This window comes from Paramormyrops kingsleyae, chromosome 3, assembly GCF_048594095.1.
Source record: "Paramormyrops kingsleyae isolate MSU_618 chromosome 3, PKINGS_0.4, whole genome shotgun sequence".
In the NCBI taxonomy this organism is placed as follows: Eukaryota; Metazoa; Chordata; class Actinopteri; order Osteoglossiformes; family Mormyridae; genus Paramormyrops; species Paramormyrops kingsleyae.
In genome coordinates, this window is record NC_132799.1 from 38,489,962 (window position 1) to 38,748,199 (window position 258,238).

Below are 258,238 nucleotides of genomic sequence, written 5' to 3' on the forward strand. Positions count from 1 at the left end.
CTCATTCATCTAGGCTGTCAGTTTGATTTCTGCCTCACTTTTGTGGAGCTGTTCCTCACCCCCTTGAGTGCCTCTGGAAATTTGGTGGAAGGATTATCTCAGATTTATAGTTAGGCCTAATGTATAATTTGCATTACAATGAGGCAGAATGATTAATCTGGTTTACACAATTTGTTTTCTCTGTGAGTGCATTAATATTTCATGAGTATATTAAATATTCTAAATGGTGACATACACTGCATTTTAATGGGTCCTTCATCCCTTATTTAAATTCATTCCTGATGTTCTCTTGAGGCAGTTCTGAGATCTGGAATTAGATTTTTTTCATATGCTTTATTTGTCTTATCCAGAGTTATGTAATATCCAGAGTTATGGCAAAATCGTACTGCTCTACCTATCAAAACTGTGCAAAAAGACTGTGAGCGCTTGTGTGAGCTTACTGATCAATATCTCCATAATAAAAGTGTATGGTGGTCTTCTTGATGTAATAAGTGGTAATATAGATAAGTGGAAGTAGGGGAGATGTTTCTGAACTCTTTAAAGATTGTGGAAAAAACATATATTAAACAATATTTAAGCATTAGCAATGATTACCAAGGAATACAATCCTGTGCTGTGCACTTTAATTTGCTTACAAGCTGGACTTTTACTGATACAGATGTATGATGCGCATGAATTTGCATATTTAAATATTTTACTTTCACACTTAGCATTTTCTTTTCATGTTTAGTTCCATCAAATTTTAGAACTGTCAAAATCTATTAATGTTTTTAAAAAGTATTCATTCATTTTGTACAGTTAAGTACAAAATACCTACCCCCCCCATAGTCAATTTACTTTAATAATAATAATTATTGATAATTTATTGATCCCCATGGGGAAATTGTCTTTACATCTTCCCCAACTTGCTCTATTTTGTAGAGTAAGTTGTCCGTGAAGGGCAGTCACCTGTAGCAGCACCCAGGGAATTGGGGGTTAAGACGTGGCATGATGTTCTATTGTGGCAACAGAAGACCCCCCATCCCACCTTTTTACTCGTTGTGAGGATTTGAGAATTTGCCCCAGGGGTTTAATAAAGTGTCACAATTCCATTCTGACTAATGTTTTACAGTAGAGTGCATGTGTTTGCATTCACATCAACCCTGTGTGCAAGTGTTGTGTGAATTTCACAGCAAGAAGTTTTGCCATGGAGTGGCATGGTGGTGCAGTGGTTTGTAGTATCACCTCATGCATCAGGGACCTGGGTTGAAGTCTCTGCCAGGATTCCATGTCTGTGGAGTTTGCATGTTCTCCCCGTGTCCTTGTGGTGTTTCTTCTGGGTGGTCTGGTACCTCCCCCACAATCTAAAAATATTCTGAGGCTAGTTATAGTTGGCAAACTGCCTATAGGGGTGCCCCCTGTGATGGGTTGGTGCCCCATTCTGGGTTGTTCCCTGTCTTGTGCCTGTAGCCTCCTCGATAGGCTCTGGACCCCCTGTGACCCAGAATAGAATAAGTGGTTTCAGAAAATGGATGGATGAAAGTTCTACCACCACCTGGTCAGAAAATGAATAGCAGAACAACAGACTTTCAGGACATTGCACATCATTCACAGGTGTCAGGGAGCTGCTGTCAATTTGCAAGAGATTCCTGGCGAGGTGGGATGCTGTGTAACAAATACGCATTTATGTGATAATGTAGCACTTTTTTTATTTTTAATGTTTATACAGATACTAGCCTCATTTGCTTTGCTATATTTTTTATTAAGCACCTACGCATGTTATTTGAAAGTAGTGTTGCGTGCTGGACTATATGCACAGCTGATGCTCATCTAGTCACCAGATCAATGTGTCACATCCACATCAAAGTCACATTATGCTGGTTCTATGATGTAGTGATGTTAGTGCAGACATCGAGTGAGAGAATGATTTCAATCACTTTCATAATTAGGAGGACAATTCCAAGGAATGGGAAAGTAATCATACTTTCTTAATACAAAAAACCGTTTTCTACAAATCACGTCATATAACGGATCACAGAAAAAATAGTAGCAGATAAACAGTCATATATCTGTCAACCATTGTAAGCAAATTTCACTGTAGTACACTGCATGACATGTCATCAAAAATGCTACACTGGATATTTTAATCTAATTGGCTCAATTTAGTAACATCAGTGAACGTTCCATCAAAGCCAAATCTCCAGTAAAAAGTAAATTGCAGGATAGCTTGAGTGAAATTGTGACTCTTTTATTTTCTTGTACACAAATGCATTTAGTTGAACATTAGAACTAGAACACGACCACGTCCTGTATTTACACATTCTTTTGTTTTGTACAATGTATGCGGTCTTAAATAAAATAGTAAAATACACTTTAGGTTAATTAAATGCATCTCATCCAATAGAAGCAAGAGGTTTATGCAACAGCACTAACCAGGACCTGCACTGAACACTGTCGACAGGTCTAACTCTCAAGATAAAATAAATATGATCAAGCATGTAACTTCTATCAGGAGAAACTAGCACACACCATACATAATAAAGTCTACTGGATAAGAGCGCCATACTGACAGTTTAATCATTTGTATTTGATGGTTTTATTTTAAATAACATGGGTAAGGTCACTACACTCTGCAATCCCATGGCAATGTCCAGCAATAACCTCTGACGTGCATCTTGGCTTTCAAGTGGTCAAAACTTTTGTATAGATGCTATGATGAAAATGTTTAGCTAAATTGTGAAATAGATTTTATGCTATTTGCTTGTAAGATTCACATATTTTAAAGCTAATTTTCTTTGTTATATGTAAATTCAGTATCTAGTATTCCAGCCCATGGTGATAATTGTAATATAATATACTGAGCAAAAAAGGTGCTCCGTTTGTGAGTAAGTATGCTGCTGGTCTTCTGATAGGAGGATAAATAATTTAAATATTTTATTTGAATATTGTCATCTGGACTTTTAACAGGCAATATAGTATAACCCATTGTTCCACTACATCCATTGTGACATGTAGTCCATAAAGCATTGACCTCTGTCTGGAAAATTACAAATTCTGTTTTCGTTGATCACTCTGTTACACATCAGCAGTGCTATCAGGCCAATTGTGCTGCCAACCCCTGGCCACCAGGTGGCAGCAACCCATGAGGAGGAAGCCGTGAGGTGTTTTATGCTGTACAATAAACAAATCACTGAGAAGGTAATGATTGCGGGAACTTGAACAATATTTGTAATAAATGCCATGTTAATATGCATAATCCTAAATGTATTATTGGGAACAATATGTGGCATGTAGTGCTCAGAAAACCATAAAAAATAAAATAATAATAATAATAATAAAAGAAAACTTCAATGATTGTTCAAGCTATTACAATTTAGTATCATTTTGATGTCATTTGTACGTCACTGTCACTGTATTTTATAAAAAACAACACTGTTTGTGCATGATGTATGATTATTGTTGTTAATACTCATTAGTAAAAACACCGCAGGATGTGTGGTACTTTATCACCTTAACCAGGATCACCGATATAGATAACACTCTGAAATGTTTATTCAATACTCATCTACTTTTTGCATTCATTTTCTGCCATGGTTGCCTGGTTACTGTTCTTTGCACTTTAGGGCTGCAAACAGCAGCTTCACCCCAGTAGGTGGTGTGTGGTTCATTATATTTCAGAAATTATCATGTAGTGTAAGTTGCAGTTTTATATAAACTAAATTTGGGAAACAGTCACAGAAATCAATTCTACATTGCATTTTGCCTTTGGACCCGTAACATGAATATCTTCAATAAACAGCAAATTGCATAAATAAGTTGAGTTTAACAATAAGGTAATTTTCTCATAACAAGGCCATCCTATAATAAAGTAACATAAAATAAGTTAACATAATCTTGTCTAATAATCTTATCTATAACTGTAGTACACTTAAATAGCTGCTGCCATCTAGACAAGATGATGGCCAAAAATAATAATAAAGCCACAGAAGCCAGAGGGCTCAATTTAAAATCTATCCCACTGTTCATTAATGGCTATAGTTGTGTACTCCGCAGGGGGAGCCCTCTACAGGTAAGATGAAAGAAAGGACATACCAAAGGAAGACACTTCTAAACATTAACAAAATATTTTTTTAGCTTCTTGTGAAGGTCACTTGAGTTTTAATGTATGAAAAATGTGGTGGCAACAAGGTAAGGTAGACTACAGATTCTCATAGATGATGCATTTTCTCTAGAATATTTTACTTTGTGTTTTATTCCTCTAAGGTGGTATTGCATAATGCAATTTGTATAGGTTTAGCTCCAGTTTCTGTTACAAAACATTTGAATTATCAATCCAATTTAATGATGTCGGCACATGGTATATTTTAATTTAATACTTAATACAATGAGTTATGATCAAAATGACGTGACGGTGTCAAATGCGAAAAGACATGCAAATAAAAAAATATTGCATTGTTAGTAACATTATTTCCATTTAGGTACATTTTTAGGCTCTCAATCAGCTTGCGGTCATGTGACCACCCATGTGCTACTTCTTGCTTATAGTAACCAGGTACATAGTTAAAGGACAATTACATAAAAATATGCCGTGTGTAGCGCTGACACAGAACAGGCTACCTGCTTCAAAAGTCTTAATTTGGAATTTTTCATAAAAATGTTTTAAATCTAAATCTGATACCCAAGCACATCTAAACCACTCCACGAAGTTAATAGTACATAGTAAAGGGTATTCTGTAATATGTCATAGTTTCATAAAGCTTTTTTCTTAATGTGTCCATTCCAGAACAAGAAGTATGATTAGCCTCAAAGTATCATGACAAAACCAAAGACAAATTGTTGCAAAGGAGAAATTCTAACTTGTGATTAGAAACATAAAAAATAATAATTGTGCATACCAGTAGGAGATGAAATTTCTGGGTGAAAAAATTTGTAGCACACTCCATTAAAGGGGCCCAGAGCAACAGGTTAAGTTAAGGGGAGTGACATCAGCGCATACATTAATGCCTGTTTTCATACAGTACATCTGATCCATTCACAAAACTCCTTTGCATGGCAGGGACCATATTTTGTTGGCTTAAAACAGCAAGTTCACAATAACACAGGTAAGCCATTCTTTGGGTTTGGCTGATTCAACTTTCGAAGACTCAGAGATAAGGGCCTACTCACAAGGCAGTAGTACAAAATGAAATCGCACTAGCACAGAATGGTGCGTGTGTGTATATATATATCATTCTCAAATGTAGTCCAGATATATATCCTTTACTCTTACTCTAGGATTGCCCTGGTAATATAAATATCTATCTTTATAGTGGAGATACATTTCATTTTCAGTCATACATAATATACATGTATCTACATGTGTTTTTACAATGTGGGGACGTGACGACCACTTGTTGTATGATCATTTGGATGAGCCACCTTGGAAACCTATTTTCCTAAACTGCAGGTCAAATACACAAACAACAGACTGAAGACCCTATGATGGCAGAACAGTTATCTTGTTACAGAAAACACTACACCATGTACCTATAATCCTTAGGGCTGCATAACACAGATCAACAAACAAACATAAAACAAAATTAAATAAAAAACCTTAATACATGCAACTCTGCATTAAAGTAGTTATACACTTAGAACAGTAACATTTGTACAGTAACACTCAATGAAATCAATACAGTTCAGAAGAATTAAACAAAAGGAAGTATGTGTGCTGTGTACACACACACACACACACACACACACACACACAATCTACAGGAAAAACCACCGTTTCGTCTCAGATTTACATAAAATATTTACATGTTGGTTTCCTTAGAAATTCCTCTCATAAGACATCTAGTAGGGATGGACCTGGAACGTACAAAAGTTGAACGTGGAAAAAGCTGAACTGTATAATTCCATGTGTACCGAAAGATCACAATAATCAATTTAAGAAATTTAAAGAGAGATTCTGGACCTTGAAGGAGGATGCAGACCAGTAGTGGCAACCCAAGTTGACTCGAAAATATAAACCAGCCTACCAATATTCCAGTCGATAATATTGAAGAATTATTTGGTCGTCAGAATTAAACTGAAGTATTTACTTAACAGGCAATGCTGATGTTGTTTATAACCATCATGACTAGAGCTAAGCATGTGGAGTACTTCCATTTTCATTATTTTTTGTATGGAAAAGTTCTACCATCTACAGTATCAGATCCTCAAGAAAAAGGTCACGTTGAGGTCTTGGCAGTCATCTTCAACATTTGTGATGTCTACATGCAGCTGTCACACCCAACCACCCGCAACCCCCCACCCCCCCCATTCTATTACCATAGAAAACGTGAGCAGTGCCTCAGCAAATCCTATTGGGCAAAGCCGGCTGCACACAAATGTCCACATGCATTAGCGACACAATGAGAGAGCATGCACCTAATGCTACTGCTTAACTTCTCCGTCTCGGCTAGATGCTGCATCGCGTCATGTGCTCGGCTAATCGGTGGGCTACCAGGAGCAGGGCTTTGTTGCCCGGGTGCTACCGGCTCACTGGGGAACAACCGTTAGCCAAGAGGGAATTCTGAATGACACTTGCCAGGTTAACAACTTTTCACCCGTGACTGTAGGTCCTCAACAAGATTGACTCTCCCATTTTGAGATTTTTTTAAGGCAGGCAATATAAAAAGCACACATCTACACAGTCTGACAAAATATGAAGGAAAATCTCATTATGTTTGTTCCGGAGCTTTGCCATGGGTGTTAAAGTATATACATAGTATCACTGCTTTAGAATGCATGACCTTCATTATTGTGAACCAGTGCTTGTTATGCTAATTATTAGTCTGTTCTAAACCCAAGTAGTACAATTACAAGTAGCCTAAAAAAGACAAAAAACAAAACAAAAAGTCAACTAAGGAAACCCCCACATTTGTTGTCAGTGGTTCTGTCCAACAGTGGTGCAGTCTAAAGAATATTCCGTGACAACAAGACAGATCCCGGTCCAGGAAGCAAATGGATAACAGTTGATATTGTACGTGGGTCACCCACGGTCGGGGAGAATCCGAGGCATTTCGAATAAGCTAGGTGGGAGCCAAAACATTCACACAATGTTGCTAGAACATTGCAGCAGTGCTACCCTACTCTTACAGGTTTAGGACAGTCAGTTCCTTTGCGTAGCTGATGGCCATGTATGCTCCAGAAGCTTCCTCTTAGCAGAAGACTATGAATGGGACATCTGGCAGCACGTTGAGACGGCAACAACGCGAAGACTATGAACTAACCAGGCTGCTAGCTATGGATGAGCGGAAATTCCCATATGATGCAGCCCTTTGAGAAAGACAGGTGGGTGACATGGATGTTTAAGTGATGTCACCGCAATGTTGGGGGGTTATGTCACACTAGTCGGCTCATAGATGCTGCCTCTGGTGGATGGGGGGTGGGGAGGGGCAAGTCGTACAGCAATATTACGATGACGTTCAGATAACGTTCCGGTTAGGGTTGGTGGGGGGCTTCACACAACAGAGCCCTTGGAGGAGGACAGGTGGATGGAATGGATGCGTGTAGCCAGCGTCTTCTCCAGGTCCGCAAGCACATTCATGCTGGTGTTCTCAGGCGGTTTTTCATACAGCAGCTGCTTGAAGGCATCTGTCTCAATCAGGACCACCATGTTCTTCATGAAGTAGCCTTCAATGTAGGCAGAAAGCTCCGTGGTACTCAGGAACTGTAGAGCAGTGAGTGACACCAGAGTTTCACGACACTATAAAACAACGCTAACAAACACCACTGCCTAAGACAGCTTAGTGTGTCATTGGCTAAGAGAGAGTGGACATCTCACTGACTGACTCCCTGACTAAAAACAGCAACTACAGAAATGTACATTTTTACTATAGAGTTTCTCAGGTAACAGCTAACTGGCCTAAGGTGGCAAACACAACATCGCCTGTCACTTCCCCCAATTGCTAGTCCAGCTGCTGTACAGGCAGCTGATCTTCTTATGGATCCTGGGTGGGTGGAGCTTAGCCTCACCTTGGCGTGGTTGTAAATGTCCACACAGGTTTCTGTGTTGATGTTCTTGGAACAGATGATCTCACAGTGTCGTTGCAAGGAGTCCAGTTGGAAGAATTTCGCAGCGGACAGCAGCTGTGTGACAAACCATGATATGTACGAATGAAGCAGGCTGATCACATTATAATCTTCAAATACAGTGGTACCTTGGTTCTCGAACTCACTAGAACTCGAATTTCTTGAAAGTCGAACCAGTTTGACCTAGAACTCGATCTGAATATCAGAAGTCGAACCGTGAATGCGCCACAATGCAATTCTGCAATTCTTACTTGAACAGACTGGACGATTAACCAAATAAAGCAGTACAACATTACAGTAACTAACAATAAATAAACCACTAACTTACGTGTACTATTAGAGCATTTATGTCATTTATTTAAACTTTATTTTACCAGGTAAATTAACTGAGAACCAGTTCTCACTGCTTTACGTGATATTCGGGAGAAATAGCAGATTACACATCGGAACTGCCTGGGATACAAACGTCATGTGTGTAACTAAACTCTTCAGCCAATAAGGGCAAGGGTGTGTCGTCACGGAGGCGGTTCCAGTTTGTGCAGCCGGGTGAGAGGTCGCAATGCATCTAACCGTAATGCATTGCGTCAGGATCAGAATGCGTTGCTTTAAGCCAGCGCTGTAAGCAAGTCAAACGCAACTGAAACGCGGACTTAATACAGAGGACTAATGACAACAACCAGAAACAGCTGATCACACGGGGATTCCACATGGGGATAACGAGGGGGCGTGGCACACAGAAGGAGCAGGACAGGGGTAATGTTGGGATAAGATCTTTATCGTTTTGGAAGCCATTAAGAAAAAAATGCTCTTCTTGTTTTATCCTGTTAATTTCGTGTTTAAATGCTAAAAAAAAAAAAACATATTTAGGTGTAATTATGGGGGGCCGGGAACCAATTAATTGGTTTTCCATTATTTCTTATGGGAAAAATTCGATCAGAACTCGAACTTTTTAGGATTCAATCCAGAATCCAGAACGGATTAAGTTCGAGAACCGAGGTACCACTGTACTATAAAGTATTCTTCCTTCTTATTTTATACCATCTATATATATGATATGTACACGATACAACCCTCTGTTAAACTAAATTTACTTTTTAATTCTTACAAAGTCATAAGCTGTACAACAATTTCCAAAACCAACCTACTAAAGCAAGACAATGCAATTAATTTGTTTAGCAATTGATTTCCCATGAGTGATGGGCCAGTTGTCCCTCTTCGCTGGCATTACCTCAATAACCTCTGTATTTCGAATGTGGAGTGACTCTGTTCCTCCACAGTACAGGTATTGCATCACCAACTGCAAAAGAAGGAAGACATGTAGACGGATGAGGGGTGCACTTCATCATCTTCAAACGACATTACACAGGACCACCAACATGGTCATGATATATTTCTGGACATGGTTGACCTATGTACATTGTTTACTATAGTCGCAATATCTTAATTATTGCATTCAGAGGTCCGTAAAGTCATGAAATCATGTTTTCAAAGGACCAAGTCACTGCCTTCCCTCCACAGAGCCAAAGAGATCTCACAGACAGATTTCCTAAGAACGGATGTCCTTTAACTCTTGTTTTACCTGGAATATGTTGTATTTGACATGGCTGATTTCAATGCATGTGTTCTCAGCTGCAGGTCTGTTGGAGAGGAGTGATTTAAACCTGGAAAACAGGAAAAGGTTATGATGCTTATTTACTTGGACAACACCTTCATCTGCAGTTTTGCACATTTGTTTCATTTATTAAATCCTGATATTTACTGGAGGAATCTAAAATCTTTGTATAAGGTACCACCTCTGGACCAGATGTAGGATGCAACACTATTTTATAAAACACTAAAATAAAATAGAGGTAATTTGCCTGTCTCGTTATATATTTTATAGTAGGATAAACAGAACTATATGCTTATGTGTTGAGGCAGGGACGGATTATGGGTTGTGTGGGCCCCTGGGCAAAACGTTCGCGAGGGCCCCCCCCCCACCACCACCACCACCACCACCAGCACCACCACCACCACAACCACCACAATTCAAGGGCCCTCCATGTTTCCATCAGAGGCCCTATAGGGTCAGGGGCCCTTGTAGGCAGAGGATCAAAGAATGTAGGCCCTCTAAAATAGACAAACAAAAATACATTGTTGATAAGCGTTGCAAATTGTTTTGGGCTAGGGGCCCCACGGGCCCCCTGCACCCCAAGGGCCCCTGGGCAGCGGCCCCGCTGGACCGGTCCGTAATCCGTCCCTGTGTTGAGGATGTCACCATTTAGCCTATTAAAAATCAGACCTTTGGTGCAGACCTATCAGAAAGACTGGAGTGGCATTTTAGAAAAGGGGTGTTTTTTAATGTAATTTGTAAATGTGGTAGTTTTAAATATCACATGCAGAATTTAAATGAAACTTGTACCAGAGTGCATTGAGTATTTGGAAGTAGCCTTTGTGCCATTTAAACATTCCCTTTAAATTGAGTTGCTGTCAAAATTCACCCAGGCTGGTGACTGTACCAAGGCCTGCAGTGAAGTGACATCGTCTCGCATTAGAGTGTAATCAATTTGAAGTCCACCCCTTTTTTGGCAAACCTCCAGAACATTTCCTAGGCACTGTGCTGATTTTGTAGCATTTCATTTTTCACGAGACGCCTTGGGACAGTACCATCAATCCATCACCTTATGATGGTCAGGAGGCCCTGGAAACTATGCCAAGCAGCTTAGGGCACAAGGAAGGAGTATACGCTGGAAGGGGTGCCAGTCCATAGCAGGGAACACACATGATGGGCAATTTAGAGATGCCAGTTATCCTCACTGCATGTCTTTGGATTGCAGGAGGAAAGGCGAGTGCCAAGTAAAAACCTGCATGATGACATGGGCGGAAGATGCGAACTCCACATACACCAAATAGGGGCAGTATTAACCCCCCCAGCCCTTGAGGTGTGAGGCAACAGTGTGACAAACTAAACCACCATAATACTTTGGAATGGTCCCATTATTCATCCACTGAATGAATTAAACTAAACTGAATGCTGAATACTTACTGTATTGTGAAAACAAATTATGTTTTGCTAAGCAAATCCTGAAAAACATGGTTCTGGAGAGTGTCACTGAATCTCAGTTTATTACCCTGACACACATCAAAGTCTCTGCAATCACACGTTTCCTTCACTCTTCCTTCTGGGGTTCACGCTCTGGTTTAGTCAGAATGAGCCTCGAACCATGAGAAACTTCCGATTCTTCTTCACATAATCAAACACAAGGCTACCCAATCACATTCCAGAAACTGCAAACTGTCCTCTGCATTCCTAAGCTGCCTCTCTACATCTCAATCCCCACAATCCTCTTATGCAGTTGCAAGAAGCTTGCATTTGTTTTGCAGTGCAAAAGTTATTCACAGGCTTTTGCTCCATAAGCTTCAGATTTCTATCCAAGTTCCATCCTGCATTACTAATCCTTATAAATTAATCCTTCAAACTTCCTTTACCCAACCGTGACATTTCTGCGAACCCCTCAGGTTGAAATGCTGACCAGCACCTCAAACTCAACAAATGTAAGTCTGACCAGATGATTTGCTAAATCATTGCCATTACGAAGCCTTTTTAATGTTGTACAGACAAGACTTCCTCTTAGACAGCCTAGATCTAATACTAAACATCACAACTTGCCCCTTTTATTGGCAACTTATTTCTGAACACCAGAGGGGTCAACTAGTTCATAGTTCTTAGGAAATTTTACCCATTTATGGTTGGATGCTCTGTGGGCAGGGCTCTCATATATGAACCAAAACGATTGCAATGTAAAGTGGTTTTGTCACATACCAGTCGAGGCTCAAGCATTTCTATGTACCTCCTTTCTTTTCATGGGCTCTGGAACCAATGTCTAAAGATGCCACTGACTCACCTTGGGGAGGCGGTGAAGAGAAGGACTTTGTGGGCATAAAAGGGCTTCCCCTCGACCAGGAAAGTAACGTCAGACATCTCTTTGTTATTTAGGAAGTGGGGATCTGAAAGCAGAGATCAACTTTATAATCGCAGATAAGTGGTGAAGAGGAACGCCTCTCAAACCTCTGCCATAACATTTCATTCTTTAACCTGAAGGATCCATCCATCCATCCATCCATCCATCCATAAATGCTCATCCATTACAGGATTGCAGTCCAGTGAATCATTACAGAGGAAAATCTCATTTTAACAGTCTCAAATACACAGAAGAAAATCACATTTTAACAGTCTCAAACACTTATGGATGATCATAAGGGAGGAAAAGTGCTTTCATGCCTATCAGGCATATCAATTCTCAATGAATTTTGACTAATACATTTTATTTTCAGTTAATTCTCTGTTTCCACTAATATTAACATGACGAAATACTGCAGAAACTAGACGGCTGCAGCTATTATTTTAGGCAATATCTTAAATGAGGCCAAAAATGATGGAATTATTAGGTAAAAGAGAAACGAAGGCCAAGGGCCATGATTGACGTGCTTCACCCTCTGTGACATAGTTGTACCGAATCTGTCCTGATCAGTGTATTTTGTACTGCTCTTGTTTTGAGGAAATACCCCAGCCCTGCAATGAACAGTTTACCTTAGCCATGGGTCTGCAGGGTACTCTGTCAGTGTGTAAGCAAGTGAAGCAAGGAGATGTTTCTTTATATATGCATGTGCGGGAAGGCAGAGCAGGGAAAAGTCAGGTTACTGCAATTAAACTATAGGAAGCTGTTCCAGCTGCCCGTCGCTCCCAGTATGTACTGTACCTAATATCGGCACATTCCCTTTTGGTCTGCTGAGGCCTGTCGGCTCCCATGACAACAAAGTCCGAGTGGTGATGTGTTTGTTTGCGTTTTCTTTTCTCCTAAACTGTCCTGTCACCCCATTGCAGCTGTATAGGAACCTTACTTAAGTCTAGGGTGACATGATCCTGTTTACTGGCCCTCCAGGATTGCTCCACAGCATATGGAGAACATTACTCCAACTGCATCCATATGTGCCTTGGATAAGTGATGCTGCAATGTATAACCATATAAGAACACTGGGCTTAACTGTCCATTTCAACTGTGTTCGGCTCCCCCCCCCCCCCAAAAAAAAAACCCAGTGCTCACCCAGGCGGGAGCTCTGCTTCCTCTTGATCTCTGTCAGCTTGGGGATGGGGTAGGGTCCATAGCACTGCGTGAAGATTACTGCAATCTGCTGGCTGATTACCTCATTCTGACAATGCACACACACGCACACACACACATACACAGAGACATATTCAGGGAGACACACACAGACACGGACACAATAAAAAGACCAGTGAGAATGTGCAATGAGACACACGCGCATGCCCGTCTCGCAGCAGAATTTCACACACCGCTAGAGGTAATCCCCAGCAAACCCACACACAGGCTGCCTCCATCTCCCAGTGGGGTGGAGTCACATGGCGTGATGGACGCCCGCGCTCTCGAGCCCCCGATTTACCGCCACAAATCGAAGTCATTTCCAATCCCATCAGTCACCACCCCCGTGCTCAGGCTCCTACCGCAGTGCACAATGGCTGTGTGAGCCCCCACGATTCCATTACAGGTAAGACACCACACAGGACATTCCCCACACTTCTTCCCGTGGATTCTGTGCATTCCACAAATCAGTCATGGAGCCGATCACTCATCTGTAGCCCCCAGATATATATATATATATATATATATATATAAACTGGCTTATTTTTTGCTCATTTTTCATCTCTAGCTGTGTATAACCCCTATATACAAACATGTTTTATTTTATATAGGGCAATTAACAAAAAACGCCTCCTCCTAGGGTCCAACTGCCGCTCTAGGCCAGGATTCAAGCTTCCTGACGTCAAGTCGATGGCTCAGGACACTGTGCCACCTGGTGCAGACACAGGTTTTCAGAGGTCGTCCTGCAGCTAGCCACGCAGGCGGGCGCAACCAAGACCCGAGACCGCATTGTGATACATGCGGAGCAACGCGATACTCCAGGCGGACCACCCGAAACCTCCAGAACCCCAGCCCCGCCCCCCACCCGATGGCTCCATGGCAACCGTCTGAGATGCATATGGAGCGTTCACCACAGCCAGCAAGTGAACTAAAAAAAGATACATATCCCCACATTGAAATCACATATCGTTACTGATGGCAACTCACTGTGGGGGGGGGGCACCTCATGGGGTCCCACTGCAGGGCTGTCACCGATTACTAAAGGAGGTATGAGCTGGGAGGGGCCCTTGGCACATGGGGAGCGCTAGGAAGCGACGATGTACACAAGGTTGCCCAGGGGAGGGGTGGAGGGGGTGTGGCCAAGTCAGGAAGAGACAAGCAGGGAAGGGAGGAGGCAATAAACGTGATGGGGGGAGGTCAGGAAGGACATCAGAGGGATTACGAGAGTATGGAAATAATCAAAAGGAATCCTTTTGTGATGAATTTTCCAGAAACTAAGTGGGGAGAGACATGGCATTTTTGTGCTTGATGGAGAACATATCAGGCAGGTCATTATTATACTGGGGGATGACTCTCTCAATAATCGGGACACGGGGGTGGGGGGAGGGGCTGCAGTGGAGGATATTCACCTTGCTCGCCCGCAGGATCTCGAACATGAGTGGCAGCCCGTGGGTGATGAGCTCCTCTGTGTACTCCTCCTCCTCAATGCAGGCGAACTCCTTCAGCAAGCCCTGTATCAGCGGCCGGCGGTGCTGCAGGAAGCAGGTGCGCAGGGACTCCAACCAGGTGTGCAGGGTCCAGGGCACGCCTGCATGCACACGGCACACGCGTCGGTCATGCTCACGCCCTTCCAGAACATTCTACTGCACGATCATGGCTTTCCCAAGTTCTAGTGTCGAGCAAGATATATGTAAAACACTTAAAAAAGGAATTAAATCAGTACATTTAAATTCTTCATGAGTCAGTGGGGCACAAAAATGTGGTCAAATTGAATATGGTCACATGACTGCCCTAAGTCCCAAGCTTGTTATATATAGACACACAGCTGCGGGATGACCATAGTCCTGGTCCAAGTCAAACAAACAATGCAGAAATAGCCATCTTCTCCAAATATTTTTGCCTTAGCATTCATTTAATAAAAGAGGATTCATTTTCTGACATGCTGTTTCACCAATCAGCTGCAAGCGGGTTAATCCAGCCTTCTCCATTCTTAAGGAGTAATTAATCTGAGTTAATATACGTGCTATCGGTGTACAGCAAAGCGTAAAACAGATTAATTACACACTCTAGTTATATCCAGATGCGATAAGTAAAACGGCGCTGTAATGCAGGCACGTTATAAACACCTTGTACTTGGGCTGTGATTCACATGCAAAGCTCGCCCAGGTGCGTTTATGCTAAGCTCAGTGAGAGACCCACAGGGAGGGAGAGCTCTGCTGGCCGCTCAGGGCTGCGGAGGTGCGGATTTCCACAAGCCTTTCCGGTGAATCCGCAGATATCAGTCATCGTATTACCGCTGCCCCCGATGAGGGCTGAATCGAATCTCGTCTAGGAAAGTTGACACAGTTCCTCCGCAGAGCCTTGCCGAGCTCCACCATAATAGAGACAGATCGTTCTGCTCTGAGACCCTGGAGCACTGAGGGTCTGGTTTTGGGAACACGGCATGCGGCCGTCTCTCTTGAGATTACGTTTGGCACTGTTCATTTCAATGACTTTTACGAATGCCTGTCATTTCCCCTGCTTTCATCCATAAAGGTCTGCATTCAAGGCACTTTTAGGAACGAGCGTCTGATCAGCCATCGCAATTCGCCACCCCCCACCCCCTGAGTGAGCAACGGTGGCATGCAGGCGGATTTGGCATTCCCTCAGAAAACACATTCCCTGCTCTGTCACGCAGCCGTAGGCGGCTGCAGGCTGAACAGCAGGGGGCAGCAAAGAGTGTGGCAGCTTGAGGACATGGCGCCCAGATGGTTGCCAGGTGACGTCCTAGAAGAGGACATCACTCCAACATAGCCCATCACTGAGGTGTTTAATCATACTTGCTCCAGTAAAGAAATAAGTTATGTTGGCTAAAATCATATTCCCTTCCATTGTCTTTCTTTCTTTCTTTTAATAATACATTCCCAGTCAATGGATTGCCACCTTCTCCAGCGCCTTGATGTCACTTCAGTTTCTGTATTGCACTGTATTTCGTCTTGCACTGCGTTGCTTTTTACTACACTGCACCTTTACCCATCATTCGCACTGTTGTTGGCCATTCTCTCCCATGCACCGTTCCCCTACCCTGCAACTGTGGCACAAGAATTTCACTGTTTTCCTCTGAACACATGTGACAATTGAACTTGAAACTTGAACTTGCAACACAGTCTTGACACAGTCTTTAAGATGCCTGGAGTCAAAGCCTCCAGTGATGTCCTGCAGATATCCAAGATTCATGTGTTTCATGTGTCAGGTTACCATCACATCATGGTTCTTCCATTTTTAGCCCAGCATCTGCACCCCATTACTCTGTTGAAGGTTCTGTCATGCTGAAAAGTCAATACTATTGATAAATATGGAGAGTGCTGGACAGAGAGAGACCAGCGTCTGTATTTAAGTGACATTTTTTCCCGATGAGGCCTGGACCTTCCCCTTCCCCAAGGATAAAGGCACAGTGTGCGGAAGGGCTGAGGCTCACCGAGGCTACGGATGTCGATGGTGATGTCAACATGGCCATGCTCAGCGCTGTGGTACATGGCCTCCTTCAGGGCCTTCAGCCTGGCCTTGCCGGTACGGGCCGAGTCCAGCTGGGGCGGCTTCTTCTCACCCAGCTCTGAGCCCTCGGCCAGGATTTCCTCCAGGGACAGAACGTCCCCCTTTGCCTTGTCTGTGTATGACAGCAGCTTGCGGAAGACATTTCTACGGGGGAAATGGGGATTGGGGACGATAAGTGATTAAAGTTAACAAAAGAAAGAAAGAAAGAAAGAACCATGTACATGCTGTATAGGGGCACTACAGATAGTTTTTAATCTACAGACTAAATGGATTTACAAAAAGAAAAACACAAGTATTACAATAATATTTTCTTTTCCAAATAAGCAGTAAGTCCCATGTAATATATAAAAACACAAGGTGACCTTGTTTTGGAAACCTAGCACTGACACAAGAAAGTAATTGACAAAAAAGAATAGTCTAGATGGTTTTAAATAATTTCACATGAGCAGCGATTACTTCCAGATCATTCTTAGTTCATTTGCATGAGTACTAAGAACTGGTAGCTGTCTGTGTGCTGAGACTCAGTATTATGTTCCTTGTATGAGTTGGCAGTGCTGGGGGGATCAGGGGGCTTGGTGTATGCAGTGTGTCTCTGTTTCATATGTGTGTCTGTGCCTGTGTGTCTGTATGTGGATGTATGTGTGTGTGTCTATGAGTGCATGAGTGGGTGTGTGTGTGTGTGTGCGGTTACCTGTGTCCATGTGAGGCGGCCAGACTGTAGGAGTTCATGTCCCCCTGGGGGGTTGAGGAAATGCCATTGCGAGACACGGTGCCGATCATGGGGTCTGCGCCTCGCTCTAGCAGTAAGCTCACCAGCTCAAAGTTCCCTGCAAGGACCCCCCATACCAGCAGTGTCAACTTCTGCTTTCCAAAACCTCACAAGTCCCCACATTCACCCTTTCCTATATGCACACTTCAGAGGTAAAACTGACTCAGGGTCAGAGTTAAAGGCTGTCGTTCTACATCATGCACCCAGACTTTGCATTGACTGCACGCTCTTCTTCATGAATACTATCAATCTTAAGCAGCCAAAGTCATATGAAATGGCTTTACTCTGACATCAATATCAACAATTAAAGTGGTATACATGCACTTGAGAGCAACAAACAGCCATTATGCTGAAAAAGAAACAGATAAAATTAGTTTACAACATATTAATACATACAATATAGCATATTGCTCATGTGTCGATATCCATGCTCTGGTAATAATTAATTTAGGGTGGCAGCATGACTTATAGGGAGTGGTTAGCACTGTTGCCACCCCTTTGAGAATGCAGGTTTGGATCCCTCTGAGATTGGAGTTTGCATGTTCTTCTGTCACATGAGTTTCCTCCCACAGATAACGAGTCAGGTGCCCCCCCCCCCCCCCCCCACCATGATCCTCTGTTGACTAAACAGTAATAAAAGAAGGGAGGGTGTGGAGGTAGTCAGTCCCAGGCCATTCCTTGCCAAGCCCCACCCCTCAGTGCTGCCATACCTGCTGCAGAGGCCAGCTGCAGTGGGGTTTCAGTGTAGTTCTCTGCTCCATCTTGGACGGCGCCCTCTACGTTGGCTCGGGCATCCAACAGCAGCTATCAGGGCACAAGGGCATATCAGTCTCATTAGGGAATTTGGAGATGTGGGGGGGGGGGTGAAGGGCGCAAGGCCCCACCCACCCCACAGACCTAGCTCTTAGCCATTACAACTATGACATTAATGCAGTGATGTCAGGAACATTAACCTCTACACAGCGAGTGAATGCTGAATTCATGAGGATGATTACTAAGGTCATATTGTGGCACCTGACACCAACTTCCTGCCTCCATAGGTATCTCTGCCAGGAATGAATATGTGCTACTTTCCAAAGGTTGTTTTGACAGAGGGTGGGGCATGAATATATCTCGCGATTGCTTGGGGTTCTGGAGTTGATCCTGGGGCCCGATCCAGACCTGCACACTAAGCCAGATCTGGACAGAGATCCACCTTGGACCACTATGGATCTTCACAGATATGCCCAAGACCTCAGTTTTGAATTTTGTGTACCACCGAGGCAATGTCTATCTGGTTATGTGTCAAATGCCTTGTAAGCTTTGTAACAGGTGTAACTGAAATGGGATCACTATTGGGATTTTTGCAGCACACCCAATAGTGTGTGTGCCTTCCTGAACCTATGTATGTATATGAATCCTCATCATTTTGTTTGCTATGCTTTTTTGGCAAAAGCAATTCATTTTAGATATCCGTCACCAATCCACTGGGACTTCAGTAGAGTCCAGAGTCTATCGACATGAATAAATGAGATAAACTGTGTCGGGGGGCACCTCGGTGAGCACTGTGAATGCAGCCCTCTGCTCTTTCTACTCAAGCGTGCGTATCTGGTTCCAGACTTACAGTTCATGAGCTTACAATAGGGAAAGGATGCATATTATCAGGGGATATAGTGCTCCACACACTACCATGGAAAGCTGAAGAGGTCTAGTGCAGAACACCCCTCCGCAATCATCGATTGCATTCAGTTTCCACTGGCTTATACAGTGCGAGCCCATCTGGTTACTTATATATATATAAAACGTATATATATATTATTTATATACTAATATATATCCAACAAGAACAATCATATCTAAACAATACTGTTAAGGAGAAAATTGACATATAGTTACCATTATTATTATGATGTTACATAATAATAATAATCATTCAATGTACAGAAGTTAGTATAATTACAGGTCAAAACGTCACTACCTGAACGACAGGGACGTGTCCGTGTAACACAGCGAATGTGAGAGGAGTCCCCTGGCGCATTTCAGGATAAACTGAGGGGTACTTGTGTACTGTGTTTGGCACCTGGGAAGTCACAGGTAAGGTTCAGGAGAGAAATACAGCAATTAAAACCGCAGAATCACGTGGAGGGAGGTGCTGGATTAGCCAGCAGGACATTCGGATGTTGAGAAATTGGGCAATGAGCTTTTTTTTTTTTTTTTCCTCCGGACACCCCCATCTCTCTTTCTCTCTCCATCTCCCTCGTTTCCCCTGACTGCCCACAGGCGTTCGCCATGGCTGCCCCGATCGCGACACATCCTGGCTAAAGTCTCGTCATGAGGTTCTCAGTGGTTGTCACAGATACAGAAGACAAACAGACGAGAGAGCTATGATTATTAGCCGGGGGGTGACAGATGCATGACTGTGTGCTGATTCATGAACATAGCACCCTAACCTGGGGTGGGAGTGGGGGGGGGCACACCATCTAGAGTCAGCATGGAGACTGATTCCTTAGAAACAGTCTGATTTCCTGAGCGTTCTGATTCTGTTATATGTAAAATGCACATAAAGTACGTGTAGCATTTGTGCAATGAGATGCCTCATTCCAAATGCGTTAAACGTGCAATTATGATTCATATTCACCAGGGTTATATAAGGGTTACTAATTATCTACTTGAGTGTTTGCCAAGTGTGCCAAGATTTTACTACTGACACAAGATGTAGTAGCGATGGGAGAAAGAGCCTCAAAACCCACGTGTGGGATTATCTTATGCTGCCAGACACTGGCTAGTATGATCCATCTTCCAGTGGTTAGTTAACTGGTGTCTGTTGAGCTACACCAGGCAGTAACTGATAGCTCAAGAAAGCCCCAAACGCCATAGCTTTTGCAGCTCTGTCCACCACCCCTCCCCACAAGCACAGCGACGCTGAAAGCCAGTAGGCCGAGGGCCAGACCCTTGAAGCATGACGTCACAGCTCAGGCATGCAAACCGTGGCCTGCCAGTGGGCCGGGATGGGCCACTGGCACGCCGTTCACGGAGCGTGTGGTGCTATGTTCAAGAATCACCCCTCAAAACTCAACACACATTATACTTCAACACTGATGAATGGGACAGTCACAGCCAATCAATACTGTGGTTATTATTTTGGACCCTATCTGTGAGGCATTATCCACCACAGTGACTCGGTAATCCCTTTGGTATCAAGGGGGCACTTTAATTAAATAAAGTTCAGTCTTTGCCTTGGAATTTATGTAAAACCAATTGTCAATGTTATTTAGTTGTATCTGTGCCAACTCCAAGTATAAACGGTTGTACATCCCATTTAAATGGTTGCCCAGAACTAATGAAATGCTGGGTACCTTGTTCAATGGCAATGTTTACATTTATCTAAGTTGGCAGTAATAGAATCTTAAACCCTGCTCTACAGAATAGAACAGAACAAGAAAAAAACCTGAATATTGATCAGTGTTCTGATGATTCACAAGAACCCATCAGCTGGTTGACTCGCATGGACTGACAGCCAAAGCCAAACACTGAACTGCGTGCCTCAGACCGCACGTGGTGGCCAGTGCTTCACGTGGACAGCCTACACACAACATGCCAACGAGGAGTGAGATGGGAGAGATGAGGGACAGTACGGGGTCTCCTTCTGTCTTACAACACGACGAGCTCAGACAAACTAGTTCCACCATGACAACAAAGCCTCAAGGGTGCCCCCCCCCCCCAATTTCCTGGCTCCCCTGCAACATATTACCCCAGGAGCAACTGACCTCACTGTTGATGTCGGCCCCTGCGTCCAATAGCATCTGCACCATGGCCTCATCCCCACGTACGCAGGCATACATGAGCGGGGTCATGCCCTGCATGTGGAAAAGGGGCAGTAAGAGTGACAGAGAAGTGACACCATAACATCAAAATAATACAATAAGGAAGTCTTCATTTCCGCATTTCCAATCTATCCATCCATCCATCCATGTAAGTGAAGGTTGCCAGGCACTAGGGACCAGAAGTTGTGTGCTTTCATTACACACCCACATATTAAAAAGCACCAGCTTCCTCCTATATGCAGTAAACACCAAGGCATGCTAGTCCAATGTGGCAGGGACCCATAGGATGCAGGCCTTGTCTTATCTGCCCGTTTCAAGTCTTAAGAACCCTTCAGGTTGTCATATGACCTGCATTCACATTCTAAAATCCGCCTCTCCATGTCATACAGGCAAAAGTTGCAGAAGGTCAAACAGTAATCCCTTTATGTCTTATCTATTATGAAATGGATCTAGAAAATAAGAAGCCTTGAAAAGGAGAAGCATGAAATGAAGGAACAGCATCAGAGTGGGTCAGAGCAGAATAATCCTGATGTGCTTGGATGGAGATCATTTCCTTCCTGTCTCATGTCTGAATCCGAAAACCTTGGGTGGTCATAACAACAAATATGACACATGAAACAAGAAAAAAAAATACCACGTCCTTCTGGGAAAACAAAACTTAACAAAACAAAGCCAAGCAGAGATTACAGCCAACGCTCTCACTATATTGCTTCCATATTTCCTGATTAATGTTCAAAGTATTTTAATCTTTCTAAAACTGAAACGTGTTTCGATTAGTGTTGCCAGTGGCACTATCTAAAAGTCTTGATTTGTTTACAGTCAAATCTGTGTTTAATTAAGGCAGAACTTTAGACGAAATATTTTTTAACACCATAGTGGATGGCACATTGCCTAAACTGCCAAACATCTCTGCCAACTGTGAAAAGTGGGTTTAAAAGAAAAAAAAATCAGTAAACTAACCTGCTGACAAAGACGCTTGACTACAAAGCTAGAAAGACAAAAAGACAATTGTCCGACCATAGCTGCTGGGAGCCAGTGATCTGATTAATCCAGTAAAGGATGTACAGCTGAATTGAAAACATGTGTAAATATGGGCAGTGAGAAGGACATTTTCAATCCCTGGAAGTCCCAATAAACTTCAAGTGGTGTGTGGAACCGGTTGCTGGTCCAAATCACCTGGCTGCCAGAGTGGTTTCACCACTGAGTCTGTGATCAAGGCACTTGACCCCCAATTGCTCTGGGGATTGGCTGGTCTTGCTTTCTCAAGTGCACATTACGTTGGATAAAATCATACTGTATGATAAATAAATGTGCATGAAGCTGGCCTCAGTTTTGGGCCACTTTTCAGGTCAGGTTGTACCATAGATCCGCAAGCTTTTGGGTTAACATGGCCTGTAAATTCAGCATTGACAGCAATGATCTAGAATGTGCACAAGCGCTAATGGCGCTAATGGTGAATGGATGCCCCGCCCCCTTCCGACCTGCTCGCTCATGCTGTTGATTCCGTCTGGGCCCAGCAGATTCACTGCCTGCTTGACCAGGTCTGTCCGGCCACAGTTGAGCATACGAAAGCCCAAGTCCTGCAGGAATTTCGCCTCAGTGGAGGCGGCATCCAGCTTCCTTGAGGCACAGAAACAGTCGTCCGTCCTGCATGGAAATAAGGCCAGTTAAAATTCCAGACTTGTTCTCCTAAAATGGGTCCAGTTTCTACCTTAAAACTGCACAACCGTATAACACATTCTGGGAAACAGCATGACAACGAACAGAACCTATTACCTGGAGGTGTCTCTGATCTGCCCTAATTGGGTCATTAATTCAGGACTGTGGATACTGTTGTTTTATCTAAACTGACTAGTGGGACTGGGAACAGCAGAAAGCCATATTTTAAAATTATTTAAACTAACATGATTTAATATGTAGACCCGTTTTTCCTGTTTACAAAGATAACACAAATATAATACATTATATTGCTATGTACGCTACAAATTAACCTAGAAATGACATGGGAAAGAAACAGTCAGCTGATGTGGGCCTTTGTTAATATAAGTTGGGATCACTACATCGTAAGCCTATTGATGTCCTAAAATTTTCACACACTACACATACTGGTTTAAACAGGGATCGAAGGAATCTATTCTACTTGCTGCATGTGTTTTTCTAAACAGAGCCGATCATGTGACTGATCAAGTGACTGAGCACAATCAAGTTGGATGGTCATACTTCAGCTGCCGTGGCTCACAGTCGACCCCGGGGAGAAGCAGCCGTGCTGCCTGCCGTACATCGTCACTGTCCACTGAGAAGGAGCGCCTGTGCTCTGCATGCGCCACCGCCACCCGGATCCACTCCATCAGTGGAGGCAGTACCAAGAACGGCCTGTAGGGGGAGACAGCACAACTCATCAGCCCACTGTTACTGAACTCCAGCTGCAAAGGTGGTCTCAATCCGTTTTTCTCTCATTGGATTTGTCTGTCTATTTCTTTATCTGTCTGGGAGTGAATATTTCATTTGAAAACTCAATAGTATTTTTTTGAAAATTTTTGAGAATGAAGTTAAAAGGCATCAGTATAGAAACAGCAAACCAGTAAACGCAACCCTGTAATCAGTGAGTTAACGGAAGGAGATTTATGCACCACCTATTGACACAGAACTAGGAAAACTTTTAATTACTACTAACTGAACTGTTTTTAGGTTAATCTCTAACCTGTATTATTAATACTCAACAGACAGCTATAACTGTCTGTCGATCAGCCAACTGTCAAAGTCAAAGGTGCCTAAAGCCAGTCTCAGGCAAGACAGGGTTACACTCTGGACAGAATATCAGTCCAGCACAGCACACACATATAATCAAATAAGCAATTTGGAGACACTGATTAGGAAACTGCAAGAAAAAAAACATGCAGAACATACAAGCTCCCCATACAGAGAGAGGTGGCAGGTTTCGAACCCTCAACCCAAGAGGCAGGAGGCAACAGTGCTACTCACTGAGCCATAGTGCCATAAGCAGCTATATCGAGCTTATGTTATATTTACTTGTTTCTGATATGCTTTGTTTCACTACCATTTGCAAAGCCAGGAGTGACTCATCTCCACGCCTACGTACTCATCTTCACCATTGACAGCGACTCCATCTGCTGTTTTCAAGGTATGTTCGCTATGTGGAACCACTTTCCTTGATGTACCGATCTACCAGCTACAGGATACCATAGTCAGCTTATATTAGATCTATATTTTTTTTTTACGGAGAGATGACAGTCCCTCATCTGTTAGTGAAGGATCCAGTTAAGAGTTGGATGCCATGTCATCCACAGCCACAAGGAGACGCTGAGATGCAACTGGTACAAAAGTGTTTGTCCGGGGCCTCTCCTGTGACCTTGCAGCTGGCCGCCAAGTGATAATGTGTGCCACAAGCCATTTCTGTTTTCCAAGCAAACACTCAGCGCACCACAGCCAAGATATAGATTATAACGTAACTTTAGTTTCACCTGACTCTTGGTTTGGTCTCCATCCAATGAAACACCATAGACAAAATAATTTATTATCCTGGCATCTCCAAATTAATAGCATTTTAAAATGCAAATATTTCCCACAGACCCGAAATTGGGTTGCTGGACTAAACGCAATTTATTGCCAGAGGAAACAAGTATTTGTAAAATAATGGTGTGGCTTTGATACTTTGTCCAGCATCCAAACATCACCAGAAGAGGCTATGTTTCACTAGCCATTTTATATGGGTACTCTACTCCACATTTATCAACCATACATTATCAGTGGCCACATTCAGCTTTTCATTCCATTAAACAAGATTTCATGTCAACTTTTTACTTATTAAAATCATCTTAGAATTCTTAGAACTGATAGACATCCAAATATCAGAAACATTTTCACATATAATTTTACATGCTGTATATATAACTTATTTGGTTTATGGTACAAGGTGAAAACAATAGGAAATAAATGCTTATTTTCAGAAGCTCGTAGCTAGCAGTTAAAGAGTAACAACTTAGTGTGTCATCAGCTAATCTGATTTTCTCATTCACTGCTCCACAGAAGGCAGCTGTGCCAGTATGGCGTAATGATGGAGATACCTCTTTACCCAGTGCATATAATAAGCATTAGCACCCTAGTGACTATTAGCACCTTGATAACTGAACTGAAATATCAATGTAGACCATAACTGGATAATTATCAATGCTAAATGTCTTATAAGGAGCATATATGAAGGCTACCCCTGTGGATGCTTAATGAATTGCACCCACGAGTTACACTTCGCCACTCCTAAGTTCAACAGGGAGCCTGTACTCAATAGTTCAAACCCCCATTCCAGATCCAATGGAAACACTGCCAGAGTAACCCAACACAAAAACTGAACAAACTGCAGGGCTTTCACAGCTCCGCCTCCACTTTTAATCATCAGCCTTGGGGGTGAATGGGATACACCAGAAATTTCCAGTTCCTTTGGCGTTAAGGGTCTGTCTGAAAAGGACAATAGGTCTGCTGAGTGTCACTTCTCAACATCCTCTGCGATATGCCGCAGAATCACAGTGCTGGAGCTCCTTTCACGTGTGGACGTGTTGTTCCAGAATAAAACTGTGAAAAAAATGACCAGTCTTATGTCAGTTAGAGTTTAAAACTGAGCCTTGTTAGGTAGTGCTTCTAAAAACCAGATCATTGTAGGTCAGGAAATTATATTTTGCAAATCCGACTGACTAATTTATTTCTGAGTGATTCACTGCATATGACAAAGTGGGTGTATTACTGTGTACTACAAAGATGACAATAATGCTAATGTATGAAATAAACGCAGCTGTCGACAAATTTCAGATATCACATAAATGACCTGTATTATGATAAACTTATTTTTACAGTTGTATTACTCATATTTAAAAGAAAAGTACTCATATATACTGTATATATTCCAGGAAAACATTTCCTGTCTTTACAGAACTTTCAGTATATTTGCCTATAACATAATGGTTAGCTCGGTTATGGTAAATAAGCTTTATTTGATTACTTAATCTTAATGGCTAATAATGAACTGAATGACCTTGTTTGCACTATGAACAGCAGTGAAGAACTCAATGTTAGACGTGAGACCAGCTTGTCACAGGACACTTGTAACCATACAATGTCACCTCCATCCCAAAAGCGCCATGCCGTCATGCACACAACATCACACGGTCATATGGGCCCCTGTGTTGACACAGGTACCAGGAGAAAGACAGTGAGACATCACTGAACACAAAGTGCTGACTGTGGAGACGGGGGAATAGAGGAGGTCTGTTTGACTTCCAAGAAAGGATTGGCCTTCCATTCCATCCGCGACAGATCAGCAGAAAAGAGCATTCAACACTTCCTGGATCACAGCTGGAAGTGTACATGGCATCAACCATGCAACAGGAGCCATTCAAGCATGCCTTTAAAGAGCCAGCGGTCATTCTGCACTTAACGAGACTCCCTACTTGCCAGTCAACATCTTATTGTCTTTCTTGCTTTAGTCCAGTGTTTCTGAAAAACAGCAGAGCCGGTCTTCAAAGAGAAGCCCCACCTTACTGCTTCAGGATGGCGTAAAAACTGCAGGGTCCCTTTTCATGGTCGAATAATAATCTCAAATAACAGCATCTTTATGGTTATATTCTTTCTACCTGAGCTCTCATCACCATGACTCCTGTCATCCTAACAGCGCACATTGTGATCTCTCCTTTGAATACATGAGACACTCTCTGTAGATGAATCTCAAAAAAAAAATCTCTGAAATTGACTGACTATTTGCTTATGGCTTTGGATTAAAATACCTGCATAACATTTCACAGACTTGGCAGCTTCTGGGCATGGATGTTAAACTTTCATTGCTAATCAGGCCCTGGCTCTGAGGCCATCTGCCCGTATCTGAGCAAAGATATTTGCAGTGATTCATTAATACTGGCCAAACTGAGTCACCCCTCTGATTTATGTTTTTGCATCTGGCATGATGTCCTACAGCATGAGAGACTGGGAGCTGTTCTTCTTGACAGTTTACAGGAATGCAACAAGAAAAAATCTTAGGAATGACGTTCCTAGCAACTACAAAATAGGCCTTGTAGGGATTTTTTTTAAAGAACACACGTGCCCCCATTAGGGGTGGTTATTATGTCATGCAATACTCTTGTTTTAATGTTGCATACAGTACATACACATAGACAGACACACATAAACAACAAACATAAAATGTACTCTATTCAAAATTACTTTCAACCTGAGAGCAGCTACCTTTTTTGACAAAATACCTATTTATGTGGAAGTTAAGGGAATTATAACCCCCCCCCCCCCAGCAAATCACTCACTTCAAGAAATTACAGTATTTGTTAATTACCTCCTTCCATATATCGGTGTATGAGAACTCAATTTAAAACAACACGAAGGACAATAACTAGAGTGGCAACAGCCATGGCTTATGATTAAGACAATACATATTTTTTAATTAATTAATTACTACTGATCCATATACACTCACCTAAAGGATTATTAGGAACACCTGTTCAATTTCTCATTAATGCAATTATCTAATCAACCTATCACATAGCAGTTGCTTCAATGCATTTAGGGGTGTGGTCCTGGTCAAGACAATCTCCTGAACTCCAAACAGAATGTCAGAACGGTAAAGAAAGGTGATTTAAGCAATTTTGAGCGTGGCATGGTTGTTGGTGCCAGACGGGCCGGTCTGAGTATTTCACAATCTGCTCAGTTACTGGGATTTTCACGCACAACCATTTCTAGTGTTTACAAAGAAATGCATTGAAGCAAATGCATTGAAGCAACTGCCATGTGATTGGTTGATTAGATAATTGCATTAATGAGAAATTGAACAGGTGTTCCTAATAATCCTTTAGGTGAGTGTATATGCTATATGTGTAGCATTCAAATGTCCCAGATGTCCTCTGTGTGCATATATCTATAGACTGATTACTTTTCAATCTATTATTTTTATAAATATCGATAAATATTGAAAGCGCCACCGGTAACTGAAGCTGCACATGAATACTGCTAACCACGAGCCTAAACCTTAGCTTGGCAGAGACTGGATGGACATGAGGCCGGATAACCATTACGATGATTGGTTGACAGATGAGAAATTTCTTGCCCGCTCGACATTGATGAAAAGGCTATTTCAGGTCAAGGCAATGAAACGTTTTCCTGTAAGTCATACTGCATGAGAGGATGTGAGGGTAGTGCCGTTGGTAACTGGGGGAGGCGTTCCCACCTCTCCGTTTGCAGGGTGACCTTGGAGGGCTCCACGTTGGGGTTCTCCCACTCCATCTGCGGACAGTGCATGAAGTAGCATAGAGAGTAGAGGGCTTCAGGCTCCCAGTGTACGCAGGTGGCCTTCTGGTGCAAGGGTGTCCCGTTGTTGTTGGTCCGGACATGCAGGGGCTGGAGGTAGTGCATGGCCCGGGACACCAGGTCACCTGTGGGTTCGGGACAAAAGTGGATGAGGCTGTTAGGCGTCACTCAGTTGTTAGCACATTAGCAGGCTTAGCAGCGAGACATGCTTGATTAGCTCTATACTTTAGTGGTGACTCAGTAATATTATACCACAATCGTTTAGTCACCTGTCATGTCAATCAATAAAACCCACAGTTGGTTTGCGAATCAGTCAGCTCTGAGAGCTCTCAGCCATTAGGGTAAAACACACAATCATGTGTCACTCAGCCAGATGAGGCTAAATGCTGCAGCTGTATTCAAACTCTGTCCTATTATTAAGGGACTGACTAGTGAACAGTGAATCATGCTGTTGAACTTCTGAACCTTTATAGGCAATGTCTACCTCTTTAGTGAGACCTACACAAACAATAAACAGGACAAAAACTGAGCAATTATCATCTTCCAACATGTAGCTTGCATGAACATGGTTGGACAGTCACCACAAAGACACCCTTTGACCCAGAAGAACAAGATTTAATTTTAATACCAATTTTAAAATAACACTGCATCTAAAAGAAAAGAATGACATCACTTAGACCTGCATAATTTGCATAATTTTAATTTATATACCTTATAATTCACCTATATTTTAAAAAATATATTTTACCAAAGTTACTGCTGATATTAAAATTATTGCCAATAGTTTTAAAATGTCTTCAAGCTGTCTAAGCTGGGGAAGGTACAACACCATAATTAATCTTCAGTCGTCATACATATACTTTGCCATGTCACAGAAGATTTTTAGATGTGATACTCCATCTCTGACTATGACTTATGATTAAAATTCCTAGGAAAGTCACTATACTCATATATACTCATTTTAATCCACCCTGAAAAGTTTCATTGTCATTTGCATTTAAATTACAGTTGAGTAGCACTGAATGGTATGCAGGTTACACAGCAGGAGTAAAATTACTGATAAAGGGAGCCAACTGTTTTTTGACAGAGCTGTTGTTTAGGTACACATAATGGGTTTATAAATGTTTGTGTTTTGTATATGTGTAATGAGTATGTAATTATTCTTTAAGGTTATTTAAGGCATAGGCTCCAGACTCCCCACAACCATGAATAGGACAAATGGTTTCAGAAAATGATGGATGGAGGTTTATCTAAGGCAGAGGGTAAAGCCTGCAAGTAGAGCTGGTGCATGTTGTTTGATAGCTACTAGAGCAGCAGAGATAGTAAATATTGCTTTTGTTTATAAGAAAAAAAGATTGCTCATCATCACAGAGTCAAAATTATATATTTTTATATAAATTATTATAATTAGATATTTCTTGACCAAAAATATGGATGGCACTGATTCACACCTACAAGGTTGGGGACCTCCACTTTGTCTCTGGAGTTCCTCCAGTGCCGTGTGGGTGTCCTCCTGCTTCTCTGATTTGCTCCCACAATCCAAAGACCAACAGGTAGGCTTACTGGCATCTGTACCTTGCCTGTAGATTATGACTAGGGAGAGCGAGTTCATGTATGTGTCCTGCGATAGACTGGCATCCAAAGGCACATTAGCATGGTCAGAGGACCCTAGGCTATTTGAGTTGTCCGTTCCGTGGGTGGCACCACGGTAACAAATAAACAAAGGAAGTTGTCCATCCGGGAGCCCTTTTTAGTGGAGGCCACTGGACTTCAGCTTAGGTACGTCCGGGTATTACAGTGCCCCCGCTGGCCTCCCATCCAAGGTGTAACCCAGCCTTGTTGCCCCTCTTAAGCTGACCAGGAAAGGTAATTGATAGATGAATGAAAAAAAATCAGCACCAAGTTATGGCTTTGTGCTCAGGAGGATGAGGTTCATTTCTTGTTATTTGTTTTTTTTTTGCTTTAGATGGCTCTCTGGGTAATAATATGCTGCCATGAGTTTCACTCTTGAAAACACTTATTCCTTTAGAGTTATTAATAATCAAACACAGATGCACCCCTTAAAGAGTAGAAACACATAAAGGTAAAACCCAACAGTGAAGCAAAACTTCCTGTTTTTCATGAAACTCAACTCTTGTCAGGAAGTGAAAGTCTGTCTGACCCGAGCAAGTATTCACTGTCATGGAGACAAGAGATTCTGCGTTATGTAAAAGGAGCAGTCCATTTACTATGCTGCCCCCTCAGGCCACTCCATGAAATGTTCGGTTTAGAGTGCCATTCTGTGTACTTGTACCTTTGGCATAACACGCTGTTATAGCCTGTGCTACCCAGAATGAGCCTTGAGGATGGGCTTATTACTTGCATGTACTTCTATGATAGTCTGAAATGTGTGTGTGTGTATATATTATAAGGAGGCCCCAGAGTGACAAATTACAACAACTCAGGAATGTATTTTTGCTCATTGAGACCATTATTCAAATTTTATTCTGCTAATCGAGTTTTATAAAATTTCAAATCAACATTAAGAGGAGCTGCATTCTGGAGTTAATTACCAATTTTATCCAGCAAAATATTGCTAATATTTCAGTGCATAATGAGTTTTTTAAGCAATGATAATGAAGTTAATGAAAATCGTCTCTTTAAGCTCTTGAAGTGGTGTTTTCCCATCAAGGCAGATTCTTCTGAACCCTGGAGATAAATCAACAGACTAAAAATACATTTGTATGTGAGAGTATGTGGGAAACAATGATCCTTTGGAAGAAACCACAGATGAACAGAATTGGGGAGGCCTTCCCAAATCTAAGGCCCCACCGTGTAAACAGCACCACTTCACGTCCTGAATTTTTTAAACAGCAACACCTGCACTCACATTAATGGATCTGAAATGCTTGCATGAAAAAGAAACAGTCATTCAATTTAATTTTACATACCATATGTATACACAACATTTGTTTATGTTGGCGGTAGAATTGGGAAAGCCAATGGACAGTTTCACGCAACACCCCTCAACACACAAGCTCCACAGCCTAACAACATCTTGTTGAAATGGAGACTAAACACTAATCACAGTTACCCCCAAATTAAGATATACCCATTTGTTGTTATCCAGGCTAGCACCAATTAGTAACATTCCACCATAATTAACACAAATACTGTGTCACAGATGGTGATGCAAAAAATATATAACATTTTTTAATATAAAAAAAAAATACCATGTAGAGGTTTGGAGCATCTGCTTTGCGGATAAAATACAATATAATAAGCAGTGATACTCCTGACCTATTCCTGTGAATATCGGCATCGTGTGTCATGCAGGAAAGGGGTATTAAAAGCTACTTAAGGTGAGTTCACTCAAATTGTTCCCTAAGAGCTATCTCTAGGTCCCACTGGGACAAAGCAATTTAATAATCATTCCACATATGGACGCTTTGGGAGGGAGTCATTTTAGGGGAGAAATCGATGCCAGAGTTCCTTTAATTCCTTTCATTATGTTGGATATCTCAAAAGATCCTCATGAAAAATGGAAAATATGGGCCTTCGTCCCAGGATATGGACGTGAAACTAAACTGATAAAAACATCCCCCTTGTTGGCAAGCTGAGACGTTTTTTTAAGCAAACATGGCTGCCTTGTTTAGACAGCTACTCACGGCCCTTGATGTAACACCTAATGGCTAATTTCTGATTTAAAATGACTACTGAAGACTAGATTCTGGGTGAATGAACAAACGAATCCAGTAGGCAGGCTGGCTTCTTATTTCACTACAGATATATCAAAGGGCATGTTGAATTTGGGCCCTGGGTACTTTTCTGTTTTCGCATATCATGGCTGGCCCAACAAGGAAAAAGGTGCCTCATTCAACCTGAAATCACTGCACTGCAAAAAACAAAAGACCTGAACTCATTTCTTATTTTAAACAAAAAAATAAACAGGTTAATTAGAGAATAAATAATACAAATTCCAAAAAAGCTTTGAAAATTTCTGGAAAACATATAATATTAGAAATGACACTTGTAAAGTAGTATTTGGCATTCAGTAAGAGCAGGCTATGCAACTTTCGCATTTCAGGAAACAGGATCGGCTCCATGTCTGCAAGTTTCAGCTGTAACTACATCTTAAAAGCATTTTTAAAGTTTTGGTTTTCAGATGTACTGCAAAAAACATGCCCCTCCCCCTCAAAAAAGAACTTCTGTTCAAGTCATAAGTTTTTAATTTGTTGACAGCGCTCAGTAAAACAAATCAAAGCAGTAAGGTTCATTGCACAACATCATGATGAAACTGAAAATGGTTCCTTTCAGACACACATCAAGGCATCCAGGGAAAGAATAATAATAGCTATAAAAATAACATCCATTTCACGACCCCAGAGGTCAGTTTGTTAGACATTTATTAAGCTGTCACATTCCTTGACAAGCATATGGTAATACACAAATGTTAGATTTACAATACTGGAATGGCTCTTCTCTCATGAAGGATCTGCTTAGTGTACATAATTTTCTTGATCTACAGAACTGAAGGTAGACATACATCCAGTTCCATCTCAAAAGAAAGAAAACACTATTATGACATCTCTTTTTTCTGTTCTGATTCTTCAAGATAAAACTCATAACACTAGATCACGACCACCCCAGGATGAGACTTCCTAAATGTCTTGAAACTTTCATTGGAGTCAGACTTAGACAACAAAACTCTGCGGTATCGATTATCTGATTTTACTCCTAGTAAATAAACTTCAATGCAGTTTCCTGCAAGACGTTTGTTAAGACACAGATTCTTATTATTCAATGCACATTCTGAGTAGTGTACTTCCACAGAATCTGCATTTTCCCCTTCGCTGTTATTACTATGTTAAATCATACCCAACTCTTAAAATGTACATTTTATATTTCTTTCATTGGTAGAGAAAAACACTAATGTTCTGTATAGTCAACCTTTGGAAACATCCATCCATTTGCTGTAACCTATTCAGGGTCGTGGGGGGCCAAACCCGGAGGCTACGGGCACAAAGCAAGGACCATCCCGGGATGGGGGTGCAATCCCATCACAGGGAAAACTCAGACATCATGTACTCTTAGTGGCAACTAGGTAACTCCACTTAACCTCAGCATGTTAGTATGTTGTTGGGCTTAGGGGAAACCAGAGTACATGGAGTAAATCCTATGACAACCAATGGAGCCATGGTGGAGACGCAAAGCCTAGTCCCAGAAGTGTGAGGCAACAGCACTAAGCACCATGCCACTGTACCGCCCCTCTTTGGAAAAACTTAAAAAAAAAACAAAAACAAGCATAACAATTCTGTCAGACCAAGTCAATATGGACCAGGAAATCATGTGAACTGTATTTATTGCCAAAGGCACTAAAATGTCAAGATACAGAAGAGTCAGAAAAGTCTTTTGGATTCAACCATTCAACCATATGGTTTAAAATGTTTGAACAAAATGTGCATGAACCTGTGAGCAGCTCAGGTATCATGTTAAGATTCCCGTGGCATTACTACAATGCTATGGCAACAAGAGTACAGCACTGCAGTAACTGAGAGGTCCACCCATCTTGCAGTGCATGCTCAGTCCTGCACTCACTGACACAGCCAGCAATGTGGTTTAATTAAAAGCCCTAATTACACATTAATTAAATCCTCTGCATACACACACCTCCCCTGTAATTTGCCAGTTAGGAACGAATGGCAAGATAACAAAATATCCTTGAGGAGTGAGAGAAATGCAACTGCTCTGGGAATTGAAGTGGCAGCCATCTTCATACTTTATTTATGTCTGGCCTGTAACAACAAAAAAGACTTTGGCAAGATTAGCTAGGTAGATAACTGGTTCACAAGTAATCGAGTCCCAATTGCACTGTTGATAAAAAAAAAATATGCTACGTAAGCATAGGGAGGATTCCTGGCCCTAATTTCACCCATTAAAACAAGAAAAAGATCACTTTTCGATATTTCATTGCATTCAATGATGGCTGAGATGGTGGACCATGTGGAGAAATAAGTATGTTTATGTAGCTATTGATTAAACCAGTTATGCTGAGTTTCAAACCAACCTATTGGAAATACATGCATGCTATGGGAGATTTTTATTGTTTCATTTTCAAAGAGCTTAATTAAGCATCTCAATTTATCTCTGCATCAGGGAAGAAAATCACGTAGCTAGCAAGTTAGCAATACTCCACAGCTGTCCATACTAGTTTGCTTGTTTAAATGGAGAAACCCTGAGTGTCTGTAAGCGACTTCATCGTCTAAGAGCCAGGCCACACTAACTTCAATCTCTAACGTCAACATCACCTGTCCCTACTAGCTATTGTCAGTGTGACCCATTTTTTTATTTTTATGGCCCATGTCTGGATCACCATAAATATTCTGTTCAGTATGTCTTCCCCAGCCACTGTTTGGTTTTTAACAAGGTTTACAGCACTGTCGGTTCGGTGGGCAAGTCCAGGGCACCGTGAGGTATTTTTGTACCCTTTGATGGCATCGGGTAGGGGCCTCAGATAACGCGGGGCAGGTCCCAGACACGAGGCAGGCATTCAGAGGTTCTGGTGTAACATGAATCACCTGTCGGAGTCCTCTAGGTGTTTGAATGTGAATGTTTCACACATTTTTTTTCTACAAATGAGTGTAGTGCTTCGACAAGATGGTTACCTCTGGATATTATTCCATTGAATGATTCCTATGAGTCAACACCACCTCAGCTCCACGTGTTCAAAGTACTTGAAACTCATATTTATTATGATTCATTCTTAACCTTATGCTGACACATACGTCATGAAATGAAAAATAAAGCCACAACAAAATGCTGACAAGCACATGCCATCAACTCAATACCCCGTTAAGTATTGAATATTTAGCCAATGACAGAAATTCAGACCATTCCATGAGGGTTAAGACATCAATAATGTGATATGACATCAAGAACACGAGCACTTCCAGAAGTAATTTTAGACAGAGTATCCAGTGACAACCAAAATATAACATCAGAATGGCCACAGAAAAATCTTTATTCAGGAAGCAGAAATCTTACACAGGTTATCTAATGATACACAAGAGATAATATCAAAATATCCACAGAGGAGATATTCTAATTTTTCTGACCTTTCCTATTTGTGTGTTTTTTAATACCTTTGTAACCTAATTCACTATATATACGTTTAACCCTCTGGAGTCGGCGATCAAATGCTGTGTAAGTTTGGTAACACTGCGAAACTTGTTTGTTTTTCCTAAATCCCCACAGTGGAAAATGGCAGACAGACCCATATGTCTGTGTGAGAAATGCATACAGTACCCCTAGGAGAAAAATTCCTGTTGTGCTCTGGGGATTGCAGAATGGACCTTCAACCAGGAATCTGGCCATTCCCTGGCTGCAGATGGACCATGTCATTTCCACATGCTTGAAGTGTACACTAGAGATGTCCTCACAAAAAGTGAATTGGTTTTCTTCTCAGATCTCGTAGATCTGCCCAAAATACTTGGGCTGTAAACTTATTATTGCCAGTATGGAGAGCAACGCTGTAAAGAGGATAAAACATAGATAACCTAGCAAGTCACCTTTCGGCATGCTTGTCTACAGAAGGCTGAGGTTAATGGATGCTGCCAGGAAGCCCTCTGCAACTCAATGAATTAATTTCCATTAAATAATGTAAGTATCCATGCAATGAATGCAAATGATGCTTACAAGCGCGACCACTTAAGAGAGGTTTCATTTCAATATAAACTATAAAAAGTTCACCTGGCCTGAGATCTTCAAGGCCAAGAGAGCAACGCCATGCTGACTCTAACTGCAGAAACCAGGAGCCTCATCTATTAAAGTGTGCGGAGAACAATTCCTAAAACTGTGTGTATGAATCTCTGGTACACACAGACAAATTGGTATTTATCACTCATGCGTATGAACAGCTGCATGAAGTGAACGTTGATGAATGTCATACATTCTAAATGTGACTGTGCATACACAGCAAAACTAATTTAAAGAAACCCCCTCAATGAACATCATATAGGCATATTGCTTCAGCATAACACATGTCAAACGTATTGCAGAAATGAAAACCCTGAAGAGACATATACCCTCATATCCATATGGACAGTTCAGGTCCAGAAAGTAAAACTGCCGACCAAGATTTTCTTTCAACCAACCAGTTGAGTACTCTGTGACTGTGACTCTTTATACTCAACTGCTTGGTTGAAAGAAAATCTTGGTCTGGATTTTTACTTTCTGGACCTGAACTGTCCACCTGTGGTTATATCCTTATTGTTATGTTTGTAATATGCTTTGTACTATATGCTTGTATTGAGATTTTGTAACTGTATTTTGAAATTAAGAAATAAATTAATGTGAAAACCGTGTGTGGGGTGAAAACCAGAACTTCACCGAGAATGAGGTGGAAGTTTTGTTGGATGTAATAGACAAAAGAAGCATATTGTTTGGCAATTTTACCAGTGGCCGATCAAAGAAAGAGAAAGACCTAGAATAGGGACAGGTAACACATGCAGTTAATGCCGTGTAATATACAAACAGCAAAAAATGTAAACATAAAATCACACTTCATAATAAAATTAGATTTTACTTAAATTTCACAAAAGTAAGGCACTAATTGCATCAAAAGAAGCACCTTATAGCAAACAATGGGAAATGAGAAAAAATATTTTGCTGCCTGAAGCTGCAGCAAAATATTCTTTTGTACAGTATAATGATTTTCTTTTTATGTAACAAAATATTTAACACAGTACAGGTTAGTGCTGGGCGATATGACTGTAAACCAACATTTTATTATTTTAGGTCACCGTATTGAGATTATTACATTTATTTAAAAGTCCGGATAGAATGTCAGAATGAATTTTGGATTTGTTTATTAACATCAATATTTCCCAACTGAAAAACATATGAACCAAAATAAAAAAATGAATTACAAATTCACTATACAGGAGTGCCTGAAATAAAACAAAATATGTCAAGTATTTAACAACCAGGTTGTTCAAAAGTTAAATGCATGGAGTCAAATTACAGGCACATAGTACGGCAAACAAATGTATAGTAGCACCAGCGGGGCGCATGTCCCAGCATGTCCCAGCATGTCCCAGCATGCAATAGTAAATAGCCCTTGTACTGTTGTGTTGTTAATGGTTGCATTTCTCTACTACCACGCGTGTGTTTGCCCATGTCTTGTGTGTATCCTGTATGGTCCTCACATGTTCTTAGCCTGTATAACTCTCCCGTCGTGTGTGCATCTTACAGTTCGCCGTCTGATAACCTTGTTTCCGGTCTGTGTATTTGGTTCGGTGCTCGTTTGTTGTTGGTTTTTTCCCCGGCAATTAAGTGTCCTTGTCCCTTTGTGCTCCTGCAATGCCTCGCTCCGCCTGCCGCTACAGCATGTACCATAAACAAAAGCACACATATATTGCAAACATTACGGATGTATAGACAGATTATTGCTTTGCCAGTTTTTATATATATATAAGAATAGTTTCTAAACAAATTGAACTATTTACACCTTTTTAAGACTCCTCCCTTGGGTTTCACCTCACCCCGTGTCTTACACTTTCATTGGCCTCACCTACTGCCAGTCGCAACACTTTTCATTTGTCGACAAGTCCAAATATTTAGCCTGCTAGATATCTGATGGGCGTCTGAGATGCATTTATGGTTTCGCTGTTCAAGTCTATAAACCAACAGTGATCTAGTGCCAATTTGCCAGCAAGTGAACACCACTTTGATGTGGGGTTTTTGTTGGAGATTGCAATCAATGACTCTCTCTCCAGCATTGACGAAATTTTTTGGTAAGCCAATATGTTCCCAAATTATTTAACTATTTAAGTGATGTGGGAGGGCCTTCAAGCTCTCTAGCACTAGCTGTAACCAACTCAAAGTAACAATTAGCAATGTTGAAAATCTACTTGTGAACTTAGGTTTCACCCATGCCAAGAAATGTAAGAATAATTTGTTTCATAGTGCTTTCCAAACTGAAAATGCTGTAACTGAAAGGCACACAATGAATATGTGTGCCGTTACAGCTCTTGTCTTTTCTTTAAATGTAGGCCTGGAATGCTCTTCAGCAAAATCTGTTTAAAAATTGCAGTACGTATGTAACTGGAAAAGGTATATCGATATAATGTTTCAGGCGGTCACTGCTGATTCCCACCCATATTATTTACGAAGGACCTTGGACATAAATGCAATCGGACGTGATTCGATCAGACATATCTCAACGTAAGATTATATGTAATGACAGTAATATACGATTTCTTTGGCCAAGGACATTATATGACTCTGGAATGATTCCTTGTCATGACCATGACTTGCCTGTGCATACTTCGCGTGAACTTATCTAGATCATTCTATTTGTCAGTCTATAATGGTTGATAACTTAGTGGGAGTCTGTGCGTATTCTATGTACTGATCAGTGTGCTTCAGTTACGCTTCTCTGCCACTAGGGGGTTGTGCGTAAGCATGATTGGGAGTGTCTGTAAATATACACACATTTCGACGCACAGTAGAAATTCATAAATGCAATTCTATGGGTAATAATGCATGCACGCGCAATTTACACACAAAACAGTTTGCATGCACGGTTGATAAATGAGACCCCAGCTGTGGGTAGGCAATACTCTGAAGGATTCAGGACTTGTTAATGGACAATTACACTGACAGAGATAATCAGAAGAGGGCAAGTGTTCTACAGAGGTGAACTTCAGTCCAGACAGCTCCAGTTCTCCAGGGCTAGTCTAGAATCAGTTTAAGCTAATGCTCGGTAATCCTTTCTGTATCTCACACAGTAGGCTTACTTCTCTACCTGATTACATCCTTTTCCAATGCTGCTTATCCAGTACATGGTCTTGGCAAACTTGGCATCTGTCCCAGGAAGCACAGAGTTAGACACCCTAGATGGGAGGGCAGTCCATCACAAGGCACACAATCACACACACGATCACACACATTTTTTGGAGGAAAATGCAGCAGCATGAGGAACCCATGTGAACATGCAAACACCACACATGGCTGAAACCAACATGTACAGTATGTGTAAGGCCAAAGTGCTACCCAGCATGCTAAAGAGATAGAGATGCAAAGTGGTCATAATAATGATAATTCCCATATTTGTACCAATCTATATACCTTTAACAACATCTTTTGTTATTCTGTAGATACAATTTTGGCAACAAGAATCAAGTCAATGCTTCCAACATTTGGAACCATGAAGAAAATGAGGGACTGGATGACTATACAGGAAATTGCTTATCCCAATAGTCTAATTACCACAGAGTTAGTCTTGCTGCTGTAGTGATTTGTATTATTCCAACTATATTTTGTTTTAAAGCCTTGTCATTGTTTGCGAACTCAGACAAGAATTTAATGAGCTCAGGGAGTTTTCATTCGATGGACTGGGTCCAAAGCAAAATGCATTAGCATTTACATGCACCTGACGCGCAGTAATTGCGTGTCGATCACTCCTGCTAGGCACACATACACTTCGGCCAGCGACTAAGTATGCTTGTAAAACACCCACAGCAAGAGTGCCGACTGTATAAACACCTAACATTGAACATGAACACGGAGATGAAGGCCAGGCCCCTGTTTACTAAGCATATGTGGTCCCAGTGGATTTCTAAGAACTTTCTGTTTGATGCTAGTACCCATAAAATCCAGGCCCGGAATGGGGCTGGCGACACAGAAAGCACTGTCGATTGCATGCAATGGAGAATCTGAAATAGCCAGCGTGCAGCAAATCCGGGGAGACGCCGGAAAATGTGACAGCGATGCCTCTCCATGACGCCCACTGCTCGACAGGGAGCGTGGAAACTGCAAAGCAGAGAACCTCAGATTGGCTTACAAGCAGCATATTTAAAAGGGCATTCTGAAAAATGTCTGGACCTCTGTTCTGCTCTTTGAAAGGACACAAAGGGCTATGAAAATGCACTGGTACGTCTTGCATCAATTCCCATAATGCCTTGCTGTCCCAGAGGCAATATAGGGTCAGTTAAGGAGTCTCGCAATGACAAACACTGAAGGCAGCTGTACAACTGAAACAAAAGACAGAGCCGGAATGGTTACACGATACACAACGACCAGTTCAAATGCGTACTGCCAAAAAACAACAATGGCCAGGAAATGAAGAAATCCCTCTAACTCCTTCATAAACATGTTCTGTTTTATAAGTCAGCCCCACCCGCCCTGAAGAAGGGTCATGCTGGTCCCACTTTCTCAGAGAACACGTGTAACGTAGTCACAACGGAACATGGACGACACTGTATTCCTGAGACCGAGTGATTCCGGCACATTGTAACAGCTCCTTTGTAGTTTTCTTCACACACACACACACACACACACACACACACAGATGTAGGGTAAACATATCCTTATGGGGACCGCTCATTAATTTCAATGGGAAAAATGCTAACGCTAACTATGACAACCTTAACCCCCACCCTGCCCTAACCTTAACCATAAGTAACCTAACAAAATACAAGAGTTTTTGCATTTTTAGTTTTTTCACAGCAGTCACCAATTTTTATAAAATAGAGTTTTCCCTTATGGGGACTAGGAAACCGGTCCCCATAAGGGAAAAAAACCGGATATTTATCACGTTATGGGGACATTATGTTCCCATAAGGATAGGTAAACCCGCTCTCACACACACACAGATACACACACACACACACACACACACACACACATATAAATGTTTACACATATATCACATTCTGCCTGTTGAATACTCTGCAGTAAATATATTTCCCATCTTTAGAATACAATACAGATATCCATCCATCTTCCAACCTCTTATCCAGTACAGGATCATGGAGATTCTTGAGTTTATTGAGGCAACACAGGGCACCTGGCAGGGCTCCACCCAGATGGGAAACTAGCTCACACACAAAGTCACACACTATTTTTGAGATGCCAATTAGCTGTACTGGAAGTCTTTGGACTACGGGGGGAAACCCATGCCGAAACACGGAGAAAGTGCAAACCCCAACAAAGTTAGGATTGGAACCAGTAAACCTGGAGTAACATTTTACGCTTTAGCATGAGACATATATGTATAAGGTGCTGCTCAGAACATTGTTAGCAAAGGTGCCCAGGGAGACAGGAGAAGCGGCGCTCACTGCTACTCCAGGCATCGTCTGCCTCCTCAGGGAACATCTCAGATGTCTTACAGCGGTCTCAGGTGTGTGCTGTGACTGGCTGTACTCTATGAATAGCACTGGGACTAGGCTGCTATCTTAGACCATAAGCTAAGGCAAAGAGGCTAAGGAGAAACAGACTGACAGCGGTCCTGCTGGTGATCCTCAGCCGTAACCTCTCTACGAGGAAGGAGATGAGATTGCTACATGAGGCGTTCGCAGATGGCCAGGCTGATCTTTCATTTCTTTTTAATATTTGCTGTTATAGAGGTGTGGGTGGCTCAGTGGGTAGCATTGCTGCTTGACACCTCCATGGTCAGGTGTTTGAATCTTGCCCCTTAGGCTAAGTGTGCAGAGTTTGTATGTTTGCACAGGTTATCTGCTGCAGGTGAAATGGTAGGCATGTGCATGGCTATGGGTTGGGGTAGATGGTCCTCAGCCATGTGCCTTAGGCTTCCTGGGACAAATTTCAGTCTCACCATGACCCTGTTCTGTATATAAAGAAGATGGAAAGTGGATGGATTATTACCTAGCTGCTCATCCATAACAGTAAAGAGCTAAAATTACACAGCTGATCATTTTGCTGTAGCCGTTGAGTACCATATCTAATCAAGGGTACAAAACAAAATCTCGGCTAGGTTACTCTTGACAGACACCTGAAACACATTAAATTAATAACAAAGTACATCCCAAAAATGACTTCATTTTAGGCGATGCAGCCGCTCCGTGTATGGCTGTAAAAAACAAAGAGCAGAGGGGAGGCGCAGAGCCCAGCTGGACAGATCAAAACTCGACACACGGGTTAAAAAAAAAGGCAAAAGACTTGGATAGCAAAAAAACAAACAAACATTGGAGCCTGTGTGGCAAACTGCGCCCATGCGGCTGAAAGACTGTCATGCCTGTCGCTTTCAAAAATAAAACTGCATTTTGATAAAAGCGATGTTAAGAAGGCCGTTTTGTTTGAGGACTCCGTCAAAGGTTCACCAGGATCACACAGCGGCTGTCACAGTCCCGTTTGTTCTAAGATGTCCAGGCCACGCTACACACACCACATCGGCACAGTTAGATCATCCAAAGCCGCTTATGCTGTTTACCCATTTACACAGCTGGATACACAACAGCAGCGACTCGGATTTTAGCACAATGGAATACAGAAAAACTCTGCAGAGACGTGAACAAACAACCTACAGATGACCCAAGATCGTAACCACTGTTTTCCGAGAGGTCAGAATGTAAAAATGTGTCAGATGGAGCAGAATTTGCTTAATATTCTTAAGGCAAACATCAGTATTAAGCACCTTATTATTCTTAATAATGTGCTTAATATTTTTAAGACAAACATCGAAGAAACTTGCATAAAAATATAGTGCAAGGAGCCCCATACTAACTTTGCTCTACACATGAAAAAGAATTTAAAGGACAAAAAAGAAGGAGATAAGATAATATGAGCTGGGGGTGGAGGGGCGATAGACTATCCAGAAAGTCTCTGGAAAATGGGAAGGGATTGGAGAAGGGTCGTAAGGGGCAATGTCCTCTGACCTACCACATGGTCCCGCTCTGTGAGTGGGCGGGACAAGTGCAATTTGTTCCAATCAACCTCATGCTTCCCACAGAGAAGCAGGTGTGGGAAGGAGAGAGAGGAAATGGCCTGCGTTTCATCAAGCCTGGTCTCTTCACAGGGGACACTCCAGCCCTAGTGCATAGCAACACGCCCTGCCTGGAGGCCAATAACACATATTCTGATGGTTCAATGCGGCCAATAGGAACTTGTCAGGGTCTTCTTGGCCCTGCCAAGAAGGTCCCCTATGTTCAAAATGCACAGCATCCTTGACTCAAATGTGACCCCTAGAAATTTAACTGAATTGCTGCGGGAAAATTTTGAAAATGAGACCATTCCCTGGGAGAAGAATTCTTTGATTCCAGAAATCCAGCAAATGTTAAAGTAGACTTTTCTTTAAAAAAAGATCCTTCTCTAAAAATAGATCAATTATTGTCCTCAAGAAAATCTATCCATCCTCTAAGTGCTTATCCCCGTCAGGAGGGCCTGGAGTCTGTCATAGACAGCACAGGGTAAAAAACCGGGATACACCCAGGATGGGATGACAGGCAATCAAAAGGGACACAGAGACGCAGAGATGCAGGGACCCCAATTAGCCACCAGCTAAGCTCTTTAAACTGCCGGAGGAAATTCCACGTATACCGAGGTGAGGCCATATTCAACCCCCCAACCAGGCAGGTGCAAGGAAACAGTGTTACCCCTGCATCACCAACATCCTTTAAGCGAATATGCTTCAAAATCAGTCTATTTCCTCAAATCCCAAAAGGCATTGCAGTATGACACCTCGATCCCAAGACAAGAATGAACGGGGAGCCTGGCAATGTGCATATCTCAGCCGTGAAAGTTCTGATCCTTAATTAAGCAGCTATCGCAGATAGCTGAGAAATGTTTGAATTTAGGCAGCCTGGGAAGCTTCGGTGGAGATCCCTGCTGGCTAATGGTCAGCTTTGGTTGGGGAAGCTGAAGACTAAGGTGAACACTTCCCAAAGCTTCATTCTCATGACTTATATCACCCTCCACACCTGCATGGCTGGCAAAGCCTTGAGGGAACTGAGCTCATCAGCATCACATCTGGAAGGTCAGGTGGTTCAGTGCCTCTCAGGCGTGGCGTGACAATAAAGAGGGAGTTAGCACCGTGGGGTAACTGTATATATCCCCTCAGCCCTGGTATGCCCTGGATGTTTCTGCACCACTAATGAACATGTCACGCTAACACCAGATATCAAAGCGCAATGGATACCTGGTGCTTGAGATGTTGCCGTATGATAGACCCTGGAGCAGGAGTCTGCGCCACAAAGGGCCCCCTTTTTCGTCAGGTGGAAGGTGCTGGAATAAAGCCCTGCATTGTGAAAAGCCTAATTTGACTTTCATGTTTTGCTTTGTTTTCCTGAATGAGATTATATCTTTTACCCTACGTATCACATGTCTCGCCTGAAGTACACCGCACTGAATATGTCAGACATGCCTGATGCCGTGTACAAGTGTGTGGATATAATTACAAAATACCTCCATCCTGCTATATAGCAGATACACAAGCCTGTCGGATTTATGTCAGCAAGTATGCTTTTATGCATAAATATCGGAAATCCAAAGAAGAATGTTTTTTGTTGTTTACAGAGTGTGGCACAGAGTTGCTGTTACCCATAAGCTTTGTTTAACGGTATAAACATTACATTTCTGGTCATCTATGTAGCAATTCTTTCATCACAAGGGTCGACCATTTTAAAACTGTTAGAGCTTAACCACTGGTGTTCATCATAACAGCAAATCATGTGAAACACCTCTTAGCCCCAGCTAGCATATATACCCATAAAACTCTTTTTATTTTGCTTCTTTTCTTATTTTCCTTTTTATATAGTGGGACTGTTATTTCTTGTGTTTCTCCCCATTTATCTCACAGTCATGCATGCGGGAGACACAAGCTTTTACACTGTGAAACTGTCGCTAAGTCAACACAAGGTACCTCAAAATTGCTGTGATTTAAAAAAAAATAAAACTCTAATCAATTCCCAGAGCTGGTTTTAGCTGTACTAACACAACCAACCTTCTGCATAACTAGTTGCTCAAATTATGAATCCATGTTCCTTAAATGCTCTGATAGTGACACTATTAAAATTAAGGGCCATTGTTGCTTAACTGACAGAAAATGGAAAAAAAAGACTGGCACACTTTCAGAACATTACAGACATAAGAAAATCCCAGTGCTGATTTTGGGGGGGGGGGGGCATCATCTCCAAATGCTTAAATTGATAACAGATTACAAAATGTTTGGGATTATAGTGATTATAAAAACGTTGAATGTGCCACTTGCTACTTTTTAGACTGAGAAATAGGATCAGTACGGAGCTCTTCTTAAAGCTACAACCCCCACCCTACCAAGATAAACTTCTCACATATCCTAAACATTATAATCATCCACTGGATTTAGTGATTTCATCATAGAATAGGCAATAATAACATGACCGCAAACACAAACGGCTAAATGTAATTAGCCAGAACTGCAGAGGCCTGAAAGAAAGCTCACGTTTCCACCTCCCCACAGCCTGCCTGATTCTGGGGGATCGTTTACGTAATTATACAGTCAGGGAAGGAATTAGGCCAGTCTGCACCCATTTATAAAGCCCAAATCTGAAAGCAAGGCTGAACGCTGGAGAGTTTATTTGAGAGCCTGAGAGGTAGCCGACGACTGAAGCAGATGGATCTCTTAGTTCTTTATGAAACCAAAATGGCCGCAATTCCAGCTCTCCTCCCACATACAGCAGGCGGACGGCTTTCAGTGGCGTAGTAGTGAAGGACCCAGAACCGAAAGCCTGCCGGAAAAGATAACGGCTGGGGCTCTGCTGCAGTACCCTTGAGAAGCCTCTGAAGCTAAAATTCAGCCATGCTGGAAGCGCTCATCCTGGTCAGGGTTACAGGGGGTCTGGAGCCTATCCCAGGCAGCAGAAGGCAGAGAGCTCCGGCAAACACCACAATCACAGAACAGAGGTGGGCTCAAACACCATAGAGACAATAGTGCTACCTACGGAGACACCAGGCTACCCTGTAGTACATATAAGCCCCAGTGTAATCTTTTTGAGTATGATATGAAGGGTAAGGATGTCACTGGCCTGATGACGGACCAGGTCACACAATGCACAGTACGAGGGGGAGAACTCTCTGGGTTGCAGTACCAGGTGACAATTGGTCACAAGTGCTAATGCTAATGGTTCATCTTATCCCTTGATATAGAAGGTTTTTTTTCGAGAGGGATAGGCATTGCACATATATTCTGAACTGAATATATGCTTAAATGTAATGGATTTATATACCTCACTGCTTCTGACCATTCATTCAGCGATATAGAAATATAGATTGGAAGCACAGACTATTTTTCCAGTTTAGATGTCATGAATTGTGATGGGAAAATGAAAAACGCCAGGAATGCGGGGGGCGTGTACTATTTTTAAGCACAGATTCAGTAATGGAAAGTGGTATGGGAGTCGACCTCAATCAGGCAGAGGGGCCAATTACCCAGAGTGCAACAGAATACAGATACCCAATCAAACTCTTTTCCGGGTCCTGGTGATATGAAAATGTTTTACATGAAATTACTATAGTTTTTTGCTGAAGAGCTGAAAATTGATATAATGCAGATATCTGCCTAATACTCCTTAGAATATTTTTGTTGAAAAAAATTGAAAAACAATCTCATCCTTACTTGAGAGGAACCACAGTGAAGGATGAATTTTGTTGTAAACAGTAAGACACAGCCCACTAAACAAAACCAAGATGCAAATGTGAAATGCAATACAGAAAAACAGATACAATATGATTTGTGTTTCAAATTTTAACCACGGGTATTTTGATTGGCTGCTTGATTACTGTTGCTGCACCTATAAAACTCTCTGTCCATCTGTCAAAATGCTGTCACCCCAGGGATCACTGCCCTGCCTGGCGATCTGAGGACAGAGATTAAATGCGGTGTCACCTGATACTGTATTAGCTGCTTTAATAAGTAGGCAGGTGAGGCTAATCAGGACAGATATGACAGCACTGGGCTTAACAATATAAAATTAGTCAATGGCTGCAGCGTCCACTCTGAAACCTCTGTGTCTCGTGGATTGCACCCCATGGGGGGAATACACTTCCACCCCACCACAAGTAGATCCTCTTCCAATTAGTTTTTCTTATATTTATTTCCCCCCTCCCTCCACCCTCCATTTGTCCCAATTCATAAATGCTAATTCCCCATTTGTCAAATGTCCCCTTCTTATTGTGTGATACGCAGCTGTGGAGGAGTGAAGACTCATCCGTTAGCGCTATCAACCCCCCCCCCCCCCCACACACACACACACACACAGAATCGCTCTCGTGCAGCATCACCCGCCCAAAATCACTTCAGTCTAAAGTAACCACTCAGTGGAGCATATATCACCCCACAGGACTACTGGGCATCCAGCTGACAGTAGGAGGTACCAATGCAGGGTTGTGGCAGGGGGACTCATCCCAGCATAGCAAAGACAATCCTTGATTCTTCATAGCTTTATCACAGGTGGTGAGCATATGCCTGGGGGGTGCTGTGGGGTGACCAGGACCTGGCCTATGTTTGTGGCGGGGGCGGGGGGGTCCCCAAAGTGTCGGCCATACTCACTGAGCTCGGCAATGCTCCCCACGCGTGTGGCCAGCAGGCACTGCTCCATGGTGCGCAGCTCCGACTGGCCGAACACGTGCGCATCGCTGGCCTTGCTGCCCCGCTGCTGGTCCCGGTGCAGGTTGAGGCTGTCTGGCAGACTGAGCACCCCTGCAGAGGAACAGGACACAAATCAGCGCAGTCACTTACAGCCCGTGTCCATCAGTCAGGCAGTTTGCACAGATGCCACTAATCACCACAAAACCACGTTGTCAAGGAAAATGAAATGATGTTTTATTTGCCATTTGTACAAGCTAGAGTACAGGTACATTAGAATGATGCTTTTCACATATCCCATCATGCTCTCCTTTGAGACATGCACACACATACATACAGTTAAGAGTGAAGCTTGGGGTTAAGAGTGAAGCACATGGTCAAGCCATTTAACCGGTACCGCTGGTGTATTTTGTGGGCGATAAGGGTCTTGCTCGAGGGTCTAACTGACATGTCACTATTCTGCCGAGGCACAAATTGGCAACCTTTTGATCATAGATACAGATGCCTAACCTGCTTAGCCACACATGAATAAAATATATTACTCCTAGCAATACTCTAGCCTTTATACAAATGGAATCTCTGGTCACTGAAACTGGAACACTCATTATTCTGTTAGTCGGTTTAGTCAATGCAAGTTTTTTGTCTTAACTTTATTTAGAAAATCCTTTTGCCGAAACGATGGAAAGTTATGTTATTGACTCAGCATAAGTGAAACACTTCCGCACCTCAAACTGAAAGCCTAAGATCTGAAGACACACCTCCTTTGTTGTGAAAGACAGGAAGAGAGGAGAAACAGATGAGACCCCTGAGGACGGCAAGGCGGAAGCCACCTGTTACCACTAATGAGTTCCCACCGCAGAAGGACGGCACTCCCTAACTGCGTTCCCATTTGTGGAATGAAGGGAAGGGTCAAAATCAATGGGTTCCATGCAGTTCTGATGACCCATGCCCCCTCACTCTCATTCATTCCAGAATAGGGCTATCAGTATTTGGGCTAAACATCCGCACCCCCACCCCCAGCCCATCACTGCCCTCCCACACGCCTCTTAACAGACCTCATTTAATCTGCCCGCCGGTGATATACATTCCTCGATAATCAGGAGACTGACGGCTGTGGACCCGTTTCCATTTTTACATGATGTTGTCATGTGACGCCACCGGCCCGCGAAGTGTGAGACTTGCCGTGAAGACTGGCCCCACACGCAGCCCGGGAGTGAGGCGTAAACATGCAGGCTGACTCACCACGCCTCACTTCCTTACGCGCCGGGGAGTGTAACACAGACAACCAGAAAAGAGCCACTTCGAGCTTTTAAAAGCCTACATGTATCTCAGTTTAGGCTTATAAACACATTTAAGAAAAGACACATCAGTGAAGAGCTTATTGTTCGATCGGAGTGGTGAAAGGTCATAGCAATGTCATTCAGCCAGTAACTGGCTTGATTGGTAAAACCAGGTCCTCACACCTTCTGTGCTTGGGGTGGAAATCCTCCCCGAGCTTATAAGATGATAACATGTCATATTTGCATTATCTTAGCTAAACAGGAAATTTAAAATAGATGAAAACAGACTGGTTGGTACATTACTTCAGATACTCTTTTAGAGCAGCATAACCAGATTTTGGTAAATATCGTCAACTTTGCGGAATTTCAAGCAGCTGGTCATCTCTCAAACATGACTTTGTGAAAAATAATTCCTTTTTATGCCCTGAAGGCTGTTTATGCATAATCACAGCAAATTATGTGAGGTATGGGTGGGATGCACCACAGCCTCAGACCTCTAGGGCTGTAGGTTTTATTCCCGACCCCCCCCCACCACCACCACCACCACCACCACCACCCATCTCCGTGCAGGTAGGCTGCTTTTCTGAAAACATGTGGCAAGGCACACTGGCGTCTGTGGGCTGCCTGCAGCGCGCGTGATTGAGTGCGTGTGCCCAGCGATGGACTGACAGCCGCTCGGGGGTGCCCCCCCCGCTTCACGCCCCATGCTTTCTGGCCCTCTGCAGGATGAGCAGCTATGAAAAATGGCTGTGCGTAGCAGCTCTGCTGTCATAACGTTCACTGATTGCTAACGGCCTGCTCTACAGACAGTGTCGGCGCACGTGTTTTTTTCCTCATTAAACAGCATTGAAAGATGCTGCACTGTACTAAACTGCAGAAGACAGATTTAAATATTAACACCTCCTACGTGACCCTATGCTGCTTCTGACTATGACGCCATGGTAACAGCAAGTCTCTTGCTCCGACGCCGACGGCTGGCATGCCTGTCGTCCCCACCGCTCTGTCATGGGACCCCTGACACACAGGAAAGCCGCTGTGGCTCTTTCTGATCCCGCAGGAGGTCGACACCGGTAAGGGCAAAAGAAAAAAAAAAAGCAGCATGATTATTTCCTCAGAACACAAGCTACAAGAAAAATTAAGGTTCTTCTCAAGGTCACAGGTCCGTCTTGGCTGATTCCTTTCAGCTTTCAGTCCTCGGTTTGAATATGAAAAGACGGGGCATAGAGTGAAATAGGCTTACACCCTTAGCACCTGGGTCATTTTGTGGTGCACTGCAGCGGATTTCTATATTCAATGCTGCCCTTTCCAAGAAAATGCCAGAAGGAAATTAAATAATTTCCTATATTTGGCTTTTTTCTTGAGGGGGGGCAAATTATTTAAAGAGTTCATTTTTGATTTGCCTGGACAATAAAACCCATTAAGTAAATTGGATTTTGTTTTTTAAAACCATTGTAAGCCCCCTTAATCATTAGCTCTGCATTATTCATGATTGCCTAATCATGCAATGAAAAATGAACGTCAGATCCCCTTCAAGTTCTCCTTCAGCACCCTGATGCTCTGACTCCATCCTTCTAGGTATCAGATGGATGGAATTCCACTTTATAACCACAAGAAGCCCACGTTCCACATCCGTCGCATGTCAGACATGAGCATGAACACGCTTCCAGAAACACGTCTGGTCAGCCCTGAAAGGGGGGCGGGGAGGGGGTAAACCAACTGGGAACCAAAACCACCCTGCCAGAAACTTGTAGGTATAAATAATGCATGCGGCATATTGACGGTTTCTGGATCTTTAAAGTGCCACCAATGACAGTTTTGGATTGGAAAGAGATGATGAGATGTATTATACTGAATGTGGGTAGAAACTGTCTCTTGGTAGCCTTTTTTGGATGGTCACCAATAACAATCGTCCTTTCATAACCTTCTCCTGATAGCAACATTCAGGACCCGGAAGCTTCTGAAGGATTCAAGAAGGGCATAGAGTTGCTCTACAGTATTATGGTATAAGTTAAACATTTGTAACACACCATTTTCTTCCAAGAATAACAGCTTCTCTATCTTACAACTAGCTAATCACTGCTATAAATTATAGCATAGCGGGCTACTACATTGAATCTCAACTTCAAGTCAGACATAAAATTAAATTATCACCACGGAGTCAGTTCTTAGTTATGCCAATCTGAAATACTTGATTCAAAGCAGCTCATTTTATTTAAAAGCACTTTAAGTAACTTATTAATACAACATACATTACCATACTCAACAACTGAATATTAAAAACATTTGGTATTAACAGGGTTAATATCAAACAGTAACAGGGTCTATTGTAAATAATGTTTATAATGCGTATTCAGTAATCACAACATTTCTGTCTGCCTCTAGCTAAGATCGTACATCATTTTGATACACAACTCAAAGCAGCTTCCAAATTGTGAAAGATGTTATCTGGAGGAGCCTCTGAAAACAAATGAAAACTGTGAAATTAAGCTTTCAGACAGACTGCTCAATTTGCTTGGGGAGACACACGCAACTCATGATGCCTGATATGGCCACAGGGACACGCACATCTTCCCAGCACCTTCTGTGGAGCAATAATCCAGCAAAATGTCGACAAAATCAAGGTCCATCCTGCAGTCTCAATCAAGACACTTAAGAAGGTAAACACCTGCTGAAGCTGGTCATTTCACTGGGCTGCGTCCTCAATATGAAATACAAATTGGCGTTACCCCATATATCAGAACTATCTGCTCTTATTCGTGAGGACAGTACTTAGCAGAGGGCAGTATTCGTAAGGATGAGCCTTACACGAAAAGAGATGGGGCAGAGAAAGAGACAAATGAGACAGAGAACATCAGCCTCACTGGGCGGCTAAGAAGGACACGACTGAGGTGTTTTGTAAGACATGCAGGCCTATACGCTGATGGCCAAGTGGTTATTAGCTCAGAAATACCAGGTGAACATTTCAGTACAACAAAGACTACTGAAGTCTAATAGCTCATACGGTACCTACCAACATGTCATGTAACTCTAATATGCAAAGATAAAAAATGTATAAAATAACTGATTAAAACTCTATTAATAAAAAGAGGCTTTTCTAAAATATTCTGAAATATGCAGTAATGGCAAACAAAGCTCTATTTCTTCTAGTTTTCTATTAGTATTTACGTCAAGATTCACTGATGCTTTAAGTGGATTGCCGGTTTGGTCTGTTAACTTTGAAAAGATTCTGGTCTTGGCGGATAAGGGCAATTATACCTTAAAGTCATGCACTCTGGTTCAGACGGTGATGTTCTAAAGGCTACCTTGACAAGCAAGTATTTGAAAATATTGTTGATGTTTTTATGTGTCCTGTGAATTTTAATAATAATTAATAATTATAGAGCAGAATGCTTCAGGGGGGTCATACTGCTGCTTCACACCCCCAGGGTTGTGGCTTTGAACCCTCCTTGAGTCCAAAGACATTTAGTTAACTTCACTGACACCTGTAAACAGGGGCGTGGCTACAGGTGTGGAGTGGGGGGAGGGTGGACAGTGCTCATCCAGAATCACTAAATTAATAATTTTTTACTGTTGCTACCTCCTCTTCTCCCCCAGTCGACAGCACCCCCTCACTCGAGCACAGGAGCCAACCAAACATATACAAATGCCAAGCACAGGATGGTATCCTGGTAACGCTGCTAATTCTAAATTGCCAGGTGTGTTTATATGTTTTGTGACCACCCAGGGTATCCCCGCTGCCTGGCACCATTGTCACCTGAGATAGGATCCCCCCCCAGCCAATCGGGAATAGCAAGTAGAAGATGGATAGATGGATGAACTGAAAATCAAACCTTTGGGACAAAATCCTGTTTTTTAACCCAAGAATACTTGAAACAGAAAAAAAAACATCATTGGCTAGACTAATTATAACATCATAAATCTTGAAATAACTTCAATCGACCTGCACAGAGAATGTGTGTTTTTTCCTTCTTCAGCTACATTTATATTTATTGCAGCTTGACTCATCCTGTGCTAAATCACAGCCCATTGCAAAGGCTGCTGCTCGAAGCTCCACACAGGATGGACGCCACGGAGGAGGCGATGCCTGCCCAGAGCCTGGAGCCCATCCCAGGAAGGTGGAGGACATGCTGGTGTTACTGGGAACTTACAGAAAAATGACACTGAAGCACAGTGTCCATAGCGTGATCGTCATTTACCAGCAAACATACATACACACACACACACGTTTGTATTCATATCTTTATGGAGGCTCTTCATTCATAACCCTGATCCCATCATGACGACCTTAACCCCTACCCAACCCTAACCTTACCCATAAGTAACCAAACAAAATATGACTTTTGCCATCTTTAGTTTTTTGATTGCAGTCATAGATTTAGAGTTTTTCTTGGTGGGAACCGGAAAAATGTCAACCAAGGTCAAAATAACAGGTTTTTATCACATTGTGGGCACATGACCACACACACACACACACACACACACACACACACACACAAAATGTTCCAATAACCTCTTCCTGTGGACTTCAAGACTATGACATCTGCCACCACTTTATCCTAAACAACTCTGATCCAGTAGATGAGGAAGAGACACATTGGAAACCGGTTAAGGTCCAGTTGATGTTTTTTTTCTCCTTAACATTCTGAGGTCTTTTTTTCAATAGAGAGACTCGCTTGGAATTTTAAAATCAAGTCACCATGACAACAGCAGCAAGTTGCACCACGGCTCTACTACTGCAGGAGAGAGGCAGGTGCACCGTGGTTTGGATCCACCCCACACAGGACTCCAGAGCAGCCTCATTTCACACCACAATGGGCCAAGCCCCCACCCCCGCAAATGAGAAATCACAGAATTATGACCGAGTCTCCCACAAAGTGTATTTTTCAAACATTTGAAAGAGGTGATTAGGGGTCAGTGCACTGCAGAATTCTGGGATAAATGCCAGATTGAGACATTTGGTCCCAGTGATCAGAATGCCTAACAGCATAATCTAGTTTACCGTGAAATCGTTAGCAAAAAAGAGGCAAATTAATGAACGGGTGACTCGTCCTCATGGGTAACAAGCTGAAAATCTGGAAATAATCGTGAGACATTACTAATGGCATTTCAGCTGGTAGAAAATGTGAAGGCTGCGGTTTTGACTGCATAGGCAGACGGCACCATGTTGGTATCCCTGGGCGTGGATGGGTCACTGTCCTGGCCACTGCTCCACTGGGAGACATAAGCAGAGGCATGCAGGAGGCTGGCTGCGCAAACAGCTGAGGGACTGCTGGAATTTCTGGGGTTTCTGGGGTTTTTGGTCTCTAAAGATCTGCCCTGATGGCTTGCGTGGGAGAAAAAAATCCTAGTCTAAAATCCTAAACTTAGAACCTTGATGTTAAAAAAACACTGCTGTCCCAGCCGTGGTAGTAGCAAACAGTGATTTGAGGGCCTGCTAGTCTTATATAACCTTTGAACTATCTGCTCTTAAGAGGAGCTTGCTGCTGAAGCTTTGCCCCCTACAATTGTGAAATATAACGTCTAACCACCTTTTCATTGGTATATCTGCTGGGAGGCAGTTTCTTCTTACAAAGCCTTAAAATCTGATACTTTACCCAATTTTCCCAGATAGCTATAAAATTACAGCGTCCATCCCGGTTGAGAACCCTTCCCAGGGGGACAACAGGGGTTATTCTTAGGCTCAAAAACCCAGTTCCTGAGCAAAATGCCAACCGTGGTCAAGTTTATTGTCATTCGATTGCACTTCCCAGAGGACCTCATCGACATGCAGCAGCAGTGACTTTCTGGGTTTGAAATTCCTGTGAAAAACGACTGCAACCCATAACCTGAGGGGAGATTGCCCTGGTCTCCATTTTTTTTTGTTTATGTATTACATAGCCTGTCCCAGAAGCCTGTATGCAGTTCTTGCCAGTTCCCATTAAATATATGAACTGGTTTAAAAGATATATTTCTTAATTTTTGTATGTACATTCATGTTGGAAATTCCTATTAAATCATGGGAACATCAGGTGGCAATCAGAGATTTTGGTTGGACAACAAGACTTTTCAACAGTACTCATGCATGGGAAGTATCCGTTATTTATTTATATTTCTGTCTATCATTTTTATATTAGAGAGTTTTATACAACAAAACTGGCCAGTAAGAGTTGAATTAAAAGAACAGAAAAAGAATGCAGTTACAGTGCAAGATGATTGGACAGTGGGTTGAAGACTTCCATAGTATCTGCAAGAAGCAGGAAACTAATAATAATAATAATAAGAAGAAGAATAAAACTGTTATTTTGGGGTTCTCTAGGACTGGCATCTCATCCAGAATACACTACTGCCTTGTGTTGGGTGTTTCTGAAGTTAGATTCTAGTCCCCCCACCCTAGCCAAAATGGATGGAAAACAGATGGATGGATGGATGGATGGATGGATAAATGTGGTTTTCTGTTTTTTATTTTAAGTTTATTGCTTCTATTGTCAAGACTACTGTAGATGCTTACAAAACCAACAAAACACCACTAAATACAATTACCTCAAATAAAGCTTCAGTTAGATGTAATTGTGTGATTTTGTGATTATTCCCAAAAAGCAGAAAATTCCTGAAATGGCAATGAGGATCTGGCACCCTGTACTTTCAGTCTCATCTTTACCAGCAGTCGTACATATTTTAAAAATGTTTTATCACTGGGATGCGGGTCTCCTTTAACTTTGATTTAAATCTGTATAATAAACACACAGAATCAAAGTCTACAGCGGCATTTTATACTTGCAGCATTGTCATCACCAAGGTGAGCAGATCACGGACCTGAGACCGAGGGTGAGATTATGCCCCCAGAGAGCGCTCAAATATGCCCATCTCAGCCACATCCCTCCATCTCCTGGCAGCACGGAGGCTTCAGGCGTGGCCCCTCTGCTGGGCCCCTCAGAGACAAAGAGGCCTTCTAAAAATAGACCGGAAGGTCACATTCAGGACTTTGTGTGGATTAAGGGGGATACTATTATCAAAGGACTTCAGCTTATGCGTTCATGTGATTTATATACATTTCACATGTTTAGACCAAAGCCCAGAATCTCATTTGGCAGCCTCACTGACTAGGAAGTCAACATTAAGACCAAATCCTTTCACCATCAAAAAGAAAATCCTTGTTTTGGGTTCACCAGACACCAGCTGAGACTTATTTTGAGATATCTTATCTTTAAATTTGGCACATGCACTGGTATGACAATTAGCAATGCAGTTACATACATTTGTCTGTGCAGCCCGTAACTGATACAGTAAAATGTACATATATTTCTTTCATCCCATAGCCTTGTCTGGAATATCAGCAGTAATCTCCATGGCAACAGATATAACAACAGATTAATTTATACGTGGACATATATTAAACAATGTAACTAAAAGACCATATTCCAACAGCCTATGCACAGATGTAGGAGTGTGCATTGAAACTGAAATCATTATTTGTTTTTATATCATATTTATATTATTTTTTTCATATACATTTTGCAGATGGAAATAACATATTTATCCAATGATTTTTTAGGGGTCTTTGCTTATTTGACAAGCTAAGTTGTGTCACCAGTTAAACAGTAAAACTATACACAGTTACTTAGAAATACATCTAAATCTTAGACAAGCACAGTACATAAATGAACAGAAAAATCCTTTCATTATTTATCTCCTCACAGGGAAAAACGAGTTCATAACGAGTGTCATTAATATTCCCCAGAAGTGCGTCGGACGTCGCTATCAGAGTGGTGGGGAATGTGGACTCAAACTGAACTCTTTCTTTCCTGCCGATGGCGGAAAATCTGCATACCCCCCCCCCCCCCCGTCACTTTCATGGCGGATTCTGTTTCAGTGTCCCGGAGCTGTGCCGTGCGCTGTCACGGGCGTGTATAATCCCCCTTCTACAGAGAAGCGGTCCCAGAGGCACGGCTTGCAGCATGCATGGTCCATTCGAGGCCGCTCGGAACTCATTTAGGATGAACACTGAGGTACGCTGATTAATAAAACTACCCCCCCCCCCCCCCCCCCAACACCCCCCGCGCTCTCTGGTGTGTGCCGCGGTACCTCGCTCCTTAAAGAGATTGAGCTGTGAATGCCTGAATAACTGAATAAAATACCCTTATTTATGGAACATGATAATAAGAGTTTCCGTATTTACAAGGGTGCCACGTTAACTGGGTTTAATTAAATTTACTATTTAAATTGTATTAAAATTGAAAGTGTAATTAAACTGGAAATTAATTTGTCGTTCCTGATATAATGCCAAGGGGTGTGTTTCGTATGCATGACTTGCACCCTGAAGACCAGATGTGAAAATCAGGATCTCTGCAGTATGTTTGGATGTCCTTTGCTTCTACGTGTGCCTCTGCGGCCACCCCCGTGCAGTTGCTTGCTAACGCCTTTTAGCACCGCATGCTTAGCAGCATTCTTGTATGCTAAGATCATTAACACGCCTTTCCCTTGAACATACCTGTCTTCCCACACTCTCCTTGCCCCAGTATAACAACAGCTCACGCTTCCTGCTACTGCAATTCAGTATTGAGCTGTAACTAATAAATCCATCCCATACTTTACTCAATAGCCTCATGTTATCGGATGTCTGTAGCTACTGAAGGACAGACTGTAACCTTGTGGACTGTACCAAAAAACCCACACCTGCAGGGAGGTCAAATAATTAAGAAGGATGAATTGGATTTTATGTGAATATATAATAACCAAAATATATAAAGCAGCAATAACTGTGATATGGATTAAGTGCAACCCATGGTAAATTTCCATTAAACAAGAATGACTCATCTATTTCAAAACCTGACTGATTCATTCACTAACTAATTTAATGAGACTATCTGATTTAATTAAACTGACAGCCTCAGGAAGCAGGTAAGTCACATTTTCACCTTCCCGATTCCTCCCATCAAATCAATAAGGTAGTGATGCACCCCAGAATCCATGTGTTTGACCTTCCAACCCACTCATCTCTCCCAATCTCACCATTGCAAAAGGAACAGAAAGAAAAGTAGATGATTGGTGGGTTTAGGGGCCAGTTACACAGCATGATTTTGGTCTTGGAAAAACATTACAAAGAAGCAAAAGGCCGACTGAAACAAAAAAACCGGCGTTAGCCTAGATGCCCGGCCACACCAAGGTTCACTCCACTGAAAGCAGGAAATTGTCCTTGGGCAAGACAGCTGAAATTTGGGGCCTGATGATGAACCGCTGCAAAGACATTGAGCTGAATTAGTCCGCTAACATGGGGGGGGCGGGGGGCAGCAGGTGAGGTCGTGTCCAAGAATGAGGACCCAAATCCAGCAGGTTTTAGTTTAGAGCTAGAGTTTAGAAGTTCACTGCTGTGTAAACGGGAGGCGTGAAAAGCACCAAGCCATGTTTGGTAAAAATATGTGACAAAAACTGAAATAAACCGAACCATATTTATCCAGAACAGGAACAAAATAATCCTGTGGCATAAGACATGGGACATCCCAGATGTAATGCCAGTGTGCCACAAGGCACAAACACACACATGCTAAGCGTAGAGCAATCCAACACAAATACAAGCGCCACACTCACAAAACAGGGGGTGAGAACTGAGATCTCGGAGGTCGAGTTTGAGGGGTATTGACTGCGCTACCTACTATAGGTATGTAACAGAAATTCATGTCATATGCATTTTCACCAGTTGATAAAGCAAGCTTATTGTTACCATAGATAATACCAGTACTGAGTGTGATCTAAACCAATATAAATACACGAATAAGAATCTGCAGAGAGCTGGTATAATACCCCATCGTTCCAGCTTTTTCTCCATGTGTCGACTTTTACTATAGAACATAATTATAATTACACAAAGATAATTTCACATTGACAATTGCTTCTGTTATAATTAGCCACGTAAAATGATTTTTGCAGTTTTACAAAGGCATAGTTGGGGTAATGTAACCAGTCCATATCAATGCAGGGTCTATAAATTGACAGGCATTTTTAAGATCCGCTTCCGTTTCATGGTCAATATTAAACCTATACGTTACAAATAGGATGATGCATGATACCTTTGGGCCGTAAGGCTGACAACAACACTAGGACAGCCATATAAAAAAAAAAAAAGAAAAAGACAAAAACACAATACCGCACTCCAGATAGACCTTGAGAAGGCTGTGACTTATGCATAAGTACAGAGAGTGGAGTTTACCATCCTGGAGACCTGGAATAATAAATGTAGTGCTGAGTCTATGTGTGCTGCATGTGTTGGGATGCACACGCATGCACACACATGTATCGCACGCATGCACGGATGCACACCTTCATGGCTCCAGTGTAAGACATGATTTCTGCTAAAGCACCACTGCTATGAAAGGAGTCATCACACTCCTCATCCTCCTGCAAGCTTCAGAGGAACTGACTAGAGAAAGGTTCTTAACACCATCTAATCCAGTTATGGTGCCTATTATCCTTTTAGAAAAGGCATTTTAACGCGACGGCATGCGGCGACGCCGGGAGCCGGAACCCAGCATGAACTTTCCACCGCGCATCGCCCCCCCCCGCCCCCCAGGCAGGGCCCCGTGAGTCAGCTGTCTCTCAGGGAGGAGGCAGTGTGGCAGGGGTCTCCTGGTAGGGAGGCCACAAGCTGTGGCGGGTATGAGGAGAGGCCTGCTACCTGGTTCGAGGCAACCCCCCCACATTCCAACCTGCCGTGCCCCTGCTGTCAGACCATGACTTGGCAGCTTGCGATGTGAGCAACTCTAGCACTGAATGAATGGCTTGCTACCTTCTTTTTTCTTTTCCTTCTGAGAGAAATGCATGACTAAGACTTGGTGAAACAACCATAGTGCTCTTTGTGCAAGCGAATGTTCCCGAATACAGCATCCTTATATCTTTATGACGTCTATACTGTGGTTCAACCTTGCACTGATACAGGTTGGTTTGACCTTGAACCTTCCGATCTGCATAACATTACATGTAATTGTCAACAAGGTTACTGGTAGAAAACCTTGCTTATAAAATGTTTATTTAAACTGCATGCAAATTGCATTATTAGCTGTAAATACTGCTTGACAATAACTTGAATCTGACCTTTTGACAAGCAATAACGGCTTCTGGTTACTCAAGTCATTATTTTAGCCTTGCAAAACCAATACACGAGCACTAGCTAAATAAAATGTGAAAGATGCAAAACAAGGGTTCCTTCTAAGATGGTAGTAATAGCAGTGGGAAGTTCTGTTCTGAACCCTTAAGCTCTGTTCTGAACTGCACAGTGCCCCCTTGTGGTAGGGATGGATTCCCACACTGGGGCCTCGTCACAGGGCACAGCTGAAAACCGCAGTCTGGAAGGCTGGAATATTCCCAGGCTAACCCTGCATTTAAGTCTATTTTAGAGGGTGGCTCCTTTTCCTCTCCTGACCTGTGCCAAAGCACATTTCTTATGAGTCCCTCCATCTGTATCTGCAATTTCAGATGACTCAGTCAGATCTGCTCACCCTAACCACTCACCTCTGAGGTGCCTGAAGGGGAATTTCTGAAACCACTTTGACCTGAAGGTACAGAGTGCTGCTGGTCATATTATTTTCTGAGAGGCCCGTCCAACAACACCTACCTGGCAACCCTAAAGTATCTGGCAACCCAGGCAGAAAATGCATCTGGTATACCTGCCACAGCTCAAAAACGCTGGCTGTGGGGTTACAGGGACTTTGCAGACCACAATTCTGCGCGGCTCAACTGAGAGCATATTGCATTAAAAAACACAAATGGGGTGAAGACCTGCTGTCCCCACGAAGGAGTTTCCTTCTGCTTTTCCTTAGAGCCAACTATTTATGTCACAAGACGGGTAATAACCACACACACACACACACACACACACACACACAAGCTGACACCTCCGGAGTGACGAGTTGGGTGACAGGCAGGTGACAGACGTCCGCCTAGCTGGCTACGGTCAGTCTGAGGATTATCTGCCAGGTTGGAAGATTTTTCCGGAAATTTCTTAAATTCGCCCAGTGGGCTCAGCTTACCCTAGCTAAAATTCTGTAGGGCGACCGGCCGGGACATAGCTGGCAGGAACGCCTGCTAACGAGCCAGCGCGGCGCCCCTAAGGAGTTAACTGGACAGGTACGCCAAAGGCTCCATCGACAGCCGGCCCTGGACCCTGGCATCTCAGGTCCCTGAGCAGATGGCGGCCATATGTCCCAGGAAGACGTTCGCCGAGCAGGGGAAGCGGGAAAGGGAGAAGTAGGGGCGTAAGCACAAAACACGTGTAAAACACGCTGGAGGGACACGGTAGTGTTTCAGCGAAACGCAATTATTTTCTCTGACATATTGTTCACACCCCCCCTGCGTGCTCTTGGGGGCAGAAGTTCAGGAGATCCCTGTCAGTGTGTCTGTGTGTGCGCGTGTCTGTGTGTGCGCGTGTGTGTGTGAAGGTCTACCTACTAAAGCCTCACAAGCACTACAGTGGCTGGAATTCTCTTTATTTTGTAAATGAAAACTCCACTGGCAGCAACCCCCTGTAAGTAAAGCGGCCGATGAAGAAGGAGGAGACAGCAAGAAAGTGTGGACCCGTCCGAGGGGTACAGGCAGACAGGATCACTGCCGGCCATAAGACTGTAATGAGGCCGTTCCAGCTACAGTGAGTTTCTCACCGCTATGCGACAGCCCAAGGCAATGCATGTGAAAAAGAAACGGACTGGGCTCAACGTGAAGAGACCGATGCAAACGCCATGACCTGTGTCAGACTGATTTATTACACGTCCCAGTATTTTATTAATAATGGGAGGGAAAAAATTGGACAATTTGGCAGCAATGTGGCTGTAGGCTGATGGGCTACAGTACATGTCTGGTTTAGGATTGAGTACCAACACAGAGGTGGGGGCCACTGTATAACATATACCCCCCCCCCCCGTTCCCCCCATTACAATGTGTCCACTTCTGCCTGGGACAGCCAACTCTAAGGGGGAGGTTTGTTTTACAGCTACTGCTTAAAATGGTCAGACATTTTGGTGATCAGGTGGGGGGTACGACAGACCTTCATCGTTTTTGCTGATTCTGCTGAAAGGGGACACGGGATCCTGCTGCAGCTTCCCATAGAAACACCTGAACTGGCTGAAGTTTCAAACGAAGCAGAACCATGTAAACATTAGCTCCTTCTCCTCCACCTGCCCCCGGACCCCGGGGCATGACGTTAACCCACTTTGACACTCCTGTGTCCCAGTTCTGGTCCGACCTGCGACAGGAAAACCTGCTAAGCTCCTGCTTAAAGGTTCCCCCGAGGGAACGCTGTGCTGTCATGGACACCCAAATGCTCCTCACCTGGCTTTCAGGAGGTATTAGCCATAGCCTGTGTGTATTCCTGCTTGAATACCGTGCCATGAAGATTAAAGTAGAAGCCTAAGGTCATAAGCAGCCTTCTATGCTTTTTAGGTATTCTGTGATAACATGTAAAGCGGGGCTCCTAGAAACCAAATATACACATCACCTCAGGTCTGAGTAATTTTAATATTGTAATAGTAATATTACTCAGTAGTATTCTGTCAGTAGTATTGCCTGTAGAGATACCAATTAGGTGAAGGCAAGAGGTGAACTGACTGTGTCTGTCACATGACTTATTCCCTCCTCCAGACACCACTGTTCTTTCCACCATTTAGCACAGAACACAGTATTTTGATTCTCCTTCCCTGTTTGTTCAAAGGCTTTAGGTCCTCAGCCTGCCGTTCTGTTCTTAGGAGGAGGGCTATGTAAACACGGTCCAGCACATTCTCTGGCTTTCAGTCCGCTAAAGGCGTTCATACCTGACTGTCAGGGTGAAGCTGTCTGTCCCTTATCAGGGCCTCATTAACTGGAGGCAGAGCTGGACACGGAATAGATGAGGGATGCCATAAATGGCTGAACCCTAATGGCCTTCCGGGTCATTCTATGCTCACTGGATAGGCTGCGGAAGTCTTAAAACTCTCCTGAAAGTCATTGAAATTTTCATTACACTCCAACTCCCGTTGGAACTCTGACAACTACCATATGTAAAACTACATTGAGTGACACACCTGATATATGATATGGATCATACCCTGAGACCTGGGAGACCCCTGAAGCAGTGTGGACCCATAATGCATTTGACAATACTATTAGGCAGCCACATAAAGCACTTGTACCCCCCCACCCCCCCTCCCGGCGTCACTGCACCCAACAATCCCAAGAATGCCTCTGATCATTGTTTCATTCGCCTTCTGAGACAAGGCCTAAGTTTCACAGATCACTCTCTAGAAGCGAAAAGGGCAAAGACGGCATTCACATAGGAGAATTTCCCAATTCAGGGAAAGATCGTCCACGAGGTGCAAGATCACCTCAATCCGCTGCCTGACAAACAGTAGATGGAAATCTAAGAGCTCTGTTGCTGGGTCCCATGGTGCATTTGGGGTGGCTATTTGGCTCACACCGGCCCATGCTGAACTCTGCCCCCCCCCCACAATTGATTATAATTGATCTATGCATCTGATACATAATTTTGGCATGTCTTGCATTCTATCACTGTTATTTTATTGGCTTTTATGGTTTGGCAGTACCGGTTCTAGCCGGTGTGGCGCCCCCCGCTTGAGGCAAAGTGAAATTTGCTGGCAGTTCTGCACCTCTTCAGAAGTTGGCGCCCTTAGCATTTGCCTATATTGCCTATGCCACGGGCTGGCCCTGTGGTTTGGGTTCCATGTCTGACCACATCATCCTCAGGAGCCCTGATGGCGTGTGCCGCTATGCTGTTTCCCAGCATGAAATGTGGGGGTGGGGCCGAATGAATGGGTTATATGTGGAGGAAGTGCTCCTCGCCGCTTCCTTCCACCTGCGGATTCTGGAACGGGAATGCCGGCTTTCCGTGGGCTGGGTTTGCTGCTTCATGCTGGGTCACCCTTCCCACACTTCCAGAGGGGGCAAAAGGGAAAGAGACGAGGGATGTTGGCAGTGGTCCTTCATGCCGAACGTGGACATCAGCCGAGACTGATTCACCCGGGGATTATTACATTTCTCTTTGTGGGATTACCCCGGGCCACTTCTTATCGAAATGGAGGCTGATTAAGCAATCTGACATCTTAAGGTTTAGACTCGCACCCACCTGAGGAATTACCCAGTAGAGCGAAATATGAGCAGACGCTGACAGAAATTGACAGCTGCATAAATAGATGAAAAGTACAGAAGAATAATCACTAAGGACGCGAAGAATAAAACATCCAATCCTTCTTACTTTCACTTACCCTGGTCGGGGCCATGGCAGGGGCTGGAGCCTGTCCCAGGCACCACAGGGCACAAGGTAGGTACACACGCATAGGAAGGAATGCCAATCCGTCAGAGGGCACACCCACACAAATTCACACGACAGGCAATTTAGAGAGGATAATTAACAGAACTTCACATCTTTGGATTGTGGAAGGGTACCTACTCAGCGTGCAAACTCAACACACACAGAGCAGAGGCAGAAGTCATACCCCAACCCTGGAGGTGTGATGCCCACTGAGCTCAGAAAAGAAACTAGAGTTTCATTAATTCATATAAAGAAATGAATAATTTATCCACAGTGAGATGATAAAGCACTATGACGATCTTGTGATGGTAAATGCACACGGTATTAAATGCACACCGCATTCAACTCACTGTATGGCAACATCACACGTCACAGGCAAGAGGAAAACCCGCTGGGCTGGTTCTGGATCCTAAACACCAGAAACGAAGCTGCTCATACAGGCCGGCCAAGCCACTGAACAGGCTTGCACTCTCTGAAGGAGGCTGGTGGCTGGGTGAGTAGAAGGACTGGTAGCGTATATAGGGGCGGGGCAACAGAAGCAGCTGAAGGCTGACAGGCCCCTGAAGTGTCACTCACCGATTCAAAATATGTCATTGGCTAATGATAAGGTTGGCCTCTCTGTATGAATTATGGCCACTCTTATTTCTCCTTAAATCCTAAATAGCCCCTGAGAAGAACTTATTCTTGTGGCTGAAAAACATCTCGACCACTCACTTTGCACCATCTCATCAGAATAAAGCCAAGGCGCCATCAAGAAGAAAGGAGCTCACGCAATAACTGTCATGTGTGTCAAATTTTGCGTAAAAGATTTATCACAGAAGATCAAAGGCGGAGTTTTGTTTTCCCCCCTGTGGAATGGAATGGAAAGGATTACATAAAGGGTCACATCAAGAATATGCAGCTCCCAGGAGGCTAGTGAATTGTCTTTTCTAAGTAGATGTTACAGTTAAAGATGTGGTTTTTACCAAGCAGGATGGGTGCTGTGTAATGAGAGAGGGACCCACGGCCAAAACCCAGCAGGTTTCAACCACCTGCTTTCAGTTTTTGTTTTTTTTCTCCATTTTTAAATGAAACTGTGATGATAAACACATCAAGCAGTATAAAAAGTACAAATGTCAAAAGTCATTTGGCAAAGCGACTTTAGATAAAAGCAACTAATAATCAAGTGATAATGTAAGTAGTACCAATGTACCTTAAGAATTGTAGAGAATTCTGGGTGACAAGCAGGGCTGGTCAATCCTATAAGAACATGGGTGGCTGCCCAGGGTACCAACTTAGCCAGGCGATTTAATGAAGTGAAATTGCCTTGATCTTGCCCCTAGAAGTACTCACACACTGTTGTGCCAGCAAAGAAGTGCCACGCAGTTTGGGCGCCAACTTCCAAAGAGGTGCCGACTTGCCAGCCAATTTCACTTTGCCTTGTCCCTTTGACTTGGAGGGGGGGCGTTGGCAATGATGCTCACCTAGGGCACCACATGGCCTTGGACAGGCCTTGGTGACAAGACCAGAGAGATGATGGCTATACTCCTCACAATGGGTATAATTCTGATAGTGCTATACAGACCACAATGGAAGACCACTCTAGCACTCCTAATAATGACTACAATCCCGACAACCATTTTAGTCGTGCTATACAGATGAGAACAGTTATACTCGTGACAATGGGTATAGTCCGGGTAACAGCTATACAACTAATGATAGCTAGATCTCTTAAAATGGCTATATAGCTATCATCAGAAGAATGGGAAATTTCAGTGATATAGCCATAATCAAGGGTATAGCTACCACCAGGAGCATAGCCAATATCATGAATATAGCTATCGTCAGAAGTATAGCCATTATCAGGGATATAGTTATTACTGGGATATCCCTGTTTATAGCTGTACTCTCAGTAATGACTATATCCCTGAAAATGGCTATACTCTTAACGATAACTATATTTCTGATAATGGCTTTTCTCCTGACAATGACTTGCTCACAAAGTGACACCTCTGAATTCTCTGGCAGGTCCACAAAACACTGCCAGAATCTGTCAGCTGGCAGACTGCTGATTCGCAAAGTCACCCATCTGGAATCTATGTGCTTTACAGGCTAAAATGCTGGGGGAAAATATTTATGCTTCATTACTGTTACTATCAAAACATGCACCATTAACCCAAAAGTGATAATCGACTTTCTGAAGAAGACTAAATGATACTAAATAATACATATTGACAAGGTAAATGGGAGACTATTATGCAAATGTATGTATAAATATTAAACAAGTCATTTAACATTAATATAGCAACAGAAAATGTTTTTAGCAGGCATTGTGTCATAAACTTGCATGGAATTAGCTAATTTGTTTAGATACCTCATTTATCAGGTGCTGTTTTTACATAAACACCAGTCATTTTCATTCATTTGATATACTGCCATAAGGGAATTGTGATATCCTACTGCTGTCATGACATTACACCTGAACCAATCACACAAATCAGAACAGCCAGCTGACCTGGAGTGTTTCAGGAACACTGTTGATGACGGCATCCCATAGAATAGCAGCGATCTAAGTGGCCCCTCCATTCGCTGTCACCCTAGGCCATGCCCAGGCAATGTGGCGTCACAGAGGCTGATATTACCTGAGAGCAGTCACCTCCCAACTTGCTCAAGACCCACCCTTCACTTGACTCTGAGACTAATACTAGTGTCATTTCCCAAGGAGCACAAGCTGCATATAACCCTCAATCTCTCTTAAATTAGATGTCATTTATTGAACCCTGTTACAGTGAATATAATACACAGCACAGTATGTGTATCTTCTGCAGCTGGTGGTATTATGAGTCATTAGTTCAGTGCTTAGTGGTATGACCTGGTTTCCTATGCCAGTTCTGTGTCATGTTCAGTCTGTGTTTATTTTATGCACTGATCTAGGATAGGTGCCATATTACAGGGTAGTATTTGTATCACACAAACAACAAACTTTTATTATGATGACATAACATAATTCCTATGTTACTCCTCTTGCTATTACTTTGTGGCATTAATCTTAATGATCGATTATACATGTTCTAGTTATTTACACCTGGAATTCCCAAAGTGGGGGTCGTGACCCACAGAGAGATCACGAGAGACTGGGGGGGTTCCGAGATGATTCCCATGGTACTGTATGCCCATTTTAATTTAAAAATGCAAAAAAATGCCATTTTTACTGTAACTGGTTCACTGCAAAAAGTCTATTGCCCCCACAAACAGCAAAATGTTGCTGTAAGATTATTAAATAATGTTACTATAACCTTTCAACTTTCCAGCATCCTGGTTAGAACGATTAGCCCACCTGCTGGACTAAACTGTTTACTAGTCATTTTATGAATCTGCCTATTGCCTTGGTACCCCTGGGTTATTCCCTGTCTTGCTCCATAATGTCCAGGACAGGTTCTAGACCTCTGTGACCCTGTATAAGACAAGTGAGTATGGAAAGTGATGGATGGATGCAATCTAGCTATTTGCCAATACATAGCACATGTTCTAGCATAACGATCTGTCACTCCTGCAACCATTTGTGTTTCAGAGTTCACTTAGATTCGGCCTGCCCTGTAAATCTAGGAGGTGATTTCCAGATAAAGAATGAATTCTGTTTTGACAATCAATAGATCCCATACGATCCATGAAACATCAGAAATGAAAAAATTAATAACAATAATGAAAAGGAAATCCCCCAGTTAATGTCCACATCATTACCTGCTAGGGAGAGTAGGGACAACCTCCATCAGATTGCTAAACTCTTTTGAAATATCAGACATCAGTTTTGGGACCAGGCATAAATCAAATGCTGACTAAAATGCAAAAATGGATGTGATTCTCAGGTTACATGCAAATGACAGTAAAAATAACATAAATGCATTCACATGTACATAAATGCCTTTTTTTATACATCAGATCCTCATATCCTCCCATATTCTGTAGAGACTTAAAAAGAAGGAAGTTACCAATCAGAGCACGGGGTTCAGTGTCGTGTAGAATCCTCGTGCTCGCTGGATTACCCCCCATAAACACTGCTAAGACTGTGGTATTGTTGTGAGCATCGGGGATGCTGAGCTCCTCAATGAAGCGACAGGTAGGTATTGAGGTTTGTCTGTGTCGTGCTGTCCCACCCGGGAGTCAGCGTGGGAGGCTGGGTAATTCCATTCATGCATCAATTATGCTGTCCCCTGTTCCATGAGGAGCACACATGCACTGCAGCACTACTGGGCCCCGTCACCCTCTCTCTCCCTCACTTCCTTCCTTTCTTCCCCTCATCCTCACACTCCTCTCTCCCCTTCACGTCTTTCCTTTCTTCCCCTCATCCTCTCACTCCTCTCTCCCCCTCATCTTCCCATTCCTCTCCTCTCTCCCCTCATCATCTCACTCCTCTCTCCCCTTTATTCTCCTGCTATTCTGTCCCTCACTCCTATTGTCGTCCCCCCTCATCCTCCTGTTCCTCTCTTCCTCACTCCTCTTCTCTCTCCCCTCATTCTCCCACTGCTCTCTCCCCAGCTCCTCTCCTCTGTCCCCCTCATCCCCCCCTGCTCTCCCCGCTCACTTCCTTCCTTTCATCCCCTCATCCTCTCATCCCTCTCTCCCCCTCATTCTCCCGCTCCTCTCTCCCTCAATCCTCTCCTCTCTCCATCTCTGCACGACACCCAACCCACAATTTCAATCTACAGCAAATCTGTCTCTCTCCCACACATACTAATGTACCCAGAACACCCACGCACATTTACGCACATCCCCGCCCCAATGCATACCGAAGCCTTGTTTAGTAAGACCCACTCCTTCACAGCCTTGCATCAGCCTTGCAGAGTACTCAATGATATATCTGCAGAGTATTGAACCATAGGACCACTGATCGATATGTGGATCGGAAATGGATCATATGTGCATCCTGTTGTTCGCTGATACATCAGAACTGGTCACTCCCCCATCTCTGTAACTTGAAGTCATTTATCAATCCATCCATATGCATTGATCCACATATTCATAAAATGCCATATAAGGCATACACTGATGTATAGATATCTTCTTAATTCTTGATTCTTCTGAATGCCTCTCAGTATCCATGCCGCCTCTTATAACGCTGATGAGTTTTAGTCATGCCTGTACCTACCACTGAGGACACTGAGGTCAAGACCTCAGTATTTTTTTTGCAACTCCAAAAACCATGATCTGTAACAGGGCACACCTAGGAAGGGCTAATACTTTTCACCTTACTATTTTAAAAATCCTAACTATGGCCCTGGTTTTAGCATGACAGTGAAATGTCTGAGAGGTTTTCTCTAAAAGGCCAAAATCTCATCAAATCCTAGAGACGGTATTTTTTATATATATTTTTTCTCAGGGACAGTAGTCATTACTCTTCCAGTCGCTTTAGGAAGCGGGCGGTAATTTGCCAGTTAGCTCCAAATTGCCTAGTAATTGTTTAACTCGGCTGCTGCAATTCATCATCCTGAGTTCGTAAGCTGATTATTTATTTTTTAAATTTATTTATTTTATTTTTCCACCCGAGACGGCTGGTTTGCGATAAACGGAGAGCGATTACCCGCTGCGTGCTGCAGACAGGGGCTGCTACCCGTGAAGGGCAGCCAACCATGACCCAAAACCGAGTACCAGGTCGCCACCATCCGGTTCCGGTGATTCTGCAGCCGTCCGCCTAACCTCGCCCAAGGATCCTGGCACAAATCGCTCCGATCGCTGAGCCTTCTCTTCCCCCCTTAGGCTGGAATGTTTGTCCAGGAGATTCCAGGGGAAGTGCCAAGGCTTTTGAAAGGACGCTCGCTGTGGGTGGAAAACTCAGGACTTCACTATAAGATGGACTGCAGATGTTGTTTTTTTCCCCGTCTCATTTTTACTTCTCTCCCCTTTTTCCAGAAGTGAAACGCAATGCAGCACCAATCTGCCCCTAATTGGATCGCTTCTTATGATCAATCGCGCTTGGCAGCTTTGGATGTTGTTTTTTTTCCTGCTGCAAGGAAAACGGCAGAAAGACACAAGTTGCCAGGATTCGTCTCCACTGCCCATCTGACTCTCCAAATGTTGCTGTAACGTTAGGGTTAGCGTTACCAGACTGTTAAAGGCAGGAAAATGTTACTGTTGCCGAATAAAATATAAGAACAAATATAAACAGTATTAAAAATAAGAATGAGTGAATATCTTGCCTATCAGGTACATGAACGGGCAAATGAATAATGGAAATTTAACTGCATAGGATAAATCAGGAAACCAGAGACATATTCAGTTTGTCTTAAGAATTCAATTTTCATAATCTAGGCTAATACTGGATCTTATTTTGTCATCTACTGCAAAAAAAAAAAACAGCCCACTGTCAACCTACTATGAAGCTCATTGAGACGTACCAGCTGGAGAAGTTTAAAAAGATGATACCATGCAAGAGTTTTATGTGGTTTAAAAACCACATTATGAAAAAGCATTTAAAATTTAAAATTGATTACTTTATGGTATGGATGTAATGACTAACTGTTGTCGCTACACATCAGTTTCAGGGTGTCCCTGGAAACCTTCATATTGCACGGGTAAGCAGTGTTACTCCTCCTTAGTCTAGATAGAAAGGACATCAAAGGCTGGCAAGTTCTGAGAAATGGCCGTGTTTATGCGGTGGCATCCCAGGGTGCTTCTGCAGGCGCTGTGTCTTTCACGGGTACACGTAGCGACAGAGCAATTACTGTGCATGGAAGACCAGGGGCTTCCACTAACGCTCTCTCTCTCTCTCTCTCTCTCTCTTTCTCTCTCTCTCACCATTACTCTTGCTTAATCTCTCCATCTCTCTCTCTTTCCATCTCTCTTGCTCAATCTCCATCTCTCCTGCTCGACCTTTCCAACTCTGTTATACACATAAATGTACACACATGCAAAGCGGTGTTGCATTATAGAAATGCAGATGCAAATGGATGCTTATAGCACACTTGCAGATCTCAGATGCCAATACAAAATCCTTGGTGCACCTACTGAAAGTGGGCACAGAGCAGACCACAAACATACTGATTGATACTGTGAATTTCTGAAGAAACCCAAGCACGTGACTGTAGGTCTGCACCAAAGCAGTGCATTCACTGTGCAAAAGGAGGGCATGGCTTTTATACACACAAACCCACCTGCAACCACACATCTCTTTTGCAGTGCGTGATGATCACGTACTACAGACATGCACTGGGATTCACGCAAGCCCAGAAACAAGCGAAGGTGGACCTGAGCATATCGAGCTTTTGAAGATTCTGAAGAGAACCGGTGGGTGGGAGGGGGGGGAGAGCACTGGAATGGGAGCCAAATCCAGGATTTCTTTAGCGTGGTTAAAATTACCTCCTTAACACTGCACCCAGACCTCTTTTCCGCCAAGAAAAACTCAGAATATATCAGGTTCCTCCAAAAGCCGCCCTGGAGCAAGGCAGGTGGACGCAGGGGGGGAGGGTCTCTTAAATCCTGGGATCCAGGCAGCGAAAGGGCAGCAAAAAGAGCTTCAGACACCTCAATAACCACATACAAATCACAGAAAAACAAGGTTTCTGTGGCACTCAGCTCACAAACTCAGTTTCCAGGATAACACACACAGGGCATTACTAGTGCATGGAAAATAATTGTTTAAATTGCCCGTCAGGATGTATTGGCTGTAAATAGTTAAGCGCTTAAAATGAATCATTTAATGACTTCCATTTCAGAGACACGAATTATAATGAACTATTGCGGCCTTCTTTCAATGGACCCACAAAAAGCATCAGCATAAGTGAAGTTCAGAGATACAAGCTTAAGTCCCCTATAATTCCATGTTTGCATTTAAGCACATAGCTAAACACACCAATAAAATCAGACCCCGGGGAAATGAGCTGGTTTGATGTTCATGTCTATTTCCACAGGAAACCAAACATAGTCTGTTACTTCATGCCTTTTTAATGGATCCAAAAAAAAACCAAAACACTGGCTTACATCTACTAGGTATGCTGGTAGAAAGTTCCGGCTCATTTGCATAATAGTAACTGACTCCAGCAGTTCTGGACCTTTTTTTACACTTACAGGGATGGCACACGCAATCATGAATTTGCAACAGACGCACCCAAAGGGGAGAGTCTGGCATCTCAGTTATCGAAAAGACTCAAGTCAGCAACTGTTGCAGTAGTAAACAACATGCAACTACTCCATTGCATTGGGTCTGTTAAATTGCAGCAAGGGATTTAAATAACTGAACAGCTAGCAATAAATTTCTGCAAGAAAACGGGAGTAACGGAGCTGCCTGATAAAATATCTGCCACACATGAATTCTGGGTACCAGTGCCCTGATCCACTCTCATTACTGGGTACTGCCAGAAATGTCAGTGGTTCACATTACAAGGATATGACAGAAAGAGTGAAGGAGCCACTTCTGGTTTCATTTGTGACTGTGACGCTCCACCACATGAAGCAAATTTATTAGTGGCAAAACTATGCTGGAGACGGCTTAATATCGGTGAGGGGGCGACTTTATTTTCCTCATCTCAACCTGCGTGCACATGCAGGGAATGGGTCCAAAAGATGTTACACTTCAGCTAAGCCTCAGGCTGGAGCAGAGCCCTCACTGAGCCTTGAGATGGAGCGACTCTCCGCATCTCACATGTGGATTATGATGATTATTTTTGCCTCACACCTGTCCTTCTCACCAATGGAATTCTGGGATAGCATACATTTTTACACAAACATCTGAAACAATTTGAAAAACCTGACACTTCCCTGACCATATTACCAAGAAACACAATGCTGCGAGCTCAGTGAGTTTGGAGATCTTAAAAACCAAAGCCTTACGGAAGATGTGCCTTTTCAGCAGCCTCATTTTCTCTGGTGGTCATCTCTGACTTAACTGTACACAAACGACAAGGCACCTCTGGCCATAATTTCCCAGAAAACTAATGGACAATGCATAATTATTACAGCAGAACCTTCAAGAACAAAACAAAGCATCGTGACTACCTGTTGAGATCATTGCATCTTTTGAGAGACCAGCTGAAATCAGTGTTCATTTGAATAAAACTTCCCTAAGACATCCTTAAAGCTACCTTTAAACCTAAATAAAACCTAAATAAAACATTACCACTGAATAGCAGTTCTAGCTAAACCAAACGGCTCACGCTTACATCAGTTGAGGGATTCTGAGAAATGTTTATAATATTTCATGGCTTTCATAGCATTTTGGTTTGTTCAGAAAGAATTTTCCCCTTTCTGTATAAAGAATGGTATGCTAAATCGAATCAGTGAATGAATGCTGATGAGTGCCTCTTTGCTCCTTCTCTGGGCTCCTTGTGTGTGTTTTTCCTCTGAAACCTCTCAGTGTTTCACGAGGCATCTAAGCAAATAGGCTCCGGTACAGAGGATGTGAAAAGAACAATTTAGAACAGGTCGTCTGTGAAGAAAAGTTACACAATAAAGGCTAGGAAATCAAAGGAAAGGTTAGGAATGAAACCCTTGAAGAAAGAATCTCACTGATAAAAATAGAGGTATGTAGACTAATATGCATCTATATCTAAAGATATGTTTAAATCATCTTTTGGATTTTTACAGCCTTTTGCATGTTGTTTAGCCAATACATTTATATTGCAGGTTCATTTGTGTGAACAAATGAAAGGCAACATTGGTTAAGGGGACACCCAGCATCCACTGTGTGGTAACAGAAAACGTAGTAATCCAGTGCAGACGGTGGGGTGAGGTGCACACGTCAGCGAGGGCATGTCAGCTTTCCGGTAAATTATTCTGTCAAACATGACTCAGCTACTACAGAGTCCGCATTCTCTGCAAAAAGCACAAAGTGCTGCTTTTTGTAGTTATGATTCTGGCACAGATAGAAATGCTCAGTGCCAAGATCTTTAAATGTTTTATGACAAAATTCCAGCCTGCAAAAGAAACATATTGTGTGTGTGTGTGTGTGTATAAATATTCCAAAAATATACATTCCAAAACCTTTAAGGTTGATCATTATCAAAATAAGAATAAAATGAAGTGCTGACGTCAAGCTTTGCAAGAAGCAAAATTCCGGACAATGGTATAATGTACGCAGAGGATACTGCAAGGACAACGTGAAGGAGAGAGCAAGACAGACCGAAGGAGGTGAGCATCACTATCCTCCAGCATGCTGGGTCGTGCCTGTTGGTAGCTTAGGGCTTCCAGACATGGGCTTGTAATCTGAAGACTATTGGCTTGATTCCCAAGCACAACCCCGCTGCTCTATCCTTGAGGGGAAATAAAGAAGTTACCTCAAATCCTTATGCACTATATCTGCACCTATAAATGGGTACTATTCCACGTAAGGTTGGATTAAAATGTTAATTATGTCAATGTAAATAATAAACACTGTACAGAACAGGTATTATTTCTGTAGCAAAATATTAGCCTTATGTGCAGCTAGACATGCTTTAAACATAGATAATCCAAATCAGCTTTTGGGGCCAGTTCAATTGTGTGGCTGCCCTTTAAAGAAAATGCAAAAACCAAAGCAGGTTGTCTTAAGCGCATCATCTTTACAACCTTTGGTGCAAAAGATCATGGATGAAAGAGGCGATTTAAAAATATTAGATGCACTGCGAAAGGATCATGGCCTTACCAAGCAAACTAAATCCTCTAAACAAATAACTCCTTTGCTGCTTAGTTACCTAGCGAGACAGGAGAAAAAAGTGTAAAAGTGAGCAAGTATAAATTGCGTAGCTTCCTCTGAATGGTAATTTATAAGAAACTAATCAACAACAACGAAAACAACAACAACAATAATAATAATAATAATAACCATTCAGCTTTATGTGCTGTATTCAAGTATACTATCCCTTTGCAATCTGTCAAAGAGTATTTATTTAATAAACTTTCCAGCACAAATCATTCTCACCGTGCCAGCTTGCCATTTTAGAAAATGCACTGAACAATGTAGGTGAAAGAGAAAAGGCAGAAAAAGTAGATTCTTAATATGTTCGTTATGTCCTGTACATGGACCAAGTGGTTCAACCTTGCTGATACATCTCTACATCTGAGGACTTTATTTTGGCACTTTCTAGAAGATTCTGCAAAACGGTCAGTTTTCAGGCTACAGGCTGACTTATGAAGAACCATGGGCGTTGTTAGGTCCAATCACTCGTGGCTACAGCCCTAGTATTTAAGCCTAGCCCTGAGTATTTTAGCCCCAATGCCAATCTTCTTACAAAAAAGGTCAAGCCCCAGGTAAACTTGACTTAACCCTGGATCTTTTCAATAGCTAGAAACTCCCCTCTGAAGAACTTACCAAGCAACTCACCGTGACCCGTCTTTAGACTGCAACATGTTCAAACCATGTTCACAGATATACTTATATCAAGCAACCAGAACCACTTCAGCAAAATATAGGTAACTGGTGGCTGAAGTCAATAAGTTTACTTTAATTCTGAGGAATGTGCTGTAAGCACTTTGAAAATGAAACTTAAGGAAAGTGCTTGATTGTCGGTCTCTGCTACAACTGGATGGTGCTGGGGTATATCGAGCACATCCTGCATTTCCCCCCTTTTCAGTTTTGTGAAAACAACCCGTAGCACCTTCAAAGGGCTATTGACCATTGCACAGCCTTCAAACCACCCAGATCACCATTCTTTCATCTTTATATCAAAAGCGGTTTAAATAAACTCAGTTCACAGGGCCCAAATAAAACATTTTCTCTTAAAAAAAAAAAATCAGCCACATCTTCAAAAGCAATGTAGACCCAGTGTGAATCTCAGAGTCACCAAGTGCAAAGATTATCAGTGATTTCCATGGGAATGTTTTAAAATATTAGCTGGCAGGTTTCTGAGGAAATTCATTAGATAGACTCAAACAGTTCTGATAAAATGAGTCAGATTTTGCATCAAAAGAATATTCACATGATAAAAGGTGAATATTTTCTGGAACATATACTGGAACTTATCATCACGTAAAGGGGATAAAAAAAAATCATGAAAGAAAGCAGAAGCAAATATTTGGAAAGGGATTTAAATATAAACACATATGTGTTACAACATAAGAGCCCAGGACACTCATTCAGATGGGAGCATGTGCAGTTATCCTTGTGTTGTCTTGCCTCCCTAGAAGTTTATCACTCATGTATTTACAGGGGGGTAGCTTCGAATTCTGAGCCTCCTTCTGGGCCCCCCTGCCCTATTTCACATGAAGTTTTATATATTCAAGGGCCCTTGTAAAATGCTGGGCCCCCTGAATTTGCCAGGGTATCCATACCCAAATACATGTCCCTAAGTATCTATAACTATGTCCCTATGTATTTGAGTCACATTCCATTCAATGGGCAGTCCAGGTCAGGTATATACATCATCATCATCATCATCATCATGTAAACCTGTAGAGATCATGCAAGTCTTTGGACACACAGGAGGCAAAGAAGTTCAAGATGAACAATGACAGCCAATCAAATGAGGCCCTAGACCAGATCATTTGCAGCTCCTGCACTTAGAAACACAGCTGTTTTTTCTGCCTGGCTGGCACACATCTCAGTGGCTAAATGGCAGCAGCTAGAACTGACAAACTGCCATGTCCAGCTATTTGTGGGATTTCAGCATGACCCCCATGACACCATGGACACCCAAAAGACCAGCGCAGTGTCGTTTTCATATCGAGATCCAACAGTTGTGAAACTTGGCAACATGGACATCCATAAAAGAGATTTACCTCTTACAAGATCTGGAATTCTTATAAAACACACTCATTAACTCTTCTTTCAAAAGATATTAGTTCAGCTGAAGGCAATTAGAACATTTCTCCATGTCTGTCCATGTCATGACTGTAAAGATTAAGAAATTGTTGCCAAGCAGAAATCCAAGACATTTGACTGTTTTGATTCTAAACTGTGTGTTAGGGTGACAGGACCAGTCTTTCCCAAGATTATCTCCCCATATCACTATGTAGAGGCCAAACCCAGCATTAAATAAGCCAGGGTCATCCAGAAGAGAACAAAAAATAAATCAGGTGAGCCAAAATACAAGTGTATAAACAGTTAAGGTGTAAACTGTCCCAGATATTCAAGTTTCCCAGAATCCTCCAACCACAAGTTCAACAATGCTGTGTGTTACTCAGGAGGTTAGTATGTTATGCTTCTTATTGGAAGGTCATTAGTTCAAGTCCTATAGTCAGCAGTATAATTTCACCAGAGCCTAAAATCCCCATTTGTTCCAGGGAATAGCCGACCAGGCTTTTACATTGTGCTGAAAAAGGCATTTGTTAAATGAGTAAACATGAACAATAACACAAATAAGTGGAGCTATAGTATTCATTCTGAAGGATATAAGGACACAGTATGATAGCATATAATTTTATTTTCAGGGCCAAATTTAACAGTATACATCATTCATTAATTCATTTTCCATGCCTGATTGTCCTACTGTATGCAGGGTTGTGGTGGTCCAGCGCAGAGTGCATTTCCGAAAAGCATTTTTGCTAACTATGGCAGCAATTTCCACAGCTGGAACCATGCAACTGAATGGGTCTGAATACAGTATGCAAGTTGCTAACAGGAGCTTTTGGGAAACACACCGCAGAACAGGGTGCCAACCCACTGCAGAATTAAACATTTTATCTGCTGTGAATTCTTAGGTTCTGCTAGATATTAAAGCATTCCAGACTAAAACTAATCCCCTATCGCCTGTAGTAATGGATTAAGAACAAAAAAAACTATGAAAAATTTACTGCGTGTAGGTAGACATGCTGTTTACTACAGATTCCAAATGCTGATTTGCTAAGTGGAACTGTGTAATCATAATATTTCATAGGTGTATTTTTTAAAGCTGTTATATCTGCATTATTTACCATTTATCACATCCACTGAAGCTCACCCTGCATTACAGTCAGTCCCCCCATCAAACTGTGCTACATTTAATCACTTTTATTTGGAGCCTTTCATATAACACTGTTCTATCATTCACTCTAAAAGACTTGCTAAGTACCTCTTTGCTGTAATTTGGGGTGCATTTTGCATCAAGGGGGTAGACAATACGAGTGGTATTGACGAGTCTTCTGTCGGCCTATGAATGAGGCCCCCCTGTCTCCTGCAGTGACACGGTCATATGGCACATCAAAGACAGCGCCTTGTTTCATTAAGTTCAGGTCAGTAACGAGCTGGCAAGCTGTGAAGGCATCGCAGATGGATGTAGGACTGCAGCCTGTGAAGGCCAGCAATGACTTAGGGTCCAGGCGAGTGTCAGTGACCTGATTATGCGTTCAGTCGATAAGAACATGCTGGAAGTCCTCTGTGAAGGTTTCCTGTAGTTGCTCATGCAGTCATGTTCCTTCTGTGATCCACATGATGGACTGGGCTCTAATTTCCGTTTTGGGTCAGTTCATTTAGAGGGTGGGCACATAAAAGGTAGAAGGCTGTTTTACAAAATTTAGAAAACTGTATCATAGTTTTAAGCCAATGTTCTCTCCCGACCCCCAAAACCACCTGAACAGCCAAATTTCCCCATTTGGTTGTGTTCAACAGGAGGGACTCTGACAAACCTCATGAGAACAATGCAAATGATAGATGTTCTTATGTAAAGACATCGAGCCTCCAAAACACAATGACAGCGCACTGGCTGAATAAGCACAGCATCAGCTGACTGGCCACGGGGCATTTTTCAGAAGTCAGCTCTGAATCAGCTTCATACAGATGAAAGAGACCTTTGGATCATTTTTGAGTACACCCTGTGCTAATGGATAAAACGTGATTTCATTGAACAAGGCAATTAATTTACATTTTTCACATGAGGGTTTTACCGCTTTGGTTAGTCATGTTCCTCTTGGAATCCAGTATGTGGAAACTGCCAAGATCCTAGGATGATTCACTGTTATTTTACCAGACATCCTCCCATTGTTTGCTAAGCATTAAACAGAATCCTATAAGATGGTTAGAAACAATAGACCTGCCCTCACCTTATAAAATCTTACTCATGTGAGGCCAAAAGGTCTAGAAGCAACTTCAGTATGATAGACATTTGGATTATTTTCATGATCAGCAGTGAAGAAAACTAGTTTTTCAGCTCTAGGCCACAGGTGTGAGCCCATGCCTCTGACGTGTGGGAGGAAATTCACATGAACACAGGAAGAACAAGGGAACTACACCTCAAGCTGAGGGCAAAAATCAGAGCCACAACACTGGAGGTATCACTGATTCACCTGCCACCCAGGATTGAAAACGCTTTGCATAATTTTTTGTCACAGAGATTCAAGAAATGGAATAGAGTTTTTGACTTAAAGTTATTACAAGGAACATTTGAGAGATTAGAAACAGCTTGAAAATCCTGAAAAGTGCAGAGTATTTACCTGAATCCAACCATACCACTCTAACACAGCACCTGCGGTGATGTACTAATCAGCTTCTTGTACCTATTCATTCAAATCAAGTTATTTGCTATATTTATCATTACGCACCATTGGTTCAAATATGACATTATCACTTAACCTACTGCCCTATGAGCCTTGTTAAGCCCAAGCGTGACTGAAATAATAAGCCCTTATCTAGAATGAGCAAGGAAAACAGCATTTATTAAGCACAACGTTATTTTTCTCGAGTATGGCTGGCTTTGAAAATAGTTGAGAGGAGCAGAAATAGAGGAGTGATTCCTGACAGCCAACCTGTGCTGGCTGTGGTGACCCAATGTGAAGATCGCTGATCACAGTGCCTTCCAGATTCCTTCTTTCTGCCCAAAAACTAGTTGTTCTTGCCTTGGACAAACCGCCAGCTGGCTGGGCCTGTCTTCAGCCGTGCCGCTGTTTCTCCAACATATGGTGTCCGCTTCATCCAAGCCCAAGCCCCCCACCACCACCCTCAGCCACCCCTACTGGCCGCTGGCCGAGACACAGACCGGCCATCTCCCGCTTTGGCGGTCTCGATCTGGGCCTCGAGGTGCTAAACCAACATGGGTGTCTGCATGTGTCGTCATGAGGGGGAGCATAAGTTGGAGAGTTTTCTGGATGTCATAGCAGAGAGATCAGGCTGACCAGGCCTGCAAGATGGCTACAGTTGGCATTGACGAGAGAAGGCCCATTCACTTACAAACGATAGGCGAGAAGCAAACGTTAACTTAATACTCTCTGAATTACTAGCAATCATTATCAATCATTATGATGCAATATTAATTGTTTTGCTAATGCTGCATGAATGTCTGATGCAATCATATCTGAACAAATCATTTGCACATGCAAATAATCTGTGGTTATATAATGATAAATGTGCAGAGCTACACCCCTCCATGTTCTTTTGCTGGCACTCAAAACTCACTAGCTAGCTGTTGCCTATAAGTGGAAGCTCATCCTACCTGCTCTTATGCCTAATTTGGCTCTTTGACAGCTGTATGCTTGTAGTATTTGCTACATAAGAATCTGCCAAATAAATAGATGTTAAAAAAACTAAAATAATTCCAAAACTTTTCACATAATTGTATATTAAAATCTGTATCAAGCAGTATTTGGTTTTAAATGTGATTTTGCTTCTGGTCTTGGTAATAATGCTTTTCAGAATTCCTTCTGTATGTTATTCATTACGCCTAAGCATTTTTATTGGACATTTGCTGTACTGTAGAATGCTGGGATATATTGCATAACCCCAGGCCACATACCCAGCCAAAAACACTGAGATGCTCGATGGAGGATACGGTTATGAAGAGGAAAACCGCCTTTAACTAAAACTCAGCAGCCTGCCAGATGGGGACCGTCCATTGCACTTAAAAAATAATCTTTCTTGTTTCACTTTATGAATCTGGGGTCTGGTGTCCTTTCTCACAATCCTCTTCTTCCCTCAATAGAAAAATTCTATAAAGTCTCTGCTGCTGCTCAGGTGTCCTTTCATATATATTATATGTGGCTGCTTGTGCTGGTGGATTAATGGCGCAAGCTGAAGATCTCGTGCTGTAAACAAGAAAATACCTTGAATGACTTTACACAGAGATTGATGCAAATTACTGAGTAAAGCTTCATGCTATCTGGGCAACATTTAGTCTGAGCCCCCATCCCTCCAAGCTAATGGCCCTGCCATTTACATATAGCTGGCTTGCTAGCGCATTGGATTAGCCCCATGGAACATCTGGACTCCAGATGTGGACTCTATATCGACACGTCAGGAACACGCGGCGAGGCTGAGGTCAAGGTGACCTGAGTCAGATGGGTAGCTCTGAATTGTTTTTTTTTTTTTTTTTTTTAAATAAACTGCACCATGCATTTCTCTTGACGAATAACAGCTGACGACAGAAGGGCTTGAGGGCTCCATTTAGCTGATTTGCATTAAGGTAACCGAACAGTAAAAAGCTTAACCCGTGTAACAATTCAACTGTATATTATTGCTACTTATGAATCACTGCAATCACTGGAAGAGGTAAAGAATGCTGGGAAAAGAATATCGAGGTAATTTATTTCTTACCACTAAGCTGATAGGATATCTTAGCAATAATGTTGAACATACTACATGCAAGCTTGGATGACTTGAACTACTGGTGGTGTGCATGGCTCATGGGGCAGATTCCAGTCTCACTGCAACCAGAAGCGGTTACAGAAGATGGATTGATGCAGGGGCAGAGGAACCAGGGGGGGTGTATGTACCCCACAATTTTAATTTGGCTTCTTCCAAACCCCCCCCAAATGGACCTTTAAATTTTAATTATTATGTCCCCCCAATATCAAACTGTCCTACATTCTTGGATGGATGGATGGATGGATGGAAGGATGTCAGGGTGGGCACTCATCTGACCCTGCCCTTTTGTGTTCCTTCCGTGTACTGACCAGCACGTGGCTGGTCATTCTGGTATTTCTCCCGTCATGTAGTCCCTTAGCCCTAGTGTGTTCCCCCTGCCCCCCAGACAACTGCAAAGCTCACTGGGTTGAGTGTGCAGCTCAGACTTGTCATGGTGCCAGTTGTGGGTTTGAGACTGACCAGAAACCAACCTCACCTGTTTTGTTTATTGGTTTTCAGACTTCCCTAGTGTTTCTCATCGGTTATTTGCTTCCCTGTTTTGGTTGGTCCTGCTTGTGTCTGTTTGATTTTTCTTTCCTCTTAGTTTTTCCTAGTATAGTCAGCTCTGTTATGTTCCCTAGTCTCTAGTGCTTCCCAGTCTTGATTGTCTAGTTCCCTAGTCCGTGTGCTCATTTAGTGTTTCTGCTTCTACCCATTTCTAATTGTTCCTGTTCCTCTCTTGATTGATTAATTGATTATTAGTTGCACCTGTTCCTTGTTTGCCCTGGTGTTCCTGTGTATTTAAGTGCTTGCCTTTGTTTTACTCTGTGTGTGTGTGGTCATGGTCACTGTTTGTTGTGAACACTGCTTGTTTAGCCCAATTCCTTAGTTGTGTTACTTAGCGGTTTCTTCAGTTTATTCTTATTTCAGTTTGTTTTTGACCCTTCGTGGTCGTTTTGTTTAGTATTTTACCCCCTTTTGTCTTGGAGCTGCTAGTACCTCGTCATCATTTCCTTCAAGTGCAATGCCATGCCATAATGATGGATGGATGGACTGTATATACTCATACAGATTTGCTGATATTTTATCAGCAGTGTGAGAAATCAAATATGTCATAACTATTCTTAAGTAGGCCTAAACATATTTCAAGAATTCTAGTTCCACTATTACTCTGCTCTTTTAGGGTGCAGGGTCCAAGAGCGGTTTTTTTCATTCTGAAAAGAGCTACTTCTGAAGCCCAGATTAAGGAGATGCCAGTTTAGTCATCACTGAGCTCCTCCCCAAATGGTGAGGCTCATCTCCTGACATGTGACAACAGGACAGCAGGTAGGCATTCAAACAGGTCCGGGGGCCATTGCAGCGAACAAAATGGGGGCTGGCAGTTATCCTTAAGATCACTATTGTGCAAGCAATAACAGAAATGAACATCATTAAAATTCATTCTGTGGATCAAAGGAATTTCCAACTGCTGCAAAAACAAGCAAATATTGAGCCCAGAGCTGGGCATTGCCAAAAATTTAGCTTATAAGGCATGCATAAACCATATGATTCAATCCATGATGTGTACTTTTTTTCCTTAAAAATCAAATTTACTACAATAAAAGTGAAAATAATATTTAAAAGTGTTCAAAGTGTGTGATTTTTTTTCCTGAGAAAAAAAAGCTGTAGTTTTCACACTGCTGAAAAAGATAAATCTGTCTTTATGACGTATATATAAAAAAACATTTTATTGCTTGCCTGGCAATACCCTCTCACACCTGGAGGATACATGTTTTCGACCGTTTTGGGGAGAGGGTTTAATCTACACGAAGCAGGGAACTTTACCAAATGAAAGACACAATGGAAATTTCGCAGCGTTTTAGTAAAACATTGTACGCGGGAAACGAACGGCAAAATGCAAGTGAAAGCAGGGAAGCCATTAAAGCGCCGTGCTTAGCGCATGGCTGGACGCCCGCAATAAGTTTGCGGCAATTTTATTTTTCGGTTCACAGACGTTTGAATGAAACCCCATCTGTTCCCCCACCCAGCCACCCCTTCCCTCGGATTCTGATTGTAATCTATGGTGTTCTACTCCGGCTTATAAAGTTCTGTAGCCTCCCTGCGACTATTCTGCAAAAGCACATTTTTGGCTTATTTGTTTTAATCATCTAAATCGGTTTAATCGTCTCCATTCGGGCTCCGAAATTCGCCGAATCAATCTCGGACAGATCTTCTCCGTGCGCCGTATTAAATAGATTCACACTGGAGCGGGATTGATTTTTATTACAGGCAGGTGGTTTCATTTCCCCAGGCAGGGTAACTATCTCCAAAAACTCCCGAAGCGAGGTGTCGTTACTCTTCGACAGTACTTAAACAAGTATAACAAGTACGGACTGCTGCCGTCAATAATACCAACGAAGGCAGCTGCAAGAAGCTGAAGTTGTTTTTTTTTTTTGCTTGAAGAAGATTTCTGCAACATATATTCATGGTGATGTTATATAATTCTTAATGCATTACCAATGAAACTGATAGAGTTTTCTACCTTTTTACTTAGTCTGCTTAATATTCTGACATTTTATCAGTGTAGAATTCAATATAGGCCAGCTACTTCTATATTACTACAGGGCTAAGTATAAAGACTGACAAACGGACCCATATTCAAAAACATTTCAGTATTTCAAATGCGGCTAATATGCCTTTCATAAATTCTCTTGACATATGACAATGCCCCATTAATATTTAAAGATGCTTTCCATTGAAATATAATGGTACAGAAATTCTTAGAATTGCCCAAATATATCCTCACAAAAACCTAACGATATTACCTGGATATTTCAGTAAATGTGAAAAAATAAATCGATCGACACAATCAACAATATTGCATTTAAATATCTGAATATAGACGTGAATTCTTTGCTGCAGGATTCTGAGCGCGTAATTACTGTGCGTTATTCTCCTGATGTGAATGGGAGTAACTTCAATAGGGGACGCCGATGATTAGCCCATTAGAGGCAGATTATTTTCAGGGGAGAGCAGTATCACTTGGCAGTACATACACATATGGGAAGCACACTGAGTAAGTGTCTCTATCAACCACTTTCCACTTGTCTACTTAATTAAAAAACTTGGCAACAACAGACACTTAGTAATCATTTACTTTATACAAGTTTGTAGTGCTGCTAATATTGGGGTCCCTGCACAAAACTGGGTATTCAAACTAACTCCCAATCAAGACGCATATATGAAGACCCACCTCCATGGAATCAGGAAACACGTCTTTCTTCAACCTTTGACCGACCTGACATATATTGAATGCTTTTTAATTACAAACACCCTTTGTGTGTTAATGCTAACAGCATGCTACAATATTATTTATCTCGTTCTTTTAGTCAGCAGACCTCTCTCTGCAGGGAAATGTAGACTTTTTGCATCCAAATACAGTCTCCATTAAAGCTGACACTTCACTTGGGAACTGAGGTTTCAGGTCAACTTTGAAGACTCTACAGGTGTCTGTCTTCCAATAAACCTTGAAACAGCCGCACCCAGAATCCAGCGCTATCACAACCAGAACACATTCTGCTACACTGAGAATGGGCATATTATTCCAGTCCTCAAATACTGCATGAATCCATATTTCATGCAACTGACAATCCTTGCTCCTTTGTTAAGATGTCTCCAGTTTGAATTAGGTTCTTTTCACAGGGAATTTCTGCAAGTTGCCTGTTTAAAGTAAATGGCTGGCTTCTGTTTAGAAAGACATCAATACACTGAAACAAAGAGGTCTAAATTTCAAAATAAAATGTTGCTAAATGATTTTACTGAGATACTCAAGCCAGAGTGAAACAAACAGACCAACTGGTCAGATTAATTAAGATCAACTCTGCACACAAGTATGTAATGCAAAATTGCTTTCTCCAGTTGTTCATAATCTAATTATACAACTCAATTATGTAACAAAATCCAATAAGGCTGCACTTGCAGACAAAAATCCAATAATGATGGCCTCTTAGAGCAAAACCCCAAACCTACTTTGAACTGGAGGAGGACCAGAAGCCTTGTCAGGTTAGACCTATGCTTCTCACTGACTACTTTACATAGAGTATAACATAGATGTATCCAGAGTGGGCTAGTTAGCAGGGAGCCCAAATCCAGACTTATAGATCAAACATACCAGCTTCTACAGGAATAAATAAATTAAAGTAGCACTAGAGACCTGTCGATAACAGTGTATTGTATCTTGCAGTGTTAATTGAAGAGCAATTTTGACCTAGAAAAATGGCCTAAAATCCGGCTTCTTCACAATTTGTTAAGTATTGGTAATCAAATTCATTCAGTCCTCGTGTAATCCAACAAAGAACTTTCATAAAATTTTCTCAAAAACATATCCTGTGGACTGAATGAGCTTTGTAAATTTTCCCTTCAATTACTCTGGTGAAAAAGTGAAAATAACTATACTATAAATGTAATGGATGCATTGTATGACAAAAAATTGTGTATTATCTGGGGGACAAAAATTTATAAAGTGTTACAGAGTGAAAGCAGGCCACTAGATACAGAAATACACTTGTGTTTGCCCTGGAGAGGGTCTTTGCTTAGCCTTTGAAAGAAAAGATCTCTAAAAAAAGACACACCAGCCTGTCTAGAAAGTTCTAAGAGTACCATTTTCATTGAATACTAATAACTCAAAACAGTTACCTGAAACGGGTGATATGCCTGCAAACACAAAGTCCAATAAACATTTAATAGGAAAGTGACAACGTTGGGCAGGTTTTTTGTTGTCATGTCACAGCTCCGTGCCTGCATTGTCTGTCTTGTATTCAAACAATCAGACCAGCAAGTCTGAGTGTAACAGGGAACATCCTCTGAGTTTTGACTCATTCAGTTGCAGGGAACTTATCACCTAATTCTATGGGGAGTCTGTTCTACAAGAGCTTAGTGGTTTCTCGTTATTTCTTTCTCGGAACATTACAGAACGACTCAAAAGGTCCTTGCTCTCCAACAGTTACGTAGCCATGCAGCAAAGAGACACTGGCCTATTCATTTCCATGTGAAATGAGATTGGATCCTTGTTAGATACACCCACGTTCTTCTGTGTCTGCCCCCTTGGACGGCGATGCCGTCAAGCGTTCCCTTTCACATCAAAGTATGTGGAGGAAGGTCTTGTGTCTACACAGTAGCTACTCTCAGATCAGATACCAAAACTACAGAATGTCTTCTGGTCTGTAGTCCATCCTTGCATCAGCTGTGGCCCAAATGGATTTCCTGTGTTTGGACTGGTGTGGATCTGGACTGATCTAATGTAGATCTGTCAATGGAGGTGGGTTGACCAGCACATCACAGCCTTTCCTTTCTAGGATGAAAATTTTAACTGCATGGATATTAATTTAAATGAAACTTTCACTGATGATAAAAGTGATGATAATTTACTATATAATCTATTATTCATGCATACATGTTTTGCAGACAACGATTGCTCAGAAATCTGTCAGAAACCTGTCAGCTGAACTGCCGCCCCCCCACCCCCCCACTCCCCACTTGTGCAATGCCTGAGCTTGCTTGGACACTAGGTAACTTATCATAAAAAATTTCCTGAGATCGTGGTTTTTTGATGAAACATCAAAAAATAAATAAATAAATAAATAAATAAAAAATCCGACCCTGCAGCAGACAGCCGTTTTAACCCGAGTGGATCTTTGTGCCTTAAGTTATAAAAGACAGAGCCCAGTCGAGATAGGAGCCGTCTGACAGAGAAAGACCAAAGCAGCCCGATAGCAATGAGTCTTACTTCGTCAGGGAACGATCCTTTCATCTGACATTTATTACTTTCTTCAAGTTCCCCATTGGCTGTCATCATCAACTTTTAATAAAACAAGGGATTTGGTCGTTATGTGTCCAGACTGGTAAACGCTTTGTAATAAAATACAAAAAGTGGATAAAGCAATGATGCACCATCCAGGGGGGACTTCATTTTAAGCGCTAACTCAGCCCGACAGGCTAATGATCTTTGGCCCGGTGGGCCCAAAAACGAAAGGTGGTGCAGAGATACCTGCCTAAAATGCTAATAACTCTGAAATGGATTCAACTTTGGTGTGTGACTCAAAGATTTCTCCAGTGTCCACTATTCAGCCTGGACATGCATCATTTACTTTTCCGGCAAATCTGATTGATGTTCAGATCCCTGGGAACGATTGACTACAGAGCTTTCTAGAAGTAACTAATGGGTTGGTGCAGATTAAATACTATACATAAAAAGTAAGCAGTTTTACATGACAGACTGCTGTTAAAATTTAAAAGGAAAGAAAATCCATCCATCCATCTGTCCACCTATCCATCCATCCATCCATCCATCTGCCAACCACCCATCCAATACAGGGTCATGGGGAGCCCAAGGCAGGGACATACGCAGGAAGGGATGCAGTTCATTGCAGAGTACATACACAGGACGCATGCACATACACTATAGACAGTTTACAGACACCACATTGCCTAACTGCATTTCTAAATTTTACATTTTCTTATCTGAAATCTGTTCCATTACCCAGATAGAGTTTCGTAGGTACCACATGTATTCGTTTGCATTTATTTGAATCGCACAGCGAGATTTTAGCACCAGAGTTTGCTAGAGGACTGTAAAGTCTTAATGTTCTGGATTAAAGAAAAACTTTATAAGGGTCATTAAAGTTTATTCCACTCTGATTGCAATTCCAAGGGTGAGCTCTTCCATTAGTGCTGGGCGTGCATTTCAATGAGGTTAGTGCACCAATAAATGGACAGTCTACTTCAAGAAGGAACTTATATCTATATGTACGAGGGAGAAGGTTCATTTATTCATAGACACAGGAATACAGAAGACAGACATCATTCCCTTTTATTCCATTTGATCTGTCAAACCAGCTGTGCCATCTGCAGAGTTCTAGAATGCAAACCGATGCAATTTACAGTAAGAAACAAATAAAAGAAATGTGGCTACTGTGACACTGAGTGGGGATTAATTCTCTGTGTTCCACCAAATAAAGTAAGGGGGAATTTTGCTTGGGACGCTTTGTTGAGAGGCTTCACAAATATCTCGCCTCACTCAAAGAAGGCAATCAATAAGGTTAATTTATAAGCGTCCTCTGAGCATCTCCTGTTTTTCCTCCCGAAGCAACAAGTCTTTTCCGTCACCGATGGTACTGCTTGTCACACGGCCACTGCGTAGAAAGACTCCAACGGATTCTAAACCGGCCTGGGTGGGGTGTACAGTAACTGAGAGGCGCTGAGAAGAGCAAAGAGATAATCTACTGTGTCTCTTGAATGATGACAGCTTATGTGAGTATCCATGATTTAAGCAGGTGCGATATACTGTATAAGGGTGGCACAGTTGTGCAGTACTTAGCAATGATGCCTCACACCTCTGGGACCAGGATTCAAGTCTCTCCCATGGCTCCCTGTGTGTGGAGTTTGCATGTCCTCCCCATGTCATCATGGGGTTTCCTTTGGGTACTATGCTTTTCCCCTTCAGATTCCCAAAACATGCCAAATTAAACTGGAGGTACCAAATTGCCCATAGGTTTGTATGCGTGTACCCTGCAATGGGTTGGCACTCAATCCTGGGTTGTTCGCTGCCTTGCACCTTTAGGCTCCAGACTTCCCTACCCCATGACCCTGAATAGGACAAGTGGTTTCAGAAGATCAGAAGATGTATGTCATTATTATTATTACATAGTCGTTCTGGCAGGAATACTGTGAGGATATTCCCAATATCTCATGGATACTCGCTGCATCCATTCAGTTCACAGAGTTTTGAGGGTACAGTCTTAATCTACGCAACGCCATGTATCAAAGCCTCCCCCTGTTTGGAGATCAACCAAAGGGGTCCTGCCAGGCCACCAGCCCCACGGTTGGTGGGAAGAGTCTCTGTAGGCCTGCCAGCCCAGAATAACCTCTCAGGAGTCGGAACTGCGTGCTCGCTGACACAGAACGTGAAAAGATAGCACGTCTCCAGCCTGAGGCTCTGGAAGAGCAGTGAGGCGGGATCTCTGGGGTGCAGCGGCATGCATGATGCCACACAAGGGTGGCAGTTGGTGTTGCATCCCTTAGCATCGGTTGCTCCAAACATAGATATGCAATGAAGTTGTGCAAGTCAGTTACTTAGATGTTGAGGTCATCCTATGTGTATGACAGGACATTACACCACCTGTTACCTATCCTGACAGCCAGAGAAAGCTATAAAATACACCTTTGTAACTTTTGTTATTCTTCCAGGGTGGGGGTTCAATATTCCAGGCGAAAGGGGCAGGTGCTCATGCACCCCCCCCCCCCACACAGCTCTAATTATCATCTCTAAACATGTCTAAAAATACCAGCCATCAACCTAACATGCTCCAGTAATATGCTTATATTCAACAATATGCTTTTTTCACACCAGCTTGACTAATTAATCCACAGACAAGGCTCGTTAATATCTTTCTGTCTGCATGGATTTTTTGACTGGAATTTGTCAGAGCAAAGTTGCTGTCTGACTAATGACCAGGGATTCTCACAGATCCATGTCTTTGTGACTCTGCTGTCTCACGAGCAAGGGGGTCAGCCACCAGAATGTGGCATTCGCTGGCACAGAAAAGCATTAGAGACTCACTGGGTTTATTAGCATTACTGAATTTAGACACAATTACTGTCAGTTGCAGAGAGGCCTCTGTTGCACCATAAAGTTGTGTGGATGGGCTTCTATTGCACCAGACAGTTGACTGAAGATTTAGTATCCACCACAAAGCAGTCCTGCTTCTCACAAAAAAAGAAAAAAAGACATTTGAATGTTGTGCAGCAGTGGTTGGCAAGCAAGATGTTTATAGTCGATTGCGACGCAACCTCCACACCCCCCCCCCCCGCCCCCCCCCCCCATTGGCAAGATATATTGCTGTGATTCGCTTGACAGGGAATTTTCTTTGTAAAAGTAGCTTTCACTACAAAACTGGTTGGAGACCACTGAGTTTTGTAAATTATTCTAGTTCTAGCACGTTCTGGATCCTTCTATGGTTGCTTGAATAAGAAACTTAAACTGGCCTGTGCTCTTCAAGACTATGTTAAAGTCCTGAATTTTTAAAAGCCACAAGTTGGGGCAAGACCCAACTGGCTCCTCAACTCAGGCTTCCTCAAATAGGGAACAGGCTATAGCGTGACTCTGATTATGGGAGTGGAAAAACTGGTTTAGGCCCAGCAATGGGATTTTGGACAAAGACAAAAACTGGTGAAGACGACATTGTATCAGAGTACTGAACACCACTGGGAAATAACTAGTAGATTTTTTTTTCAGTTTTACCAGAGAATTCCTCTGACAGATACTGCTAGAAATTAATCAGATCATGTGCCTAACCAGGAAATTTACCTATGGTTAAAAACTAATGGATGAAATCTTCACAAGTCACAGTGATATTATCGATTTCTTCTGTCCATGTCTGTCTCAATTTATGTTTTATAAAAGAAATGATTTTATAGCATACCTTGAATTAATTCTTAGTTATCTTTTGATGCTGTTGCAGATGTCAGTGTAGTTGTTATTTTTAACTTCAGCAGGTTATATAATTTTCAATGTTTCTTGGAAAAACTCTAACCTAAACTAAAAAAATGTCTAATTCACCTAGAAGTTCCTTTCAATCAGAGTGTTGGGAGTTATGAAGGTTAAAGAGTTTAACTTGTAACCACAAGAACAGTACAGGTTTGTTTTTACATCTATATAAAATTAAACTCCATTAGGTCACTAGCCGTTACATGTAGTGATAAAGTCAGAGTGATCCGACCTCTAAGCTCATTGGATCCCAGCCATGTGATATGTCTGCACACAAGATAGTGTGCAAAACTGGCATCCTTGTTGCACCACCCATTAACTAATTAGCTAATAGCTTTTAATGATTAACAAAAGATAATTAGAATACCAACCATTTCCATATAGGATGCCTCAGACCGGAAGGCGAGTTTGTAGGAAATGTCATTTGATGGGGGAAGAGTGGGGGAAAGGGGGGGGGGGTCATAAATTAATCAAAATCTGCATTTACTGCAAGGTTTATGCAAGAGATAATAAAAACAAATTCTAAATGTTGCATTTGGCAGAATTCTGTTTAACAACTAGCTTAGCTGGGCATTAAACCAGAGCACGATTAAATTTATTACATAACCATTAACATTTCCATCCATCTAATCACCGGTGTAAACAGACACACCAGGTGATTCAGGGATATTACCCTATGCTCTTAATTGTGCATTTTTCCTGAATCTGCTCAATCACTGAGTATGGGCTATTGAAATTTCTGTTCATGTATTTTTAATATCCTAATATCCTTCCAAAACTAACCAAACCTGCACCAATTAGCCAATAACTTTTACAGCAATAATAAGGTGTTTTGATTTTAGCTATCTGTATATTTGAGAGCCTGCATCTAGTTTTCTACATGTATCAGTATTTACACAAAAGCCCATTCACCCTTTAATGTCTAACAGCTTCATTTAAAATCAACACTGTATTAACCCTAAATATGGTTTCTTCTATAAAACATAGCTTGATGCATCCTTCTTTCTTATGGAAATGGTGATCATTGCAGCAAATCCTTTATGTTTCCCAATTGAAGGGCAAGTTTCGAAAATCAAAAATGAGTCTTGCTTTGTCAGGGAACAATCCCTTCATCTGACATTTAAAACTTTTGTCATATTCCCCATTGGCTTTCATTATCAACTTTTAATCAAAATCCACACTGTTTCTCAAGCTCTGAGAGGTAACTGACTCTTACTGCTGGGCTCCAGCAGACACGTCTGGCATGATCCCACCTCAATGGGTCGGGCCAATGTCATAACCTGAGTAACGTCCTTGAAATAATCACCTTCACAAAGCCCAGCCTGGGAAGAGTCTTTGTATAATGCTTTAAATAAGCTACCTCCGAAGGATCCAATTTGCACCGATGGTATTCCTTAGGTGCATAACTACTGCATTATCAACATCCAGCAGAGTCCAATCCTCCAAGAGACACTAAATTAAAGGCATTATACAAAAGCACTGTACCCATCGAGAGGTATTTACCACAGTCTAATCTTAATTGCTTCTTCATTATCTCTGTGCCGTGTACATGTATAATGTGGCTTCCCACAATTCTATTGGCTTGAGCTGTCTGAATTTCAAACTCTAACTGCACTTGCAAATTTATTCCTGCCATTTATATTACTCTTAACCGTTTGAAGGTTAAACAATACATGTTTAAAAGAAAACACATCACCATTAGAAATGATAATGATGCTTTCATATTTATGTAAATTATGTTTTTGGACCACGGTCACTCATTTATTGCCATACGTTACCTGGCTAAGAGTTTGTGAGTATGACACTCAGTTATGTGCTCTTATTCAAAAGTATCACCTTTATCATCTTTTTCACCGATAGCCCATATCTTATAATCCACATAATTGCTCAGCTAAAAAAGCTGCATTTCCTGAGCTGCATTCACTGAGGTGGCCTTTGGTTAACAGTAATTTCAGCCCAGCGTGAAATTGTCAGTAATTAATGCCCCAGCTCCCTCCAGAGTCCGGTAGTATGAGGATCCCAAAATAATCCGTCAAGGAGCACTTCCAGGGATGTAAGATCATGTGAGAGTGCCCTAACACCTTACTGGTAATCCAGACATGCTGATGGAACCATTTCCCAAATACTTTGCAGTCCCAAAATCTCTCAGAAGGGAACTATATCGCAGAATCCATGCAAATCAAAAAGGAATTCTTTTGGCTGACACAAAGACCTGCCTTACTTCATAAGCATTCAATGGCTATTCCCTCAGTTAGTGTCGACTCTTAAAAGGTATTACGCAAATAAAACAGAGCACTCCCTGCATCTAAACAGCTAGTACATACTGAGGCCATCAAAGTGTTGCTATCAGCATTAGTGACAAATGCATTTATTACAGCCAGATCTTTCATTCGACATGTGGGGCTGCCTGAGAATAGGCCTCTACCTAATGACATGTGGAGCTGGCTGGAATTAGGGCTCTACCTTGAAAGCCAGTGTGGAAGCCAATAACATGCAGGCCTGGTTATTTTAAAGGTACCTGGGGTGGAAACTCAAGCCACAAGATCATTTAAATATATTTAAATAACATCTACTGAATATGATCAAGGCAAAATTACTAACATAGTATTCCCAAAGTAATTAGCAGGTTGTGTGTAGCATTTGTCCATCCATCCATTATCTATACCGCTTAATCCATTACAGGGAAGATGGAGCCAATCCCAGCATCCTCGGGCGAGAGGCAGGGTACACCCTGGGCATGGTGCCAGTCTACCACAGGGCCAACACAGACACACACACTCGCAGTTACACCTATGGGCAATTTAGAGTAGCCAGTTGATCTGATCTGCATGTCTTTGGACTGTGGGAGGAAACCCACAAATGCATGGGGAGAATATGCAAACTCCAAACAGAAAGGCACCCTGGGTGACCCGGGGACCGAACCCAGGCCCTTCTTGCTGGGAGGCGACAGTATTAACCACTGCACCAATTATGAAATTATTTTAAATAAATTAATTAATTGCAATCACTTATATTAAATCAATTGGCGCACATATGCCAGCACAAGAAAGATCCTTACAAACAAAGAAAATGAACTATTATACACTTACAGGTAATGTGAATCCGCCAGGAACACAGCAAAAATATACAGTGATGTGCGATGCATGATCAGGTTCCCATAATGGGTAAATGTAATATTATTAAAAATCCAGATTATTATTTTAACACTGCAGTGCAGGATCACCAACCTTGGCAGGTAGGATCACTGTGTAAAAATTATTCCATATTTGCACTATATGGAAATGTTATGGAGAACTACACCAATAACAGAGACGGGACATAGACAGAAAGGTCAAAATCGGACTTACCTGCAGAGTCATGAGCAGGAAAGAGCAAAGGTCCGAGAGCATGCAAGAGAGAGAAAAAAGGCATTGTTATTGTATCATAACCGTGAGTCATTATGGGGCCCAAACACACCGTATATCAGACATAAACATGGCTAAAAACAAGCCTACAATAAGAGCACAGAATAAATGCTTCATTAAAAATAAAAGCAAAAAAATAAACAAACAATAAACAAATGGGAAAAACACAAAAATTGCTCATTTCAAAATGACATGAAAATAAAATTTTAAATTAGGTGGAAATCCCTGCTGGCCTTCACTGTCTGGAGCAAAACCTCCATTAGCCAGTGTTAATTAGCAATAGAATAGTGCAATTTTCATTACATTTATTGTGTGTGCAGATATGTTGTGTATTCAATATATCTGGATTTCTCACAGGTAACGCTCATCTGTGACAAAACTGGAGATGTGAAATCACATTAAAATGCTTGTTTAATAGCATATTGAGTTTCCTCACATGGCATGTTATGAGGCTGAGATGCGTTCTCCAAAAATGTAAATGTATTTAAATTTAGTTTAAAGATTACATTTTTTTAAAAATGCAAAAAAAAAAAAAGGGTCAGACACGCCTGCGAAGCTTCAGGGTACTGGCACGGGGCAGGGGGTGGGTGGCGGCGACTGTCATTTAGATAACAGCAAAATTAACTTCGCGTCATTTTTCGGCATTTTTTTCCCTTGCATTTCTTATGATGCTGGCAGTCAGTAAGTTGTATAATTAGTCCTGATCACACATTGATCTTCCCATGGGGACAAATAAAATGTCAGTTAATTTTACTAAGACCGATTAAATTATATTTAACTGAAAATGGAAGCTCTCTCGCTGCCCTCCCAGTGGGGCATCTAAATAAGAAAACTGTCATCATGCCACGTTTACTCTTACTCATTAAAGGACTTACCATAGTTTCCCACACTGAAAAAATAGCTTTTCTTGACATTTCTGTTTAAATATGTCACTTATTTGTGTCTAACATCTCTAAGCAGTCAGTAATATGTGAGTACTACAGAGCAGAATTATACACACACACACACACACACAAGTTTGTAATTATGTCTTTGTGGGGACTCTCCATTCATTTCTATGGGGAAAACTCTTATCCCAACATGACGACCTTAACCCCTACCCTAACCATAAGTGACCAAACAAAATATGAGACTTTTTGCATTTTTAGTTCTTTGATTGCATTCACAGATCTTTGTGAGGACCTGAAAAATGAACCACACGACATCAAAATAACAGGTCTTTATTATATTCTGGGAGACATTTGGTCCCCACAATGTAATATAAACATAATCCCCACACACAAACACACACACACATACTTATACATATTTTATATGTTACACATCTATCTGTATATCTCTGTTATACATTTTTGCACACAGCGGTTATAAATAAAACAGGGAGTTATTGTGACAGACTATCTCAATCTTGCTCTTTAACTGAGATATGGATTAATTGATTAGCTAGCTGAATGTTCGACTGGCAAGGCGAGGATGACTCGGCAGCGGGTCTGACCGCCACTGGCCTAATCTAGCACAACAGCATGCGGCTCTCGCAGTTCTTGTTTCCGACACCCTCAGACAGCTCCTCCTGCTCGCCCAGCGTCTTAATGTAAAGCCCAGAGAGTGAGAAGTACGTGTCCAGACAGTATGGGCATATCTGCCAGGCCCCAGTGACCTTGGTACGGTGCACTCTTCAGGCCCTTAGACGCCTGTCAATATGGCAAAGGATGATGCAGCCGTTGCTGCTACAGGCCTGTCCTCATTGGTGGCTTTCACAGAAAGAAGGCCTTCAAATGTCGGCCCAGAATCTGCTGCAGGAAAAATATGGCTCATCGCAAAGGGAAGATCTCTGAATCTGTCATCATGTGATCTGTACCCTTGTTAAAAATCATTGTGTTTCAGCATTTATGGAAATACTAAAAATGTACAGAAGTGCATAAATATTGTCACTGAGATTTACAGAGAAATGCCCAATATCACAGCTCGCAGTCACCTTGACTATATTTACACTTAGTTGCTTATCTGATTATTTTTTATCCAAAGCAGTACACATTTTGCTGGAACAACTTGGATAAATACTGGCATCCCACCCTGGGTATCCCCTCCTCATGCTCTGTGCCTCCTGGGATAGACCTAGGCTGCATGAAGGACTGCAGTAGTACTGCATAAATGGTTGCAGAAAATGAAAATGAATGGAAGGATTAATTTGGGTGAGGTACCTTTTCATAGGTACTTTAATGGGGCCCTTCCTTTGGGATTTGAGATTATATTCTTTACAGCACAAGATATTTATTGCTGCCATCCAGACTCACAAGCTCCTGCACAGTGAGCCTGATGCTGCAAATGGATTCCTGTGAAAATAAGATTGCTGTGGGTCTCGCCTGCCTGTCACGCTAAACGTGGCACTCCAAGCGATCGTCCGCATCCCACAGCTCAAGCCCTTAAGAGACGTTAGAAGCATGAGAACGAGTTCCCCATTCCTCAATGCCCAGCCCCCCTCCCACCACCCAGCATCAGACGTCAGTCCCAGGGACCTATCCTTAGCCTGTCTGGTACGTCTGTCAACTCTGAATCAGTGAAACCGACTTGAGATCTGCATGGAGACTGGATCAAAAATGCTCAGTTAGATGCCTGGGAGTGAACGGAGAACTGACAGTCCATCGAATGACATTTTAACTCATTTAGATATCTCCAGAATTGGTGAGCTTTAACATCTTTCAATGGTACAGCAGCCAGACCAGAACTGGCAGATAACTGTCTACCAAGAAACTCATACAGGTTGACTGCATTGACATGAACATTTTATTATAATGAGATTTAAAGGTCAACTTGTTTGAGAAAATGTATTTGTGACCAAGGTGGTCCGGAAATGCTTCAATGAGACAAATCCTGCCATATTTTCCAGTGACCTTGGGTTGATTCCCACAGCAGACCTCCAGATCTGTAGGTCTCTGTTTTTTTTGTTTATGACGGCTGTCCATACACATCCGTTGAGCGGCTGGATAAATGACCTCTGCTACGACTGAGCTACAAATAGCCGATATGTACACTGGTCAATCAACTGAGATAAGATCTTTAGCTGAGGTAAAAAGCTTATAGTTATCACTCCACAATCCTCTAATTACTTATCCCGGTCAGTAGTCACTTGAAGTCTGGGCCTATCCCAAACAGCTCAGGGCACAGAGAAGGGCAACACACACTGGGTTCATCCATGGCTGATTTAGAGACACCAATCAGCTTAAATGTTTGTGGACTGCAAGAAGAAACCAGCGTACCTAGAGGAAATCTGTGCAACAGGGAGAGAATATGCACAGTAACTCCATACGCACACCAAGCGGAGGCGGGATTGAAATCATCAGCCCGGGAGGCATGAGCCAACAGTGCTGCCCAGTGAACCGCCATGCCGCCACAACAAGCAGGCCTTAATATCATAAAATCAGGAAGTGCAGCGGGTGTAAATGCTAGGAGATAAGGCAAAAACAAAAAAGCAGCCAGAGATCGGAAAACTTAATGCAGATGTAAGAACAACTGGCAGTCAGAGGAACAGCTGGGTATTCAGATGTAACAATGTGTGAACCTCTGGAAAGAGCAACAAGTTTGTGGGACAACAATGGTGCTTCCGGATATCAAAGGAGCTACTAATTTGTACCGGAAATGTACAAGAAAGCCTCAAAGTGCAGTAAAACATGGGGTGGATGTTTGGGGCCACCTGCAATTAAATAAGGGTATAAAGTGAGTTCACAGTGTGATAGAAAGATGATGGCCCAGTCTCAAGGTTTCCTCAAAGATACTCATTGCACCTTCCCAGCACATTAATGGTGCCGATGAACCTGCCCCATTCCATCCTTCAGCCCTTGATTCCCATTGGTCCGTCACCATCCGAAATAGTCTGTTTTTTTCACAGCATATTAGCTAATCAGGTGTCCACACAGGTGGATGCCCAGTAACACGGCATCGCCGGCTCTCGGCGCCGGCTCACGCTCTGTGCCGTCCTCCCTTCCCACCTCCTCCTCCAGCCCGACTCCGTGCTGACGTTCCATTTGGTATCAGAGCTGCCATCCGGTGTCCTTGAGATGAGTGCCTCTGCCTCCCCCTCCCCCCCCCTGGCTCGACTCGTCACCCTGGCCTGACAAAGGATGCTAAAGCACCGTGAGCCAGAGACTCAGGGTATAACCACACAGAGCAAACCCCTGTAAACAGACAGCTTGTGTGTGCCTGCCATGGAACGGCATCCCGTCCAGGGCATCCCCCGCCTCGTGTCTTCTACTTCTTGTGATTATCACGACTCAGGACTGCATATGTGGTCATTGCAGCAGGGTGGGTGGGTGTAACATACAAATATATACTGAAAACATTTATTCATTTTCACATCAGTGGCAGCAAGCTCAGCAGATGTGTTCTGAAATATCCTCCTGAGACCCCACCCATTCATTTTTGTAGTGGACATTTTGTTTTTTCACTGATGTAAGGAAACGTATTTATTCCTGTTATACACTAAAGAGGACATGCTGTGAAATTAAAAATAAAAATAAATTTGAAAAAATCTAAATTGTAAGATGTCTTATTTCCTCCAAAGACAAATAACCTAAAATTTAAGGACACTTTTTTCCTTGGGTCTCAGGAGGATGTAGCGTCTCAAAAACATAGAATAAAAAATAAACTATTTGTCACCATTCCACTGCTTAGAAATATTATGGCCACCACTTGACATATGTTTCAGTGAGAACCAGAGCACGTGCTGTGTCCTTTACAGTCTGGATGACAGCTGACATCACTTTATGGTACAAGGACAGGCTCGAACAGAAATGCTGCATCCTGGTGTCTCCGGGGCTGCGGAGTTAATAATAAATGTATGTAAAAATCACAGTAATGAGCGTGGAGTTGGGTGTTCTGAGGGCTGGGGTCACACTGGGTTCACGGTTTAAAATGAGCAGAGGAGGCCCCATGGTGAGAGGAGGACTAACCGAGCGCAGACAGGCGTTCGGACACAAGAAACTGGCAGACAGACCAGAAAACAAACATAAAAACCCGACTTTATGCAGCTTATGTTTCTGGTATCTGTTTTCCCAGGTCTGGAAAGAGACAACATCGGTGTGGATGTTTACAGTGATATTGATGACCCAAAGTGTTTTCCTCACTACCTCCAGCACATGTGTGGCACCATCATCAACAAAGACGAGCCTTGCATGTGTCTCTTTGCCACAACAAGAGGAAGGATGCCACACTGCCATTCTCTTGGCCAGCCTTCACATCCTCCCCTTCATCCATGACTGGGGGAGGGGGCTGCAAGTCCCACACACTCCCAGGTTCACTGCGTGCGATAGAGATGACTTACTGTGCCCGGGAAAGCTGTGGATAAGAGCTTTAGGAAGTTAATTCCCCAAATGTCACAAATTAAAGCAGGCCTTCTGGCTCGTTGCATTTCCTGCATCTCCCGCATCATCTGTCAGCCTGATCCCCAAAGCAGCGCCAAGGACAAACCCCCCACTCTGCAACTCTGTGACTCTACCATCTATAAAGCACTGTTCTCAATGACAACAACTTAGATGTGTTGTGCTGACGATTGAGATAATCGGTCACTGGTCGCAGACACTAGAGAGTGGCCATCCAGTATGGCTAATTGGTTACCATTATTCAACTTTTATTTCTAAGGCTTTTTAAACACATATAATAAAGTAATCTGAATGATATTTTATGTAGGTATTTATGACCTGGGGATACAGCTGGATTGAGCACATGTGCTTGGTTAACAGTGCGTCACGCATCATCAGTCCCTTGAGCTCAACAGACTTTGACTTTACCAGGTGTGAAAGAACTTTATGTTACATTATATTTGGAAGACATCCCAGCAGGCTGTGGGGGTGACATCAGACATGTGTCTGGGGCCAGCTGGGAGGGGCCAGGCAGGCCACACGCCGTTGTGTGAGGCTTCTCATATATAGGCCAAACCTCACGGTCAATGGGCCCACCCCCCAACCACACTACCGCTGAGTTTTGCCAGGTCAATGTGTTGTGTGTTTTTTCTTCTGACTTGAAGGTAACCCTGCAATTCAGCATGTCAGAGCGAGCCTCAGCAGGAGTAAGGGAGCTGTCCTTGGGTAAACAGCATGGAGACAGGCTGAATGTGAGGGAACATAGAAAAATGGGTCAAAGGTCAAGGGTGCCAGCTGTAGCTGTGCAACTTATGGCAATTTCAATTTATTTCAATCAGGAACACCGAATACCTGGTACAGGTGCGCTGGGAGCTAAGAGTAAGCAAAAACATGGACTTTCCAGGATTCCCCAAGGACTGGGTTGGGAAATACCGCACTACAGGACAAATGTTTGGAACTCTTTTCAAATTCTGTTCTGAACTTCCATGAAAAATCGCTAAGTAATCTGACACATTTTCTGCTACGGTAATAGCATGACCCTCATCTTATCCCTAGAATCTGCCGTCCTCACCAGAGCCTACAGACACGTGGTCACTTGAGCACCCAGAACATATGCCGACATAATTTTTAACCGCCCCTCTGATTGCTTACATATAAGATCAGGCCTATCCTTGGACTTTGGCTTATTAGCATCTGAATCCCTTTTCAGCCACACGGAGGCCACTTCTCTGTTGCTTCTGGCATACAGCTTGACGTTCCTTGGCCTCTGGTAGTTATGTTACCCCTGCCCCCCTAGGTCCTGGGTGTAATAACCCTCACAAGCCCATCATGGTAACCACATCCATTCCACTAGCAAATTAACCTGGGAAATGTCCTAAGTGAGGCTGAATGAAAAACAGGTTCCAATTTGTCATGCGGGTCCCTGCCATGATAAAATAAGGCAAACACACACAGACACACACAGCCGCAAACGTTTATGTTCATATCTTTGTGGGGACTGTCCCTTCATTTCTATGGGAAAAACCAGCCTTAGCCTTAACTATAGGTAAGCAAACAAGACTTCTGGCATTTTTAGTTTTTTTGATTGCAGTCACAGATTTTTTGGAAATTGAGTTTCCCTTGTGGAAAACTAGTCCCCACAACGTCAAAATGATAGGTTTTTATTATATTGTGGGGACCAAATGTCCCCACAATGTAACCTATTCATGTCCCACACACGCACACATGAACACATATATACCGGTCCTGCTTTACACACAGCCTTTGAACACTGTAAAAGTGTTATCATATCGGGGTAGATTACCAAATACTTCACTGTGTCAGTGTCAAAGGACCCTATCCTTCACTCTAAATGATAAAATGTTTCCCTTACAGCTGGTGGAAAGTTTAAAACATCAATGTAGCCCCCAGTTCAGGTTGTCTTGTGCCAGAGTCCCATTTGTGTTAATAGGACAAACAAGGCTTTGAGAGGCCCTGGTGAGGTCACCACATGCTGTTAATCACCATCACGTTTAAACCCACACACTGACAGTTTCTACACTCCTAGCCATCAGTTTAAACTGGGCAGGAACTGACAGTGAAAGATAATCCTTCCACTGTGGGTTTCGAAGCCAACGATTAGTATATTAATAATTATATGCCAGCAGTAATTAAATGTCTTTTTTGCTGAAACTCTTCCAGGTTTTCAAAAAAGTCCAAAAGCATTGTCACCTAGGCAACAAAACGAACTCCTCCATATTTAATCTAAAAAAGTTTGATATAAGCCAGATTCAATGTGTGGTGTTTTAGTCTTGAGTGTATTTTGACTACATTCATCACTAAACTGGTTTTCCCTGTTGGGAGGGGGCTGGAGCCAGACAGGCTAGGGCCCACCCTGGACAGGATGCCAGGGCATCACAGGGCACATACGTGCACACACAATCAGACACTATAGGAAATTTACAGGTGCTAATCAGTCTAACTGCTAATGTCTAATTGCTGGACCATGGGAGGAAACCCACATGAGACGAGGAGAACATGCAAACTCCACATACACAAAAGAGTGGCAGGATTTGAGCCTCCAATCCTGGAGGTATGAAGCAGCCCCCATAGCCACAATGACAATGGCAATGATCAAAGGCAGCTCAATGCCTGTTGAAAATAGACAATAACTGTATGAACTGTATGAACCCCTCAGACATTTTCCCTCACCTCTCAACCACTGTATGATTTCTGCGTGACGACACTTGAATGATGCTTAAATCATTAGGTGGAGATGAACTTCATTTACACTTTACTGCACCTACACCAGATTACAGAGGCACACATAGTCATTGCATAAAACGATCGGCACAGACCCATGGCTGGGAAAAAGCTACATGCCTTTTTAAACTGAGCCAACCTGACAGCACCGAATCCAAATAAAAATCTATGAAGGTGAGAAAAACAACAAGCAATGCACTTGCATTCAGTGCACCCATCACACATGCAGTACCTAACAAATTGATTATCAAATGTGTCAGGGCCCTATCAAAGGGCAGTAGAATATATGATGGTTTTTCTGGTAAATCTTTGGCACCCATTTCGGGTCAACACTGGGCCTGTGTGGTCCCCCCTTACCCAGTGACTCATGCATACCTACAGATGGGCGATGATCCCACATCCAACACCATTCAGCCAATACACATGAGTCACACACCAAGCTCAAGCTCGCCGCCAATGAGCAGTCTGGCTTCTGGGAGGCATGCAGGCTCATGGTGGTGCAGTCAGGCTGCCGTTAGGGAGAACCCAACCTCCAGGAAAAACAGGATAACCCACTGCCCGTGAACCTGGCAACTCAGATTTAACTGGAACATTCTTGCCTGAGATAATTCAGGATCGGATTGGGTTAGGTTTAGGGCTAAGGTTAGGTTCCAGGCCCCCTGACCAGGAGTGGCGGTTAGAAGTTATATGATGAGCTGAAGATAACTCAGGCTGCAGCTTTTGATGGGATGAACAAATAAAGCACATTAGCACTTGAAATTATTCTGTCACACCTGGATCTTGCAGCACAATAAGTGGAACGCAGCTGGCTAAATGGATGCTTCCAAAATAGCTGGAAGACTAAGGAAGACTAATGGAGGTAGGTACCTGCAATTACTGGCAAATTACACGCTTGGGGGGGGGGGGGGTAGCGGACAGAGGCTTCCGCAGGATACGGCTTCCACCAGGGAGATGCCTTTTATTCCACGTAGCAGAAACAACATGAAGGATTAAAAAGTGCTCAATCTTTTGCATCATCTTCCCAATGAAGCCCCCCGCTCCCCATGGGGGTGGCTGGTCCAAACTGTCTCCCAAAATTACACTCCTCTGTGGATCTGTCAACCCCCCTTCAGGGCTCGGCTTTGAGCAATGATTTCAGAAGATAAACTGGCTGTGGGCTGCAGAGGGAGGGAGCTGGGAGGGTCATCGTTCCATGCATTCCAATGGAAAACAGGTACAGAGAGAATCCCTCCCTAAAACCAGGTCTCCTGCAGTCCCACGTGACCTCGGAAATGAATTTCTATAACCAATCCTCAAGTGCAGGTTCACAGCAAGCCTGGAGTTTACCCCAGGAAATACAAAGCATGAGATAGGCAACATTGTGGGTGGAATGCTATTAAAGAAAATAACTCTGTTGTCTTTAATTGTATAAGATCCTTTTCCATATATTGCTGATCCCCACTGTGAGCTATGGTAGGAGAGAACCAAGGCAAGCACAGGGCTCTGCTGGGCTGGGCTGGCGACTGGGATTGTCATCTTAGGCGCTGCCGTTTCTTCTAAACGGAGCCATCTGAATAAATCAGCCGCAGGTTTGGTGTATCACTTTGCATGGGAGCCTCAGCCAGCTGAGCATATAAATAACACAACGTGTCACGCAAGCAAACAAATAAATGAATAAGAAGAAAAACTGCTGCTATATCCTAAGTGTAGGAGTGTGGGGGTAAAACTGTGTTCCCTGGCTCGTTAATTAATTATAAGAGTAAGTTGCTACAGTTGATACAGGACTCAACAGCAGTTACCCTGTGTGCTGAAAAACACAGCAAGGGCTCTCTGGCTCTGTCAACAAGCTTGGACCAGGACTAAGGCATCCTGAAACACACAGGGCTCTTTGCTTGCATGTATGCATCAAGACAGACTGAGAGGGATCATAGAGTGGACTGTTAAACAAACCAAGAAAGAGGGCAATTTCTGTTAAGCATATCTGTTTGGGTCACACTCCCAAACCTGAGAAATAGAGCAACTGACATCACCTTAACTTTTTAGGTGTTTTACAACACATAATAGTCATTTGAAAAAGTCATTTGTTGCTGTGTCCACATAATGTTAAAGATAAATAGTGGTTTGTAAATGACTTTTTTTGGCAGTAAATGGAGCTACAAGTGACACAAATCCAACCTGTAACCTTGTTCGTCTAATTTCCCCCTAAGCAACATGTGTGGTCTACAAACAAGCCCTCTGAGGGGTCTCTCAGGGGTCCTCAGCTGTTACTGTACATAGTTCATTCCACAAGATTTTTTGGGATCCTTCACATAAATCTTCAGCGCCCGAAGCAATGAGGAAACAGTAAATACCTCAGTGATATGGAGGAGCAACAAGTCAATTAGAAGGAAAGTGGCCTCTTGAACAGACACCATGTTTACACGTTTGCTTGTTTAGGATCCTATTTCCCTCCCTGCAGCCAAACCAAATGAAAAAACCTAGCTAACACATTGCATGTCTCCTCTGTTCCAAGGTGGGGTATCTGGGTATACCTAGACATCTGTTTCCATTAATTATTTAGAGGTAGGTTCCGAGGCCTTTAGCTTAGTTCACTTTCCTATATCCAACTCAATTCTAGTGCAATGTGTCCGCTGAGTCAATTGGATCATCCAAACTTCCCCATTGTTCCTGATAGCGTAGATAATTGTGCATCGGTCTGTGTCCTGTATATGTATACTAGAATAATTTCCCAGCAGTCTCAATTATCTTCCTCATAAGAGTTCATGGTTTTCGGTTTTTGATAAACGAGTTGTTTGTTCTGGTTTTCAGTTTCTGACAAATACCTACAAATCATTTTTGTCTTTTTTTAACCTCTCTAAGATTAACTGCAGAGCACAGTTAATAAAGTTTAATTAAAGTTTATTAAACGTAATACATTTAATTTCATAGACTACAACAGCACAGAAAATGAAAGTTTTAGATGGTGTTTTGGAGATTCAATTGAAATACACATTAAAGTAATTGATTTAGCTGTAAATATCAAGTCATGGTTTTATGAATTGATTGTGCCATTTACGTCTCCATAGGTTTGTCATTAAAAGTATGCTTATGTGTCACTATAATAGAATAACTTTTGTTCATTAAAATGACAGAGATTTTAGAACTATGGAAGATTTGCTGCCACCATCAAGCCGTGGAACCCATGACAATATATAATTATTCATTTATGTGGAAATCCTTAGAAAGAGATAACAATAATCAGGACGTGGACTTTACAGAAGCTGTCAAGTGAGCTAATCTACACAATAATCCCTGCGTGTGAGAACCAGCTCATTCATCCTTTCATTGTGAAGAAGGTTACGTAAGAGTTTCAGTGTGACTGCAAAGGCAGACCACCAAGATCAGCAGTATATGTCCCTTTGACAACTCAGAGACCTTCCCAGTAAAAATCCCACATTTCCCTATTTTCCACATTTTTTTGAGACGAAGAGGGGCGTCAGTAGGTTTCCCACAGAACAGTTAAAGCTGTGCTGTTATGCAATACAGCGAAACTGATGGAGGAGCTATTCCCACACCATAAATGGCTGTTTCAATTCTCCTTCTGATGCATCTAGTAGGGGAACCTCAAGCTGTAACAGAGAACTGCAAATGGAAGCGGGCCAGAGCGATTTAAAGGAAGACACTCTGGTAACCATTTACAAGAACACCTGGTCAGTCTAGAGAATCAGAAATTGGCAGTCAGAGAGAAAAGGCGGCATTCAACCAATGAGACAGATCACAGGCTTTCTCTGCAACTTTATCTCATGCACTGATCTTGCCAGTAACATTTTATTGCTTTTTAGCATACAGTAAACAAAGAGACAAACCAACTGAAAAAAACAATAAAAGAAGGATAAAAGATTAAGAACAGGTTTAGCTAAAGCCTGGTTTTTGAGGATCATGGTACATGCTGTATGTTTCTTGCTGCATACCAGCTTATTTTTGTTTATGATTTGCTTCAAATGTCATTCAGGATTTTTTAATGAATTTTTGTTCTCTAAAAGCCACAGGACTCCATTCTTTAATGACCATAAGTATGGGGTACCCCATGTCCCAAAAAAGTATAGGGGAAAATGCAAATCATATTCTAACTCATACAGTAGTAATCTTAAGCCCAATCAATCACTAACATCCTGATGAGCCATATTCATCTAGCCATTGTCCTTAAATATTTCCTATTTGCATGGTAGTTAAAGTGATGGCCATCCTAAATATTCATTAAAACCCCAACGCTATACTACCAATTTTATCTGATCTGGAATCAGCATTTTCTACACATTTGCTGCACATTTAAGTACTCACTGACTTACAATACAGGGGAAAATTAGGCATCAAAAAAGTATGGAAGCACTAAAGACAATATGATCCTCCATGCATATGGAGTTAAAATATGAAATATGAAAACCACAGTACCGTGGTCCACTTCAATTCCTCTCACAATGTGCCCCATGTCTAGAAGCAAGGTTGCCATCTTGGTAGCATAAGTAAATATGTGGGTTGTAGTAAGTTATAGTCTTGATTTTGTATGATTCTTTCAGGATTCAAGTGCATAGCAGCAGTTTCCCTGAGCTCCTGAGAGACAACTGAAGGTCTCAGTGAGGTGCAAGGCTTTGGGAAAGGACATGGCACGCGTGTTAGTGATCAGTATGGACAACCTGCAGGTTAATTTTAGTGTCACCGACAAAACTTATCAAGACATCTATATTAGATTGAATTTCGCAAAGAATATTGCTGTAAAGATGGCCATTAGCAGCATGATAGAACACCCCCTAAGACGAGGGGAAGAAGTCAAAATCAATTCATTACTCTTAATAAACGAATCTAAAGCATTGTGAATGGCTCCGACACAGCATAGGAACACAGGACAAAAAAGAAAGGAATAGATATGTGTATAAAGCATTTGGAAACAGGTGTCCCAATTCAAAATCCTTCTCTTATGTCTAATGAAGCTGCAACTGCAGGTTAATGTAGTAAATTACTCCTACAAATGGCCTAAAATCCATTACAGTTGGGAGAGATAGTTTTGGGGCAAATGCATGGCTTTGTGGAGCATTTTGTACACACAGGGCCAGGGGGAGGGGGCATTGATTCAGACTCATTTATCTTACCGCTGACTGGAGTCACACTGCTCTGAAAGCATTTGTGAAATTGAACACCAAAGTCATGGTCATCAGGGGATTTTGCCCGTTAGTTTCTGCTTTTCCAGCTGAATTTTTTTTACCTAGAGCCTCCAAGCCCATCCCCCAGAGAGGGGGATTTCTGATGAGCATTTTGCAGGTCAAAGAAGCCTGCCAGCTTTCGACTCACAGAGACAGATAGAAATGTTTTGAAAGAGGAATGAGCAGAGGTTGTGTAATGTCAGAAGCTGGAGTCCTGTCCTGGAAACACCGTCTGTACATGCACAGGAGACCCCACCCTGAGAGGTGGACCTTCTTGTCAGTATAGGGCTGCTCAAGCACTAGCCAATGAGGTGTAACTACATCTTCAGCCAGCCACAGGAACTGATGATCCACCATTAAGGAGAGTTCAGAAGAAAAACAAAAGCCAAGCAGCATACTTGACAATCCAGCATCCAACAAAGCTGCATCATCAGCTCCCAGGAGGGATCAGCTACCCTACCCATGAAAAGTACTTCAGCTCCCTCAGGAACTTCATACCACAAATGGGCAAATTGCTTTAAAAACTCCTCAACTATATTATAATGCTGACAATTTAATCTGATAATGCAAATACTAGAAGGAGAGTGCCAGAATTAGTAACTAGGCAAAAACAAAGGATTTCATCCTTAAATCAATGGTATGTTAACCATATCCAGTAACTTGTAAAGCCTGCTGAATGAATAGATATACTGTAATGCTCTCTTCCAGATCATTTACTTTTAATTTGATTCAGGTAACTACTATCCTGTAACCAAACTTGGCAATGCAATTGAATGCTCCCCAGTATCTACTGTGGGATAAGTTTCCACCTTTTTTAAGCCCTTCTAATGAATGTCATAGTATATGCAATTGGTTCTTTAAAGACTCACCTCAGTATCATGTGCTGCATAAAATATTAGTAAATGGATTTAAGGCCTTAGTTTGATGGACAAAGTCTAGCTTGGCATTATTCACAGCAGCTCCAAGAAAGTCTGGCTCCATGTCTAATGTCCATGATTTCAGTGTACTTGCTGTTTCCCCAGTACAAAAACAATTCTTGTCTGATGCCAATGGATGGTTGAATAATCTAATATCACTCTGAGATATATATACAGAGAGAAGGGAAGGAGTCAGAGGGTAGTGATGGCAAATTACAGTATGTGGGGTGCCTGAGATTCAAAAGCGAATTGACACTGTATATACAGAACATCCTTTAAAGTGTTCAGGATGGGAAGTGGAGAGGAACCTGAAGCTCGGCAGCCATAGTGGTTTGGAGGTGTGTCTGTGCCTCTGCCACTTAAAGTGGGATTGTGGGTAGTCAGTTGGGTTCCCTCACCAGCTGACAGTAACCCGCCGAGGTGTCTAATTATCTGCCTAATGAAATATTCAAAGCCTCAACTGCCACCTGTAATTACTTTCTGTACCTCTCCCTGACTTTTGGCTCAATACAGGCAATTGTCACAACTCTGTGTACGTGATAAGTCCTGCTGTTGTCACGTAACAGCTAAACAGACAAGAACCTCTGGGAATCATATGGTTCACCCCCTCTTGTCACAGAATTGGGCATCACTGCAGACCTTAAAGGCATAGCAAGGCAGTGATGACTCATCGAAAATAAAACTGGACCAAATATTTAGGCTCTGCGACACTGCAAATGGTTGAAAATGAAGGCACCACATGGCTTTTTTTTTCCCCACATGGACTGCTTGTGGGATAATTAACATTTTAATTACAATACAGCCTGATTTCTTTTTGCCAAGCAGCCCCAGATTAAGTACCACACTCATAAATGCAGCATTGTCATCCATCACAGATCACAAATCCAAATTCGTAACTAGGCTACCTGCAACCCTACACACTCAAGCAATCTGTCACCCAGATGATTTTGTTCCATGGTTCCAGCTTGATTTTGGATCTATGGTCAATCTGGCCTGGCCTCACATACTGCCCTCTGCTGACCATTATCCTTTCATATGACTAAACATACTCAGCATGGCCATGCAGGAAACCCCTATACTTCTCTTTCTATGCATGGCGCCCCCCATCTGCACCTGCGCCTAACTGGGCCGCCACCCCCCCACGCAACACACACAGCAAAGATCGTCCGGTCATGATTGGGAAACATCACACAAAAGCTCAGCCCTGTTCTCTGTAACTCCAAGGACTCCCAGCATCCACTGATCAGAGCAGTGGCAGTTAGAGCCAAACTAGTCCATGTTGACATTTGAGGCCACTCACTGTGCCACGTGGGCATCTTCACGCTGGCACCCAGGGACGGTGCTGTCCACACACCCTGTGATTAATGAGTTCAGATTGGAAACTCTGGATTAAAAATCTCCCAGCATACAAGGCAGACCACCGCATCGGAATGGCGTGGGAAAGCATGACAGCAGCAGCCCAGTATGCTTGCAACCTGTTACCTTAATGGGCAGGGGCCCCATCTCATCGGTGACAGTATCCCTGAACCCAGAGCCCCAAATTGCCTCCCTCTGGCCCTAGAGCCTGCCACATATGCCTGGACATCATGGCACCACCAAAAAGAGGAGATAAAAGTCTTTTTTACTGAGCCTGTAGACAGCAAAATAAGAATAGCTGAATAATATGAACAAAAGACTGTAAGCACAGAAACCCACAACTTCGCACTGCATAAAGACCAAGGTTTTAATGAGGGACTCTCACAGCTTCACACTGCATAAAGACCAGGCTTTATAGAGGGACTCTCACGACTCTCACAGCTTCACACTGAATAAAGCCTAGACTTTAAAGAGGGACTCTCACGACTCTCACAGCTTCACCTTGCATTAAGACTAGACTTTAAAGAAGGACTTTCACAGCTACATAGTGTATGAAGACCAGGCCTTAAAGAGGGACTCTCACAGCTTCACACTGCACTTTAAATTTGACCTAAGACTTGAAATTTCATTTAGTTAAAAAACAACTTAAATTCAACTGCATACAGGCCAGCCTGTAAGTGCCTATATTAAGCTTATATAACCTTAGAATAATTAAACTTAAATTAATTAATTACATGCTTAGCAGATGTTTTCATAAGGGGATTTAGTCCTGTAAGCAGTAACCTAACAATTTCATAATTATTATACAGCTAGATAAAAATAAATGAAGCAGGGTTATCCCATCAAGGGCACAGCAGTAGCATTCCTCAGGATATATACCGGCAGTTTTTGGGTCAAATGTCCAAGTGCTTTATCATCATGCACTTCTTTGGGAATCACCACCACTACAAAGTAGCCTGCCTAAAATTCAGTCCACAGCTCTCTGTGAATATATGACACTCTCCACTGAAGAAGTGATAACAGGCATAAATCCAGCCTTGGGCCTCAGACACCCCCCTCCACACACACACACACACACACACACACAGTATACTCCCCCCCCCTCCCCCCCCCCCTCTCTCTCTCTCTCCAAGTCTTTACCTTCACCGACAGGTTCAATCCAACACAGCCCACGAAAAAAACTTTATGCCGGTCTCATTTCCCAGAATGTAGGTCGACTCAGTGGGCCATGTTGATAATTTACTGTCTTTTGGGAATTCAGCATGCGATCGTAATGTTTTATTTTGCACATTTTCTGTCTTGATTATCCATATATGAGCAGAGAGTTTTATTGCACTGAGACTTACTGGATAAGAATATATACTAAATCAAGGAGATGAACAATGCACCAGCAAGGAAGTCTGGCTTAAGCATTGACGGTAAATATTCAACAACACTCATTTTCACATGCATAGATTACACAGCTTTGGCATTTTTATTAAGTAGTAGATGTGTAAATAAATGTGATAAATGTGTAAAAAATATTAGCAATTTTATGTATAACTTGTTTGACTTTGTAGGACAGACCTGCACCATAACAAACACCTGTAACAACTGTACTCCTTTAAATATCAGCATGTTGCGACCCTTGACTGCTGGTGCTCACTGTCCCTTGTTCAACATCAACACCCAAGGGAGACCCAACACCTGTGGTAAACAAACACTCATAAGATCAATGCGAACAGCTGTAGGCAACAGGGCGGCTAATTGTCCCTCAGGAGAAAAGAAGCCCTCCTCTCCTCTCCTCTCCTACAAGCCCCCTGCAGTGAACAGGCTTCCCCACTCTCTCCCACTGGCTCAGCTGGTTGGGCACAGACCCAGAAACATCCCAAGCATCAGCATTAGGCCTACAGGGGGAGACAGCCTCAAGACATGAACTTAGTTATGGGGTCACATAGACCCCATACTAATGAATATTACTATTATCCATCCATCCATTTTCCATACCCACATCCTAATCGTGGTATAATAATAATAATAATAATAATAATAATAATAATAATAATAATAATAATAATAACATTTAGTTCAATGATAAATGATAAATCCACAGCAACTTATAAATCAACAATTTATAAATCAAATAAACAGGCTATAAAGAAAACGGTATAAAGAGCTGTATATAGCTGCCTATTTGTAAGGCATGAGCAGAATACAGGTTAATTGTCGTTCACAATGATACATCCATCTAGGTTTGGAACAGAGGTCACATGGAGCACAAACACATGAGAGGCACTGGGTGCTAATTTCATTATGGTTCATTATTGCATATTTACAGCCCATCCAGGCTATGGTGGCCCTGTTTAACCCCAGTGTCATCGCCGACAAAAGTGGGTCGCTGTGGATGGCAGCTTGGGGGATTAACGGGCTCACCTTGGCTCCCCGAGAGGCACACCTGTCACACCAGCCCGTGCCGACTGTTCAGATCTGTCGCTTTGTATTCCACGCTCTTCGACGCCCAGCCCCACTGCAGCCCTTATTTCCCACGCTATTTGCTCACTCCCAGGAAGTGATACCGTCTCACCAGAATCACCAGGAGTATTCTAATGCATCTCTATGCCCTGCACATGCAAATATGCACAACACATGCATGGACTATCGCTTCTTCCCATTCTCTGCTACATGATAATGTGTTAGAGCCGCCCTGGTGCATTGTTTCGATAGAAAACAAAGCCTTGCATCTTGTGGGCAACTTGTGATCCTTGGAAACCAGGTGTGGGAGTAAATCTGCAAGGCTGATGCAGACTTCCAACTGCAGTTGCCCTGGAACTAGAGGCAAGTGGGTGTAGCTGCAAACATGCGACCTCTCTTTGCCATCCAGAGGCAGCCAAACGCCTCCCAGGACAAGGCCACTCGTCTGGGCCACTGAGTCTGTTTCACAAAGGTGGACGGACACACTGTGTGACTCGTTAAATTCGTTCTTATAGGGAAATAGCACTGCGTAGAATATGCAGTTAATGGTGTCCTACTCGCCTCTCTTCTTGGGGGACAGGATCTGACAAGGCACACTAGTTCCTTGGGAACTACATGACAGAGGCAGGAATGGGGGCGGTGGAAGCCAGCAAATGGGAGGTGCTTACTGATGTCATATTTCCATAACATTTCAAGATTTAAACCTGCAATTTTTAGGTCAAATGCCCAAATCCTTTATCATCATGGCAAGTTCTTTGGGGATCACCATCACAACAAAGAACATCTCAGCTGAATGAAATATTTGAAAATGTACTGCTGCCCAAAATGGCTGATTCTCCCGCTTCACATGGTAACCAGCGCCTGCAGAGGCGTGTGTTCTCCCAGTCCCACCCTCCCATACTGGGTGCGACTTCCTCAGCTATCGAGGGGGAGCTGCGAGCCAGCTGCCGGGCTGTGAAATGCATGCTGCTGTCCAGCCGACAACATCCCCCAATCCTCCCCCTCTGCTGCAGCAGCTTACCAGAGTGTAAGGCGCGCAGCGAGATGAGGTTACCACGCCAACAAGATTGAAGGGGGGGGGGGGGGGGATGCGACTGCGGCATGGAGAGCTGAGTCACCGGATGGCCGCTGTCCGGCCCTTTGTTAGCCTGTTAGCACTTGACATTTAGCTCACGCTAATTCAACGTGCGCTACAGCACTTATGTGGAGACAAGTGAAAAAGGGCCGGCTGAACGGTTACACCTTTCCCTCTTCAACACCAAGTCGCTTTGGAGAGGAACATGTAGGTTTTCATCCCATCCAAGCCTGGAATAGACTCCAAGCCCAGCCATGACGCTGACCAGAATAAGCGTTTGGAAGACGGATGGACTTAGTCTTTTAGTCATTAGTTAATAATGAATCATTGATTACAGCTCCAGGTGCTTTGTGGCTTTAAAACTTTTGTTTTCACATAAAACTTTCAAAAACTGCTGGATTTGCTTCTGACATTATTCCCCAGAGACACTTCCAAAGGCTGCCCATTTTTATGCACAAACTTAACTGGAACCGCGTAAGATCTGGCGTTCTTCAACAATGTTGGCAGCAGTACTTAATTCGAAGCGGTTCCTCCCGGTGCCCACAGCCTCCCAGACCCCCAGACGGGCCCCTCCCCATCACACACCGGCTTCTGCAGTCATGTGGTGCCTCTGTACTCAGGCAATCTGCTGGCCTACTTTTCAAGGCTCCTAATATTAAAACGCACGAGCTCAACTGGACAGCCCCGACCGCCACCCCCTTCCGTCCACCACAGGGACATGCTTAGGAAGATGCTGGGGGGGCATCACCAACCCCACAGTGGCTCCTGCTGGTGGCTCCACGGGCCGGATCTGTTGCCCATGTCCAAAGCCACGCCCCTGTACATGCTAGCCCAGTGTTTCCACAGCTGTGCGCTTCCCTCACAGCTCTTTGCACAGCCGGCCGTTTGCAAATCTGTCAGGATCACGCCGCGTTCCCGGCAGCTCGCCCTCCGCCCACCTCTCCACTGGGCTCCCGGATGCTTGGGCTCTAATGTTCCCTTCTTGCCCCCAGCCCAAGAGCATGCCACATGTTTCTTCAGCTCGTCCACAGGCGAGAGACCAGTTAATAACACAAGCAGCCTTACTCCGACCTTGCATACATGTGTGTCATAATTAACACACCTTCTGCACCAGGTGGCATATTAATCAAGTGTTTCGATGGCAGCACATCACCCATTCATCGACCTTCTCCATTCACTCTAAAAATAGGCTCTTCTCTCTCACAGAGGCAGTTAAGTGAGTTCCCTCCACGCAGGGTGGTTAAAAGTAAAGTAAATAAGCTACTTGGAAATACATGACTTGGGCTGACAGGTCTGAATGATGTCTTACCCTTACATCTTAAATGTTGTTTTAAACTTAGAACATTTTCTGAAGTGATTATTCACAGTGACTGAGCCAGAGTTTTCCAGAAACGTCATATGTGTCGACTGCGGGGGCTGTAATTAATACAAAAACATGCTTGTCTTCATGCTTAAGTTATACTCCCTTCAAAAACAGTGAAGAAGAATGCATAAAACGACTGGTCATGACCTTATAATGACAAGGCCTTGGTTTCCCTTGAACCCCACCCAAGGGCACAGCAACCAAGGGCTTCTTCAGATTGATTATAGCTGCAGATTATTTGCAGATTCACACCCCCTCCTCCCCCCTCTGCTTTTAGGCCAAATTAAATTTAAGATCCAAGATGTTTCACTGACCCTATGCAACAAGTGCATCCCATGCCTAGTGCTCTGAGATGCCAGGGACAGGCTCACCACAGCCACAACCAGGATATGGGATTGGAAGATGGAGGGATTATTTCTTACTCTCTGTAAGGACAGGAGGTCTTCAATGCAGCCTTTTAAAACAAATCATACTTTCAATCTCAATCTGCTCAGCAAATGGAAAGGTGGTCCCATGTTCACGCACAGATGCTTGGTACAACATCTGTGAGCTACATTATATTTCATATTGCAATCCAGTGCAGCACAAAGCAGTAAACAGTGATCAGTTCCCAAAAGCCATATCGCTCAGCGCAGATTAAAACAACTTATTTTAGCTTTTGAGACCTGTCGTCATGGATTTCTGAAACCACCCAGAATCCAAAAGCAGTCTGTTTGTGTTTGCACGCAATCAGCCATAACAAAATCATTTGCGTAATATTGTGTAGGTCCCCTTCGAGCCACCAAAACAGCTCTGACCTGTCGAGGCATTGACTCCACAACACCTCTGAATCTGGCACCAAAACGTTTGCAGCAGATCCTTTAAGTCCTCTAAGTTGCAAGGTGGGGCCTTCATGGATCAGACTTGTTTGTCCAACACATCCCATAGATGCTTCATCGGATTGAGTTTTGAGGGAATTTGGAGGTCAAGTCAACACCTTGAACTCTTGTTCATGTTCTCCAAACCATTCCTGAACATTTTTTCTGTATGGCAAGAAAAACATTATACTGCTGAAAGAGGCCACTGCTATCGGGAATACCATTGCCATGAAGTTTTATACTTTGTCTACAACAATGTTTAGGTAGGTGGTTCAAAGTAACTTCCACATGAGGATATGCCAGGACCCTAGGTTTCTCTACAGAACATTGCCCAGAGCATCACACTGTCTTTGCTGGTCTTCTTCCCAAAATGCATCCTGGTGCCATGTCTTGCACTGGTAAACGACGCACATGCACCCAGTCGTCCACACTCATCAGATCAGGCCAACATTTTCCATTATCCTATAGCCCAGTTCTGACGCTCTCATACACATTTATAGGTGCTTTTGGCAGTGGACAGAGGTCAGCATGGGCACACTGACTGATCTTCAACTACACAGCCCTGTGTTCGGACACCTTTCTATCATAGCCAGCATAAACTTTTTCAGCAACCTGTGCAACAGTAGCTTTCCTGTGGGATCAGACCAGACAGGCTAGCCCCATGCACATCAATGAGATTTGGTCACCCATGACCCCATCGCCGGTTCACCGGTTGGCTTTCCTTGGGCTGCTTTTGGTAGGTACTGACCACTGCATATGGGGAACACCTCACAAGATGTGCTGTTTTAGAGATGCTCTGACACAGTTGTCTGGCCATCATAATTTGGCCTTGTCGAAGTCGCTCAGATCTTTCCGCTTGCCCATTTTTCCTGCTTCCAACACATCAGCTTCAAGAACTGACTGTTCACTTGCCTAATATATAATGACACCCTTGACTGGTGCCATTATAACAAGATAATCAATGTTGTTCACTTCACCTGTCAGTGGTTTTAATGTTATGGCTGATCAGGTTATTTGAATAAACTGTGCTTAGCTATCATTAACATAAATCACTGAAATGCAAACTGTACAAACAAGTAAGGTACAGTACTCCAAAATATTCATTAAATTATTCACAAAAGCTTGACATTAAATAATTTCACTGCAGGCATTTCCTTAAATGAACAAACTATGCAAATTATATAGCAGCCTTGTGATATCTGGCACTTAATATACTCCTTCCCATTTTACTTTTTTAAAATAAAGTACAGACACTACTCACTTAACAACCTACCTGTTTACTGACCGCCCAAACTTACGACCAGCTCTCCGGTCAGTAGGCATTGCATGCTGTACGAGAAGCTTGGTCATGGGCATCTCAGTGCCAAGCATCTCATCTCACATCATTTATAAATATACTAAAAATGTCAGAAATAGTGCAAAGGTGACATTAAAATAGTATGCAAAGATGATTGACACAACCCATTACCAGTAGAGTACACTTGAAATCTGTAAGGGGTGCATATGAACCTAATGGTAGGAACAAACTTGGTCATTAAATGTAGAGTGTCTGTACTGTATTACAATATATTTCTTACATGACATTTATAGGAGTTGGGTATTTCCGCTTTCCACTTTCTGTTTGTACAGCCAAAACCAGTCAAAGTTTATTTTATTATTATTATTATTATTTTAAATCAGGACTAAGGAAGAAAGATCTAGAACTTCTTCATAAGCTGGTTTGTTTCATAAAGGATGGATAGAAAATACACTAAAATCAATCAAGTACCCTGAATAGAAATTTAACAGCAGGTATAAAAATGCTATGTAATGTCATAGTCTTATGACAATTAAAGCAATGGAAATTTTTTAATACTCCCATCATAAGCAGTACAATAAAACATGATTGAATGCATGCAGCACATGCTAATGAACTGTCAGTAATCTACTAACCTTTTAAGTAATCATCACAAGTCCGTACTGTTTAGCAATGCTAATAATCCCTGATTGTCTTTCTATAAGCATTTTTCTTGGAAAACAATACTCTACATGTAGGTTTTTTTCCAGAACATTCCTTAGGCATTAATTATCTTCCACACCCTTGTTCTCAGAAAAGGGCAGTTATAAAACCAGAGGGATTGAGGGAAGTCTTGTTTTAGTGCTGCACTCAGAAGGAAACGGAAGGAGGAGTTTGTCCATCTGCATCTGACCCTTATGACATTTAAAGGTAATTCTCTAAAAATGACATTTTTTAAGGAAAAGTACAGCTAAAGTATTCCATGTTCAGCTGTTTCTGATGAACAGGAAAGAAAAAATTATTAATTCAAATAGCAGACTTTTCTCTTTTTTAAACCCTGAAATAGCTTTTACCCATATCAGCCAGGGGCAGCCGCCCTGAGGACAAAAGTAAATCTTACTATGTATGAAATTCAAAATTATGCAGATGCATGCAAAGAAGCAGTAAACTGGTGTTCTGGGCTTTACACACCTGTACTTTTTTTTTGTACAGCACCTTTTAAGGTGCGACACATATCAGGCCGCTATGTAAGAGGGATCCCGATGGCCCAACGCTTATTGCAGTGAGTCCACCTGGCCTGTAGGTGGCATCATGTGAATGTCAGGATCTAATAATGGCACACTCAAGTTACCAATCTGCCATCCATAGCCACAGTACAGCAAGCCTGGAGCCCTTCCAAGGGAGGGGCAGGGGACACTCTGGACTGAATTCCATTCCATCACAGGCTACATGGACAATTTAGAGATACCAATTACCCTAACCACGGGTTTTGGACTGTAGACGAAAACCCACACAACCAGCCCAGAGATGTAACCAAACCCACAATCCCAGGAGTGTGAATCCATACGCTGCCCACCAAGCTATTGTGCCACCCTTGGATTGAGATACATAGAAATAAAATACCTGTTTCGTAAGTAAATCCACCACTGCTGAAAATGTTTCCATGAATGAAATTAAAAAATGACACTTTATACCTGCAAGAAGGGTCATTAACTTGCTCTTGTCAGTTATAGATTCACAAATGATCCTTCACTATGATCCACATGCAAGACATTTTTCAGACCGTCCCAAAATTAGAGGAATGTCAATGAGGAGGCTACGCCCAACACGCAGACAAAGGCAGTAACTGTGCTGTACACCTCAGGTTTGCACAGATACCTCGGATTAGATTAATACCACAAAGTGCAATTATGCCAGAGATTCCATACGCGGTGACAATAAAACTACGGGCAGAGGGAACATGTGTTTGTAATAAAAAGTTCTGAAAGGAAACAAAAACACTTCATAGTAATGCATGCCATATGGGGAAAGGTACCTGGCTCAGCAAGAGCAGTCAATCATAGAGGGTTTCTGGTTTTTTTACAAGGTCATAAAGCAGAGAGGGTGTATGCTTGGGCGTGCCCGTATGAGGGTGTGTGTGGGTGTGTGGGGGTGTGAGTTTGTGCGGTTTCAGTTTCTGCACTCTCTACAGGAGACTGGAAGGCTAAGCTGACTCCGTATGTGTGCCTTAAGTGTACAGTGTGTATCGAATCCCCTGATTAAAAAAAAAACGCCCCCACAAAGATATTTTCATGTCCTTTTAACCAAATAAAAAAACTTATTTTTACCAGACTTCATCTGGCTTTTAGTTGTTGATTTGAGGTTAAACATTAATAAACACACTAAAATGAGAGTCAAAGGAAAAATAAATAATGTCTAGTCCATAAATACTATCCAGTGTGTGTGTGTGTGAGAAAGAGTGGCAGGGCTTCATGACATTGACTGACTTTGAGGCCCAAGCAGGACCTCTTCTACACATTTGGTCATTGTTATTAAAAAAAACCTGTTTTCTACTCATGCTACTCTGACGTACTTCCCTGCACATATGTTTTATATCGACAGACCTCATGTGCACGGACATACACAAGCATTTCACACACGCATCTTTGATATCCCACATTTGCACGTTCCTCCGAAATCGGCCAGCGCATATAAATGTGACAGCACAATTACTACTCTGAAAGACAAAGGGCAGCCTTGGGTCAGGAAACACTCATCCATATCCTTGATCCACTGGTATGAATCTGCGGCTGAAGCAGCAATTTAGGCAAAAACACAAACTCAACCCCGGCAGTATGATCCAGGCCTTCCCCGCTATGCGCTGTCCGGCCAGCCCACTTTCCTAGCTGCTTCGGTCATACGCACACAGCAGTAGAGGTGCTTCCCCAGCCCCAGCCCCCCATCGGCCCCACCCCCACCCGGCCGGCTGACAGCTGACGGATACTGTTTTGGTAACAGCACAGGCTTAGTTCGTGGCTCTAGGCTCTGCAGGGCCAAAGCGATTGGCTGATAACAGCCAGATGGTCACCCCGCCTTAAAAGGCGCAGAAATTTCTGTGGGGGCTTGAGACGGGATCTTTGGTGATGTTTAACGTGGGCCAGCTCACCTTTGACAAATCTCCTTGCGGCCAATAGCAGAAGGGCCTGCATTCTGAAATCCTACAATGCACTAGGGCAACTAAAAAAAACATGTTTACAGTAAACTCATCACCTCATTAGGTAAGAGAGGAATCTTTCTCTTAAGACCTATATAGCCTTTTGTTAACACAACCTTTGTACAGATAAAATCCTCCTGGAATTTATTTCAAATGGTTTAGCTGACACTTTTATCCAAAAAAGCTTGAGGTTTCCCCAGATAGATACATTGACAAGAAAACTCTAGGTTAAGCACCTCCCGCAGGAGAACTCGAGCAAGGGTCCTGAGACCCAAAGCAGCAACCTTCAGCTTGAAAGTTCACGTTTTAAGCAACATGTCACCCCAGAATTCAACCCCCATGCACCATCACTGCCTCATATACGAACATCTTCTTCAGCTGTTGCGAAAGCAAGACCTTGGGACAAAATGGTGATCTATCAGGGAATCATGGAAGTGCTGAAAGCAGGTAGGTGTCAGTTTAAGCATCTATGGCAGGGTTCTTCAAATCTGGACCTCGATTCCAAATCCAGGCCTTATTTTCAGTTCTCCCAGGTAGTTAGTTTAATAATTACTGATTCTAATGGTCATAGGTTTCTCACCTGACTGACAGGTAAAGGAAGGCTGGAAAACCAGCAGTGCTCGGACCTTGAGGACCGTGATTTGAATAACCCTGATATATGACTTACCGGTGATGGCTGAGATGACTGGGGCTGAGCACATAACAGACCTACACACATCGCAATTTGCAGCAGTGAGGTGATACAACAGCAGGGGACGCTGATTACAGCCAAAACATGACCCAAGGGGATTTAACAAAGGCCTCCAGCGGCCTCATAGACATATACAACAATAGGCCTATAATCCCACAAAAGGTCGTAACAGGTCAGAAAATGGTTCTTGAAAAGTCCATAGGCCCAGTGCCAATAACAAAGTGATCACCCCCAAAAAATCTGATAAAAAGCAGGGGAGGGGCAGCAAGTGGCTCAGTAGTTTAGGGGACTATGTCTGTAATCGGAAGGTTTACAGTGTAATGCACTGTGATTTCACCATTAGGCCTCTGAGCACGACCATTGATCCCAAATTACTCCAGGGCCTGGCTGACCCTACTTTTTCAAAAATGTATGTCACTTTGGATAAAAGCAACTGTTGTATGTATGTAATGTGAAAACAGAACAGCACCTCATCAGCGTCAAACAATATACAGAAGTATTACTATCTTGCAGCAGGCTATGACATTCTCACTATAAGATTAATTTTGTACAACTTAATAGTGACACACAAAATTTACAGCTAATTACCATTTCACTGTGCTTCACCTACAGTACGTAAAGTACAAAAAGATGGATACACCTATCCACCTTTGCTAACTGCCATTCCAGGACAGGATCTCAGAGATCCTGGAGCCCATCCCAGGAAACACAGGGCACGAGGTGGGGGGGGTGACAGTTCATTGCGCGGCAAGCGCACGCTCACATTCACACACACTATAGGCAATTTAAAGGCACCAGTTCAACAAACCGTGGGAGGAAACGGGGGCACGGGAGGAAACCCGCAGAGACAAAGGGGAACATGCAAACCCCACACATTCACAGAGGAGAGAACTGAAACCACAGTCTGGGAGGTGGTGAGACTGCATTGCTGCCCACTGAGCCACCACACCACCACACCACCACGTTAAACTAACTCACACCGCAGCCCAATCAGATATCGAGTTTGCTGTCTGGATGGGCAGCATTACATTAGAATTAGTTCCACCATCCTATGTACTGTACTAAATAAACAGTGATTTGATTGGTCGGGGCAGCAGGGGCCACCTTTTCTATGCTTTTGGCTATGGGTTGACTAATGTTTAGTGCCTGTGAGGCCTTTGGTGGCAAGAAACCACAACAAAGGAAGAGGCCAACCTGAATGGGGGCCTCTGACCAGCTCTTCAGTAAAGTGGCACAGTGTCTTACTGTAAACTGAACCCAGGCCAGTCTAGCCAACACACTATCTGTCTGCATCAGCTTAAGTGAGAGAGCGTAAACGGTGAACACAATGCTCCCCGGTGACGCCCCATAAAGCCCCCTTGGGAAGAGGCAAGCCCCCGCTAGCCTTGGCTCGTGTCTGGAGGGTAACCCCCCCCCACCCTCGCTCGCTCGCAGCAAGCTGACGCCTCTTTGGGGTGGGGTGGGGTGGGGGGGCAGTCGTATTCAAAACAATACAAACAATACCCCATACATGAGCTGTATAGGAAAAGTAAACCACACATGACTGCAGATATTTACAATTGGGGAGGGGGGACTGTATTTGTTTGGGTTAAAACAATAAAGAACACAAACGGGGTCGTCTAATGTAAAGGAGCCCATATTTACTCCATGTTCTGATAAAAGAAGCCTTCTGGGCGGCGGCGGAGGGGAAGGGTCGAACTCCAGTCAGGTCCCGACCTGTCAGCCAGCGTGCTGCGATTCGCACATGCCCTGGGAGTGGAGAGACTCAACGAGCTCCCTACGCAGCCGCATGACAGACACGGGCCTGGGCCACCCGCTCACTCATCAAGGTGCCTGACTTCGAGGAAAACAGCTGGAGATCCCAGAATCCAGCTGTGAATATACCTTAATGACATGCCAGCCACTTTGAATGACCAGTAAACAAGCCTAATCTTAGAAACCAGCGAGCAAACAAACCAGCCGACGTGGAATATTAGTCACGGGTTTGTCAACCGCCCCATCTGTGTCATCGTCACCTGCTCCACAAACCCAGCCCACAAGTCCGGGCTCGCTGGCATTTCACCCCTGTCAAGAAGAAAAAACGCACATAACTGAATCAGTCAGAAGGCAAACTGCTGGCTAACTGTTCCAGAGGAACCTGCTTTGCGGCTCTGGCTCGGATCCTTCCGGATCCCTAACTGGCGCCTCTTCCCCACTGGCCGATCCCATCTTCATGGACTGTAATTAATTGTTGCTCAAAGCATGCGGTTAATTTTGCCCCCTCTTCCCTCTCCCTCTCTCTCTCTCCAGGCTGACAAAACAATAATTAGTGGAAATCTAAAGATAGAATTAAAACGAGTGAAAACACAAATGAGTAAGTTTAGGGAGGAGGTGGTTCTTAACATTGACAAGAGGGGGACAAGCCCATCTGCTTTCAGCCGATTGTGCTCTGCTGTTTGTTCATGGTTCAGGCCTCAAAATAACTTCTGAGCACACTGGGGAGCACGAGGGAGCTGTCTGATGTGATATCTGAATCTAATCGCGACCCACAGCCAGAAAACAAACAGGAACGTACTTCTGTGACAAGAATCGGTTGGTTATTCACAGCTCTAGCCAGAGTCACAGGGGTTGGCTGTCGATCCACAGGAATACTGCACTGTGAGGCCACACCAGGTGACCGCCTAGGATAGGTGCCAACTGTCACACGCCCGGCTGTCCGGTTACGGTCAGGCCAGGCCCAGTTCCCATCACTACCCGACAGATGGCCCCAGCAACAAAGATGCATCATGGTGCTGCGACAGAAACAACCTCTTCTGGGACAAACGGTGGCCATGCAGCATCAAAGTCGACCCACACTGCAGGCGTTGCCCGGGCGGTCCGACCCAATCAAGTCAAGCAGCCTTTCGAAACAGATACATGGGGACATGGTCAGTGGGTGGGGGTGGGGGGATTAGTAAAAATGACCAGCGAGATTTGACATCACCGTGACTGAAGCCAATGAGAGATGCTTAATTATGAGGGACGGGAGCCACGAAAGACAAGGACTGGAAACCTGTCTTAATTTTAGCTGTGTTTTTTCTGTGTTTCTCGTTGAAAACCAGCCAGCTTTAGGGTTATTTGTAAAGATTCATTCTCCCTGGTTTTATACAGCAGAAGGTTAACGTGCACAATTAACAGCATGTGTTTCAGTTAACACAGAGAGGAGAGGCTGGTACGTTCTTCTGCTCTGAACGTCATTAAACGTGACTCTCATGTCATTCAGTCATCTGGTCGGCTCTCCTCTGATATGTGATATTTCCTCATTGTGATAAACCACAGTATAAATGTGCATTATGTAAAGTGACGGCATTCGTCATTAGCCTCATTAGTTGGATGGAAAACCATCTACAAAGCATATGGCTATGGAAAACAGCCTCAGGATTACACTGGGGGGGGGGCACCCACTAGTAATCAAACTGCTATCCATTTGTCAAACATATTCTGGCATTTATTTTTATTTGACGTGTTAAAACATAGTTCTTCAATTAATTTTTATTGCTATAAAATAATTTTGTTATATTTCTAGAGGAAATATTGTATAGTTGAGCAGACAATAATATAAAATTAATTTCATTACAATAACAACATTGAGGCACCTGGAGCGTGGGGATTGGCTACAGCAGATGGCCACACCCTTTAAGGTAGCCAATCACCATTAGGAATCATAGTCATCTCCAAGCAGTCTGTACAGAGCAGGCCCCCCTCTCACACTGCCTCGCACTGCTGATGGTGGGTGCTGTTTGAATAAGCCCCTTTCCTTGGAAGGCAAGGAGGGCCCTTTAAGCAGCAAAACACAAGAGAGAATAGAAATCTGACGGAGGATCTCATGCTCTTCAGACATTCAGGTTCCCTACTTTTCGACACAACGCTCCCAAGTTGACTCATCAGTTGTCTGGAACCACATCAGCTTGCGTCTGCTCCCTGAGAGCTTAGCTGCCCCTCACGACAACAACTTCCTGTTATCCTCCTCACCACGCATCTCAATGTCCTTGCCACTCTGAATAAAGCATCACAACAATAGAGCCGCACACAGACGTCTAGTGCCGGGCCCTTTTCCCACAGCGCAAAATCCTGTACTGTCTCTGTGCATGTGACTGTTATTTATGAACACATTATAGCAATTTCTCAGGGGAACGGGCCATTCTGAAGGTAATCTGCTAACGGGCATCGACAGAGCCGGACAGCCACTGTGGGGAGCTCACACTTGGTGGGAGCAAACAGAAATCCTTTATTTTGACTTAAACTGCTGACCGGAACATATCAGCAAGCAGGCCGTTGTAGCTCAGCCAGGATGTGCATGAGACCGGACGTTTCACCGGGCTGGAATGTAGCATCCAAGGTTTGATATGGAGACAGTGCTGGTGCCATGGGAAAGCACCCTGGGGACCAACCCCCTCCCCAACCCCAAATGCTTGTGCCCCCTCAAAAATAATCGGCATAAATAATCACCCTAAGGAAGATTAGCCTTCCCCACTAGTCCTACAACTTTTATCGCTCCTCCCACCCCAACCAAGCGTCTAAGACTTACTGTCACTGGTCATTTCCTAGAACTATCACTGCTATTAGCCCAACAATGCTACAGGCCAATGATGTTAAGCAGCTACATTTCATCCAATGCCAATGACACATGATTTCATCTGTTGACGTTACATAAAAACACAATGCTGGTAATTCTCTTGCATAACGGGCCCACGTTCCCCCACAACTCATAACACAACAGCAGCGGGCTGTGGTGAAACACCATTGCGCAGCAGAGATCGAGACACTGCATGTAATACTGCGCATTCCGCAACGGAAATGTAACAGACAGACATGACACCATTACATCAGAAATGAAATCATGGAGGGGTGAGCTATTTTGAAAGGTAAAATGCCACAATCCTTTTTCCAGCTGCTTACTCAAGCCAGGGTTGAGGAGGGGGCCTGGAGCCTATCCCAGGCAGCACAAGACACAAGGTTGGGGTACACCGTGGGCGGGCGGGATGCCAGTCCATTGCAGGGCACACACACTATGGGCAATGTAGAGATGCCAGTTAGCCTCACAGTCTGTCTTTGTACTGTGGGAGTAAACATATGTACCTACAGAATTTTGGCAGAACATGCAAACTCTATACAAAAGGGATGAGACTCAAACCTCAACCTTGTGACAGTATTGCGGATTAAGCAACCATGGTACATAAATTTTACTTAAAGAAAGGCAAAATTTATTCACTTTCTAGTTTAACAAAAGGGAAAAAATGAACGTATGTAAGACTCTTTGTTGAAGTATAATAATGTGAATATAATGATACTAATAATAGCCAATGTTACCCTGGGTGAACAATACAGGAGAGACATAATGGGATTTCCACCATCAGTTAGTGCAATAACCTGAAATGTCCTTGCACAATGCTTTCATTTAGTTTGACGATCGGCAATTCTGGAAAAGGCCGTCCTGTGCTCAGAGAAATTGGCAAACCGCTGTGATGTCTGCCACCTTCCAGGGGTTGCTCTTGAGCGAGACACATGGAGATCGAAGTCGGGTAGATCCAGGCTGGGAACGCTAACGGCATGTCTGTGAGGCCATTGCTGTCTGCCCGAGCCTCGTGTGACGGTAAAGTGTGGAAGACAAACACAGAATTATGCCGGAAAATATAGAAGGATATTAGTGTAGCTACATTGTAGAACGTCACAATTTAATATTTATTTGCAGTACTGAATGGAACCAATATGGCCGATCCATTTATCCAGCTCCTATGGCGGCTAATCCGGAAAAAGATCACAGTGATCCTGGAACCTATCCCGGGAAGCTCATGGAATGGGGGACACCCTAGCCAGGGTGTCAGTCAATCGCAGGGTATACTGTAAGCCGGTTTACCCAGCCGCACTGCGAGAGCAGGCCCACGCAATCACAGGGAGAACATACGAACTCAACGCACACACACACAGCTACTCGCTGAGCCACCATGCTGCCCACACAGACTAATCTCTGTTCAAACTGCAGAAATGACTACAGTGACTACAGGCTACAGGCCAGATCTTGGCGTATGCCACAGACGTCAGCGAGAGGCAGGAATACAGATGGTAGGCACCCAGTCTCCTTTACCGCGGTAACATCTAAGCAGCCAAAGGCAAACCAGCTGGTCATGTAGGATATCCTTCATCCCCACACTGGACCGCACCTGATGAGACATCCGACTTCCTCCAGAGAGCCACACAGTGGGTTGACGGGCTCACGGGCTGTCTCAAGGGAAAGTTCCGGACTTGAGGCTGTGAGTGTGAGGCAGAGTCCAACCATCATGTAAAGCATTAAACAAGAATGTGCCTGTGACTGATCCTGGGCACCCATTCTAACCCTTTTGTTTTTTGCCCTTGTTCACATTTTCAGTTCTGAGAAGCCAGGGGACTAGCAGGTACTTCAGGGCTCTGCCCATTTCCTTTATATCTATCACCCGAAACTTACAACTGGAACAAAGAGAAGCATTTGAAGCCTAACTCCACACACACGCACCTACACCCTCAAGCTGGGGAAGAGGCTACATCTGTAAAAAAAAAAAAAAAGTTCAATTTAACTCACTAAAAAGAAGGTCAGGAACTTCCAGACCCATTTCAGCATTCATAACTTGGACATTTCGGTTCTGATGTAATGCCCTAATTAATTAATTAATTAATTAATTAATTTTTCATTTCCAACTGCGACCTGCTCTTTACAAAGAAATGTGTTGGCAAGAAAAACTGTTGCCAGCCGTTTACTGTGGAACCATTAGCATTTCTGCTAATAGAACTAAAGCACGTGCATAAGACTGGGGGGGAGGGGGTTTAGCCAAACCGCTACACCACACACAGGCCATAATAAGAGGGAACACACCTCACATCTGAAACATGTGAAGTGTATGAGGCCCATTCACCCAGAAAGGGCCAAAAAAAACAAGAAACCACAGTGTAGCAGACAGAATGTAACAAAGCAGGAAGGGGAGCATGCCTAATATCAGACACAAGTTAAATACATACAATACAAGAAACTGTTTAAATACCTTAGAGCTGGGATTAACTGTAACCCTGATGTATTACTGCTTGGCATTTAGTGCTCTGGTTTTAATAACAGAATGAATTTCAAATGTAATACTTTAAAATAGCCTAAAGTAACCTATACTAACCAGTTTTCTATCTAGTATCAGGATTCAAAGAACTGTATTACAGTACCCGATAAAATGTTATTGTTTCTTGCAACATTCATTTCCCTTATGTTAAGCTTTGTGAATTCATGGAACATTCTGTTTTTGAGATTTATAAATAAATCACAAATATGTGTCATTAAATTATTAAAATGCACTTTCTTGTCCTTTTATTGTTTTTTAAATGTACATATCACAGCAGACGACATGGCACGAACCTCGATCTGAAAGAATTTCCCAAAAAGTGATTGTAGTATACCATAGTAATATGGTTATTGAAGTCAGGGTAGGAGACAGTCTGATGCAGATGCTGACCAGCCCAGCCTCATAATTTTGCATATTTGTTTATTAAGGAGAGATTAGACACACAGACGAAAACAGAGAAACGTCGTTATCTGGGACAAAAAATGTTTTCAGCTGTGTAAAAAACTTTGTGTATCTTCTTATAATGAAAATGCTGTAAAATAATTTTAAAATCGGAAAACTGCACTATACCTAGAGCTGGGCGATATGGCAAAAAAAATTATCACGATATTTTTTCCTGTATTGACCGATATTGATAATTATCAATATTATAGTTTCACAATGCTGTTCCATGTAATAAACAAAATAATAATAAAAATAACCCTATTCTGGAATGAATAATGAATACATTGAAATAAACAATATTAGTAAACAAATACTTATTTTCCAACAAATTTTAATGTTTACATACAAAATTCCCTTAACATTATAAAAGGTTATTGAAACATAGCTCAAATGAACAAAACCATATAATAATGTAACAATGTGCAAAACTGTATAATATTGCAAATATGTTGAAGGGCAAACATAAAATAAAGCAGGACAGAACTGACTGCAACAAGTATCTTCCTCTAATCTTGGTCTCTTAAAAACTTTTTAAAATTCTGAGGTAGAAAAGTATCTAAACCAAACAAAAAACACGTATTCAAAAAAATGCCAAATCATGGTTAGCTTCTTTTGTCTGGCGCTGCAAAACGTCACCACGCGTCACCATGTCACATGGTACAAAATCCTTGCGAGAGCAAGACAACTTCAGACAGACCGTGCAGCACAAACTTGAACCGCCTCCGTCACGACACAACTTTGCCCTTATTGGCTGAAGATTTTAGTCACACGCAATTACTTTTGTATCCCAGGAAGTTCCAATGTGTTATCTATTATTTCTCCCGAAAAGCACGTAAAGCAGTGAGAACTGGTTTTCAATTCAATGTTTTGATCAATGTTAAGACACACATCACCAACCCCAAACCCTGCGTTCTGCAGAGTGGTTTGACCATTGGGCTCTTGAAGAAGGCCCTTCACTCCATTTGATTCAGAGACTGACTAACCATGCTTTCTTACTTGTGGCTTTGGCTAAAAGCAGCTGGTAAATTAGTGTTTTTCCCCCTGTAGCCTTTCTTTACTAAATGCCTATGTATTTGCTGAAAGGGTTCTGTTAATCTTGGCCATGCTCCTTGCAGTGTTCACTACATTTGTCATAATCCTGGGCCCAAAATCAGAGGAGTTTTCTGTAGAAGATCGACAGAATGGTTCAGACTGACGTCAGTAGGACAAAACAGAGCAAAGCTCACCGATTGCACATATTGATTTGCCCTTGAAAAAAGGACAAACTTGACAATGTATGCTTAGAATTTAACAGAATAGAATAGCAATTTATATATCTGTTAGTATATTTTGGTTTAACATCCAGCACAAGTTAAACTATATATATATATATGTGTGTGTGTGTGTGTATGTGTGTGTGTGTGTGTGTGTGTGTGTGTGTGTGTGTGTGTGTGTGTGTGTGTGTGAGTGCATTTTTTTCTGGTGAAATTTTCCCTTCATACCTTAATATGTTGTGTTTAAGTCAAAGCATACTATTTCAAAATTGGACCAAAATGCATCCATCCATCCCCAAGATGCTCATACTGGTCAGGGTGTAAGGGGCCCAAGGGCATATCTCAGGCAGCACAGGGGACAAAAGCAGGGTATACCCTGGCTGGGAAGCAACTGAAATACACATTTTAAAATATACTATTACTTTTTTTGACTCTACAAACAAAAGAAGTTCTCCTTTCAATGCCAAATATAAGCTTGCAGCAGCTAAAGAAACAGCAACACAGATTGACATATTTTTTATAATGATACAGTAGCATATGATTTCTCTCTATCTAGTAAACAGGATTTATTTGTTCTCTGAACTGATTACTGTTTCTGCTTGTTTCCAATGCTCTGAAAAGCTTGTCTAAATGTCAAGCACAAAACACACTTGACCGGACGTCAAAACTGTTATGAACAAACTCCAGCTGAAGTGGTACATTTCATATCCAGGAGGTTACATTTTAAAAAAATAAAGATTTTGCCAAGCCAAATGAAAATATTGCGCAGATAATTAAATTTGCCATTATCTCCTTGCTATGAAGTTTTTTGTTCTGTCTCATCCAATAAAAGTGGGCTACATGTTATTAGTACCAGATATCAACAAGCATATATTTACAAAAGCCTGTATCCGTCCAGAATATGTATATTTTGGTGGATATGATCTTAAAGCTGAAGGATCAGTGTTATGGAAAATACTAAACTGAACACTCTGGTGTGACCAATAACAAGAGTTATTGTATGCGATTTGTTAATTACTGTATGTTGTTCCACAAAAGGGCAGCACAGTGGTGCAATGGTTGCCTCACACTCCTGGGATCAGGGTTTGAGTCTTCACCATGGCTACATGTTCTTCCCGTGTTATCATGGAGTTTCCTCTAGGTACTCCAGTCCCGCCCCCCCAGGGGTCCAGAGCCTATCCCAGGGGCTACGGGCGCAAGGCAGGTAATAACCCAGGATGGGGCGCCAACCCATCGCATGGCACACTCACACACCATTCATTCACACACGCATACCTACAGGCAATTTGGTAAGGCCAATTAACCTCAGCATATTTTTGGACTGTGTGGGGGGGTGGAATCGGAGTATCCAGAGGAAACCCCACAATGACAGAGGGAAAAAATGCAAACTCTACACACATGGAGTCATGGTGGAAACTCAAGCCCAGGTCCCAGAGGCATGAAGCAACAGTGCTAACCAGTGCACCACCAAGCCACCCCATCCAAAAACATGCTAAGGTGAACTGGAGTTACCAGACTGCCTGTAGGGGTGTATGTGTGTGTCTGGTCATGGTCACAAGGTGGCCCAGAGTGAATAGTCCAAAAGGCAGGGAAGACCCCAGGGTGGGGCACCAAGCCATCACAGGGCACACTCACACACCATGCACTCACACACTTACAGTTATGGGCAATTTGGTAACTCCAGTTATCCTCAGCATGTTTTTGGACTGTGGGGGGAAACCCAAGGACAACACTGGGAGAAAATACAAACTCCACACACAGAACCATGGCAAAGACTTGAACCCAGGTGCCAGAGATATGAGACGATAGCGCTAACTACCCTATCACCGTGCCACCCGACCCAAATATAAGAAGGGTAATAGTCTCCTACCAGTGTGTCCTAGCTAATCGTTAAACTAAAAAAATTCTCACACTCCTCCTTTCCTTGTCCAGTGCCTAGCAAGTTCAGTAAATCTATTCTCATCTGCTGAGGTACCACAAACCTGCCTGCTCCTGTGATGAGACCATGTGGCCACCATGGGTCAAAGTTCAAGTTCCAAGTACTACTGTCAGCCCCCCCCCGGCCCACCATGAATACCGCCCCCCCCCCCACCTCCCCAGCAAAACTGACCAGCTAGTGAACCCAAATCCTGACCTTCCTATTAATCTCAACTCCTGTTTTTAATCTGTCTCAACCTCTAGTTCCGCCATGCACGCACAAGTAGGCACCCAGCGTGCATTTTAATGAGATTTAATGAATAGCAATACTCAGGACGATTAGAAACATTCCCAGCTCATTGTCACAGAGTCCTTCATTTATCAAATTTAGCTATTATTTTACAGGACAATATTATTTTACTTTTAGCCCCAGTGGCCAAGTGATTAATGCATGCAGACACACACAGAGTCATTGGAGGCATTCTCTCATGTGTGTATGTGCTTAACCACACAGCTCTTAACGTACTGGCAAGGTAAGGTATAGATGTGACATGACAGTGTTCCAGAGAGTGACTGGGTGTTGTGGTACACACCCAGTGCTTTCAGAAACAGACGAACTGGCGAACGTGGAATTGTTCATTTAGAAAATCAGTGAATCGCCTTGCATAGGAAAAGGGGTATGTAAAGTCACAGAAACATAGCTGTCTCCATTAATTGGCTACAGGGATGTATTTGAACTTTGACCATGTTGAGACATTCCTTGCAGGGAAAACCAGTGCAAACAGCTTCTTTTAATAATAATAAAAAATGTTCACTGCCTTAACAATCCTACACACGGCTCTTTACTGGCCTAGAAATAGATACAATTTTGGACCAAAACTGCTGGATGAATTACTGTCTTTCTCCAGCACTGTCGCCTCACATTTCCAGGACCAGGGACGGTCAGATCAACCCCCGCTCTGGGTGTGTGTGGAGTTCGCATGTTCTCACCATCTCGCTCCAGTTTCCTCCCACAGCCCAAAGACATGCAGTTAGGCTAACTGGCATCACTAAATCACCCATAGTGTGTAGAATTATGTATAGTTGTGTTCAGCTATGCACTAGCATCCCATCCAGGGTGTTCTCCTGGGTTGTGCCCTATGGTTCCTGTAATAAGCTCCAGGCTGTTGGAAGATGAATTGTCACTAAATATGCCCAAATAAAATCAAAACCTCTGACACGTCCATGCCAGTGCAGTTAGCAAGGAGAGAGCCAATGAAAAAGGCATTGGGTACAAACATAGCCGCACCCACAAAGACTTCAATACATCCAAAACAAGTTGACCGCGCAGTGCTCTGGAAGACTCCTCTCATGTGGGTAGTCCATGGTAAAAGCACAGGATTCTCAATACACTTTAAAAGGGTGCGACTGCAGCGTAATTAGCGCCCATGTCCCACACATGGTAAGGTTTAATAATTAGAGTTGCATCCCGCTAAATCCCACATGCTCCCTCCTAGGGACGCGCTGTTTACTTTCATCTGGGTTTTTAGCTCAGATGCAAAAAGGACAAGGCTGCCCCAACATAGTGCTCCTCTTCCTTTCCTGATACGATGCCATGCATACGATGTCAAGGCTAAACCTGCCGTTGCGTGGGAATGCTGAGGCAAGGATCCCGATCTTTACCAAGGTCTCCAAGAAAATACACCCACACGCCCTCAATTTCTTATGGTTAAAAAAGGTTTATTTCATTACTAACTATTTCATTCTTCTTAAAGCCACACAGTGTTTACACATTCATAAAGATAAAATTAATGTAAAGAAAGAAACGTCCTGTTTTTTCCTCTCTGAAGGCTCTCTTAAGATTTGAAGCGGCAAGGTACTGGGAATAAATTCTGGATGCCTACCTACTACCCATATCCAATTATCATTCCATTTTCCAGTACAGTCCTTGAACTGTCCTTCCTATTATCCAGTACAGGGTTGCACTATGGCTAGAGCTCTACACAAGAAGCCACAGGGCACGAGGCAGGGGATGCCCATGATGGGATCCCAGCCCATCGTAGAGCATACCATCCTCGTCCTCTGCTTTACTGTATCTGTAGTGTAGATTCCTAGCATGGGCCACTGGGTTTCCACTAAGATCTCATCCAAGTAAGACACCTGAGGATCCGTCACATCACTCTTTAAAAGCCGGCAACACTCTGGGCATTCCTCATTTGCGCAGCATGGAAGAGAAAAATAAAACAAAAACCCAAATCGTGGTAAATCGGTGTTACATATTCTGTCCCTAAAGATTACTTTTAAACGTGTTTAACAAATCGCACCAAAGCCGACAGAAAATAATAACACTGATAATAATAATTGAAGACACAGGTGAATCAATTAAAGCTGAAGGAGCTTGGACGCTGTGTATCTTATTGGGATCCAGACAACGATCACCCGCACCCACCTACCAAAAACCCTGGGGTGCACCAATAATAGGCTAACAATAAATGCGTGACAAAATCACTTTATCGTGTCGATCTGAATTGAGTTTATAATTACAGTTGCGTTTATCACCAGGCGTTAACAAACAACTCTCCAGGTATGTTTGTCTTTACACTGATTGCCGTATAAGGCACTCCGATGGGGAGGGGGGACAAATTCAAATTCGATGCCCAAAATCTACTCATGGGTTGTACTGTGGATCAAGGGCGAAGTGGCAACACTCTAGAAATCAGCACATTTTGATTAACAGATTAAGCATGCAGGGAGGAACGTTTGCCTATGATTGCAGGGTGATACAGACAATATTGCGGATCGCCTTGTGCTGTGACTTCATTTTTTTGCCTCATTAATTTAGTGTCCCGTTTCAATCCGGTTATTCTTTACAGAATAATGGGGAAATAGATAGAAAACACCATGAATACATCTATAATACTCTCACCACATAAAAAAAATCATGTTTGCTTTAAAATCAAATTATAAATCTGTTGCACCATTCAAATGACTGCAGCAGCTGGAGTCTGGAAATTGGTAATAAAAACCAGTGGGGGAAAAAATGCCAATAGATTAGCAGGGTGGGCAATGACCTTGAAACATTTTCAGTTTGAAACATTAAGCAAGGTATCAGTGATTAAGTTTCCTGATAGGCGTAGCTGAGATTTAATTAGGACAAAAATGGTTTAAGGAACACAGGTAACATAAACTAAATAGGCCTGCAGAAATGTTAATGTTAACGCCTATCCTGTTCTCTAATAAAAATGAACAGTTTCCTTAGCAGATTCAGAAAACGTGGTCGACAAAGGGATCAGTTTAAAACCATAAAATGATAACAAAATGTATAATTGAGCGTGGAATCATTAATGTAGGTAAGAATTGATGATCCCATGCATCTGAGTGGGTTATTGTGCTTTTTATCGTTTGCCTCCCGGGAAACAGGAGTCGCACTGCTGTTTGGGCGCAGCACTGCTCACTGCCAAATCCTGACAGATGACACGGATTTGCTTTCATCATCAAAACATGAGAATGAGGCTGCTTTCGGGTAAAATCCGCACACCCGAACAACAGATCACTGATGAAGAAAGAACATGAGGATTTCACGGATTTGTCAAAAAGGCCATCAGTCCGTTCCCATAATTATAGTAACACATGAGGAGGTGCCTTGGCCTGACCGGGCCTAAGTGGCTTATAAGCATAGTTCAATGCAGATTCAATGTTACACCCTCTATTGCTGGACGATATTTTACATGTGAATTTATAGAAACATGGAAAATGTCACAGAAGTGTGGCCGAGACTTATTCCAGACACTGGTGCTGCGATTTGGCAGCACAGATGTGCAGTCTCCCTAACACAACATGCAAAAAAAGATTCAGTATTATGAAACAGGCAAGATGTCCCTAATTGTGCCAGTTTTTAACAATTGAAATTTACATATCTGTGGGACTTGCTGAAATTAGCATGACAAAATGGTGCGACATATGTAAAAAGCCCCAGTAGTTAACTTGGCATCACCCCCCCTCCAAAAAATGACCTTTGCATTTAAATTATTAAGTCGTGTCACCGCCCCCCCTCCCCCCTCCAATATCAGACTCTGTCCTACAACCTTGGAAACAGTCATTTAAATTGCAATATTTAAATGGAGAAGCTCTTTTATGATTTCTGGATGAATATCTTGAAGCATACTCAAGAGTGATGAAAAATATAAGGAGAGGGAGCAAACTGCACTACAATCCTTTGTTACTTAAATTATACAGGATATAAAAAAATGTTTTATTACACTAAAAACAAACAGCTCGCTCCTAATTTACTCAACCTTGTTTCAGTTTTCCTTGGTAATCATAGTATGTTGCCCAATCTAAGAATGCCAGTCATGTAAATATAATTGCAAATTTAACAATGAAATATTCTTGATTTATTCATAGCCCAGATGGATCATTTTATAACATTTTTCCATTCATAGTTCTTTAAATATAGTTTTGAATTGAATATGAATGAATGAATGAATGATCGAATGAATGAATGAATGAATGGAGAATTTTATTAATTGTGCCCTTGAAGGCCTCCAGTGGTATTTAAGTTTAATTAATCATGCTCTAATGAGACTCCACATCTCAGAAAACAATATCACTTTATATGAATTAATTAACAACTGAAGCCTGTAAAAGAACTATAACGGCAGGGGAGCATTTCTGGGACAGTGGAGAGACAGATGACATTCTCCCATTAACTGCACACTAAAACACACACTCAGGGCACTGCCTGGGGGGCACTGTGGTTAGCCGGATCATCACAATGTGGAAGCACTTATGGGCCACCTCACCAAAAATGAATACAAACATTGTCCCAAGAAAAAAACGCCAATGCTGGAGCCGGGCGGCAGCGACATTGCCGGCATGTTATCTGATAGCTGTGCCAAGGCCAGGAAAGAGTGGGGGAGGAGGGTTCTCCCTTTAGCTTTGTCGCTTCCTTCCCTGGTCACTGTGCTCCTGTCCATTGTCACAGCGCAAGCCTGAACTGGGCCACCACTATTCTCTGAAACACCCCCATTTTGGAGTTCGTGGAAGGTAACATCTCCACCCTTCCCCGTAGTTATCAAGTCAGGGCAAGCTATGGCCATGACAGTCTGAGGCGATGTGATCAACAGCTGGCACAAGACTCCATTACCCTGTTTTCTGAAACCTGAAGTGATACCTCATTGATGTGTGGCTGGAGGGGGGTTCTGCCACTGTGCCAAATATGGAAACCGGGCCGCAAGAATGAGGAATCATGGCAAGCCAATCGGCAGCGTGTCACTAATAAACTATAAAGTCAGCTGTCGGTCACATGCCATGCAATCCAAATGCCTTAAATCAGCCAATGGTCCATCTGTTTCACACAAACAGCCATCACTAATAGAACATACAGTGATTATCTGACAGTATATTGGGGAACTGTCTCTAGTGATCAATAAGGTGAATTTTAGTGCCTTAAGAGCATCAGTAGTTAGTCAAATTACTGGTTATTTACTACATTAATGACCTGGGAGTTGTTCCTTTCTTGACCCTGTCACCCTGCTATTTAATGTGTGAGGTTAGGGCCTGTGCACCCCGCCCTTCAATGAGTCTAAAAGGGCTGGGGTCACATATTTCACCACAGTCCAGCAGCAATGAAGAGTCAACAGTCAGTCCACGGTCTAGTCAATTTCATCTGTTTACATTATATTAACAAAAGAAAGTACATAATTTACATATATCTCCCGTAATATTCATTAAAAAAAACAGAAAAGCAAAGAGCCATTGTATTACTTTCACATTTTGTGATAAATCTAAGATGCTAAATCATTACGCTAAAAGACTGACATGCTGACATTATTTTTATATTTAAGTACAGAGGAGCAATAACAACATTTTGAAGTGAATGTGAAACAGATGGAGAATAGACAGAATATGTGAGCAAGGTTAAGCTAAGAAGTTGTGAGTAACATTTCACACGCTCAGCGTGATAATTCGTCCCCGCAATTTCTTTTAAGGGGTTTTCATCCTGCGCAATCACACCCACACAGTCAGTGTTACGACATCACAATAAACTGTGATCTACACTGGGATTTGGAATTTTCACAATTACAAAAACAAAGTACTTAATAACCCGTAGCTGCCAAACGCTTAAGTTATTCTTAGGTTTTTATTTTGGCTCATACTACTGCCGTGATTGCTGTCATCTCATGGGCTTTTTACAAGTTCAGCATTGCCTCTAAACGCCCACTGGGAAGGTCCGATCTTCTGTAAGTCTGCAGTTTGGGATGTCAATAGTTAAATCATGCAGAGTCTTTACTTCACCAGTCAAGTTTTCCCTAGTATTTCGTCATAAAATTATTTGTTTGGGGGTTTCCGAGGGTCAGACTTCCTTCTAAACATTTCCAGAAAAATCAACCCATACTATATTTCTTCACTGCAGTTTTTATGTTAATCCTTGCTGCATATAAAAACATACATTATATGCGACTTGTTACTAACGGCTACTGAGATTTCCTTGCAAAGCGTTTCACCAATCAATTATGCAAAATCAATTGGGAGAAAATACGAGGGCAAATTTATCACGCATATAATTTGATAATCTTGTGTTTTTTCTACTTTTTAATATCAGTTACAAATATTCAAACCAATGATAAAATAACAAAAATACAAGCCGCGTTCCCTGTCAAATTACTGCAACCCCCCAAACCTTCTCACTGAGTATATCGGTACGTTAAAATATACTGCGTTTAAACTATAGCCTGGTATATGTTGTGTCTGCGGAACGTATTATTGGTATTTGAACAAGGAAGAAAAAAACACTGTTGAGGCCATGGATGAGCGCCTGATTGAATAATATAATCGAAGCGATCTCAGGGGGATCCTGTGATACAACCCATAGTAGAGAATGTGCTTGAATCTTCAACGAACTGATAAAATAAAACAGAAGGAATAAAATGGATCGCTAGAGACAACAACAGAAGGGACAAAATAATTAAGATTTAATTTTGTCAACTTACCGCTGGCATTCTTGCCACAGATGAGGTGCTGATAGGGCTGCAGCATCCCCCAAAGCTCAGAGTCGTTGTTGATCGCCTGCTCCAAGGACTCCACAGTTAACTTCGGGATCCCGTTGTCTTTCTCTACCGCGGCGCTGTGCAAGACCCGGCGGAACACCTCACGGAAGAGGCTCTCCATGCATGCAGAGAGGTAAATGGCTGCATACTCGTGGATCCTCACCGCCACCCGGCTGTCAACCATCCACCTGAAGAACTTCCCCACCGAGAAGATGAGACCACATCGTGCCGACTTGCCGCGGCTGTAGCGGTCCCCTGTGCTCATGTTGTACAGCGACAGGGCGCTGAGTGCCGCCGTGATGCAGTTGACGGAGATGGTCCAGGACAGAACCACCTTAATGGAGCTCTGGATCTCATATTTCGTGCATCTTGCGTAGCGCAAGCTCAGGCGCTGCGCTTCCCGGGCGATCCTAACCAGCGCTCGGCTGACCAGCGCGGAGAGCTTGGCCAGGACCTCCTTAGAAATATTCCCCACGCGTAACTCTTCATCCTTCTTGATCGCGTTCTCCATCTCCCCGAGACTCCAGGGTACATCTTCAAGCTCGGGTAGCTTAGCGCACTGGCCGGAGCACTCCAGGATCTCGGTGTCTTCTGCCAGGACGGTGTTGACTGTGTCCAAGCTGTTGTGTCGACTGTGCATGGAGTCAGTTAAATGCCAGCAATTCCCTCCATGTGCGTAGGGAAGATGCGTCTCTGAGCAGCACAATGACAAGCTGGACGACCTGAAGGAGTCTGCAGCACCACCATAACCCGAATCAAGCGTTAAATCCTCCAGGGTCCTCACTACTGTCTTACCCCTTCTTGCCATAGCTGCACCTCATACTGTATGAGTGCTTGGAAATAAATGCAACAAACCGTTCCTTTCTCACACACCAGCGCTTCCTTCCCAGCTTCCCCTGCCAAGGCAGAGATATTTTTTAATCGCAAAAGGTATATTCCGAACTCCACTGCCGATGAAAACAGATGCAATATAACACTTTCGTTATTATTCTTGCATATCTTCTCGTTTCTTTTCTAAAAAAAAAATCAGTCTGTTACGTCTCTTAACTTAACGCGGTGAACCTCCGGAGCGCACTGCAAAAACTAGACTGCATCATACGCTGCAGAGCAATTTGCAGGAGGAGGCGGGGATATGCAAATCAAGCATGTTGTGTAACCAATAAGCCGTAGCGACAGCTCTTGAATGACACACCGAAACCGTCAACTGGGGAATTTCAATTTATCTTCCGCTTGCCTATAAAGGCTCTGTTAATGTGCAAATGTCACTATACCAAAATGGTGAGGGAAAAGCGTAACTTCTCGTGTGCTGTGAGTTAAGATATGGGGATCACCGGACTATTTTAAATATCAAACATCATGCCGGACACAAGGACTAAAATGAAGATCACATCCAAGAAATATAATACAGTCCCTCTCAACACATATGAAAGAATAAAACGATATAAACGTAAATAAAAACGAAAGTCGGAGCAGGAAGAAATGTATGAAATTTGACGAGCTAGGCAGAACGACAGTCTATGACTTCCTAGTCATACACTGCATTTTTAAAATCATACTGCTTGCAATGTTACTCTCAAAGTAAACCAAAAACAAGATTAAAAAGTAAAAAATGCATATGTAAGTGTATAAGAATAGAATGCTGCAAGAACTAAATAGCAAAAAAGCTGTACAGTGAATATTGCAATCATTTGCCAGTTTGCTCTTATTAGTCCCCTTGGATAGCTGTGTTAATATATATGCATCAGCACCTTAAACCACATACATTCAGTTTATTTACGGATTATTTTAGTATTGCTGTCAGCTTTAATACCATAGACACATGATGGTTTTAACTGCAGTGACAAAAAAAATCCATCACGCTGATTTACAATCCCTGTTCTTTCTGGCTATCGTGCTAATGTTCTGACAAATCGTTTACTTTGAATCGCATTTCCTTATTATAAAGTCTCAATATTCACATTTTACAGCAAAGCAGGGACTTGTGAAACAGAGAGAGCACCAGTGTTTATAAATAAAGCCTCGGCTGCCAGATTGTAGAGAGCAGATACCAAAGACGTTTTTTCTCATTCGCCAATTTTTTTCAAGTTTTAAAGCCACAGGCTTCAATATTCGCGAAAATCTGCAACTGTCTTTAAAATGCAATAGATGTACAAAAGAAAACACACGTGAGAGCTCCTTCTAGCTGTAACAGCACCCGAGTTCATCAATAATGGACTGCATGCATAATGCATCACTTTAGACCTAAGACAGGGTGTTCACAGAAACTCTAAAACGTTTCATTTCCATCAAGGTCAGCCCTCAGTTCAGATGCGCTGTAAATCCAAACGGGCTGGAGTCTCCTGGGCAACTGCTGTTTTGTAGAATAAAGCGTGTGTGCAGCAGTACCGCCGTAAAAATCATAGTCACTGGCAGATTAATTAACCATGTTAAATATTAATGGATGCAGGAATACGTCTGTCTCGCAATTATAATAGCAGATTTAATGTAGAAACATAGGAGATAATATCATTAAAATGGCAATTCTTTGTTCTGGCATTGTATGGAGGGTGGCTCAGTAGGTAGCACGCTGTTGCTTCACAGCTCTAATGGTGGGGTTTGATTCTCATCCCTGCTCCACAGATTGTGTGGGATTCCTCCAGTTGCTTCTGAGCCGTCCCCTCCCTCCTTCAAATTGTGTGTTTGGGTATATTTGCCCTGTGATGGGTTTGCAGTCCAACTGGGGTGTTCTCCTGCCTGGAATAGACCCAAGATACTCCAGTGACCACGACCATGAAAAACAGTTGGAAGATGGATGAAGAGTATGCCTGAGTATATGAGATCTCTCAAATTGTTACATCAATACATGGAATTACACTTGGTTACTTTACATCCGGTATAAGTAACAAAAATAGTCTGGTATGCTTGATTACTCAAAGTTCTCTCAAAAGTAATTTGCACCTTTCACTTCTTAAAGAGAAAAATGTCAGCTTCCACGCCTGGTCACAATGTCTGCACCTGCAAACAGGGATGTCTCTCTGAAAGGTCACTGTTATTCTCTCGGGCAGCTGACACTTAGAGTCTTACTGTTTCTGAAGACTTACAAGGAATACAAGGAAGCAGTTTGGTGAGACTGAAGGAAATCACTTTGCTATATACCGTCAGACAATGGAATTTGCTTTATTAGTGCCTTAACGTGTAAAATGTGGTAGCAAGTATCACACATTTCTATATTTAAACAGCCTGTATTTTTGTCTTGCAAAAGGTCTGCCTGAGGGCAGCTGCCATCAAGAGAGTCCCCCTCCAAAGTAGAAGAACATATCACATGGGTAATAATAAGACTAAAAAGGAGTAAAAAGATTTGTGCCATAAGCGGACATGGGCATATGAAATGCAGATGATGTTCTGGGTTCTGTGTACAAGGATATATGAAATGCAGATTAAGTTTTGGGTTCTGTGTACATGGGTATATAAAATGCAGATGAGGTTCTGGTTTCTGTGCGGAAGGATACATAAAATGCAGAAGAAACTCTGGTTTCTGTGTACATGGATATATGAAATGCAGGCAAAGTTCTGGGTTCTGCGTACATGAGCATATGAAATACAGATGGGTTCCACGTACATGGGAATATGACATGCAGATGACATTTTACATACATGAGGATATAAAATGTGGATGAGATTGTGGGTTTTGCCTTACATTGGGATGTAAAATGTGGATGGGATTCTGGGTTCTGTCGAAATAGAAATATGAAATGTGGATAAAAGTGTAGTTTCTGCTTATATAGATGTGTGAAATGCGTAGATGAGTTTTGCATACATGGGTGTTTGAAATGCAAATGATGTTTTGGGTTCTGCCTGCATGGACATATGAAATAGAGATGAGGTTCTGCGTACATTGGAATATGAAATATAGATGGGGTTCTGGGTTCTCTGTACATTGGCATATGAAATGCAAACAAGGTTCTGGGTTCTGAGTACCTGGCTATATGAAATGCAGACCAGGTTCAGGGTTTTTCATACTAACAGTATAATCTGTGTAAATGGTGTATTTTACGTACAGGTACAGGTTTTTCCACTAAATTTTAGAATCTAGGCAAAGTTACGAACATAAGAAATTTACAAATGAAAGGAGGCCATTCGGCCCATCAAGCTCATTCTGGGAGAACTTATCTAATAGCTCAGAGTTGTTAAAATCTTATCTAGCTCTGATTTAAAGGAACCCAGGGTTTTAGCTTGTGCTACACTAGCAGGAAGACTATTCCATACTCTAACTACACGCTGTGTAAAGAAGTGCTTCTTCAAATTCATTTTAAAATGTTCTCCCGCAAATTTCCACTTATGGCCACGAGTTCTAGTATTTAAACTAATATTGAAATAGCCATTTGGTTGAACAGCATCCAGACCTGTTAGAATCTTATATACCTGGATCATGTCCCCCCTTAGTCTCCTTTGCTTGAGGCTAAACAGATTCAGCTCAGCTAACCTCTCCTCATAAGACATTCCTCTAAGACCAGGAATCATTCTCGTAGCCCTACGTTGCACCCTTTCCAAGGTATGGTGACCAAACTTGCACACAATATTCTAGGTCTTACCAAGGAATTATATAATCATAGCATCACCTCCCTTAACTTAAACTCCACACACCTAGAGATGTAACCCAACATCCTATTGGCCTTTTTTATTGTTTCCCCACAATGGCGAGAGTGGGACATGGAAGCATCAACATACACACCGAGGTCTTTCTCATAATCAGCTCCCTTTATTGGATGGGTTGCTGCTTAATGTCCCAGATGTAACCCTGATGATGCTCCTCTGAACAGGTACCTGAGCTTCTTGTACACCCTGTGAATTATTTTGAGTAAAAGTGTAAATTAAGCAATTTAAATAATCTAACAAAAACAGTGACTTGCTAGCAGACATATTGTACATCCCTCTAGGGAAATTGACCATAAGATAAATCATTTTGTTCAATAAAGAGTTTTCCATTATTTCCAAAAACATTCATAAAACTCTTACAGGGAGAATAACAGGCCTGTCGAATCATTTCTGGCACATTGCCATGCCAGTAGCCTGCAGTTCTTCTCTGAACATATTCTGTTGGGCCTGGAGAGGTCCAATCCAGTTTCTGTTATACATCAGTGTTAATGACATGCTTCTGGGGGGTGCACTCACCCTCCTAACTGATGGTAATTAAGAAAGGCACTTAAATAAAGGTGACGGAGATTATTGGTTCAGTAGAACTCCAGCGGGAAAGGTTAAGGTACATATATAGTAGTTCTGTATTTCACTTTTTAATCCACAACCATTTGCAATTTTTATCCATTTATCCAGCTGGGCATTTTACTGTGGTATTTCAGGGTAAGTATTTTTCTCAAGGTAACTTTACGTCTCGGAGGGTTAGATAGCCCTGGTGCAGCATTTTATCTATGAGTCAGAGAATCATTGGGATAACTTTAAAATGGTGGGATTCATCTGCGATGGATGGTAGGGGGATAAAAACTGACAAGATGCTGAGACTCTTCCACACAGACTGGGTCCTGGAGATTTCATTAGTGATATCGCCAATTAACTGGCGAAGGTGCTTGTGCAGAAAGAGGTCACTCAAGGTGGCATATGGACCTGCACATGACAGCTAGTTTAGCAAGAGTCTTCCAGAAACCCCCAGAACTTTGTACAATGCTAATCCTAGCTAAACTCCACCACCCCCCCCCCCATTGTAGGCTTCAGAGGTATTATGGTAATATGCTATTGTTCAGCAAAATTTATCATGGGGGATTCCCTCCCCATTTCAAGATACTAGAGTACCATTGCTATGGAAAATATGGTCAAATCACCATATACCGTGGAAAACCTGGACAGTATAGTGCTATAAAAAATTGATGTGGTCCAGTATCTTACATCACAGTATGTTTAAATGTGCTGTTTCTAAATGATAGAGCCAACCTATCTTTAGCTTTTAGTTATATCACCATTATTTCTGAGCTCTGTTTAGCAGGTCCTCAATCCACTTACTGGTAATAAATCACGACCTGTTATCTCCGCGTTTCTTGAAGTGCCTTACGTCCAAGTGTCTATAGGGTGAGCAATCTACTGCTTCTTTCTAGGCTCCTTTTTAAATAAGAATTCCTCCAGGATGACCTCAGTGGATAGATAAAAACTACATTAAATGGAGAGTAAAACGTGATCTCAGTATATGCACGCAGCCTTTACTTGAAGATGAAACTGAAGAGATGACAAAGCACTTTCTTTAAACAAAGGACCTGGTTCTTTGAAGAAAATCCCTCTCTTCGAAGTCAAAGCTCTGATCTGCACAGAAAGTGAACTATACTTGAGCTGGAGTTGTAATGGGATGCACGTGGATGCCATCGCCCCCATGGGAAAAATGTCAAAAAACACCCCCTTTGAAAAAATACCATACCCCCTCAACACCCCCCTTAATTGTTCTGTATAAATTCACACAGGTAAAGGTAAATCAACTGGTGAACTATGAAATGCAATTTAATCCAGACAGCATAATCACCCCTTTCCCCATACACTTGCCCAATTTTATTATGGTAGACTCCCTCCCTGACAAATATTTGATCCCCCACCAACCCCCTTAAAATATTCTCACAATTTGACCACTGCCTACCTGTGTAACACACTGTAAAATTTACACTGTCTAGCTGTAACTGGGACATTCTGTGACTCCAGTTGTCACTGTACCAGGATACAGAACTACCAAGTAACTGTGATTAAGACATGATTTGCCATTGTGAAGCTTCAATTGTCATATTTAAAAGTCAGTGACATACTTTCAATGTAACTGTTACACGATGAAGCTGTAATTGTGATTCTGTGTGACACTATGACATGCTGACCCTCTTGATGACACACTGTGGCTCTGACTTACGCACTGTGCCTTTCACACATTAACTGTGTGACACTATATCTGACACTTGCTCAGACTATATACAGCCATGTAAAAAAATTGAGACCACAGCACAATTTTTTATTTCACTCATTTGTCAATTTATAGGTATGCATCTGTGAATTTTTTTTTTGCAAACTACAGCTTGGTTCTTCTCTGTTTCTCATTAATGTAGAGCTTTTTCCTTGCTTTAGTCCTGCTTCTAGGAGCCTGATACGAACAGTCCTAGCAGTGCGCTTCATACCTGCACTTAATGCTTCCCATTCGTTTAGAAGGTCACTTGATGTCATCCTATGATTCACGAGGAACTGTTGGATAAATCTCTGGCCATGGGTGTCATTAGGTCCAGTCACTTGGGGCTATACCCCCAACTATTTTACCGATAATAGTCTTCCTTCAAAAAAAAAGAGTTAAGCCCTGAGTAAACTTGACTTAGTCCCTGATTTTTTTCAATAGCTAAAAATGCCCCTGTCTATGGCATTAGAATGTTGCTTCTGCCTTTTACCTGGTTGGGTTCTGGTCAATTCCCAGTCTCTTCTGCTTCACATAATTCTTGTGTACTGCTGTCTTAGAAATTTTGAGCCTGGAAGCAACCTGCTGCACAGCATAGCCTTCTGCCAGCAGAACTACAATTAAACCAGGATTTAAAAATGCAGATTTGTTTAAAAATATAGTGCGGTCTCTTAATTTTTTCAGCTGCTGTATAATATGACCCACTATGATGGCAGGCGCATTCATACATTTTTGCAAGGGGTCTGCAGAAATGTTTCATGAATTGCAATTCATAAAATTGTCATCCATTTACTAAAGGGGGGTAGTTAGAGTTAAAAATATTTAAGAGAGGTTTAACCCTTACCCACCCAACCAACCAAACAAACTGGATCAGAGGAAGACTTGATTGACAACTCAAATAATGTATTAATTTTATAAGCATAAATGAGTAGGAATTTTCTACCAAAGGCATTCTATTTTGCCTTTATACTCTGTTTCCATCTCCTGTAACCACTTATCATATTCAGGGTCTCGGGGGGTCCATAGCCTATCCTGGAGGCTACAGGTGCAAGGTAGAGAACAACCCAGGATGGGGTACCAACCCGTTGCAGGGCACGCTCACATACCATTCAGTCACACAAGCACACCTATGGACAATTTGGTAACTCCAATTAACATCAGCATGTTTTTGGAGTGTAAGGGGAAACCAGAGTACCCAGAGGCAGAGTAATATGGCAGAGACTCAAATCCGGATCCCAAAGGTGCGAGGCAATCACTGCAGCACTGTGCCACCCTAATTTGTTTCCAAATATCATAAAATCATCTTTAGTACAACTGCATTTATATTAATTCCAATTCCAAAACAACCAAAAAGCTATTTTCATTTGATTACACTTGAATACTTTCATAAGCTACACTGAGATTCTCTAACCTGAGTCTCAGTGGTTAAGACCATGACTGTACATTCGCCATGAGAAATCCCACAGTGAAAGAACATAAGAACATAAGAACATAAGAAATTTACAAACGAGAGGAGGCCATTCGGCCCATCAAGCTCGTTTGGGGAGAACTTAGCTAATAGCTCAGAGTTGTTAAAATCTTATCTAGCTTTGATTTAAAGGAACCAATGGTTTTAGCTTCCACTACACTAGCAGGAAGACTATTCCATACTCTAACTACACGCTGTGTAAAGAAGTGCTTCCTCAAATTTGTTTTAAAATGTTCTCCCGCTAATTTCCACTTATGGCCACGAGTTCTAGTATTTAGACTAATATTGAAATAGTCATTTGGCTGAACAGCATCCAGACCCGTTAGAATCTTATAGACCTGAATCATATCCCCCCTTAGTCTCCTTTGCTCAAGGCTGAACAGATTCAGTTCCGCTAACCTCTCCTCGTAAGACATTCCTCTAAGACCAGGAATCATTCTCGTAGCTCTTCGTTGCACCTTTTCTAAGGCAGCAATGTCCTTCTTGAGGTATGGTGACCAAACCTGCACACAGTATTCTAGGTGGGGTCTTACGAAGGAATTATATAAGTGTAACATCACCTCCCTTGACTTAAACTCCACACATCTAGAGATATAACCCAACATTCTGTTCGCCTTTTTTATTGCTTCCCCACATTGGCGAGAGTGGGACATGGAAGCATCAACATACATACCGAGATCTTTCTCGTAATCAGCTACCTTTATTTCAGTGGAGCCCATAAAATATCTGTACTGTATATTTCTGCTCCCTGCATGGATTACCTTACATTTATCTGTGTTAAATTTCATCTGCCAAGTATCAGCCCATTCGCTAATTAAATCCAGATCCCGTTGAAGCCTCTCTGCTGCTAGATTAGTATCTGCTACCCCGCCCACCTTAGTGTCGTCTGCAAATTTAACCAGTTTACTGTATGTATTCGTGTCAATATCATTAATGTAAATTAGGAACAATAGTGGTCCTAAAATTGAACCCTGCGGTACCCCACTATAAACGGAGGCCCACTGTGACATAGTGCCTCTAATAACTACTCGCTGCTTCCTATCAGTTAGCCAGTTTTTGATCCAAGCTGCCACAGTTCCTAAAATTCCTGCAGCTTTAAGCTTTCACTGGAGCAGGAAATATTTGTTTCAGTCAGTTGACTGCAATATTTGACCTGATGCATTTCTATCTGGCACAAGAGGTTTGTTTTTTTGCAGAATAAGCGATACTCAGAAACAGGGTCTCTACACATTTCACCTGTCACAAGGCATATCTCCAAAAACATGCTCGGGGGATCTGGTTTCAGACTGGTGCAGCACGCAGTCAGTGGCATGCAAAGCTGGGGAGTGGGGAGCAGGGGAAACCATCTCCAAGGAGACAGAAGTGGCTCTCTCAGTCAAACAGGTGGTGAATTATCCGATTCCCCACAGGTATCATCTGTCCTCAATCGAGCGTTTTACTATCGTGACCGGAGATAAATGACTGGTAAAATTTTATGGTGGAAAATGTCAGTGCTGAAGTGATTATTCAGGATTCAATATAGACATTAAAATATATTCAAGATTAAAAGTAAGGAGGGGTTTTAATATGCAAGCTTTTAATATACAGGTTGTTTACGGCGCCGAGGGAAAATAGGGACTGCTCTTCTGTTTTATGGTGAAGAATGACACCCTATTCTAGCCAGCAACAGTATTCTCATGCATATTTACATCTATCTATCCATCCATCCATCCATCCAGCTTATCTAGCACAGGGTCACAGAGAGTTTGAAGACGATCCCAGAAAGCACTGGGAACAAGGCAAGGATGGGATGCCAGTCTGTCAGTAAATATTTACAAACATTCTGTTATTTATACATTACATTATTAAGATAGCACCTTCCCCGCCAAATTGACTTAAACAGCTTACATTCTTGATTTTCCACATTTTTTCCGTCCGGTCTTTAGCACTCATTTTCAACATGTTTTACTCAGTTGTGCAACAAGACAGTTTACAAGGTCACAAAGCTATAGAGCAGCTTACTCATGACATAGTTAATCCAGGTACACTTTAACCCAGCTAACTCAGGCAGCTGCCTTAACAATCATTATAACCTCACAGGAAATTCCTTTCATCTGACTGCAGAGGGTGACATCAGCACCAGCTATAACCTTATTGGCTCGAGGCTCAGCTGTTAGAATCTGATTCCTGCCCTCAGCCACTCGTGTCAGTTAATAATTTACGGATTGAACCAATCAGGGACAGTCAAATACTGTACCTCAACAGTTGGTTTTACAGCATGGCTGTTTGGCAGCCTATTTTATGAGACTTCTGTTGAATGAAATGAGGTTGTGTAAAACTGTTATCATCAGCAAGGTCATCTGTATTGAAGGCTCAGAAATATGAAATTACAATCTTCTGGAAATTCACCATTTATTCTAGGAGGCCTTTGTGCTCTGTCTTCTGCAGGTGTTTCCTAACACAAACTGAGCTGCAGAACTTATCCAGCTGCTGAGGTGAATGTTTAAAGATTAGGAGGTGCTATCGTGCGTTGAGAAGCCAGACTCAGAGTGTTTACCTTCTGTGACGCATTAGACCATGGCTTTAGGCTCTCTTTGTGACACGTGCTGTACGAAATGCAGTCAGAGCTATTTGTGGGATCATGTGCCCATAAATGTAATCACTGGTCTACACATACATTTGACACATCTGGTTTCAGTTATGACAGCTGCAATCCCGAGCACGTCCAGGAGAGGGCAGGCTGCAGAGCTGAGTACAGCCTGGACAGTTCTCATGTCCACTGCAGGGCAGTGACATGTGCATCCACAGTCAAACACAAAAGGAAATTTCCACTCTTGAATTTACCTGAGCAGCTTCCAAGCATAAAATAAAACACCTCAGGTTTTAGCCATCGATGACAGCATAGCTCCAACAGCATTATACTATTTCCAGTGTTTACATGAGTTTCTACCCTGGACAATTCAAGCTGCTGTCATGGAGATTTGGCTGAACACATAATATGAATGGTCAGTTTACATAAATATTTATACCTTCATTACAGCCTAGTTATTACTGATTACCACCTCAACCATGTATTCAAATCCAAGATAAACATTATGATCAAAAATCCTTTTATTTAAAAAATTTGTCTCTCCAAATAGAAAACAGAGAAATTTTTTTGAGCCAAGTTCTTGGTCATTTTGTGAGCAACTTTAAACATTGCAATTATATTCCAATATAGCATTTACTGCAATTTAGGTCTGGGTTAAAATTAGTTGACTAACTGTTTTCATTGCTAAATAATCTACATATTATGAACAGTTAATTTTTCAAAACAAACTCAGAAGTAACTATTCTACAGGTAACTATATAACCACACATCACCAGTTAAACAGTTTGGGGTTGTATGAAACAAAGTAGTCGAGCATCAGGCTAGCTAGATTATAGATTATTATTGTTGGACAATGAAATTGAAACAATGGTCAAAATAGTGTTTATATAAATACTGTGGCCTGGTGGCCAATCTTCATTGATCAGTATGAGCAAAGTGTGAAGGTTGATTTATCAGAGAAATAGCACAGCTGTGCAAAAAATATTGCAATTCAATCAACATAATGGGACACATATCAGAGTTCAAGAGAGGACGATCTGTTGGTATGCATCTCGTTGGTACATCTGCAAGCAGCACAACAAGTTATTCTGGTGCATAGAGAGCCACAGTATCAGAGTTGGGTAATTCAGGTCCAGAGAGTAAAAGTCCAGACCGGGATTTTATTTCAACCAATGAGTTGAGTACTCTGTGACTGTGACTCTTTTTGCTCAACTGGTTGGTTGAAACAAAATCTTGGTCTGGACTTTTACTCTCTGGACCTGAGTTACCCAGCCCTGCACAGTATCCAGGATAATGTCAGCATGCCACCACAAAGGATGGACCACATCTAACAGGAGCAGCTGTGGACGCAGGAGGAAGCTGTCTGAAAGAGATGTCTGGGTACTAACCCAGATTGTATCTAAAAAACATAGCACCACAGCTGCTTACCTCACTGCAGAATAAATGCACACCTTGTTCCCACCAAAGCTGTTTGTGGGGAGCTCCACATGGTCAATATTCATGGCCGGGCTGCTATAGCCAAACCTTTGGTCACTTGTACTAAAGCCAAATGTCAGTTTCAATGGTACCAGCAGTGCAAATCTTGGGCTTGTTTTGTTCTCTGATGAGTGTACCTTCAGTATCTTTTTCTACATCTGGGACAGTTACAGTGTGGAGAAACCCGAAAGAGGCTTACCACCCAGACTATTGTGTACCCAGAATGTATCAGATAGTTTGCGCTGCAATATCATGACATTTGCTAGACCCACTACTTGTTCTATGGGCTCGTCACTGCCTAGGACTATTGAACCATTCTGGAGGACCATGTTCACTGAGAAGTTCAAACTTTGTACCCTGAAGGAGGCTCCATTGATCAGAATGATAATGCACCAATACACACAGCAAGACATAGTGGTTTTATGAACATGTAAGTGAAGTTGAACATCTTCCATGGCCTGTGCAGTCACCAGATCTGAATATTACTGAGCCACTTTGGGATGCTTTGGAGGAGTGAGTCAGGAAACGTTTTCCTCCACCAGCATCACGTAGTGACCTGGCCACTGTTCAGCAAGAGGAATGCCTCATAATCCCCCTGGCCACTGTGCAGGACTTGTATCTGTCACATCCAAGACAAATTGATGCTGTACACCATACAAATAAATTATCAGTCTAAAACCAGGTTTCAGTTTCATTGTCACACCCCTGTATAATAATATGAATCCATTAGTGATGGACAAAATCACACTTCATGAACCATTTGCTGTATTTTCTGATTGCATTAGATGGTGCTCTCTGTCCAAAAAAAGGCACAAAGCATGCCCCAAAGCAAACCAAGAGCACCATCTGGCGGAGTCATGTTTAATGAGACATCATTTTGTCCTTCACTAGAATCCATTTAAAATGATGGTGCCCATAATGATGTGGAGTTATATTTGTAGAGTTTGATTGTTCTCCCCATGTTGTATGGCACTACTCTGGGTACTCTAGTTTCCTCCCATGGTCCAAAGACGCAATTACTTGTACTCTTCACTGGGGAAAAACCTTCAAGGGTCTACCAATTGTACTGTAATTGTAGGTACATTTAAGTTATAGTCTAATTTATGGTACAGAAATGAACATTTATGTACCATTGGGCATACATTATTGTTGTTTGTACCTTGGGGTACAAAGCTGTACCAAGGCTCTACCATTTTTCCTTACAGTGCATGCACTAAATTGGTGTCTGTAATTTGTCCTTAATTTATCATCCTGTGCAAGAAAACATGCGCCCTGTGATAAACTGGCATCCCGTCTGCATTATGTTCCCTGCCTGGTGCCCAGTGCATTGTTGTATGCATATTTATTGCTGAATGCATATGTAATGTAATAACATATAGGCTTACACATTTATATATACTATTTGTATAGAGACATTGATAATAAATTACACATGTGCTCAGCTGTATTCTAACTTTAATTGCCACAGCTAGTCCTTTAGAAGACCCCTCCATCTGCATCACTTTCTGCAGCACTATATTCCATCATTTGGAGATGCATTTTCCAGCAATGCCCATGGGACCAGGCTATACCAGGACGGCTGATTCCCCCAAGAAAAAGTCCTCCCAGTTACCCGAGTGTTCCCAGTTGGACGCATTTCCAAGTTAAAACAAAAAGCCCAGCCTGCTTGAAACCATGCTGAGGACATCAGCTGCTTTATCTTCTCAGCTCACACCAAGCTGGGCATCTCTCCACACCTGAGTAATTTCTTCAAGGTGGAGGCAGAAACCAACTCCAACCTCGTCTCATAGTGCCTCGTGATCAATGAGGAGGACATTTTCATAACTGCTCCATGATTTGCCACACTTATACTTCATCTGGCTTCAAGTAACCATCAGGACACAGCTCGAGAGAGACTGTTCAGCTGATCATACTATCATTAATGGCCGTCATCATTGGCCCACCATATCATTTCTAAATTTGTTTTTGATGGCCTCAGTAACAATGGGGATCTTTAGTATGGAGTACATGTGCACTGTACTCCTCCTGACCACCATAAGTTTTATAGAAACCCATCTAAACCCCAGGAGAACGTGTGAATCTGTGCAAACAGCTCTGGAGTCTGGTATCTCAGAATTCAACTTTGGGGCTGCCTGCTGAGCCACTGCAACATTGACCACAACATAACTAAAATACATAAAAGCAGGCGAACACACAGTCTGTGGTAGAAATGTTCATGCGTCACAGCCACAAACCACCGTTCAAATAAAAATTGAATGACTAAGGCCTGGATCCCATTAGGGAATCTGATGGGTGTTCCTCAAAGCTCAGCACCTGTGCCACACCCAGATGCTGACTTCCTTTACTGCAAAAACACATCGCAAACCACCACTATCTGGCAGTGTTAAGTCTCTGTCATCACCATAGAGATTCCTCCTCCATCTAGTATGGGAAATTCATGGAAAGCTCCCATACTAGGGGGCTTCGACTGCCCTCTTCAGTTGATGCATGGTAGTGCAAGTGACATCCATCATCCATCCACAAGTTTTCTTTTTTAGGCTTAGTGTACAGGGCACAAGAAGACACAGAATGAGATGTCAGTCCATCACAGGGCACACACATCCTGATATTCACGCACTATGAACAATTTAATGATGCTGATTTGCCTAACTGCATGTGCTTGGACTGTGTGACAATGCCAGTGCAACAAATATGGAATTTGAACCCCCAGCCCTGTCACTGTGAGATAACAGTACTAATCACTAAACTTCTATAATAATGAAAAAGAAAATTAAAAATACCAACAGCAAAAAATAGCTCAGCAACTTCAGGGAAAAGTCTACAACTTTGGATCAGGGCTTCAAAAAGAAAGAAATAAATTTTCTTGCAAAGATCTTTACTTTGAACCACTTTCTGAAGAGGGGAAGGAAAAAAATTTGAAATGCTGGGGAGAGTTAAGTGGGTGCTGGAAATAAAGTGGAAAAGTGGTTCTCCCAAGGGGGGAGTAAAGACCCAGGGACGAATAACCCCCCCAGGGATGTGTAACCCCTTGCATAACGCACCTCAGGATCCTTGGTCTCCACGGCTCTACGAAACACCTGGATGCAGCACCTCATCCCCTGGCAGAGACGGGGCCTCCCAGAAGTCTGTGTGACCCTCCCCCCCCGGTGTCACACCCCGATCGTCCGCTCATCCTGTGTGCCACGCCCCCTCGTAAACCCTGTGTGGATTCCCAGTGTTTTACAGCTGTTTCTAATTGTTGTCATTAGTTCATTGTATTTAGTCCGCATTTCCGTTTGTTTCCCTAGTCAGGTCATTGTATTGTCATTCTGTCTTTCCTTTGATTAAACCCCGTGTTCCTCGATCCCTGGCTTCCTGCGCATTTGTCTGCGCTCCGGGGGCGTACATTGTGACACCCGGGATGAGGGAGTCGCACATGTGTGCAAAAACCTTCCTCAGCTGTGTGGGTGGATCATCACTGCTCCTCCAACTGGTAAGTGTTCAGAGCCTGTTACTCCAGCAGACACAGCAATGGGCAGTGGGAATAATTAACGCCCCTCTGATGTAAGCCGCCCACCATCTCCCAAGGAGCTGGGAAGACAATTTATATTAAGACCATTTTTAAATTATAATATCTGCCTCCTTATATGGCTACACGCCAGCCAGATTTTAAGAAATGATGATAATGCATGGCAATGAGACTGTGTTTGGCCACATAGGGTGTTCGGCATACGCAGCTCTGTCACACAGTGCCCCAGAAGTGTGTAAATGGTCCAGCTGCAGAAAAGGGAGGCTGTTTTTTTGGGTAGGAGAAAGAGGGCCAGCTGGGATGCCGAGGGATGAACATGAGCATAAGTGTTAATCATCCCTTCTAAGACACATGGGGTTAGGGTTAAGTGATGAGTTGTTTATCTAAAGGAGGAGAACTGTGTGTAAAAGCTAAGCAGCTGGTTTTGTTCTGGCAGAGATCTGCTTGAACAAAAAAAAACAATAAAATTATATGTCAAAAATGCATGATTTGGGAAGAAGGCTGACTGTCTCATTTTTTAATAACCATGAGGTGGCGCTTAATTTTTTCCTAGAAGTAAACTGACCTTGGATGCTTATTTAGAAACATCTGGGTCTTTGGATAAGGAAACCATTCTAGTGAGTTGATTAAAGGTGAACCTCAAGCTCACAGATGTCGATTTGGATGTGTGTGTGTGTGTGTTGGTGTAATGAGGTGGGAGGCATTAAATCCTCTTAGAGTAAGATGAGTCACATTGTTGTCATAAACCCATTAGTGAGTGAACAAAGGACAGGGTATCCTGGTCCCAGTGATATGTTACCTTCCATCTAGAATATTGTGCAAAAAAGGTTCTGCTCAGTTTCTGGCAGGACATTTGTGTGGCGGAAAGGTCAAGTGCATCCCTTTTCCATAACGGCTTATCTAGTACAGGGGCACAGTGAGCGTGGAGCCTATTCAAACTCAGGAGATTAGTACGGGGTGCCAGTTTATCACTGACCTCATACACTACCTGCAATTTAGAGATATAAAGCCACCTAATATGTTGGTTTCCACTGAAGAAGGAAACCCACACAAAGAGAGAGATCAGGGAAATTCCAGGGTCTGAGCCTCCATTCCGGTAGGTGTATGGCTACTGAGCCACCATGCTATCCTGATATCTGCCACTGACTCCAAAAGAAATCTGCCTTAATCTTACAATAGAAGAATCCCTCAGTAAAAAAACACTACCAATTTAACATCTTCCAAACCACAAAAATGCTAAAATGTTTCAAATACTTTATACACCAAAACACTTAATAAATTACCTTTCGCATGACATAAAATTAGAATCTTAATTAATTTAATAGTTTTAGGCAAGAGGTTGAATTTTGACGAAAGTATATAAAAATATAAAACCCATTTAGTCAATATGGAAGAAGATGTCTCACCTGGAAATGAATGTCTACATACTGACAAATCACACATCAGAGCCGTAGCTAACAGTGACAGCTTGATAGTGGCTATAACCCAATGATGCGGTTGTTAAATTGTTTGCAGGACATTTCATTTTCCTTTTCCGCTTCATGCAGGGTCCAGTGTACCATAGCAGACAAATCACCAGCACATTAATTTTAGTCTGTTACCTCAGCTTCCCATTCTTTTTACCCCTATGTGCATGGTGCATGATATATTTAGAGGTCTCTTATAATTACCAATGATGGACGAAAACTTCAGATTGTATTTTTATTTGGTGGAAAAAATAGTCTGCGGGAACAAATTAGAGTTCATTACTATATAATGATTTACTTCGGTAAAATGACACAGGTGTGAATAACTGATGGGCTGGCTACAAAGCCATCATTTTAATTGAGTTTCTCCAACACTATGCTCATTCCTTAGCTCCCCTGCTGGTTGCCTGGAAACAAGCCATGGAGGAGGCCTGAAGTCTGCTCCAGTTATGAGAAGGGTATTTGAAACTCGTATAATACTTAGCCAGCCAAAAAGCATGGAAAACTCTGCCTGTGATGTTTATGCGCTGGCCATTTGAGTTGACTCATTTTTCCCCAAAAGATCATGGGGGTGGGGGGAGGGTACTAACCCTAACCTCTCTTCCTCTTTTTACCCTGAAAAGCTTCTTCCTGCATCTATACGCCCAGTGTTACAGGCTCCTTGAATTTCACAATAGGCCCTCTGTCTAACCCAGCAGAATACGGTCATTACCATTAACAAGCTCAAGGCTCTTGTGATCTCCATTTCAGTTGAAATTAAAAGTCATTTCAGACTTCAGTTTGCTTACCGTTCAAACCGCTCTACAGATGACGCTCTCTCTCATCTCCTCCATACATCTCTCACTCACCTGGACACTAAGAAGGGGGAATTATGTTAAAATGCTTTTCAATCGACTACAGTTCAGCATTTAATACCATAATTCCCTCCACACTCACCACCAAGTTGGAGCACCTGGGACTCAGCTCATCTATGTGTCAGTGGATCTCCAACTTCCTAACTGGCAGACCACAGGCAGTAAAGATGGGCGGACATGTCTCAGCCCCCCTCACTCTCAGCATTGGAGCCCCCCAGGGTTGTGTTCTGAGCCCCCTGCTGCACTCATTGTACACTGCGTAGCCTCTACCAACTCTACCACCATCATCAAGTTTGCTGACGACACCGTCGTGGTGGGCCTGATCACAGACAACGATGAGACGGCCTATCTGGAGGAGATTGGAAATCTGGAGAACTGGTGCCAGAGGAACAATCTCCTTCTAAACGTCAGCAAGACAAAGGAATTGATAGTGGACTTTAGTACCAAGCAGGAGAGGAACTACCAAACCCCCGTCATCAACAAGAGCCCAGTGGAGAGAGTGGACAGCTTCAGATACCTCGGTGTCCACATCACGCAGGATCTGTCATGGTTCTGTCACATCAGCACGATGGTGAAAAAGGCCCGGCAGCGTCTCTTCCACCTCAAACGTTTGAGAGACTTCAGACTGTGCTCAGGAATTTCTACTGTTGCACCATAGAGAGCATCCTGACCGGAAACATCACAACCTGGTTCGGAAACAGCACCATGCAGGACAGACGAGCTCTACAGACGGTGGTGCGATCAGCTGAGCGCCTCATCCGCACCGAGCTCCCTGACCTGCACTCAATTTACAGCAAGCGGTGCTGGACCAGGGCCAGGAAGATCGTGAAGGACCTCAGCCACCCCAGCAATGGACTGTTCTCTCTGTTGAGGTCTGGAAAGCGATTTCACTCCCTGAAGACCAATACAGAAAGACTGAGGAGGAGCTTCTTCCCGCAGGCGATACGGTCTCTAAATCAGTACACCACACAGTACTGATCCATTTTGCACATCCACACATATGCTTCTTGCACTGTTTCAGGCATATTTGCACACACCCTAGACATTTCTATGTTCTATTTATATTCACTTCATTCCAACAAAGATTTTTTATATTTTTCTTATATTGTATATTTTGTATTTGTACAGATATTTTATTCTCTCAGTCAAATTTACTTTCTATTCTTTTTCATATTTATTTCCTATTACTAATCTCTTTTTTTATTATTATTATTATTATTCTTCTTCTATCTCTTATTACTAGTCTCTTACTTTAAGGTCACGGGCAGTCGTCCAAGCATTTCACTGCATATCGTATTGTATATGACTGTGTATGTGACAAATAAAATTTGAATTTGAATTTGAGATATTAAATGTATGAAACACTTTAGCTCCTTGTGAAATTAAGGCAGGTTAAAGATATATTCATGTGTGATATTGTCAGTTACCAAATGGTGTGGCCCACTTCCTACTGGCTATTTTAGTGGATCCTGCTGGGTTAAACTAGTCCAAGATTGGGAGCACACAACAATCCCAAAACCATGGGTCCCAAAGCCACATTTCCCATCATTACCATAATATATCTCTCAGTTCCTGACTGAACACTGTCCAGGTACAGCATCTGCAAAGGACTGCATCTTATAGAGGCTCTGAGACTCTAAACACTAGTTAGCTGGTATAAATGACCTAGTTAACTGGTATAAATGTTGCAACTTTCAAATGAAGAGCTCCTGTGGGAGTGCGGGGGCGCACATGAGGGGGGGCGCACATGAGGGGGGGTGGGGGGTCGGCACATCAGACAAGATATGAAGAAATGTGACCGGTGATGATGGTGCAATATGAAATCTTAATTAATATTATTTAATGATAATAGCTTTCTATAAAAACAAGTTTATTATACATTCCCTCCTTGATGCTCTAGATGCTTCAGTTAGTGGTAGAGCCACATATTTCTGTTTTCAGATAAAGTCCAGATAAAGGTGTTATTCATAATCCCCATGAATAAACAATGCTACAAGTTCAATGCTAATCTCAAGAAAACATAGCTAAAGCAATTCAATCACTTCCATATATTTCTAGCAGTTGTATAAAATAAGTTATCAATTGTATACTCAAGAAAAAAAATAAACAGAACATTAATTTGTATAAAAAAATATATCAATGCATTACAAAAAGTGCTGCGAAACTAGTACAAATCTATTCATCTATCTTCCAACCACATATGCAGTATAGGAACATGGTTTGCCTGGCACCTATCCCAGGATGCACAGGGCACAATGCAGGAGACTACCCTGGACAGTATGCCAGTCCATCACATGGGACCATCACATAATGTCTGGGACAACTGCAGGGGTGGGAGAACAAAGAGGGTTTTTTTATTTAAGAGAACCAATAATGGCTCTATAACAGAGCACCTTCTCATATCACAAAATCACTGGAAACAAAACCAACTGACAGCACATAAGAGCATCTTCCATCTATCACAGCAGCACAATTAACATGTTTTTGATGATGATGGATGAAATTATTACCCTGAATTGCCAATCACAGCAATAACCAAATAGAAGAAACAGTACTCAATGGGAAGTATGTTAATCCATTCAGCGATTGACACAATGGCAAGTATTTACAGTCTGAACAAATGGATTTAATATAAAATGTGCTCTCATAAATCTGAATTACATGTCGCCCTAATTTCAAGGCTTTTAGGGGAATTAATAGCACAGTCCAAAAATTAATACTACTTGTTGGTAATGAGTACTGTTAAAATATAGTTTAGGGCTACCAGAATGGGTCTTGTGGTTCAGAATAACCCTCAACTCAAATTTAGCAGTCTAAACATAACAAACAATACCATAACAAACCTTTTTATAAATTCTCTGCTCATGAAAAAAATTAAAGAAACACTTTAAATTGGATAAAAATATATCAACATAGTGGTACCTCGGTTCTCAAACTCACTAGAACTCGAATTTCTTGAAAGTCGAACAAACCAGTTTGACCTAGAACTCGATCTGAATATCAGAAGTCGAACCGTGAACGCTGATCTAATATAAAATTGTACGCGCCAGGAAATGAGTCATACTACAATGCAATTCTTACTTGAATGCCTTCTTCACAGACTGGACGATTAACCAAATAAAGCAGCGCAACACTACAGTAACTAACAATAAATAAACCACTAACTTACATGTACTATTAGAGCATTTTTGTCATTTATTTAAACTTTATTTTACCAGGTAAATTAACTGAAAACCAGTTCTCACTGCTTTACGTGATACTCGGGAGAAATAGCAGATTACGCATCGGAACTGCCTGGGATACAAACGTCATGCGTGTAACTAAACTCTTCAGCCAATAAGGGCAAAGGTGTGTCGTCACGGAGGCGGTTCCAGTTTGTGCAGCCGTGTGAGAGGTCGCAATGCATCTACCGTAATGCATTGCGTCAGGATCAGAATGTGTTGCTTTAAGCCAGCGCTGTAAGCAAGTCGAACGCAACCAATGACCAGACTGGGGAATCAAACGTGCACTACTGATCAGAGTGTGGCTGTCCGATCGAGAAGGGTCCAGCTGCAGACGCCTGTAGAGTGGAGCTCCACCGGAAATACGTCACCTCCACAGGAAACACGTGGCCTCAACTCTGTGTCACAGCGAATAAACCCTAACCTTAACCCTAACCGGAGCTCCACTTTACGTCCTTAAAGATCACGTGTTTCCTGTGGAGGTGACGTATTTCCGGTGGAGCTCCACTCTACAGGCGTCTGCAGCTAGACCCTCTTGGTCCGATCTGCGGTCCTGGCCCGATCTACGGATGCATGCGCACACTGGTGCCCGATCTGCCAACGCATACGCACACTGGTTTTCCATGTACGTCACTATTTGATCTGCCTGGCCGATAGGCAAGCGCATGCGCAGTAAACTGACGTCCGCGAACGCTGCGCAATGCACCGACTTCCGTAAACGCCTGCCTGATTATGTTTTTACATTACAAAACAACGTTACATATTTGACAGATCATCATACAGTAATTGGTAATCATTGCTTTACTCACAACTAAGACAAGCGCAGACAATAATGCATTTGTAGAAAAATGGAATGCAGTGGAATGTCTTATTCTAAGCGAGTGTACAGTACAATTTCTGCTCAGAAAATGTTAAATACATACGCATACATATTGAATATCACTAATAACAGTTAGTTGCTGGAATATACACTCACCTAAAGGATTATTAGGAACACCATACTAATACAGTGTTTGACCCCCTTTCGCCTTCAGAACTGCCTTAATTCTACGTGGCATTGATTCAACAAGGTGCTGAAAGCATTCTTTAGAAATGTTGGCCCATATTGATAGGATAGCATCTTGCAGTTGATGGAGATTTGTGGGATGCACATCCAGGGCACGAAGCTCCCGTTCCACCACATCCCAAAGATGCTCTATTGGGTTGAGATCTGGTGACTGTAAGGGCCATTTTAGTACAGTGAACTCATTGTCATGTTCAAGAAACCAATTTGAAATGATTCGAGCTTTGTGACATGGTGCATTATCCTGCTGGAAGTAGCCATCAGAGGATGGGTACATGGTGGCCATAAAGGGATGGACATGGTCAGAAACAATGCTCAGGTAGGCCGTGGCATTTAAACGATGCCCAATTGGCACTAAGGGGCCTAAAGTGTGCCAAGAAAACATCCCCCACACCATTACACCACCACCACCAGCCTGCACAGTGGTAACAAGGCATGATGGATCCATGTTCTCATTCTGTTTACGCCAAATGACTCTACCATTTGAATGTCTCAACAGAAATCGAGACTCATCAGACCAGGCAACATTTTTCCAGTCTTCAACTGTCTAATTTTGGTGAGCTCGTGCAAATTGTAGCCTCTTTTTCCTATTTGTAGTGGAGATGAGTGGTACCTGGTGGGGTCTTCTGCTGTTGTAGCCCATCCGCCTCAAGGTTGTGCGTGTTGTGGCTTCACAAATGCTTTGCTGCATACCTCGGTTGTAACGAGTGGTTATTTCAGTCAAAGTTGCTCTTCTATCAGTTTGAATCAGTCGGCCCATTCTCCTCTGACCTCTAGAATCAACAAGGCATTTTTGCCCACAGGACTGCCGCATACTGGATGTTTTTCCCTTTGCACACCATTCTTTGTAAACCCTAGAAATGGTTGTGCGTGAAAATCCCAGTAACTGAGCAGATTGTGAAATACTCAGACCGGCACCAACAACCATGCCACGCTCAAAATTGCTTAAATCACCTTTTTTTCCCATTCTGACATTCAGTTTGGAGTTCAGGAGATTGTCTTGACCAGGACCACACCCCTAAATGCATTGAAGCAACTGCCATGTGATTGGTTGATTAGATAATTGCATTAATGAGAAATTGAACAGGTGTTCCTAATAATCCTTTAGGTGAGTCTACATAAGTAAACGAATCAGATAAATATTCACCTAAACTAAGTTCAACTGCAATATTCCCAGTAAACAGACTGAAAAGTGGATGTTGATCCTTTTGTGGACTGTGTCTTCAATATTTAAATACTGTCCATAGTGTTTTGTATGCTGTGTATATTTAACTAACAATACATTTCCCATATGTTTTGTCTTACACCGAGTGTCGATGCTTAAAAGACTCACTCTGTCAGGACTGCTTCTTAGAATCTTGGTTCCTCTCACGTTTTCTCTGCTGTATTCAAGCTGCGGGGAACTGTGGCCCTCCCTAAATGTGCTTATTATGTTTTGAGAAGTTATCAAGATCTTCATAGTGTAAGCAAAACAAAACTATCACTGTGTCAACCTGAAATGGTGCATTAAACACTGCTCAAAAAAATTAAAGGAACGCTTATTAATCAGAGTATAGCATCAAGTAAACTAAACTTCTTGGATATTCATCTGATCAGTTAAGTAGGGGTTGTTAATCAGTTTCAGCTGCGTTGGTGTTAATGAAATTATCAACAGGTGCACTAGAGGGGCAACAATGAGACGACCCCCAAAACAGGAATGGTTTAACAGGTGGGGGCCACTGACATTTTTCCCTCCTCATCTTTTCTGATAGTTTTTTCACTAGTTTTGCATTTGGCTATGGTCAGTTTCACTACTGGTAGCATGAGGTGATACCTGGACCCTACAGAGGTTGCACAGGTAGTCCAACTCCTCCAGGATGGCGCATATTGATGTGTCATTGCCAAAAGTTTTGCTGTGTCTCCCAGCACAGTCTCAAGGGCATGGAGGAGATTCCATGAGACAAGCAGTTACTCTAGGAGAGATGAACAGGGCCATAGAAGGTCCTTAACCCATCAGCAGGATTGGTATCTGCTCCTTTGTGCAAGGAGGAAGAGGATGAACACTGCCAAAGCCCTACAAAATGACCTCCAGCAGGCCACTGGTGTGCATGTCTCTGACCAAACAATCAGAAACAGACTTCATGAGGGTGGCCTGAGGGCCCGACATCCTCTAGTGGGCCCTGTGCTCACTGCCCAGCACCGTGGAGCTCGATTGGCATTTGCCATAGAATACCAGAATTGGCAGGTCCGTCACTGGCACCCTGTGCCTTTCACAGATGACAGCAGGTTCACCCTGAGCACATGTGACAGAAGTGAAAAGGTCTGGAGAAGCTGCGGAGAACATTATGCTGCCTGTAACATTGTTCAGCATGACTGGTTTGGTGGGGGGTCAGTGATGGTCTGGGGAGGCATATCCATGGAGGGACACACAGACCCCTACAGGCTAGACAACGGCACCTTGACTGCCATTAGGTATCAGGATGAAATCCTTGGACCCATTGTCAGACCGTATGCTGGTGCAGTGAGTCCTGGGTTCCTCCTGGTGCACGACAATGCCCAGCCTCATGTGGCGAGAGTATGCAGGCAGTTCCTGGAACATGAAGGAATTGATACCATTGACGGGCCCCTACGTTTGCATGACCTAAATCCAATATAACACCTCTGGGACATTGTTTCGGTCCATCCGACGCCACCAGGTTGCACCTCAGACTGTCCAGGAGCTCAGTGATGCCCTGGTCCAGATCTGGGAGGAGATCCCCCAGGACACCATCCATCATCTCATTAGGAGGATACCCTGACATTGTTAGGCATGCATACAAGCACGTGGGGGCCATACAAACTACTGAGTACGATTTTGAGTTGCTGCAATGAATTTTCAGCAAAATGGACTAGCCTGCTGCATCATTTTTTCACTTAGATTTTCGGGGTGTCTTTGAATTCAGTCCTCTGTAGGTTGATAAGTTTCATTTCCATCAAACGATGTGGCATCCTTTCACTCTTAACACATCACCCAGTTCATATCAGTATAGATATCTAGCATGACTTTTTTTCCCATTGAGATCTGATGTGTTTCCAAAGTGTTCCTTTAATTTTTTTGAGAAGTGTATATAGCTCAGATGTATACAAGGAATGAAACAATGAGAGAAGAAATACTGGAAATGCAAATCTAAGCAATACAAGAACATAATAAAATATTAGGTCAGTGTGCAGATAGCATTAGCAGTGGTAAGTTCAAGATCAATTTATCTTCAGGTTGTGTGCAACTCATTTATTGTGGAAAGTGAAGAATAAGTGAAGAGCAAAAACACTATGAGGGTAGTCATTTCTTGTTTTATATATAAATTATTTATTGCATTGCAATAGTGTAAAGTAAAAATTTTCTTTTGAGAAAAAAAAACACTTAGAAAAGTGAAAAGCAATAACAAAAATGTACAGTCCTACAGCAGACCGTACTTTTTCATTTGACAGGTTATTCTCGGGTCAAAGTCTTCAATCTCACTAGAACAGACAAAAAAAGCACACAGTTAATGTTACATGCACCATTTAACCTTGCAGGTCTTTTCCTGCAACTCTTACCTTCTGCTGTGCTGAAGACCAGCAAGGAACAAGTTCTCTGCTTCCTGTGTGGACACACCTGTCAGCTGAGCTAGAGCACAGATGATGGACTAAACAAAACAAAAGAAAATACATTATGAAACACTGTTGTACTAAAATCATGTAAGGTTGTCATTGTATTTCAATAAAAGAACTAATAGGTCATTAAAAGCAAAAATAGTACAAGATACATTTATATGGGAACCTTTTGGATCTGTAGGGCAAACCATGAATGAGAAAGACATGAGACAATATATTACTCATCAAAATAAGGCATTTGTTATGTGTGTCGGTGTTTCCACTGGAGTTGTTTCTGCCTGTGGCTATCATCTGTCATAAATATCATCACTGACATAAAAAAGAATTTTGGTGAAACTGCATTAAATTAATTTTACAACATCTGTCGATTTAGAAGCTTTAAGTTAACTTTTGTGACATGGATACCATAAGGATAGAATATCCTACATCTGTATTTATAATAAATTTATATGCATCCTTTATCCATGATAAGCTCAGATACTTTAATAGAAAAAAAAAAAACTTTAACGCACATAACATATACACATGCATAGTAAAACAGAATGTGGACTTGCTTTAAATAATTATTCACTTAATTGTTGACTGATTTGGTTGTACTGAGATGCAGAGACTTATGCAGGGCTAAAATAAATAATAATAAAAGTTAATAATCAACATAAAGAATTGCATGGCAATTCATTAGTCAACACAGCTGACTCCAAAGTCATCAAGATTTCGATGTCGAATTTGACACGGCTGCACAAACATCAGTACTTCTATGCAGGAACTTCTATGCAAGAAAACTATACAGATTCAATAATATCACATATACCAGTACCTAACTCGATTTCGCACCGTGTGAAACAAGCAGATATAAATTAACATACCTTTGATCGTATAACTTGGGGATACACAGCGCAGATAGCTCATATCCCTAGGTGAGAGATCACCAACTACTTCTCTACCTAGACTGTGTAGCTGGTGTCGCGCATGCGTACGTAGATCGGACAGCCACAGTCAGGCAGTCAATATGCAAATCAAATAGTGACGTACATGGAAAACCAGTGTGCGCATGCGTCCGCAGATCGGGCCAGGACCGCAGATCGGACTAATGACAACAACCAGAAACAGCTGATCACATGGGAATGCCACACGTTGAGGGGGCGTGGCACACGGAAGGAGCGGACGATCGGGGCAGGACAGGGGTAATGTTGGGATAAGATCTTTATCGTTTTGGAAGCCATTAAGAAAAAAATGCTCTTCTTGTTTTACTCTGTTCATTTTGTGTTTAAATGCTAAAAAAAAACATATTTAGGTGTAATTTTGGGGGGCCGGGAAACAATTAATTGGTTTTCCATTATTTCTTATGGGAAAAATTCCATCAGAACTCGACTTTTTTAGGATTCGATCCGGAGTCCGGTACGGATTACGTTCGAAAACCGAGGTACCACTGTATTACAAATAATGCTGTGAACCCAACACAAATAAAAAATGTATAACGTTTTTAAAATCGACTTCATTGAAACGGCATTTAAGATTTACTTTTTCTTGTCTCCATCTAGTGGTCAGAAGCCTGCATATCCAAATAATTTAATTCCCATTCCCAATGTGGGGCTTCCTATAAATTTTCATATAAATTACATATGCATTAGGTGTCATACTTGCTTAGGACCTTAATTAGTTTATATTTCCCTCATTAAATATATACAAGTCCTGGTAAGCTTCTGTCCATCCCTGCTGCTGAATTTCTACTTGCTGTTATTGTTTCTCTTTGCCAATGTCCACGTTGGGCACAAGCTATCTTGGTTCTTGATATTGTTTCACTTTAGACATTGGGTGGGAAATCCACAAAGGGCCAGTGTCTATGCAAGTTTTTGAGATAACCTATGGGTCAGCTGTTCAAACCCAGGTGTGAGGACTCTTCAGCCAATCAGTCCTCTAATTAGTAATCTAATTAGGAAGTTGCAGTGAAAACCAAAATACCCAATGGCCCTTTCTGGATAAGCTTGCCCACTCCTGCTTTACACGTTTATTTTTATCAATCATGCTGCAATTCTTTGTAATGCTGTTAGTTAGCACTTGTTGTTTTGAAAACTCACATAACAAAGTGCTGACTGTCAGACCTGCTAATTGCCACATGAGGCCGGGCATTTTCGTGCACCAGGAGGAACCCAGGACCCACTGCACCAGCGTAGGGTCTGACAATGGGTCCATGGATTTCATCCCGATACCCAATGGCAGTCAAGGTGCTGTTGTCTAGCCTGTAGAGGTCTGTGTGTCCCTCCATGGATATGCCTCCTCTGACCATCACTGACCCACCACCAAACCAGTCATGCTGAACAATGTTACATGCAGCATAACGTTCTCCATGACTTTTCAGACCCTTTCACATCTGTCACATGTTCTCAATGTGAACCTGCTCTCATCTGTGAAAAGCACAGGGTGCCAGTGGTGGATCTGCGAATTCTGGTATTCTACAGCAAATGCCAATCGAGGTCCACAGTACCGGGCAGTGAGCACAGGGCTCACTAGAGGACGTCGGGCCCTCAGGCCACCCTCATGAAGTCTGTTTCTGATTGTTTGGTCAGAGACATTCACACCAGTGGCCTGCTGGAGGTCATTTTGTAGGGCTCTGGCAGTGCTCCTCCTGTTCCTCCTTGCACAAAGGAGCAGATACTGGCCCTGCTGATGGGTTACGGACCTTCTATGGCCCTGTCCCGCTCTCCTAGAGTAACTGCCTGTCTCCTGGAATCACCTCCATGGCCTTGAGACTGTTCTGGGAGACACAGCAAACCTTCTGGCAATTGGCATGTATTGATGCGCCATCCTTGAGGAGTTGGACTGTGCTGTGCAACCTCTTTAGGGTGTAGGTATCACCTCATGCTACCAGTAGTGACACTGACTGTAGCCAAATGCAAAACTAGTGAAAAAACAGTCAGAAAAGATGAGGAGGGAAAAATGTCAGTGGCCTCCACCTGTTAAACCATTCCTGTTTTGGGGGTCGTCTCATTGTTGCCCCTCTAGTGCACCTGTTGTTTTTTTCATTAACACCAAAGCAGCTGAAACCGATTAACAACCCCCTCTGCTACTTAACTGTCTACGTCAATATCCCAGAAGTTTAATTCACTTGATGCTATACTCTGATTAAAAAGTGTTCCTTTAATTTTTTTGAGCAGTGTATTTGACTGGGTAACGTTAAGTCACAATTGATACGGTAAATTAAAGATTAGTATAAAACACCATACAGCTGCAGTCCCCGTCATGTTTGTGTAGGATGATATAGTATAGACAAATATGCTGTAAGTAAAGTTACATGTTCAATGATTTGCATTATAATGATTTGTTTTATTTTTTTTAATTGTTGTGTCCTGCGAATAATGTTAAACTGCATTCGCTCCTGCAAGTAGTCCTCCAACTTGCAGAGAAAAATCTGTGGCTTGGTGGTGGGATTGGCACTCAAACCACCATAAAAAAACTTCACATAGCTACAAGACAGTGTGCAGGACTCTTTTCTGCTCTCTGTGGGAGTAGCTCTGCTACAGCTGTTCACAGGAATCTTGAACATACTATGAAGAGGATGCGGGAAAGTCCTCAGGAGCCTCATTCCCAGAAGAGTTGAAACTGCAGAACTGCAACATCTACATAAGTGCCCAATTTGTGAATTCTGACCACAGACCTGTTCAACTTAGGTTCAGTAGGCTACCCCCTACTAGGAGAATGAGGCTGGACCTGGCCAGAATCCAAGATCAGACTATTTCTGATGAGTTTGTAGGCAGTTTGCAGGAAGAACTTGCAGATTTCTGAGACTGCTGATCCTAATGTGATGTGGGACACATTCTGTGATAAAACCGTGAAGGATACTGATGGTTGTGTTGGTTTGCCAGTGTTTCCAAAAGGAAGTGTTTCATCTCACAGGGCATCCTGGTTATTACTGAGAAGAGTCACAGCACACAGCTTGATGGTAAATGCAGTCTGTAGCAAGAATAAAAGGATGGCTGCGAGGGCACTGAGGGCAGATAAGGAGATGTTTGTTAGAGAAATCTGTGAGCAAATGACATACTATTTGTGGTCTAGTGACCCACATCCTGCTCATAGAGGAACTGAAACATTATGCACCAAACCTGTTTCTCGGAGAGTAACAGTCAGGGCAAGTGAGAGAACAGTCCGTATGGATGACACCGCAGTTTTTTAAGGATTATCCTCTGACTAGGGTTGGATATCTCTGGGTCCATGGTTCTTGGGGCTGATCCTCTGATTGGCTGTGAAACATCCAATCTCACTGAGATTGCACAGGTGGTGAACCAGGTGGGGGTAGGGAAGGACACAGGGATCTGTGGTATCCAATGCGAGCTTCTTTAGTCTGGTCGTAAGGCTGTCATCCCAACCGAATGGATTTTGGATTTGTTGTCCCTATCTGGAAAAAGGAGGGCAATCACATAGATTGCAGCAACTACAGGGGTATAACACTGCTCATTGCTGGGCAAGGACTTCACTAGGGTTATCATCAACAGAGCCTGTGATCACTTGCTCACCTACCAGTGACCAGAGCAGTCTAGTTTTACACCTAGGAGGTCTATCATGGACTCCATCCTCCACTAAGATGTCTTATCGAGCACAAACATGAATATCAGCAATGTATCTTTGCAGCCTTTGTCGATTTCGTAACGTGACTCAGTTGATCATGGGATCCCTCAAAGTTGTTGGACTTGATGGCCAGCCTGTACACCAGTACTGTCAGTGCTGTGCAGAGTGAAGGCAGAACCTCTGCTTCTCAGTGGATTCTGGGGCTTGTCAGGGGTGTGTTCTTGTTCAATGTATGCATGGAATGGGTGCTGGGCAGAATTGTGGGGTCCAGTGGCTATGGGGCATCTGTTGGTGAAGAAAGATTTACTGATCTTAACTTTGCTGACAATGTGGTGATCGTTGCTGAATCAATGAATGCTCTGATTGGGGCTATCAAGAGACTGAGTGAAATGTCTGAGTGTTTGCATTTGTGAGTGTCCCAGATGAAAACCAAGATCCCAGCATTTGATGACCTCTTGAGTACAGCCTTCAACAGTGTGTCTGTCTGCAGAGGGTGTTGACCTCATCAAGAAGTATACTTACCTTGGCAGTGGCAATCATGTTTCTGGTGACTCTTCCTATGAAGTCAGTAGATGGATTAAGAGTACATGGGGGTCATAAGGTTCCTGGAAAGGGGTGTGTGCCACTCCAAACTTTATAAGAGGATGAAGGTCTAAGTCTTTAGAGTCCTGGTGCTCCCTGTCTTGCTGATTGGCTGCTAGACATGGACACTATCCAGTGACCTGAGATGAAGATTGCACTACGTTGTTACTTTGTCTCTTTGGAGAATCTTTGGATACCATTGGTTTGACTTTGTGTTGAACCAGTGATATCCCAGACTGTTCCAAATGAGGTACATTATCTGCATTGTGAGGGAGCGTCAGTTATGACACCATGGCAATGTGCTGCATTTCCCTGAGGGTGATCTTTCTCACAGGGACCTAAACAGCTAAACTAGGCCAAGTGGACGCCCATGTAAAACTTAGCTCACCAACTCGACGTGAGTTTCCTGAAGCCTTCTTAATGCTATGTCGTTCGTAAGTTCTATTTTTTAACACAGAAGTTACACATGACTTAGTTTTAAGAAGGTTTTGGGAAACTCACCCTGGGATCCTGAGGTGTTTTGTCCTGTGGTGGGCATGGCAACATGCTGTATCAGGGCATGTCCCTAAGCTGACCTGACAATGTTGTGAAGACATGTCAATTACAACATGTGCTTTCCAAAAAAAAAAACAATGTTGTTTTCCATGTTCTGCGATTTGTTTATGCACAGAGATAACAATCACAAATATCCAGCACATAATTATGTAAGCAGTACAACATCCATCTAGTGTCTGAAATGTATCATCTGCTGTCTGCCCTTATCCCTTTGTGAGTGTTCTATGTAGCAAACAATATATAGTGAGTGAGTGTGGGATTGAGCAATTGGACATTTCAAAGACACAGTATAACACACTAACAGCGCCACACAAGGCAGGCCAGTTACCTGCATAATTAAACAGGCCCTACGGTGTCACACTATATTACATTACATAGCATCAGTTTGTCAATTTTTGCAAGACTTTTGAAGGTGATTGAGGTATGAAGTAGGCAACTTTGGTATGTCGCGTTTACCTAATTTACATAAAGCTTTTATTTTATTTGGATCATCCCGACCCAGTGGTGTCTTCATTTTTTTCTTTGAAAACGTGTATGGTGCAATCCATGACATTGATAATGCAATTGCATTTGCTTTTGATAATGTTTATTGCCTCTTTCCCAAGTTAATTTGAAGTAATAGGAATCTTGCCACGAGTAAGAGATATTTCATAAGGATTTTCAGACAATGGAGAACTTCAGGGACAACAGCTTATGAAACGCAGCTGAAAGGATGTAAGGTAGGAAGGACAATGATGCAGAATCAGTTCCCAAAGCTGGTGGATTAGCCAGTGCAAATCCAAAGTTGACAGTCCAGCGAAAGTCAAAAGTTCAGACAGAATCCATGTCAGGAGGTGAAGGCAGTAGTTGGTGGGAAAAGTGGGCTCAGGAAATGGGGGGTGGCAATCGTGGGCTAGGCAATACATGGAATTGATAGACAGATTGGGCTCAGCCAAGTTGATAGGCAAGTTGGTTAGTTAACGGGCAAGTTAACTGGCAAGATGGAACTCAGAATCTGAAGGGCAAAACAAAGTCAGAAAAAACCAGGCAGAACAGAAATCACAAGGAAACAGCTCAAACTCTAGGAAAACCAAGAAGATCTCATGTCTGGCAGGTGTGTCAGATGTGTAGAAATAGAGAAGTCCATTAGTGATTTTGACCACAGCTGGAAATGGCTGTGGCTTCTAATGAGCACTGCTAGTAATCAAGGTGCAAGCAGGAAGGAGTGTTCCTGACTGGAGGGGCTTGCAAATTGGGATTCCCTGGAAGGTGTGGTTACAGAGACGTGGAGTGTCTGTATGATGTCAGGAGTTCTTCAGGCTGGTCTGTAACAGTATCTGACCAATCTGCAGAATTGTTGCCGAAACTGGGAAACAAACTGTGGCCCCCAGTCGGAGATGACATCTAATGGCAGCCCATGGAACTTAAACACACAGTCGATGAGTAGCTGCACCATCTACTTTGCCAAGGGCAATTTGGGAACTGGAATGAAATGAGCAGCTTTCGAAAAAGCACCAATGATTGTGAGAATATTGGCAAATCCCCATCATGAAATCTAAAACCATATGGGACGTGGGACGGCAAGGAATGAGAAGGGGATGTAATAGGCCAGAAGGAGCCTGAATGCGATTCGTGTTCTGAGTGCAGGTGTGGTAAGAGGCCAAAAAACTGCAGATATCACAAAGCAGGGAAGACCTGGTATATACACTCACCTAAAGGATTATTAGGAACACCATACTAATACGGTGTTTGACCCCCTTTCGCCTTCAGAACTGCCTTAATTCTACGTGGCATTGATTCAACAAGGTGCTGAAAGCATTCTTTAGAAATGTTGGCCCATATTGATAGGATAGCATCTTGCAGTTGATGCAGATTTGTGGGATGCACATCCAGGGCACGAAGCTCCCGTTCCACCACATCCCAAAGATGCTCTATTGGGTTGAGATCTGGTGACTGTGGGGGCCATTTTAGTACAGTGAACTCATTGTCATGTTCAAGAAACCAATTTGAAATGATTCGAGCTTTGTGACATGGTGCATTATCCTGCTGGAAGTAGCCATCAGAGGATGGGTACATGGTGGTCATAAAGGGATGGACATGGTCAGAAACAATGCTCAGGTAGGCCGTGGCATTTAAACGATGCCCAATTCGCACTAAGGGGCCTAAAGTGTGCCAAGAAAACATCCCCCACACCATTATACCACAACCACCAGCCTGCACAGTGGTAACAAGGCATGATGGATCCATGTTCTCATTCTGTTTACGCCAAATTCTGACTCTACCATTTGAATGTCTCAACAGAAATCGAGACTCATCAGACCAGGCAACATTTTTCCAGTCTTCAACTGTCCAATTTTGGTGAGCTTGTGCAAATTGTAGCCTCTTTTTCCTATTTGTAGTGGAGATGAGTGGTACCCGGTGGGGTCTTCTGCTGTTGTAGCCCATCCGCCTCAAGGTTGTGCGTGTTGTGGCTTCACAAATGCTTTGCTGCATACCTCGGTTGTAACGAGTGGTTATTTCAGTCAAAGTTGCTCTTCTATCAGCTTGAATCAATTGGCCCATTCTCCTCTGACCTCTAGCATCAACAAGGCATTTTCGCCCACAGGACTGCCGCATACTGGATGTTTTTCCCTTTGCACACCATTCTTTGTAAACCCTAGAAATGGTTGTGCGTGAAAATCCCAGTAACTGAGCAGATTGTGAAATACTCAGACCGGCCCGTCTGGCACCAACAGCCATGCCACGCTCAAAATTGCTTAAATCACCTTTCTTTCCCATTCTGACATTCAGTTTGGAGTTCAGGAGATTGTCTTGACCAGGACCACACCCCTAAATGCATTGAAGCAACTGCCATGTGATTGGTTGATTAGATAATTGCATTAATGAGAAATTGAACAGGTGTTCCTAATCCTTTAGGTGAGTGTATGTGTATATATATATATATATATATATATATATATATAACTTATAAGGAGAATAAAAAGAGCAAGAATCACTGACTCGAGTGTCTGAGTCATAAAGCAGTCCTGATCACCCACCCTTTTGCAAATAGCGCTATTCATATGATAATGATACAGTAATCTGACAGTTGTTATTGTGTCAAGGAAACAAGTGAAAACACCCAATTTTATTCACATAAACAAGAACACATGTCTGAGTTCTGTTTACTCTGACTGAGCGTCATCCCAACTGCCTGGAAAATAGGACTTGCCCCTATCTGGAAAGGGAAGGGTGATTGTCTTGATTGCAGCTACTACAGGGGGAAAACATTGCTCTCAGTGGTGTTTGTTATAGCTCATACCATGTTCAGTGCTTTCACGAGGCAAGGTCATGGGGTCCAATGGCTGTGAGTCGTCTTTTAGTGATGGAAGATTCATTGATCTTGACTTTGCTGATGATCTTCATGGAGTCAACTGAGGCTCTGATTGGGGCTCTCAAGTGACTGAGTGAGGAGTCTGAGTTACGGCTGGGCAATATCATATTGATATATCACGCATGTGCAATAATCACCAGGGCTTCAGATGACAGGCGAAGCATTTGGCCAGACGTGAGCTTTTTTGGTACTATACAGACATTAATTTATGCCCACAATTTGGTACGCAGATTAGTAGTGCGGCTAAAATATTAATGAAATGCATTTTGAGACACCCATAAGTCAGTAATCTGTATAAACATGCTTATCTTTATGTTTATTAAATGCTGTTAGCGGACCACACCACATAATACTGTTCTCAAGTACTATGGTTTGGTATATAGTGGTACCTCAGTTCTCGAACTCACTAGAACTCGAATTTCTTGAAAGTCGAACAAACAAGTTTGACCTAGAACTTGATCTGAATATCAGAAGTCGAACCGTGAATGCGCCAGGAAATGAGTCATACTACAATACAATTCTTACTTGAACAGACTGGACGATTAACCAAATAAAGCAGCACAACATTACAGTAACTAACAATAAATAAACCACTAACTGACATGTACTACAGTATTAGAGCATTTATGTCATTTATTTAAACTTTATTTTACCAGGTAAATTAACTGAAAACCAGTTCTCACTGCTTTACGTGATATTCGGGAGAAATAGCAGATTATGCATCGGAACTGCCTGGGATACAAACATCATGCATGTAACTAAACTGTTCAGCCAATAAGGGCAAAGGTGTGTCATCACAGAGGCGGTTCCAGTTTGTGCAGCCGGGTGAGCGGTTGCAATGCATCTAACCGTAATGCATTGCGTCAGGATCAGAATGCATTGCTTTAAGCCAGCGCTGTAAGCAAGTCAAACGCACCCAATGACCGGACTGGGGAAACAAACTGAAACGCGGACTTAATACAGAAGACTAATGACAACAACCAGAAACAGCTGATCACATGGGGATCCCACACGTGGTTAACGATCGGAGCAGGACAGGGGTAATGTTGGGATAAGATCTTTATCGTTTTGGAAGCCATTAAGAAAAAAAATGCTCTTCTTGTTTTATCCTGTTCATTTTGTGTTTGAATGCTAAAAAAAAGAAAAAACATATTTAGGTGTAATATTGGGGGGCTGGGAACCAATTAATTGGTTTTCCATTATTTCTTATGGGAAAAATTCGATCAGAACTCAAACTTTTTAGGATTCGATCCGGAGTCCAGAACAGATTAAGTTAGAGAACCAAGGTAACACTGTACTTCAGTGCAATGTGCACTGAAGTGGCGGTGAAGAAAGAAATGACCAGCTACGACATTTTTTAAAATAGATCTTGTGGATGAGCAAAGTAAAAAGACGTCTGTGGTGTGGCGGTACTTTTTGCAGTTTAGAGTCCTACACATTTATTAAGCAAAAGTATAAGCCAAATTTATACTGATCACTAACTTTTTAGTGATCAGTATAAATTTTATTTTAGCCATACTACAAAACTGTTTGCCAAATAGTGGGCGTAAATAAACATCCGTATAGTACCAAAAAGCTTGCGTCTGGCCAAATATCTTACCTGTCATCTGAAGCCATGGTGATTATTGCACATGCATGATATATCATATGATATCATTCAGCCCTAGTCTGAGTGTCTAGGTTTGTGAGTGTCCTAGATAAAAGCCAAGATCCAGGCCTTTAATGGCCGCCATCAGCAGTGTGTCTGTCTGTGGAGAGAAAGTCGACCTCATTGAGAGGTTCACTTACCTTGGCAGCAACATTCATGTCTTTGGTGACTCTTCCTATGAAGTCAGCAGATGGTTTGGGCATAGGGCATAGGGGTCATGAGGTCACTGGAAAAGGGTGTGTGGCACTCCCAATATCTTTGTAAGAGGATGAAGGTCCAAGTCTTGGAGTCCACGTGCTGTACCAGTGCATGATCTCCAACTTGACCTGAACTGACCTTTTCAGAGCAATGTACTAAGTTTTGCTTATATTTTGATCAGACTGCACTACTACTTTTCAGTCTGCACTCTCTCCCCTCCATTATTGTCTTCCTGTCACATCAGTACAAGCAGGCTGAGCACAAATACCCACTGTGAAGAACACCAGGTATTTAACGTTTATTTTATTTTATTCTACTTTCCGAAAAACAAATGATTCTTAAAATATTTGTATGAAATATAAATTTGTAAAAAACCTACTATTGGTGCTTATATATTTTGAGTATAGTGCGTTTTTTTTTAGAGATGACAGAATGTATTACAAGCGATGTTTGCCATTCAGCACACTTTTTTAGATTCAACTTTCATTGCATGAAATACAAACACTCAGACAAAGAAATGCATTTTGACATTAAGGTGTAGAGGAGTAAAATGGTGTAACGGTGTTAGAAAGAGCAGTATTATTACATCCTGCCCATCATGTCCACCTGACCCTCTTGTTTCCTCCATAACATGACCCTGCTGAGCCATGCCTTTTGTTTGTTTCCCCTCATCAGTCTTTGTATTTAATAGGGGTGTGCAAAGCAGCTGGTATTTGTATCTGTATTTGTATTTGTTGAGGGGGGAAAAGTATTTGTATTTGTATTCGAGTAAAATTCAAAATAGGCGTAAAAATCCAGTTTTTTTGCGTTGCACTTCTAATTTACTTTACAGTGTAAGTATTCTTTAATTATATCCATTATAATAATTATGGATATGCAGTAGACAGAGTAACTTAAACGTACCATATAACTCTTACAAGTGCATACAATTTGACACAACTACACAAGCATTGTTTTAACCTTTTTAACCAAACGTTAACGTTACTCTGTCAACAGCCTATTGTCTAAATTACCGAGCTAACAGAGCTACGTAAACAGAGCGAACATGAGAGCACCTGACTGCAGACGTCAATAATGCAGCGTAATGGAATAATCTCCCGATCAAACTCCGCTTCCCGAAAGTTATAAACTGCCTCCGGAACCCAGTTAAGGTACAAAAATAGTGATACAGTTAAGTCTTTTTTTCGCTCAGCCGAGCCTTCTCTGTTGCTGTGTGGAGCAGCCTGTGTCAGTCACCTCTTTTACTCCCCCCCCGACTCCTGAACTCACTCACTCACTCATCCGGGCATGCACTGCGGTCTCAAGAGGAAACGCAGCTTTTTGATATAAAGTTTTTCTTGTTCCCGAATACAAATATTTTTTAAAGTATTTGTTCGAAATAAGTATTCGTAAAAAACACATTATTTGTGCCTTTCCGAATACCGTATTCGGGTTCGGCTCCACCCCTAGTATTTAAGTACCTGTTTGTCATTGAGGGTAATTGACGTATTGACGTCACTCCCCCTGTCTGCCTGTGGCCTATCCTATACTAGCTTTCTTGTTTTGACTCCTTGCGATCTTGTTTATTTCCTTGCTCCCATTCAGTTATTAAACCATTTTTTTTTTGTAAGGCCCACCTTTAAGTTCTTCATCCCACATGCACACAATGACTGGACTCCCAAAAAAACCCCAACCACCTACACCTCTGGGTTCCATGCCTCCCTGCATCCAGCAGACTGGATACCCCAAGCGCCTTGAATCTGAGAACCAAAGGGGTTACCAGCACTGCTGGAGCCACCCTGCCTTCAAGCAAAGGATTTCTTCTCCCAACTGAATACCCACCTGGAGTGGAGGAGTAATCCCATGGTCTTCAGGAGCCCCAAGGCTGAGGCTCTCTTCCAGGTTGCAGGAAAGGTGCTAGCAAGACTTACCCAGGATGCAGATCTTCAGAAGGCAGAGAGGGTTCAGTGTTTACTGGTCGACATACAGAGAATAGCCACAGCATGAAGCCACTCAGCCCGCCACCTCTGTGCAGTGTGAAACCGCCCAGTCCACCGCCTTACAGCATGAAGCCGCTAAGCCTGCTGCTTCCCCAAAGTTAGCCACAGCTCGACCCGCTGACTTCCCACAGCTAGTCTAAGCTCTGCCCATTGTCTAGCCACAGGAGGAAGAAGCAGAGGAGAGCATGGGTGGTCATGAGGTCTCTGGAAAGGGGTATGTGGTGCTCCTGATATCTTTGTAAGAGGACGAAGGTCCAAGTCTTTAGAGTCCTGGTGCTCCCTGTTTTGCTGTATGCCTGCTAGACATGGATGCTATATAGTGACCTGAGATGAAGACAGGACTCCTTTGGTACTGTGTCTCTTCAGAGAATCCTTGAGTACCACTGGTTTGACTTTGTGTTGAACAAGCGGTTGCTTAAGGAGTCCCAAATGAGGCACATTACTCGCATCGTGAGGGAGCGTCAGTTACGTCAGTACAGCTATGTGGTGTGATTCCCTGTAGGTGATCTGGCTTGAAAGATTTTCATTGCTGATGATCCAAGGGGATGCCCATTTAACACCTGGCTGCGGCACATTTCCGGAGGGTGGGACTGAACCGTGTGTTGGCCTGGGGGGTTGCCAATTGAGTTCCTGAAGTGTTTCGTTGTGTGGTGGGTGCAGGCAGGGGCATTACTAAAGATATTGGGCCCCATGTATGCATATCAGAGCATGTGAGCGGAGTGGAGCGGTGAGAATTTCCGCACCTCGCTCACTAGGCTGTTGGCTCCGCCCACTCCTCCGCTCTAATTTGCACTAAGCCGCTCCGCTCCACTAAAATTTCCTCCCGCTCCAGTGAAATCGCTCCACGCTCGCTCCAATTTAAAAGAGGGACAAATAATCTGCATGCCTAACAAATGTCACTTTAAACCAAAGCCTTATATCAGGGGTATTCAACTAAAATTTAAAGAGGTCCAGTTAGAGAAAAATTCTTGAAGCAAAGGTCCGGAAGATCATAATGTCTAACTATTTAATAGTGTGATATACTGTATACTCAGCAAAAAAAGAAACGTCCCTTTTTCAGGACTGTGTATTTCAACAATAATGTTGTAAAAATCCAAATAACTTTACAGATCTTCATTGTAAAGGGTTTAAACAATGTTTTCCATGCATGTTCAATTAACCATAATCAATTAATTAACATGCACCTGTGGAATGGTCGTTAAGACCTTAACAGCTTACAGAAAGTAGGCATTTAAGGTCACAGTTCTAAAAACGCAGGACACTAAAGAGACTTGTCTACCGACTGTGAAAAACACCCAAAGAAAGATGCCCAGGGTCCCTGCTCATCTGCGTGAACGTGCATTAGGCATGTTGCAGGGAGGCATGAGGACTGCTGATGTGGCTAGGGCAATAAATTGCCATGTCCGCACTGTGAGACACCTAAGACAGCGCTACAGGGAGGCAGGAAGGACAGCTGATCATCCTCGCAGTGGAAGACCATGTGTAACAACACCTGCACAGGATCGGTACATCCGAATATCACACCTGCGTGACAGGTACAGGATGGCCACAACAACTGCCTGAGTCACACCAGGAACACACAATCCCTCCATCAGTGCTCAGACTGTCCACAGTAGGCTGAGAGAGGCTGGACTGAGGGCTTGTGTGTTCCTGGTGTGACTCGGGCAGTTGTTGTGGCCATCCTGTACCTGTCACGTAGGTGTGATATTCGGATGTGCATGTTAATTAATTGATTATGGTTAATTGAACATGCATGGAAAACATTGTTTAAACCCTTTACAATGAAGATCTGTAAAGTTATTTGGATTTTTACAACATTATTGTTGAAATACACAGTCCTGAAAAAGGGACGTTTCTTTTTTTGCTGAGTATATATTTAAGTAGCCTATTAGTTGCATCAACATTGTATGTAATCAGTACCTGACTGTCAATCAAATTAATTCAGTACAATTCAAAAACGTTTTGACATTATTTATTGTCACGTGACATAGAACTTCGGCCAGCTGGCTGGAGTGAGATTTTCAGTTCGAGATGTCTGCACACATGTAACAGCTTCTTACCTTGTAAATAGTCTGCTTTTGTATTTAACCGTGTAAATACACCTTTGACGTAGTTAATTTTAGGTTTTATAATGGAATAAAATAGATTTGCCATAAGATTTCTGTCACGATCGGTGGTGCAGGCGAGCAGGCAAGCAGACGAGCTGACCAAGGAAGCAGGGTAAACGTGACTTTATTGCACGCAGACAGGACCGGGGAAAACACGACAGCAACGTCAATGACCGAACTGGGGATACAAACGGAAACGCGGACTAAATACACGGAACTAATGACAACAAATCAAAACAGCTGTAAAACACTGGGATTCCACATGAGGTTAACGAGGGGGCGTGGCACACATTAGGATCGGACGGAGCGGGATATGACAGAACCCCCCCCCAAAGGCGCGCACACCGGGCGCGACCGAGAGGAGGCGACGAACGAGACGAAACCGGGGAACAGGACCTGAAAGACAAAAACATCAACGAGAAACAGGAAACAAGACAGAGACACAGAACAGGAACAAGAACAGGAACCAAGACAAAACCCCACAAAGGACAGGGAACGCAGACAGACAGACAAAGAAGGGAGACACAGAGGGCACGGAAGGAACACCGGACGACGACACAAAGGGGCTGGGAGGGAACACAGGAACCACAGGAGGAACGGAGGGACAAGGAGCAACAACAGGCGGGACGGAGGGAAAGGGAGGAGGAGCCAGGGGAGCCCGAGAGAGCCCCGGCGGGCGACGGGCAGCGGCCGCAGGGACCGCAGGCGACAGGGAGGAGGGAGCAGGAGGGAACCACACAGGGGCTGAGGGAACGGGACGAGGGAGAGACAGAGGGGACACGGAGGGAGCAGGAGGGAACACCAGCGGAGGAGGGTAGGAGGGGGAAGCCGCGGCAGGCGACGGCGCAGCCGGAGTCGGCGAAGGCGCCGTCCGACGCCCCGCCAAAGCAGGGGGGTCCGGAGGCGACCGACACGGAGCCGGAGACGACGCCGAGGACCGGCACCGAGGCCCCGGGGGGGGACCCGGAGGGGACTGCCGACCCAAAGCCGGAGGACCCGCAGGCAGCCACCGAGCAACAGCTAGGGGCCGAACGGGCAAGCCAGGGGGCAGGGCGGGCGGGACCCGGGCCCGACGCAGGTGTCCCCGCCCTTTCCGGGAGACTGATATGCGGGGACCTGGCCGGGATCTGTCACACTGGGGCTTCCTCGGGGGCGTCTCCCTGTCCGCGTTTTTTCCGCTTCTTCTTTGGACGTCTTCCTGCAGCGGGCAGCGGCGAATGGGATACCTCCGGCAGCTCGGAAACCGGACCAAAAGGCAGTCCGCTGGCGAGGGCTGCCCTCCGCATATTGGTTTCTGCCACCCCTCGTCTCAGCTGCTGCAAGGCTTCGCGCACCTTTCCTGCGAGGTGCGCGTCTCCGGGGAGAGACGCCTCCAACATGTCCCTGCTCCGGCTAGCCGTAGCCAGGAGCAGGGGATCGTGCCGGACTTCGGGCTGACGAAGCCAGTACAGAACCTCGTCCACGAGGGCAAGGTATTCAGCTTCGTCCGGCTCCGGTCTTTCGTTTGAGAGTTCTGTCATTCTGTCACGATCGGTGGTGCAGGCGAGCAGGCAAGCAGACGAGCTGACCAAGGAAGCAGGGTAAACGTGACTTTATTGCACGCAGACAGGACCGGGGAAAACACGACAGCAACGTCAATGACCGAACTGGGGATACAAACGGAAACGCGGACTAAATACACGGAACTAATGACAACAAATCAAAACAGCTGTAAAACACTGGGATTCCACATGAGGTTAACGAGGGGGCGTGGCACACATTAGGATCGGACGGAGCGGGATATGACATTTCCAGCATGAGTCTGAAAGCGTGAGTGTCATGCCAGATGCTTGAGATTTGGCAACCCTGAAAACGTACAATTTTTGTTTCACATGAGTTTATTTATATAACAGATAACATTACTTTATACATATGTTAAAATGCAGAAACTTCAACGAACATGAAATCAACAATAAACTACGTCTATTTATCCAACGTGTTATATAATACATATTGTATTTGAAAACTTTTCAGCTTTACGATTTCAGGAGAGCGCAGCCACTCTGTTAGGAACATTACGCTTTTTGTTTGCGGGTGTCAGCTTCGCTGCTGCTATTTATTAACACTAATGGCACATTAGCGCAGACAAAGGCTGCATACGCCGAACTATACGTCTTGCTTGGCGGTCAAAGGCGTTTGACGTTCATTGGCTTGGGAAACGGCGGTTCTACTGCTAAACCTCTACCGAAAAGACTACAAACGCTGCGCCGGTTAAAATAAAAGCGCCCCGTCAGGCTTTAAATAATAACTAAATGTTTTGGCTGTTGGTCCGGGTCCGTATGGGACAGCTTCTGGGTCCGGTCCCGGACCGCGGTCCGCCTGTTAGTGACCTCTGCCTTATATCATAAAGAAATATGAGCAACGGCAACATTGCTACTCAGAAAATATTTATTTTTAAGCAACATATATAGGCAACAACGGACACGTTTGGCAATGGCATTCCACACAAAAATAGGCTTAAAAATAAAGGAATCAATGGTCTTAATAGTCTAAAGAATATACAGGCTAAGCATCTACGTTTTAAATTCTTCAATTTTTTCTGTTGATGCTGCTGCTGCGTCTCTATAAAATTAAATTTCAATAGCAGCGTTGCGTGAAATTTTAAAAATCCTATTAGACCTACTTTGAATGACAAAACAAATTTATTTGATTACCAATATTTACCAATATAGGCTTTTATACTTTAATTTATAGACTTGATATACTACAACCATATAAAACTTGCTAAGCAGTACATGAGCCAGGAAGTCGGGTGAACAAGGGGTTTAATTAGGAAAAACAGCAAGGAACACAAAAACCACAAAAGGACGAACATCAGACTTCAATGACTAGGGAAAACATACCTAATGCAGACGTAAATACAAAAGACTAATAACAGCAAGAAGGAACAGCTGGTAAACACGGGGATTCCACACGAGGTTAACGAGGGGACGTGGCACACGGGAGGACTGGACGAGTGGTTCACACATGCACAGAACAATTTGTCATTCTCAAGCCTCGCCACTCTTAGGACCCCAAATATATGAAAGAGAATAAAATAAAGGAATAAAATGATTATGTAATGATATTGCTTCAATACTATTTGAATTGTGATGTAAATGTATCCAAAATTAATAGTGCAATAGATAATGCAATATGTCATATGGTGTGGGACATGGACCAGGGAAGCAGGTGGAGGAGATGCAGGATCGGGCAAAGAGCACTTTAATTGGGAGACGGAGAGGCATACAAGGTAGACAGGTCTTCACTATAAGACGTCAATGACAGGACTGGGGAAACAAACTCTGACTCGGACTTAAATACACAGGACTAGTGAAAAGCAACTCAAAACAGCTGACAGCAGGGATTCCACACGAGGTTAACGAGGGGGCTTGGCACACAGGAGGATTGGACGAACAGGGTGTGACAGAACAGGGGAGAACAAGGGGAGCGAAGGGACCAGACTGGGGACACGAGACCTGGAAAACAAAAGCAAAAACATCAACGAGGCACGACACACAGAACAGGGACAACAACCACTGACAAACCACGGGGAACACAGACAGGCACAGGGGCACCAAGAAAGGAGACACAGGGGGAACACCCATGGGAGGAACGAAGGGACCAGGAGTGAACAAACGAGAAACAGAGGGATGAAGAGCAGACACAGGGGGCACAAGACCAGGAGACAGGAAGGCAAAGGGCGGGAGAAAACGGGGAGCCCGAGGGAACCCCAGTGGACGAGGGGCGGAAGCAGCAGGGGTGGCAGGCGAACGTGAGGCCAGAGGGACCCTCGGCGAGCGTGAGGGAGGAGCAGGAGGGAATGTCGGAGGGGGTGAATAGGAAGGCAGAAGGACCAACGTAGAGGACAAGGAGGAAGGTGAAGGGGACATCAGCAAAGGGGAGGAGGGAGCAGAAGCTGCAGCAGGCAAAGGCTTATGGTGCGTTCGTTTTTCTCTCGGAACTCAGAAATTCCGAGTTGAGTGACATCACGTCCGACAATCTCCCGTTCGAGCTACACACATCTCGGAACAAACATGGCTGCCTCCATGAACACGTTGCTGTGTGTTGTTGCTTTATATTTTAGCAGATTTGGAGTTTTCCAAATGGAGAAAATGGAGAAATGGAGATTTTATCGAGAGACAAACAAGAAACACGAACCAGTCAAACCACATTAAAAGCTTTATAAAATATTTTAGTACATTCATAGCGATATTCTTTTTCCGATCGGTAAACAAACCAGAAACAAACCAAGTCGCCATGTTGAAATTACGTCACAGGGGCAACTCGGGCAACAAATCTGGTCCGACTTCAACGTCATAAAAGGGGCGTGTTTCCGACGGGAAGTGACGTTTTTCGTGACGTTTTCATCCGAGTTCCGACTTGGAGAGAAATAATTGAACGCACCATTATCCACAGCCGGGCAAGGCGCAGGCGACCGACGAGTCGGAGCCGGGGGACCCACAGGCAGCCGACAAGGAGTTGGAGGCGGGACCGCAGCCGGCCGACGAGGCGCCACAGGAAGAAATGAAGGTGACCCCCAAGCCGAACCCAGGGGGCCCGCAAGTGATCACCGAGCTGAAGCCAGAGGACCTGCAGGCGACCGCCGAGCCGGACCCAGGGGAACCGAAGGCCAGCCAGGGGGCATTGTAGGTGGGACCCAACCCCGGCACAGGTGTCCTCTCCCTTTCCAGGAGATGGAGAAGCGGGGACCTGGTCTGGATCTGCCATGCCGGGGAGGTGGTGGAGTAGGAATCACAGGGAATGTCAAGGTAATCCCCGAGGGGTCCCATTAAAGCTCCTCCTCCATCTCCACTAAGGGAGTGATGGTCTGTCAGTTGGGGACCTCCTCGGGGACAGGGGCATGGGAGTAGAGTCCAGGGGATCAGGGGCAGGGACTGGAACAGGTGGTTTCTCAGCCCTGGCACAGGGACCACGGGGGACACAGCAGGAACGGGTGGCGCAGGGACCTCAGGGGGCACAGCAGGAACGGGTGGCGCAGGGACCTCAGGGGGCACAGCAGGAACAGGTGGCAAAGGGACCTCAGGGGGCGCAGCAGGAACCGCCGGCACAGGGACCTCAGGGGGCAGAGTTGGGGTTCGCACCTCAGCAGTGGGTGCTGTCCGTTTAAGGAACTTGGGATGGTATCCCTATATGTTTTTCTCCTACGTCACCAGAGGGGCTCCGAAGTACTATTAATATACTGTGAATGTGTTTTTGTTTCTATTTGACCAATTTAGAAATTATTGTTGAAATAGTTTTGTAATGGATTTACTGACCTATTGTCATGTGGGTTACACAGGGCCATTAGAGCACAAAGCATTCATTATTGAAGTACGGATTTTTTGAGACGGAGCTTATATGAGCGAAATAACCATGTGATATCGTGGTTGATATCGTAATAGTCCGACAACGGTGTTGAGGTATTTTATCGTGATATTGTGATATTACCTTTATCGTTTCATCCCTAGTCTCAACTATTAAGCATGGTGGTGGAACAATCATGCTTTGGGCTTGTGTTGCAGCCAATGGCACAGGGAAAATGTCATTGGTAGAGGGAAGAATTGATTCGAAAAAATACCAGCAAATTCTGGCAGCAAACATGACATCGTCTGTAAAAAAGTTAAAAAGAGGATGGGTCCTACAACATAATGATTTGAACCACACCTCAAAATCTACAATGGAATACCTCAAGAGGCTGCAAGCCCTCACAATCCCCTGACTAAGTGTCATTGAAAATCTGTGGATAGATCTCAAAAGAGCAGTGCATGCAAGATGGCCCAAGAATCTTGCAGAATTAGAAAATTTTAAGTACTGACCATGTCGGGTGCCTGAACTTTTGCTTCAGGCCCTTTTCATTTTTTTGGTATTTTGTATCTGTGTTTGATGGAAATAAAAATGTAATCTTGCTGAATATATTAAAGAAATGTGTCACCTTTAACTTTATGCCTTTGCTGATCAGTTCATTTGCTCAGGGTGCTCAAACTTTTGAATGCCACTGTATATCAATAAAAATGCTATTTGCGTTTTTGTTACATGAATTTTCACATGAAAACAGTAAAATTTCAAACAGTAAAGGCAAACTTCAAATTAAAAAAATCAAAAATAAAATAAAATGACTGACACAAAGAAGTTCTATCAAAATTAAATAAACTAATATCCACTGTAGATACAACAGTTTCTGTTTCAATTAAAGCCTGGGGAAAAAAGATTTATCAACTAAAACAAACACTGAATTATGGACCCAAAAATGTAAAACATCTTCAATATGAGTAAGGACACCTACCTGTAACTAATACAATAAAAGGTAATTCACAGAGCACACATTACCCACCACGAGATGTATAAAATGGGCTTTATAGAAATGGACACATGTTCACAGTGCACATTACGCACCTCACATACCTACTTCCACTCCCTCTTGCTTTGCCCACCAATTCAAAGTTTCTGGAAAGAAATCACTAACAGAATGTCCGCTATATTATGCTGCAGCATTCCACTATCTCCTTCCATCCGTCTCCTTGGAGATCTCACAAACATAAACCTACCAATCGAAAATGCAGAATCGATACTGAACACCTTAACTATCGCCAAGAAAACAATCCTGTTAAACTGGAAAAACAGACACACAGTAAATTTCACGCAATGCACATCATTGGAACATATTGCCCTTTAGCACCAAACCCAATTCTCCAAAAAATTTTGGGGCTTATTCACCACTGCACTAAACTTGCCCATAAACTCCACTGAATGACACACAAATAAACTCTCTCTCTCTCTCTCTCTCTCTCCCTCTCTCTCTCATACACACATACACACACAGGTTTGTAATTACATCTTTCTGGGGACTCCCCATTCGTTGTTATGGGGAAAACACTAATCCCTGCTTAGATTTCTAATAATAAGGGCAAAAACAAAAGCGATACTGAAGCTAATGCTCCTTTAAAGTAAATACCATGGATACTTAAGTACTTCCACAAATCAATCACTCATGTAAGGTGGGGAAGTAATGACCCAAATGCAGCTTCGTTCCAGGAAAAACCCCCATAGGGGACTTTATTTCAAAGAGAGAACAGGATCAGGGGCACTGACAAGCAACAATGACTGGACTGGGGAACACAGGACTGGGAAGCACTTAAATACATGACTAATGAGGGAGCTAATAGGGGAAAACACTACACATCAGCAGGTGTTGGGAACAAAAGAAACAGGCAAGGACCAAAGAACAAGCCATACAATTACAGGGTAGATAAACAGATGGGCAACAGAGACGGTTTGGGACTTAGGGTAAGGCCCAAGGGGTCCCACTCTCGAGGGGACAGCGGGGCTGGAGCAGGCAGGCATAGAGGAGCCAGCAGGGCAGGGGTCGCAAAACGCCGAGGAGCCAGCAGGGCAGGGGCTGAAAGGCGCCAAGGGAACTGCAGGACATGAGGAGGAGGATGCCAAGGGGACTGCAAGGCAAGAGCAGGGGGGCATTGCAGTTTCTCTCCTCTGGGTCAAAGCAGGAGAGGTGTCCAAGCAGATATTAGCCTGAGGAGGCTCTGGACGGCCACCACGGATGGTCTGCCCCCTTCTCCTCCTCTGGCAGACAGAGACATGGCCAGTCCTTCTCCTGGGCCCCAGCCAATACCGGAGACCAACCCGGAACCTGGGACCAGAGTGGCTTGGTCCTTCGAAGGAGTGAGGGGCCCATGGGGCGGGACTCAGGGTAAGGCCCATAGGATCCCACTCTAAGTCATCCTGGAGGGTATCCTCTGGATCCATCTCCTCTGGGCTGGCCGCATCTGGGCAGGCTTTGGCTGAGTCACAGGTCACTTCTTCCATGGTAGCCATGTCTTTTTGTCTTCGTCCAATATTCCTAAGCTTCCTCAATATACTGAGATGAGTGTGTTTCTTCCTTGGACCCTGAACATTTTCTTCGTTGGGTCCCTGCTGCTTTACACAACTTAAACCCATGCTTCCTTCACACGTGCAGCACTAGATGCTGAGTCTTCTTTCCACGATTGTTTTCTGAGAAAATCTTCCATCTATGCCATCATTGACCAGTCACTGATGTCATCAGACATTCCATTCTAGAACATTACAGATGGCCTGCCATATAAGGTATTGTTATATAAGAATAGATAAAATCTTCATTCTATGACATCATTGACCAGTCATCTGCCATTCCATTCGGTACCATGACATCTCAAAGGGCCCTCCATACAAGGCATTTGTCATTTCTTTGTTTTTAACAGTGCAAGACTCCTGATCAATTTCATCCCATTCTCTGGAAGTCTCTTCTAGAAAAGCTGAAAGCTACTGAATATCTTAGTACTTTCAAAAGTAGACTGAAAATACATCTTACCATTGCCTTTAATAATCTGATAATTATTGTTTTCATTTGTTTTATGCACAGTATTTATTTTGTGCTTATTTTCATTTTTTATTTTTATTTTTTTGCCCATCTTTAAAAGGTCTTTAAATGCCTCTGTAAACCCTGTAGTTAAAACAAAAAGAAAATTTAGTCAATTGAAATTAAAAATAAAAACTACTAGTCAGTAGATTGTTACATGGCGTAAGTGTTTGCAGGAGGTCCTGGAAGATTCTCAGGACTTCTCGCCCTCGTCGCCATTCGCCGGCTGCATCTTCAGATCCACCAACAGGCCTTGTTGTCATCAGCTTGTCCGCCATGCGACCCTTGCTCCACCTCCTCGTCCAGACCCCGCCCACGACTCCTCCGATGCGCCGCTTCGCGACTGGAGTACATCAGGAGCTTTTGCTCATTGCATGATTTATTGTTGGATTGTTGATTGGTTGGACTATTTGTGTATGACGGTTTTGGTTTTCGGATTTTGATTTCTCGTTTCACCCTTCTGTACTTTCGCTTTTGTTTGATTTCTTTTATGGTTTGATCTCTCGCCTGACTCCTGACTACTCTTTTTGGACATTGTGTTTTGGATTGTGTGTTCGTGATATTGTGATATTACCTTTATCGTTTCATCCCTAGTCTCAACTATTAAGCATGGTGGTGGAACAATCATGCTTTGGGCTTGTGTTGCAGCCAATGGCACAGGGAAAATGTCATTGGTAGAGGGAAGAATTGATTCGAAAAAATACCAGCAAATTCTGGCAGCAAACATGACATCGTCTGTAAAAAAGTTAAAAAGAGGATGGGTCCTACAACATAATGATTTGAACCACACCTCAAAATCTACAATGGAATACCTCAAGAGGCTGCAAGCCCTCACAATCCCCTGACTAAGTGTCATTGAAAATCTGTGGATAGATCTCAAAAGAGCAGTGCATGCAAGATGGCCCAAGAATCTTGCAGAATTAGAAAATTTTTGCAAGGATGAATGGGTGAATATCCCCCAAGTAAGAATTGAAAGACTCTTAGCTGGCTACAAAAATGTGATACCTGCAAAGCAGGTGTTACTAAGTACTGACCATGTCGGGTGCCTGAACTTTTGCTTCAGGCCCTTTTCATTTTTTTGGTATTTTGTATCTGTGTTTGATGGAAATAAAAATGTAATCTTGCTGAATATATTAAAGAAATGTGTCACCTTTAACTTTATGCCTTTGCTGATCAGTTCATTTGCTCAGGGTGCTCAAACTTTTGAATGCCACTGTATATCAATAAAAATGCTATTTGCGTTTTTGTTACATGAATTTTCACATGAAAACAGTAAAATTTCAAACAGTAAAGGCAAACTTCAAATTAAAAAAATCAAAAATAAAATAAAATGACTGACACAAAGAAGTTCTATCAAAATTAAATAAACTAATATCCACTGTAGATACAACAGTTTCTGTTTCAATTAAAGCCTGGGGAAAAAAGATTTATCAACTAAAACAAACACTGAATTATGGACCCAAAAATGTAAAACATCTTCAATATGAGTAAGGACACCTACCTGTAACTAATACAATAAAAGGTAATTCACAGAGCACACATTACCCACCACGAGATGTATAAAATGGGCTTTATAGAAATGGACACATGTTCACAGTGCACATTACGCACCTCACATACCTACTTCCACTCCCTCTTGCTTTGCCCACCAATTCAAAGTTTCTGGAAAGAAATCACTAACAGAATGTCCGCTATATTATGCTGCAGCATTCCACTATCTCCTTCCATCTGTCTCCTTGGAGATCTCACAAACATAAACCTACCAATCGAAAATGCAGAATCGATACTGAACACCTTAACTATCGCCAAGAAAACAATCCTGTTAAACTGGAAAAACAGACACACAGTAAATTTCACGCAATGCACATCATTGGAACATATTGCCCTTTAGCACCAAACCCAATTCTCCAAAAAATTTTGGGGCTTATTCACCACTGCACTAAACTTGCCCATAAACTCCACTGAATGACACACAAATAAACTCTCTCTCTCTCTCTCTCTCTCCCTCTCTCTCTCAAACACACATACACACACAGGTTTGTAATTACATCTTTCTGGGGACTCCCCATTCGTTGTTATGGGGAAAACACTAATCCCTGCTTAGATTTCTAATAATAAGGGCAAAAACAAAAGCGATACTGAAGCTAATGCTCCTTTAAAGTAAATACCATGGATACTTAAGTACTTCCACAAATCAATCACTCATGTAAGGTGGGGAAGTAATGACCCAAATGCAGCTTCGTTCCAGGAAAAACCCCCATAGGGGACTTTATTTCAAAGCGAGAACAGGATCAGGGGCACTGACAAGAAACAATGACTGGATTGGGGAACACAGGACTGGGAAGCACTTAAATACATGACTAATGAGGGAGCTAATAGGGGAAAACACTACACATCAGCAGGTGTTGGGAACAAAAGAAACAGGCAAGGACCAAAGAACAAGCCATACAATTACAGGGTAGACAAACAGATGGGCAACAGAGACGGTTTGGGACTTAGGGTAAGGCCCAAGGGGTCCCACTCTCGAGGGGACAGCGGGGCTGGAGCAGGCAGGCATAGAGGAGCCAGCAGGGCAGGGGTCGCAAAACGCCGAGGAGCCAGCAGGGCAGGGGCTGAAAGGCGCCAAGGGAACTGCAGGACATGAGGAGGAGGATGCCAAGGGGACTGCAAGGCAAGAGCAGGGGGGCATTGCAGTTTCTCTCCTCTGGGTCAAAGCAGGAGAGGTGTCCAAGCAGATATTAGCCTGAGGAGGCTCTGGACGGCCACCACGGATGGTCTGCCCCCTTCTCCTCCTCTGGCAGACAGAGACATGGCCAGTCCTTCTCCTGGGCCCCAGCCAATACCGGAGACCAACCCGGAACCTGGGACCAGAGTGGCTTGGTCCTTCGAAGGAGTGAGGGGCCCATGGGGCGGGACTCAGGGTAAGGCCCATAGGATCCCACTCTAAGTCATCCTGGAGGGTATCCTCTGGATCCATCTCCTCTGGGCTGGCCGCATCTGGGCAGGCTTTGGCTGAGTCACAGGTCACTTCTTCCATGGTAGCCATGTCTTTTTGTCTTCGCCCAATATTCCTAAGCTTCCTCAATATACTGAGATGAGTGTGTTTCTTCCTTGGACCCTGAACATTTTCTTCGTTGGGTCCCTGCTGCTTTACACAACTTAAACCCATGCTTCCTTCACACGTGCAGCACTAGATGCTGAGTCTTCTTTCCACGATTGTTTTCTGAGAAAATCTTCCATCTATGCCATCATTGACCAGTCACTGATGTCATCAGACATTCCATTCTAGAACATTACAGATGGCCTGCCATATAAGGTATTGTTATATAAGAATAGATAAAATCTTCATTCTATGACATCATTGACCAGTCATCTGCCATTCCATTCGGTACCATGACATCTCAAAGGGCCCTCCATACAAGGCATTTGTCATTTCTTTGTTTTTAACAGTGCAAGACTCCTGATCAATTTCGTCCCATTCTCTGGAAGTCTCTTCTAGAAAAGCTGAAAGCTACTGAATATCTTAGTACTTTCAAAAGTAGACTGAAAATACATCTTACCATTGCCTTTAATAATCTGATAATTATTGTTTTCATTTGTTTTATGCACAGTATTTATTTTGTGCTTATTTTCATTTTTTATTTTTATTTTTTTGCCCATCTTTAAAAGGTCTTTAAATGCCTCTGTAAACCCTGTAGTTAAAACAAAAAGAAAATTTAGTCAATTGAAATTAAAAATAAAAACTACTAGTCAGTAGATTGTTACATGGCGTAAGTGTTTGCAGGAGGTCCTGGAAGATTCTCAGGACTTCTCGCCCTCGTCGCCATTCGCCGGCTGCATCTTCAGATCCACCAACAGGCCTTGTTGTCATCAGCTTGTCCGCCATGCGACCCTTGCTCCACCTCCTCGTCCAGACCCCGCCCACGACTCCTCCGATGCGCCGCTTCGCGACTGGAGTACATCAGGAGCTTTTGCTCATTGCATGATTTATTGTTGGATTGTTGATTGGTTGGACTATTTGTGTATGACGGTTTTGGTTTTCGGATTTTGATTTCTCGTTTCACCCTTCTGTACTTTCGCTTTTGTTTGATTTCTTTTATGGTTTGATCTCTCGCCTGACTCCTGACTACTCTTTTTGGACATTGTGTTTTGGATTGTGTGTTCGTGATATTGTGATATTACCTTTATCGTTTCATCCCTAGTCTCAACTATTAAGCATGGTGGTGGAACAATCATGCTTTGGGCTTGTGTTGCAGCCAATGGCACAGGGAAAATGTCATTGGTAGAGGGAAGAATTGATTCGAAAAAATACCAGCAAATTCTGGCAGCAAACATGACATCGTCTGTAAAAAAGTTAAAAAGAGGATGGGTCCTACAACATAATGATTTGAACCACACCTCAAAATCTACAATGGAATACCTCAAGAGGCTGCAAGCCCTCACAATCCCCTGACTAAGTGTCATTGAAAATCTGTGGATAGATCTCAAAAGAGCAGTGCATGCAAGATGGCCCAAGAATCTTGCAGAATTAGAAAATTTTTGCAAGGATGAATGGGTGAATATCCCCCAAGTAAGAATTGAAAGACTCTTAGCTGGCTACAAAAATGTGATACCTGCAAAGCAGGTGTTACTAAGTACTGACCATGTCGGGTGCCTGAACTTTTGCTTCAGGCCCTTTTCATTTTTTTGGTATTTTGTATCTGTGTTTGATGGAAATAAAAATGTAATCTTGCTGAATATATTAAAGAAATGTGTCACCTTTAACTTTATGCCTTTGCTGATCAGTTCATTTGCTCAGGGTGCTCAAACTTTTGAATGCCACTGTATATCAATAAAAATGCTATTTGCGTTTTTGTTACATGAATTTTCACATGAAAACAGTAAAATTTCAAACAGTAAAGGCAAACTTCAAATTAAAAAAATCAAAAATAAAATAAAATGACTGACACAAAGAAGTTCTATCAAAATTAAATAAACTAATATCCACTGTAGATACAACAGTTTCTGTTTCAATTAAAGCCTGGGGAAAAAAGATTTATCAACTAAAACAAACACTGAATTATGGACCCAAAAATGTAAAACATCTTCAATATGAGTAAGGACACCTACCTGTAACTAATACAATAAAAGGTAATTCACAGAGCACACATTACCCACCACGAGATGTATAAAATGGGCTTTATAGAAATGGACACATGTTCACAGTGCACATTACGCACCTCACATACCTACTTCCACTCCCTCTTGCTCTGCCCACCAATTCAAAGTTTCTGGAAAGAAATCACTAACAGAATGTCCGCTATATTATGCTGCAGCATTCCACTATCTCCTTCCATCTGTCTCCTTGGAGATCTCACAAACATAAACCTACCAATCGAAAATGCAGAATCGATACTGAACACCTTAACTATCGCCAAGAAAACAATCCTGTTAAACTGGAAAAACAGACACACAGTAAATTTCACGCAATGCACATCATTGGAACATATTGCCCTTTAGCACCAAACCCAATTCTCCAAAAAATTTTGGGGCTTATTCACCACTGCACTAAACTTGCCCATAAACTCCACTGAATGACACACAAATAAACTCTCTCTCTCTCTCTCTCTCTCTCTCTCATACACACATACACACACAGGTTTGTAATTACATCTTTCTGGGGACTCCCCATTCGTTGTTATGGGGAAAACACTAATCCCTGCTTAGATTTCTAATAATAAGGGCAAAAACAAAAGCGATACTGAAGCTAATGCTCCTTTAAAGTAAATACCATGGATACTTAAGTACTTCCACAAATCAATCACTCATGTAAGGTGGGGAAGTAATGACCCAAATGCAGCTTCGTTCCAGGAAAAACCCCCATAGGGGACTTTATTTCAAAGCGAGAACAGGATCAGGGGCACAGACAAGCAACAATGACTGGACTGGGGAACACAGGACTGGGAAGCACTTAAATACATGACTAATGAGGGAGCTAATAGGGGAAAACACTACACATCAGCAGGTGTTGGGAACAAAAGAAACAGGCAAGGACCAAAGAACAAGCCATACAATTACAAGGTAGACAAACAGATGGGCAACAGAGACGGTTTGGGACTTAGGGTAAGGCCCAAGGGGTCCCACTCTCGAGGGGACAGCGGGGCTGGAGCAGGCAGGCATAGAGGAGCCAGCAGGGCAGGGGTCGCAAAACGCCGAGGAGCCAGCAGGGCAGGGGCTGAAAGGCGCCAAGGGAACTGCAGGACATGAGGAGGAGGATGCCAAGGGGACTGCAAGGCAAGAGCAGGGGGGCATTGCAGTTTCTCTCCTCTGGGTCAAAGCAGGAGAGGTGTCCAAGCAGATATTAGCCTGAGGAGGCTCTGGACGGCCACCACGGATGGTCTGCCCCCTTCTCCTCCTCTGGCAGACAGAGACATGGCCAGTCCTTCTCCTGGGCCCCAGCCAATACCGGAGACCAACCCGGAACCTGGGACCAGAGTGGCTTGGTCCTTCGAAGGAGTGAGGGGCCCATGGGGCGGGACTCAGGGTAAGGCCCATAGGATCCCACTCTAAGTCATCCTGGAGGGTATCCTCTGGATCCATCTCCTCTGGGCTGGCCGCATCTGGGCAGGCTTTGGCTGAGTCACAGGTCACTTCTTCCATGGTAGCCATGTCTTTTTGTCTTCGCCCAATATTCCTAAGCTTCCTCAATATACTGAGATGAGTGTGTTTCTTCCTTGGACCCTGAACATTTTCTTCGTTGGGTCCCTGCTGCTTTACACAACTTAAACCCATGCTTCCTTCACACGTGCAGAACTAGATGCTGAGTCTTCTTTCCACGATTGTTTTCTGAGAAAATCTTCCATCTATGCCATCATTGACCAGTCACTGATGTCATCAGACATTCCATTCTAGAACATATCAGATGGCCTGCCATATAAGGTATTGTTATACAAGAATAGATAAAATCTTCATTCTATGACATCATTGACCAGTCATCTGCCATTCCATTCGGTACCATGACATCTCAAAGGGCCCTCCATACAAGGCATTTGTCATTTCTTTGTTTTTAACAGTGCAAGACTCCTGATCAATTTCGTCCCATTCTCTGGAAGTCTCTTCTAGAAAAGCTGAAAGCTACTGAATATCTTAGTACTTTCAAAAGTAGACTGAAAATACATCTTACCATTGCCTTTAATAATCTGATAATTATTGTTTTCATTTGTTTTATGCACAGTATTTATTTTGTGCTTATTTTCATTTTTTATTTTTATTTTTTTGCCCATCTTTAAAAGGTCTTTAAATGCCTCTGTAAACCCTGTAGTTAAAACAAAAAGAAAATTTAGTCAATTGAAATTAAAAATAAAAACTACTAGTCAGTAGATTGTTACATGGCGTAAGTGTTTGCAGGAGGTCCTGGAAGATTCTCAGGACTTCTCGCCCTCGTCGCCATTCGCTGGCTGCATCTTCAGATCCACCAACAGGCCTTGTTGTCATCAGCTTGTCCGCCATGCGACCCTTGCTCCACCTCCTCGTCCAGACCCCGCCCACGACTCCTCCGATGCGCCGCTTCGCAACTGGAGTACATCAGGAGCTTTTGCTCATTGCATGATTTATTGTTGGATTGTTGATTGGTTGGACTATTTGTGTATGACGGTTTTGGTTTTCGGATTTTGATTTCTCGTTTCACCCTTCTGTACTTTCGCTTTTGTTTGATTTCTTTTATGGTTTGATCTCTCGCCTGACTCCTGACTACTCTTTTTGGACATTGTGTTTTGGATTGTGTGTTCGTGATATTGTGATATTACCTTTATCGTTTCATCCCTAGTCTCAACTATTAAGCATGGTGGTGGAACAATCATGCTTTGGGCTTGTGTTGCAGCCAATGGCACAGGGAAAATGTCATTGGTAGAGGGAAGAATTGATTCGAAAAAATACCAGCAAATTCTGGCAGCAAACATGACATCGTCTGTAAAAAAGTTAAAAAGAGGATGGGTCCTACAACATAATGATTTGAACCACACCTCAAAATCTACAATGGAATACCTCAAGAGGCTGCAAGCCCTCACAATCCCCTGACTAAGTGTCATTGAAAATCTGTGGATAGATCTCAAAAGAGCAGTGCATGCAAGATGGCCCAAGAATCTTGCAGAATTAGAAAATTTTTGCAAGGATGAATGGGTGAATATCCCCCAAGTAAGAATTGAAAGACTCTTAGCTGGCTACAAAAATGTGATACCTGCAAAGCAGGTGTTACTAAGTACTGACCATGTCGGGTGCCTGAACTTTTGCTTCAGGCCCTTTTCATTTTTTTGGTATTTTGTATCTGTGTTTGATGGAAATAAAAATGTAATCTTGCTGAATATATTAAAGAAATGTGTCACCTTTAACTTTATGCCTTTGCTGATCAGTTCATTTGCTCAGGGTGCTCAAACTTTTGAATGCCACTGTATATCAATAAAAATGCTATTTGCGTTTTTGTTACATGAATTTTCACATGAAAACAGTAAAATTTCAAACAGTAAAGGCAAACTTCAAATTAAAAAAATCAAAAATAAAATAAAATGACTGACACAAAGAAGTTCTATCAAAATTAAATAAACTAATATCCACTGTAGATACAACAGTTTCTGTTTCAATTAAAGCCTGGGGAAAAAAGATTTATCAACTAAAACAAACACTGAATTATGGACCCAAAAATGTAAAACATCTTCAATATGAGTAAGGACACCTACCTGTAACTAATACAATAAAAGGTAATTCACAGAGCACACATTACCCACCACGAGATGTATAAAATGGGCTTTATAGAAATGGACACATGTTCACAGTGCACATTACGCACCTCACATACCTACTTCCACTCCCTCTTGCTCTGCCCACCAATTCAAAGTTTCTGGAAAGAAATCACTAACAGAATGTCCGCTATATTATGCTGCAGCATTCCACTATCTCCTTCCATCTGTCTCCTTGGAGATCTCACAAACATAAACCTACCAATCGAAAATGCAGAATCGATACTGAACACCTTAACTATCGCCAAGAAAACAATCCTGTTAAACTGGAAAAACAGACACACAGTAAATTTCACGCAATGCACATCATTGGAACATATTGCCCTTTAGCACCAAACCCAATTCTCCAAAAAATTTTGGGGCTTATTCACCACTGCACTAAACTTGCCCATAAACTCCACTGAATGACACACAAATAAACTCTCTCTCTCTCTCTCTCTCTCTCTCTCATACACACATACACACACAGGTTTGTAATTACATCTTTCTGGGGACTCCCCATTCGTTGTTATGGGGAAAACACTAATCCCTGCTTAGATTTCTAATAATAAGGGCAAAAACAAAAGCGATACTGAAGCTAATGCTCCTTTAAAGTAAATACCATGGATACTTAAGTACTTCCACAAATCAATCACTCATGTAAGGTGGGGAAGTAATGACCCAAATGCAGCTTCGTTCCAGGAAAAACCCCCATAGGGGACTTTATTTCAAAGCGAGAACAGGATCAGGGGCACAGACAAGCAACAATGACTGGACTGGGGAACACAGGACTGGGAAGCACTTAAATACATGACTAATGAGGGAGCTAATAGGGGAAAACACTACACATCAGCAGGTGTTGGGAACAAAAGAAACAGGCAAGGACCAAAGAACAAGCCATACAATTACAAGGTAGACAAACAGATGGGCAACAGAGACGGTTTGGGACTTAGGGTAAGGCCCAAGGGGTCCCACTCTCGAGGGGACAGCGGGGCTGGAGCAGGCAGGCATAGAGGAGCCAGCAGGGCAGGGGTCGCAAAACGCCGAGGAGCCAGCAGGGCAGGGGCTGAAAGGCGCCAAGGGAACTGCAGGACATGAGGAGGAGGATGCCAAGGGGACTGCAAGGCAAGAGCAGGGGGGCATTGCAGTTTCTCTCCTCTGGGTCAAAGCAGGAGAGGTGTCCAAGCAGATATTAGCCTGAGGAGGCTCTGGACGGCCACCACGGATGGTCTGCCCCCTTCTCCTCCTCTGGCAGACAGAGACATGGCCAGTCCTTCTCCTGGGCCCCAGCCAATACCGGAGACCAACCCGGAACCTGGGACCAGAGTGGCTTGGTCCTTCGAAGGAGTGAGGGGCCCATGGGGCGGGACTCAGGGTAAGGCCCATAGGATCCCACTCTAAGTCATCCTGGAGGGTATCCTCTGGATCCATCTCCTCTGGGCTGGCCGCATCTGGGCAGGCTTTGGCTGAGTCACAGGTCACTTCTTCCATGGTAGCCATGTCTTTTTGTCTTCGCCCAATATTCCTAAGCTTCCTCAATATACTGAGATGAGTGTGTTTCTTCCTTGGACCCTGAACATTTTCTTCGTTGGGTCCCTGCTGCTTTACACAACTTAAACCCATGCTTCCTTCACACGTGCAGAACTAGATGCTGAGTCTTCTTTCCACGATTGTTTTCTGAGAAAATCTTCCATCTATGCCATCATTGACCAGTCACTGATGTCATCAGACATTCCATTCTAGAACATATCAGATGGCCTGCCATATAAGGTATTGTTATATAAGAATAGATAAAATCTTCATTCTATGACATCATTGACCAGTCATCTGCCATTCCATTCGGTACCATGACATCTCAAAGGGCCCTCCATACAAGGCATTTGTCATTTCTTTGTTTTTAACAGTGCAAGACTCCTGATCAATTTCTTCCCATTCTCTGGAAGTCTCTTCTAGAAAAGCTGAAAGCTACTGAATATCTTAGTACTTTCAAAAGTAGACTGAAAATACATCTTACCATTGCCTTTAATAATCTGATAATTATTGTTTTCATTTGTTTTATGCACAGTATTTATTTTGTGCTTATTTTCATTTTTTATTTTTATTTTTTTGCCCATCTTTAAAAGGTCTTTAAATGCCTCTGTAAACCCTGTAGTTAAAACAAAAAGAAAATTTAGTCAATTGAAATTAAAAATAAAAACTACTAGTCAGTAGATTGTTACATGGCGTAAGTGTTTGCAGGAGGTCCTGGAAGATTCTCAGGACTTCTCGCCCTCGTCGCCATTCGCCGGCTGCATCTTCAGATCCACCAACAGGCCTTGTTGTCATCAGCTTGTCCGCCATGCGACCCTTGCTCCACCTCCTCGTCCAGACCCCGCCCACGACTCCTCCGATGCGCCGCTTCGCGACTGGAGTACATCAGGAGCTTTTGCTCATTGCATGATTTATTGTTGGATTGTTGATTGGTTGGACTATTTGTGTATGACGGTTTTGGTTTTCGGATTTTGATTTCTCGTTTCACCCTTCTGTACTTTCGCTTTTGTTTGATTTCTTTTATGGTTTGATCTCTCGCCTGACTCCTGACTACTCTTTTTGGACATTGTGTTTTGGATTGTGTGTTCGTGATATTGTGATATTACCTTTATCGTTTCATCCCTAGTCTCAACTATTAAGCATGGTGGTGGAACAATCATGCTTTGGGCTTGTGTTGCAGCCAATGGCACAGGGAAAATGTCATTGGTAGAGGGAAGAATTGATTCGAAAAAATACCAGCAAATTCTGGCAGCAAACATGACATCGTCTGTAAAAAAGTTAAAAAGAGGATGGGTCCTACAACATAATGATTTGAACCACACCTCAAAATCTACAATGGAATACCTCAAGAGGCTGCAAGCCCTCACAATCCCCTGACTAAGTGTCATTGAAAATCTGTGGATAGATCTCAAAAGAGCAGTGCATGCAAGATGGCCCAAGAATCTTGCAGAATTAGAAAATTTTTGCAAGGATGAATGGGTGAATATCCCCCAAGTAAGAATTGAAAGACTCTTAGCTGGCTACAAAAATGTGATACCTGCAAAGCAGGTGTTACTAAGTACTGACCATGTCGGGTGCCTGAACTTTTGCTTCAGGCCCTTTTCATTTTTTTGGTATTTTGTATCTGTGTTTGATGGAAATAAAAATGTAATCTTGCTGAATATATTAAAGAAATGTGTCACCTTTAACTTTATGCCTTTGCTGATCAGTTCATTTGCTCAGGGTGCTCAAACTTTTGAATGCCACTGTATATCAATAAAAATGCTATTTGCGTTTTTGTTACATGAATTTTCACATGAAAACAGTAAAATTTCAAACAGTAAAGGCAAACTTCAAATTAAAAAAATCAAAAATAAAATAAAATGACTGACACAAAGAAGTTCTATCAAAATTAAATAAACTAATATCCACTGTAGATACAACAGTTTCTGTTTCAATTAAAGCCTGGGGAAAAAAGATTTATCAACTAAAACAAACACTGAATTATGGACCCAAAAATGTAAAACATCTTCAATATGAGTAAGGACACCTACCTGTAACTAATACAATAAAAGGTAATTCACAGAGCACACATTACCCACCACGAGATGTATAAAATGGGCTTTATAGAAATGGACACATGTTCACAGTGCACATTACGCACCTCACATACCTACTTCCACTCCCTCTTGCTCTGCCCACCAATTCAAAGTTTCTGGAAAGAAATCACTAACAGAATGTCCGCTATATTATGCTGCAGCATTCCACTATCTCCTTCCATCTGTCTCCTTGGAGATCTCACAAACATAAACCTACCAATCGAAAATGCAGAATCGATACTGAACACCTTAACTATCGCCAAGAAAACAATCCTGTTAAACTGGAAAAACAGACACACAGTAAATTTCACGCAATGCACATCATTGGAACATATTGCCCTTTAGCACCAAACCCAATTCTCCAAAAAATTTTGGGGCTTATTCACCACTGCACTAAACTTGCCCATAAACTCCACTGAATGACACACAAATAAACTCTCTCTCTCTCTCTCTCTCTCTCATACACACATACACACACAGGTTTGTAATTACATCTTTCTGGGGACTCCCCATTCGTTGTTATGGGGAAAACACTAATCCCTGCTTAGATTTCTAATAATAAGGGCAAAAACAAAAGCGATACTGAAGCTAATGCTCCTTTAAAGTAAATACCATGGATACTTAAGTACTTCCACAAATCAATCACTCATGTAAGGTGGGGAAGTAATGACCCAAATGCAGCTTCGTTCCAGGAAAAACCCCCATAGGGGACTTTATTTCAAAGCGAGAACAGGATCAGGGGCACAGACAAGCAACAATGACTGGACTGGGGAACACAGGACTGGGAAGCACTTAAATACATGACTAATGAGGGAGCTAATAGGGGAAAACACTACACATCAGCAGGTGTTGGGAACAAAAGAAACAGGCAAGGACCAAAGAACAAGCCATACAATTACAAGGTAGACAAACAGATGGGCAACAGAGACGGTTTGGGACTTAGGGTAAGGCCCAAGGGGTCCCACTCTCGAGGGGACAGCGGGGCTGGAGCAGGCAGGCATAGAGGAGCCAGCAGGGCAGGGGTCGCAAAACGCCGAGGAGCCAGCAGGGCAGGGGCTGAAAGGCGCCAAGGGAACTGCAGGACATGAGGAGGAGGATGCCAAGGGGACTGCAAGGCAAGAGCAGGGGGGCATTGCAGTTTCTCTCCTCTGGGTCAAAGCAGGAGAGGTGTCCAAGCAGATATTAGCCTGAGGAGGCTCTGGACGGCCACCACGGATGGTCTGCCCCCTTCTCCTCCTCTGGCAGACAGAGACATGGCCAGTCCTTCTCCTGGGCCCCAGCCAATACCGGAGACCAACCCGGAACCTGGGACCAGAGTGGCTTGGTCCTTCGAAGGAGTGAGGGGCCCATGGGGCGGGACTCAGGGTAAGGCCCATAGGATCCCACTCTAAGTCATCCTGGAGGGTATCCTCTGGATCCATCTCCTCTGGGCTGGCCGCATCTGGGCAGGCTTTGGCTGAGTCACAGGTCACTTCTTCCATGGTAGCCATGTCTTTTTGTCTTCGCCCAATATTCCTAAGCTTCCTCAATATACTGAGATGAGTGTGTTTCTTCCTTGGACCCTGAACATTTTCTTCGTTGGGTCCCTGCTGCTTTACACAACTTAAACCCATGCTTCCTTCACACGTGCAGAACTAGATGCTGAGTCTTCTTTCCACGATTGTTTTCTGAGAAAATCTTCCATCTATGCCATCATTGACCAGTCACTGATGTCATCAGACATTCCATTCTAGAACATATCAGATGGCCTGCCATATAAGGTATTGTTATATAAGAATAGATAAAATCTTCATTCTATGACATCATTGACCAGTCATCTGCCATTCCATTCGGTACCATGACATCTCAAAGGGCCCTCCATACAAGGCATTTGTCATTTCTTTGTTTTTAACAGTGCAAGACTCCTGATCAATTTCGTCCCATTCTCTGGAAGTCTCTTCTAGAAAAGCTGAAAGCTACTGAATATCTTAGTACTTTCAAAAGTAGACTGAAAATACATCTTACCATTGCCTTTAATAATCTGATAATTATTGTTTTCATTTGTTTTATGCACAGTATTTATTTTGTGCTTATTTTCATTTTTTATTTTTATTTTTTTGCCCATCTTTAAAAGGTCTTTAAATGCCTCTGTAAACCCTGTAGTTAAAAGAAAAAGAAAATTTAGTCAATTGAAATTAAAAATAAAAACTACTAGTCAGTAGATTGTTACATGGCGTAAGTGTTTGCAGGAGGTCCTGGAAGATTCTCAGGACTTCTCGCCCTCGTCGCCATTCGCCGGCTGCATCTTCAGATCCACCAACAGGCCTTGTTGTCATCAGCTTGTCCGCCATGCGACCCTTGCTCCACCTCCTCGTCCAGACCCCGCCCACGACTCCTCCGATGTGCCGCTTCGCGACTGGAGTACATCAGGAGCTTTTGCTCATTGCATGATTTATTGTTGGATTGTTGATTGGTTGGACTATTTGTGTATGACGGTTTTGGTTTTCGGATTTTGATTTCTCGTTTCACCCTTCTGTACTTTCGCTTTTGTTTGATTTCTTTTATGGTTTGATCTCTCGCCTGACTCCTGACTACTCTTTTTGGACATTGTGTTTTGGATTGTGTGTTCGTGATATTGTGATATTACCTTTATCGTTTCATCCCTAGTCTCAACTATTAAGCATGGTGGTGGAACAATCATGCTTTGGGCTTGTGTTGCAGCCAATGGCACAGGGAAAATGTCATTGGTAGAGGGAAGAATTGATTCGAAAAAATACCAGCAAATTCTGGCAGCAAACATGAGAGAGATAGAATGCCGCTTTTGTCAAAATGACAGGTTGGGTCAAAGGTCACAAAGGTCAAATAAATCAAAAAGTGACAGGCGGTGGGTGCAAGCCGGGTGACATCATGAGGTAGTGGGAGGGGGGGCTATTTTTTTTTGGCTGTGAGCCAGTTGAGCGTTGGGATAGGGGTTTATTTGTATATAGTTTATTTATTTATTATAATTTAATTATTTATTATTATTTAATTATTTATTATAATGTAATTATTATTATTTTAATTTGAGTAGAGTGCTTATGAGTGTGTTGTTTTGTCTGCATCCACCGGGGTGCCGAGCAGGGGGGACTGAGCAGGGGGGTTGTTGCGTTAAGGTCTCAAACACTGGGTCTGAGTGGGGGTGGGTTACCTGATGGAGTGTGAGCGTACGCTGTACCACCGTGGTAAGGTCCGTGGCTTTGGAGAATCTGTGGAAAAGGGCTCTGAGAGAGCGATGCTGTGTCTGGTGCAGTACCGTGGTAAGGTCCCGTGGCTTTGGATAATCCGCAAAGGACTCGGAGAGAGCGATGCCGGAGAGCTGAGAGTTGTGCTGCGCGAGACTGAAAGAAATCCTGTGAGAATGACCAAGTTGGAGCTAAGAATGAGAGGAGGAGCTGGGTCTGACGTCCAGTAAAAAAACGCTTAGCAGTAGTTTGACCGTCTGTGTGTGTGTGTATGTGTGTGTGTGTGTGTGTGTGAAAGCCGACACCCCCCTGCAGCAGTAGCAGTTTGGCCTTGTGTTTTTCCTCATGCAACCTATGTACATCCCGATAGGTCAAATCCCGGTCAAACTGTAATTTGGGCCACAGATCAAGTTTGACATTTTGTATTTCAGTAAATTTTGTTAAAGTTTTGTCTTTTCCCCCCGTCTCCCCGCCACACATCAAGTTTGACATTTTGTATTTCAGTAAATTTTGTCTTTTCCCCCCGACTCCCCCCATACCGTCTGCGCAGTTAAAACGTACATCGAAATAGACAACAGATAAAACTTGACAGGCCGTATATTTCTCCTTAAAGAATCCTAAAAAGTACCCAACCGCAGATATTTTTATTACCTTGAGAAGGGTTTCCCTCCTTTGGTAAAGAGACACAAGTACCCCACACCCAGTATCATCAAGGCCTTGCCCTACTGGAAAGAGAAAACTACACGGGACCTGCATAGAGTGAGTATATTATTTCTTTTATGCGTGTTTTATGATAAACACCATACAATAAAATAACTTAAAATAATTATTTTATTTTTAGAGATTCAGCTATTTTGGGTTTGTTTTTTTTTTCTCTACGGGAGACGCTGCGGATAGAAAACTCCATATAGTGAGTATATTATTTCTTTTATACATATTATAAACGCTATACATTAAACACTATACATTATAACTTATTCTAATAATAGGTATTCCCTGTTTTCTATGTACAAGAGAGACGGCGCGGACCGGTCAAGAGAAAATCTACGCAAGACCTGAATCAGCAGGTATGGACGGAGCAACACCCCCCTCCTATACCTGAAGCGCTATTAAATGAAATAGACAACATCAACAACGCTAATAATGATGAAAATGATGCGGTTTACTTTGCTCAACACGACTCGCCACCCGCAGCGTCTGGTGAAGCGACGGCCCAAGAGCCCTGTTTGCTACCATCCTTAGAGACATTATTAATAACCTTCCTGTGCTGTTAGGGTCGGCACCGACCCATTTTTAAGTTTAACATGCATAAAAGCACCACATATATTTGTGCATGCTCTTAAAACGAAAGGCTCCATATTGAACCTTTTAGATTGGTACATATATGACACTCCTTGGACATTCTCAATTAAAAGAAATGGCACCTTTTTGAAGGCAATGGTTATATTTCCTCTGGTTAGAACACCTATAGTTCTATATAGCACACCCAAGAACCTTTTTTTCGAAATATATACTGCATCAAAGCTTTTTGACTTTGTCAGGAATCTCTATTTAAACTAAATAAAAATTAAAACAAAATCAAGGTAAGGCATCCCCACACATGTAAGGTAAGATAAGACCAGTTCAGTTTATTTGTATAATTCTCTAGAGGTTTATTTTATCATTATTTTTTATTGAAAACGAGAGGAATGCTGTCAAAAGAAAGGTCCACAAAGCCACACCAAAAATATTAAAACCAGTCTTTTCATGGATAAGGAAGCCTAACAAGGTAACCAAGAAGTAAGAAACAAATTGGATGATAAATAATTGTTTTGAGGGTATCTTATGGCTGATGTAAGACACGTGCTGCTTGACACCGACCCGTCTAACATAAGAGACAGGAACAGAAAGCTAACATAGGCCGAAGGTTAAGCGTGTTAAATGAAAGGCAGCGGGATAATTCCCCATAATGCCGCACTATAACAAAATCAAACGCGACGTGAAAACGTTTAATAGACCTCAATAAAAATGTCAGGGACGTCTACGACAAACGCAGATTGTTGCCTAGTGGGGAAACTGCCTTTTGGATACCGAAATGTAAAACTAGCAGCATCGCAAAAAGGGTGTTGTAAGTCTTTAAAAATATTTCATCGAATGAATTTGTTAGTGTAACATGAAAGTGTTTCAAAGATGTACAGATGTTTTAAAATGTAATATGAAAGTTTTTCAAAGTAAGATGTACAGATGTTTTAAAATGTAACATGAAAGTTTTTCAAAGTAAGATGTACAGATGTTTTAAAATGTAACATGAAAGTTTTTCAAAGTAAGATGTACAGATGTTTTAAAAAATGTAACATGAAAGTTTTTCAAAGTAAGATGTACAGATGCTTTAAAAATGTTCGGGTGTTTTATTTTCTAGACGCGTTGTACAAAAACGGTTTGTTATGTGTACGCAGCGCAAGCATGTTTGTACAAAGTTTTATGCATTCATTTTGCGAATCAGTTTTGAAATCTAATATGAACGTGGCTTTTATTTTACAAAAACAAAGTTGCAAAAAATTTGTAGGCTCTTTATCAAAGCAGATTTTGTTAATATAACATGAAGTTTTTTTTTATTATTTTCAAAGTTGCACAAGGGTTTTAAAATGTAACATGTACACGTGTGTTTTATTTTTCAAACTTGTACAAAAACGTGTGTGTACATTTATCAAATGAGTTTTAAAATGCAACATGTACAGGTATTTTATTATTCAAAATAAAAGTTGTACATACATTTTGTTATATGTATGCAGCACGGTCATGTTTTTAAAATGTGCTAATATTTGCGGGATGGTGGGAATAAAGCGTATTTAAAAGGGGTACCTCTCGTGGAATCTACCAATCTTTAGCAGCTTTTGAACCCTGAGCCACACGGGGACTGGGGTTTTTAACCGTGAGACTCGACACCTAGCTACGCATTAGATCCTTACTTCAGCAATGGTCCCCATGTACCCAGTGTAGGGTCAGGTCCATCGCAAGAGAATGTCTCCGCCGTGAAAGAACGATCCACCAGCATTTTGTGTATCAACGAATCTGTAATCATTCTTTCCATTCATTATATGCTGAGTTTTCCAAAATTGTTTTTTAGCTGAAGCATCAAAAGCTGTAACTTCGAGTGCACCTGGTTTAATAGCATTTTATTTATAACAGTAGGAGCTTGTAAACTGCATTTAGCGGTCGCATGAAAACACATTAAAAACTTTAAAGAATAAAGCTTTAGTTATTTTTAATAAAGACGGCTTTCTAGTAAATGGTTTTCCTACAAGGTGACCCCGCGGCCTATACTTAAGACATCCGGGCGCCTGATTTGAGATGTTTACTGAGGACGGTATGTTAAGTTAACAGTGGTGACTGAGCTGCACCGTGTTTGACTCTTAATGAAACTTAGACCTAATTCAACAGAACCAGTCGTCATCCACTTTGCAGTGAGATTTCTGTGCGAAATGTGAACAAAGATTCATTTTCTTACTTTACCACTTATCGGATAACAAGGGAAATGGCAGCGGCAATAACCTACACAGTTATTTGTTCCTTCCATATGTATATATATAGCACCGCAGAACGTTTTGCACTTTTTTGCACTATTTGTTTATTGTTTGTTGTGTGTTCTACATGCATGTTTGCACTGGAGGATCTGCTTTTTATTCTCATTGTACATGAGTATAGTGACAATAAAAAGGCATTTCATTCATTCATAATATGTCGGACACAATGGCTCTGAGCACCAGGGAGTCCGCCGTGAGGCGCACGAGCTGCTAGCTGATGTAATGCTGCGAACGGTCGGGGCTCTGACATTCTTAAGGTGCGGCTATCTATCCCCGAGACACTTTAGCCAGGAGCGTGTATATTTGCGCTTATTAATGCTGCAGTGTCAGGGTTTTGCTGACTCTTATAGGAAGCTGGCTAGCAATAACATTTTTAGCTGGTCTTTTTCATTTAGTACATACACGGTTTAGAAGAAAACCTAATCACCATTAAAAAAAATAAATAAATAAACGTACAAAACTATTGAAATCCCCCAGAAGCATGTGCATATTTTTCTGGTTTGCATGTTGTGTGTGTGTGTGTGTGTGTGTGTGTGTGTGTGTGTGTGTGGTTACCTAAGCACAGTCGGCCTAGTGTTTGATAGGTGATGGAGAAGCGTACGGTCGTGGGGACAATAAACTACATGCGCCTATGCCAACATGTGTTTAAGTATAGCGACAAACATGGACGCTTTCTTTAACGTAAAACAGTTAAAGGCTCATACGGTTTTGTTTACATTTTTATTTTTTTAATTTCAAGTAGCCTCTAATCACCTTACATTAGTTCTGATTTACTGTAGTCACCAATCAGAGTATTTTAAAACAATGGCACTGAAATGTCACCACATGTTAAAGCTAACAAAGTAACATGATTATATCAGCGGAACAAACCAGTCGCCGGTACGTATAGACAGATCATGTGTTGCTCAACAATCGACAGCATTTTGAAATCTATTTGTATTTAGACAAATATATTGGGAATAAAGCGTTGTGTTTTAAAAGGCAGACATTGAGGTCGAATTTAAATTGGTCACAATTGTATTGTTTTCCGCAGCTAGAAGTGTCGGCTGAGGTTGATTTTAATTGGCATGTCAGTTTAGGATTCTTGCAGTAGAAGTTATGTAGTGAATTGCGGTACTCTGAAATTAAGTGATATGTGTATTAGAATCGTGAAGCGTCATCTTCCTTTGTTTTAGGTTCACCCCGGGCATTTTATGAATTGTAATGTAATATCAGACAGTGTGTGATGAATTTCTGAAGGCCTGTTATAGGCCTATATGACAATTTCGTGGAAACGTCTCATGGAAAAATGTAGTTGCAGTTTGTCAGGACTAAAGACTGGCTAATGTGACATGGTGAACAAGTCCTGTGGTTAAAGAATGCCGGCCTGTTGCTTAAAACATTGTGTTGTATGCCGAATGTTTCTTGCCCATAGACTACATGTTGCTATACTGTTCCTTTATAATATTCAACTATTATTTTTTAAATCATTTAATGAAATAGGTAAATACCTCATCATTGATGACTATGGTCCACCTGAGTGACAAGTAACCCGTCCTGGACAGAGGTTTCTTCAAGGCCTGTTGTGGGAACCCCATGGTGTAGGATTAAGAGAAAGAATACAGGGAGTGGTACAAATGAGCAGTTGTCCTGCCCCCTTTTACTCATTTTGGATGCTTAAATTACTAAATTGTGATTTTAATGCTCATCTGTATGATTCTATGGTCTGAGCGAGTCTCCAGTACTACATGAATGGTAAACTTAAAAACTCTACTTCTCTTAGCTTAATGATATTTTCTTTTACTGTGTACGATTGGTAGAAATGAAAATCGTGATTTGTCTCTCAGCTTGTGTGTGTGTGTGTGTGTGTGTCTGTGTGTGTGCGTGCGGTGTGTCAACAATGGCAATTATTCACTAAATTCTAAACAAACCCACATATAAAACCCCCTCCCCACCCACCCCAGACACCTATAAAACACAGCATTCTTGCTCTCACCCCCCACTCATTTTGTGAAAAAGCATGTCTGTTGCCAAGACTACAGCTCGTGTCTTGAGTCGTACATACTATGACCCCAGCCACCCGGGGTCATACGGAGGGGCCTCCAGACTGCAGAGAGCCGTGCAGGAAGATACGGGGGAAAAAAGTGGCTACTGATGACATCAGAGAGTGGCTGTCTATGCAAGACAGTTATACTTTACATAAGCCGGCTAAAAAGAATTTCCCCAGGAGCAGAGTGTTTAATACCGAGAGCCATGTATCAGCGGCAGGCCGGTTTATGCGACATGCAAGGGCTGGCGATGTACAACTACCCCATTATGTCACCCTTAAGCAGGCAACATGTGTACCACCCTGTATAATCTATCTACGCCACCAAATGACCCAGGGTTTTGATGGCGTAAAATAAACACGGTCAAGTACTTGTTAGCAATAACGACACAATGTTTTCATGACTCAACTCATTTTATTTAGAAAGCATATAAAAATGAGCAGCCAATCACATTTTGACAGACGTTTACACACCAGCCATAGGGTGCTCGCATGTGTACAAATTGCAGAAATCATTAAACGCCTCATCTACAGCATACTCACAATCACCGTCTTCAGCGAAGCGTTTCAGCTCGCGCAATTTGGCCCGTACATTAATTTGGCCTTTAAGTTCAGAAACTAACACATCGATTGATGCATGTATTTTTACAGGAGCGGTATGAGGGTGAAACATGGCCACCGCCTTTGTGATAATATGTTTAAGCCGTGGCCTATACAGCTTTTTGAACAGCTTTTCAAAATTGTTAAAGAAATAAAACGGTACAGGTTCATAGCGACACGTGTGCTGAAGCAGGCTAGGGTGTTTCACAGTACAGCCGATACAGGTCGCCTTCAAGTCATCTTCGATTAGCCGATCCAGAATAAAGGCAAGTGACCCTTTGATTATCTTCATGGCAGCTACGGTGATGCCGCCACACCCAGAATCTCCAGATAATGATGGAGCCGCAAAACGATCGCGGAAATCATCCAACATCGATGCAGTAACCCGCGATGTATCCATTAGGGCAGAGTCCGCACGCGGAGGTTGTGACTGGAACAGAACCCCATACGGGCACCATGATGCGGCCTGCCGCGGAGTGTATTGAGGAAGCTCTGGTGGCGTTGTATCCATTCGCTGTCCAAAAGTATAGAGGGTCATGGATGGGGATCGCTGGGGGTTAAGTTGAGGAGAAGACTTGTTGTGCTGTATCGACCCAAAAGTAAATTCAGACATGTCCTCCAGGAAAAGGGCTGGTGTCTGGGGAGGTTGGGGAGGGGGTTTTATATGTGGGTTTGCCGTAAGGAGATATTTCGGCTGGGATAAAGTTTTCATCAAATCCAAAATATGGGAACCTTTAATGGGACTATCTCTGATGATGAGTTCACCCGACTGGGTCCAACGTACTGCCCCGTCGGAATCGAGCAGTTTCTGCATGATGTACCCCACGTTCTTTCTAGCCCTGGGCGCCACTTGCTGGACAACTTCCTGTACAGATTTGTCCCTAGTCGCGCCGCCGGGCTGTCTCTCCTCCTCCTCCTCCCCCGGCACATCTCTCTTTTCCTCATCCGTTTTTTCTTTCCGCTCGGTAAGGATAATTTCTCGCCCCTGATTTTCCTCTTTTCGGACTAAATTCAGATACCTCTGTAGCAATTGGTTGTATCTCTTTACTTTTTCGTGCGAGTTCATACCCGGCTGATTTAATAAACCGTGCATCTGGGTTTCAAGTTCACCCAGGGCCGATTCCCCGATGGTGGTGGTATGCGGGGTCGCCCTCTGGGTCAGCATACGGAGTTGTTGGGGGCTCAACAGGAACATTTTTTTTACCTCGCTCATGCCGGTGGTGGAAAAAACAAACACACAAAAGCTAGTTAGCCGTCTTACTGGTGAACAGGCTTGTGATGAATGGCAGAGCCACTGACAGCAGCGGTAACAAAAATCCTCCTTTCTGAAGCACGGCCTTGCGTTTCCTCGCGACGCTGTTTTTCTTACAGGCGAAAAGCTTAATCAGCCTTTTCTGCTTCTTAAGCTTGTTAAATTGAGCTACGGATAAAGGTATACGGCCTCTTATAAGATTGAGACAGATTTCGGAGAGAGCCAAAATTATGTTATTAGATGGGTCCGAAAGAATCTTTTTACGTTTCACCCCCCTCATCCTCTGTAAAACTTTAAGGGTCGGCAGTTGTTTCCTGAGATGCTCGGACATGGCTCAGTAATGTTAAATCAATCAATCAATGGCTCGCTGGTAGAAAGAGGACGGGAAGCGTCCCCGGTAATAAACCGGTCCTGAGTCGGAACTCTTCTGGGCACGTGGCTCTTAAATCGACCAATAAATACCCGTGCGCGGGTCGAGTGGCCTCTTCATAGGCATCTAGAAAAAACTTTTTCTGCCAAGGAAACATTTGCTGAGCTAAAACTTTGATTTGCATTCTGTCCCGCACATTCTTAAACAGACAATAATAAGTAGTATTTAGGCCTATAGTCCTACTGTACTTGCCCTGGTGAAATACGTTCTGCACTAGGTATATGACCGAGATTTGACGGTGATGTCTGAATCTCGTGAACGCTTCTGCCACGAGTTTATTTTCGGACGCGCTGTCCATCAAATCATCGATGATTATCAAGGAGCCGGAGGGGAAACGCTCCTCATCTTCCCAGCTTTTAGGCAGCCCTTGTATAAATTCAATTTCGCTGATCCGATCACGCAATTCATCATAAAGCGGCTGATGGGAAGCGTAACACCACACAATTTTTTTAACGGGTCCCCCTATGAAACAGTGACTCTGATTTAACAGCAATTCTTTAGTAAAATAGGTTTTCCCCGAAGAACTCGCCCCGGCGATTATCGCCGTAAACGGCAATTCTAAACGGTGATCAAAGTCGACCTCTCTCACGTCGCTACCCATCATCTTCCAAAAAAACACTGATGAAACGGTAAACACTACCCTATTGTTTTAAATCCTTTCCACACACACACACACACACACACACACACACACAAACCCAAAATGCGTGTATAAAAGTTTTTATAAAATCTTGTGATAAATGTACAAAACATTTTCGTACACAAGTTACATTTTAAAACAAATGAACATCTTTGAAAAAAACAACTTTAAAAAACATCTTACTTTCATGATACATTTTAAAAAACTTTCACTTTAAAACATCTTACTTTCATGATACATTTTAAAAAACATCTTTGGAAAAACTTTTCATTTTAAAACATCTTACTTTCATGATACATTTTTAAAAACTTTCATTTTAAAAAACAAATGTACATCTTACTTTGAAAAACTTTTCATTTTTAAAAAACATCTTACTATGAACATTTTAAAAAAACATCTTTGGAAAAACTTTTAAAACATCATACTATGAACATTTTTCATTTTAAAACAAATGAACATCTTTGGAAAAGCTTTTCATTTTAAAACATCTTTGAACATTTTACATTTCAGTAACCAAAAGGCAGAGTTTCCCCGCTAGTCAACAATCTGCGTTTGTCGTAGACGACCCTGACCTTTTTGTCTAGAGGCCTATTAAACAGTCGAAAACTTTTCATGTCGCGGTCGATTTTGTTGTAGTGCGTCATTATAGGGGGATCATTCCTACATCCACCGATGTAGTTTTCAATCAATCCAATCATACTGTCAAGGTTTACCTTTTGACAGGCTTCATAATTTAGAGTTATACCCTTACATTTCAACTGTGTTTTCCCGTTGTTGAGTCGGTAACAGTAACTTTTTGGTCCCAGCGCACCCCACGAAGCAATGTATTCGTCGGGGGCTAATTCGGACGTGAGCTCCCCCAGGTAATTGCCTAAGGTCGGCTCATATTCACCCGGCCTGCTTATGTACACGATGCTGTCTGTGTCGTGATACAGCACCCTACGCCCCAATTTTTCCAGTTCTTTGTAAAGCGTCAGCCGCCCCCACGCGGTAGTTTGACACGCTATGAATATGTTGGTCTTTCCCGGCGGCACTTTGTAGGAAGACCTGTATCGCCAGCGGATGAGGGCGACCTCGTCGTTGACAAACGCGAAGCTGGAAATCTCGTACAGCTCCGAGCATAAAAAATTAAAAAACTCCCCCGGGTCAGACACTATACATGTCTGGAGCATGTTGTTCCTCTGCGCCAGTTTACCCCACAGAGAGTTAAGCAGAAGCTTGGCCACCTGCCTCTTGCCACCGTTAGACACGATCTTATCGGGCTCCAATTGGATCCCCTCGCGCTCGAGATAGTTTTCAATGTAGTCCCTGCGACCCGCGTCATCGGTCGCGTCGTCGGGGTAGCCCGAAGCCTGCTGCTTCACTTTGAGAAAGGTTTTAATGTATTCTCTAAACAGGTCGCCGCTGGTCTGGGGAAAATGCCACACTTCGTGCACCTTCACGACAGTATAGCCCCTGTCTAAAGCCTGATTGAGCTCCGCAGAGACCCACACGCCGGTCAGCGCACGCTCTGCGTCAGAATGACCACAGCTCCCCTCTTGCCTGTTGTCGATCGCGCACGTCCTGCACAGTGTAAACACGAGTTTCCCATTTGGCAGTCTGCTGGGTAGGACGGGGAAAAACAGCTCGCGCGGGGTGTTCACAGTGGCTTTGATCAGGCCAAAGTATTCATTCAGAGGTTTAAAATTTGAATGAATGATTTCCGGGTGCCCCACGGGGAATTCACATTTAGCCAGAGTGTACGGGTACAGCGACGTGAAATCCACGTAGTGGACGCGCTCTTCCCCCGTGACGTCGTAACGCAGGCGAATCGCCGACGTCCGACCCCCAAACAGCGCTTCTCGCGGCCTAAGGGGGTCAGGGGGCTGAAAGTCTGACAGGAAACTCTGCACTTGTGGGTCGTGAGTTTTAGCGTGAGCCCATTCGTGTTCCCAGATGGATTCTACGTTCATATTAAACTCTTGGCGCAACACCTCGAGTTTTTCCCTTGTTTTAACGTACAGGGCACCGAAGCTCTCGCGGGTCAGGGGGCAGACATCGTGTTCATTGTTGCACTTAGGACAGCCGTGAAACTGGCAGCCTAGAAACTCGAAAGCCCATTTCTCTCCCTCTATCTCAGCGTATCCGTCTAGGTGAAAGCGCCCCACGCGCACTTCACCCCCGCGCAGCGCGTGTCGAATTTCTATGCCGCGCGTGCGGCCCACGAATTCCAGCCACTGGATCGAGACGTTGGAATAACTTTTGTATTGCCTCCTGTAATCCCAGACGTCCGGGATCGCGATCGTATCTCTGGGCAGGAAATTTGTCCTGTAAACCAGCAACGCGGCCGAAGCGATGGTCGCCGTGGAGAAGGGGTCGCAACCCGTGAGCGTTTCAAACTCCTGCAGGAAGCGCAAGCAGCCCTCTCTCAGAATCTCCACGTCGTTCTTACAGTAAGCGATCATCTCTTTGTGAAAATTAAAGGTCTGGTGCTTTACACCGTCGTACCATTGATAAAACTTGTCGCGTTCTTTGCAGGGCATTTGCTCGGGCCCATACTGATCGGGAGGAGGGTAGGGCCCCACGTAACTAAACTTTTCCATGTCTGTGAAATGATGCGGAAAATAGCCTTTTCGCATCTGAGTCGAGCACCCCATTGCATCGGGGATTTTTCTCAACGGCATGCTTAGAAAGCAGTGACTGTCGATGTACCTTTGCTCAAACACGCTGTCCAGGATGAGAATGATTTTATTCCCCTGTGACACCACACGCGGTTCCACTCCTTCCTTCACCATAGCGTTCAGTATTATGTAATTATCAAACGCCTTTCCATAGTGACTAATGAAACACGTCCCTGTATAGTAGGGCGTCCTGAAATGTCTGAGAAAGTGCAGCGCGCAGTCTGGCCCCTCGGCGGTCATTGTCTCATTCTGATCGGAGATGGCGCACACGTAAACCGGGATATGGGTACCCGAGCTCTGGGATGTTTCAAAGTCAAAAAACACATATTTGGGGGGCTTTTTACTGCCCTCACCGCTTTGGGCGACCGCTTTCCCTTTGTTAGATTTCTCGATTGGATTTAAATAGCAGAGATGTGGGGTGGATATGTCTGATTCTGCTGACTGCAACTTAGCGTCGCATATATTACATTTTACTGTTTTACACGAGTGCGGTTTTGGGTTCTCGGGACTTTGGTAGTAGTTGACCCCGCAAGCTTTGCATTTTTTTGAACTTGTCACAGGGGCTAGCAATCTCACCCCTAATGGGGCAGACCCTCGGCGTACGGTGACGCTCGAAGCACATGTTATTTAAGCATCTGAGATTACACCGCTCACACACTATCCCCGGTGTGATTTCACCTTCTTTACAATTAGTCTGACAGACGCTGCAAAATTTTCTACAGCGATGAGAATGAGGCGAGTCGTACCCTTTGAAACAGCTAGTGCAAACGTAGCCGGCCCCTAAGAAGCCCTTGGCGCTTTTAATGCCGTAAAAATGCTCCTTGTGTAAAAAGAAATACACCACCCGTCTATCGTCGGTAGGTGTGGGTGTCTGGTAAATTTGGAGATTGTTTGAATAATGTTGTTGATAATACACCACTGCTTTGCAATCAATGATTTTCTCAAAATTGATAATGTCATTCAAAGCGACTGCGTAGTCGGGGGTGAAACCCGCTTTCTCCTGTAACTCCAGGCCGAGCTTTTCAGCCTCTGCGTCAGTGAAGTTTTCGTGCAGCAGATGAGCCAAATTTATGGCGAAACACGCTCTGCTGTCGTTCTGAATGATAAACATGTGTTTGGCTTTTTTAGAAATTATTTCTGAAGCTAACATGGTCTGTAGTTTACGTTTGTTTCCAACGCCGCCACCGCGTGGGATATTTATTACGTCTACTATTACTTCTAGGTTGGAATCATTTAAAATCTCTTGATTAGACTGAACCAAGCGATCCAACAATTGCTGGAAATTTGTCAGCTCCCCTTCCCCATACCGTACAATTTGCGACAACTCGTCATTTAAAAAGTCACCGCGCAGGGTGACCTGTATATAAGCTCCCCATGCGGCGTAAGGTATCGCCTCATTCACAATATTTTGAAACCCCTCGATTACATTTTCATAGTACTCGCGGAAATTGCCTTCGTTTCTAGGTCGCGGAATATTTAGAATCCGCCTAATCTGTACATTATTGAATCTGCGGCGATGCACGACCCCGTCAGGCTGGTGATCCAAGTCACCACCGCCACCGTCCTGTTCAACATTTTCAAATTGCCCCAGTCCCAAGTCATTTTCAATCTCCTCGGCATCGAGAAGAAATTCTACGTCTGACAAGACTTCCCACAATTCAGAATCCGCGGGGGACCACGCGACCTCGTCGTCGGGCAGCACCGCTTCTGCTTCAGAGCCCCTTTCATTTAACATGCTTATTAATGTCTCTAAGGACGGTAGGAAACAGGGCTCTTGGGCCCTGGACTCACCAGATGCCGCGGGTGGCGAGTCGTGTTGATAAACCGCATCATTTTCATCATTATTAGCGTTGTTGATGATGTCTATTTCATTTAATAACGCTTCGGGTATAGGCGCTGGTGGTGGTGCTGGCGAGTCGTGTTGATAAACCGCATCATTTTCATCATTATTAGCGTTGTTGATGTTGTCCATTTCATTTAATAGCGCTTCGGGTAGAGGAGGGGGTGTTGCTCCGTCCATATCTGCTGATTCAGGTCTTGCGTAGATTTTCTCTTGACCGGTCCGCGCCGTCTCTCTTGTACATAGAAAACAGGGAATACCTATTATTAGAATAAGTTATTTTTAATGTATAGCGTTTATCATATGTATAAAAGAAATAATATACTCACTATATGGAGTTTTCTATCCGCAGCGTCTCCCGTAGAGAAAAAAACAAACCCAAAATAGCAGAATCTCTAAAAATAAAAGAATTATTTTAAGTTATTTTATTGTATGGTGTTTATCATAAAACACGCATAAAAGAAATAATATACTTACTCTATGCAGGTCCCGAGTAGTTTTCTCTTTCCAGTAGGGCAAGGCCTTGATGATACTGGGTGTGGGGTACTTGTGTCTCTTTACCAAAGGAGTGAAACCCTTCTCGGCATACTAAAAATTTCTGTGGTTGGTTACTTTTTAGGATTCTTTAAGGAGAAATATACGTCCTGTCAAGTTTTATCTGTTGTCTATTTCGATGTACGTTTTAACTGCGCAGACGGTATGGGGCGAGTCGGGGGGAAAAGACAAAATTTACTGGAATACAAAATGTCAAACTTGATGTGTGGCGGGGAGACGGGGGGAAAAGACAAAATTTCAAACAAAATTTACTGAAATACAAAATGTCAAACTTGATCTGTGGCCCAAATTACAGTTTGACCGGGATTTGACCTATCGGGATGTACATAGGTTGCATGAGGAAAAACACAAGGCCAAACTGCTACTGCTGCAGGGGGGTGTCGGCTTTCACACACAAACACACACACACACACACACACACACACAGATGGTCAAACTACTGCTAAGCGTTTTTTTACTGGACGTCAGACCCAGCTCCTCCTCTCATTCTTAGCTCCAACTTGGTCATTCTCACAGGATTTCTTTCAGTCTCGCGCAGCACAACTCTCAGCTCTCCGGCATCGCTCTCTCCGAGTCCTTTGCGGATTATCCAAAGGCACGGGACCTTACCACGGTACTGCACCAGACACAGCATCGCTCTCTCCGAGCCCTTTTCCACAGATTCTCCAAAGCCACGGACCTTACCACGGTGGTACAGCGTACGCTCACACTCCATCAGGTAACCCACCCCCACTCAGACCCAGTGTTTGAGACCTTAACGCAACAACCCCCCTGCTCAGTCCCCCCTGCTCGGCACCCCGGTGGATGCAGACAAAACAACACACTCATAAGCACTCTACTCAATATAAAATAATAATTACATAATAATACATAATTAAATTATAATAAATAATTAAATTATAATAATTATAATAAATAAATAAACTATATACAAATAAACCCCTATCCCAACGCTCAACTGGCTCACAGCCAAAAAAAAATAGCCCCCCCTCCCACTACCTCATGACGTCACCCGGCTTGCAGCCCCCGCCTGTCACTTTTTGATTTATTTGACCTTTGTGACCTTTGACCCAACCTGTCATTTTGACAAAAGCGGCATTCTATCTCTCTCTAACATGACATCGTCTGTAAAAAAGTTAAAAAGAGGATGGGTCCTACAACATAATGATTTGAACCACACCTCAAAATCTACAATGGAATACCTCAAGAGGCTGCAAGCCCTCACAATCCCCTGACTAAGTGTCATTGAAAATCTGTGGATAGATCTCAAAAGAGCAGTGCATGCAAGATGGCCCAAGAATCTTGCAGAATTAGAAAATTTTTGCAAGGATGAATGGGTATTCCATTGTAGTTACTAAGTACTACAGGCCTTGTTAAAAAGAGGATGGGTCCTACAACATAATGATTTGAACCACACCTCAAAATCTACAATGGAATACCCATTCATCCTTGCAAATGTTACTAAGTACTGACCATGTCGGGTGCCTGAACTTTTGCTTCAGGCCCTTTTCATTTTTTTGGTATTTTGTATCTGTGTTTGATGGAAATAAAAATGTAATCTTGCTGAATATATTAAAGAAATGTGTCACCTTTAACTTTATGCCTTTGCTGATCAGTTCATTTGCTCAGGGTGCTCAAACTTTTGAATGCCACTGTATATCAATAAAAATGCTATTTGCGTTTTTGTTACATGAATTTTCACATGAAAACAGTAAAATTTCAAACAGTAAAGGCAAACTTCAAATTAAAAAAATCAAAAATAAAATAAAATGACTGACACAAAGAAGTTCTATCAAAATTAAATAAACTAATATCCACTGTAGATACAACAGTTTCTGTTTCAATTAAAGCCTGGGGAAAAAAGATTTATCAACTAAAACAAACACTGAATTATGGACCCAAAAATGTAAAACATCTTCAATATGAGTAAGGACACCTACCTGTAACTAATACAATAAAAGGTAATTCACAGAGCACACATTACCCACCACGAGATGTATAAAATGGGCTTTATAGAAATGGACACATGTTCACAGTGCACATTACGCACCTCACATACCTACTTCCACTCCCTCTTGCTCTGCCCACCAATTCAAAGTTTCTGGAAAGAAATCACTAACAGAATGTCCGCTATATTATGCTGCAGCATTCCACTATCTCCTTCCATCTGTCTCCTTGGAGATCTCACAAACATAAACCTACCAATCGAAAATGCAGAATCGATACTGAACACCTTAACTATCGCCAAGAAAACAATCCTGTTAAACTGGAAAAACAGACACACAGTAAATTTCACGCAATGCACATCATTGGAACATATTGCCCTTTAGCACCAAACCCAATTCTCCAAAAAATTTTGGGGCTTATTCACCACTGCACTAAACTTGCCCATAAACTCCACTGAATGACACACAAATAAACTCTCTCTCTCTCTCTCTCTCTCTCTCTCTCTCTCATACACACATACACACACAGGTTTGTAATTACATCTTTCTGGGGACTCCCCATTCGTTGTTATGGGGAAAACACTAATCCCTGCTTAGATTTCTAATAATAAGGGCAAAAACAAAAGCGATACTGAAGCTAATGCTCCTTTAAAGTAAATACCATGGATACTTAAGTACTTCCACAAATCAATCACTCATGTAAGGTGGGGAAGTAATGACCCAAATGCAGCTTCGTTCCAGGAAAAACCCCCATAGGGGACTTTATTTCAAAGCGAGAACAGGATCAGGGGCACAGACAAGCAACAATGACTGGACTGGGGAACACAGGACTGGGAAGCACTTAAATACATGACTAATGAGGGAGCTAATAGGGGAAAACACTACACATCAGCAGGTGTTGGGAACAAAAGAAACAGGCAAGGACCAAAGAACAAGCCATACAATTACAAGGTAGACAAACAGATGGGCAACAGAGACGGTTTGGGACTTAGGGTAAGGCCCAAGGGGTCCCACTCTCGAGGGGACAGCGGGGCTGGAGCAGGCAGGCATAGAGGAGCCAGCAGGGCAGGGGTCGCAAAACGCCGAGGAGCCAGCAGGGCAGGGGCTGAAAGGCGCCAAGGGAACTGCAGGACATGAGGAGGAGGATGCCAAGGGGACTGCAAGGCAAGAGCAGGGGGGCATTGCAGTTTCTCTCCTCTGGGTCAAAGCAGGAGAGGTGTCCAAGCAGATATTAGCCTGAGGAGGCTCTGGACGGCCACCACGGATGGTCTGCCCCCTTCTCCTCCTCTGGCAGACAGAGACATGGCCAGTCCTTCTCCTGGGCCCCAGCCAATACCGGAGACCAACCCGGAACCTGGGACCAGAGTGGCTTGGTCCTTCGAAGGAGTGAGGGGCCCATGGGGCGGGACTCAGGGTAAGGCCCATAGGATCCCACTCTAAGTCATCCTGGAGGGTATCCTCTGGATCCATCTCCTCTGGGCTGGCCGCATCTGGGCAGGCTTTGGCTGAGTCACAGGTCACTTCTTCCATGGTAGCCATGTCTTTTTGTCTTCGCCCAATATTCCTAAGCTTCCTCAATATACTGAGATGAGTGTGTTTCTTCCTTGGACCCTGAACATTTTCTTCGTTGGGTCCCTGCTGCTTTACACAACTTAAACCCATGCTTCCTTCACACGTGCAGAACTAGATGCTGAGTCTTCTTTCCACGATTGTTTTCTGAGAAAATCTTCCATCTATGCCATCATTGACCAGTCACTGATGTCATCAGACATTCCATTCTAGAACATATCAGATGGCCTGCCATATAAGGTATTGTTATATAAGAATAGATAAAATCTTCATTCTATGACATCATTGACCAGTCATCTGCCATTCCATTCGGTACCATGACATCTCAAAGGGCCCTCCATACAAGGCATTTGTCATTTCTTTGTTTTTAACAGTGCAAGACTCCTGATCAATTTCGTCCCATTCTCTGGAAGTCTCTTCTAGAAAAGCTGAAAGCTACTGAATATCTTAGTACTTTCAAAAGTAGACTGAAAATACATCTTACCATTGCCTTTAATAATCTGATAATTATTGTTTTCATTTGTTTTATGCACAGTATTTATTTTGTGCTTATTTTCATTTTTTATTTTTATTTTTTTGCCCATCTTTAAAAGGTCTTTAAATGCCTCTGTAAACCCTGTAGTTAAAACAAAAAGAAAATTTAGTCAATTGAAATTAAAAATAAAAACTACTAGTCAGTAGATTGTTACATGGCGTAAGTGTTTGCAGGAGGTCCTGGAAGATTCTCAGGACTTCTCGCCCTCGTCGCCATTCGCCGGCTGCATCTTCAGATCCACCAACAGGCCTTGTTGTCATCAGCTTGTCCGCCATGCGACCCTTGCTCCACCTCCTCGTCCAGACCCCGCCCACGACTCCTCCGATGCGCCGCTTCGCGACTGGAGTACATCAGGAGCTTTTGCTCATTGCATGATTTATTGTTGGATTGTTGATTGGTTGGACTATTTGTGTATGACGGTTTTGGTTTTCGGATTTTGATTTCTCGTTTCACCCTTCTGTACTTTCGCTTTTGTTTGATTTCTTTTATGGTTTGATCTCTCGCCTGACTCCTGACTACTCTTTTTGGACATTGTGTTTTGGATTGTGTGTTCGTGATATTGTGATATTACCTTTATCGTTTCATCCCTAGTCTCAACTATTAAGCATGGTGGTGGAACAATCATGCTTTGGGCTTGTGTTGCAGCCAATGGCACAGGGAAAATGTCATTGGTAGAGGGAAGAATTGATTCGAAAAAATACCAGCAAATTCTGGCAGCAAACATGACATCGTCTGTAAAAAAGTTAAAAAGAGGATGGGTCCTACAACATAATGATTTGAACCACACCTCAAAATCTACAATGGAATACCTCAAGAGGCTGCAAGCCCTCACAATCCCCTGACTAAGTGTCATTGAAAATCTGTGGATAGATCTCAAAAGAGCAGTGCATGCAAGATGGCCCAAGAATCTTGCAGAATTAGAAAATTTTTGCAAGGATGAATGGGTGAATATCCCCCAAGTAAGAATTGAAAGACTCTTAGCTGGCTACAAAAATGTGATACCTGCAAAGCAGGTGTTACTAAGTACTGACCATGTCGGGTGCCTGAACTTTTGCTTCAGGCCCTTTTCATTTTTTTGGTATTTTGTATCTGTGTTTGATGGAAATAAAAATGTAATCTTGCTGAATATATTAAAGAAATGTGTCACCTTTAACTTTATGCCTTTGCTGATCAGTTCATTTGCTCAGGGTGCTCAAACTTTTGAATGCCACTGTATATCAATAAAAATGCTATTTGCGTTTTTGTTACATGAATTTTCACATGAAAACAGTAAAATTTCAAACAGTAAAGGCAAACTTCAAATTAAAAAAATCAAAAATAAAATAAAATGACTGACACAAAGAAGTTCTATCAAAATTAAATAAACTAATATCCACTGTAGATACAACAGTTTCTGTTTCAATTAAAGCCTGGGGAAAAAAGATTTATCAACTAAAACAAACACTGAATTATGGACCCAAAAATGTAAAACATCTTCAATATGAGTAAGGACACCTACCTGTAACTAATACAATAAAAGGTAATTCACAGAGCACACATTACCCACCACGAGATGTATAAAATGGGCTTTATAGAAATGGACACATGTTCACAGTGCACATTACGCACCTCACATACCTACTTCCACTCCCTCTTGCTCTGCCCACCAATTCAAAGTTTCTGGAAAGAAATCACTAACAGAATGTCCGCTATATTATGCTGCAGCATTCCACTATCTCCTTCCATCTGTCTCCTTGGAGATCTCACAAACATAAACCTACCAATCGAAAATGCAGAATCGATACTGAACACCTTAACTATCGCCAAGAAAACAATCCTGTTAAACTGGAAAAACAGACACACAGTAAATTTCACGCAATGCACATCATTGGAACATATTGCCCTTTAGCACCAAACCCAATTCTCCAAAAAATTTTGGGGCTTATTCACCACTGCACTAAACTTGCCCATAAACTCCACTGAATGACACACAAATAAACTCTCTCTCTCTCTCTCTCTCTCTCTCTCTCATACACACATACACACACAGGTTTGTAATTACATCTTTCTGGGGACTCCCCATTCGTTGTTATGGGGAAAACACTAATCCCTGCTTAGATTTCTAATAATAAGGGCAAAAACAAAAGCGATACTGAAGCTAATGCTCCTTTAGAGTAAATACCATGGATACTTAAGTACTTCCACAAATCAATCACTCATGTAAGGTGGGGAAGTAATGACCCAAATGCAGCTTCGTTCCAGGAAAAACCCCCATAGGGGACTTTATTTCAAAGCGAGAACAGGATCAGGGGCACAGACAAGCAACAATGACTGGACTGGGGAACACAGGACTGGGAAGCACTTAAATACATGACTAATGAGGGAGCTAATAGGGGAAAACACTACACATCAGCAGGTGTTGGGAACAAAAGAAACAGGCAAGGACCAAAGAACAAGCCATACAATTACAAGGTAGACAAACAGATGGGCAACAGAGACGGTTTGGGACTTAGGGTAAGGCCCAAGGGGTCCCACTCTCGAGGGGACAGCGGGGCTGGAGCAGGCAGGCATAGAGGAGCCAGCAGGGCAGGGGTCGCAAAACGCCGAGGAGCCAGCAGGGCAGGGGCTGAAAGGCGCCAAGGGAACTGCAGGACATGAGGAGGAGGATGCCAAGGGGACTGCAAGGCAAGAGCAGGGGGGCATTGCAGTTTCTCTCCTCTGGGTCAAAGCAGGAGAGGTGTCCAAGCAGATATTAGCCTGAGGAGGCTCTGGACGGCCACCACGGATGGTCTGCCCCCTTCTCCTCCTCTGGCAGACAGAGACATGGCCAGTCCTTCTCCTGGGCCCCAGCCAATACCGGAGACCAACCCGGAACCTGGGACCAGAGTGGCTTGGTCCTTCGAAGGAGTGAGGGGCCCATGGGGCGGGACTCAGGGTAAGGCCCATAGGATCCCACTCTAAGTCATCCTGGAGGGTATCCTCTGGATCCATCTCCTCTGGGCTGGCCGCATCTGGGCAGGCTTTGGCTGAGTCACAGGTCACTTCTTCCATGGTAGCCATGTCTTTTTGTCTTCGCCCAATATTCCTAAGCTTCCTCAATATACTGAGATGAGTGTGTTTCTTCCTTGGACCCTGAACATTTTCTTCGTTGGGTCCCTGCTGCTTTACACAACTTAAACCCATGCTTCCTTCACACGTGCAGAACTAGATGCTGAGTCTTCTTTCCACGATTGTTTTCTGAGAAAATCTTCCATCTATGCCATCATTGACCAGTCACTGATGTCATCAGACATTCCATTCTAGAACATATCAGATGGCCTGCCATATAAGGTATTGTTATATAAGAATAGATAAAATCTTCATTCTATGACATCATTGACCAGTCATCTGCCATTCCATTCGGTACCATGACATCTCAAAGGGCCCTCCATACAAGGCATTTGTCATTTCTTTGTTTTTAACAGTGCAAGACTCCTGATCAATTTCTTCCCATTCTCTGGAAGTCTCTTCTAGAAAAGCTGAAAGCTACTGAATATCTTAGTACTTTCAAAAGTAGACTGAAAATACATCTTACCATTGCCTTTAATAATCTGATAATTATTGTTTTCATTTGTTTTATGCACAGTATTTATTTTGTGCTTATTTTCATTTTTTATTTTTATTTTTTTGCCCATCTTTAAAAGGTCTTTAAATGCCTCTGTAAACCCTGTAGTTAAAAGAAAAAGAAAATTTAGTCAATTGAAATTAAAAATAAAAACTACTAGTCAGTAGATTGTTACATGGCGTAAGTGTTTGCAGGAGGTCCTGGAAGATTCTCAGGACTTCTCGCCCTCGTCGCCATTCGCCGGCTGCATCTTCAGATCCACCAACAGGCCTTGTTGTCATCAGCTTGTCCGCCATGCGACCCTTGCTCCACCTCCTCGTCCAGACCCCGCCCACGACTCCTCCGATGCGCCGCTTCGCGACTGGAGTACATCAGGAGCTTTTGCTCATTGCATGATTTATTGTTGGATTGTTGATTGGTTGGACTATTTGTGTATGACGGTTTTGGTTTTCGGATTTTGATTTCTCGTTTCACCCTTCTGTACTTTCGCTTTTGTTTGATTTCTTTTATGGTTTGATCTCTCGCCTGACTCCTGACTACTCTTTTTGGACATTGTGTTTTGGATTGTGTGTTCGTGATATTGTGATATTACCTTTATCGTTTCATCCCTAGTCTCAACTATTAAGCATGGTGGTGGAACAATCATGCTTTGGGCTTGTGTTGCAGCCAATGGCACAGGGAAAATGTCATTGGTAGAGGGAAGAATTGATTCGAAAAAATACCAGCAAATTCTGGCAGCAAACATGACATCGTCTGTAAAAAAGTTAAAAAGAGGATGGGTCCTACAACATAATGATTTGAACCACACCTCAAAATCTACAATGGAATACCTCAAGAGGCTGCAAGCCCTCACAATCCCCTGACTAAGTGTCATTGAAAATCTGTGGATAGATCTCAAAAGAGCAGTGCATGCAAGATGGCCCAAGAATCTTGCAGAATTAGAAAATTTTTGCAAGGATGAATGGGTGAATATCCCCCAAGTAAGAATTGAAAGACTCTTAGCTGGCTACAAAAATGTGATACCTGCAAAGCAGGTGTTACTAAGTACTGACCATGTCGGGTGCCTGAACTTTTGCTTCAGGCCCTTTTCATTTTTTTGGTATTTTGTATCTGTGTTTGATGGAAATAAAAATGTAATCTTGCTGAATATATTAAAGAAATGTGTCACCTTTAACTTTATGCCTTTGCTGATCAGTTCATTTGCTCAGGGTGCTCAAACTTTTGAATGCCACTGTATATCAATAAAAATGCTATTTGCGTTTTTGTTACATGAATTTTCACATGAAAACAGTAAAATTTCAAACAGTAAAGGCAAACTTCAAATTAAAAAAATCAAAAATAAAATAAAATGACTGACACAAAGAAGTTCTATCAAAATTAAATAAACTAATATCCACTGTAGATACAACAGTTTCTGTTTCAATTAAAGCCTGGGGAAAAAAGATTTATCAACTAAAACAAACACTGAATTATGGACCCAAAAATGTAAAACATCTTCAATATGAGTAAGGACACCTACCTGTAACTAATACAATAAAAGGTAATTCACAGAGCACACATTACCCACCACGAGATGTATAAAATGGGCTTTATAGAAATGGACACATGTTCACAGTGCACATTACGCACCTCACATACCTACTTCCACTCCCTCTTGCTCTGCCCACCAATTCAAAGTTTCTGGAAAGAAATCACTAACAGAATGTCCGCTATATTATGCTGCAGCATTCCACTATCTCCTTCCATCTGTCTCCTTGGAGATCTCACAAACATAAACCTACCAATCGAAAATGCAGAATCGATACTGAACACCTTAACTATCGCCAAGAAAACAATCCTGTTAAACTGGAAAAACAGACACACAGTAAATTTCACGCAATGCACATCATTGGAACATATTGCCCTTTAGCACCAAACCCAATTCTCCAAAAAATTTTGGGGCTTATTCACCACTGCACTAAACTTGCCCATAAACTCCACTGAATGACACACAAATAAACTCTCTCTCTCTCTCTCTCTCTCTCTCTCTCTCTCTCTCATACACACATACACACACAGGTTTGTAATTACATCTTTCTGGGGACTCCCCATTCGTTGTTATGGGGAAAACACTAATCCCTGCTTAGATTTCTAATAATAAGGGCAAAAACAAAAGCGATACTGAAGCTAATGCTCCTTTAAAGTAAATACCATGGATACTTAAGTACTTCCACAAATCAATCACTCATGTAAGGTGGGGAAGTAATGACCCAAATGCAGCTTCGTTCCAGGAAAAACCCCCATAGGGGACTTTATTTCAAAGCGAGAACAGGATCAGGGGCACAGACAAGCAACAATGACTGGACTGGGGAACACAGGACTGGGAAGCACTTAAATACATGACTAATGAGGGAGCTAATAGGGGAAAACACTACACATCAGCAGGTGTTGGGAACAAAAGAAACAGGCAAGGACCAAAGAACAAGCCATACAATTACAAGGTAGACAAACAGATGGGCAACAGAGACGGTTTGGGACTTAGGGTAAGGCCCAAGGGGTCCCACTCTCGAGGGGACAGCGGGGCTGGAGCAGGCAGGCATAGAGGAGCCAGCAGGGCAGGGGTCGCAAAACGCCGAGGAGCCAGCAGGGCAGGGGCTGAAAGGCGCCAAGGGAACTGCAGGACATGAGGAGGAGGATGCCAAGGGGACTGCAAGGCAAGAGCAGGGGGGCATTGCAGTTTCTCTCCTCTGGGTCAAAGCAGGAGAGGTGTCCAAGCAGATATTAGCCTGAGGAGGCTCTGGACGGCCACCACGGATGGTCTGCCCCCTTCTCCTCCTCTGGCAGACAGAGACATGGCCAGTCCTTCTCCTGGGCCCCAGCCAATACCGGAGACCAACCCGGAACCTGGGACCAGAGTGGCTTGGTCCTTCGAAGGAGTGAGGGGCCCATGGGGCGGGACTCAGGGTAAGGCCCATAGGATCCCACTCTAAGTCATCCTGGAGGGTATCCTCTGGATCCATCTCCTCTGGGCTGGCCGCATCTGGGCAGGCTTTGGCTGAGTCACAGGTCACTTCTTCCATGGTAGCCATGTCTTTTTGTCTTCGCCCAATATTCCTAAGCTTCCTCAATATACTGAGATGAGTGTGTTTCTTCCTTGGACCCTGAACATTTTCTTCGTTGGGTCCCTGCTGCTTTACACAACTTAAACCCATGCTTCCTTCACACGTGCAGAACTAGATGCTGAGTCTTCTTTCCACGATTGTTTTCTGAGAAAATCTTCCATCTATGCCATCATTGACCAGTCACTGATGTCATCAGACATTCCATTCTAGAACATATCAGATGGCCTGCCATATAAGGTATTGTTATATAAGAATAGATAAAATCTTCATTCTATGACATCATTGACCAGTCATCTGCCATTCCATTCGGTACCATGACATCTCAAAGGGCCCTCCATACAAGGCATTTGTCATTTCTTTGTTTTTAACAGTGCAAGACTCCTGATCAATTTCGTCCCATTCTCTGGAAGTCTCTTCTAGAAAAGCTGAAAGCTACTGAATATCTTAGTACTTTCAAAAGTAGACTGAAAATACATCTTACCATTGCCTTTAATAATCTGATAATTATTGTTTTCATTTGTTTTATGCACAGTATTTATTTTGTGCTTATTTTCATTTTTTATTTTTATTTTTTTGCCCATCTTTAAAAGGTCTTTAAATGCCTCTGTAAACCCTGTAGTTAAAAGAAAAAGAAAATTTAGTCAATTGAAATTAAAAATAAAAACTACTAGTCAGTAGATTGTTACATGGCGTAAGTGTTTGCAGGAGGTCCTGGAAGATTCTCAGGACTTCTCGCCCTCGTCGCCATTCGCCGGCTGCATCTTCAGATCCACCAACAGGCCTTGTTGTCATCAGCTTGTCCGCCATGCGACCCTTGCTCCACCTCCTCGTCCAGACCCCGCCCACGACTCCTCCGATGTGCCGCTTCGCGACTGGAGTACATCAGGAGCTTTTGCTCATTGCATGATTTATTGTTGGATTGTTGATTGGTTGGACTATTTGTGTATGACGGTTTTGGTTTTCGGATTTTGATTTCTCGTTTCACCCTTCTGTACTTTCGCTTTTGTTTGATTTCTTTTATGGTTTGATCTCTCGCCTGACTCCTGACTACTCTTTTTGGACATTGTGTTTTGGATTGTGTGTTCGTGATATTGTGATATTACCTTTATTGTTTCATCCCTAGTCTCAACTATTAAGCATGGTGGTGGAACAATCATGCTTTGGGCTTGTGTTGCAGCCAATGGCACAGGGAAAATGTCATTGGTAGAGGGAAGAATTGATTCGAAAAAATACCAGCAAATTCTGGCAGCAAACATGACATCGTCTGTAAAAAAGTTAAAAAGAGGATGGGTCCTACAACATAATGATTTGAACCACACCTCAAAATCTACAATGGAATACCTCAAGAGGCTGCAAGCCCTCACAATCCCCTGACTAAGTGTCATTGAAAATCTGTGGATAGATCTCAAAAGAGCAGTGCATGCAAGATGGCCCAAGAATCTTGCAGAATTAGAAAATTTTTGCAAGGATGAATGGGTGAATATCCCCCAAGTAAGAATTGAAAGACTCTTAGCTGGCTACAAAAATGTGATACCTGCAAAGCAGGTGTTACTAAGTACTGACCATGTCGGGTGCCTGAACTTTTGCTTCAGGCCCTTTTCATTTTTTTGGTATTTTGTATCTGTGTTTGATGGAAATAAAAATGTAATCTTGCTGAATATATTAAAGAAATGTGTCACCTTTAACTTTATGCCTTTGCTGATCAGTTCATTTGCTCAGGGTGCTCAAACTTTTGAATGCCACTGTATATCAATAAAAATGCTATTTGCGTTTTTGTTACATGAATTTTCACATGAAAACAGTAAAATTTCAAACAGTAAAGGCAAACTTCAAATTAAAAAAATCAAAAATAAAATAAAATGACTGACACAAAGAAGTTCTATCAAAATTAAATAAACTAATATCCACTGTAGATACAACAGTTTCTGTTTCAATTAAAGCCTGGGGAAAAAAGATTTATCAACTAAAACAAACACTGAATTATGGACCCAAAAATGTAAAACATCTTCAATATGAGTAAGGACACCTACCTGTAACTAATACAATAAAAGGTAATTCACAGAGCACACATTACCCACCACGAGATGTATAAAATGGGCTTTATAGAAATGGACACATGTTCACAGTGCACATTACGCACCTCACATACCTACTTCCACTCCCTCTTGCTCTGCCCACCAATTCAAAGTTTCTGGAAAGAAATCACTAACAGAATGTCCGCTATATTATGCTGCAGCATTCCACTATCTCCTTCCATCTGTCTCCTTGGAGATCTCACAAACATAAACCTACCAATCGAAAATGCAGAATCGATACTGAACACCTTAACTATCGCCAAGAAAACAATCCTGTTAAACTGGAAAAACAGACACACAGTAAATTTCACGCAATGCACATCATTGGAACATATTGCCCTTTAGCACCAAACCCAATTCTCCAAAAAATTTTGGGGCTTATTCACCACTGCACTAAACTTGCCCATAAACTCCACTGAATGACACACAAATAAACTCTCTCTCTCTCTCTCTCTCTCTCTCTCATACACACATACACACACAGGTTTGTAATTACATCTTTCTGGGGACTCCCCATTCGTTGTTATGGGGAAAACACTAATCCCTGCTTAGATTTCTAATAATAAGGGCAAAAACAAAAGCGATACTGAAGCTAATGCTCCTTTAAAGTAAATACCATGGATACTTAAGTACTTCCACAAATCAATCACTCATGTAAGGTGGGGAAGTAATGACCCAAATGCAGCTTCGTTCCAGGAAAAACCCCCATAGGGGACTTTATTTCAAAGCGAGAACAGGATCAGGGGCACTGACAAGCAACAATGACTGGACTGGGGAACACAGGACTGGGAAGCACTTAAATACATGACTAATGAGGGAGCTAATAGGGGAAAACACTACACATCAGCAGGTGTTGGGAACAAAAGAAACAGGCAAGGACCAAAGAACAAGCCATACAATTACAAGGTAGACAAACAGATGGGCAACAGAGACGGTTTGGGACTTAGGGTAAGGCCCAAGGGGTCCCACTCTCGAGGGGACAGCGGGGCTGGAGCAGGCAGGCATAGAGGAGCCAGCAGGGCAGGGGTCGCAAAACGCCGAGGAGCCAGCAGGGCAGGGGCTGAAAGGCGCCAAGGGAACTGCAGGACATGAGGAGGAGGATGCCAAGGGGACTGCAAGGCAAGAGCAGGGGGGCATTGCAGTTTCTCTCCTCTGGGTCAAAGCAGGAGAGGTGTCCAAGCAGATATTAGCCTGAGGAGGCTCTGGACGGCCACCACGGATGGTCTGCCCCCTTCTCCTCCTCTGGCAGACAGAGACATGGCCAGTCCTTCTCCTGGGCCCCAGCCAATACCGGAGACCAACCCGGAACCTGGGACCAGAGTGGCTTGGTCCTTCGAAGGAGTGAGGGGCCCATGGGGCGGGACTCAGGGTAAGGCCCATAGGATCCCACTCTAAGTCATCCTGGAGGGTATCCTCTGGATCCATCTCCTCTGGGCTGGCCGCATCTGGGCAGGCTTTGGCTGAGTCACAGGTCACTTCTTCCATGGTAGCCATGTCTTTTTGTCTTCGCCCAATATTCCTAAGCTTCCTCAATATACTGAGATGAGTGTGTTTCTTCCTTGGACCCTGAACATTTTCTTCGTTGGGTCCCTGCTGCTTTACACAACTTAAACCCATGCTTCCTTCACACGTGCAGAACTAGATGCTGAGTCTTCTTTCCACGATTGTTTTCTGAGAAAATCTTCCATCTATGCCATCATTGACCAGTCACTGATGTCATCAGACATTCCATTCTAGAACATATCAGATGGCCTGCCATATAAGGTATTGTTATATAAGAATAGATAAAATCTTCATTCTATGACATCATTGACCAGTCATCTGCCATTCCATTCGGTACCATGACATCTCAAAGGGCCCTCCATACAAGGCATTTGTCATTTCTTTGTTTTTAACAGTGCAAGACTCCTGATCAATTTCGTCCCATTCTCTGGAAGTCTCTTCTAGAAAAGCTGAAAGCTACTGAATATCTTAGTACTTTCAAAAGTAGACTGAAAATACATCTTACCATTGCCTTTAATAATCTGATAATTATTGTTTTCATTTGTTTTATGCACAGTATTTATTTTGTGCTTATTTTCATTTTTTATTTTAATTTTTTTGCCCATCTTTAAAAGGTCTTTAAATGCCTCTGTAAACCCTGTAGTTAAAACAAAAAGAAAATTTAGTCAATTGAAATTAAAAATAAAAACTACTAGTCAGTAGATTGTTACATGGCGTAAGTGTTTGCAGGAGGTCCTGGAAGATTCTCAGGACTTCTCGCCCTCGTCGCCATTCGCCGGCTGCATCTTCAGATCCACCAACAGGCCTTGTTGTCATCAGCTTGTCCGCCATGCGACCCTTGCTCCACCTCCTCGTCCAGACCCCGCCCACGACTCCTCCGATGCGCCGCTTCGCGACTGGAGTACATCAGGAGCTTTTGCTCATTGCATGATTTATTGTTGGATTGTTGATTGGTTGGACTATTTGTGTATGACGGTTTTGGTTTTCGGATTTTGATTTCTCGTTTCACCCTTCTGTACTTTCGCTTTTGTTTGATTTCTTTTATGGTTTGATCTTTCGCCTGACTCCTGACTACTCTTTTTGGACATTGTGTTTTGGATTGTGTGTTCGTGATATTGTGATATTACCTTTATCGTTTCATCCCTAGTCTCAACTATTAAGCATGGTGGTGGAACAATCATGCTTTGGGCTTGTGTTGCAGCCAATGGCACAGGGAAAATGTCATTGGTAGAGGGAAGAATTGATTCGAAAAAATACCAGCAAATTCTGGCAGCAAACATGACATCGTCTGTAAAAAAGTTAAAAAGAGGATGGGTCCTACAACATAATGATTTGAACCACACCTCAAAATCTACAATGGAATACCTCAAGAGGCTGCAAGCCCTCACAATCCCCTGACTAAGTGTCATTGAAAATCTGTGGATAGATCTCAAAAGAGCAGTGCATGCAAGATGGCCCAAGAATCTTGCAGAATTAGAAAATTTTTGCAAGGATGAATGGGTGAATATCCCCCAAGTAAGAATTGAAAGACTCTTAGCTGGCTACAAAAATGTGATACCTGCAAAGCAGGTGTTACTAAGTACTGACCATGTCGGGTGCCTGAACTTTTGCTTCAGGCCCTTTTCATTTTTTTGGTATTTTGTATCTGTGTTTGATGGAAATAAAAATGTAATCTTGCTGAATATATTAAAGAAATGTGTCACCTTTAACTTTATGCCTTTGCTGATCAGTTCATTTGCTCAGGGTGCTCAAACTTTTGAATGCCACTGTATATCAATAAAAATGCTATTTGCGTTTTTGTTACATGAATTTTCACATGAAAACAGTAAAATTTCAAACAGTAAAGGCAAACTTCAAATTAAAAAAATCAAAAATAAAATAAAATGACTGACACAAAGAAGTTCTATCAAAATTAAATAAACTAATATCCACTGTAGATACAACAGTTTCTGTTTCAATTAAAGCCTGGGGAAAAAAGATTTATCAACTAAAACAAACACTGAATTATGGACCCAAAAATGTAAAACATCTTCAATATGAGTAAGGACACCTACCTGTAACTAATACAATAAAAGGTAATTCACAGAGCACACATTACCCACCACGAGATGTATAAAATGGGCTTTATAGAAATGGACACATGTTCACAGTGCACATTACGCACCTCACATACCTACTTCCACTCCCTCTTGCTCTGCCCACCAATTCATAGTTTCTGGAAAGAAATCACTAACAGAATGTCCGCTATATTATGCTGCAGCATTCCACTATCTCCTTCCATCTGTCTCCTTGGAGATCTCACAAACATAAACCTACCAATCGAAAATGCAGAATCGATACTGAACACCTTAACTATCGCCAAGAAAACAATCCTGTTAAACTGGAAAAACAGACACACAGTAAATTTCACGCAATGCACATCATTGGAACATATTGCCCTTTAGCACCAAACCCAATTCTCCAAAAAATTTTGGGGCTTATTCACCACTGCACTAAACTTGCCCATAAACTCCACTGAATGACACACAAATAAACTCTCTCTCTCTCTCTCTCTCATACACACATACACACACAGGTTTGTAATTACATCTTTCTGGGGACTCCCCATTCGTTGTTATGGGGAAAACACTAATCCCTGCTTAGATTTCTAATAATAAGGGCAAAAACAAAAGCGATACTGAAGCTAATGCTCCTTTAAAGTAAATACCATGGATACTTAAGTACTTCCACAAATCAATCACTCATGTAAGGTGGGGAAGTAATGACCCAAATGCAGCTTCGTTCCAGGAAAAACCCCCATAGGGGACTTTATTTCAAAGCGAGAACAGGATCAGGGGCACTGACAAGCAACAATGACTGGACTGGGGAACACAGGACTGGGAAGCACTTAAATACATGACTAATGAGGGAGCTAATAGGGGAAAACACTACACATCAGCAGGTGTTGGGAACAAAAGAAACAGGCAAGGACCAAAGAACAAGCCATACAATTACAAGGTAGACAAACAGATGGGCAACAGAGACGGTTTGGGACTTAGGGTAAGGCCCAAGGGGTCCCACTCTCGAGGGGACAGCGGGGCTGGAGCAGGCAGGCATAGAGGAGCCAGCAGGGCAGGGGTCGCAAAACGCCGAGGAGCCAGCAGGGCAGGGGCTGAAAGGCGCCAAGGGAACTGCAGGACATGAGGAGGAGGATGCCAAGGGGACTGCAAGGCAAGAGCAGGGGGGCATTGCAGTTTCTCTCCTCTGGGTCAAAGCAGGAGAGGTGTCCAAGCAGATATTAGCCTGAGGAGGCTCTGGACGGCCACCACGGATGGTCTGCCCCCTTCTCCTCCTCTGGCAGACAGAGACATGGCCAGTCCTTCTCCTGGGCCCCAGCCAATACCGGAGACCAACCCGGAACCTGGGACCAGAGTGGCTTGGTCCTTCGAAGGAGTGAGGGGCCCATGGGGCGGGACTCAGGGTAAGGCCCATAGGATCCCACTCTAAGTCATCCTGGAGGGTATCCTCTGGATCCATCTCCTCTGGGCTGGCCGCATCTGGGCAGGCTTTGGCTGAGTCACAGGTCACTTCTTCCATGGTAGCCATGTCTTTTTGTCTTCGCCCAATATTCCTAAGCTTCCTCAATATACTGAGATGAGTGTGTTTCTTCCTTGGACCCTGAACATTTTCTTCGTTGGGTCCCTGCTGCTTTACACAACTTAAACCCATGCTTCCTTCACACGTGCAGAACTAGATGCTGAGTCTTCTTTCCACGATTGTTTTCTGAGAAAATCTTCCATCTATGCCATCATTGACCAGTCACTGATGTCATCAGACATTCCATTCTAGAACATATCAGATGGCCTGCCATATAAGGTATTGTTATATAAGAATAGATAAAATCTTCATTCTATGACATCATTGACCAGTCATCTGCCATTCCATTCGGTACCATGACATCTCAAAGGGCCCTCCATACAAGGCATTTGTCATTTCTTTGTTTTTAACAGTGCAAGACTCCTGATCAATTTCGTCCCATTCTCTGGAAGTCTCTTCTAGAAAAGCTGAAAGCTACTGAATATCTTAGTACTTTCAAAAGTAGACTGAAAATACATCTTACCATTGCCTTTAATAATCTGATAATTATTGTTTTCATTTGTTTTATGCACAGTATTTATTTTGTGCTTATTTTCATTTTTTATTTTTATTTTTTTGCCCATCTTTAAAAGGTCTTTAAATGCCTCTGTAAACCCTGTAGTTAAAACAAAAAGAAAATTTAGTCAATTGAAATTAAAAATAAAAACTACTAGTCAGTAGATTGTTACATGGCGTAAGTGTTTGCAGGAGGTCCTGGAAGATTCTCAGGACTTCTCGCCCTCGTCGCCATTCGCCGGCTGCATCTTCAGATCCACCAACAGGCCTTGTTGTCATCAGCTTGTCCGCCATGCGACCCTTGCTCCACCTCCTCGTCCAGACCCCGCCCACGACTCCTCCGATGCGCCGCTTCGCGACTCGAGTACATCAGGAGCTTTTGCTCATTGCATGATTTATTGTTGGATTGTTGATTGGTTGGACTATTTGTGTATGACGGTTTTGGTTTTCGGATTTTGATTTCTCGTTTCACCCTTCTGTACTTTCGCTTTTGTTTGATTTCTTTTATGGTTTGATCTCTCGCCTGACTCCTGACTACTCTTTTTGGACATTGTGTTTTGGATTGTGTGTTCGTGATATTGTGATATTACCTTTATCGTTTCATCCCTAGTCTCAACTATTAAGCATGGTGGTGGAACAATCATGCTTTGGGCTTGTGTTGCAGCCAATGGCACAGGGAAAATGTCATTGGTAGAGGGAAGAATTGATTCGAAAAAATACCAGCAAATTCTGGCAGCAAACATGACATCGTCTGTAAAAAAGTTAAAAAGAGGATGGGTCCTACAACATAATGATTTGAACCACACCTCAAAATCTACAATGGAATACCTCAAGAGGCTGCAAGCCCTCACAATCCCCTGACTAAGTGTCATTGAAAATCTGTGGATAGATCTCAAAAGAGCAGTGCATGCAAGATGGCCCAAGAATCTTGCAGAATTAGAAAATTTTTGCAAGGATGAATGGGTGAATATCCCCCAAGTAAGAATTGAAAGACTCTTAGCTGGCTACAAAAATGTGATACCTGCAAAGCAGGTGTTACTAAGTACTGACCATGTCGGGTGCCTGAACTTTTGCTTCAGGCCCTTTTCATTTTTTTGGTATTTTGTATCTGTGTTTGATGGAAATAAAAATGTAATCTTGCTGAATATATTAAAGAAATGTGTCACCTTTAACTTTATGCCTTTGCTGATCAGTTCATTTGCTCAGGGTGCTCAAACTTTTGAATGCCACTGTATATCAATAAAAATGCTATTTGCGTTTTTGTTACATGAATTTTCACATGAAAACAGTAAAATTTCAAACAGTAAAGGCAAACTTCAAATTAAAAAAATCAAAAATAAAATAAAATGACTGACACAAAGAAGTTCTATCAAAATTAAATAAACTAATATCCACTGTAGATACAACAGTTTCTGTTTCAATTAAAGCCTGGGGAAAAAAGATTTATCAACTAAAACAAACACTGAATTATGGACCCAAAAATGTAAAACATCTTCAATATGAGTAAGGACACCTACCTGTAACTAATACAATAAAAGGTAATTCACAGAGCACACATTACCCACCACGAGATGTATAAAATGGGCTTTATAGAAATGGACACATGTTCACAGTGCACATTACGCACCTCACATACCTACTTCCACTCCCTCTTGCTCTGCCCACCAATTCATAGTTTCTGGAAAGAAATCACTAACAGAATGTCCGCTATATTATGCTGCAGCATTCCACTATCTCCTTCCATCTGTCTCCTTGGAGATCTCACAAACATAAACCTACCAATCGAAAATGCAGAATCGATACTGAACACCTTAACTATCGCCAAGAAAACAATCCTGTTAAACTGGAAAAACAGACACACAGTAAATTTCACGCAATGCACATCATTGGAACATATTGCCCTTTAGCACCAAACCCAATTCTCCAAAAAATTTTGGGGCTTATTCACCACTGCACTAAACTTGCCCATAAACTCCACTGAATGACACACAAATAAACTCTCTCTCTCTCTCTCTCTCTCATACACACATACACACACAGGTTTGTAATTACATCTTTCTGGGGACTCCCCATTCGTTGTTATGGGGAAAACACTAATCCCTGCTTAGATTTCTAATAATAAGGGCAAAAACAAAAGCGATACTGAAGCTAATGCTCCTTTAAAGTAAATACCATGGATACTTAAGTACTTCCACAAATCAATCACTCATGTAAGGTGGGGAAGTAATGACCCAAATGCAGCTTCGTTCCAGGAAAAACCCCCATAGGGGACTTTATTTCAAAGAGAGAACAGGATCAGGGGCACTGACAAGCAACAATGACTGGACTGGGGAACACAGGACTGGGAAGCACTTAAATACATGACTAATGAGGGAGCTAATAGGGGAAAACACTACACATCAGCAGGTGTTGGGAACAAAAGAAACAGGCAAGGACCAAAGAACAAGCCATACAATTACAGGGTAGACAAACAGATGGGCAACAGAGACGGTTTGGGACTTAGGGTAAGGCCCAAGGGGTCCCACTCTCGAGGGGACAGCGGGGCTGGAGCAGGCAGGCATAGAGGAGCCAGCAGGGCAGGGGTCGCAAAACGCCGAGGAGCCAGCAGGGCAGGGGCTGAAAGGCGCCAAGGGAACTGCAGGACATGAGGAGGAGGATGCCAAGGGGACTGCAAGGCAAGAGCAGGGGGGCATTGCAGTTTCTCTCCTCTGGGTCAAAGCAGGAGAGGTGTCCAAGCAGATATTAGCCTGAGGAGGCTCTGGACGGCCACCACGGATGGTCTGCCCCCTTCTCCTCCTCTGGCAGACAGAGACATGGCCAGTCCTTCTCCTGGGCCCCAGCCAATACCGGAGACCAACCCGGAACCTGGGACCAGAGTGGCTTGGTCCTTCGAAGGAGTGAGGGGCCCATGGGGCGGGACTCAGGGTAAGGCCCATAGGATCCCACTCTAAGTCATCCTGGAGGGTATCCTCTGGATCCATCTCCTCTGGGCTGGCCGCATCTGGGCAGGCTTTGGCTGAGTCACAGGTCACTTCTTCCATGGTAGCCATGTCTTTTTGTCTTCGCCCAATATTCCTAAGCTTCCTCAATATACTGAGATGAGTGTGTTTCTTCCTTGGACCCTGAACATTTTCTTCGTTGGGTCCCTGCTGCTTTACACAACTTAAACCCATGCTTCCTTCACACGTGCAGAACTAGATGCTGAGTCTTCTTTCCACGATTGTTTTCTGAGAAAATCTTCCATCTATGCCATCATTGACCAGTCACTGATGTCATCAGACATTCCATTCTAGAACATATCAGATGGCCTGCCATATAAGGTATTGTTATATAAGAATAGATAAAATCTTCATTCTATGACATCATTGACCAGTCATCTGCCATTCCATTCGGTACCATGACATCTCAAAGGGCCCTCCATACAAGGCATTTGTCATTTCTTTGTTTTTAACAGTGCAAGACTCCTGATCAATTTCGTCCCATTCTCTGGAAGTCTCTTCTAGAAAAGCTGAAAGCTACTGAATATCTTAGTACTTTCAAAAGTAGACTGAAAATACATCTTACCATTGCCTTTAATAATCTGATAATTATTGTTTTCATTTGTTTTATGCACAGTATTTATTTTGTGCTTATTTTCATTTTTTATTTTTATTTTTTTGCCCATCTTTAAAAGGTCTTTAAATGCCTCTGTAAACCCTGTAGTTAAAACAAAAAGAAAATTTAGTCAATTGAAATTAAAAATAAAAACTACTAGTCAGTAGATTGTTACATGGCGTAAGTGTTTGCAGGAGGTCCTGGAAGATTCTCAGGACTTCTCGCCCTCGTCGCCATTCGCCGGCTGCATCTTCAGATCCACCAACAGGCCTTGTTGTCATCAGCTTGTCCGCCATGCGACCCTTGCTCCACCTCCTCGTCCAGACCCCGCCCACGACTCCTCCGATGCGCCGCTTCGCGACTCGAGTACATCAGGAGCTTTTGCTCATTGCATGATTTATTGTTGGATTGTTGATTGGTTGGACTATTTGTGTATGACGGTTTTGGTTTTCGGATTTTGATTTCTCGTTTCACCCTTCTGTACTTTCGCTTTTGTTTGATTTCTTTTATGGTTTGATCTCTCGCCTGACTCCTGACTACTCTTTTTGGACATTGTGTTTTGGATTGTGTGTTCGTGATATTGTGATATTACCTTTATCGTTTCATCCCTAGTCTCAACTATTAAGCATGGTGGTGGAACAATCATGCTTTGGGCTTGTGTTGCAGCCAATGGCACAGGGAAAATGTCATTGGTAGAGGGAAGAATTGATTCGAAAAAATACCAGCAAATTCTGGCAGCAAACATGACATCGTCTGTAAAAAAGTTAAAAAGAGGATGGGTCCTACAACATAATGATTTGAACCACACCTCAAAATCTACAATGGAATACCTCAAGAGGCTGCAAGCCCTCACAATCCCCTGACTAAGTGTCATTGAAAATCTGTGGATAGATCTCAAAAGAGCAGTGCATGCAAGATGGCCCAAGAATCTTGCAGAATTAGAAAATTTTTGCAAGGATGAATGGGTGAATATCCCCCAAGTAAGAATTGAAAGACTCTTAGCTGGCTACAAAAATGTGATACCTGCAAAGCAGGTGTTACTAAGTACTGACCATGTCGGGTGCCTGAACTTTTGCTTCAGGCCCTTTTCATTTTTTTGGTATTTTGTATCTGTGTTTGATGGAAATAAAAATGTAATCTTGCTGAATATATTAAAGAAATGTGTCACCTTTAACTTTATGCCTTTGCTGATCAGTTCATTTGCTCAGGGTGCTCAAACTTTTGAATGCCACTGTATATCAATAAAAATGCTATTTGCGTTTTTGTTACATGAATTTTCACATGAAAACAGTAAAATTTCAAACAGTAAAGGCAAACTTCAAATTAAAAAAATCAAAAATAAAATAAAATGACTGACACAAAGAAGTTCTATCAAAATTAAATAAACTAATATCCACTGTAGATACAACAGTTTCTGTTTCAATTAAAGCCTGGGGAAAAAAGATTTATCAACTAAAACAAACACTGAATTATGGACCCAAAAATGTAAAACATCTTCAATATGAGTAAGGACACCTACCTGTAACTAATACAATAAAAGGTAATTCACAGAGCACACATTACCCACCACGAGATGTATAAAATGGGCTTTATAGAAATGGACACATGTTCACAGTGCACATTACGCACCTCACATACCTACTTCCACTCCCTCTTGCTCTGCCCACCAATTCAAAGTTTCTGGAAAGAAATCACTAACAGAATGTCCGCTATATTATGCTGCAGCATTCCACTATCTCCTTCCATCTGTCTCCTTGGAGATCTCACAAACATAAACCTACCAATCGAAAATGCAGAATCGATACTGAACACCTTAACTATCGCCAAGAAAACAATCCTGTTAAACTGGAAAAACAGACACACAGTAAATTTCACGCAATGCACATCATTGGAACATATTGCCCTTTAGCACCAAACCCAATTCTCCAAAAAATTTTGGGGCTTATTCACCACTGCACTAAACTTGCCCATAAACTCCACTGAATGACACACAAATAAACTCTCTCTCTCTCTCTCTCTCTCTCTCTCTCTCTCATACACACATACACACACAGGTTTGTAATTACATCTTTCTGGGGACTCCCCATTCGTTGTTATGGGGAAAACACTAATCCCTGCTTAGATTTCTAATAATAAGGGCAAAAACAAAAGCGATACTGAAGCTAATGCTCCTTTAAAGTAAATACCATGGATACTTAAGTACTTCCACAAATCAATCACTCATGTAAGGTGGGGAAGTAATGACCCAAATGCAGCTTCGTTCCAGGAAAAACCCCCATAGGGGACTTTATTTCAAAGCGAGAACAGGATCAGGGGCACAGACAAGCAACAATGACTGGACTGGGGAACACAGGACTGGGAAGCACTTAAATACATGACTAATGAGGGAGCTAATAGGGGAAAACACTACACATCAGCAGGTGTTGGGAACAAAAGAAACAGGCAAGGACCAAAGAACAAGCCATACAATTACAAGGTAGACAAACAGATGGGCAACAGAGACGGTTTGGGACTTAGGGTAAGGCCCAAGGGGTCCCACTCTCGAGGGGACAGCGGGGCTGGAGCAGGCAGGCATAGAGGAGCCAGCAGGGCAGGGGTCGCAAAACGCCGAGGAGCCAGCAGGGCAGGGGCTGAAAGGCGCCAAGGGAACTGCAGGACATGAGGAGGAGGATGCCAAGGGGACTGCAAGGCAAGAGCAGGGGGGCATTGCAGTTTCTCTCCTCTGGGTCAAAGCAGGAGAGGTGTCCAAGCAGATATTAGCCTGAGGAGGCTCTGGATGGCCACCACGGATGGTCTGCCCCCTTCTCCTCCTCTGGCAGACAGAGACATGGCCAGTCCTTCTCCTGGGCCCCAGCCAATACCGGAGACCAACCCGGAACCTGGGACCAGAGTGGCTTGGTCCTTCGAAGGAGTGAGGGGCCCATGGGGCGGGACTCAGGGTAAGGCCCATAGGATCCCACTCTAAGTCATCCTGGACGGTATCCTCTGGATCCATCTCCTCTGGGCTGGCCGCATCTGGGCAGGCTTTGGCTGAGTCACAGGTCACTTCTTCCATGGTAGCCATGTCTTTTTGTCTTCGCCCAATATTCCTAAGCTTCCTCAATATACTGAGATGAGTGTGTTTCTTCCTTGGACCCTGAACATTTTCTTCGTTGGGTCCCTGCTGCTTTACACAACTTAAACCCATGCTTCCTTCACATGTGCAGAACTAGATGCTGAGTCTTCTTTCCACGATTGTTTTCTGAGAAAATCTTCCATATATGCCATCATTGACCAGTCACTGATGTCATCAGACATTCCATTCTAGAACATTACAGATGGCCTGCCATATAAGGTATTGTTATATAAGAATAGATAAAATCTTCATTCTATGACATCATTGACCAGTCATCTGCCATTCCATTCGGTACCATGACATCTCAAAGGGCCCTCCATACAAGGCATTTGTCATTTCTTTGTTTTTAACAGTGCAAGACTCCTGATCAATTTCGTCCCATTCTCTGGAAGTCTCTTCTAGAAAAGCTGAAAGCTACTGAATATCTTAGTACTTTCAAAAGTAGACTGAAAATACATCTTACCATTGCCTTTAATAATCTGATAATTATTGTTTTCATTTGTTTTATGCACAGTATTTATTTTGTGCTTATTTTCATTTTTTATTTTTATTTTTTTGCCCATCTTTAAAAGGTCTTTAAATGCCTCTGTAAACCCTGTAGTTAAAAGAAAAAGAAAATTTAGTCAATTGAAATTAAAAATAAAAACTACTAGTCAGTAGATTGTTACATGGCGTAAGTGTTTGCAGGAGGTCCTGGAAGATTCTCAGGACTTCTCGCCCTCGTCGCCATTCGCCGGCTGCATCTTCAGATCCACCAACAGGCCTTGTTGTCATCAGCTTGTCCGCCATGCGACCCTTGCTCCACCTCCTCGTCCAGACCCCGCCCACGACTCCTCCGATGCGCCGCTTCGCGACTGGAGTACATCAGGAGCTTTTGCTCATTGCATGATTTATTGTTGGATTGTTGATTGGTTGGACTATTTGTGTATGACGGTTTTGGTTTTCGGATTTTGATTTCTCGTTTCACCCTTCTGTACTTTCGCTTTTGTTTGATTTCTTTTATGGTTTGATCTCTCGCCTGACTCCTGACTACTCTTTTTGGACATTGTGTTTTGGATTGTGTGTTCGTGATATTGTGATATTACCTTTATCGTTTCATCCCTAGTCTCAACTATTAAGCATGGTGGTGGAACAATCATGCTTTGGGCTTGTGTTGCAGCCAATGGCACAGGGAAAATGTCATTGGTAGAGGGAAGAATTGATTCGAAAAAATACCAGCAAATTCTGGCAGCAAACATGACATCGTCTGTAAAAAAGTTAAAAAGAGGATGGGTCCTACAACATAATGATTTGAACCACACCTCAAAATCTACAATGGAATACCTCAAGAGGCTGCAAGCCCTCACAATCCCCTGACTAAGTGTCATTGAAAATCTGTGGATAGATCTCAAAAGAGCAGTGCATGCAAGATGGCCCAAGAATCTTGCAGAATTAGAAAATTTTTGCAAGGATGAATGGGTGAATATCCCCCAAGTAAGAATTGAAAGACTCTTAGCTGGCTACAAAAATGTGATACCTGCAAAGCAGGTGTTACTAAGTACTGACCATGTCGGGTGCCTGAACTTTTGCTTCAGGCCCTTTTCATTTTTTTGGTATTTTGTATCTGTGTTTGATGGAAATAAAAATGTAATCTTGCTGAATATATTAAAGAAATGTGTCACCTTTAACTTTATGCCTTTGCTGATCAGTTCATTTGCTCAGGGTGCTCAAACTTTTGAATGCCACTGTATATCAATAAAAATGCTATTTGCGTTTTTGTTACATGAATTTTCACATGAAAACAGTAAAATTTCAAACAGTAAAGGCAAACTTCAAATTAAAAAAATCAAAAATAAAATAAAATGACTGACACAAAGAAGTTCTATCAAAATTAAATAAACTAATATCCACTGTAGATACAACAGTTTCTGTTTCAATTAAAGCCTGGGGAAAAAAGATTTATCAACTAAAACAAACACTGAATTATGGACCCAAAAATGTAAAACATCTTCAATATGAGTAAGGACACCTACCTGTAACTAATACAATAAAAGGTAATTCACAGAGCACACATTACCCACCACGAGATGTATAAAATGGGCTTTATAGAAATGGACACATGTTCACAGTGCACATTACGCACCTCACATACCTACTTCCACTCCCTCTTGCTCTGCCCACCAATTCAAAGTTTCTGGAAAGAAATCACTAACAGAATGTCCGCTATATTATGCTGCAGCATTCCACTATCTCCTTCCATCTGTCTCCTTGGAGATCTCACAAACATAAACCTACCAATCGAAAATGCAGAATCGATACTGAACACCTTAACTATCGCCAAGAAAACAATCCTGTTAAACTGGAAAAACAGACACACAGTAAATTTCACGCAATGCACATCATTGGAACATATTGCCCTTTAGCACCAAACCCAATTCTCCAAAAAATTTTGGGGCTTATTCACCACTGCACTAAACTTGCCCATAAACTCCACTGAATGACACACAAATAAACTCTCTCTCTCTCTCTCTCTCTCTCTCTCTCTCTCTCATACACACATACACACACAGGTTTGTAATTACATCTTTCTGGGGACTCCCCATTCGTTGTTATGGGGAAAACACTAATCCCTGCTTAGATTTCTAATAATAAGGGCAAAAACAAAAGCGATACTGAAGCTAATGCTCCTTTAAAGTAAATACCATGGATACTTAAGTACTTCCACAAATCAATCACTCATGTAAGGTGGGGAAGTAATGACCCAAATGCAGCTTCGTTCCAGGAAAAACCCCCATAGGGGACTTTATTTCAAAGCGAGAACAGGATCAGGGGCACAGACAAGCAACAATGACTGGACTGGGGAACACAGGACTGGGAAGCACTTAAATACATGACTAATGAGGGAGCTAATAGGGGAAAACACTACACATCAGCAGGTGTTGGGAACAAAAGAAACAGGCAAGGACCAAAGAACAAGCCATACAATTACAAGGTAGACAAACAGATGGGCAACAGAGACGGTTTGGGACTTAGGGTAAGGCCCAAGGGGTCCCACTCTCGAGGGGACAGCGGGGCTGGAGCAGGCAGGCATAGAGGAGCCAGCAGGGCAGGGGTCGCAAAACGCCGAGGAGCCAGCAGGGCAGGGGCTGAAAGGCGCCAAGGGAACTGCAGGACATGAGGAGGAGGATGCCAAGGGGACTGCAAGGCAAGAGCAGGGGGGCATTGCAGTTTCTCTCCTCTGGGTCAAAGCAGGAGAGGTGTCCAAGCAGATATTAGCCTGAGGAGGCTCTGGACGGCCACCACGGATGGTCTGCCCCCTTCTCCTCCTCTGGCAGACAGAGACATGGCCAGTCCTTCTCCTGGGCCCCAGCCAATACCGGAGACCAACCCGGAACCTGGGACCAGAGTGGCTTGGTCCTTCGAAGGAGTGAGGGGCCCATGGGGCGGGACTCAGGGTAAGGCCCATAGGATCCCACTCTAAGTCATCCTGGAGGGTATCCTCTGGATCCATCTCCTCTGGGCTGGCCGCATCTGGGCAGGCTTTGGCTGAGTCACAGGTCACTTCTTCCATGGTAGCCATGTCTTTTTGTCTTCGCCCAATATTCCTAAGCTTCCTCAATATACTGAGATGAGTGTGTTTCTTCCTTGGACCCTGAACATTTTCTTCGTTGGGTCCCTGCTGCTTTACACAACTTAAACCCATGCTTCCTTCACACGTGCAGAACTAGATGCTGAGTCTTCTTTCCACGATTGTTTTCTGAGAAAATCTTCCATCTATGCCATCATTGACCAGTCACTGATGTCATCAGACATTCCATTCTAGAACATATCAGATGGCCTGCCATATAAGGTATTGTTATATAAGAATAGATAAAATCTTCATTCTATGACATCATTGACCAGTCATCTGCCATTCCATTCGGTACCATGACATCTCAAAGGGCCCTCCATACAAGGCATTTGTCATTTCTTTGTTTTTAACAGTGCAAGACTCCTGATCAATTTCGTCCCATTCTCTGGAAGTCTCTTCTAGAAAAGCTGAAAGCTACTGAATATCTTAGTACTTTCAAAAGTAGACTGAAAATACATCTTACCATTGCCTTTAATAATCTGATAATTATTGTTTTCATTTGTTTTATGCACAGTATTTATTTTGTGCTTATTTTCATTTTTTATTTTTATTTTTTTGCCCATCTTTAAAAGGTCTTTAAATGCCTCTGTAAACCCTGTAGTTAAAACAAAAAGAAAATTTAGTCAATTGAAATTAAAAATAAAAACTACTAGTCAGTAGATTGTTACATGGCGTAAGTGTTTGCAGGAGGTCCTGGAAGATTCTCAGGACTTCTCGCCCTCGTCGCCATTCGCCGGCTGCATCTTCAGATCCACCAACAGGCCTTGTTGTCATCAGCTTGTCCGCCATGCGACCCTTGCTCCACCTCCTCGTCCAGACCCCGCCCACGACTCCTCCGATGTGCCGCTTCGCGACTGGAGTACATCAGGAGCTTTTGCTCATTGCATGATTTATTGTTGGATTGTTGATTGGTTGGACTATTTGTGTATGACGGTTTTGGTTTTCGGATTTTGATTTCTCGTTTCACCCTTCTGTACTTTCGCTTTTGTTTGATTTCTTTTATGGTTTGATCTCTCGCCTGACTCCTGACTACTCTTTTTGGACATTGTGTTTTGGATTGTGTGTTCGTGATATTGTGATATTACCTTTATCGTTTCATCCCTAGTCTCAACTATTAAGCATGGTGGTGGAACAATCATGCTTTGGGCTTGTGTTGCAGCCAATGGCACAGGGAAAATGTCATTGGTAGAGGGAAGAATTGATTCGAAAAAATACCAGCAAATTCTGGCAGCAAACATGACATCGTCTGTAAAAAAGTTAAAAAGAGGATGGGTCCTACAACATAATGATTTGAACCACACCTCAAAATCTACAATGGAATACCTCAAGAGGCTGCAAGCCCTCACAATCCCCTGACTAAGTGTCATTGAAAATCTGTGGATAGATCTCAAAAGAGCAGTGCATGCAAGATGGCCCAAGAATCTTGCAGAATTAGAAAATTTTTGCAAGGATGAATGGGTGAATATCCCCCAAGTAAGAATTGAAAGACTCTTAGCTGGCTACAAAAATGTGATACCTGCAAAGCAGGTGTTACTAAGTACTGACCATGTCGGGTGCCTGAACTTTTGCTTCAGGCCCTTTTCATTTTTTTGGTATTTTGTATCTGTGTTTGATGGAAATAAAAATGTAATCTTGCTGAATATATTAAAGAAATGTGTCACCTTTAACTTTATGCCTTTGCTGATCAGTTCATTTGCTCAGGGTGCTCAAACTTTTGAATGCCACTGTATATCAATAAAAATGCTATTTGCGTTTTTGTTACATGAATTTTCACATGAAAACAGTAAAATTTCAAACAGTAAAGGCAAACTTCAAATTAAAAAAATCAAAAATAAAATAAAATGACTGACACAAAGAAGTTCTATCAAAATTAAATAAACTAATATCCACTGTAGATACAACAGTTTCTGTTTCAATTAAAGCCTGGGGAAAAAAGATTTATCAACTAAAACAAACACTGAATTATGGACCCAAAAATGTAAAACATCTTCAATATGAGTAAGGACACCTACCTGTAACTAATACAATAAAAGGTAATTCACAGAGCACACATTACCCACCACGAGATGTATAAAATGGGCTTTATAGAAATGGACACATGTTCACAGTGCACATTACGCACCTCACATACCTACTTCCACTCCCTCTTGCTCTGCCCACCAATTCAAAGTTTCTGGAAAGAAATCACTAACAGAATGTCCGCTATATTATGCTGCAGCATTCCACTATCTCCTTCCATCTGTCTCCTTGGAGATCTCACAAACATAAACCTACCAATCGAAAATGCAGAATCGATACTGAACACCTTAACTATCGCCAAGAAAACAATCCTGTTAAACTGGAAAAACAGACACACAGTAAATTTCACGCAATGCACATCATTGGAACATATTGCCCTTTAGCACCAAACCCAATTCTCCAAAAAATTTTGGGGCTTATTCACCACTGCACTAAACTTGCCCATAAACTCCACTGAATGACACACAAATAAACTCTCTCTCTCTCTCTCTCTCTCTCTCTCATACACACATACACACACAGGTTTGTAATTACATCTTTCTGGGGACTCCCCATTCGTTGTTATGGGGAAAACACTAATCCCTGCTTAGATTTCTAATAATAAGGGCAAAAACAAAAGCGATACTGAAGCTAATGCTCCTTTAAAGTAAATACCATGGATACTTAAGTACTTCCACAAATCAATCACTCATGTAAGGTGGGGAAGTAATGACCCAAATGCAGCTTCGTTCCAGGAAAAACCCCCATAGGGGACTTTATTTCAAAGCGAGAACAGGATCAGGGGCACTGACAAGCAACAATGACTGGACTGGGGAACACAGGACTGGGAAGCACTTAAATACATGACTAATGAGGGAGCTAATAGGGGAAAACACTACACATCAGCAGGTGTTGGGAACAAAAGAAACAGGCAAGGACCAAAGAACAAGCCATACAATTACAAGGTAGACAAACAGATGGGCAACAGAGACGGTTTGGGACTTAGGGTAAGGCCCAAGGGGTCCCACTCTCGAGGGGACAGCGGGGCTGGAGCAGGCAGGCATAGAGGAGCCAGCAGGGCAGGGGTCGCAAAACGCCGAGGAGCCAGCAGGGCAGGGGCTGAAAGGCGCCAAGGGAACTGCAGGACATGAGGAGGAGGATGCCAAGGGGACTGCAAGGCAAGAGCAGGGGGGCATTGCAGTTTCTCTCCTCTGGGTCAAAGCAGGAGAGGTGTCCAAGCAGATATTAGCCTGAGGAGGCTCTGGACGGCCACCACGGATGGTCTGCCCCCTTCTCCTCCTCTGGCAGACAGAGACATGGCCAGTCCTTCTCCTGGGCCCCAGCCAATACCGGAGACCAACCCGGAACCTGGGACCAGAGTGGCTTGGTCCTTCGAAGGAGTGAGGGGCCCATGGGGCGGGACTCAGGGTAAGGCCCATAGGATCCCACTCTAAGTCATCCTGGAGGGTATCCTCTGGATCCATCTCCTCTGGGCTGGCCGCATCTGGGCAGGCTTTGGGTGAGTCACAGGTCACTTCTTCCATGGTAGCCATGTCTTTTTGTCTTCGCCCAATATTCCTAAGCTTCCTCAATATACTGAGATGAGTGTGTTTCTTCCTTGGACCCTGAACATTTTCTTCGTTGGGTCCCTGCTGCTTTACACAACTTAAACCCATGCTTCCTTCACACGTGCAGAACTAGATGCTGAGTCTTCTTTCCACGATTGTTTTCTGAGAAAATCTTCCATCTATGCCATCATTGACCAGTCACTGATGTCATCAGACATTCCATTCTAGAACATATCAGATGGCCTGCCATATAAGGTATTGTTATATAAGAATAGATAAAATCTTCATTCTATGACATCATTGACCAGTCATCTGCCATTCCATTCGGTACCATGACATCTCAAAGGGCCCTCCATACAAGGCATTTGTCATTTCTTTGTTTTTAACAGTGCAAGACTCCTGATCAATTTCGTCCCATTCTCTGGAAGTCTCTTCTAGAAAAGCTGAAAGCTACTGAATATCTTAGTACTTTCAAAAGTAGACTGAAAATACATCTTACCATTGCCTTTAATAATCTGATAATTATTGTTTTCATTTGTTTTATGCACAGTATTTATTTTGTGCTTATTTTCATTTTTTATTTTAATTTTTTTGCCCATCTTTAAAAGGTCTTTAAATGCCTCTGTAAACCCTGTAGTTAAAACAAAAAGAAAATTTAGTCAATTGAAATTAAAAATAAAAACTACTAGTCAGTAGATTGTTACATGGCGTAAGTGTTTGCAGGAGGTCCTGGAAGATTCTCAGGACTTCTCGCCCTCGTCGCCATTCGCTGGCTGCATCTTCAGATCCACCAACAGGCCTTGTTGTCATCAGCTTGTCCGCCATGCGACCCTTGCTCCACCTCCTCGTCCAGACCCCGCCCACGACTCCTCCGATGCGCCGCTTCGCGACTGGAGTACATCAGGAGCTTTTGCTCATTGCATGATTTATTGTTGGATTGTTAATTGGTTGGACTATTTGTGTATGACGGTTTTGGTTTTCGGATTTTGATTTCTCGTTTCACCCTTCTGTACTTTCGCTTTTGTTTGATTTCTTTTATGGTTTGATCTTTCGCCTGACTCCTGACTACTCTTTTTGGACATTGTGTTTTGGATTGTGTGTTCGTGATATTGTGATATTACCTTTATCGTTTCATCCCTAGTCTCAACTATTAAGCATGGTGGTGGAACAATCATGCTTTGGGCTTGTGTTGCAGCCAATGGCACAGGGAAAATGTCATTGGTAGAGGGAAGAATTGATTCGAAAAAATACCAGCAAATTCTGGCAGCAAACATGACATCGTCTGTAAAAAAGTTAAAAAGAGGATGGGTCCTACAACATAATGATTTGAACCACACCTCAAAATCTACAATGGAATACCTCAAGAGGCTGCAAGCCCTCACAATCCCCTGACTAAGTGTCATTGAAAATCTGTGGATAGATCTCAAAAGAGCAGTGCATGCAAGATGGCCCAAGAATCTTGCAGAATTAGAAAATTTTTGCAAGGATGAATGGGTGAATATCCCCCAAGTAAGAATTGAAAGACTCTTAGCTGGCTACAAAAATGTGATACCTGCAAAGCAGGTGTTACTAAGTACTGACCATGTCGGGTGCCTGAACTTTTGCTTCAGGCCCTTTTCATTTTTTTGGTATTTTGTATCTGTGTTTGATGGAAATAAAAATGTAATCTTGCTGAATATATTAAAGAAATGTGTCACCTTTAACTTTATGCCTTTGCTGATCAGTTCATTTGCTCAGGGTGCTCAAACTTTTGAATGCCACTGTATATCAATAAAAATGCTATTTGCGTTTTTGTTACATGAATTTTCACATGAAAACAGTAAAATTTCAAACAGTAAAGGCAAACTTCAAATTAAAAAAATCAAAAATAAAATAAAATGACTGACACAAAGAAGTTCTATCAAAATTAAATAAACTAATATCCACTGTAGATACAACAGTTTCTGTTTCAATTAAAGCCTGGGGAAAAAAGATTTATCAACTAAAACAAACACTGAATTATGGACCCAAAAATGTAAAACATCTTCAATATGAGTAAGGACACCTACCTGTAACTAATACAATAAAAGGTAATTCACAGAGCACACATTACCCACCACGAGATGTATAAAATGGGCTTTATAGAAATGGACACATGTTCACAGTGCACATTACGCACCTCACATACCTACTTCCACTCCCTCTTGCTCTGCCCACCAATTCATAGTTTCTGGAAAGAAATCACTAACAGAATGTCCGCTATATTATGCTGCAGCATTCCACTATCTCCTTCCATCTGTCTCCTTGGAGATCTCACAAACATAAACCTACCAATCGAAAATGCAGAATCGATACTGAACACCTTAACTATCGCCAAGAAAACAATCCTGTTAAACTGGAAAAACAGACACACAGTAAATTTCACGCAATGCACATCATTGGAACATATTGCCCTTTAGCACCAAACCCAATTCTCCAAAAAATTTTGGGGCTTATTCACCACTGCACTAAACTTGCCCATAAACTCCACTGAATGACACACAAATAAACTCTCTCTCTCTCTCTCTCTCATACACACATACACACACAGGTTTGTAATTACATCTTTCTGGGGACTCCCCATTCGTTGTTATGGGGAAAACACTAATCCCTGCTTAGATTTCTAATAATAAGGGCAAAAACAAAAGCGATACTGAAGCTAATGCTCCTTTAAAGTAAATACCATGGATACTTAAGTACTTCCACAAATCAATCACTCATGTAAGGTGGGGAAGTAATGACCCAAATGCAGCTTCGTTCCAGGAAAAACCCCCATAGGGGACTTTATTTCAAAGCGAGAACAGGATCAGGGGCACTGACAAGCAACAATGACTGGACTGGGGAACACAGGACTGGGAAGCACTTAAATACATGACTAATGAGGGAGCTAATAGGGGAAAACACTACACATCAGCAGGTGTTGGGAACAAAAGAAACAGGCAAGGACCAAAGAACAAGCCATACAATTACAAGGTAGACAAACAGATGGGCAACAGAGACGGTTTGGGACTTAGGGTAAGGCCCAAGGGGTCCCACTCTCGAGGGGACAGCGGGGCTGGAGCAGGCAGGCATAGAGGAGCCAGCAGGGCAGGGGTCGCAAAACGCCGAGGAGCCAGCAGGGCAGGGGCTGAAAGGCGCCAAGGGAACTGCAGGACATGAGGAGGAGGATGCCAAGGGGACTGCAAGGCAAGAGCAGGGGGGCATTGCAGTTTCTCTCCTCTGGGTCAAAGCAGGAGAGGTGTCCAAGCAGATATTAGCCTGAGGAGGCTCTGGACGGCCACCACGGATGGTCTGCCCCCTTCTCCTCCTCTGGCAGACAGAGACATGGCCAGTCCTTCTCCTGGGCCCCAGCCAATACCGGAGACCAACCCGGAACCTGGGACCAGAGTGGCTTGGTCCTTCGAAGGAGTGAGGGGCCCATGGGGCGGGACTCAGGGTAAGGCCCATAGGATCCCACTCTAAGTCATCCTGGAGGGTATCCTCTGGATCCATCTCCTCTGGGCTGGCCGCATCTGGGCAGGCTTTGGCTGAGTCACAGGTCACTTCTTCCATGGTAGCCATGTCTTTTTGTCTTCGCCCAATATTCCTAAGCTTCCTCAATATACTGAGATGAGTGTGTTTCTTCCTTGGACCCTGAACATTTTCTTCGTTGGGTCCCTGCTGCTTTACACAACTTAAACCCATGCTTCCTTCACACGTGCAGAACTAGATGCTGAGTCTTCTTTCCACGATTGTTTTCTGAGAAAATCTTCCATCTATGCCATCATTGACCAGTCACTGATGTCATCAGACATTCCATTCTAGAACATATCAGATGGCCTGCCATATAAGGTATTGTTATATAAGAATAGATAAAATCTTCATTCTATGACATCATTGACCAGTCATCTGCCATTCCATTCGGTACCATGACATCTCAAAGGGCCCTCCATACAAGGCATTTGTCATTTCTTTGTTTTTAACAGTGCAAGACTCCTGATCAATTTCGTCCCATTCTCTGGAAGTCTCTTCTAGAAAAGCTGAAAGCTACTGAATATCTTAGTACTTTCAAAAGTAGACTGAAAATACATCTTACCATTGCCTTTAATAATCTGATAATTATTGTTTTCATTTGTTTTATGCACAGTATTTATTTTGTGCTTATTTTCATTTTTTATTTTTATTTTTTTGCCCATCTTTAAAAGGTCTTTAAATGCCTCTGTAAACCCTGTAGTTAAAAGAAAAAGAAAATTTAGTCAATTGAAATTAAAAATAAAAACTACTAGTCAGTAGATTGTTACATGGCGTAAGTGTTTGCAGGAGGTCCTGGAAGATTCTCAGGACTTCTCGCCCTCGTCGCCATTCGCCGGCTGCATCTTCAGATCCACCAACAGGCCTTGTTGTCATCAGCTTGTCCGCCATGCGACCCTTGCTCCACCTCCTCGTCCAGACCCCGCCCACGACTCCTCCGATGCGCCGCTTCGCGACTGGAGTACATCAGGAGCTTTTGCTCATTGCATGATTTATTGTTGGATTGTTGATTGGTTGGACTATTTGTGTATGACGGTTTTGGTTTTCGGATTTTGATTTCTCGTTTCACCCTTCTGTACTTTCGCTTTTGTTTGATTTCTTTTATGGTTTGATCTCTCGCCTGACTCCTGACTACTCTTTTTGGACATTGTGTTTTGGATTGTGTGTTCGTGATATTGTGATATTACCTTTATCGTTTCATCCCTAGTCTCAACTATTAAGCATGGTGGTGGAACAATCATGCTTTGGGCTTGTGTTGCAGCCAATGGCACAGGGAAAATGTCATTGGTAGAGGGAAGAATTGATTCGAAAAAATACCAGCAAATTCTGGCAGCAAACATGACATCGTCTGTAAAAAAGTTAAAAAGAGAATGGGTCCTACAACATAATGATTTGAACCACACCTCAAAATCTACAATGGAATACCTCAAGAGGCTGCAAGCCCTCACAATCCCCTGACTAAGTGTCATTGAAAATCTGTGGATAGATCTCAAAAGAGCAGTGCATGCAAGATGGCCCAAGAATCTTGCAGAATTAGAAAATTTTTGCAAGGATGAATGGGTGAATATCCCCCAAGTAAGAATTGAAAGACTCTTAGCTGGCTACAAAAATGTGATACCTGCAAAGCAGGTGTTACTAAGTACTGACCATGTCGGGTGCCTGAACTTTTGCTTCAGGCCCTTTTCATTTTTTTGGTATTTTGTATCTGTGTTTGATGGAAATAAAAATGTAATCTTGCTGAATATATTAAAGAAATGTGTCACCTTTAACTTTATGCCTTTGCTGATCAGTTCATTTGCTCAGGGTGCTCAAACTTTTGAATGCCACTGTATATCAATAAAAATGCTATTTGCGTTTTTGTTACATGAATTTTCACATGAAAACAGTAAAATTTCAAACAGTAAAGGCAAACTTCAAATTAAAAAAATCAAAAATAAAATAAAATGACTGACACAAAGAAGTTCTATCAAAATTAAATAAACTAATATCCACTGTAGATACAACAGTTTCTGTTTCAATTAAAGCCTGGGGAAAAAAGATTTATCAACTAAAACAAACACTGAATTATGGACCCAAAAATGTAAAACATCTTCAATATGAGTAAGGACACCTACCTGTAACTAATACAATAAAAGGTAATTCACAGAGCACACATTACCCACCACGAGATGTATAAAATGGGCTTTATAGAAATGGACACATGTTCACAGTGCACATTACGCACCTCACATACCTACTTCCACTCCCTCTTGCTCTGCCCACCAATTCATAGTTTCTGGAAAGAAATCACTAACAGAATGTCCGCTATATTATGCTGCAGCATTCCACTATCTCCTTCCATCTGTCTCCTTGGAGATCTCACAAACATAAACCTACCAATCGAAAATGCAGAATCGATACTGAACACCTTAACTATCGCCAAGAAAACAATCCTGTTAAACTGGAAAAACAGACACACAGTAAATTTCACGCAATGCACATCATTGGAACATATTGCCCTTTAGCACCAAACCCAATTCTCCAAAAAATTTTGGGGCTTATTCACCACTGCACTAAACTTGCCCATAAACTCCACTGAATGACACACAAATAAACTCTCTCTCTCTCTCTCTCTCTCATACACACATACACACACAGGTTTGTAATTACATCTTTCTGGGGACTCCCCATTCGTTGTTATGGGGAAAACACTAATCCCTGCTTAGATTTCTAATAATAAGGGCAAAAACAAAAGCGATACTGAAGCTAATGCTCCTTTAAAGTAAATACCATGGATACTTAAGTACTTCCACAAATCAATCACTCATGTAAGGTGGGGAAGTAATGACCCAAATGCAGCTTCGTTCCAGGAAAAACCCCCATAGGGGACTTTATTTCAAAGAGAGAACAGGATCAGGGGCACTGACAAGCAACAATGACTGGACTGGGGAACACAGGACTGGGAAGCACTTAAATACATGACTAATGAGGGAGCTAATAGGGGAAAACACTACACATCAGCAGGTGTTGGGAACAAAAGAAACAGGCAAGGACCAAAGAACAAGCCATACAATTACAGGGTAGACAAACAGATGGGCAACAGAGACGGTTTGGGACTTAGGGTAAGGCCCAAGGGGTCCCACTCTCGAGGGGACAGCGGGGCTGGAGCAGGCAGGCATAGAGGAGCCAGCAGGGCAGGGGTCGCAAAACGCCGAGGAGCCAGCAGGGCAGGGGCTGAAAGGCGCCAAGGGAACTGCAGGACATGAGGAGGAGGATGCCAAGGGGACTGCAAGGCAAGAGCAGGGGGGCATTGCAGTTTCTCTCCTCTGGGTCAAAGCAGGAGAGGTGTCCAAGCAGATATTAGCCTGAGGAGGCTCTGGACGGCCACCACGGATGGTCTGCCCCCTTCTCCTCCTCTGGCAGACAGAGACATGGCCAGTCCTTCTCCTGGGCCCCAGCCAATACCGGAGACCAACCCGGAACCTGGGACCAGAGTGGCTTGGTCCTTCGAAGGAGTGAGGGGCCCATGGGGCGGGACTCAGGGTAAGGCCCATAGGATCCCACTCTAAGTCATCCTGGAGGGTATCCTCTGGATCCATCTCCTCTGGGCTGGCCGCATCTGGGCAGGCTTTGGCTGAGTCACAGGTCACTTCTTCCATGGTAGCCATGTCTTTTTGTCTTCGCCCAATATTCCTAAGCTTCCTCAATATACTGAGATGAGTGTGTTTCTTCCTTGGACCCTGAACATTTTCTTCGTTGGGTCCCTGCTGCTTTACACAACTTAAACCCATGCTTCCTTCACACGTGCAGAACTAGATGCTGAGTCTTCTTTCCACGATTGTTTTCTGAGAAAATCTTCCATCTATGCCATCATTGACCAGTCACTGATGTCATCAGACATTCCATTCTAGAACATATCAGATGGCCTGCCATATAAGGTATTGTTATATAAGAATAGATAAAATCTTCATTCTATGACATCATTGACCAGTCATCTGCCATTCCATTCGGTACCATGACATCTCAAAGGGCCCTCCATACAAGGCATTTGTCATTTCTTTGTTTTTAACAGTGCAAGACTCCTGATCAATTTCGTCCCATTCTCTGGAAGTCTCTTCTAGAAAAGCTGAAAGCTACTGAATATCTTAGTACTTTCAAAAGTAGACTGAAAATACATCTTACCATTGCCTTTAATAATCTGATAATTATTGTTTTCATTTGTTTTATGCACAGTATTTATTTTGTGCTTATTTTCATTTTTTATTTTTATTTTTTTGCCCATCTTTAAAAGGTCTTTAAATGCCTCTGTAAACCCTGTAGTTAAAAGAAAAAGAAAATTTAGTCAATTGAAATTAAAAATAAAAACTACTAGTCAGTAGATTGTTACATGGCGTAAGTGTTTGCAGGAGGTCCTGGAAGATTCTCAGGACTTCTCGCCCTCGTCGCCATTCGCCGGCTGCATCTTCAGATCCACCAACAGGCCTTGTTGTCATCAGCTTGTCCGCCATGCGACCCTTGCTCCACCTCCTCGTCCAGACCCCGCCCACGACTCCTCCGATGCGCCGCTTCGCGACTGGAGTACATCAGGAGCTTTTGCTCATTGCATGATTTATTGTTGGATTGTTGATTGGTTGGACTATTTGTGTATGACGGTTTTGGTTTTCGGATTTTGATTTCTCGTTTCACCCTTCTGTACTTTCGCTTTTGTTTGATTTCTTTTATGGTTTGATCTCTCGCCTGACTCC

The 258,238-nt window shown here is 42.8% G+C and overlaps 1 protein-coding gene and 1 long non-coding RNA gene across 3 annotated transcripts; both read right to left on the minus strand.

The window, feature by feature from the left end:
* Positions 1-2,211: 2,211 nt before the first annotated feature.
* On the minus strand, positions 2,212-140,086 carry LOC111836488 (ankyrin repeat and BTB/POZ domain-containing protein 3-A). Of its 2 annotated transcripts, XM_023797804.2 has the most exons (17): positions 138,942-140,086; positions 47,908-48,057; positions 28,522-28,726; positions 23,505-23,657; positions 22,766-22,931; positions 21,228-21,317; positions 19,439-19,540; positions 18,192-18,285; positions 17,404-17,539; positions 16,636-16,856; positions 14,588-14,766; positions 13,122-13,227; positions 11,922-12,024; positions 9,617-9,698; positions 9,266-9,334; positions 7,981-8,094; positions 2,212-7,675 (listed from the first exon to the last, which is right to left on the minus strand). In XM_023797804.2, exons 1-17 carry the CDS (start codon positions 139,804-139,806, stop codon positions 7,466-7,468), a joined length of 3,045 nt encoding a protein of 1,014 aa, XP_023653572.2. In that variant the 5' UTR covers positions 139,807-140,086; the 3' UTR covers positions 2,212-7,465. The 2 variants fall into 2 exon arrangements, with proteins under 2 accessions (XP_023653572.2, XP_023653574.2); XM_023797806.2 differs by lacking the exon at positions 19,439-19,540.
* Positions 140,087-164,835: 24,749 nt separating this feature from the next.
* On the minus strand, positions 164,836-166,094 carry LOC111836489 (uncharacterized). The gene is made up of 3 exons (XR_011989736.1): positions 166,003-166,094; positions 165,080-165,168; positions 164,836-165,001 (listed from the first exon to the last, which is right to left on the minus strand). It is a non-coding gene; the product is annotated as an uncharacterized lncRNA (long non-coding RNA).
* Between the last annotated feature and the right edge of the window lie 92,144 nt (positions 166,095-258,238).

Excerpts from the sequence above, each read along its gene's own strand:
- LOC111836488 (XM_023797804.2), bottom strand. The coding sequence starts at position 139,806 with ATGGCAAGAAGGGGTAAGACAGTAGTGAGGACCCTGGAGGATTTAACG. Across the intron at positions 21,318-22,765 it reads TCAACAGCATGAGCGAGCAG|GGCATGACCCCGCTCATGTA; the intron begins GTCGGAAGGGGG and ends TTCCACATGCAG. Across the intron at positions 12,025-13,121 it reads GAAGCAGAGCTCCCGCCTGG|ATCCCCACTTCCTAAATAAC; the intron begins GTGAGCACTGGG and ends CTCTGCTTTCAG.